Source organism: Pezoporus wallicus, unplaced genomic scaffold (assembly GCF_028554395.1).
Source record: "Pezoporus wallicus isolate ANWC-B61680 ecotype Strahan unplaced genomic scaffold, APGP_CSIRO_Pwel_v1 scaffold_3294, whole genome shotgun sequence".
NCBI classification, from domain to species: Eukaryota; Metazoa; Chordata; class Aves; order Psittaciformes; family Psittacidae; genus Pezoporus; species Pezoporus wallicus.
In genome coordinates, this window is record NW_026635478.1 from 9,929,596 (window position 1) to 10,162,174 (window position 232,579).

General features: G+C 39.6%; 1 protein-coding gene across 4 annotated transcripts; it reads left to right on the plus strand.

The window, feature by feature from the left end:
- The first annotated feature begins 16,084 nt into the window (after positions 1 to 16,084).
- On the plus strand, positions 16,085 to 222,389 carry SCUBE1 (signal peptide, CUB domain and EGF like domain containing 1). 4 transcript variants are annotated; one of them, XM_057427313.1, is made up of 23 exons: positions 16,085 to 16,272; positions 19,064 to 19,186; positions 48,942 to 49,070; positions 70,932 to 71,066; positions 120,634 to 120,759; positions 129,425 to 129,541; positions 132,419 to 132,508; positions 149,503 to 149,619; positions 171,698 to 171,820; positions 196,719 to 196,835; positions 200,367 to 200,489; positions 204,132 to 204,251; positions 205,864 to 205,956; positions 207,501 to 207,617; positions 209,844 to 210,002; positions 211,042 to 211,245; positions 212,637 to 212,798; positions 215,952 to 216,119; positions 217,005 to 217,166; positions 218,627 to 218,824; positions 219,713 to 219,865; positions 220,912 to 220,991; positions 222,106 to 222,389. In XM_057427313.1, exons 1-23 carry the CDS (start codon positions 16,185 to 16,187, stop codon positions 222,256 to 222,258), a joined length of 3,057 nt encoding a protein of 1,018 aa, XP_057283296.1. In that variant the 5' UTR covers positions 16,085 to 16,184; the 3' UTR covers positions 222,259 to 222,389. The 4 variants fall into 4 exon arrangements, with proteins under 4 accessions (XP_057283296.1, XP_057283314.1, XP_057283305.1 ...); XM_057427340.1 differs by lacking the exon at positions 16,085 to 16,272 and adding an exon at positions 43,293 to 43,375 and having other exon boundaries at positions 19,074 to 19,186; XM_057427331.1 differs by lacking the exon at positions 212,637 to 212,798.
- Positions 222,390 to 232,579: the final 10,190 nt, after the last annotated feature.

Consider the following 232,579-nt stretch of genomic DNA (forward strand, 5'->3'; position numbering starts at 1 on the left):
TAAGCCCAGTCACACCAGGGAGAGTCTGCAGAAGCAAAGGTGAGTGGCACCAGCCACACCCTGTGTATTAACAAGCAGCTGGAAATGCTTAGGGAAGCTGTCTGCAAGATGTTGCAAAGTAGCCCTGCTGGGAGAATAAGAAGGTAAAGCCTCCAGTTGTCTTTTGTTTTGGTTTGGTTTGGCGAAGGCAGACTGAAAGTGGAAATCAGATGTGAGGGTAACATGACAGTCTCATGTCTGCTTTCAGGGTTGGTGTGTGTTAATCCAAATTTACAGCAGGCTTTTGTCAGACTTATTTCTACCTTGTGGGAACCAAGAGCTATCTGTATTACGCAGATTCTTAGAGAAACTGTAATCTCTGGGCTGAGTCTTACCTGTGTGAGTAAAAAGGTAAGTATAAAGATCTGTACCTGAGGATGTGCATCACCCGGCATCAGAAGATAGATTTGATCCTTGTTTTCAAGCTCTGGTGATCTTAATGGAGCAGGAAGAAGCCTAATAAGATTTGCCAGGAGGCATTACTGAGCTCTGGTGTCTGTGGCAGCTGAATGCTGCATAAAATGTGAAACTGTTCCTATGCCTTTGGGTTGAGTCATTGGCCTTCTACTATGATTCCCTTGGCAGTAAAACTTCCATCTTTATGGCAAAGTAGTCAGATTCATTTAATACAAATACATTTTCTAATACAGGGGTCCTGTGGCTCAGAATGGGTCTTGATCCTGCAGCTGTGATTGTACCTATTTTCATTATTGTAAGCAATTGTTTTTAGTAGAGCTGCTCACAGGAATGCATCTGCTGTTAATCTTGTCCAGTGCTGGAAAGTTCTACTTTCAAACATTTTCTTACTCAAAGTGTGACTTCCTGTGGCTACTCTACTGCACAGGTTTGGCTATTAATAGCTAATTCTTTTCACCTTGTACACAGTAGCCTTCCTCCTCTTGCTCTGTTAGGAACTTCCATGAAGCCTGATCTTGATGCTTTTTTTAGTTGTTGAAGGCTAGGTAAGGGAATATACTTAATGTACTCTAAATTCATAGAGCAACAATTTAGCACAGAACAAGATCTGATTTGCAGTCTTCCTTTCTTACTGCTACAGAACGCTAACAGAAACACGGTAGAAGCAGGAGTTATTTTATGTATAACCAAAAATCTGTCTCATGTAGGAAAGCTTCAGGTTTCTTAGAACTGAAGTTAGAACTGAGTGCTGCAAGATGAATGCCTGCTTTAAAGAATTTCCTTTCAAGCCATTCTTTCAGAATTTTCATGTGTTCTAATACCATATATTTTGACAGTGCTCTTTTCTTCACCAGTGCTCCTGAGCAGGGCTGGATTTGTCCCATTAGGGGTTTACAAAATCTCTCTTCCCCCCCACCTTTGTTTTCTTTTTGGCATTAACATCAGAGCTACCTCAGAATTTTCAAAATCTAAGTAAACAGTTTTTCAGAAAAAAAATTGCAGAGTGCTAGAAGTCAGTGGAATTTCTTTTCACTAACAAAGTGCAAAGTCTAGTTTTACTTAGAATTTTTTGATGTTTTTCTAGCTTCTTCTAGCTCCTGCTGGATCCTGGGGTTTGTGCTGTTTGAGAATCTTTTTGTTTTTTTTTCTTTGCCATGAATAATAGCACCTGATTTATCCTGAAATCTGCTTTCTCTATAACTTTGTCACCATTCAGTGACTCAGGTGTGGGGGTTTTTTCCCCTTCCTTTTTGAAGGGAACAAATATCCCAGTTACAAGCCGATTGTCTTATAACCACAGTATTTCAAATATACATTGATTCTTGATCCCATCTTGCTTAGTGAAACTTACACTGTCAGTGACGTGACGATGCATGACACCAGGACAAACATTTGCTCAGCAGCAGCCAATATGGGAGTTTGGGGATAATAAACTACCTTTTACAAGCCTTGAAAAAAAAATGGGAATTTTAGTTTAGGTTATATTGACTGTTAAATATGAAGTGTTACATTTAAAACAAAATCACAGCTGGTTAGCGTTATACCAGTTGCAATTCCTTTCTCTAAAAATATTTAAGTTAAGGTACAATCTTAAAAGCAAAGAGCTTGCGTTTTTCCAACCATTAATACAATATCCTTTAGTGAACTGTATTAATTTCAAGCATTTTAATCAGAGCTTCTGCTACCACTTCCTGCAAGGTTTAGATTTGATTGTTTGCCCCACTAACTGACTAGTGTTGCAATCATCTGTAAACACGGAACATTTAGAGTTAATAAAAGGAAAACACTGAAGCTTTGATCAGCAAAAAAGCAGGAGGTGGGGTTTGGTTTTAAATTTCTTCTTCATGATTTTACAGTTTATTAGCACCAGGTTAAACAAGCTAATGGGTTCAAATTATAACAAAATAATTGCAGTGGTTTATAGAGTGACTATGAAATATCCCCCTTCCCCTTTTTAACCTTTCATCTTAGTCTCATTCTTATCTGTGGACTGCCCCTTTGCCCTCCTCTTCCACTTTGCCTGAAAAATAAGCAGAAAATAGAGTTTATGTTATGGCTGTACACATTTCTAGGATCTTTTTAATACATCCCCAGAAGAAAGTGGATAAACAAATACACTTTTTTAACGGTTGTAGAGCATTTGCTTAACATTGGCTAAGTCCCCAATAACTAGCAGAAGATTATACATGCAAATCTAATTTTCTTGCTAACTTAAGTCTCTCTTGGGAAACTTGGTGGCTGCCTGCAAACATCTTCCCTGAATCAGGAGTATTGGCAAAGATGTGTTATGTTGCTAAAAGTATATAATGTAAAAAGTGAACTAAAAAATTGAAGAAGATTTCAAAAGTAGGAGGAGATGGAAAAGGGAAGTACTATAAAGGGAAGGGCATCTATAAAGACAGAGGGGTCTAAGCCTTTTACAATAGAGGCAGTCTGAAATAACCATGGTTTCTTCTTTGAGTCGTGAGAATAGCTATTTTCTTGTTTAAAAGCTTAAAGAGCTATTAAGTTGGGCAAATCACTGGTAAAACAGCTGGAAATGTAAATAGCAATTTAAACAGTCCATTGCCCCTCAATCCAAATGTGGAATGTGCAGATCTACTTCAAAAAAGTTCCTCTGGTTTTATTATATTGTCAACGGTAAGAGGATTGAGTAGGCACCTTTTCTCTGTGGACTGAATGGAGATAGTGTGCTTTATTTAGAAAATCTCCTTTTTTAAATTTTTTTCCTTTTCTCTTTTTTTTTTTTTTTGTTTCCTCCCTTTTTCCTTTTTTCCTTGTTCTCAATTTTTTTTAATTTTTTTTTTTTTTTTTTCCAAGTGAGCAGACGGGTCTCTAATTTTCACACCATTCTCCCTTAGAGACCTCCTTCAATTGCACCATTCTTTCATTATGTGGAACTAATGAAGTGCTCCGCAACCTTTAGGTCTCCAAAGAATCCATTCCATTGCTCTAGGAATATAGTCCTTAAATAAAACATGTTTCATTGGCTGACTTCAAAACACTATTCTTAAGGGGGGGAGAAGGGGGTGGATAAATAATTGGCCTGGAATCACTGTGTGAAAAAAAAGAAATTACATTGGACAATGCTTTTAAATTATAGTTACACTCAAAGGATACATTCAGCAATGGCAGTGTTGGTTCTTATTCTAGTGAGTTGCCAAAATTGGAATATAGTTTTTTGAACTCCCAAATTACAAATCTTTTTATGAGTATTGTCTTTTCAGTGCCTGCCTTCTACTGAAAACTAATGGGGTTTGTGGTGCAAAAAATAATGCAATGCCAGATCAATAAGACTAATAATTCAGCAGCTGAGTTTGAAGGCTGGCTGCCTTGGGTGTCTTCAGAATAACACCTCACATTTTATACATTGCTTTTCATCTTCAAAGTACCCACCAAACGCTAACTCAGTCATGTGGCTTGTTTATTCAGCCTGTGAAAGCATAGATCTATATTATCCATGATGTATCAGATGCCTTATTTTCCCATGAATATTTGTGGGTATGAATGCAACTTATTTTTGTTTCCCGTTATGAACCTTGTACTTTATAATGGCATAGCTATTTGAAATTTGTCAAAGTCTCTTCTCTTTCTAAGCAATGTCTGCCCTCTGGCATTTTTAATAGATTTGCCTTTCTTTAAAGCTTTTCATTGGTTTGAGCCCTGTTTGCCTTCCCCTGTCCTAAAATGAATATCCTTACAAGCAAAATATGCTGTCTCATAATATTCTTGTCTGCAAAGTCTGCCTTTAAATTAAAAAAAAAAAAGGAAAAGAAAAATCTAAAAAATAAAAGGATACAACAAAAGGGGAAATAAAGCTATAGTTCAACATAAGATTGCTTGTATATGTTGAGCTTGTATCTGAACACAAAAAAGAACTATAAACATTTCATTTTTATTAGTATTTTCCTTTAGCATTGCTTATCTTCTGCTTAATTTTATTTGATGCTTGATCTAATTTGTAGCATTTTGGATTTTGTCATTGGTAAACTGAAATAACACTATCAGCATGATTATTGTTATAGTACTGGCATGAGGAATTTGCTGGCTTAATTTCAGTGAAAACTAGAACAAACTGTAATGTCTGTCTTTGTCTGTCAAACAATTTACATTTATAGAAACTGTTGCAATCATCTATTTTTGAGTGAAAGTATTTCTTGGAGCATAACTATTCTACAAACCCCAGGACTTATCCCAAATTTCTAGTCTAAAAATAACCTTTTTAAGTGCCTTTGAACAGATTAGAAAACAAAACAGTGCTTAAGCAACATGGAGCTTTAGTTTTCAGATGGCTAAGGAGAAGTTAGTCTTCAATTAGCTCCCACCGTATCTTGGTAGGACAGTGTTTTGCAGCACTGAAACTGGAGCAGGAGTCAAGAGTATGGACTCAGTTTTGCCAAGGTCATTAGTAGCAACAGTTACCTGATTGTGGACACTCTTGAGTAGCCTGATATCAAACATGTGTGGACCTTACAGTTGCTGTCTTAAGCCATTCTGAGTTGTATAATGGAGACACCTGAAATTCATTTTGAAGTCTCAGCTCTGAAGCTATTTCTGAGTTTCCAAACTTCCCATATGAACCTCAGAGTTGTTTAACTGCTCTGTGAGTTCTTTCCCTTATCTTTACTAGGGAAGCACAATACTCCCCTTTTCTGTGTTATGAAACCTAATTCATTAATATTTATCAATGTCTTTGTGCAGAAGAGTTCTATAGTACTGAACTCTTCATAAATAATTTTTGAAATTGCAAATTGGAAACCTGCTGGAGTTTCTATAGCTTTGTATGAGCCATTCTTGAGCTGGATCTTGCTAGTTCCTTGTGTAGAACTTTTTGTGATTTTGGTGCCTAGAGAGGAACTTCCTATTGTGCTTCTTTCCCAAACAGTGTAGGCAGTCCTAGCCTGACAAGCTGTGGTTGGCAAGCAATGGGAACATGAAGTGATGGACAGATGACTGGCTGGCAGAGCTGGAAGTGCTTGCAGTTGTTGCCTGGCTGCTTGTGGTATCTTTCCTCTACAGGCGCAGTTTTGTGGGCTCTACTACACCTCCATTGTGTGCCATTTGATCTAGGACATGCAATGCAAGCTTCTCACAGGGCTGACACTACTGGTTTGCACTACTGGTATGCACTCTGCAGAGTTGTTCATCTTGCTGCTTAGATCTGGCAGGGTTTGGACACCCTTGATGCAAACCTGAGTGTATAACTGAAGGCTGAATGAAGTCAGTAGGAAGCTGTACAGTTTTCTGAGTTGTTGGGTTGGATGTGCAGAAGTAGGAAGCAGATGAGAATTGAGACCTTGTTTTGAACGTTTAATCACCTGCTAGCTGAAGGCCAAATGTACAGGGAAAGCTGTAGAAGGTAGATATTGCCATGTTCAGTGTCAGGTCAATAAACATGTAGATTAAGTTGTCTATTTCTAGGTGTAAAGAGAGAAACCTGAGATGCTGTGTTTAAAGAATGTTCTGAGCATCAACAACGTCTTATATATGCTATCTGCAGTCTTGGTCTTGACCCATACAGATACCTACATACACCTGATCTGCACTTTTTGGAGTCCAGTGGTTGTTTACATTCACTTTGTAATTGGTGGGATGAGTACTGACTTTTACTTCTGCTTCTACTGTAGGCCTTTTATTGAAATTAATTCAAAATTAGTTTAGATGTGTAATTAAAGCATGATCAGTTGAAATATGATGAGAGTCTGTCTGGGACTTCTCAAACAGTCAGTAGCTTCTGCTTCCTGTATTTTCACTTGATGAGGATATGCATGTTTTCCTGATGAGCTTTCTGAGCACACCTTTGTGAACCACTTACCATCCTGTTCTCTTCTGTAAGCTTCATTCACTGTAATTTAACATACCTGTGTTAATCCAATCCATCTCTAATGACATAAGAATGCTAACAAACTACAACATTATTAATGGGTCCAAACTGTGCATTTTATATTGTTTGAAAAGAGAAGCAGTAAGCATATGAGACCAAATCCTGCCATATTTATTCATACAACTAGGCCCATTCAGTTGAACAGGATAATATGTAGGATTAAGGTGGGTGGAGTTTTAACCTTTCTATATCAAGGCCTCCTGAGGATGCTGCATTTAATTCTATTTCATAATCTTCTCTTTTATTTGCCGTTTCACACCACCTGAAACTGCAGCTGCCTTTCAGGAATTGAGTTAGTCTAAGCTTCAGCTTTCTCGTAGGTAGTTTAGTGCGCTAAAACGTTGGCTTCTCTGGAGAGCCCTTAGGGAGAAGAACTCATTTAGTAGAAAACGATAATTGGGTTTTCCAAATGGTTCTGGAATTGTCACTGTATATTTGGATAAGATGATGTATTTTAAAAGCCCCTGCAACTATGTAACCAAGCAGGCTGTGCCTTAAGGATGAAGCAGGCTGCTGGGTAACCATAAGTCCTGGTTCCTTTAAAGATATTTACTGGGAAAACATGCAAGTGTGACATAACCATTCTATCATAGAGAAGCAGCAAGCTTTCAGTATGAGGGTTTGTGGAGGGATGTTCACTTTCTATGCCGGAGAATGATTACTGTTGTGTCCTTCACAGCAGTATTGGGAAAAGGGGCTGATGAGCATGGCCCATGAGCCCTGGACTGACAGCAACTCTAATTGCACCTGCAGTCAGAGTACGACTCTGAAATACAATCTTGGAACTTGGGGAAAATGTCGTAGAAGGAATGAAAATTTGCTGACCTTTTGTTTTGATAAACTCTCTTCAAACTCAGGCTATAAGATCTGCAAATATCAACACCCATGGGTGTATAGACTTCTCTAATTTCTTTTTCTTTTTTCTTTTTTTTTTTTTTTTTGAGGAGGAGGAGGCGGCATTGGTTAATGTTGTTTAAAAGAGTGAGGCAATAATCTGAGCTTGGGTATTTTCTGTGATATTTTTCTCTGTTGGAAGTTTCTCTTAAACCACGGTGATCATACTAGTTACATGCCATGCAATTTGTCTGGTGTGTTGAGAAGCACAGGCTGATTCTACTCCAAATATGGTTTTTGCCCGTTGCTGCATAGTTTTGTGGGACCTGAATTTTGCTTGTAGTGTACCCATATGCACACAACTGTATAGAATAGAATCATAGAATAGTTGCAGTTGGAAAGGACCTTAAGATCATCTAGTTCCAACTCCCCTGCCATGGGCAGGGACACCTCACACTAAACCATGTCACCCAAGGCTCTATCCAGCCTGGCCTTGAACACCACCAGGGTTGGAGCATTCACAGCTTCCCTGGGCAACCCATTCCAGTGCCTCACCACCCTTACAGTAAAGAACTTCTTCCTTATATCCAGTCTAAACTTCCCTTGTTTAAGTTTTAACCTGTTACCCCTTGTCCTATCCCTACAGTCCCTAATGAAGAGTCTCTCCCCAGAAACCTTACAGGCCCCCTTCAGATACTGGATGGCTGCTATGAGGTCTCCACGCAGCCTTCTCTTCTCCAGGCTGAACAGCCCCAACTTTCTCAGCCTGTCTTCATATGGGAGGTGCTCCAGTCCCCAGATCATCCTCATGGCCCTCCTCTGGACTTGTTCCAACAGTTCCATGTCCTTTTTATGTTGAAGACACGAGAACTGCGCACAATACTCCAAGTGAAGTCTCACAAGAGCAGAGTAGAGGGGCAGGATCACCTCCTTTGACCTGCTGGTCACGCTCCTTTTGATGCAGCCCAGGATATGGTTGGCTTTCTGGGCTGCAAGCACACACTGCTGGCTCATGTTCATTTTCTCATTGACCAACACCCCCAAGTCCTTCTCCACAGGGCTGCTCTGAATCTCTTCTCTGCCCAACCTGTAGCTGTGCCTGGGATTGCTTCAACCCAGGTGTGGGACCTTGTACTTGTCATGGTTAAACTTCATGAGGTTGGCATCAGCCCACCTCACAAGTGTGTCAAGGTCCCTCTGGATGACATTCCTTCCCTCCAGGGTATCAACCAAACCACACAGCTTGGTGTCATCGGCAAACTTGCTGAGGACGCACTCAATCCCACTGTCCATGTCAGCAACAAAGATGTTGAAACAAGACTGGTCCCAACATCGATCCCTGAGGGACACCGCTTGTTACTCGTTATTCTTAGGTCTAACTTTTTTGTTTAGTTTGGTTAGTCTTTCAGACTAAAACATGCTCAACTTCCCTGGGTAATGGTCACAATAGTGCTCAGCATCCTCTGTTTGAATATCTAAAAATGTGGGGAATGCAGCTTGTCCTTCCATGAAAGAATCTGCTCAATTTTCTTAAAAGTTAAATGATATTCTGGTAGTTAAAAAAGCTTCATCCAAGTATTTTAAAATTCCTATTGTGAGATTAAAGAATATCTTTTTTTTTCTTTCCCCTTTTTCTCTTGAAGGACAGGAAGAAATATCTTCTCCCCGGTTTGAGCACTTCTCTCTTCAGAAGCACTATTCTGTTTACTGGGAAGTGGTTGGAACTTCTCATCTGTCTCAATCCTTGGTTTATCTGAGCATAGCTAGAGATGGCAACAGAGTCACTTACTACAGGACTGTAGCAGACCTTGCTGTTCTCATTCTGAACCTTTGATCATCTTGTGGTGCTGCTCTGCTAGTCTTTCCTCATCAGGTGAGCACCACAGTCATCATGCTACAAGACTATTGGCCTAATTTTCCATGGCCATTTATCTGATACACACTTGTCTTTCCAGGTGACAGCTGGGGTATTTTATATTCATTTATCACAGCTGCAGGAGCCTAGGCTGCAGTCAAAGCACAGGAGATGCAGGCTCCTTGATCAATGCCAATCTCAGTCCAGCTGCGTTGGATTAACAGAATAACTGGATTAAAATGTACAGTACAAAGAATTACATATATTTCAATATAGGCACCTACTTTGGAATAAAACTTTACTTGGTCAACAAAGACTTTGTCTCAGATAAAAGTTGTCATTGGTAATAGACCAGGCTTACTAGATAAAGTCAGGGCTTGATCTGTGGCAATGGGCTTTTATGATATGGATCATATAATGTGTACTAAAGATTGCAGCTAAACAAGGTGATAATTACATATATGCGCTTGCGCTAAAATAAGCTGTTGTAATTTAATCCCAGCCAGCAACTATGTACCAAGCAGCCACTCACTGCTGCTCACTGTGGGATGGGGAGGAGAATTGGAAAAAGGTGAGTTTCCACCTGAAACCAGGATATAAGCATATTGGTTTTAGAAAATTTGTATGGAAGTCTCCACCACTATGTAGCTCCCCACTACATAGCTAGCTAGGACTTGAATTGGTAAAGAGATTGATGCCCTGATGCCCTGGTCCTTCCAGATCTTTCTGATAGAAGAGTTTTTCTCCCTGCAGTATATTGTAATATATTGAATGGATGCTGCAATACAAAATTATGCCATTTCAGCAGCATTAGACCCTTGTTGTAGTACAGCAAGTTAAAGTCTTGAGAGTAGCTTTGGCACTGTGGGCCTCTCTGAAGAACACGGAATTACAAACTGGTACAGAAATCTCCCTCTAGCTCTCAGTGGCAAGATAGGTGGGTGAGGAATGCGAGGACAATTGCAGGAGCAGGCTGCATTACAGATACTTTTCCTTTCCTGTCTGCATGAAGGTGTCCTGAGAAACAATCTTATATTGTTTGTGGAGTCAGGAAAGATTTTGATTAAAGAACTTTTGTTGGAATTTTCCTAGAGTCTTCTTGCTACTGTTAATGTTTCAACTGAAATATTTTGGGTTCAGGAAAGGTTTCAAAGAACTGATGCAGGGGTCTTAATAGATCTTACCATGCCTTGTCAAGGTGTCCTGCCAACTCACCTACCTCTACAGCTGGTCTGCCAGGCTGCAGTTGAGATTTGCAGGCTCTGGAAGTCTTGCAGTGGTGGGATTTTATTTGTGGGGTAGGCAGGGCTCTGAATTGGGAAACAAAAATAAATTTCACAATATTAAATCCTGTGTGAAGTCGAATCAGCTTTTTTCTCTGAACTGCTGTCATGGTATGTTCTATAGAGCAGAGTTTTGCCAACGTGGATTACAGCCATGTTATTCCCCACATCTGGTTTTAAGATAAGCTGAAGGATAAAGGGACTTGTGAGTAGAGGCTATGGCCCCTTCTCTTTATCTTGCAACATATAATCTGAGCCTGCTGAGACAGTCTTTGCAGAAGTGGGTATGGTCCTGCTGATGAGTATGTACATGCTTCTGTGTACCTTGCATGTTCAGGGCCTTGATTAGACTGGGAAAGCACACAGATAACTGCAGCTCGTGGGTAACAGTACGAAAGGGAACAGCAGAAAGTACCTCTGTTTGAATGCCCTAATCAGAGCTTTGAAGAAGAAATCAGAGCCAGATGTAGCTATTTTTGAGGGAAAGGTTCACTTTAAAAAAGCTGATTGTCTCCTAAAACAACCCAAAAGCTTTCTCATCTTTTGGGTTGCTACAATTCTTGTTGCTGTTCTGTGCAGTCAGAGCAGTAAATGACTATATAGGATTTAGCATTAGAAGTGACTGGCATAAGCCTAAAATACCCAAGACAGTACTTTCTTTGGAGTTTCTTGATATTTTTAGACTGTGCAAACTTGGGAGTTCAAGAGGATAACATGTTAAGCAGCAGCTACAGACATTTCTTTGCAATCATAATAATTAGTGAAATTCATTAGGAGAGTAATTGAGCTGCCAATGATAAGAATATAATGGCAAGTACTTGGTACCAGATCAGGAGCCAGAACTTGTACTAGCATAAATTCAGTGTTTTGAAGGCTTCTGTGGAGGAGTTACTGAGTTAAGATTCTGATCATACTCTGATCTAAAGTTAGTGGATCAACAAAGAGTAATTAGATCCTGCTCATTTCATCCCCTTTGTAGTCAGGATAGAATTCAATGGCAGCATTTTTAGCACCTCCTACATCTTTCTGTGAAGTTCAGGGAAATACATGGTGGCTTAACTTCCGTCAGCTGATATAGATGGGATGGTGTTCTCACCATCTATTCTCTTTGTCTATAACATCTGCTGGCACAGAAATTGAAGGTTGCTTTTTGCTTAGTCTTCCTATTTTAGTTTTGTTTGTTTGTTGGGAGAGGGGTTGGTTTGGGGGTTTTGTTGTTGCTTTGGTTTGTTTGGGTGTTTGTAGGTTTTTTTGCTTTGATATTTCCCTTCTGGCTTCCTTATGCCTTCACTTCCTAAAACCAATCCATTTCAGAATGCTGCTGCTCATCTCTTTGTGAACATAAACACACATCACCACCTCTAAAAGCATTTTGGCAACAGAGTTAAACAGGACTTTAAGAAAGGTATATTTTTCAGCTGCATGTTTCCTCAGGTCCTTGTCCTCTTTTTCCATCTGCTGGTGTAATCTCATGACAGATGATAGTACATACAACCTTGTTTTGTGCAATTTCTCTTGCAGTTTTTATAGGTGTCCCTTATTCATTTTAAGGGAGACTGCTGTAACCAGTCTTCTGCATAATGCAGGTCATGAAGTTTTACCCAACTCTATGCATCAAGTCCTCCTTCACCTCTTTGAGATGTAGCCCTCATCCTGGTAAAACATGCCTAATTTCACCAAAGCTATTTGATAAACATCCCCTCTTAACTGTTAACAGCCACTGCTATGTAATTCCCCATCCACTCTGAGGAAAAAGAAAACCTCTCCTCCTCCCAGACACCAAGTTTTCTTGTACAAAGCTTCTATTATGGATTATGGTAGATGACTTTGTTGTTGTTCTTTTCTTTTTCCCATGTACAAATCATTGAAATTCTTCAGCTGCATGCAACTACTTAACTTCTCGGAAACTTAAATGCTGGAAAGAAGTAACATAGCATTGAGCATGTGGTGCTGTGCATCTCCACTGCCTCTAGTTTCAAAAGCTTCCCCTAAGTATGTGCAGAAATTCAAAATAGTCTATATTGAAGAGCTGTTTTTACATTGCTTCTTTCATCTTAATAGAAAAGATTTAAATAAAGTTTGGAGATATATAGTTCAAGGCTCAAAGTATATACGCTTCCTGCACAAATTCTGTCATATGGCCTCCTTGTTCCCTATCCAATGGAGCCAGGTTTCACTCTCTTTCACTCACTACTCTTTCATACTACACTTCAGAAAAAGAGAAGAACTTAAGTTAAATAAAAGGATTGTCGTGTTAGGGTTTACATGTCTTAGTGGCCTCATGAACGCCCTAATGGGAGAGAGAGATTAAATAAGTTTAGTATGTTATTTTGTAAGGTGCTGTATTAATACAGTGATAGGCAGGCCCTGTTATGGTGGGCTTGCCCTGTACATGGGCAAGATGGACAGAAGGAAGAAAGAGAAGCAGAAACACAGAGGTATGCAGTTTACTCAAGTTTGCACAGCCTGACCAGTGATTGCTGTGACTCCTAGCCCTGTCTGTAGCTTTTATTGCCTCCTGAGGCATCATTGGTGTTCATAAATGGCAAACTGGGAAACCAAATAATTCTGCAGATACTGTTCTGTCTTCTTAAAGTATTTTTGGAATGGTGCATGTCTGTGAGAGGTGTTCTAAAGGTGAGGCTACTGTTCTACAGCCATGCTTCTACTTATGTCCTTGGTCTTCCCGATATGCAGGTGTTTGTGGACTTTCTACTCTGTAAAGAGATGGGTCCTAATAAACTCATTATTATTTTATTGGAATATTTCCTGAAAGCTTTAAAGACACTGGTATGGAAGAACATTTAAAGCTCATGCAGTCCATTAACATGCAGGATGTTGCTGCAGGATGCCCAGAGGTTTTCAAGCAGAGTTCAGGTACATTGGCAGAGAGCTAAAACAACAGCGGTGGTTCCCAGGCAGCTCCTCCACCTTCAATTCAAGTAGCTCTTGCTTACCCCAGTTATACAGAGCAGGTTTACAGTCATGACTCTGGCTCTTAGTTTCCACATTACCAGATGCTGCTTGGTCATTAGTTCCAATATTAAATTTTCATGGAAGCATCTGTGCAATTGATGTAGGAATGATGTTAGATGATGATAAGCAAGCACAGAAGCATAATTACAAGTAGAAAAGGTGAAAGTCTGCAATGATCCCTTTTCTAAGACATGGCCCTTGGCAAGAACAACTGTTGAAAAGACCCTCTGGAAATATTCAGCCTGCTACTGAAGATCATATTCCTTCCTTTGTGTGATGATCCTGATTCAGGTTCAGGCCCTCTTTTGGAAAGCATTCTACTACTGTATTTTCTCATGTTCTGTCAGTCAGAATCTTGGTTTTAGAAAAGTGAGCTTGCTAGAAGATGAGCACCTGATGTAAAGGGTCTTTAGCTTTCAGTTACATGCCACCCTTGGAGTACTCAAGGGCATATATAGACAGTGTGTTATTTGGATCAAGGTGACTCCCTTTCTTGGGTGTCATACAGGTAGTATTAGTACTGTGCTGATAATAAATAGGTAGAATCAGTGAAGACAAAAAGCACAAGTGTAGTGATTTCTGTAAGAGTAACATAACAGGTGCAATTAACATGACACAGTTTATGCTAGAGAGCAGCTCACCAAGGCAGTTGGAGTGTTTTGGTGCTTCAGCAAACCTTTTCATTACATTGTGACTTTTTAAAAAGGTTGAGATAGTTCGTTTTTAGACATTTCTAGTGAGTTCCTTTATGGAAAATAAACTTTTTGGACAATTTATCCCACGGTAAATTGCAGGATGATTTAATTAAATGGAATGTCAAGGCAAATTATGAAATATATATTTTTAAATATATATAATAGGAAGGCGGCTTAGCCTTATTTTTCACCTAAGAAAAAACCTCACACTTACAAAGCCTTTGAAAATAAGAGCCTTTCCAGAAAGGTCAGCGTGTGGTCTTAACAAGGTAAAGATCACGGTGCCAGGGGATACAACTATGGAGATGACCGTCGCTCTGCTACAGCATGCCACAAAACTCACTAGGTGGAGCTCTAAGGTACCAGGTAGTCTCTCTGGGGACCTACATGGGAGAAACACTCAGTGTATCCATGGAAGGACTCGAGCGTGGAATTCACACTGCACCTCAGCGTAGTCACACAAAAATATAGGACGGGAATTAAAATAATAATACCCCTGCCCCACCACTGACGGATTAAGAACGGGAATGCTCAAAGCAGAGGTGTAAACATTCAGAAAGCAAACAGCTTCTCTGCTGTGCACTAGTTCCTTGGCTCCAGGAAGGAAAAAGAGAGAGTGGCATGTACTTTCACTGACCAAGCAGCTGGGCTGAGCAACTTCCTTTACATTTCCTTCCCTTCCCTTCCAGCTGAAATGTAATGAATAGTGCTACTCTCTGGGCAAGTGTGCTGTACTGAAACAGGCAAACTTTGGGGAAGAACTTGACAAAAGGGGGCATCTAAGGCTATGGTGGGATGTATTACCCAGATGACAAGTGTATGTCACATGCATCAGGCAGCCTCGCTGTGGAGTTAGGAGTTAAAATAACCTAAAGGACAAGAGGCAATGGTCTCAAGCTGTGCCAGGGGAGGTTTAGACTGGGTATTACGAAAAACTTCTTCACCAAAAGGGTGATCAGGTATTGAATCACTGTCCCTGGAAGTGTTCAAAACCCATGTAGATGTCACTAAGGGCCTCATGGTTTAGTGGTGGTCTTGGCAGTCCTGGGGTCATGGTTGGACTTGATGATCTTAAAGGCCTTTTCCAACCAAGCTGATTCTGTAATGTCAGACGGTGGGCATCTACGAAAAGTGTGAAGTGAATAGGGGTGCAAAGTCATAATGAGGAACGCCTGCAAGCTATGTCAGTGCTTTAAAAACCACCAGTCTGCAGGACTTCAGGGTGATGAAACTTGCCTCTGAGGGGACAAATTTCATATTTGGGTTTAAAACAGTAAGATTTCTGCTTCAGAGTGATGGTGACTTTCGTACTTGTAAACTTGCATCTGCAGCAAGAGCAGTTTACAGCTTCCCTGATGACTGTGGGGAGACCGCCTGGGCCACGCCAGGCCAGGCCACAGAGTCACGGACGGAGACTCGGGTGCAGCAGGGTTTGGGGAAGTCCCTGGCTAGGGCAAGCACTTCCAGCAGGCAGGCGCCTAGTCATGATGCGAGGGAAGTGGGGAAGGCCGCGCTCCTAGGAGTTAGTTAAAGCTGAGAGGAAGGCGGGGGACGGGGGTAGTTTTCCTTTAGTCTGAACCTAGTGAGGGTGAGAAATCCCTCTCAGCGGTTGTCAAGGAGATGGGCAGCCGGGTCGGCCGGACTGTCTGCCCTCAGAGCCCGCAGCTCGGAGTTGGGGGGGGAGCCATTTCCTCGGGGCCCCCTGCGAAGGGCACTGAGAAGGAGATGCGACCCCCTCCTGCCGCCCAGAGCTGCTCCCGGCCGCAGGGGGGCGCCCTCCGGGGTAGGGGAAGAGCATAACGGTCCGCAAGCGCGCCCCGGTCCCTGAGGGGATCAAAGCTGGAGCAGCCGAGGGCGCCCGGGGCCGAAGCCCGGTGACGCCGCTCTGCGGGCTTCCTACCTGCTGGGAGACGTAAGGGGGCCGCGGGTGTGACGCCGGTAGGCACCTAATAGATATCTCTTGGGGCGGTAAGAGTTGGACCGCCTCACCCACCGCCCCCACTCCGGCGGCGGCGGGGCTCGGGGGCAGTCTCGGGGGCGGTGGGGACGGCTCGGCCCGCCCCGGCCCGCCTCCGCCGCGGGAGCCCCGGCGAATCAGCGGGGCGCTGTCAGGGCGTCAGCGCCGGCGGCTCCGCGCGGCCGGCCCCGAGTGCGTCCCTTATCGCAGACAGGCACCGGGGGCCGGGGATCGCATCTTTATCATGGGCACTGTTTGCTTTTCGCGGCGCTGCTGTTTGCTCTTTGCTCTCGCCTGGGCCGGCAGGTTGGCAGGAGGCAGCGGGGGCGCAGGTAAGAGGGAACTTCGGGGGGCACCGTGTTTGTCCGCTCTCCTCTCCCTGGTGTAAGGTGCCGAGGGAGAGGTTACTTCTTGCTGCTGGTAGCGCTGGGGGTGTTGGAAGTTGTGGTGGGGCGGCGTTTTCTCGCGTGTTTGACACTACCGGAGCCAAGGGACGTCTGGAGGGAAAGACGGGGAAAGAAAAGTTACTTTCCTTGAGTGCCCAGGAGGTACTGTGTGCTGAATCCCAGACTCCGCAGGGGAAGCGTTGGCTGTTCTATCTTAACAGGTTTTCCCTGTCTGCGCATTAACCCAAAGAACTGGCGTTTCTTCACAGCCGCGCTCCTATCTCTTACATAGCAGTGATGGTATTAAGTCTTTGCTACGGTATTTAAGAAAACCAACATAAACACCCCCCAAGCCCCCATCTGTCTAGGAATTTTGTAAGCCCAAAGTAATTTCTTAAAGATGTGTATGCAGTCTCTGAAGTTGTGCTAGAAGAAATCCTTTAAGGTAATGGGGGGGGGGGGGGGGGGGAGAAGGGGGCGGTGGAAAATCTCTTTCCCTCAGATACATGAGTTTAAATGCAACAAAATGAACAAGGTCAGCGTCGAAGTTCTTAAAGTCTAAGCAATGCAGTGTGAGATGTGGAGCAGAGCAGGGGCTCATATTTGGTTTTGCCCTTTCATTTGACTCATTGGCATTCACGTCTGACTCCCAGGCATCCTCTGGTTGCTGTGAAATGTCCCCCTTGGCTCAATGTAGTTTGAATTTTTGACGGCATTATAAAGAGTCCAGCTGTCACTTTCTCTGATCTTGATGGGAGATAGGTGCTGGTTTAATGAGTCAAAAGTATAAACCAAAACATTAAAAAAAAAAAAAACCCCCCCCCCCCCACACAAAAAAAAACCAAAACAAAACAAACCCAACTCAAACCTTTTCTTTTTGTGCTTGACTGGATCTGTGTCTGATCCGGGCAACACCCACGGACCCCTAAACTAATTCGCGTAAATCATAGCTAGACCTGAACCGGCTCAGAGGTTAAAATAAATGGAAAAGAAATGAGGAAACATTACAGCAGCCCTGCGTTTCTCCAAAAACATATGACGCCCTGCGTTCTGTACTCCTCTTGCTTTAAAAAGAAAAAAAAAAAAAACAAACAAAAATATATATGTAACAACAATACAGAATGCAGGCAGCTCTCTTGGTGGGGTCCTCGAGGTGCCCCCTCGGGGCCGTCCTGGTCCGCACCTCTCCGAGCAGTCCTCTGCTGTGTGCCATAGCACCGTGTCTGATTATTCTTCCTCTCTTTAAATAGCCTCCTCCAGTCCCCGGTGACTTTGAAGGATCCGGGTGTTATCACTGGAGATGGCTGAGTGAGCACTTCTGAAACAATTAGCGTTGGGATTTCAAGCGAACAATAAAACTGTTTTCACTTTGGTGCCCCTTTTTTGAGGATCTGCTAATCTAATTGGCATGAAACCAACTGCACGTCTCTCAAGGGATGCCCCCTTTTCTCTCTGCCCTCCTTCCTTCCCCCCTCCGCAGTACCCCTCTCTCCTCGATACTTCCTAAAAGTAAAAGGGAGGCTGTGCTGTGTGCTGCTCTGCTCGTTGTTACCGGCTGCTAGCCCGCCCCTCCTGGGCAGAGCGCTCCCCTCCCTGCCTTCTCCTGCGACCCCCAGATGTGAGGAAATCATTGCGAGGTGCGTTACTGACACGACGGCCGCGGCTGACAGCGGCGAATTGGCCCAGTCCGACCGGACTCCCCGAGGCAGTCCCGGCCTCTGGCAGCAGCGGCCTCGCCGCAGCCCCTTGCGTAGGGGGCGGCGGGTGACTGAGGTGGCCGGGACCATCTGTGGGGAGCGCGGGGGGCAGGGCCGGTTAGGCAGGGCTTTAAATGTTCCCATGTTAACTGCACACCCCATCCCTGAATAGGTCGGAGCTTTTTTTTTTTTTTTCTTTTCTTTTTCTACTATGTTCACTTCATTAACATTCCCACGACTACCAAATCTCGACTCTCTCTCATCCCCCGCCCTCCCCCATCCTCTTTAAATCCGGGGGAGAAAACGACTGCCCGTCACTGAAATGTTTGTAAAGGCTTCCTAGCCTGAAAGCAAGGAAAGCGGTCTGGGTCCCCCCGTGCCCGTGTCTGTCTCACCAGTGCGGCACCCGCCCGAGCAGGGCCTGGGGGGAGTGCTCGGACTTCTGCCTTCTAAATGAGTTTTGCTTCGTGGAGAGGGTGTTGTTGCAGGTTGCTTTTCTCTATGCTAACTTACTCAGTTTAATATGGTCTTCATTTTATTTTATTTTTTTTTTTTTTGCCTCTTAATAAAAAGGATTATTGTGGGTTTGCTGTTCAAATATTTCTTTTTCTCATTCCCCTGCCAGCATAGTTTATTTAAACTGGGGTTTGTCTTTCTAACTTAAGAAGTCTTTGCTAGAACATGCAAATGGGATCCCCCCTTATAGGTAATTCAAACGCTTTCTTGCTCCTTTAAGATGTGGGTTTCCAGCACCAGACCTATAGAGCAGGAGCTAATTTTTAATATGTCTCATGATTTCCTAATGCAGAACCGTGGGACCAAGTCCCTCTAGCTTGGCGGAGCAATGCTTATAAGTGATTTAAAGGGAATAACGCTGGTTTGTTCAGTTACTTCATGTCAGATGTTCTCATTTCCAGGATGGCACTCAGAAGGCAGACAAGCAAACAGCTTCTTCAAGTGGGCTATCTATTCGTGGCGGTTTTGTGTGTCTCAGATCTCCATTCTTATCTGTCCCCTTGGGGTTCCTTCTGTACTTCCAGATGTTGACGAGTGCGCAGAAGCTACGGATGACTGTCACATCGATGCGATCTGCCAAAACACGCCGAAATCCTACAAATGCATCTGTAAGCCGGGCTATAAAGGCGAAGGGAAACAATGTGAAGGTAAGTACAGCTCTCTCTCCTCCCCTCCCTACTCTTATTTGTTTGGTCTTTAAAAGCTTTTGTAAATAGCTGAATTCCTGAAACGATTAATGCAGATTTACAGCTGCTTGACCTCAAATCTCGGTGTTTATTGGCAAGCATCCCCCTGCTGCTTTTGCTAATTGTCCGGCATCAGACGCCGCGCCCGCGAGCCTGATGTTAAAACCAAAAAATAGAAGTGTGGTAAGACGCGACGTTCCCCACGGAGGAGGCGACCCGTGGATTCACACCAGCTTGTCCCGGGAGGCGCTGATCCCGCTGCCGGTGGGGGCTCGAAGCGTCGCGCCGAGCACGTGGTTCCGTCCCGCCGGTGCGCGCCCGTGGGGCCGGGCCCGGTCTAGGATGGAGCGCCTGACTCGCTCCTCGCGACAGGCCGGGCCGGGCCGCCCTGAGTAGCTGGGACCTGCCTGCGTGTGGCCGTTCCTCGGCTGCAGGCGCCCGGAGTGGCCTCACGCCTTCTACCGCAGCCGGGCCAGCCAGAGGGGCTGCGGGGAACCGGGGCCGCCGCCCTCCGCCGTGGGGACGCGCCTACCGGTGCTGGGTCTGCGGCCTCTCCACCCTGGCCCAGGGCGGTGTTGTGGGCTGCACCAGTCGCTCTCCGTAGATTACGGTGAGGCACACGGAAGCTTGCACCCTCCGCTTGGCTAACGTGTGATTTACCATCACTCTTCTTTCCCAGTGAGTCTCCTCACCCCTGAGCCATTTACAGTCGATGTTTTTCTGTATCAACTCGAATAGGACACTGGGGCTTGCTTTGACACTTTACATATGTCATGGTCATCCACTTTTAGTCTGTGGAACGTTATTTTAAAAAGAACTATTTCAGATTATTGTACTTACACAGACATAAGTTATTTAACTTCTGTGTGTTCTTGCATCAATCCTTGCAACTGAAGAAGACCTAGCATGAGCTGTTAGGTGCTGTGTACACTCATTTCAGATTTTATGAACTCCATCTTGCTATTGAACTTAAGCAGAGAGATTGTTCTCTGGTGAAAAGAACAAATACTCTAATCACAGCAGAAGGCCTTACAAATAAAAGACACAGGATTATTCTTTTTCCTACTTGTAGATGCTTAGCAGCTATAAAAATTGTTTCCAAGTCTCTCTATGACAGTCTGAAACTTTTTCAAAGTCTATATTGTCAGTCCGTTAAAAAGATCAGAGACCTAGAAATTACTTTGCTGAAGTCTCCAAAAGTTTGAAACCACATATTATTCTCCATGGACTTCCAAAGTGTTTGTTCAAGGGCCTTCGTAAAGCATTTTTGTGGTTGTCATATTTTTCCGTTTTGGGCTTAAATTGTCAAATTTCTACTGTCCATCTGTTGGTGCTCTAGTGTCTCTTAGCTGCTGTTCATTTGAAAGCCAGATCTTTTTTCTTGCAAACAGAATAATCATTAAGCACCACTTCTTCCCTTATTCATCTTTTCTAGGGAAAGAGCTCTGTGCGGAGAAAATGTACTCAGGGCCACAGCTGTGGACGCTACAGCATTCTCAGAATTGGTGGCACTTGTATTGGGTTTCCACATCAGATGTTTCCTGAAAGTGCTTAGGTGATTTCTGTTTCATGGTAGACCTGGCAGATACTCATGCTTATTTAATACCCATATTTCTCTTTGCCTGACTTACCTTGGCTCAGTAAGAGAGCTCAGTAAGGAGTAAAAAAGTAGATTTCTCTATGGATTGACATACAGAATCATGGAATTTCTGTGGTTGATGTAAAACTTGTATCTAATGGATTTTAGTATCTGACAAGCTTGATAAGTAAAGTAAGCTGGGACGGACTGCAGCACAATCTGCCTGGATGTTAATTGTTCACTGTTAGGTAAATGGACATGAAGTGTCTAAACCAGGTACTACTATGCATGATATATTCCTTTTTTTTTTTTACACTGTTACAATAAGAGTTTGAAAGATTTTGCATTAGCTCTGTACCTTAAGTTTGTAATTAATATCAAGCTTTGAGATGAGCAGAAAGCTTGAAATTTTTTTGGATGCTTCCTTTCTGAAGCTTATTTTAGATTACTTAAATAGTATCTCTTAATTTGATCCCAGAGTACTTTGAAACTTTGTTACTGAAATTATGTACCTCCAGTGACAGGCAGATATCATTATGTTCTTTCTATAAGTGAGTAAACTCAAAACTAGAGAGGTGAAGGAAGGGTCATACAAGTCAGACCTAAGATCTGCCTGAGGTCTGTTGTTCACATAGAGTGGGTTTATTTTGCACCTTGAGGTCAAGTATTCAAAACCTACAGAAATAAACAGACTAGCAGTATTGATTGGTATTTAATGTTCTGTCCCAAGACAACACTCGTAATCAGCCATTAAAAATTACCTTTTAAGATAAAAGTGACTGTGCTTGTAATCACAAACATGAAATACACCAAATGTTTTTTTTGTTGTGCCAAAAACAAAGCTGGGTCATAAAACAATTCTCAGTCTTTATAACTGAGCTTTTCTAAATAACCTTTTTTGACCACTGAAACCAGTTACCTATGAGAAAAACTTGTCTTTTGTACACATTTTGTGTCTTTTCTCTTTAAGTTTGTAGCACTCTACCTATATTGCTTCATGTCTAAAGAACATTTATTAAAGCATAAGTAACTCCCTTACAATGCAAGCTCTCGTATGGGGCCAGATTTCACTAAATAAGCAGAATTGCAATTTGTTTAGTACAGTGAGCTTAAAGAAATGATCCTATATGAAAATTTATTCTAATAAATTTTAGTGAGCTGCCAGTTTGGGTTGTACTGGGGCATTAGAATTGATTTAGAAGCTTGTGGTTGTTAATTTATTTTAAACATCAGTCTTAAATATTGCTTTCATTCCCTTAAAATCCATTTTAAGAGAATGGGATAGAGTGTGGGAACCAGCATGATTTGGTTGATTCTTAAGTTTTGTAAGAGCAGTGGAGGACATATTTGTACAGATATGTGCAGTATGTGAATAGGTATTTGTGTACTTTTGTATATTTGTTTATAGTTTTTTAATCAAAGAAAATTATTTGTTTGAAAACTTGGATCTTTGGGTTAGTGGAGCCCAGTCACTTGTGTAAGATTTTGTGCATGTTTTGCCTCTCTGACCTAAAGGGTGGGGAGAGATACATAAGACAGAAATGCTTAAGCACATGTGGAGAGCTCTAGGAGCAATTCTACTGAAATAAAACATTTTCTTGACAGCCTGTTAAATTCCTTTAGAAGGGAATTTGTTTCTGAACTTTTATTTTCTCCCAAAATGTCTTTTGGATTAGGTTTCTCCAGAGTTTCTGAGGATTTGGGCTGAATTCTCAGTTTGCAGATCTACTGTATCTTTTTTCTTCTTTTTTTTTTTTTTTTTTTCATGGTAGCCTTCTTGCTTGCACCAACTGATCTGTTTCTTTCCACAGAGCACAGTTATTTATCCAGACAGAAGAGCTGTTCTTCCTGTGTCCTGTCTCCTGCTTCCTTCTGTAGATTTCAGTTCACCTTGTTTTTTTCAACCAACTGTCTGCTATGCTTTGTCAAGCCATATGGTTAGCATTGCTGTGATGGTATTTCCCCATGTAACAACACATATCAATAGGCTTTTACCACAGATTTTCTAGCTAGCATTTTCATATGTCCCTTTCTATTCAATATACAAAAACTATTAATCAAAAACTGATTCAGTTGCCCTGGCAGATCTACTATTACATTGGAAATCTTTCCTATTCTGATTTTAGTCAGTGTACCAAATGCAGTGACCTGCATTCAGCTCTTTCATGTTCCCATGTTTTTTGTCTTTTTGTCTTTACCTTCTCTGGGTTGACTTTCAGTCTCACTACAAGTTGGTAATCTCACAGGCTGATATCTCAATCAATAGAATCATAGAATAGATAGGGTTGGAAAGGACCTTAAGATCATATAGCTCCAACTCCCCTGCCATGGGCAGGGACATCTCCCACATTAGACCATGTCACTATAGGCTCTGTCCAACCTGGCCTTGAACACCGCCAGGGATGGAGCATTCACAGCTTCCCTGGGCAACCCATTCCAGTGCCTCACCACTCTCACAGTAAAGAACTTCCTCCTTATATCCAATCTAAACTTCCCCTGTTTAAGTTTTAACCGGTTACCCCTTGTCCTGTCACTACAGTCCCTAATGAAGAGTCCCTCCGCCGCATCCTTACAGGCCCCCTTCAGATACTGGAACGCTGCTATGAGGTCTCCACAGAGCCTTCTCCAGGCTGAACAGCCCCAGCTTTCTCAGCCTGTCTTCATACAGGAGGTGCTCCAGTCCCCCAGTCATCCTTGTGGCCCTCCTCTGGACTTGCTCCAACAGTTCCGTGTCCTTTTTGTGTTGAGGACCCCAGATTGCACACAATACTCCAAGTGAGGTCTCACGAGAGCAGAGTAGAGGGGCAGGATCACCCCCTTCGACCTGCTGGTCGCGCTTCTTTTGATGCAGCCCAGGATATGGCTGGCTTTCTGGGCTGCAAGTGCACACTGAAGCCAGCTCATGTTCATTTTCTCATTGACCAACACCCCCAAGTCCTTCTCTGCAGGGCTGCTCTGAATCTCTTCTCTGCCCAACCTGTAGCTGTGCCTGGGATTGCTCCGACCCAGGTGGAGGACCTTGCACTTGGCATGGTTAAACTTCATGAGGTTGGCATCAGCCCACCTCCAAGTGTGTCAGGGTCCCTCTGGATGGCATTCCTTCCCTCCAGGGTATCAACTGAACCACACAGCTTGGTGTCATCGGCAAACTTGCTGAGGGCGCACTCAATCCCACTGTCCGTGTCAGCGACAAAGATGTTGAACAGGACCAGTCCCAACACCGATCCCTGAGGGACACCACTCATTACTGGTCTCCAACTGGACACTGCGTCATTGACCACAACTCTTTGTGTGTGGCCATGCAGCCACTCTTTATCCACCGAGTGGTCCACCTATCAAATTGATGTCTCTTCAATTTAGAGACAAGGATGTCGTGCAGGACAGTGTCTGACGCTTTGCACAAGTCCAGTAAAATTGTTAGCTGGAAAAATTTGTCAAAGTAATGGAAATTCCAGAGGTTCAAAAGGATTCCAAGTCCTGAAGTTCCCTAGGCCTTGACAGAGCCTCCTTTGTCCCTGATGCCTGTGTTGGATGTATGCTGTTGTGGGGTACTCTGGCATTGAACAGTTTATGAAGGTGTTTAGCTGTCAAACCTAGTTAATATTTTTTTTGCCTGTGCTACTTCTCAGGCTGTTACAGTCCTCACACCGTTAATTGTTAAAATGCATTGTATAATTTCTGGTTGATCTTTATTCATGCCTATTTTATATCCAGTTAGTGTGTTCACTTTATTTAAACATTCATTTCCCCTCAGGCTACTTTTTATCCCCAGTGTAACTGTATTTTCAGTGAGCTGCTCTAGCTATAGTTTCTTTATCTTTTGGGTGATACCTTACTTGTAGGAGTCTTTCTCTGTAGTTTGTAGAGAATGTGACTGGGCAGATGTTTTTTTAATTAAGACATGTTTGCTGGGATCTGTTGCTTTTGGTTTGCAAAACTCTGCTCTGCACTTTTCCATATAGAGTAAGATTTCCCTCTTGGTGCTGTTTTTTTGTCTTTCATAGTACTTGCATAACAGTTCTTGAGTTCTTTTAATAATTGGTCTCCTGCAGTTATGTTTCTTGAACTCTCTACAGATGCTCACAACTTTCATCTGTACTTTTCCTTTTTTTTTTTTTTTTTATTCCTGCTGCAAAGCTTCATAATGTTGTTGATAGATTTCTCACTGAGGGCAACATACCTGTACCATGGCAAACTATCTTAGCAGAGTCTGCCTTGAGAGGGTGATTTTCAGGTTTATGCTCAAGTTGGAAATTTGTGCTCTATCAGCAGCAGTTCTGCTTGACTGCTAGTTATGCAGGCCTGTGCAGTGCTCGTGGTGTAAATTTGTCATATGTTGATGTACATGCAGACCTTTTCCTATTGTAAAAAACCATTCCAGATAAACAGGGCATGGAAATCTGCAAAGGGGGCTGTTGTTCTTGATAGCACCTCACTGGTTTTAGGCATGATACAACTTCAAAATAAGATAAACCATTCTGGCCTCAATCACGGGTATATTCAGACCCACAGCAGGTTATGTTCTGCTTACATCCATTTGGAAACAGACTAATTGTCCTTTCTGAACCCCAGTGCTCATCTAAGGTCTGCTTAGCTGGAAAATGTACAACCAAACAAGCTACCAAGGCATCTCCTAATCTGGGGCTGATGCTGTTCATCATAACTTCTGCCATAGTTCCTGATGTCTGTGTATAGTGGATAGAAATAGGCAATATGGTATCTGGAAAAATACTGGCATTGATATACCTAGATTTTATTTCCACTCATTCTGTGACATCTGGCTTTGTCTCTCACATTGTCTGTTGCTGCAGACAGAAAAGCACAGAGTACTCTACAGATCATCTCTAAATTGTTAGCTAAAAGCCCTTTTCTGGACTTGGAATTCTAATTTTGTGGAAACAACAGGATAGTGAATTTCGTCCTTTGGCAAATGTTTGAGGTTCAGGTCTATCGTGTGTAATTCCGTCTTCATGCTGCAGATGCAGTAACGTCCCTAAGCCAAATTTTCAACTACTCACTGTGTTTGCAGCAATACACTAAATTTTAAAATGAGAGTTCATTGCATTTACAATGAATCAGAAATGGTATAGATAAACCACTCAGTATCATCTTCAGAAGTTTTACGGATGTGAGGCCAATTTTCTTCTTATACCTACTTGTTAGGTCTTTTTTTGAAAGGATATTTAATCATAGCATTTGGAAAAACATACAGGAAATTCATCTCCTCCTCATTTTCATTTGAATAGCAATTTTTGTTTCTCCAGGCTTGACTTAATATTCTTCTCAAAATTTTAATCTTGTTCACCTTTTTTATTTTTTGTTTTCTTAAGAAGCTGGTGTCACTCCTTTTTAATTTTACTGTGGTTTTTCGAATATCTGCAGTGTTCTTCTCATCCTCTTCAAAAATGAATCCAAATATTGTGACAGGGTTGCTCTGAATCAGTCAACCTGGAGAGAGCACACATCATTTCAGAGCTCACATTTCCCAGCTCCTAGTCCAGTATCTCACACTGAGGCCTTCTCTTATCTTCGGGGCTAAGTAAGTCTGGGGCTTCTGGGTGTCTTTCAAATGGAACAATGATCCCATTTATTTTAAGAGCTCCAAGGTGTCCCATCAATCCAGTCTCAGCAATTCTTTAAGTGGACCGTCTTTATCAGTGGTGTTGTGTGAGAGTAAATGAACACTGTTGGGTGTCCTTTCCTTTCTGAAACTTGGGCATCTTGATGCTTGCACAATTCTAGTGGTGTCAGGCTTGTGCTATCTGTCTGTCTCTCTCTGCTGAATAACTGAACAAGGCAGCTTAAGGGACTTCTTCTTAATTGATGATTCTTCTAATTGCAATAGAAGGTGGATTCATTCATTTAAGGACTCCCTGAAAACACCTCAAATATCTACACCCTTTGTCTGCCTGTTCTGAAAAGCTACAGGAAGATGGAATGTGAATATGTTTCCTAAATATTGTTTCATCCTTTGTTGATATCCTTATTTTAATTTTGTTATTTTGTATAACCATCTTGTGACTTGATCTCAGTTCAGTGCTTGAGGCTTTGACACTGATCTTACTACTTTGAACAGGTTCTCTAGTAATCTTGAGGTCTGTAGTGAATATTAGGTATTGAAACTGCTGTACTTTCTAGTTTTACAGTCATAATATCTTAACAGATGGCATTAATGTCATGTGTTGAACTTCATGTCACCCTCTCATAATGACTGTGGTTTTGGATGGGATCTGTTGCTACAAGTATGTGATCCTGGTTTTGACCTGTTGGCTTGCAGGAGACCACAGAAAGAAATACTCTGCCACCTCCCACTCCCAGTTATGTGGTGGTTTTTATTTCAGGGTCAAATTTCCTTCCAGTTTTATTCACACGGATTATACCTTTACTCTGGGTGAGCCATTGTGCTAATTTCACTGAATGGCTTCCAGTATGAAGCAGCACATGTCAAAAACTGGAAGAGGGAGAATGTAAACTGGCTTCTTTGATTTGAACTAATAACTACTTTTTTTTTTTTTTTCCTTTCTCTGTAAATCCTACTTATTTGATTAGGTAACTTGATGCATCTTTTTGATATAGGCCGATAAAAGTGTTTCTCAAAATCCAGTTCTGAGGTCTTTTATATCTCTGCTTTTTTTTTTCAATTATTATTATTTTTAATTCTCTGGTACCATTTAATACTTGATTCCTAGCTTGCCAGTTTTCTGAGTTACATCAGGGAATGGAGTTTCTTAGGGGATGAAGAAGTAGCAAGCAAGAAAATACTCTTGAGAACACTTTGTAATAAAAAATGGGTTTATTACAGACAAAGTGAATTAACGTAATAACTTCTTTTTTTCCCCTCCTTCATGCTTCTGATCCTTGGATAGGGCTTTTCTTTTGATCAGGGCTCAGCCTTGAATTTATTTTATGTTTTACTTATTGATTGTTTAATTTTTTCTGACTTTGTTCAGCAGTTTATCCAATAAAACCAGACTATCCCTTAGTTGGGATGACATGACCCATTTAACTGCTCACAGTACCATCAGTCCCCTTGTGTCACACACCCTGTTGTTTTCTCCTCTCCCTTTTCTTCCTTACCCTGTCTTATCTCTCAGAGCTGCTTCCTGGCAGCCCAAAATGTTTCTTTACTGACCAATTTCCCTGGTGGTCCAGTTTGGAAATATTCCATTTTTAAGTAGAAAAAGAACAGTTGCTCCAACTTCTTTTTCCTTTTTCCTTTCCCTTTTCCTCTCCTCTCCTCTCCTCTCCTCTCCTCTCCTCTCCTCTTCCCCTTCCCCTTCCCCTTCCCCTTCCCCTTCAGAGAAAACTCCAGGAACAAGCTTGCCAACAAAATTTTGTTCCTGGAGTTTTTTCCAAATCCCTTCCCTTTTCTTCTTTCCTCCAGAAATGCTTCTTGGATACAAATATCACTGTATTTTGCATAAACAAATACCATGCTGCTAGAAATATGGCCTCATTCTTCAGCAGCATTACATGTAATTCTCAATTTGGAAAAAATAGTGTTTTCCCAAGGACACTTCTCTAAACAGTTGATAAGCTCCCTGTCTGCTGGATGGTCTGTGGGTACTCTGGGAACTTATATATAAAATTTCATCAGTCTTAGCAGTTGCTAAGCTGCAGAACCCAGGGTGGCCTTTTGTGGTGATGTAAACTTGGTATCTAGAAGGAACTTCTCCTTTCCACAAAATATGCAGTGTAAATTATCTGACAGGAAAATTCTAATAAAATAAATTATAATTAAAAAAGGCGCACAAATAGAATATACTAAGCTCAATATGTAAGAGTCTGTTCTTTTTTGCCTTCATTCTTTCTACATCTGCCAGACACTGTTTGGTTTTCCTCATTTTCCTGTCACCTTTACTTCTGGTGCAGTCCCCTTTCCTTGCAGTCTTCGTTATGTTGTCTTGTATATTCTGTTACTCAGCTGTCTCTAAACACTGTCATTTCCCTACAGCAAATTCTACTTCTCTTTCTTTTGTCATCTCCTAGTATATCTTCACCTGCTTCTTTTTTATTTTATTCATTTTTTCTTCCCTTGTCCTCTCTCAGTGGCTTATTGCAATTACAGACGTATTACTCTGAAAGCCAGTGTCACGCAGCAAGACCTCTGGGACTGGTGCAAGCTCTGAGGACCCTTTTACCTTCCCTGTCTTCTGTTTTCAAATCCGAACAGCTCCTACCAGATCTCAGAGTTGTCCCTTTTCCTTCCTTTTTCCCTACCTGTTTCCTGGCCCCCACCACCAGTTCATAGTTCAGCACAGTCGTGCTGCTCCCACTGCTGCAGAGCCATGGCTCTTTCCTCAGGTGTCTGGCTGGAAAGACATCTTTGCATGACTGTTTGCCGTTATTTGTTAGCTTCCATTTGATTATGGGGACTGTATTCATGTGTATGCAAATGAACATTCTACGAATTGTGTGTTCTGAGGCTAAATGTAAGGTGATCCATTATGTGGTCAGGGAGCCTCTGGTTGGCTGATGGCAGAGTTGAGGAATGTCATCTGCTACTTCCCTAAGCCTTGCCAAATAAACTCCACTAATGTGGCTTTTGTCTCCTCTGCATTTGAGGCAGGAAGCATTCACTGTGATGCTGTTAGGACACTGTGAAGGTAATGGGAATGATGGATGGTGGGTACAGTCTCCATACCTGTGGAAGAGGATCGTGCATATAGTTTCTGTACCCATAGTACTAGTCAAATGCTATTCTAGACCAGGATACCTGTGCGACTAACTACAGGGCAAGTTTGACTAAGCTTCAGCTAGCCTTCGAATGGAGAACGTATGGCAGGAAGTTGTAGGAGTAATGTGTGTAGTCTGCCCGAAAAAGCATGATACTCTCTCAGAGCACTGATTTAGGAAGTTCCTTTTTGCTTGGTCATGCTGGGGTTTTTGCGCACAGGCACTTGATGTAAGGCTATACTGTGAAGAATATCACTGGAGAAAATCCCCCCAAAAGTGGAATTAAAAAACAGTGGATTACAGCATCGCCCTATAAGCTGTTCTGCAATGCAATGACAATGAACTGGAGTACAGAGGCTAAAACACATGACAGGAGAAGGTGGTAGTGAGCAAGGTGAATAGATTTCCTAATCTAGTTTAGTTTCTGGAGACATTGTGTTGTGAAACCATAGCCTAAGGCTGTAAAAACACCAACCAAGAAGAACATTTTGGAAACTTTAGCTACCTAAATATCAACAGATGCCTGCTGAGCTTGTAATTTATTTGATTGTGGTTTTGTGTTTTGTTGTATTTTTTTTCTCTTAATTTTTTTATTGACTATTTTTTCTTTGGTGAATGCTCAGCTGTTTCTGAGCCAGCTCTTACTGTCCCAAGAAATCTACGAAAGGTAACTCCCTGCACCCTTACAGAATCAGAATCTGAGAGTGTTAAATCTGTCCAAGTATTTGGGGGAGATTTTTTTTAAACATAGCAAAATGGTGAATTTTCCTTATAATCACTTTAGAAAAAAAAACAACTTTCTTGGTTTTTTTTCATTGTTGGCTTTAGTATGTATGTATTTGTTTTAAATTTCAGCTGAAAAAAAAACCCCAAACCAAGCCAAAAACCTGCTTTAAAGCAGATACCTTGCATAAAAATTCTAGCCCATACATAAATGTGTGGCGGAGTTATAAGAAACTGAAGATAGGGTCTGACCCCCTTGAAATTTCGGGACTTTTCTACACATTTAAGATGCTGGGCAAAAGGAATACACTTACGTTATATTTTGCTTTATGAAGCTTCTTCTCTGGAGCTGTACAAGGTAACAGCTCTTCCTTCAGTAACCAAGGTATAGAAAAAAAAAGATATGGAAGTTGTCTTCCTGTTCCAGTGAAAAAGTTATTGAAGTAAGTGGGTAGTTCCTTTGCTGAATGGGGAGTGTAGGTAATGCGTATCTGAATTGTTCAGCATCATGAGTGTAGGAGGAATTTTTTACCTGAATTTATACCTCTGGAGATGTTAGTCTCTTTATTAAGTAGAGTTGTGTCTTTATTCTTCTTGCATTATTCTGTTTGCTAAAATTTCATGGAAAAGGATTCCATTAGAAGTGTGGCTTGGAGAAATGTCTGTATTTTATCTAACTACAAAGCACTGAGGTCTGACTTTATTTAGAAATTTCATTTTTTCTGGTGCATTCCAACCTTTCTAAAGACGAATATGATCAAAGTTGCTCTTTCCACATCCTTCCCTCCACTTGCCACTTTTCTCTTAAACTAGCCCAGTCACTGCTCACACAGCAATACGGTTCGCCTGATCCTTAATAGTGGCCTTACTATACCACACACTGGGAAGGCAGGTGTTCTGAACTGATTGCTCCTTCTAACTGCAAGAGGATTTTCCCAGTGGCTCTTGTAGTGGCTTTGTGTGTACGGGCACAGTGAGGAAAGACAGTCTTGTTTGGCTTATGTTGCAGTCTGATCCACAGCCACGAGGCTGCTTCACCAGGGAGACTAACTGTGAGCTATTTGGCTACTAGAGAGCTGACACGAGTGGAGCCCTGTGGCTTTTGCTTGGCTTGAGCTCCTAGGAAAGCAAATTTACCTCTGTTCAGACTGGAGGGTGTAGATGTATTCAGAGTGCACGGAATAAATGAGGGAAGGAGAGTTGACAGAATTGCTCTGACCTGTAACTGTTCTGACTCCTAAGAGTGAGCCAGGGTGTAAGTAAAAGGCAGGAATAGGCAACCTCATCCTGTTTTCCTGATTTCCCAAAATAAAACCCTGAAGACTAAAATGATTTGGTTGGGTATAGTCTGTTTCATTAGGTATAGACTGTTTCATTATGTGAAAATGGAAGTAGCTTATTCTGTATGTAAACAGTTTTACATTTAAGAAGATTATGGCTTCAGAATGGAAGAACTTTTCTATTACGGTTCTCTGAAAAGCTTTAAGAATGAAAACAACCCCTTCAAATAGTTTATAGTATGATTAACCATTACTAGGAAACAACTTTTTTTTTTTTTTTTTTTTTGTGGTATGGATGAAATCCAAGGTGTTGTCACTGAAGTTTTATGTTAACAGTCACTTCTAAACCTATATAAAAAGGATTTCTATTCTTTATGCTTCTGGCACTTTCTATCCTTTCACTGTTTTATTTTGAAATCTTTTTAATATTCTTTTCCTTGGGGGAAATGTGAGAACTACATTATGAAAAGAAAAAAAAAAATCTTTTGACTGCATCACATGTGGTCTTGTGAAAAAAAAAAAAACAACCAAAAGCTTTAGCATTTATTATGAAGAGAGTACGCACAAATCACTTCAGGATAGGAGCAGCAATTGAATCCATTTGCTAGAACAGCTTATTGGTATAATTTACTATAGTACCAGCATTTCCAATGCACATTTCTGAGGGCTTTCACTGGACTTCGTTGCACAAGGTGAATGCATATGTATATATGAATACCTGTGTGTGTCCATAGTCCTTCAGAAAACCTTTGTTATAGTGTATCATAATATCTTTGAGTATCTTCAGGAGTTCCAACTTGAAATGCGCATGTTAGCCTGTATCTGAGTAGAACAGAGTTACTACAATATGTTCCTGTACTGCTTATCCTGGAATGCTTCATTACCATTAATATTGATGTTACGATTAAGCACTGTTGGCTTTTTTTAGATATTTTTAAGACAAGTATTTTGGCAATCTTATGGAAGGTGAGAGGCAGTTGCTGTAGTCTAGTCTGCAATGGGAAGAAAATATCAATCCTTATCCTGAGTAGGATTACATGATATAATTGCCTGAGTTAGCGAGAGGATGGCTTCAAGGGATGGAGGCATGAAAAGGATGCTTTCCAGAAGGACTAGTGTGTTTTTGATAATGTTGCCATTCATTGAGGAAAAGTCCCAATGTTTGTAATTGTGAAGTCACCTTAATGATCCTGTTTGTACACTGCGTATTCTGTAGGTCTTGTGCCTAATGAAAAAGATAGCCTGGTGTCTTGATCACGTTATCTGATTTATATAGGCAAGGTTTGTGTGCTCGTGAGGGAGTCCTAAGGAATCCAGAAGACATATGAGAGGTTTGCTGTTTGGGTGTGTTAACAGAGGGCCCTGTTGGGTCAGGGCTCTGCTCAGCTGGGAAGGGGTATGTCTAGTTATGTGTCATGCACTCAGAAATACAGTTCTCAAGCTTGCTCAGCTGATTTTGCTTGAACTTGCTAAAATAGCTTGATCTCAAAGGTGAGACCAAGCATGCAGAATTTCAGTCTTTGAGGAAGCTGTGAAAATAGGAAGCAGAAGGGAAGGTGGGAATGCTTTGAAAGGTGGTTTATGTAAGAGATTGTAGTATACTTCTTTCTTTACCTGTCAGAAGTACACACACAGCGTGTCTGCTTAAGACCATTATGCCAAGTATGAATCCAACTATCAAATGGGAGAAATATGCTGTTGGGAAGTTTACTACATATTTTTGTTACTAAACTATATACAATTAAGGGAGAAGAGCCATAACAGGAGCAAACTTTATCCTATATTTATAAAATTACAGAATTTGTACTTTGTTTTGGTTTTTAAATTATGCACAATAAGCTGTACCTTACAAACGTATAACAATGTCATATTCCACTGAAAATCTAGTTTACCAATGGATTCTTCTTTAGTAAACTTTATGATCACCAAGGAAGTATAAAACTTAAAGGAAATACATGTCTTCTGGTCTGAATTAGTCACTCACATAGCCTTTTCTGTAATAGTACTTGAAGCAGGAGGGAGTGCTTAAGTGCTTCAACCCATTTAACCTTAATTGCTCAGTTTTAATAGACATTTGCTAACTAAAGGAACCAAATTATAGCTTGAATTAGGCCTTGCTAATCTTAATTGAAAGCTATACTTTATAATCGGAAACAGTTTATGGTTAAAACAGTAAGCCTTTCTTAAATGGCTTATTTTAAAATGCTAAGGCACTTTTGATAACAATTGTTTAGACTGAATATGGGTAACCATTATTCTCTTTATATTGCACTTAATTAAAAATATCTCCTCCATGTGGTTTTGTGCCTTCTGCTGGCTGTAAACTTGTTTGACTGGTGGGGGGTGGGATTACTTTACTTTTCCTGTGGTAAATTTGAAAACATGTTGCTGCCATTTGTTTTAAAAGCCTTCTGGGGTCACGAGTTACAAAATTAACATGTGAATCAATCCAAACATTAGCTTCCTATCCTCAAGTGAACACTTGCCAGTCACTTACAACCATTAATAATACATCTTATCACTCAGTTTAACATTTAAACTGTGTTCAGACAGTTGGTTATGGGCTTTACATTAACTCCTTCCTGAGGCCTAACTTCCAGTAAAAGTAAGACTTTGGGTGGGAGGCCCTGGCTATTTGGTATACTCAGAGAGTTTCTGTTCATTTCAGAGGTATCTGAAGGGGAGAAGGGGTGGATTTCATCTGTCCAAACATGGATTTCAGTAGTACCATTCAGTAAACCTAAGCTGTTTGCCTTGCTTTCCATATGTCGCTGATGGAGAGAAGCAGAAATTTCTTTGGTGCAGTCTGCCTTGTATTAATGGAGACAAAAATACATCAATCATGTCCTGAAAATAACAGTTCTAACACACATGTGGACATCTACAATGTGGGCATATAAAGTTGGATGAGGTGTATCTGGGCCGAAGAGCCTGCAGCTATACCATTCAAAGTTTATTGAAATTAATGGAAGATATTCTGTGTTTAATTGTGCTTTGAATTTAACCAGAACAGGGGATATCATTTGGTCATTAGGAAATTCATCCTTCCAGTCTCAGCTTTACATTTTTATTCTTTAATTTAAAATAGGCCCCACCTCTCTTTAGCACTGGCATATAATTAAAAAACCAACCAAACAACACAAAAAAACACAAACCAAAAAACCTAAACAAACCAGAAAACCTAAACAAAACAAGTGTTCACAACTTCATTTTAGGAAAAAAGCTGACTTTTAAATTGTGTTATCTTAGAACTCAGCTTTAAGATTTTTCTTGGTGCATCCTACTCAGGAAGCCCTGCTAGGCCATGTGATCATACATTTGTTTAGATTGCATTGCTTTTAATTCCAGTAGCTGAGTTTCCAGCTTGCATAAACTAAACTGAAATTTAAGAGTCATTTACCCTAAGCCTGCTAGACCTTTACATGCACTTAGAAGTAACTTCTTTGAAGTCACTTGTGCCAGTTACGGAGTTGGACAGATCTTCTTGATTGAAGTATCGTTTGCTTAGTTATCAGATCTTTGGAATACCCCTTAAGCATTTTTAAAAATATCTCCTTATTGTCCAGTTTGTTTTATGTTCTGTGCTGATGGAGTAGACAAAGGTTGTTAAATTATACCCATTACAGGAAGGTAAACCCAGGGCTCTTTACAATGGGTTCAAAGAACTCTGATCCCTGCCTATGCTACATAGTGTTGTATTGGTGTGCAAACTGGCTAGGCCCTGGCAGATAAACCTCAGGTGTAAAGGGTGGGGCCAGTTCCGGGCGCGCTGTGCCTCACCTAAAAAAATCCACTGCGCAGGCCCGAAGGGTTTGCTCACACTTGCAAAAGCATGGGTAAAGCCCTTCCCAAATCTTTGTTCATGAAGTCAAGCCATCACTGTGCAAACTGGCCAGGTCAAGTCTGACGGAAGGTCTGTCTAGCTTGGTGTGCAGTCTCTGACAGTGGCCATCAGTGATTGCTTAGGGTGGATTTTTTTTTTTATGGTACAAATCTAAGAGATTTAGAGACTTCTTGAACTGGAAGTTTGATACAAATCACTGTGTTAGTGGTGTCTTCAGAATAAAAATGGAAAATGAGTATGTTTGTACAGGTGTTTGGCAAAACTCACAGCTGGTAGGTTGGTGATTAGCCATGCTCGGTATAGTGACTGTAAAGGAATTGTGCAGACATAGGTGATTGTATTCACCTGCCTCTTTTCAGCCTCCCATCTACTGTTGTTAACCATAAGTGTTACATCAGGTTTCTCTACTTGGCCAAACTACAAACCAGACATTAATTTTTGACTTGGCAGCTAACAACATCTTCAGAATGGCTGCCCTTTCTGCTTCCCTGATGTCCTGGTTTTAGCTGTAACAGTTATTTGTCTTCCTAGTAGCTGGTGCAGTGCTGTGTTTTGGCTTCAGTCTGAGAACAGTGCTGATAACACACCGATGTTTTAGTTGTTGCTCAGTAGCACTTCCCCTGATAAACGGCTTTTCAGTCTTTCATGCTCTGCCAGTGAGGAGGGACACAAGCAGGCAGGAGGAAGCAGAGACAGGACACTTGACCCCAACTAGCCAAAGGGGTATTCCATACCACAGCATGTCATGCCCAGTATATAAACTGGGGGGAGTCACCCGGAAGGGACCAGCTGCTGCTTGGGTCAGGCTGGATATTGGTCAGTGGGTGGTGAGCAATTGTATTGCGCAGCACTTGTGTTTTCCGAGCTTGCATTGCTTCTCTTGTTGTTTCCTATTGTTATCGTTGGTATTCTTTCTATTATTATCACTATATTACTTTAGTTATTAAACTGTTCTTATCTCAACACAAAATGGGTTTTACATACTTCTGTTTCTCCCCATACCACCTCAGAAAGGGGAGAAGCCAGGGGTAAGTGAGCGGCTGGGTTACTGGCTGGGCTTAAACCATGACACCTGAAAATGAGACTTCAGTAAGGAGAGTCTCAAGTCAGTTGCGAAAAATGAATAGGTACTTTGAAAAGCTTGACCTGGATGTTTAATGTAACCTCCAATGTTTATGTTGTTAAATCGGGTGCCCTGGATAAATGCCCATAACTCTGTGATTTTGTTTTGAGCCTTATGCTGAGGGTGAAGTTGTGTATTAATTATGCGTGAGATAAGTAGTCAGGCCTTGGTGTCCTATATTCAGTGGATAACCAAGAACGTTGTATTGTGTTTTCTCCTGGACTTCTGTTTCATGTATCTTAGAAATACTATGAATATATACAAGATTGTATATACAGAGGGATTGTCTAGAAAGACGGGAAGGAGGAAAGGTAAGAATGGAAAAGTCATCATGAACATTATCTCTTATGTCTAGTTTTATATTGGATGTACTACCCAATTAAAAGAGAAGAAAACAAAAAACCCTGAACACCTGTTTATGAAATCTTTAGTCAAGAGATTGCTGCATTTTGCTTAACTGTGCATAATGAAATAGTATTGCTGCAAAAGGCATCTCATGAGAAATTATCTAAATGAGAATATTGGGAATGACTCTGCAGGACTAAACAAATATTTATATAAACCTACCCATTTTTATCCCTTTACTAGTGGGGAGGAGTGTGGTACAATTAGACTGTCTGTCTTTCTGTTGTAAATTCTGTCAGATTAATATTATTATTTGAATACTGCACAGAAGTTGGAGGCATTCTTTGGTTCTTTCTACCTAACATTTTCCCGAACGTAACAGATACAATTACATAAAATTACCAAAGGAAAACTTCCAGGCTATGAATATGAGCTCTCTCCAGATTTCACCAAATGGCCATGTTACATTTTCCATATCTGCAATTTCATTCTTTTTTCACTGAATAGCATTAAGGGTGCTGGAAGCTTTGTGTGCTTTCTAGTATACGATATTTGAACACTAGAGCAGAAATGTCTAATTTCTTGGAAAATCCAAGATTGCATCTGTTTGCTCTATTTTTCTTGTCCAGTCATCAGGTGTGAGCACAGTTTATAATTGAAAGTATTTGATGATTCACAGGACAGCAGTGGTGTTTTTCATATTTGAAATTTCATCCTTACCACTTTTTCTTTATTTTCTTAACTATGAAATAGGTGTTTTGTACAGCCTGCCCTGGTCTCATCAAACCTTTACCCCTGTGTGCCAGGCAGTGGTGTGTGTAACTTCTTTAGTTCTTCAGAGAGCCCCTTCTCTTGTTTACTTCTCTAGTGGCCAAAGACTCCAGGCAATGTTTTGAAGTATAAAACATAATGATGGGTGGCATGCTGGTGTTTGCTATCTGTAGATCTATGTTTCTGCTGGACAGTTGCACATCCACAGGTCAAACCCCACTGGTTTTCACATTTGCTCTATTATTATTTCTCTTTGATAAATAGATAAATCTGTCTGTGATAAATAGAGCTGTGGCTCCCAAGACCAATTTCTGTGTGGCTTTTTGGAAGGCTAAGAAGATCCTACATCATAACTGATGAACATTTTTTGTGAATAAAATTTTAGAATTGTCAGTATGTATGTAGAACAGGGCTTTCTCTTTGATTTTTCAGTACATTCTATGTGTGTTTTTGCTGTTATGCCATCACGCGGAGCTTCCTAGTCCAGGTAAACACTTCTCTAGTTGGAAAAGCTAGTTACAGCAAAAATAAACATAATGATTCTGAAGCAGACAGATCTGTGCTTTGATGATCCAAGTTATCCTTCAGTCAGCTCCTGTTTATTAGGTGAGGCGCTATAGTCTTCATACTTGTGAATGACTTAAAGTATCAGCCCATGTAGGCTGCTCTTTGCTGTTCACTGCAAACCAAAATGCTGGGAGGCCTTCCGTTCATAAACAGTGTTATTGGGGAACTGTATGAATTTGCCTGCATTCGGAGAACAGGTGACAAAATAATAGCAGGGTTGGTTTCTTGGGCTTTGTAACTATTAGGTCTGGCATTGTCAGTAGAGACAAATCCATGGATACCCATGTATCATGTTTAGAAGGAGCCACATGACTTCAGTAAATGTTGAAATGAAAGGCAGCCCTGAACAGGCCTTTTGAGTATATGCAGTGATTCTCTCGTGGCAGTGCGCAATAGCATACATAATACAGAGTTGCTCTGCTCATAGATAGGTTATATAACATTCGCAGGGAATTCCTGTAGGCTGGTTAAATTAAGTCTGATGTGTGTCCCATACAAAGTCGGGACTTTGACCAAGTAATGCAGGATGACAGGAAGCTCTACATTTTACAAATCCTACGTGATATAAATTATATTTCCCAAGTGGTTAACCAGCACAGCACAGCAGTTCTCAGCCAGGAGTCTGCAGTAGCCCAAGGACTACTGGTAAAGCACATGTGGAAAAAATAGTTTGAAAATGTAAGCCTGCTGTTGAAGACATAAATTTGCAATACAAGGATTTGCACCTCTGCTGGAAAACAGCAGTTTCTCATATCCAAGAAGGATGAAAACTGCTGCTATACAGCCTCTCATACTGCTTATGGCCTTAGCTGTCTCAGCCTGAAACTGCAGCAGTATTAGTCTGCCAGGGACTAATGAAGTACGTGCTGTATGATATTAAGAAATCTTCCATTTTACACTATGCGATCCTGTGTTCATGCCACTGATACATTCTGAAATGAGCAAGAAGGAATAGACACCTGTTCTCCCACTTGAAAGGCTACAGAAAATAAGTTAATATTCATCCACTGACAGGTAATAAGGAAATTTATTTCAGATTTGAAGCTTGGGATTGTTTTGTCAATGGACAGAAATTTAAAAACTAAATGCAAAGGAAGGTTGGAGGTACAAATCTGAGAATGAGGGAGATACCTATGCAGGTTGGGAAAAAAAAGTATGTGAATGGTGTCTCTATCAGTGATCTGGTTTCACTGTCTTAAACCTCTCCCTCAAAATTTTTAGATGCATTATTTCATTTTAAATAATTTAAATTCATTTTACGAATAACCTTCTACCATGACTAACTGAAATGATGACCATCAGGATGTATGAGTACCAGTTGTGGCCTTAAGGCAAACAGAAATATTCTCCCATTAGATCTCCAAGAACTCACAAGTTCAGATGTGGAATCAAACATTTTCCATTATATTAAAAGAGAGATTTGTGGTAAAAATAGCTGTGATTTAGAAGTGGTGGGAAAAATGCTGTCAAATGTTGTGCTTCACATTCATAACAGCTTGTGAACAGGAAATCTCTCTGCTTGAGCTTGCCGGGCATGGCAGCTACTAAATAAAGACAGACCCTAAAACTGTTATGGGCTCTGCAGGTATCCATCTTTATTTGGGTATCTCACTTGCAGTTCAAAGAACTTGTAGCCAATCTGTTTAAATATCAATTGAGAAAAATGTCAGACCACAAAAACTCTAATCAAGGCTTCAAGATGTGTAATGCAGGATAACAGTAATTTGGGTTTTATTTGGTTTAAAATACTGTATTAAACATAAATGGAACTGCAATGGTCCCAGAGTTTCCATTGTGCTGGTTGAGATGGAAAATGTCACAGTGATAATATTCACATATATGAACAGAAAATATATTGTTCCACAGGGAAAGAATTCTGCTTAGTTATTTTTTTTCCATAAATGATTGCAGCTCCAAGATTTTAGACCCTCAAAAAGAACTCTAGGTAAAAAATGCTTTATAAACCTGTTGTTAAGGCAATAGAAAGAATTGTCAATTAAGCAGTCTCAAACTCTGTAAGGTCCTAAATGAGGAGTGTTCCATGTCATTTATTTGATCACCTCTCCATTCCTGCTCCTGGAGTGTTTGCAACCATAGAGAGTATTTAGGAGGCTGGAAAATTGCACCAACTTCATGCAGAACCTCAGCTTTTTAGTTTTTGTAGGTTTTTTTATATTTTTAAGCATTCTTTTATTCCCCTGTACTTCAGGGGAAGTACATTGCCAAAGTGCATGTACACTGAAGCAGTAATATCTGCCTCAAACTGCAGGCATCCTAAGAGTGAGTCAAACGTTTAGATTCTTTCCTGTTATCAGTTCGATTGACATATCAATGTCCAGCCATTGAAAATGCTCTTCTGAGTCTTTGAACTAGGAGTTTAAGCAAGGAGGGAAATGAACAGGAAAGAATAGACAGGGAGGTGAGGATGGGAAGGTGAATTTAAGAAAAATGTAAGGAAGGGACTCTTCAGAGACTAGATTTGCCAGGGTGAGAGTTGCTCTTGTTCAGCCTGGAGAAGAGAAGGCTCAGGGGAGCCCTTGTAAGTCTTCTAGTACCATAAAGGGGACCTATAAGAAATCTGGAGAGGGACTTTTTGCAAGGACATGTAGTGACAGGACAGGGGGGAATGGCTTTAAGCTGAAACTGACAGAGATACAGATTAGGCATTAGGAAGAAACTCTTTATTATGAGGGTGAAGAGACACTGGAACAGGTGTGTGTGAAAGTTTGTCTTTTTTTTTTTTTTTTCCCAAGCAGCAAAGATGACTCTTACAAGGACAGCCTTACTCTGTGTGACTTGAAGATTTGATTCATGCTTGTTGTGAGCAGTGTAATAATACGAAATTCAGACACAAGACAAAATAAGCATCTGCAATAGGTCTCTCTGCTTTCTTGAAAATTAGGAGGTAATAATTGTGGTCAAACAAAAGATATTAAACAAATAGAAAGTAAAGAAGTCCCATTCTGCAGCCAGCGATAAGTGGGATGATGTCTCACTTGCCTTCTAAATGCATCATAAATGTTTTTAGGCATGCTAGTTCTAAATATGAAGCTGTTCACACTTCATATTTGCTGTTCAAGCAGCTGGATATACCTCTACATAGTTGGGTTTGTATTCCATTTCCCCCCACACACCGCCTTTCCTTTTTTCAAATAAGTATAAAACATAGTATCAACAAGCTATAAATTATAGTGTGATGAACTTTGTGCTCAGCTATCACAGAAGAAAAGGAAACAAATAAAGCTGCTACAGAGTACTTGATGTTTTCTGGAAACTGAATGAAATGGCTCCCAGAAAAACACCCCAACAATATCATAGATTGCATCCAAATCATCTTCACTAAGTTGGCATGGCATTTTCATTTTCCTGCTGTTTTAATAATGGAAAATAGGGGCTTGTGACATCTTGGACGGAAGCTGTAAAACTTAATTTTGTTTTTTTACTGTGAATGGGTTAATGGAGGGGCAGTACCTGCAGTGGAAAGGTTCTTGGGAAATTTGCACTGAATAAACGCTTATGCTAAACAATCTGTTGTACCTCCTTTTTTTCCTTTCTCCACCAAGGAACATCAGGCTGCTTTTTCTGATTTTTACCCTATTGCCAGCCTGCTCACCCTTGACCTTGGCTTCAGGGGTAGTCCTAATGGCTATCAAATTTTACAGTTTACTTGGACACAAGCATCTTGAAAACATCATGATGACTTGCAAGCTGTAAAAGCTGCCCTGTGTGTTCCTCTGATTGGTTAAATTGTAACATTTCCAAGGTCTTAGCATCTAAAGAATAAAGACGTTAATGTTTATGAGTCAAAACCTAAAGTATCTTAGGAAAAACAGGTATATCAAATGATAGATTTTAATTTGTTTTTTCTCATAGAAAATGTGATTTACGAAGCTTTTCATGGAAAGCGATTTTCAGAAATGGACTTTGCTCTGAGGTGAAGGTCAGGGTTTCATTTGGAGTAGGAAAAAACTTGAATTAATCTTTATGTCAGTATTTTCTTCACAAAATTTGGACTTGGAGGAAATGCTGCATTCAGCATTGCTGAATTCTGCAATCACAAAACTCTCAGAGGGAAGCAGCATTTTAGCAGATCAAGTTGAGTGGAATTGGTGACATTTTCTTAGCTGATTCTTCACACATCTAGCTGGGTCAGCTCTTGAAAATTTTCATACCAAAACTGAGTGGGCTTCAGATAATTTTGAACATGTGGAAATGTGCTGATGCTAAACTCCTCTGGAGAATCTGATAATTTTACTGTTCTTGCTGGGGTTGAATGCATTCCAGAGAGCTGAGATTTTGGCAAATTTGCTCTGCACTTAACCAAAACGGTCTTTAACCTATGCATGATTTTTTTCTGGCCTTTAGATCTGGAGCTGGTTCCCTTCTTAAGGAAAGTGCAACTTGATATTAGAAATACAAGTGCCTTAGGTTCAGGTTATCCAATGTGTGTGTGTATAACTGCTGAAAGTACATTAGATGTAGAATCTACCAAAGAAACAGAGTGTATATAAATATTCCCATATTGGTTTTATTTTTTTAATGGCTTCCACAGTCCCCAGATCCATTAATTAAAAAGAATAAAATGCTGATCTGTTATGATGCAGGACTTGAGTTTGTATTCTTGTCGGTGTGCATGTTACTTCGTTTCTGCCTGTTTCCTTAGAAGTAACGGTGTTGATGCCTCACTGCTGCCTGTTCTCAGTTGGAAGTGGGAACAAGAAATTGAAATGCTGATCTTGTCTTGCATATCTCCTTACTGTGAGACCCAGGAAACTTGTCTTCCTCACTTCATAAAGCCAGTGGCAAAAATGCCTCTTGGAGTTTGTAGGATTCACCTTTGGGTATTACAAGGCCACTTCTTTACTGTAGTTCTATTCTTAATTATGTAGGATTTTGAACCTAGGCTAGGGCTCTTCTCCTGTATTCTTCTTTAGAAATGAGGATATTGCATTAGTCCTAGGAGGAGCAGTGACCAAAACTCAGTAGACAAATCAGTAAAAATTTTTGAAAGCTTTCAAGAGGGAAGCCATAAAAGTGCAAAATATTACACATGGAAATATGTGTTCCAGCATTTTACAATGTCTTTTACTGCGTACCAGTTCTGGATAAGCAGGCAACATGTTGCAATAGCAGAATTGTTGTGTGACTTTTTTTTTTAGCAGAAGACAACTGAGAGAATTCTGCAAGAGGTGTGCTTTGTCCTCTGTAGGGAGCTGGCAGCAACCTCTCATGGAGCAGGAAGGTAAAAACACAGTTTCTTTGCTGGCAAGTTTGTAAGGACAATGGTATTAACTGTCTCTGTAATGCCTCTTTGGAGTATTTTGGTTAAAGCAGATAGATGAATAGATGAATATGAATGCCAAAATATTTTTTTCTTCAGATACTGAATGAATAAGTGGGTTTATTTGTCAAGATACAATTACAAAGGCTTTAATATTTATTTTTCTAGCTACTTTATGGATCCAGCTTTTTTAAGAAATAGTTCACATCTGCATAATACACCGTTATGCTAAGTTCTGTTTGTGGTTCTTTAAATTAGAAGAAATTGATGTGGGCAGACAGCTTCCTTTGGCTATTTATTTTAAAATGTCCAAGCACGTAAATTATTCCTTTCAAAGTCAATTGAAATTTGTGTTCAGTAAATTAATTCCAGATCTTTTCGTTATATTAGTAGTCAAGAAATACTTCAAAATTGTCACAGATTTTACCGAATCCTACTCCTGTTTTGAACATTTGCTGTTGCACTGTAAGTGTTGGGATATGTGGCCTTGGCAGATGCCAAGATAAAGGTTGTGCCAATGCACACTTCCCCTTATTCTCTAGAAATCTTTGGAATTCAACACTAAAAGCTGAATTTGGCTCATTGACTTTCAGGCTTTAGCCATTCTTCCTTTTGCATGTTAAAATCCATAAGGCTTCTGTGACAGTTTAAGAGTGACACTCATCCAAAATTCATCAGCGCTATGCAGACATTTGCTTTGGTTTCAGTAACTTTCCCCATAAAGATCTGTAGCTGTGTTGACAAATAAATTTTGTTTTATGTGTTGTAATGATCTTGGAACATTCAGGAACTTCATGAATGGCAACTGGTATAATGAAGAGTGGGAATGGATTTTGCTAGAGGTAAATTTTGTACGTGACTGGTTTATAGTCTATGCCACCTTCTAGCAAAGATTGTTAGTGCTTGGAAAAGATTGTTAACATGCAGTGGGTTTCTGCTGCTGAAAGCGTTTAGACAAAATGGGAACTAGCATTTTCCTTACCCTGTTTTGCAGTTTGGTTTGTCTTTTGAATGTTAGTTATTTCATGCTGACATGTCTTCTATTCTCTGCTGAAACAGAAAGCTGAAATGCTGTGATACTGGAAGCAGAAGAGACGGACTGTTTTATTTTGAATGTTTCTTAGTCAACTTGTATGTGCTCCTGGAACAGCTGCTTCTCTGCCGGGTGGCCTTGTGAGACTTACAAGAGTGCCATACCTTTGTTGCAAAATATACAAATACAAAACATCTCTGGGATAGTGTCAGTCTTACTTGTGACACTGAAAGAGGAATCAGCCCCAGTTATGTATGAGGTAGATACAGGTCTGCTGAGACTAAAAAGAATTAGGTCACTTTAGACATTTGACATTCTTTTCCTATAAATAAAATAGTGATTGTAAATTACAGCACTTCCACATGGTAAGAAATGCTTGATTTTTCCCAGATACTTGTCTAGGTTTTTTAAAAAGTTACTGGATGCTTAAATAATAATTGCAGTCTCATACAGTATGTAATCTTTAAGTAACACTACTGCTCATTGAGGAAGACAACAGCAGAACATGGCAGTGCTGTGTTCCCTTGGGCTACTGAAAGAGTTATTTCCAGGCTGTAACAAAAGATTCACCTCTGCTTTCCATAAGGAATTATGATTTGATTTCCAAGCTTCTTTCACCATGGCTAATAGCTGAACCGGTACAGTTACTAGTACACCCAAGTAAGCAAGCTTCTTTTTATCTCTTTTTTTAATTCCCCCAATAATTTTTTCCTTTAAGACTTTTGAAACAAGCAGTGGATTTTTGAGATTTCCCAAACCAGTTCCAGAAAGAGATGGTCAAAATTATCTTGCTAGCAGCTGAGGGATGTGGTTGCATACATCCAGGTCTGGCACTAGGAGTTGTGGTCTCATTTGAACCTAGTAAGACCAAATAGGTTCTTGGCAGACTGTCACTATTATAAATGGCCCTACACCTTCTTAATCATTTTGATGCATTTCATTTTTTTCCAGGGCTCCTGTAATTGCTGCCATTGTAATATCATATGAAATGAATTCCTCGTAGAGAGGAAATAGGAATACTTTTTTTTTTAAGGTGTTTTCTTGACTAAACACCCCAAGATTTGACTGTCTGCACAGCCAGATTTTACTGGAGTAAAAACTTGTAAATAGTTTTCCAGGATAGATAAAAATTTAGGTTTCCTGTTGAGAGCTAGCTTGCAGTAAATCTTGCTAATTCAACAGTGTATTCACCAGCATACAGCACAGCAATTTTGTGGTCAGATGGCAGCATTTCTCTGTTTCTCTTATTTCATTCTTGTGTTATGGTAATTATTTCATGGTGAAAGACAATTTTAAGTGATCAAACAGTAAAAATGTTACGGATGGTTGAAGCTACAAAATTAGTGGGAAGAGTTGTCTTTCTGAGTTAGAGGTGTTTGGAGGCAAAAGATTGGTTCTGTTTGATTTTGATAGAGCCCAATTCTACCAAATACAGGAAAAAAAGAATAGTAGGGTACAACCTAACCAAAAGGGAGTGAACACAGCTGGCCTCTGCAAATTTTGAGTTTTACAATAGATAAAATGAAGAGCAAGACTGCAGGTTTCATGTGTTTTCTTTTATCAGTATATTAAGCTTACGAAGGAAGCCATATCCTGCCATGTCAGATGTAATAGTCTACCTGTAAATTGTAGTTGTTCAGCACTTTCACCGAGGCGTTCTTTAAAGAATGTCCTCCTCCAGGTATGTGCAAAGAGAGGATGGGGTAATGTTCGCAGTGTTTGCAGGCTGAAAACAGTTCAACATTTGGATATTGCAGTCTTTGTGTATGCTTTTGGTTTGATTGTTTGGTTTTATTTTTAAAAATAAAGTGTTAAATTTACCACTCCTAGTCACTTGGTGTTTTACTAGCAATACTGGAGATAGAAATTCCAGCCGTCCTGCCAGGCAAAGTCTTCTTAAATAGCAGTGTGGTTTTGGAGGGGAAAGAAGTACCAAAAAATCCTACAACATAGCTATCAAAATTAGGTAGAATGGTTGGCTCCATTCCTAATTTTAAACAGCTCTTGGGATACAAAAGGGAGAAGTAATCTTCTGATCCTTTTGCAAAATTTAATGTAACCAGAACTTCTTGAGAGAGGTGAAAAGAATCTGTTCCTTTCGTCATTTTTCTGGTTTATGTATCTGTTAGTTTACCTTTTCTGGAACTTAAGTATTTGTATTACAGCAGCACCTTGAGCTGCTAATCACAGTACAGCTTTTTAGAATTAAGCGTAAGGGGTAGACATTCAAAAGGCTTCATGTTTGTTTGATTTTCATCCCTTTTGAAGGCTCTCACATTGCTTATTTAAACAGATAGTCCTATTTGGTTCATTGTTTGAAAAAAGGGAATGAATTGATCAGCCAGTGCTGAGTAACGTAACAACTGATAACAGTTTCTTCTGAATTCCCTGTTGTAAAGAAACTTGGTGCTGGATAAAAGTTAAGGACAAAACTTAAAATTATGTTACCATTTTTCCTGAGTGTCCTCAGGGAATGCCCAACGTGTCTGACATCAAAATCATGTTACATGCTTTTTGATTATGTTTAAATGTGGCATTGCTCTGGAACTCTATTTTTGTCCCTGTAACCTGCAGATGACTGGGAGTTTCTGAATGATTAATGAATGGTTGTATGAAAGCTGCAAGTAACTGCTAAGTGGAAACCTTACTGGAACACTTTGGCAGTATGCACCCAGGCGCGCTGGGCTGTAAATAAAGGAGGAGGCTTCTTGGGGGCTTTGCACTGCCATGCGGTGTGTTCAGAATGAGCCCAATACATTGTAATGGATTTGCTGGTTATTGTTTTCAGGAAAAATCACAGCCGTATCTTTTTGTTGTCATACTGGGCTCCATAAGTTAGAGCACATCTGTCCTGACAAAACAGATTGTCCTGGCTGGGCACTTGTACAACTAATGGATTAGTAAAGGATGGGAACTTTCTGAAATAGAGCAGTGATTGAAATACTAGGAAATTTATCTTAAACAGCAGGTAGTATTTTTGTTAGGAAGTTCCTTTCTCCGGCTTATTTCCAGCATTTTTGTGGTGCTGAATACAAAAAACCTAATCAGTGTTGCAGATAAATTTATAGCTCCTGTTTGAAGCTTCTGAGGAGATTATAGAAAGCTGGTTGAGGGAAGTGGATGGAGAACCTGGGCTATTCTGAGTTTAAGGTAGGTTTTTGGGAGGGACCAACCTGAGGGGGAAGGCTTGCAAAAACACTTGGAAGAAGCCTGTGCTTGCTCTGAGAGATTGATCTTCTCAGAAGATTGTGCAAGGAGGGAAAAACCTAGCCCGACTCCATCCAAGGGCCAAAAATACTGAAAGCATTGAGTGACTGAGTCTCAGTGGCTTTTCCAAAGAATATGGTTTTACCAGACTACCTTGCTGTCTTGAGATTGCAGCTGGGTGCGATACCAGGTAGCAAAGTTTTTCCTGGAAAAGTAAAAAAAAAATAAGGCTGTATGAATATGAACCTAGTTCAGAAATACTTCAACTCCCTATGCAATGGAAGGCATGTTTGAAATGCACTGCCAGGATAGCTCTGATGTACTAATAGGTGATCTTTTAAAAGGTTACTTTTCCTTTTATTGTGTGCTGCCTAAGGCACAGTAGCTGGGGTTTTTGATCTAGCACACCACAGATATAGAGCTGATAGTTATCAAGCTGTGAGACTGTCTATAATTATTTATGCATTTTCAGTTGGTTGGTACACACCACTGAATCATTCACAGCAGGGACTGTGATGCTGACATTCCGTGTGTAAGCCAAGATACAGTCTGTAAAAAGAAGAAAGTTTGCACTTTCTAGAATGAGTGAAGAAGTGAATTTTGCTTTGTATGAAGGAGGGAAGATCATAATAGGGTTGTTTGTAGTTGAAGCAGAACGCATCTCATAATTCATGGTACTCTTTCATACAGGCCAGTGTACAAAAATAATTCTAGCATACTTTCTAAGAATGAAGCATTGGACTTGTTATTGCTGTTGTTGTTGCTGTACATGAATTAATACAGAAAATGATAATAGGGTTTATTTTGAGGGGAAGACTTTTTTTTTATTAAACAGGGCATACTTTGCTCTTACGCCATATGAATAGCACACTTCAAGTAGTTGTGACAGCAAAGTCAAAGGTTTATGTTATTGTCTGCTTGATAATTTTAAAGGCTAACCCCCAAACCTACATTTTAAATATTAAAAAAAAAGAATTCCAAAAGAGGTGTTTCTTCTTAATTTTTGACAACATATCGTTGCTTAATGTGATGATACCACAATTATTTGGGGAAGGAGATTTCTATATATTGGCTTGCTGCTTTTTGGTCACATGACCCTGATGTATTCATCACTCTGGTCGTGATGTAATTCCCTGAGACATCTTTTGGATGATATATGCAATATGATTATATAGAAATATTAGGAATGTGTATATATTCAAAGACCATGCTCGGCTGGAAAAACTTTTCTGTATTCTTAATATTCTCTTTTTACAAAAGCTGCTTTTTCCTCCTCTTGTGTTTTAGATATTGACGAGTGTGAAAATGACTTCTACAATGGGGGTTGTGTCCACGAGTGCATCAACATTCCAGGCAACTACAGGTGTACATGCTATGATGGTTTCATGTTAGCCCATGATGGCCACAACTGTCTTGGTAAGTAGTGAATGCTGACATGGAATTTTCATTTCATGGCTGTGGTAAGAAGGCCTCACCTGCTTGCTGCATTTTGTCATCTGGTATGTTTTCAGTAAAAATGTGATACAGATCACACAGAGTAAGTTCAAACCTATCCATTGACTCTGGTAGGGTTTAGACTAGACTCTTAAAGTTGGCATTCTTAATCCTAACTCATATCAGTTTGCCCATTTTTAACATTGCTAAAACTTTGCCCCCCACCCCCAAAGGATGTGCTGCATGTTTGGGATTCTATTTTAAGAAAAGTAATCTGTCACATTCATGTAAATATATTTTGCCTGTTTCTTCCAACTTCTGTAATTCCAGTTATATCCTTAGAGCTGCCCCTTCCCTTTTTTTCTCTTTTAGGTTAATGTAGTTCTAGGATATGCTCTTTCAACATAAATTACAGAATGTTAAAAGTGCAAGTGCAGTGAAGGAATATTTGGAATATCTTTCTCAGTATTCCAAACATAAATGCAATGACCAGTGTTTGGTACAGTCCCAAATCAATTTCAATGTGATGTCTATAAAACTGTGTGGAGAGGGAGGTTTGTTTTTTTTGGTGTTGTTTTTTTTTTCTGTGACATGCAGCACCTTTGCTATGGTAAAAACTGAGGTTCTTTGCAATAAAAGGCAAGAAATCAGGTAGTGAACCAGAAATAACGAAGTCTACTAATACAAGTCTGCAGTCTTTGAAGCTATGCAACTAAAATTTCTGAGCAAGGATTTGGTTAGCCTTTCAGTAGATGTGTTTCCTACTGCGTTCATTTTCAAACTGAGTAATATTTGTTCAGATGGAACCATTGTCAGGCTTTTGACTCAAACTTCAAATTTTGTTTGTTACAGAACAGACTGAATAGATTTATTTGCCTCAACCTGAGGTGGTCAAAAGATTAATTGTGCAAGAGGTATTTCTTATACAAAGAGCAGCCCGACATTCATTTGAAAAAGAAAGAAAAACTATTTGTACTAATGTCCATAAATGTCTCTGAATAAAACAGGACACAAATCAAATAGTTCAACTATTTGGAATTCAAATAACAGTGCATGTACATTGTTACAAATGACTTGCTATTTTCAACTTTCTTTCCAGGGATTCCCATGGTAGTGGGGAAAAGTAGGTTAGCAAGTATGAACAGGAAAAGAAGTGACCTGATAAAGGATGATAAAGGAGATCTGTGCAGGTTTTTTGGCCCCCTGTGGTCTGTGTCTTTCCTCTGTGGTCATGAAACATGCAGGTTGGATCTACAGAGATAGCCAAATCTCTAATTTTCTTTGCATTAATTACTGTTCAGCTACTTGAGTATGTTTTGGAGGGGGAAATGCCTATAATAATATAAGCAGGTGGCTACAGTTGAAATTATTGATACAAAGCTTGCCAAGAGATCTTTCAGGTTTTGTACAATTGGTGTCTGCCCATATTCATGGTCTACTGTGAGCTGACCCTTTGTGTTACCCCAAAAATGTTAGGAACCATTTTGCTTCTAGAAGAGGTCAGTGAACAGATGAGTGGGAGTACTAGCAAGGGCTCCCTTTCTCCCAGTGTACAATTTTAGGACACAAAAAGAAGTTGCAGTTGCCTTTCTAGTTTTGAGACCACTGTCTGGGGAAGTTTCTGTTCCTCAAATCCAGATTGAATATTTGCGACTAGTGCATGGTCTTTGGTATGTCTCAGTAATGTAACTGCTTTTACCTAGAGGCACTGAAAAGAGAATCAAGGCACATTCCTCTTTCTCCCTTCTTTAAAATTTGTGTACATTTATTGAGGTCTAGTGTCTGGTTGTAAGGTCTCAGACGAGTTTTTAATACTGACAGTGGCCAAGCAAATGCTGCTATGACTGCCTATTGTGAGCTACCTCAGATTTGGGACACCATTGCTGGAAAAGGGAGAACTTAATTTTTCTGTCATTTGGTCCCTAGCTGATTGCTAGCATTATTGGTTATACTAACTGCTGGGGTAGCCTGTTTGCTCCCATTAGCACAGTATCAGTTTTGAAAAGGGGGACATTTCTAGTCTTTTCCCTTCTGGACTAGTTACATTCTCTTTCACTTAGGGTACCAGAGATGTGTAAATGCAGCTGGCAGTTTTTAAGAGGATGCAGTGAGATCTCAAATCAGAAACAGATCTCATATTTGCACATGTTTAAATTAGGATTTCCATAATCTTTTGCAAAATTGTCCCAGAATGTAAAACTTGGTTAATTTATTCAAAATATTTGTTTTCCCATGAAGAAATTAGACATTGAAAGAATTAAAGTTTTGATGAGTCCACTGCTTTCCACGTTCTTGCTCTTTCAGAGACCACTTATTTTTCATGGATTATAAGGAGACAAAGAATACTTCACAAGCTTAGTGACAATGTTTTTCACCTTTCAATGCATTCTGCTACTGTGGGTTTTTTTTAAATCCCTTCCCCCTCCTCGCTCTGTCTCCCCAACCTTTATAAGGATTTTACAGAACTGTCGAAGACTGCCGAGTTAGATACCGTATCGTATATTCTATGTGTCAAGTTGATACTCCTCCTAGAAAAGGCCTGTAATTGATTAGCATGCTGAAATTATACTCGTGTTCACGTTAAGTAAGGCTGTAGTAGATCTTGGATAGAATTATGTCATTTCCATGGAATTTGTAGATGAGCCTATAAAACTTGGGGCAGGTCGGTTTGAAAAATCTGCCTGAACCTCCTTCTCAAATAGCACTGTGGATGTGTATGTTCATGGACAGAAGACTTGCTAGGGGTGGCCCAATATCAGACTACGCTATTCCTACTTCTCCCTCATTCTTTGGCCTTCCAGGCACTACTGTTGGGTCCATTTTGTTAGGACATAGGGAGCCACAGAGCAAGAACTCTTAGGGGACAATTTGATTGCCTAAACATAGGAGCCTCGTGACACTGAGAACACCCTGGAGCTGGTAGATGTGATTCTGAGGTTACAGAATCATAGAATATCTCAAGTTGAAAGGTACCCGTAAGGATCATCGAGTCCAGAGAACTACAGGAGTAGAGCTGGAGTGAGATGGATGCTAGATAGACTTAATATTAGGAATCTAAAATGGCATCTGACACCAGTGTTTAGACAGCTTAATTGCTCTCTCAGTGACTTAGACTGCATTTTGTCACATACACATCACTAGAAATCTTTAATGATTTTAGATAGAAGGCCTAGGGATGGGACCCCATTGTAGTTCACTGGTAGTCCTGTAGGACATCTAAGAAACAAGTTGTAATTGACAAGACTGTTCTATCGGGATTGCATCTACATTTGACTGTAGTCTGTGCAAAATCTTGAACCATCTCTAGGAAGAAAATTAACTCTATCCTTTCTGAAACAAGGATATCTTGTCAGGGTTTATATTACTTCTTAAATCTTCACTGGATGTCTTTCTAATAATATCACCATAGCAAGATGATTAAAATCTTCATTATAAGTAGCAAATTTTGAGTATTCATGACTAACTAGATCAGCAGCAGTCGACAGGTTGGTTTTTTTCCTGCGTTCTTGTTTCAACATTTCTTTCTTTCTAATCAGGTGAAATTTGTTATTTATTTATTTGTTGGGAGAAGGTGTTTGGTTAAGAATTGATAGTTAAAATTTGTACTGGAAAATGTCCAAAACTATCCTCAGGGGAACTCAACTTGCTCTATATTTGTCATTTTTATTGAGAAATTTTTCAAATATAATGTGAAATGATACCACAGGGAATTCAAACTATTATGAGATCCTTGTCTGGCTAAAAATAATATATTTTAGCACTGTAATCGCTTGAAATAGCACTATTTCTTTTTCAAAATTGCTCTAAATTCTGCTCAGTGACTGCAAGACTAATATTTGGTCTCATGCAATAGGTTTTCTTTATCCTTCGTTTGAAACCAGTCATGAAATATGTTTTCCTCTCTCACATACAAAATACCAGTCTGGCGTTTCTTTTTAATAAGCACTTAGCTCACTGATCCAGATGTTCTTTTCTGTTTTCATTTTTTTCTCCATGATACTACTAATAAATTGTTTTTTCCTTCTTTGTGTCTTTCACATTTTGAAGCATGCTATACATTTCTGTTCTCTCTTATCTTTAGGAGAGATTATGGCATGGTTCCTGTTAGTGCTGAATGCTTTACCCATCTCATTTATAGTAAATCAGAGTATCTATTCAGGTATCTGGTAAAATCTGTGAATCCATACTACAGAGTGTCAATGGATAAGACTTTAAAACTGGTGATTCAAAACATGCTCCCTGCTCTTACCCAGCATGTCATTTAAAGTAAGAAGACTGAACTTTTGCATATGTATAAGTGCATTATTGATTTAAGGCCTTTTTGGCAGTTGGGTATCCTTGTACTATGTCTTCATGTTCTCTTGGAGGTTTTCAGTAGGACAGAGAACAGAGAAGGTAGATTGAGCCTGGAGTTGTAAGCCTGGGTGTACACAGAGTGAGATGTGATGTGATGGATAGGGATACCAGAGAGAAGGCTGGAGAATTTGTCCTCCTATTCAGTGAGAATTTCAGGGAAGCTTGGCGTGGTTGCCACTATGGTCACTCCAGAATGTACCCAGGAGGGTAAAAGAGAATTTCCTGGGGGTTTTAGTTTAGTTTCAAGGGGGAGATAGGCTTTGGGGTAAGAATTGGCATATGGAAAGAAACTCCCTGCTCTTTCAGCAGCAGTGAGTCTTCAGCTAGTGGAGGACTGCAGTTTAGGGCATTACACTTGGATTAAGTCAAAAGAGAGCAATGAGAACAGTGAGTGATCTAGAAAACATAGAAACACAGAATATCTTGAATTGGAAGTGACCCAAAGGATCATAAAGTCTAACATGGCTAACGCCAGAAGAATGCAAAAGTATAGTTTTCTTCTAGAGAAGATGAAAAAGAAGATACAATACTCATCAAATAATAATTAAAAAAGGCTTCTGTGAAGAATTACACTTTTACTGTTTTGTTTTATATCCCTGCAGAAGTGAATGAGGTAGTGCAGCAGTATTTGCTTTCTCCACTTGGGAAAGTCAGAAAGAGTGTTGAATTATTTTTCACTTCTCCTGAAGGACTCTCATGTGGAGTACTATTATCTTCCATTAATCTCTCTCCTACTGTATAAAAATGTAAGCTTCCTGGGACTGTATTATGGGCTGTGTTGGTCTGATTTGTCACCAGCAAAGAGAGTTCTGAAGCTTATCATGGATTACTAACCTTGGGATTCACCCAGGAAAAGCTTGCTAGAAATCTTGGTGAAAGCAGCTCTTGCTGGTATTCCTGACTATGTCTTACAAATTTATTCAGCATCCGCCAATAGAAGGTGGAAAAGGGTGCCGTAACTATTCAGATGAGAAAGCAGCGTGCCCTACTTCACAAAATTTCCTTTCCAAAAGACTCACATAATAGCTGATACTCCAGCTGTTCCAGGTCTTTTGTAATTCACCTATCTCTGATCAGAATGTGGAAAAAAGAGGAATTAAGAGTGCACAAGAAAAATATGTAGTAAGAAAAGCTGGTTGTCATTGGTTCTTACTTGAGAAAACCATGTAATTCTGCTCTTTTATCCTTTTTTTCCCGGAGGCAGACTTTTATACACATACAGTTAGGGAATTCTTTCTAAAAATGTACACAATTCATTGGTTGGTTTGTCAAACCAAATCTGGTGTGAAAAATATTTTGGGTTAAAGAATGATATTGCATGGACTGATGATTTTCTTTTGCTTATCTATTCAGATATAATTATGAATAGCTATGAAGTGCCACTCATCTCTGTTTTGTGTGGGTTTCTTTTTATTTGCTTTTTAGCTCTGATTTGTGATTGTCCCTTTTGAATAGGGAGTAAGAATTGCTTTGTTTTGCAAAAACACTTCTTGCTTTCAGGTTGCACTCATCTTAACTCTTCTTTCTTCTGAAGATTAACATGGGTTTCATGAAGTCCTCTGCTCTTCATAATTTCTATAAATAATAAGTGTGCTCAAGGAAGTTGTAAACCCTTCTTAGAAATCGTCAAAAAAGATACAAAGAAACCTGGACAAAAGATTTATCATAATGTATTCAGAGATGTAGCTATTTTATTTATAGGCTTTTCTGTCATATCAGTTACTGTGATATAGAAACATACATGAACACCTTGTAAATACTAATAGATTTGCCCTCAAAAATACTGTAAGGAAACAAAGCATAATTTTCATTGGTTTATAGATGGGTAATTGGGGCAAACAGATTAAGTTACTTCTCAGTCGTCACACAGACTATCTGGATGTATGCAACATAGCCAAGAATAGAATCCCTTACCCTTCTGAATCCCTGCTTACATATTCATATTTCAAATATTCAGTGTAACTTTGGTTTCTCTTAGAAAAAAATAACAATTACTAAATTTGGACATAGAATCATAGAATAGTTAGGGGTTAGAAAGGACCTTAAAATCCAACCCCCCTGCCATGGGCAGGGACACCTCACACATTAGACCATGTCACTATAGGCTCTATCCAGCCTGGCCTTGAACACTGCCAGGGATGGAGCACTCACAACCTCCCTGGGCAACCCATTCCAGTGCCTCACCACCCTTACAGTAAAGAACTTCTTCCTTATATCCAATCTAAACTTCCTCTGTTTAAGTTTTAACCCATTACCCCTTGTTCTGTCACTACGGTCCCTAATGAAGAGCCCCTCCCCAGCATTCTTATAGCCCCCCTTCAGATACTGAACGGCTGCTATGAGGTCTCCACTCAGCCTTCCTCTTCTCCAGGCTGAACAGTCCGAGCTTTCTCAGCCTGTCTTCATATGGGAGGTGCTCCAGTCCCCTGATCATCCTTGTGGCCCTCCTCTGGACTTGTTCCAACAGTTCCATGTCCTTTTTATGTTGAGGACACCAAAACTGCACACAATACTCCAGGTGAGGTCTCACAAGAGCAGAGTAGAGGGGCAGGATCACCTCCTATGACCTGCTGGTCACACTCCTTTTGATGCAGCCCAGGATATGGTTGGCTTTCTGGGCTGTGAGCGGACACTGCTGGCTCATGTTCATTTTCTCATCGACCAGCCCCCGCAGGTCCTTCTCTGCAGGGCTGCTCTGAATCTCTTCTCTGCCCAACCTGTACCTGTGCCTGGGATTGCTCTGACCCAGGTGTAGGACGTTGCACTTGGCACGGTTAAACTTCATCAGGCTGGCATCAGCCCACCTCACAAGTGTATCGAGGTCCCCCTGGATAGCATTCCTTCCCTCCCGCATATCAACCGAACCGCACAGCTTGGTGTCATTGTCAAACTTGCTGAGGGTGCATCAATCCCACAGTCTATGTCACCAACAAAGATGTTGAACAGGATCAGTCCCAACACCGATCCCTCAGGGACACCACTTGTTACTGATCTCCAGCCGGACGTTGAGCCATTGACCACAACTCTTTGTGTGCAGCCATCCATCCAGTTCTTTATCCACCGAGTGGTCCATCTATCAAATTGATGTCTCTCCAATTTAGAGACAAGGATGTCGTGTGGGACAGTGTCGAATGCTTTGCACAAGTCCAGGCAGATGGCATCAACTGCTCTACCCCTGTCCATCAGTTCCGTAGCCCCATCATAGAAGGCCACCAAATTGGTCAGGCAGGACTTCCCCTAAGTGAAGCCATGCTGGCTGTCACCAAGCACCTTGTTGTTTTTCATGTGCCTTAGCATGCCTTCCAGGAGAATGTGCTCCAAGATTTTGCCAGGCACAGAGGTGAAACTGACTGGTCTGTAATTCCCCGGGTCATCCATTTCCCTCTTCCTGAAAATGGGGGTTATATTTCCCTTTTTCTGGTCATCGGAAACTTCACCTGACTGCCATAATTTTTCAAATATGATGGCCACTGGCTTCGCAACTTCATTTGCCAGCTCCTTCAGGACCTGTGGATGGATTTCATCAGGTCCCATGGACTTGTGTACGTTCAGGTTCTTAAGATTGTCTCAAACCAGATCCTCTCCTACAGAGGGCCTAAGGTCTTCATTCTCACAGTCCCTGCGTCTGCCTTCCAAGACTTAGGTGGTGTGGTCAGAGCATTTGCCAATGAAGACCGAGGCAAAGAAGTCATTAAGAACCTCAGCCTTCTCCAAATCCAGGGTAGCCAGTTCTCCTGATAGCTCCCAGAGAGGGCCCACGTTGTCCCTAGTCTGTCTTTTATTTGCAATGTAACTATAGAATCCCTTCCTGTTATCTTTCACATCCCTAGCTAAGTTTAATTCTAACCGGGCCTTAGTTTTCCTAACCTGGTCCCTAGCTTCCCGGCCAACATCCCTGTATTCCTCCCAGGCCGCCTGTCCTTGCTTCCACCTTTTATAAGCCTCTTTTTTTCACTCGAATTTTCCTCAGCAGCTCCTTACCCATCCAAGGAGGTCTCCTGGCCCTCCTGCTGCACTTCCTTCTAGTTGCAACGCAATACTCCTGAGCTATATTCAGGTGATATACACACAGGTGATATATACACAGGTGATCCTTGAATATCAACCAACAGTCTTGGGCTGCCCTGCCCTCTAGGGCTATATCCCATAGAACCTTACTAAGCAGGTTCCTGAAGAGGCCAAAGTCTGCTCTTTTGAAGTCCAGGGCAGTGAGCTTGCTGCATGCTCTTCTCACTGTCCTGATGTCACTGACATCTATATTATGATATCTCAGCTAATTCTTTTGTATGTCAGACCTCCTGAAAATAACTGTAGAAGTAGGTTTTGATGATGCAGTATAGTTTATGGTTCTTCAGCAGTTGATCCTGTGTCTGATTGAAGAAAGTCATGGGAAGCAGAATGAACTTCTGATTATAAATCAAGCCAGAAATGCAATTACTAGTGTGCATTATAGATTCCATGGAGCAATCTGCAAGAGCTGAATGTGCAGATAAAAATGCAAGCACAGTGTTAGCTGTTAATTCTGTAGCAAAGAATTGAATAGCAAAGTCCTGGTTATGTCATAATCTTGAAGGTGTGCTTTGGCCTGAAGGCCTGATTTTCCAGCCTGAAAAAGAGGCATTGCTGTTTTGTCTGTTCTCAGATGCTCTTTTGCATTTCTTGACAAAGCGACTTAAGTCACATGGAAGTCCCTGTGGGAAAGGAGGCATGGAACTTTCCATGAAGCAGCTGAACTTGCTCCAGGAGTGGTACTAGTCTTTCAGCTCTGGTAGGTGGAGCAGAGCAACAATTGCAATAGGGCATTTGTGAGTCTGCAACTAAAGGAGAAATTTCTGAGACAAACAAGGATCAGATGGTCACAAGCCTTGAAGTAACATCTGCCTGTTATAAAATTTGCTTTGGGATCCCAAGTCAATATAAAAATGAGGCACAATTTCTTTTCTTCTGAAGTCTGTGGTTAGGATATGAACCCAAGTTACTGTCTTCCAGTGCTCCTTCAAAAATCTGTTGGTTTATTTTCTTTTTTTCCTGCATGACATCCTTGTCTCTAAACTAGAGAGACATAAATTTGATGAATGGACCACTCAGTGGGTAAGGAATTGGCTCGATGGCTGCACACAGTTGTGGTCAATGGCTCAATGTCCAGCTGGAGACCAGTAACGAGTGCTGGCCCGCAGGGGTTGGTGTTGGGACTGATCCTGTTCAACATCTTTGTTGGTGACATGGACAGTGGGATTGAGTGTGCCCTTGGCAAGTTTGCTGATGACAGTAAGCTGCGTGATTTGGTTGATACACTGGAGGGAAGGAATGCTATCCAGAGGGATCTTGACATGCTTGTGAGCTGATGCCAGCCTGATGATGTTTAACCGTGCCAAGTGCAACGTCCTACACCTGGGTTGGAGCAATCCCAGGCTTTAAATCCCAGGGTTTCAACTTAAATCAGGGGAAGTTCAGGTTAGATATAAGGAAGAAGTTCTTTACTGTGAGAGTGGTGAGGCACTGGAGCAGGTTGCCCAAGGAAGTTGTGAATGCTCCATCCCTGGCAGTGTTCAAGGCCAGGCTGGACAGAGCCTTGGGCAGCATGGTCTAGGGTGAGGAATCTCTGCCCATGGCAGGGGGGTTGGAATTAGATGATCTTAAGGTCCTTTAAACCTTAATCCTTCTATGATTTTAAGAGAGGAGAGGTTTTAACCCTGACATGTAGGCTTAATTCCAGACTGGGTAGTAGTAGCCTACAATCTGATGCAGATGATGAAAAGAATAGATTTATACACACGTGTATGTGTATTACATCATATCATTCATCCACTTTCAGTGAATTTTCCAGTGTTCTATGTTTTTCTTTCAAAACAAACACAAAACAGAACCCAAGCAGTTAGAACCCAAAGTAAACCTATTCCTACCCTTCTGTTTGTGACACTGTATACACTAGGATGGGGGATTATGGCCTGTTCTGCCTGTGAAAATGAAGTGGGAGGAGAGTTGCAAGTGTGTGAGAAATCATTTCTACAGGTCCCAGATGTAATATGTCAAGAAGTGGTATATAACTCATTTAGGATTGCATAATCACTGGTATGATTAAAAAGACCAATGTCTTCCTTTTAATTTAGCTTTATTTTAATTCTTCTCCAGACAGCTGTGCACAATGTGCTGCTTGCTTGAACTCCAGAAAAATGCATCTAACTGATGTTTATTTTTCTTCATGTTTCCCAACAGTTCAAATAGATTTTGTTTTAATATGAATATTTTTTAATATAAAACTACACATCTCCTGGAAAGTTGGTTTTAGTTTCATAAAAACAAATATTTGAAAGTAAAGCTGTGAAAAATGGTCCATTTTCTTTGTGGCCTTCCAGTTTGTCTTGCCCTTTTTTTCCTAATCCCAGGAAACTATTAGGTGAGCCAATGGTTAAGTATTGTCCTCTTCTAGCACATTACCTGGGCCTCTAATAATATGATCAGTCATAAATTCTCTTCCAGATTTTCATGGTTGCTAATCTTAAGCTCCTTTGCAGGTGGAGGAGGGTTGAATACACCCAATAGCCTTTTCATAATTCTTCAATTTTATTAAAACACATGTAAAGTTATGGTATTTTTGTAGAGAAAAATTATTAATCTAGATCTTGGAAGTTCTTGCTCATTTCCAATGATTCTAGTGAAAGTTTTGCTTGAGCAGAACTTCAGGACTTGGTAGTTGGTTTAAGAGAAGGCAGCCAGACTCCCAAATCAGGGCTCAGTGGTTGAGTAGCAGGGATCTGCTCTAAATGTGAAGGGACGAGGCACAAGAAGGGAAATTGGGCACTATTTAATATATATTTACAGATAGGATAGAAAGTGTTGAAATGCAGGTTTTAACAATAGATGTATCTGTATGTTTTAAACTTTTTATGTGTTCTGTATTTCTGTGTAGTAAGAGCCTTGTGATTAGAGGAACCCCGCAAATAGGAGCACAGATGTATTAAGCTACCAAACCTCCCTGAGACAAGCTGCAGTGGGTGCATACACAAAAAAAAAAAACAGACTGCAAATTGCATGGACAACTGAATTTTAGTGATGAATGCTTTCTTTCACAATGAAAAACTTGAGTGCGTTTTTTAAAGTTCTTTGTTTTTCAGATACAAGCCTAAATGAAATAGAAAGTTACAGTCTATCATTCTATTCTACCATTCCGATAGGTTTCTTCAGCAGACTGATTTTTACTACATTACTGGTTTCAGATCTTCTATCAGTCTTGCTTGGCCTGTACATTAGATTAATGATAACAGCTGTGATTCATCACAGCAATTTAAAGTATCCAGTCTTTGTGGTGCAGTGGCATGCATCAGATTTTGTAACATGTACTACTATTTCACTGTAGCCTTCCGCTAACTGATGAGTTGGTGCTGAGGAAACATGAATAGCTAGGATGATAAGTCTGTTCTACAGACTTCCGTAGAAGTTTACGTATAACTTCCGGGTGCCTGTGTTTACTTTTGTTACTTGGTTGCCCTCATCTTGTGAGTTTGCAGTGCAAGTGGTAGACAATTGTAGAAATAAGTTAAATCACTCTTTCAAGATGGGATTGTAATGTGTTAATTCAGATCATCTTCCTCTCCTTAACTTCGGATTTAATTTTATGGCACCTGTAGAAATTTCCAGACTCTGAGCTGCCTCCTTTTTTCATGACAGATTCCATGATGGGCAGATGAGAATCATTATCATGGTGTTTGCACACAAATCTGAAAAACATTTAACAAACAAGAAGTCAGACCCTACATTTCTATAAAGCTGATGAAGCCCTCAAGAATCGCTTTAAAGGTTGTAGTCTGTGCTTCAGCTGATGGAGTGTAAATGTCTGCTTATAAACCATATATCTGTATTCACCTTGGTGTCATTAGAGAGAAATAAATAGGTGGTTTGTGTATGTGACTGCCACTATCCTAAAGCATCTCTTTACTGTAGCTAACTGCTCCCTGTTTTTTCACGAGTACAGTCCCATAGACTTCAGTTAACACCTTTGAAAATAAGACTGTTGCTATCAGAAGTTTGGAGCCATAAACTGGAGACTGATTTTGAAAATATGCCCACCTTCACTCTGGAAATCCAACAATAATATGGAATTCTCATTTTGATTGATGGAAAGTCCTCTGATATCCAGCTGTCTCTGAAGCTGGGTTCTGAGCACACTGCTTTTCTTATTCTGCTTTTTCTATTTCTGTATCTGAAAGTTTTCCCCTTCAAAAGTACCCTAATGTTTGGTAACCCCACATTAATCTTCTGAGTTACGTGAGAGATAACTTTCTTTACATGTCAGTTTGCCCTATGTTTGCTTTCTTAAGCCAGTGTGATCTAAAAAGTACCAGAACAAGAGAGGGTTTAAATCAGCATAGTCCTAATGTTTTTTGTTAGGTATGGGGAAATAATCAAGAGTGTAGAGTAAATCTTGGTCGCTGTCAACTGTGAAGTTAGATTCTCAGACTGTCATAATAAATTAAGAAGCTGGGGGCTATGTGACAGCAGCATCAATCTCAGTCTCTTGTTTCTGCAAGTCATCTTGTTGTCTGGGTCTTTTTATTTTTTTAAATACTTACTCCCTGGAGGAGGTAATCAATCACAGTAAATATTTCTCTACATAGAACACTTGGGAAAGTAAAGAATAATCAGCTTAGAGTGTGAAGTTAGTATGTATAAGTTAAATCAGTTAAATCCCATATGGATGCTCTTATTTGGTCTCATCTGGCTGTAGATATTAGCCATATCAGTTCAGCAAAGTCAGTGTTTTATTCTGCATTATTTATTATGCATCCTTAGCTGCTTTATTTAAACTTTTCATAATAGCAAGTTTCTAAGCCAGTGTGATCCATTTTGGTGAATATCTGAAGAGAAAAACTATAACATCATCAAATGTTATAGAGAGCCACACTGAGTTTAGCGCTTACTTAAAACAAGGGAGAATGTGTTTTCACCAGAGGGTGCAGGATTTCAGCATATAATAGTTGTGTTTACCAGTCAGATGTATATGATGACATTCACACCTTTCCTCATGGAATGATGTCTTTGTCTATCCTAGAAATTACATACATCCATTTAAACCACTGAATTTATATGGATTACACAAAGACATCAGACAATGTGGAGAGTGGCGAAATCATCCAGTTTCAAATGTAGTCACTGTCATCATACTGTGCTTAGAACACAATTGATTCTTGGTAATACTGATTTATGATGAACATTATGATTTATACAGTCAAATAGTCATTGAAAAGAATAGCTGCTGCATAGTTGCTTACTGTATTAGAAAATAAAATGAAACTCTTTTCTAGTATGGATGGGTACCAGATAAAAGTTTGCTAGTGAATTTCCTGGTTAAGTAGATTCCAGGGTCTCAGCTTTCTGTAGTGCCTTGCTTTTGGTAATACTTTGCATGAATTTCTGCATCTTGACATTATCCTTTCAATTTACGTGTGCAATGTGCAGACTTAAAAGTTTGAATCAAACTACAAAACTAAAATGGAAGATTATTTTTAGTCCTTCCATTGCCTTCTGCAGACTTCAATACAGATCTTTCTCAAGTATCTCAAAATATTGCCTGTGTACACATTCCTTACTGGAATTGTATCAGAGGACAAGATGTAGTTTTGCGTAAAAGAGGGGCAGGAAGGAACATGGACAGTTGTTAGTAGCGTATTTTAATATGACTTTGTGATGACTGTAGGTTATGTCTAAATAGTAATAACAACTCATTAATTAAAATATTAATTAAAAAGACACTTCACATACTTTATAAGAATGATTATTTAGAGAATTTGGGAGGTTTAGGATTAAGCAAAATTTATAATTAAAAGACTACATGGGATATGGAAAGAAATGTTTGGAAACAATTGAAATATACTTTGTTAAATGAATAAGGCCAGTGTGACACATGGTATTGTGCTGTAGGTCAGAAGCAGAAATGAGAGTCACGGTAAAGCTTTTTCAAACCATCTTAACAAAAGAACATTTTAACTAAAGAGAAATTTGCTTGGGTTAATCCCTCACTTGAATCTAGGGAGTCCCCTAACTGTGTTACTGATAGGTAACAGAGAAAATCATTAATCTAACCATTTCCATGGCTTTTATTACCAGAGCTCAGGAACAAAATGCATCATGTTGCATAGGCCTGGAAAATGTTATCAACTGGAGATGAAAATACTGTTTAGTTTTTCATGTCAGGTTGTATGTCAAGTTTGACAAAACTTCGACAAAACAGCAAAATCTTCATAATTTTTGTGAGGAAAAAAGCCAGCCAAACGAGCAGTTTTGAGTTAACCCAAACTAGATTTTTCTGATCATGGCAGTGTCTTTAAGTACGTGTAAAAGGAAGCAGGTGTAAGCAGTAGTTATCCTGGAAGAAGGAGAGAGAATATTACTTCACTTGAGCCTGCAGCAGTTAATGATGCTCCAGAGAAAGCCCAAGGGCAAGACAGAGTTAAGGGCATTATGATAATAGGCTGATAATTTACTCAGTTTGTCCCAGATTTTTCCTTCAGTTGATCAGGACTGCTGTTTGTTTGCATTTGTAATTAACTTCCCTCCTGTTAGTTTATGGAGGATTGTTAATCCAGCACTGCAGTTTGGTAAGCCCTATACACAGCTAAACATCAGTAGGAACTGCAAGCTTATTGCTAATGGGGCTGTGGCTGTCTGAGCCTCATGCCAAGCTGGAGGCTGCTGGCATTACCTGGACAGTGGCACTGTAGATGAAACAAAGCAGGATAAACTTCATATAAATTTGTTTTAAAGTCCTGTGTTAGAAGAACAGATAATGTATTAAAAAAGAATTGATTGTGAACTTTGTTGTATTAGGCACTGTTGTAAGGAAGCCACCATGTGTATGTGTCTGTCTAAAAAAACAAACACGAGAGGATAGAAGCTACAACTAAGACGTCACATTAAGGGGCTTGGATGTTTATTTTGCAAATGCTAAAAGCTGTGAAAAGGGTTTTGGTGTCTTAAAAGGACAGACAGTGGTGCCCAGTTGTTTAAGAAAGGAATAAACAAGTGACGTCAAGAGACTTGAACTCAGATGCAACATTCATGCAATGTCTGTGGGGCTGTTTACTTCAGCTCAGCAAATGGGCAGGCATCACATGCAGCAGAATTAAGCCCTTGCATTAAGAGAATATTTCCTATGCTACATTCAGCAAAGATGACTGTTGCAGCCACATTTACACTGTGTAGTGTGAAATTTAAGGACTTCCACTGTGTGTCACAAAATAGCAACAGAAAAAAAAGATTTTAAGTATTCTTTTTCAGTGTGCACACATCTATAACTGTGTAGACAAACAAGAAGCCTAGTTGGTGGGTATGGAGATGATAGGTGATTGTAGCCTATTAAGAAACTGGATTCTGAGGAACAGACCATGGGCATCATTTTAGATATTGTATCCTTCTATGTGAGAGACGAGTGGTTTTGGGGGTCAGTGCTTTGATTATTTTACAGTTATTTTAGTGTTCATCACTCAGTAACATCCTTGTGATTAGCACTTTCCATTTCTCTTCTGTAAAATGTTCTTTATTTTTCAGGGAAAGGTAATTCTTTCACTCTTCTTGTTGCTTTGTTTTGTGTTTAACGTGTTCCAGTAAACATTCACTGCTGTAGGATCTTTTTCTGCAAGTGGATCTTTCATTACCAAGAGCTGTAATGAAGATTTCTGCAGCTGTGGTAATGAACTAGCTACTCGATTCAAGGGTGTGGTGTTCTTTTTGCTTTTCTTCACCAGATTTTTCAGTTTCTGAAAGAAGGGGACAAAAAGCAGAATTCTAGCCTTATGTGCAAATAGTAGAAAATTTGGGCCCTGCCTTTAAATTCTTGGCGAGGTCTGATTTCAGAGGTACAGATGCTGTGTACATAGATACTGGTGTCTCTTTCTTCTAATATTTCCCTTTGCATGCTCATATAAAGTTGGCCTAAGAAAGTTCAGCTTTTATTTCAATTAGCAATGATTCCTTTTTCTATGGCCCCCTCAGCTGATGCAGTGTATCACCCTCCCTACTTTGACAGCATGTCACTACTTGTATGACCATTCCAGCAGGAGCACCTGCCTACAACCTCTAATCTGATATCACTTGCTCCACTCCTACATGCCAGATTTACTCTTTGGGCTTCCACAGGTATCTTGAAATCAGATCTTCTAAGACACCCATTCCAATAGTGCATTATGGTACTTGGAGGGAATGGAATAAAGAAGTGAGAAGAATATGTGCTAAATGTTGCTGTCATTAAGAAATGATGACTTTATGTATTAAACATGATACACTGAGGTAATTCAAATTGTCTCTAGTTACCATATTTGTGTATTGCTGTACTTCAGGACTCAGAATAGATGAGGGGAATCTGTAAGATCAAGAAAGATGCAGAAAAGGCAAGTAGGAAATGAATATTTGCTGTTTCTTACAGTAATGGAATTAGGGGGAATTCAGACTATGAAGCAGCATGTTTGAAATAAAACAGAAGTATGACTTTTTTAGGTAACTCCTAATTAAACTGCAGAAATAACTGTTCCGTCATATTGGGGATTAGAGAAATCAATATAGGAAAGATCTAGCAGGACAATGGACTAGCAAGTGGTTTAAGAAGGTTAATAGGTACATGACTGCTGAAAGCTGGAAGAACCTGCCAGCAGTGGTTCTGTCCCATCTCTACCGTCTTCTCCTGAGTATCATCTATAGGGCAGTGTCGAAGAGAGGATGCTGGACTAGGTGTTCTCCTGGTGTAAGAATAACTATGTAGTAAATCCAGGAATGTGATTTTTTAAATTTTTAAATTTTTTTAATGAGGCTTTCATCCTCATTTTCAGAATATAATGATTTTAAAATTACAGAATCAGGCTTTTAGATTCTCTGAGTTTCCGGTTGCTAATAATTTCTCCTATGAATACCAGATATGCTCTGTGGTGTATTGTTGCTACCATTTGAGGACAGTCTGCAGTACTGCTATCAGTAGATCATCTATTTATCACTATGTTCTGCACTGGTCCAAAAGGCATCTTAGAGAAATCTTCCAAAATTCTCAAAGATTACATTAGAGAAAAACTAGCAGGATCAGCTCCTCGGATCATAAGTCAAGGTCCTGTTTTCAGAAGTCTCCAAAGAATCTTAATGCTGTAATAAGTGAATTGTACTGTGGCTCCCTAGTGTTTTGGAGATTTTGAAGATGAGACTCAGATTTCCCAGGGGATTAAGTGCTTATGAAAAAGCTGACGTGAAAGAAAAATGTCAGAAGGAAGGAAGGGAAGCTCATGGAAGGAAGTGGACGGTGGACAAACTGTTCTTGACATTGACTCTGTGTAGTGTTTTCACTTTTATATCTTCCTGCTTGTGGCTTTGGTTTCAGATACCCTTAGCAGACCTTTCTGTCTCAGTGGTATCCAAACAGGACTCAATCAGAATATCTTCTTCAGGCCAAATACTGCAGGAAGCTCTGAGCCAGATCAGAGTGAAATTCCAGTGGAGCTAGTTTGAAAAGTTCATCAGATAAATTAAATGATAAACTAAAAGCATTTGTTTGTTTAATAAATAAAACATCCATCTTTACCAACTGTAATGTTTCATACCCTTTGATACTGTTCCACAATACTGCTCTCTAGAGGATCTCATCTTACCAAGATGCAGAATACAAGTTTAATTATATGAAGGCAGTGGGCCAAAAAGCTAGAGGTCTTACGCAAATTCAGATATGCATTAATTTGCCTAATGTTTCTGATATATAGATATATCTATATATGTATGTATATATGCATCCTTTATCTCTCCTTCTCTTTTGAAAGATACTTCTCCTTTCCCAGCCTCTCCCTGAGCTGGCATTTCCCTTATTCCTTGTTGTCCTTGATGATGACTGGCCAATTTGAAGTCCAGGTCCTCATCTCCCTGAAAACATAGGTTTGTCACTCTGTACTAAACTCCGTATAAGCAATTTAGCTCTTGTTTTGATTGTCACCTTAGCTATTTATTTGTACTGGTAAGGAATAGTTAAGAGCTGTGGAAACTGAGTTATTTCTAAATGCTTCCATCAGGGGTTGTCTTTGGTAAACGTAACCACAGAACAGTACTTTGGTGAATGTTACACAGAATGGCTTAAGGACATATATTAGCTTTCTCCTAGTTTTTCCTCCTCTTTTGAGGATGAGGGTTGGAGCAGCCATGTGGGATAACCATCTGAGCTCAGCTCAGGTGAGAACCTTTTTCCATCCTTTTGCGAGTTTGGATTGTGTAGGTTTGCTGCGCCCTTGCTCCAGCTTCCACCCTGGGATCATCAGTAGAATTTTGAGGCTCAGTTCTCCCATAAGCAGTGAATAATGTACTCTAGGAATCAGCACACTGTTTCAGGTTGTGAGGCTAACCTGGATGAAAGAACTTTTGCCAGATAAGGAGCCTAGGAAATGGATGTGAGTTTCCATATACCAGTTTAAAGGAAGGGAGACTGCACCTGCTGTCTTGTGGCTGCTGTCCTCAGGGAGGCAACCCTTGTCCTGGGTAAGATGACCAGTGGTAGGTGATTTTGTGCAACAGATTGCCAAAGACACCTCTGTTGGCTCTAGAAAAAGAAAAATTTACTTTTTATAAAGAGTAGAGTAATAAAACAAGTTTTGCATTTATGCTCAATAAATTTGAAAGTTTTTAAAAATGGGTTTAGTTGGGGTTTACAGTAGATGTTTGAGTGAAGGGGTTTTACATCCTAAGGGACTATATCTAGTTATGTGCTGAGGCACAGGTCTCCAGCAGGTGCCACATGGAGTGGTAACAGAGCTATTGAGGATCCACCCTCATTTTTTCAAAACAGTTAACAGCTGAGTTTGACATGGCTCCAAAACTGGACCCAGAATGGCTTTACTGAAAACCTGGCTACTTATTTGGGTGTTTATGTGGAACTTAATCTCTAGAAAAACTGGTCCAAAATGCAGTCTCACATATGCGGCATTACTGATGTTTACATGTTCAGCTGTGTAACTTGAGCTTCATTGAACAAGAGTTGCACAAACAATGAAAGAAAAAAAAAGCCCCTTTGGCAGCTATTTAGTTTGTGAGCTTTGAAAAAGAATCAGATAGGAATTATTCTGCCAGATCTTCCAAAGCTCAAGCTCATTGGAATCATTGGAGTTCTCTCTCCTAACTGCAGAGTTTTTCACCCCATCCTCTAAACTGGGTTCATAATAGGGTGATTATAAAATAACTTTATTGGAAAGAAAGTTTGCCAAGTAAATAATTCAGTAAATATTTTCTGGGCACCCGTGCCTGATAGATTGCTTGGTGTGGTGGTTAATAAGCAATACTGCCTTTTAAGACTGCAGTAACACAAAGCGCTCCAAAAAGCCTGACCCAGGATTGAGGCCTGAGAAGAGAAAATGTTAAGCCTTCAGCACCAGGCCAAATGTTATTGGAAGGCATGTAATATGGAGATAGGGCTGTAGTAGTCGTAGATCTCAGCTGCTCCCTTTCTTAACTCCCTCTGTTCATAAATACATGTTAAAATAATTTTGAGTCAAGTAATTGAAAACAATTGGAAGAAATTCCTCGTAGTAAAACTTTTAAAAGAGTTTAAATTGTAGTAACTTTTATTTCAGCATATGAATCTGGGGCTTGGTGGTAAATTGAGCTCTCTCTTGATGGAAGTGGTAAATCACCAGCAGTTGCTATCAAGAGTAGGAAAATAATGTTTATAAATCATTGCATTTGTTTCAGATTATTCATCAGAGCTGGAAGGCAATGGCTGGAGTTACTTTGTGATACTATAAACAGAGAAGGCTGTGTACTTTGTGGTGAAATTTTGGGGTTTGTACATGTACTAACTGAGACTTTTTCCTTCAATTCAAATAATTTTCCAGAGAGGAGTATCTGTATTCCACTGTGCTGTTTTGAAGGAACATGGCACTAATAGGACAGCAAGGCCTGCTGACTCTCAGAGGAAGGGTCTCACAAAGTCGTCTTACATGGCTTTCCTTCTTATACTGCAGTAGGAAAGGAAAGTCTTCACTTCTCTTTTTCCAGTGTGTTTCCAAACTGCTCTGATGGGTTATGAAAAGGTTCAAATCTGGAAAGAGTAAGAACTGAGCACAGGGAGGTTTTTGATACAGAAATTTGGAGGCAATAATGCTTAGTTTCCTGGTAAATAAAAAAGCAGGATTGTCTACACACTTGCCTTGTAGTTCAAGACAGGAGGAGGCTGCCTGCTTTCCTCGGTAATTCTGTAATTACCCTGGAGCTTTATTTCTCTGTGAAAAAAGAGCTACAATTTCTGTCATATGAAGCCAGGTAGCACATCAGCACAAACAGCAATAGCAGTCTTAGCTGAGCAAGCTGCCAGAACTAGCCAGCGCTCCTGCATTGGTTACTGGCTGAGTTTCTGTAGTATTTCAGAGATTCCTGGCCTTGCCTGCAAGAGTATTGGCAAAAGCAGCTTGGTTTTACCTTAGCGTATTGTGGAAAGTCCTGGGAGAATTGTTTCGCAGGAGCTGTGCCAGGTCTTCTGAGGTTTTGAGTGTTGTGGATCATTTAGCTTTGTTGTGCTTTTCCCACCCTCCAAAAAGAAAATGAAAGCAAAACACATACCAACTCATTTACTGACTTGTTGGCACAAACTGTGAAATAACTAACTGGTTGCAATCTCTGTAAAAAAAAGGAAAGCATGGAATTTTCAGGTGGCAGGTCGCTTTTATCCAAAATAAAAACAGAAAATGGGTATGATATACCTTTTATTGCAAAACAGGAGAGTTACAAGGTTGAATGTGGGTCAGATATCTTTCACTGGCAGTGGATTCCCAATACTGGAGTATATGTCTCTGTTAAACACAACAGCATAAAAAGTTTTTTTATACTTTATGCCAAAGAGGGGTGAAGGGGGATAGGCAGGGACCCTCAAAACAGCCAGTAGCTAATGCTGCCTTTGTGGTTTTATATATTTGCCTATTAAAATGACAATACAGACATAGAACATTTAGATTTAAGAAGCCTTCTTTTCATTAAACAACATTAAACAAACTGACAAAGTAGGGGGTTATGACTCCAGTAATTGAAACATGCTGTTCTGTTCAAGACCAGAACTCTATAAAGACTCTTTTCACCCAGTAATGCCCTTTGTGTTTGCCTGCTACCACTGCTAGAAATTACTGTAGGCCTGAAGTATGTCTTTCCAAGTGGAGTGGGAATGACAGAGTGCAACACCACACTTGGCAGATGGGGTCACAGCCTTTTTAGGACGTTAACATTCATTGTGCATTGGAAATCAATTTGCGGCTCAGAATGCATGGAGTCTTAGCTGTACTTCCCTCCCCACTGTTTTTTTATGTTAACTTTAAACCTAGGATGCAAGAAAAAGAATTAGATGGATTAATTTGGATTAACTCTGATGGGGTTTGAGTAGTTTTCATTCGCTTAATTTACAGTGTGCCTTTTCATGGATTCCTTGCTCTTCTAGAAGTATATTCCAAGTCTGTACATTACCTTGCATTTCTTTTTCCTTCTCTCTTCTAGATGTTGATGAGTGTCAGGATAACAATGGAGGATGCCAGCAGATTTGTGTAAATACTATGGGCAGCTATGAATGTCAGTGCAAAGAGGGCTTTTTTCTGAGTGATAACCAGCATACCTGCATTCATCGCTCCATTGGTAAGTTTTCAGTGTGTAAATCGTGATTTTTAGAATAGCTATGTTCAGTCAGAAATGCGGAAACTGTTTGGGTTGTTTTTTAATCCCCAGAGTTCCCAAGATTGTTTCACTGGTTGGCTGGAATTGGTTGATTCTTCTGCTACCCAAACCTGTAGTAGAGCCATAAATAAGACGGGGGGGAAAGACTTCAGTTTGACATAGAAATTGTACTTGGTTCAAACAGCAGGTTCTTTGGGGAGGCAGAGGCAGATTTTCAAATGGTAACTTTCTGCTTCTGAGTTTCCAAGACTTAAAATTTTCTCATCTGTTTATTGTATAATAGTTCAGCTGTCTTCTACCTTAGAGAGCATGGTATCTTCAATCAAAACAAACAGCTTGTTTTTTCTGGAAGTTATATAGGTTATGGTTTTCTGCCAGTCATGTAACTTACTGCTTTGTTGCAGACTGATGATGGCTGATATTATATTGACAAAACATTTTTCTTTGGTTCAGTACCCTGTCTAGGGTGGATTAGAAAACTGCTTCTCTGTTGCCTATACAAGTAGCAGTGGAAATAAGGAATCCCTGCAAATCTGTGATCCTTGTCTGCTGCTGATTTTGACTAGCTCTCCCTTTTCTATACATGTCAGACAGGGAAGACAAGTTTGAGTGGAAAGGGAGAAAAGAAAACAGCATAGCTATAAATCTTTGCAATTAAGTGGACTCTTTTCTGTATTCATTCAGACTTCTGGTGACCCTGGCAGCAATGGGAATATATGCTAGCAAACTCATTTACCAACAGGCAATACAGAATGACAAAGGAGCAAGATGAGTCTGGTGATCAACAATGTAAGCACGCTGTAAATTTCAGCAAGCCACACAAATGGTTCTGAACTATTTTAAGTCCCAAGAATTAACCAGAAAATCCTACTTGAGCACAAGAGCATGAAATTAGTCACTCTGTTGACAAGAAAGCAAAACGTCGTAGTGTAGCATCTCAGAAATGTAAATATATTTCTGGCACTGTGTATCTGCTTACACAGAATCAGAATTCTGTGTAAGCAGAATGTAGTAATTTTAATTTTCAAAAGGGTGAATCTCCAGAATACATTCCATTCTTTAGCATGATTATTAAGTTTTAAGCAATTGAGGTATTTTGATTCAGACAAGAATATACAATTAAGCTCTATCAACCAGTGTGGTTTAAAGGTTATTATATAGTAGGTTTTTAGTCATTCTTTTCAACATAAATTGTTCAAATTTCTGTCCAGCATGAAGTAACCCTGACACAAAGTTATCCAACAGAGCAAGGAATAGTAGCTGGAGGCTTAATGAAAACCACTTGCAGAGTACTACGATACAATCATTATTTCAATTTGCACATTGTAAAAATTCCCAGGTCTAATAAAAGAGAATTTAGTTATCTGAGATGGAAACTAATAAAATAAATGAAAAATGAGACTGTAAAGGCAAAAGCTTCTTCTAAGGAATAGGTTATTTGTGGGAGAGGGTATTTTTTTATTGGAAAGAGGATTCCTAGTTTGCCAGAAAGACTGGAGGAGTAGATCTGAAGGTTGACTTCTATATGCACATAATGAATATGCATGGAAATCATATATTTGTGTTAACTTGTTTACAAAGAAAATGCCATATAGGCACAGTTATTTAATTTGAGCCAACATCAAATTATTTTAGATCTGAAAAACCCCAAGCAACCTGCCAAGTAGAACAATGATGACTGCAAAGTGTTTTATGAACAAACGGTTTGTAGCTTTTCAAAAATAAAGTGCCAATTTACAGTAATAGCAAACTGTAGTGCCATGATCCCCCACAGAAATATATTGGGTGAGTATGCTGGAGGAAGGAAATAAGGTTAAATGATCTCTTTCAGTTGTCAGAGGTGACTGAACTGCAAATAGGAAATATGCATGGTGAGAAAGTAAATGGCTTTTTTAATATCTGTGTTTACTCACTTTCATCTGTCTCGCATCTAAGTGCCTCTACAGAAACTGTTGGAACACAAAAATACACAAAAGTATTTAGGCAGAATTGTGCCTAAGGCTAGAATGTGTCTATACCTCTGTTGGTAAACAAGGCTGAAGTAGGCAAAGGCACACCACACAGCCAGCGCTGCAATCCAAACACAGAGATGCTGACTCACCAAAGACCTTTAGCAAGCTTCTTGACTTTGAGCATAGTAAGATCCATTAATTGCAGTGGGATTACTTTTCTGTCTGAAGAATACATGTGCAGTCACATAATCTCGGTGTCCTTGACATTACCTAAAGTCTCTTCAAGGACTCAGATAGTCTAAAACAATCAACCACAAGGTTATTCATGCACTTTCCTGCCACCTTTTCCCCTCTGTTTTCAAATGCCTTGGGAAAAGTGGAGAAGCATTGCAAGGTGCAAGTAGGATGTACTCAGAGTTGGAACGGGTTTGGGATGAAGGGAGCGGTACCAAGCCTCAGCAATGCCCTGTCTGCAGGCCCAGCTCACCTGCCTCAGCCACCGGTAAGGCTGATGCTGATCACGTGCTTCAAGCTTATCAACACTTTCAAATGGTGTGGTAATTTCAGAGATCGAAAAGAGCATTCCATATTCTCTTGGGGGTTGAGCAGAGGAAGGAATATCTCCCTTTTTGCACTAACCAGCCACGAGAAGGGTGTTTTCTCATATGAGGTAACCTCCTGAAAATTGTTGGCTGCTTTGTGAATTTCCTCAGCTTTGAGAGATGCACTGTGCCTGTGCCAGTGTTTCAGGGGTGTATTGTACCATCGTGCTCCTACCCACAAGCTGTAGTAAAAGCCACACCAGAGTTCATGGTAGGGGCTTTTAATGTCATCTGTGTGTCCCAAATGATATTTGCTTGCCATCTAGAATTGTTCTTGTTGTTTCCTGTGGACAAGAAAATTAATGATCCACAAAGAGATACAAATTTTATACCCATGGAAGGCCAGGCTGACACTAAACTCAGGGCAAACCCTGGTTTCCCAGTATTTGCTTAATTTCACTGTCTTCATTATAGGCCTGTTGATTTCTTATGTTTAGTCTCAGTATCTTTTTGGGAAGATACTATGCCAAGTACAACTTACCTCATTTATTTTTGCATAAAACTTAATTTCCCTTCATTGAGTCAGATTTTGAACTGGTTTACTCATAGTAATGATGGCAGCAACAGGGAGAAAGAACGGAAGGGAGGATGGGTTGTAAAAAATAGGGAGAACGTAACAGTTGTTTATCTTAATACACCTTAATTGCAATAGTAGGTGTGAACATGGTGAATTATACCAGACACATTTGTATTTGTTTCCTCATGGCTTAAAAAGAAACCAGAACAAAGCAGCTGTTACTGTATCATCTCCAGCTCCAGAGGGAGCATGTGTTTAATAAATGTAGAGATTAGTGTGGTACATTACAGCTGTGACTGAGTCAGGTGACTGGGTTACAGCATTTTTTCCCTTAATTTGATGATAAGCCAAAAGCCCCGATTCAGCAAAGCCTCTGGGCACATCCTTAAAGTCCTAGTGACAGCAAAGTTGGTAAAAAATGTGAGTTGGGCATAAAAAGCTCAAAATAGACAGAATTCAGCTGTATACCTGCATCTCTGCTGAAGTTCAGAGTGATCAGAATGAAAGCTATGGTATGCCTCATTTGCATTACAAGTATAAAAGGTACTGTGATCAGGAGTCTTGGCTACAGACCCCTTCACCAAAATTCTCAGCTGAAGCATTACAGAAAGCTCTTGCTGTCCCACCTCCAGAGGGCAAGTCTGTTAAAACACAAAGGTTGTTTGCTTACAAGCAAGATACTTCAGTTCTGTGGCTAGGAAGACTTCGTCATTTTAAATTCCATCCCCTGAATGTCTACCTAAAACATAGTTATATTAATGGTTTTATATCTGCTAATCATTCAGTGTCGATGTTTTTATTGAGTTAATGCCAAGTAAACTAAAAAGGCGGGTGCAGTTACGAGTGGTAGTTGTAAGTGGAACAAGAAGAGGAGAAGTACCAGGCTATAGAAGACTGGCAATGACAATGGTGTTGTCAAATGATGGAAAAGCTTTTTACACAGTTGTCACTATCATTTTCAAGCCTGTTTAAAAAAACATTTGGCAAGGCTTTTTCACTTCCCCCTATCCCATTAGCCTTATGTTCTTAGCAGAATTAAGAAGTTTGACATAAAGTCAAGCTACCACAATTTAGCAGATTACTGTGCTACAGTCTCAGAACCAGCTTGTCTCTTTCTGCACTAGGAGTGTAACAGTTTACTCCCCGGGGAAGGTGAAATGCTTAGCCAAGTTGTCTTGTGTTTGTCATGGGTAAGTGGTATTACAAAATGGCTTACCAGGCTTGTGCTGATGCATAGTAACTTGTTAAACTTGATTATATTTTAAAATCCTTGTTAATTCTGTAGTAGTAGCATTGGACGCCTTTGGTGAACTGACAAACTATCAAATTTCTTCTTGTTCTGAGGATTATAATCCCACCTTTGTTCAATTTTTTCATTCCTACTTTCCATGATTTACTTTTATTCCTTACCTGTTTTCTTAGTTCAGTGCAATTTTATAGTGATAGAATAATGTATTAGGAATCCTTGGGAGGAAGTACAACCCCCAGTCAGTGCAGGTGTTGTGGTTTAAAACCAGGCAGAGGGCTTGTTCACTCACTCCCCCCCCTTCTTGCCCTCCCCCTACTCCCGGAGTGACAGAGAGGAGAATCGAAACTAATGCAACTCCCACGGGTTGAGATAAGAACACTTTAGTTACTAAGGTATAACACAGATCACTACTGCTACCACCAATAATAACAGTGATAAAGGAAATAACAAGGGAAGAGAATACATCACTTCACCACCAGCCGACTGATAACTCGCCCCCCCCAGCCCAACCAAGCTCTGACCAATACCTCCTCCAACCCTGCAGTCCCAGCCCTTCCGGGTAACTCCCAGTTACATCCTGGGCATGACGTGCTGTGGTATGGAATACTTCTTTGGTCAGTTCAGGTCAGGTGTCCTGTCTCTGCTTCCTCCCGGCTTTCCCTCCTCCCTGGCAGATCATGAAGCTCACAAGTCCTTGGTCAGGGTAAACATCACTTAGCAACAACTGAAAACATCAGTATCACCAGCACTGTTCCCAGGCTGGAAGTCAAAACACAACACTGCACCAGCTACCACGAAGGAGAAAAATGACTGCTACTGCTGAACCCAGGACAGCAGGAAAGGTTACAGGTTGGAATTCTGAACTTTATTCCCACTTTTGATACTGATGCCTTGTGGGACTCCGGGCAAGAAGGTTACTGTGACTCAGAATTTCTGCAAAGGACAGAGGTGCTTTTTCTACAGAAAGCACAATAATCTATTCATATTTAGATTAATGTGGAAGGGTTTACTTTAAATAATTAAGTGTTGCCAGCACTGTTCCAGACTTTATGAAGTAAAAGGTTTCTCATCTCAACTATGAAAGCTCTTTCATGGTGATGTAACCGGCTAAATTACTCCATTACTTGACTATACTTTGCCATAGCTATCCCGAGTACAGGCATCCCATTCACTGGAGCAAAACAGTCCTATTTGTCTTTTTGAATTGGAATCGTAATACGATTGTAAAGTAAAGGAATATAAGTAAAGCAAGTTTTAAGGAAATTAGTTAATGTGCTTTTAGATAACATAGTACAAAAACCTTTCAGGTAGCATTAAGTTTTACCTAGACAAAATATACTATGAACTTGGAAGCTTTTTCCTAAAACTGCACACAGTATGACCTAAGTGTAATCGAAAGTTGTCTGTTTATACATTCCCATGATACATTTTGAATAAATAGCTCAATTGATTCTCTTTCACAGAGTATAGGATACCCAGTGTATCCAGGAAAAGGGGCTTAATAAACCATTTTAAATATTGTGCCCTTTTAGAAGTGTGTAACCTTTTAAAGCTGTGTATAACCCATCAGAACTGGTTTCTGGGATTCTTATTTGCTCCAGCAGCCTGTGTGAAGGGCAACTTACATTAGCTTTCTCTATTCCTCTCAAATGGAGGGGGTTTGTAATTTGTCTGAAGGGAAAACACAACAGGTGAAAGCACATGGTATGAGTAAAATAAAAAGAAAAATCTGTTAGGCCTCATCTCCCTTCTCTTATGTATCCTGGGTGTATCGTGATTAGGACTAGTAAAGTTACGCTGGTGTGAAACTAGTTTAATCTGACTCAAGTTCAGCTGTGAGGGAAAGCAGTAACTATATAATATTAAATGGAAGTTTAAGAGTAGATGTGGCAGTCCGTTGTCTGATAGAATCATGGAACAGCCTGGCTTGGAAGAGACCTTGACAGATCATGTGGTCCAACCTTCTGTGGGAAAGGGAGCCTAGATGAGACTATCAAGTGCCCTGTCTAGTTGTATCTTGAAAACCATCCATGATGGGGACTTTACTATGTCCCTGGGGAGGTTGTTCCAGTGACTTTCTTCCTGTGTCAAGAAAACACCTCTCAGTGCAACCTGTATCCATTGCCCTTGTTCTTCTCTGTGTAGCTCCTGTGAAAGCCTCCATCCTTTTTGTAGCTGCTCTTTGCTATCCAAATAAAACTCAGTCTATCCAAATAAAACTGCAAAAGCAGAGTTTTAAGTATCAAAATAGTCAGTATTTTTTGTTACTGTGTTTTTTTCCCCTCAGCTTTTCACATTAAGGCCTTGGGTGAATGTCTTAAATGGTGACCATTAGAATTGGAGGCAAAAGCATGTCACTTTTGGCTTATAAAAATGTTAAACACATCTGAAACCTGAGGCTGCAATCTGCCTTTTATAGATAAGAGGAAAATTAAGGTGTAAATAGTCCAATATTTTCTAAAACTCCTGTGACTGTGTTTGAACTGCAGGACAGATTCACTCCATTAGAGCAGCTTCAGTCCTGGCAGAAACCAGGATGTGAGGAAATTATATAGGATATGAAATCAAGATAAATTTTCAGGATATCCCAAGTTGTAGAGTTGAATACAGCCAGGTAAATTTGATTGCAGGCCCTTGATGAGTTCCCAGGGACCAATACAAACCCGTGTCAAAATTAGACTCAACAAAATATAATGATGTCTCTACATATTCAACCTTAGTTTTATAGCTCTTCTGAAGGAAAAAATCTTGTGCTTCAGAATTTCCTGTGTCTTTGAATGAGGTTTAATCCAGAAAGAATTGTAGAGCAATCAATACCTTCTGCTGCTTTGCTTCAGCTGAGATTGAATGCTGCAGTAAACCAACTGCTTAGCAGGATACTATGGTAGTGAGTTCATTGAAACTCAAAGGAGAAATCTCCCAAACCTCAGAAACAATAGCAGATTGCCAGATTTTGCCAAAATCTGGGATTTTATTCCAAGACTGTTGTGGAGAAACTGTCCTGTAACAGGTCCCAGATTTACGTGTACTGATCAGAACAGATGTATTTTTAAAAGGAAAAAGAAAATTATACTAAAAATTTAAACCTCAGAAAACGTCAACTGGTAAATAATCTGGAAGTCACATGTGTAGTTTGCATATAGAGCTTGAACAGTAGTAAAAGCAGATGCACAGCTGAACATGACTAACTGCATGGTAAACTAGGACATGCAGATTATTCCTCAGTGAGCCAGAAACTGAAATAGTTAATGGCATGGTAGTTGTTTCTGCATGGCTCCATTGCCAATGCCTTTTGGTATGAAAAGGATGAAACAAAAGGGGGAAAAGAAGTGTGTACGAAATAATGAAGCTGGAGATGCAAAGAAGTGTGTCTTGGAAAGAGCAGCTGTTTGAAACACCCTGCAGCAGCATGACAGCCAGCCAGCTTGCCAGGGGGAGCAGGGAATTTGTAAGTCAGATCAAAAATCTCTCCACACCTGTGTGACAGGAAGTGCAATGAACAGTCTGTAGCCCAGCAACTGACTGACGGGCAGTGCTGACAAGATGGGAAAGTTATACGCACGAATGGGAAAACACACTGGAAAGTAGTACATTGAGAAAAAAAAAAAGTTAAAGAGAGAAAATATGCAAAGGGGGCTTTCACACTCAATCATTCAATAACATTGGAAGTGAACCAATGTTCTGTTCATACTGTCTGCCCTGGATATAGCAGGATTATACTAAATAAAAGAACTGACATGTTTTTTAAAGGCCTCTAGCATCCAGTTGACTGAAACATCAGGTGAGAAAGATCTGGGAAGAATATTAAGCCAGACTGTACTGGAAAAAAGCTTGCATTCACACATGCACACAACAAATGGTCTGTGTTTTAGGTATACCATACGTCATATCTGTCATGATGTGTCTCTCTCATGCCATCAGGAATACAATGCTGAATTCAGGGACTGCTCTGAATACTGTGTGAAGATACCCAGCATCTTTCATACCTACTGTAGTCACTGTGGGTCTCTCCGTGTATGTCTCATATTTTTCTTTATGCAAAGAAATTGACCACAGCCCATGTTTCAGGCACTGTTCCTCTTTCCTGCTATTCATGACAAATCAGAGATGTGGTCCAGCAGGAGCTCTCTAGGGGCTGGTACCGCAATGTGTTTTTGGCTAGAAACCAGTAGGAATTCAAGATAAGAATGCCAAATACCTGTTTAGATATACTGTTACCCTCCAGTGTATATGATATGCATATTATGCGTATAGTGAGTTCTGTTAATTATTCAATTCCATGTAATTATGTTTGAGGTTGCTTTGAGCTCTTCTGAAATAATTTAGGAGTTAATGGAAATAAGAAGATGCTTGTATTCAATAGCGGTGTATGTTTTCAAGTGTAAGACTACTTGCACACTCTGTTAAGCTTTATATCTTAGAAATACCTGAGTTGTAAAAATGTTGCGATTTTTACTATTCTTGATGGTATTTTAATAATTTTTCGCTTGAGCACCAGTCAAGAATGGGGCCAGCTTTCAAGAGACCTCGTACAAACTGGGAAAATTTACAGCTTAAGTAAACAAAGCAGACATGGGGCAGAGGACAGCAGAAAACACATCGTCACTGTGAATTCTTTCCTGGCAGAAACACTGTAGTAGCACCATGAGATATTTTTAAGAGGGGGCACAAAGGAAGAAGGGAATGAGACAAGGGTATGTCACATAAACAGAAAGTAAGAGAAGGAGGGAGAGAGACAGCCAGCCGGGTGGGAATGAGATGAAGTGGAGGACAATAGACCAAAGAAGAAAAGAAGCCTGCGAAACAGCACAAGGCAAAATCTGTACTTTTTCTGTCTTTTTAGTTCTGAGACTTGCTGATGCCATTTCTTTTCAGTATCTTCTCCCTTATAGTTTTCTTTCCCTTTAACTAAGTCCTCTCCTGTATAGACCACAGTACAATCATAGTATAATCAAACTGCAGCAGCGTCTTTGAAAACTGATGGTTTTCTGTGTGGAATGGGTCATGTGCTGAGATTTCAAACCTAACCTGCAATCATGCACAGGTCATCAGGATGATACCCCTGCAAGGGTCCAACTCCTTTGCTGCTCCCAGTAGTCAGGAAATGCAGAAACAGAGGCATTAACAGAGAGACAAGCATTGTGTGCAGTTTGGAGATACTATCTGAACTGTGTTCACCATTGATAAAATCATTGAGCTTGTGCAGTGAATCAGTTTACCTGCCTTTAGTGCATGATGCGTAGTATAATTGAGCATTTTCAGAAGGCTTTGCCTTACTTACCAGTGCTGAGAAGCTGCAAATTTTTTTCTTCTATTCCAACATAAAGCATTCATTCACCTTTGAGTAAAAGCAACAGCACTTTTGTCTCTCTTTGATATGGAGCACCTCCCCTAAAAGTTCTTCTCTGTGTTTATAGCTGACTAAATCACTCCAAATGCAATGTAAGTCAATAGTATCCAGTACAGTGTGCTGCAAGCATTGGTGATTTACCAGAGTTGGCAGGTTTTCTTTCTATAGTTAACATGGGCTGAGGATAATATAATAGCTGCTATCTTCAATCCATATCAAACTGCAAAGTAGTAGACAGGCCAAAACTGTACTCAAATATTATTTTTTTGACAAATTCACATGATCGGTGTTGGCATTTAAGTATTTAGTGTAATCAGAATTGGTTATTTAAACTGACGTTTGTTTGGAATACCGCAAATGCCAAGATGGGGAAGCAGCAATATGAATTTTTCTTATGTCATGCATTTCTTGTTCTGCCTGCTTCAGAAATGAACTTCTAGTTATTTGCTTTTCTAATCACTAAGTCACTAGAGGATGTTGCAGGAGTCTACAAAAACTACCTCAGGACTCTGAACCCCCTCTGAGATAGAAGCTATTATGCCATGTGCTGTAAGTTACACGTACGGAAGGCAGAAAAGTAAAATAATTTTCCTAGAGATACACAGAAAGGATGTAGAAATGCCAGGATCCTTCCAGAAAAGCTGTTAAGGAAGCATTTGACAGAGCATGCAGTTTAATTGATACAGTGTGGATTTCACCAAATTTGTTTTGTAAAACTATTTGTTTTTGTGTGTGCTCCTACTAGGAACAGAATGCAGATACCCTGAGCCCCATTCTTTTGGTCTGTTATTTAATTCCCTTCTTTCATCCGTGGTGCATTTTAACATCAGTGATTGATGAATTACATGTACATGTTCAGAGATAAAAGTGTGGCAGAGGGAGCTGGGTGGGTAACAGTGCATTTTGCAAATCCTGTCCTCTCCCGCCTTTCCTCCCTACACTTTTCATTCTGTTTGTTCTCTGTTGGCTTGCTGTTGTAAATAGAACAATTTCAGATGGTGTCAGGCAGCTTGACTACTTACAGAAATTCACGATGCCTGATGACTTTGCACCATGTCCTTGTACTGGGAAATTGATGCTGGGAATTTGTAGGTTCTGAAAAGTGAGGCGGAAACAGCTACCTGAATAGGTCAACCACATGTTGTCAGTGTTATTTTTGAAGAAGTATATTCTTCCACTAAACCAAATTTTGTTCTCTGAAGTACCTGCTTTTCTTGGAAGAAGAAGAATAATACTTACATAAAGAAAAAAGACCTTACAGAAAAAAACAAAACAAAAACAAACCCAAAATCAAACAATAAAACCAAACATTAAAACTTTGAAACATCTAGACCTAGAGGTATTTTCCGTGACAGTCTATGGTAATGGTGGCTAGGCAGCCTTGTCTGCCTCCATAAGCATGAGTATCCATGAAGCCCACTTATTCAGAGGAGAGATTGGATGCCTACTGCAAGAAACAGTTCAAACATGAAGCCTCATTTGGCAGATGAAGGAGCATATTCCTGGTAGCATTCCTGAGTTGCCTCTTTCCTTTTAAAGGTGAAATATTTCAGTGATGTTGGGGAGCTTTCCAGGAACTGGGCAAACCAAACTAAAAAAGGGTCCTGCTAGCTCTGCAAAGGGCAGCATACAAGCTGGGCTTGAGGTGAGACTGGCCTACCCTGCCATTATGAACAACTGCCATGTCTGTGTGCTCTTCCACAGTACTGTGTTTCTGCTCCTCCTCTCTCCAAAATGCTTTCAGACTCCCCTCTAAGCTTTCCAGGAAACGCTATCATTTGGCTTAAGTACCTCCTTAATGGACAGTTAATTACTCTGCTCTAATTGGAGTCTGAAAACCATATCATTAAAAAAAAGCCATTTTAAACCAGGATTTGGTGAGCAACGCTTTCCTAGCCTAATCTAAGCTCTCTTGAATCCTGAATGGTAGTCTTACGTGGAGATTTATTTTGAGAAGGCTTTTTCTGTAGATCTCAACATGACTTTTTAGCATTTGGCATTAGTTGAAAATACCTTGTCCTGTTCAATCTTCCAAGCATTCACAGAAAGAGATAGTGAGCTGTCATTCCCATGCTATCTCTTAGAGAAACTGATCACTTATCATCCAAATGAACTCTGAATTAATCTGGAGGATTACTTGTCAGGAGCTCACTGAAATGCTTCATGAAACAGCCCTGTGCTAGAGCAAAACACCAGAAAAACAATAAACTGAAGCATATGGGTGGTAATTTTCAGTAGTTAGATCCTTTAAAAGTACAGCCTTGGTGGGAGTAGAGAGGTCTCTTTGAATTTTTATCTTGCTATTGGTTTCATGTGAGGGGGACATTAGGTGGCTAAAGGAATTTTCTTGTTGTCGGGACTGTGGATATGTTATTCCGAGCTCTGAGGCTTTCAAGACCTAGTGTAAATAATGCCACTTCTGAGTGTTCATCAAATTCACTTTTTGCTATTAGCTATCAAGTGCCCAGACCCAGAATGTAAATATATCTCCAAGCTCTCAAAGTTTATTTATGTGTCATTTGGTTAAATATTTTATGGGGTTGTTTTCTTTCATTGTTTCTTCTAAACACACCTGTAAAGGTCTCATTTTCTCTTAGTGTTTATTATGACTCACTTCATGGAGATACTTCTGTGCTGAGCTATACTAAGCTGAGCTGTCTCAAAAGCAGTATTGTGGCCAGAAGTGTGGCTGTTTTGAATGACATCTGATTTTTCCTGTTCCCTATTTATTCTCTCAGATTTACAGAGTCTATTTATAGGCAGAAACAGGATTTCCTTGCTTTCCAGTACCCCATAGCAGGGGAAACACTTCCATTTTTTTCTGCTTACCTTGACCACCACCCCAAGTACTGCCCAAAATAAAATCCGTATTCAGTGTTTAGCTGATGCTTTTCATCAAAGTGCAGAAATCAAATAGAGCTGCTTCTCAAGAAGAACTCCTTCTTTCCATGTCCAGCTTTGCACAGTAATATTGACTGCACTCTGTCTGCTACCTCAAAGTCTTGCTGACCTCTTGCAAACAGCTCATGGCTGCCAAAGGATTTTCTTCACCTTTCTGAAATGGTTACAGCTGAGGATGGCTACAAATCAGATACGCTGCTAGCAGATGTCATGCTTATTTCCATGTGCAGCTCTGCCAATGTATTTTCATCTTTAGTCATCCTATCCTTCCACCTCCTTGCTCTTTTATGCCGTGTATACACCAGTTGCATGTATACATGGCAACTAGGTTGAAATAATACAGCTTTGTTAGATCAGGAAGTCTGTAGAGGCTAAAGACTACTCCAGTCTCAGCTGTAGTGTTCTCTCTGAATTGGAGATGAGAGCAAACCAGTTCAGAAGTCCACAAACTCCCAGCAATTTCAGTAGGATTTGAATCGGTATCATAAGACTATGAATATCTGTCAACAACAGAGATTGAATCACAAGGTGATGCAAACTGTGATTATTTCTTTGGGTTACACCATTACCCAGGTAAAGAAAGCTGTGAATAACTGTACTACCATTGTAAACATTTCACTTCCTGTGGAAGACCGTAGCAAACCATTTCACTGATCTATAGGACAGAAGTGTCTAGGACCTACACAGAACTTTGAGAAAGAGAGTAAAAGATGCCAGAAAGAAACCAATAGGTGATAAGTAGATTAAAGGCAGCTCAGTACTGAAGAATATGCTTGCAAGGCAATTACAGAGTCTACTAATCCCAGACACTACTAGTGATTGTTACTGTGGTAAGAAGTCAGTACACACTGTAGCAGAGCAATAAACAGGTGCTGAGAGGTGACTTTGGCACAGAAGATCCTGCTATTTTTAAGCTGAAGAAACTGTTCTGCAATGACAAATAAGCCTAAATCCACAGAAAAAGAGCAATAATATGAGAGTAACAGTGGTTTGTGTACACACTGGGTATTTCTCACCCTGAATGTGCCAGCAGAACATACAGACTTCTGAGAGAAGCAGGTTCTTCTACTTTCACACTGCTGTTGCTCTATAAACATTTTCATTTCTGAAGTGCAACTTGCAGATTAGGCTTCCACTTATTGTGTTGGTGATAGCATTTGGTCTTAAATGGCTAATAACATAGGACTGCTATTTCAGGTGCCTCCACATGAAATCTGATGCTGTGTGCCCAGGAAAAAATTAACTGTGACAGGAATGGAATCAAATTTGCTGCTGTGTGGAAAATGTGTTTGCCTGCTTACCAGCTGTGTGTCTGAGTTTGGTGCTGGTTGTAGCAGTTGAACAGAAAAGCAAGAAGATTATTTTGGTGAATATAGATATTAATGATAGGAGAATGAGAAATTATAACTGCTTCAAATGGTCCTCTTGGTAATACTTGCTCAGATAACAAGGGATTTTTCTGCCTGAGGTCATCAGAAAATGTTTTTTGAATGCCTTCTTGGTGCCATCTGGGCAAATCTTGATAGCAGGTAACTTTTATCAAATAGCAATAAATTCATCGTCTCCATTTCACACCCATCCTTCATGAGCAGCTCTCACTTTTACCCTGACCTAGACCCTGTGGTGTCGCCTTCCAGACTGTGAATCACGCATCTCTCTTCCTTGTGCCCTCACCAAACGTTATCATCATGCTTGCTTGAACCCTGACATTTGATTTGTGTAAGCAAGGACTGCTGCCTGTCTCTGGCTGACGTTTTATTCAGATTCCTTCTCAGAGGAAAACTTAAGGAAAACAGAGCAGAATTTCCACAAAATGGCAAACTGTCTTCCCATAAAAGCAAACCAAGTAGAAAGTTAGGAAGTTTTTTCATAGCTAAATGGCCCTTTTGTATTGCAGCTATGCTCGACTCTTACAACGCTTAGAAAACAATATGTAATACCACCAATGTATGTGTATTTAAAATTTGTATATACAAATGCATATGCATTTTGTAAATAGCATTTCCTAAGCTGTCCTTGAATGTGGCTGCTATGACCCCACTCTTTGCTTCCTATACGCAAGGGAGGGAGCATTGATTTTGTTCTTTGAGTTTTGTAGGTTTTTCTGAAAGCAAGGGAGAGGCTTGTGACTACACTGCATTTTACTTTAATGTGTGGGCAGGCTTTCAGGCCTTTGTTGTTGGGACTATTCATGTGCTTAAGTGTTTTGCTGGATTGGAGCCACAGAGCAGTTAATGAATTAGTGCACATACCAGGGTATAGCATTCTATTTCTTCTTTCCAGACAGTTTACATTTCCAGTATTTGTGTAGGATATAGGGTGACCAGCGGCCTGTTTTCTTTATTTATTAAATTCTATGTAAAAATGTCTTCTCAGTAGTTAGTATTTCTGCATTACCTTCTGATAGATGAATTATCTTCCTCTCTTCTTCCCATCCAAACTCTGTTACCAGAAGAGAAAGTGTATGTAGTGGCCATTGTTGCCATACTTTCTTCTAAGAAAGTGGCAATGTATGAATGTATTTTTCTCATGGTATGTCCCAGACAGTGTTAGAAACAGAATTTAACTTCCAAATAATTAGAGTGAGAGTGGCAACAGGTATTCAGTGCAGGCTGACAGAAGCTTCTCTAAAAGCATTTGTCTAATTCTCTGCTTCCAACTTGGAGATTGAGAGAGTAGTTGTGCATCTCATTGTCAATTTTTTCCTTTGCTTTGTGTGGCATGTGCTGTCAGTCACCAGCCCTTTTGTGTCACAGATATGTTGGGTACTGGATTCCACTTTTGGTCAATATTTGCTGGCTTTCTCAAAGTAAAGTCATACCCTTATAAAGCTAAAAGCACCAGAGTTCCACCTTACAGGAAGCAGTGCTGCTGACTGCATCTAATCCTGCATCTCAACACTATTTCCTAGCCTGCTAGGCCTTTTTCTCTCATGCATTGTGATACCGTCTCCAGTGCTTGGTTGCATTAACTTTCAGTTCCTGTGTGGACTAGCAGCCTAGTAGACCAGCAGTAATTTTAAGGCATTGATATGTATTGTTTTCTCATAGTGCTTGTTCTGAGATAGCTGTTTTATAATAGAGCACCTTTCATCCTGAAATATTCCAGGGTGCTTTACAGATGCGATCCTAGGAAATGCCTTTTACTCTGAGCAAAGATGCTCGAAGACATGGGCATTGTGGGATGGAAGTACAGCGTGCTCTGGGCTTTACTGGAAGCAAACTGTAATACTCTCAGTAGTGATGAACACTAGAATCAAGTGAACTGGAAGAGGAGTAGGGTTTGTTTTCCCTTCACCATCTTCCTGAAGATCAAGTGGGACTTGTCAAGTAAGAGGACATAGAGACAGGTGGATGCAAAAGCCTCCGGGTGGAGGCAAAAAACCTAAGTTTGATGTTCTGTAGAGTGGGCATGCTAACAAGCAACCAGGGTCAAAGACTGAACAGTAGATGGACTCCTTGAAGAGTGATAGTTCCTCCAACATAGAAAGAAATAAGGACCAGGGAGGGTGGGGTGGGGTTGTTACAGAGACAGCAAAGTTGTAAGTGGTAGCTACTGTCTGGCTACTTTCTAGGTAAAGAGAGGAAAATTGGAGTGGTAACTTGTAAGAGATATTATGACGGAAGAAAGCTGACAGTGCCGTAGCTGTTGGCCAGTATTACATCAGTTTGGGAGTTGGATTCAGTGATCCTCATGGATTCCTTTCAACTCGACATCTGTTATAAGTCTATAATTAAGGGAGTTAGGAAAAAAAAAAGACAAACCCATACAACAGAGAGAGGACACCTCGGGAAGATCTAATTAGGCTGGGGTCAGAGAATGACAGAAGAGAACAGCATGAGTGATATTAAAGGAATAAGCAGGAAGAGAAAGAATTCCAGATCCCTCTTTGGAAGTCTCCCTTGCATTATCTTCCCTTTTGCTTCATAAGAGGAGGCAAGTAGTTCAGCTTTCAGTGTACCTTACCCTTTTTTACATACCCAAGGCCTCTGAACATAAGCCCCACTGAGATGGAGCAATGAAGCGAGAGGTGCTTGCCAGGATATGTTGCACTTATTTGGGCAGTTGGACAACAGACCCTCCATAATGCTAGAAGATACTTTAAGAAAAGTACATGCAATTTTTGTATTTCCAGGGACTTGCAAGATGCATCCGATCACTGTGGTGAGCTCTATTACCTTCACTGGGATATAGAAGGGAGTTACTTATACCCTGGAAAGTTAGGAAATAATCTCTTGGTGTCCTTTCTATCCCTCTTATATCCATTAACTTCTGTACAACCTGACTTTCATCTGTTGAGCAGGGAAGGGGATGAGTAGTTCTAAATTAGTCTTTTAAATTGATGTAAACAGCCTCAGAAAAAAAGTAGTGGTAACTGCATAGCATACAGTACAGTGCTGTGAGTTTGTTTATCTACTGGAAAAGTAAGTGGGAAGTGTGAAACAAAACATATCTGTGCACAGTAAAATACATCTGTACTTATAGACAGTCAGTGTATTCTTATATGCTGATTCATAAAAGTGTATATACCTTCACACAGCAGTGTCATTCTAAGAATCCGAGAGTTTTCTGAAGATGTATTGATATTAAGCATGTGAAGAATAACTGTTGATATTTTGAATTAAAGAGGAGATATTCTCTAACACAGTGTAAGCATAGTGGAATATTTATACAATTGTTAAACTCTGCATTGGTTTGGTCATTTGATAAGCTAATTCTCCTTATGATGTTAGCAACAGGCCTCAGTTGGCAGTATTGCTACTACCAAACAGATCTCAGGCTAACACTACTGTTGCCCTTCTGTATTGAGTCTCTGATTACAAGTAAATGGATTCACTCTGAGATGCTATGAGGGAAAAGGACTTATTCCTGCTTTCAGACTCCGTGGAAAGCATAAAGTCATTCTGCCTTCGACTGTTCCTGATAGATTAATACAGTGACTGTGTGTAGCACCCTCCTGTGGTGCCTTGTGGCTTTTACTGCTAATTTCATTTTCTTTCCTCTCTTTCTACCAAAATTTGTGTCTTGTAACTGACTCACAAGTTGTAGCCAAGACTAAGGACAGGGCACTTTACAGATGTGATCCCATGAAATGCCATTACCTCTGAGCAAAGATGCTCTTAGACATGGGCACTGTGGGATGGACGCGCAGTGTGCTCTGGGTTTTACTGGAAGCAAACCGTAATACTGACAGTAGTGATGAATACTAGAATCTAGTGAACAGGAAGAGTAGGGATTGTTTCCCTGTCACCATCTCCCTGAAGATCAACTGGAACTCATCAAGTAATAGGGCATAGAGACAGGTGGATGCAAAAGCCTCCAGGTGGAGGCAAAAAAACCCTAAGTTTGATGTTCTATAGAGTCAGTATGCTAACAAGCAACCAGGGTCAAAGACTGAACAGCAGATGGACTCCTTTAAAGAGAAAGGTGTACTATAGTGAGCAATTCATGTAATACTGTCAGCTCCACATGGGTCTTATTTCTGGATACTGTCATGTCTTTTCCCAAATCTGTCTACTATCAGATGTTGAAAAATATTTTATACTTTAATATGGTTTTGGAATGTGTTTAGTGTAATGTTTAGAAGATATTTGAAAAAAGAAATATTATGCAAAGGTAGGAATAGCGTAAATAATTACTTTTCATCACACCTTTCAAAATTCTTTATTCTTATTTGCTGGTAGCATCCCTTTTTACTCCATTTCTGACCCCTTGCCTGAACAAGAAATTATCAGTCATGCTGAAATTAAAGACTTTGTATGGAACACTCACCTGAATGGTCCCTTTCTACAGTTTACTTCAAGAATTGAACTTACATTTCCAGGATGTAGATCAAGCTGCATTAGTCTGGTGTGATGCTATTCCATTCCATATATTTTGCTGTATCTTAATCATCTTCATAAAAAACACTGCAATGTTATGCTGCATCATCAGTAGCAGTTACTTCTGTTGTATATTGCTTGTTTGTATTCTCATCTTTTCCATGAGATGCTTGTACAGGATCTCATAATTCATTTCCTCTTTTCCCATTCACTTCCAGGAATGATGTGTTTCTGTCATAAACCAACTTTACCTTTCTCAGGGAGAATTATAGCTCAGTGAATAAGTGAGTTTTTAACTGGGCCATTTATCATCTTTGAAGATAACGAGAAACTAGGTGCAGAAATCATTAAAGATAAGAAACGAAAATTTGATAACGCTTTGGTGGCAAGCCAGTACAGAAGGTGGAGGAGACATTTTTTGTGCCTAATCTAGGTAATGCACTGCAGATTTTTGTAGTGTAGCACTAGCATTTCCTAAGCACTAATGGTTTTGAGCCTGGGTGTATTACCTTGTTGAAAGAGAAGAACAACATAAATTACTAAAATCAGGATTAGTGGCCAGTCTGCTTTTTAGCCAGAAGGTATAGAAGGTGCTAATTGTGAACCTTGCTGTGTTAGGGTTTTCTTGGCAAGGAATGCAAGAGGCTTCTTCAGCTAGGGATAGAATCAACCAGTTAACATTCAGCCAAATGAGACTGCAGAGTATCTGCAAGCTAGTCAAAACACTATCTTTGTCCAGCTGCATCGTTTGGAAGTCACAGTTTTTCATAGTGATGCTTTCAGATTGCTAGCTGAAATGCAATTCACAGTAGAACAGACTGCTTCAATTACCAGGAACTACTCAGCAATGCATTTCTACAAGGGATTTATTTTCAGATTTTTCAGGTTATGCTTTGTAGCTGTGTGTTTAGGCCTTTGGTTCTCTCAGGTACAAAATAAGTTGTTTTTTTTTTAATCAATTAACATCTGCTACATCCATAATAAAACCAGACACTATTCCATATGAGTCTGAAAAACAGCTATACCAAAGCTAGGTTAAATTGATATGTTTCAGACTCTTGTTATCTGTTAGAGAATATTGTGCCTTTTGTATGATATTAAATTGCTGTTACTTGTCAGTGTAGAAGCAAGAATGGTTAGGTGAGTGATGGGAGAAAGGCTGACAGAAAAGCACTAATTAAATACTGTTTTGCAAAGCCCTCATTGAAATTCATAGCTTGGTACCTTTGGAGACTTGGAAGTAGTGGAGATGGAAAGATTTCAATTAAAAAGGTATTTGTATGGTTCTTTGTGAAGCCAATCATTGCTTTTTTAATGTAAAGCGTGTAAGTATCTGTCTAATACGCTTTACAAACATCAAACATTGTGCCTTGAAACAATGAGTGTTTTCGTAGGTCTCAGAGCAAGATACTTTGAAATAAAATAAAAATCACATAGAGCTAAAGTTTTATTCAGATCAAGGCTCTGGGTTTGCTGGTTTGGGTTTTTTTTAGCACAAATTCAGTCTTAAGTAATTTTTGCATTTATTGCCTGATTAGAAAATTTAAAAGGAAAAATATACAGTTGCTTAACAGCTAGTTATTCATGTTTAGCTACTGTTGTAGCTACCATTTTCAGTTCTTTATTACACACAACGATCCTTCTATTCTTACAAAGCTTTTAGATTTTTATTTTTTTTTTTTAATTCCAGGGATTTCTGTAACATGACACCTCATTGAACTGGTGGTGTCTGAGCAACTTCAGTCAACAAATAACAGGAATATAGCAATATACGTCTAGGAAAGACTACGAGTGCCATCAGCTGAAGTCAGTTGCAAGAGATACGTAGTTCAAAAGGGTTCAGAGAACAGCTATTCCAGATGCAATTAAATACCACAAGCCACAAAATGCTTGTCAGCAAAATAAATTCAAAACTTACAGTAGAACCCCAAAAGCCACAACTGTAATTTACCACAGTTAGGAAAAGAAAAAAAACCTAAGCTATTGCCAGGTCCTCAGACCCTTGGAGTCATGGGGAGCTTAAATGAAATTCCCAGATAACCCTAGTGTTCTAACAGTGCACAGTTTTAAAAGACAGTAGATCCAGAATGACCATTTTTGAACTGACCTACAGTAAGTTCCTAAATCTCATTGTCAAAAATTAAGAGCGTGCCAATAAACACTGGCAGGTGCTTTGAGTATTGTAACAGCAATAAAGCCTATGCAGTCTAAACAGTATTCTTCATGTTCTTACCAAATCACAAGCTCTGTTTCCTACATATCCAAGCAAAGCCAGGAGTTTTATAACATGCCTCAAAGAATTCCTAGAAGAGTCAGTACAGATAGTGGGATTCAGGACAAAGTGCCTGAGCAGAATGGAGCTAAGGCAATTTTACGGAAAGCTGCAGAGTCATTTGGATGTCATTAGATCTCATGAAACACTTGCAACTATATCTTGAAGCCACAAGGTTTCGACCCTATGAATCTCTAGAGCATTGGCCTGAAATGAGCAGCATTTCTTGGCAGGAGCACAAATGGCAGCATATAAAGTCAGTGCCCTTTCAAGGGAAAATTGCGCATTAATTTCATCAGCTTTACCTTGGTTTCTGTGGGGTGTCCGATGACACTTGAACCCTTAACTGCTGCATCATTGGAAGCAGCAGAGTGAGTAACAGGCTTTACAGGAAAGACAAATACCAAAAGACTGGTGATTCTGCGAAGATAAATTCTACCTCCTTTACAGAAACAGAATGACCAAGGAGGATTTGTTTGAAATTAGTCCTTTTATCTAATACCACACACTCCCAAGTTCTGCTCATCAACTTTTATTTTCAGAAATTGCTTTAACTTTTTGCTTGATCCAGGAGTTCATCTAGTGAAGGACTCTGCTGATTATTTTCCTCAGATTTTCTATGTGGAACTGCTCAGGTTATGTCCAGAAGGGAACTTCATTAAGAAGAATAATCAGTAGTCAGAAAATAACTGTGGTTTAGGACCTTTCGTCTCATGTCAGTGGAACACTTTGTCCCTACCCATGACCACACACTACTTACTGCAAGAACCCCTGTTACTTCTGTCTCCTTTATGACCTTGACCCCAACCATGCCCTTCCTATGTCCCGAGTCTCCTGTGAGGACAGAAGCCATGTGTGCTGTGGCGGGTTCTCAGCTGTGCTTTTGTCAGTAAGTCCTACTTTTTAGCTGCATGCTGACTGAGCGGGTGGTATGCCAGGTGAAAGAGGTAACTCTTGCGCTAACCTTGCTGTCTTTTCCAGCTAGCAATATCCATCTAATTCTCTTCTCAGAACTTGTAAGAATGTAATTATCTGTGATACCTCTACCCTCTAGCTAGATGAGTTGGGATTGCCAGTGCTTTCAAAAGTGACTAAACAGAAGGGTTGACCGGTGGACAGACAGCACAGTTGCACGAGCATCATTTCCTTGTAAACAAAAATAATGAAAAATGTCCATTAATAATAACCAACTGTACCAAAAGTAACAAGTAATAACAATAAATATAAGTTAATTTATTTTGTAATTGTAGCTGCATTTTATTTTAAAGTAATAGCTACTTGAAAAGTTCAGATGTCCAGTCTTGCATGTCTCAGTTCTGAGATTTTCTTTATTTTCTTTTTTTAAAGTTCTATACATAACTTGAATGAAAATATATGCTGTCTTAATATTTATTGTAATTGTTGGCCATCCATGCTTAATAATTATGGTTGCTCTACAGGGGTTTAAACACACTAAAAACATTGTCAGTGGCAAAGTTTGTGCATTTTACACTTTGGAAAAGCATGTAAGTATCATTTTAGTGATGAATATTTCAGCAGAAGAGCTGGCATTGAACAAGATGATGCTGTTTTCTTTTTATACCACTAAGATTCTTAAAAGATTTACTTCTCTGTGGTAACTGCAGTACAAGTGCTGAAAATCTGTAATGCAGTGCATTTGTTTTGTAAATGTTACCGTGGCCAAAAAATATATTTAGGTAGTATTACTGAAGTGCTTGTGGAAAACTAATGTTAATTTGTATTACAGTAGCTTTTAGGTCAGGGTCTATTGTGTCAACTGCTCTACGCTCTATACAGAGAGACTGAGAGGTTGAGACTCCCCCTTGCCATTCAGACAAGACAAAAGATGTGTATCCCTAATTTACAGACAGGGAAGCATGGTCTTCACTTGGGCTCCCTAGGGAGAGAATGCTGTCTTCTGATTTCTAGCCCACTAGATTTCTAGCCTTCACTTCTGGTGTTGGCTAAGCTTTCACAGATAAACTGTTCATGAGTTGAAAAACCATGTTTACATAATTTAGAATGATAAGCAAATTCACAGAGAAATCAGATAAGTTATTCAGGCAGAGAAACAATATCTTGAAATAAAATGCACGTATATTTCATTTAGATTTTAGGGGCGGAAGGAGGCTAAAATACCTGAAATAGTTGCAGATTTAAAAGGATATTTTGGCATTCAGCCAAAGTGAGTAATAAGGATGACTATGAACTCTAACCAATAAGTGATTCAGACCACTTGAGTTTAGGAGATGAGGCTCTCTTTGGAGGGCAGAAAGCATCTCCAGAAGGATACCAGGAACATTGCTATTATATACCTAAAGTTAACAATGCAAATACATCCTTTTGTCTTTGAATTTGAGATGAGTTAAGTCCTGTAATGTAATATCAAAAGCTGTGAAGATGAGCCTACTTCTGTATTAAAAAGAAGCAGCCAGTTACATCCTAGTATCTGTCTACTAAGGCAGCAAGAAGCAGGATTTATCCCACTGGTATTACAGATATAAGAAGAATGCCTAGATGTGTAAAATATATAGCATGCATGTAACATTTGTCTCAGCAGCAATTAAACCCCCAGTGAGTAAACTGAAAAGTTATTTTCCTTCAAATTCTGAAATAAAAGTCCATGGCACCCCAAATTTTTGGGAAATTGGGAAATTGTTGAAAATTATTTAAAACTTTCACAACTTGGCCTTTTAAAAAAATATTTGCCAGTATTTTTCATTATGCACATCTAACTGTGTTCTGCATTATTAGTCCACTCTTAATGATCTAGAGAAATGGTCTCATTTTCAGTTCAGAAGGCTGTTTGATAAAAGTAAAGGGAAGTCAAATATGCAAGTGTGTCTTCTGGTGCTTACTTGCTAGTTTACTTCTGTAAAGTAACAGCAGAACTAGCAGCAGAAAGGCTAAAAAGGAAAGTGCTTAAGAAATGCCTCGTCTGCCTTATGAGTAAAATAATTTCTTGTTATCCAGGAAAACTGTGGAATGCAATAATCTGTTAGTAATAGGAAGAAAAAAGGAACCCAACAAAACCCCTGAGTATGTAGGCCATACGGAACATGCTTAAGGGACAGGTACCACTGTTCTTCTTAGCAAGAGCAGTGGTACCTGTTTCAAGTACAGGTCCAACTTGCCTGCTATTCTCTCATTAATAACAAGGAAGTTGCTTTACCAGGTCCTCCAGGCTCGGGTGAGCTGGTTGGGCTACCCTGTACATTCACACCATGATGTGCACAAGCCCAAAAACCCTTCCAGAGCAATCACAAATTGAGTACAAAGATTTGCGAGTGTCCCCACAGAAGTTAGCTCAGGTACAATCTTATGAACAGCCCAGCATGCAAAACCGAGCAGATTGCTTCTGGTGGAAGATGATCTTGTGAGCATACAATACTGCATGATTTTGCTGTTAGCTCAGTCTGACCTGAATTAATCAGCAGCTTCACTAATCCTCAACCTGGAAATCTAGCCAACAGTGTAATAGAGGAGATTATTTTACTTGCATGTGATGCCATTTGCCCCCCATATCTAACCAGTGATTTACTGGTTATCAGAATGCAGTGAGGTTTTGCTACTAGCTGTGGGTTTGAAGTAGGGGATCCATGTAAGTAAGGGAAGGTGAGGTCCATTGAGGTTTTCTTTCAGTAGTTGAGTTTTCTTTTCCTCAGGAGGTGAAATGTATGGCTTAAACTTTATAGCATGTGTAAGTCAGCCCAGATGTATTATAATGAGTAAAATGGATACTTTCTAATTTTGGTTCCACCTTTGTTAGGATGAATCCAGAACAATGGAGATTCATGTTGGTGTGCATGAAAGAGCCATGAGAAATAATTAAGAGTTTGCTTGCTTAAAGATTACATGGTATTCTGTATTTGAAAAAAATAGTAAAGGAAACCCAGACAAAATATGAAGCATTAGAAAAATTTCTGAGTAGTTGAAACAGGACTTGTTTAGCAAAAACATCAAATACGTTTCAAAGTAAATATTGAGTGTAGCTGAAAAAAAAACCTGTGACTATATTTCCCTCTCAGACTAATTGACATGAAGTTCTGTTTCATGTGGGTGGCTTGCGATTGAGAAGGATTATTTTTGTTGCACTTGGTAGTACAGAAAGGTCACTTTTTCTCACTTTCTCAAGAGATACAGTGCTGGTTTCTGCCTGAGTATGGCTAACCAGGCAGGCATAGTGCTTTGGTACTTTCTGCTGCTTTTCAGCTGGTAATTCTTCCCTCCAACTGCTTCAGACTACCTGATATATCAGATATTACAGTTTTGTTTTCAATCTAAGTGCATCATTTTCTGTAGTGTACTCTACAGTTCTGTTGCTTTCCTGAGGCATTAAGTGGGTACAGGTGTGGGCTGAGGCAAGAGGAAGCAATTAGACTGAGTATCAAAGCTCCAGCTCTGATACCAGGTGGAAAACACAAGTAGCAGAACTTGTTAACTGTGTCAGGATATTTGAATACCAGGGAAAACGGATGGAAATACATTGTTAAAAATGCCTTGTTGGGGTGTTGTTCACTCCTCTGTTCGAATTACAGAAGTAAGTTTCAATTATCCTTTTATTAAGTCATTACTTTAGGTCCAATCTTGCAGACTTTTAGAAGCATACTTACCTGTACTCCATAAAGATGGTTTAATGTGATGTCGATGGGATTCTTTGCTCAAAGTTGGCACAGTTGTCTGTTGTGGAGAAAATTAGTGGAGCCATGTTCTGACTGTAGTAGTAGCTTGCGTTCTGGATAGTATTAAGGCCTCTGTCATGCACTTAATCAGTTCTGAAGAAAGGAGCTATGGAAATTTTATGGAAAACAAAAAAAGAAAATTTGTCTTTTTTTTTTTAAAAAAAAGAATATCTGACCTGTATATTTCTGAACAAGTAAAAACAGTTATTGCATTAATCCAACACTACTGATATCAATACATATTTAAGTTGAATTTAGCAAGATCCAACACATAACCACTGAGGGTTTTTAGTTCCCTAAAGGGAACTAAAGGAGTTTTTCATGCTATTCTACTGGAAGGGGGTGTTGCCTTACTTGCTTTGCAAAACCATGTCGTATGATTTAGTTAGAGTTAATAAGTTATGATGAACATGCTTCTGAAAGCAATAGGTATTGCTATGAATTATATTGATAAACCATTTTTTGCAAATAAATGTGTTGGGGTTTTTTTTACCACCTGATTCTTTCCCCTTCTAGTTATATCATTAAATGAGCCTGTGCTTCACACATGTCAGCAGTGAAATTAGCTTTTAACTACAGGAGGAATCAGTCTCATAAAACAGAACTATATTTTCAGCTGACGTTTTGGAGTAGCAGGTGTGTTCCTAAAGCAGAATGCATGGGAATAATGCAAGTAAACTCTTCACCCTTCCGAACAGTGGAAAGTTTCTGTTTCTATGCATACCTAAGGAAGAATAAATTAAGGGCTATACTGGGGACTGACACAAGTACTGTTTATCTAATGCAGGCCTTTTGGCACTGTCTTTTACTGAGCAGTTTTGCTAACAGCTTCAAAAAAAAAGCAGGGTGGTGCTTCAGATTGGAGCCATTTTGAATTTCTGCTCTTCAGAAGTGACAGGTGTGCCTGTAAGTCTGGTTGGCTACAGCCTGGCATTAAATGGGCCAATTTTCAGGAGAGTGCTTAGTAATTTCTGAAAATCATACTCCTTAAGCAGAAACCAAAAGTTAGATCCTGAATACTGACATACCTATTTCTAAAAGCCAGCCTAAATAAAAAAGGAGTGCATAAGTCACTATCTCAGTCAGTGGGAATACTTTTGCTTATTACTAATGGATGCTGCATCAGACTCAACACGCCTATAACAAATGAATGCTGATATCAAGAAGAATGCACTTCATTTCATAAAAGGAACAGGGAATATTTGCGTTTAAAGAATAAGTGATGCAACTATAAAAAGGTCCAAATTATTTTCTAGTTTTCTCTGACCTTTCCTCCTAATTTTTATTATGCAGTTTTCAAAGCTATTAGGTGTGATTCAGCTTGCTTTCTCTTCCTTTGCAACCACCTTCCAATCACAAAAATAAGCTGAAGTGGATAACAGCTCTGGCCTTTTGCTCCCAGCTGTCTATTTCTACTACAGTATGTTGTTTTAATGGAATGACTTAGGTGGTCTCAGTTCAGATCCCAGTTGACTGTAGACCGTATTATAAAACCACTGTGTACAGATTCAGTGGAATTGGCAGCCTTTGCTTGAAATAAATCCAGGGCCAAACAAGCATAAAGAATGAATTATTTCTTGCTTCTAGAGAGGGTCTCTTTAGGTCAGGGTTGAAAGCATTGGCAGGCCAGTGTAGGGAAGCTTCCACTCCAGCTGCCTGCATTGAAATTAGGCTGTCGATAAATAGAGGACTACATTTTTCAGGACTGCCAACTCCTTAACCTTCATTAGCACAAATATTTGCTCAGGGTTTTATGAATGTTGTATTTTCAATGTCTGCTGTTGTATTTCATTCCTAGAATGATACTGTTCAGCACAAAATATTAGGGAGTTGTCTTTTTTGTTTAACAGACATGCAGAAGCATGAGTAAGGTGTACAAGATTCTTGCAATTTTCAAAGATAAGTTTCTGTGAATTTCTCAGAGTATTTCCTCTTGTGTATGGGTGTTGGGTTATATGGTAAAGAGGTAGCATGAGTTTTTCCTTTATAAAATAAGCAGGGGCCCCACAGGGACTCATAACCTGACTTCAAAAAACTGCTTTCTTAAGCCACTCCTTATGGCAAACTAGGAATCCCTAGAGACCCAGGTTAGTCTGTGGTCTTGGCAGGGTTTTCTCCTGGCCCACCAGGTCTGGTGCAAGCACAGGTAGTCCTAGGTATAAATAACTCTGATTTTAATGAAAAAGATTTATGTGGTCATAAAGGAAAAGTTTCCCAGTAAGCCAGTTCTGTACATGCCTAAATACCTAGCCAGATATGCACAGAGAAATACTGTCTTTTTATAAATCTGTATATACATATATACATATACATTCTTCCACCACATAAACAATAGATGGAAAAAGCTCTTACCACAGCATACATTCACTTGCTGGAAGTGTCTTGTCAGATGCACATAGATTTGACCTACTGTTTGGAGCAGATTAAATGAAAAAATTGGAAGTGACTATCCCACAAATAGATTAAACATAGAAAAGTACCTCTTTGGTTCAAAGAACAGCATTTTGGTTTTGAATGATAGGACTTTTTACTGGCTTTAAACCTAGTGCAGCATCAGGATTAGAGAAGTGTGGATCTATTGCTTAAGTTAGGATGATCAGTTGAAAATATTTTTTCTTTTGCACTAGAAGATCTTATAACTCTCATCACCCTACAAGCAGAGCTTAATCATAGGCAAGGGGCACTTGAACTCTCCCCTAATGACAACTGCTTTGGCAGATTTCAAGGCATCTGAGGCCATGTCCTAGCTTGCAGAAACAGGAGCTGACTTGCGTCAGATGTCGAATCTCTCCATCCTTTTCCTAAGCAAAATACAGGGAGGATTTAAAATAGTGTCAACAGTAAAAACTTAGTTATATTGAAATTTCAACAAATTTTGACATTGTCTTAAAGCTGAGGATTTACCCAAACTGCGAAGGACTTCGCAGCGTGAAGCAGATGTCTTGTTAGAATAGTAAAGCAGTCATAGCTAAGATTATCTAATTGCATAAGTTAGGGATTGTCAGCAGAGAGAGTATTTTTTCAGACTTACTCTATAGACATGGAAGCCCTGGCAAGCTTTGAGCATGTAAAGTCTTCAGGTCTGGAATAGAAACAGGAATGTTCAAAAGTAAATATGAACTGAGCACAAATGTTCCATGTTTCACTAGATGTACCAAAGGAAACATTTGCTGTAGTGATCAGGGGAAGAAAGGGTGATAAGGTCATTACCTCCAGTGAGAGAAAAGAGGAAAAAGAAGGGGAGGACACACTGGTAATTGTTCTCCAGGTGATAGTGTTTCGGTATCTTCTCCATGCAGATAATTTGGTTTATTTTGTTACTTTTTGTTTTCTTATAAAAGCATATTGCTAAGGTGGCAAAAGTACAAGTGACAAATATCACCAGCATGAACCCAGCAGTAACTGCATAATAAATGGCTGACAATTTTATTATAAAAATCCTCAGAATTTCTTTTCAAATGTTTTAAAAAGCAGTTTCACCAGTCGTAACATGGTTCATAGTTGCTGTGCTAAGTATGTACCTTAAACAAAGGAAAATCCAGCAATGCAAGAGCCAATCTAACTTTGAATCTTTGAGCGAATGATCTTTAAAGACACTTTGCAATCTAAATTATTCAATAATTTTATGACAGCAGGGTTTACTATAATTGGTATTCTCATGATATGATGGTAAGTATGTAGATAGAGAGGTGTGTAAAATGGTTGGGCTAGAAGAGTGTTCTTTGTATCTCTGTTGTAATTGTAACCCTAGGAGTAGCTCAAAATTAATGTGTAGACAATAATGTGATGTGCTTTTCTCTCCATATTTGTCACTTTTTGGAGAAGCACTGGGGGAGAAAAAAAGATGACAAAACTTTTTTTAAATTGTTTGGAAGCACCTATGTAAGTGCTTCTAAAATTGCCCCTGAACGAATATGGAAAAAAATCATCTCTGGCTGCATGACACTGAAACTGTTCCCCAGTGGCCTTCAAACTCAATTTCTTGCTCAGGAATTAGGGTAAATTTGTTTAAAAACTCTTACAGTGGAGTCACCACATACAATGATCAGTTATTAGTTCAGGAGAGGATATGAAGAGAGAAGGTAAGATTTCTCAGTATGCATTCGCCTTACTTCTTTACATTCCCAGACTAGGGTGCCATACGCAGCTCTTTTCCACTCTCTTTCAATAATTTTATTTTATTTACAAAACAAATTCTAAAGTAGCATACATATTATTTTGAAACTCTCCACAAGTGGCTTTTCTCTTGGAAGACTGCACAGCCTATACCTTAGATACTGCATCCCAGGACTAATTCCTCTCTCCTTTAAATCCAGAGGCACTGGGTCAGCCATAACCCTTTTCCAGCCCTTCTAGTCTTAGCTGAAAGATTGAAATGTTTCAAGTGTCATACTGTGACAAGGGCTTATTAGGAAAGAAGAAAATACACTGTGCATTTTTCCTACATAAGAATGCGTAGAAATATATAGAGATAGTCTGTAGTGCAGCCTTATGCACAGTGGGTTATTTTGCTCTATCTATATTACATTAAATGTGTTCATTTCAGGTCCTTCTTCAGAAATCTGTAATCCAAACATATTATTTTTTTAAATATCTGTTTCAGTAGACTTGCACGTGCATGTCAGTAAAGCATAGCACATGAGTTCTGCTTGGCAATAGAATCTCTTAATTTTCACAGAATCACTGAACAGTTAAGGTTGGAAGGCAGCTCTGGAGATCATCTAGTCCAACCTCTCTTTGCTTAAAGCAGGATTAGCTAGAGTAGGTTGTTCAGGGCTGTGTCCAGTCAGGTCCTGAATATCTCAAAGGATGAAGACTCCACATCCTGTCTGTGTAACCTGTGCCAGTTTTTGATCATCCCCACAGTAAAAATGGCATTTCTTACGTTTCAGTGAAATTTCCTGTATTTCAGTTTGTGCCTCTTGTCCTGTCACAGGACGCCACTGAGAAGAATCTGGCTCTGTCTCCTTTACTTCCCTGTCAGGTGTTTATAAACATTGATAAGTTTCCCCTGAGCCTTCTGTTCTTGAGGCTAAATGAACCCAGCTGTCTTTGCTTCTCCTATGTGAAATGCTCCAACACCTTAATCATATTCATAGCAGCTCTCTGGACTCACTTTGGTGTGTCCATGTTGAGCACTAGATGCCCAAACAAAGAAGAAGCTGCCTTCAAATGTGCAAGGTTTTTGCTTCAAAACACTGTCTCCAGGCTAAACGAATCACTGCCATGTCCTGAAAGCAAATTCACATGGGCTTGGAGGAGATAGCATTTGGAAGGATTTGTCTCACACCCCCCAGAAATCGTAGACGGATATTTCTGATCATCTTTACTAAACTCACTGGCAGGTATTCTTTCTCTGGTTGTAGATTATGGGTACTGAAATGAAGGTGATCTTTACTGGATTCAGTGGCCCAGCTGTAATCCAGTAGTTGTAATGATTAGTAGAAGTACTTTATGGGACCTCAAGGGCTGCAGTAGCACCAAAGAGGAGGCTTAGTCTCTCCAGTAGCTACAGCTCAGAACCTTCATTCATAGACTATTAGATTAAAGCAGATTTTTCTGTCCATGTGCACATGCTCCGTTAGAATTCCTATCCTCATAATTGTTAGGATGACTAGTAGTGGTGGGTCTGTTCCTACATCTGTGTTGCTAGCCCCATTCATTCAGGCAGTGAGCAAGTACAGATCTGAAGCAAAGATCAAAAGGTCTAAGTAGGCAGAAGGGACTGAAGAGGGAAACAGAGGCATGGGAGTTTAAGTGAATTTCCTTCGAGCATTACAAGAGAGGCTTCCCGAGTAGTAGTCCTGTACTCAGTCCAGTAGAGCAGCCTTCAAAGGCACAATGTTATCTGAATACTACTGCATCTGCAGCATTATTTTGTTGGCAGCTGTTCACAATTTCTTTATATTTAAAATGGATTTCTGATTAAAAGCACATATCATAAAGAAAAAACTTTTCCATGAGTGGGCAGGTGGATTTCTGAAAATCAGAGCTTAGGTGTGAATTCTTACTCAGATACACTCAAAATACTTCTTTTTGTAAGTAATGTGTAATTCCAGCTTAAAATTCGCTGTTTCAGCAGATGCTTTTGCCAGCAAGTTATTTGTGTGAAATTCATTGAAAGCATGCCTAGAAAGAGAATGTAACATTCAAGGGTATTTCTTTTAAAACTCTAGTGTGCATTGGGCATTTAAAAAGAGAAAAAGAAATATCTGTTACATTCTAACTCAGAATTGTATTGCTCAGAACCACCGGCTGTGTAGACCATATGGGTGATGACTTGTGGTAAGTACAGCACCACGTAATAGTAGGGTTTAGCTCTGAAAAATACCATGAATTTCTATGACTATCTCATCTGCTAAGCCACAGTGCAGATACATGGTAAATACTTGGGGATCCATTTGAAAGTAATTATCAGGTGACCTGCAAGGACATGTAATTATTGTGAAGGCCTGCCTATGATATTTACTGATGTAGTTACCACGTAAGTCAAATATACATCAGGACTCTGCTCTTTCTCTCCATGTAAAGTATTACCATTACTTTTTGTTATGGTTTTTCTCCTGGAATTCTTCTATTTGTTGAGGTTTTAGCTCATGTTTCCTATTGCATCCTTATTGGAGCTGCCCAAGGAAGGGCTCAGCCCACTTCTCACACAGGAGAGTCTTGAGGGAAGGGTCAAAAACTTTCCATGCCCTCCATCTTCCTGCCTTTCACTTCCTGCAACATGCAGGTAGTTTTAATCACTTTGTTTTCTCTAGTATTATATGCTTCTGGACAGCAGTCCCTGTGGAAAACAGCCAGTTAAAGCAGCAAAACTGACATCCTCAGGACTACATTTCCAATTTTTGTTTAGTTTGCTTGTTGTAATAAAGTGCAGTGGCTAAAGTGGAAGGAAGGTTCTATGCACCTCTGAAAAGAAAGACAACAGCTTTAAGAAGTGATTGGTACCTATATTTCTTGGTACTTGCATAGACTGATGGGAACATGTAAAGCTGAGGCACAGCCATGGCATAAATGGTCATCAGTGATGCTGATGGCAGGGAAGGCAGAGAATAATAGGATGAAAGTAAAGTTTGTGAGAAAACATTGATAGATTCTCTGGAGATAGTTTTTGCACTTTCTGAGTGAAATAGATTTGTCAGCTTTTCTGCTGTGTTTTGTAGTTTGTAGGTCTAGGTGCTAAGTCTTTTGCTAATCAGCTTTTTGTTCCACTGTGCCAGTATATTACACTTAGAAAATTTTTATTTTCATTAGAAGTAGTCTTGACATCTTTGTTCCCTTTACTGCATTTCAGATTTTCTCAGAAACCAGGTTTCTTCAATCTTAACGTTGCACAGGAGAAGAATATCGTAGTTTAACTGAAGCTGAACACAATAATCTAGAGGCTGAATCTAAGTAGTCTCAAATGTGGGTTTATTGTTTGTTCATGTAAGAAGCAGCTGGTTTACAGATTTCTGGGAAGCAGTATTTTTGCTGTGAGAAGTAGCATTTAAAATTGTTGGCTTAACTGGCCTTACCATGAGAACAATGCTATGAGAACAATGCTGTTTAATTTTCTTCAGATTTCTTTATGATCTTTGGAAAGCTTTTGAAGGTGTTGAAACCAGGAATAATTATGACGAAGCAATCTCAGTAATGCTAGAAAACTCTGGCTAAATTATGTTTCCTACTTTGGATTTTCTCTTTGACACTGTTCATATAACACTGACTCTTCATGTCACTGAGTGGCATAGGAATGCACATTAATTTAACCTTACTCCTAGAAAATTAAGTTTAGCACTTGAGGCCTTTGACCTTGTCTGAGAGGGTGAGAAATTATTAAACTACTTCAGTTGTCAACTCAGAATAGTTGTTACAGAATTTTCATAAGTTGTCAATGTTAAACTAAATATAATACTTTCCGTTCGTAACAGATCTGTCCACAACTTGTTTCTCTTGAAATGGTACCTATGCAGAGGTCATAATTATAAAACTAACTTTTACAGTTTGCAAAAAAAAAAACTACCTTTCACAATTTGTGCTAACTAAGCCATGCCAGGTTATCCCAATGCCTGTTGCATAATTTTCAGTAACAGCAACAATGGTAATTTATACAGCATGACAATAAATTAATCCATCATATCATTCACATAGCAGCAATAGCTGCAGTGGTCATTCAGCCAGCAGATAGCATGTTTAGTTTGCATCATCTTAGAAGAAGGAACCTGTATAATTTTCTATCCAGACAGGCAGTGCCATTTCAAAGTCCTTTCACACAGTTTCCTCAGGGACTTCCAGGATGGGTTCTGAACAATGACCACAAAACCATTTTCCAAACAGTTTCATTTTTGTTCTAACATCAGTGGCTTGGGACCCCTAGGGCAACCAAGTCAATGACAGGTTTTTCTGGTCAAATGGAGAGCCCTTCCTAGCTATTCCTTCAATAAGGAAATAGGGTGGTGGTTGCGTGTTGAGTAAAATAATTGCCTGTGATTATTGTGCTGTACTATAGCTTTTGGATCTGACAGCTCTTGCAACATCATAAATTCCATGCAAAGAGCAATGACTCTTCCAAATTATCAATCTTAGATTACTCAATGTTTCGTTAAAAATAAGAAGCAACAATTTTGTAGGACTGTAACTGCAAATGTCATCTTAGAAAAACACATCAGTGCAAAGGCTCTTACAAAGTACTATTTATTTATAAGATTATGTAGTTTTACTTAACATTAGTCTGATTCCTTATTATTTCTTAAGCCGTTGATGTCAATAACTCTTGCATGCAAGAGAGAAGACCTGGAAGACAAAAGTCTGGGTCAAAAGTAACATAGCAACCTTCTCAGTATGAAACCTTCTCTCTTATGAAATATGGCAATTACCATCAGGGAGAAAAAAAATAGAGTGGCTGCCCATAGGGTTTCACAAGAGTAGATGGAAGGAAAATCTCTGTCCTTTTACTAATGCTGTGAAGTTGAATTTGGAAACTCAGCAGCATCGGCATGGAGCAGCAACATTATAAATAATGTAAAATGGCTTCCTAGTGCTGGGAAGCTCACTGTTGTTAGATTGGGGTAGTACAAATCCTATTTAGCAGATATGCCAGACTTATAAATTTGTGTGTCTGAGCAGTGAAGGTGAGTCATAAAAGCAGCTTCACAGAGGAATTGCAGGCATTAGGGAAAGGAGAAATGCTCCCTGTAGTGTCTCTGAGGGGCTTAGAGGGTGTTGTCCCAGTTTGGCTTTCTGGCACCCAGTATTTGGCCTATTTTCATTAATTTTGGCAGAACAAGTTCTACACAAAAAGGGAGGGTAGTGCTTCCAATCCTGTGAACATGCATTGTGTTCCCTTCCTTGGCTGGCCAAGTGAGGTAGCTGGAGTTTGGGCAGATGTTGGGTTTAATTCAGATTATAGTACCCTGTAATTTTTAAGGATGTGGATTACCATCAGACTAGATTTTTATATTTGAAGTCAGGCCTAAGTACATGTTCCTTGTTTTCTTTATTGTTTCAACGACTATAGAAAAAATGCATCAGTGATACCCAAAACCAACATACAACATCTATTAAAGCAGAATACTACTCATACCCTGTGGCAACTTTCCAGGTCCACAAATTATTCTGAATGATGGCAATAACACAGCTAATTACAGATTTTTGATTTTTGATTTTTTTTTTTGTTGTTGTTGGTTGGGCTTTCTTGTTGTGGCTTTTTTTTTATTTTGTTGGGTTTTGTTTGTTTGTTTGTTTGTTTCTAAATAAGATACCTATTATAAACACCCAAAAAACTTAACTTCATAAGTACTTAAGAATGCTAAGCTCATCCAGTATGGCACCTGGAGACTGAAACTCTTGTTTGTATCATAGACTGTTTGCCCAGTACTTTGCTTCTGAACATACAGAGTTTCTGCTGTTACGCTTTGCTGGATATTGATAATGATGGTGCTTATGCCAATGGCAGAGAGGAATGCTCATAATATTTCTTTGGTCTGATGTCACCCCACAAGCATCCTGGTTATACAGAGCTGTGGTGAAAAAGACTGTAGTAGAGGAAATCAAGCCTTCCCCCAAAACTCTATTAAAGATGCTGAAAAACATACATATCCTCAAGCCAAGAACGTTAGTGTCATGCAAGCAATTATGATATAATGTCATTGAGGAACATGGAAGAAAACAGAGTGGTACACCTTTTACTGGTAAGCCTGAAGACTATAATCATCAATTCCTTCTGTCGGCCATCCTTTCCATTCATTTCTCCATTATTACACTTTTTCCATGTTATTTTTTTCCTGTTATTCTAGGTCCAAGGAATTTAACTTGCCAGTGTTTTCAGCATGCTGCTTTCTCTATTCTGTATCCACACTAGATCACTTCCAGGACTTCATCGAAGCCAGCTTTGCTTTCCTCCCCTTTATGGGACTACCCTTTCCTTCTCCATTATGGGACTGTGACCGAAGACCTTCTCTCCTGGTTGCTTATATTCTGTTTGCCAGCATTATTACTCATGTCCTCTACAGGCCTCTGTCCAAATCCTCTGACTCAGTGGCAATGACTAACTGACTCTTCATTCCTCTCTAGCCTCCTTCATCTCCTTATTTTGCCTCTTCCACAAGACCTATCTCTCATTTGCTTTCTCCATCTGAGCAATGTCTACACACTCACAGCTTTCATTTTTCTCTTAGCCAAGGATCTGCAAGTTTCTTAGCAAAGATGTGTCACAAAAAGTCTACCCTGTGTCACAATAAGTCACCTATGTGTTGATAAAAGCACAGCTGTAAGACATACTTGCTAGCTTTTTTGTGCATGTTGTGGCCAGAAATATGTCACTAAAGCGTTCCAGTGCTATCTTTGAGAACATTCCAAAAATACTCTTGTGATTTAAGTGTAGGGGAAATGCACCCATTAAGTAGAAATGGTGATGATGTAGAGCTGGATGCATTCTTGCAGAGGCCATGCAAACAACTGAAGTTTTAATTGGGATATGGCATGATGCAGTTTGTTATTTGTATGTATGCCTTTTTGCTACAGTGGAAATTTTGTGAACTCGAAATAGCCACAAAGACACACTTCTGGGTTCATCTTCAGATTTCCATTCTGCAAGCATCCCTAAAATAGAAAGATCGTTCACTTTTGAGAAGCACCATTAGTATTCAGAATGTGTTGGCATAGAGGAGTTTAAATTTTGTCATCATTCCTTCTGTGTTTCCATAGAAAAATGGTATAATTTTACATGACCAAGGGGAGGAAATTCCTTCTGAGGATTCAGGAGACAGAAAAAGAGAATGATTTAGCTAATGCTTGTTAATTGTAAGGAATTTAATTTTTTTTTAATTATTATTCCTGATGAAAGAGAATAATATTGTAAGCAGTGGCATAGCTTTTAAAATGTTTCATCTCAGAAGCCTTTTTCTCTCTTCATAAAAAAAATATTATTCTCTCAAAAGATCTGTGCAAGAATGTGTTCACATTGAAGTGACCCTTACATATTGCTCTCATTCTGAGGTAACCCGTAAGCAATTAAAATTACTGAGCATCCTTCCAGTCACAGAGTCCAACAGAGTTAAGAAACTGTTGCTTAACAAAACACAGTTCACTTTTAATACTTACTCCATAAATTAAGCGTATAAACTTCTGATGGCCTTTAAAGCATCTCAGGAGACTCTCACCAATTCATCAAAACCATTGGTTTGTTTTGTTGACAGCCATGCTGAAGTGTTGATCTGAGGGACCGGTAAACTGGGAATTGCCGTTCAGCTTTCAGCCTCTTGAGTCCAGCTAAGAAGTTACAAAAGTAGGCATTTTCTTTCGAAGTCTCTGGCAAACCAGAAGGGAAAGGAATCATAACATTGCCTTCCAAGAATTTGTCTTTTATTCCTTCAGCTTGAGAGATAAAGGGTGATGTTTGGATACTGAGGAACAGATTTCACCGATTTTTGTTTTGTGGGGAATTTGGTGAATAGCCCCTCAGATAAGCTGAGTTAGCCTATTAGCTGCCTTATTAAAGCCTTTCAACAGAGCTTTCTAAACAATTCTTAAATGTGTTGAAATCTAGGCAGAACATGGAAGCTTTCTTTCCATGAAAGAGAACCCAGTCTGTGTAGCTTTTAAACTGAGTTGAATAGTGAGTACTTTGAAACGTTGCAGAGGCTCTGAAACAGAAAGGAAAAGAATTGGTTCCCGCCATCTCCATATGTTGTTCATCTTTACTGGCTCACAATTCCTTTAGGATTTCCACAGTAACAAGTGGAGAACTGAAGGAGCTATCCAAAATGAGCAAGCATTATCTTCTCACTTTAGAGATGGAGAGACAGAAGTGGTGAGAAATCAAAGGACAATGCAAGACAATAGCGTGTTCAGGAAAAGTATTCGAACATCTTGAATTCCCCTTCCTACCCTAGCTCAGGCTTTCCATTGTAAATGCAGCCGTATGGTTGTTATACTCATAGACCACTCTCAGCTAAAGATTGGAATTGCATCATCTTAATAAATTCGTTTTACTGCTTTAAACCTGATTAAAGTTTTCTGCTACGTGTCTTTGCTGTCATTAACCCTAACAGCCCTTTTGTCTCACTACAGGACATACGTGTCTGAGGTTACAACTCCTAGACTCATCTCCAACTCACATGCTCCAACCACCTTTAAAATTGATCACTCCTTTCTTCCTTCCCTCTGCACTTTTCTCTTAAAATTCATTTTACTACCAAGAGGCAATGATGAGGAAGCAGTTTTTTCCGCTCATCGTCCTTAGTCTCTGACTATAGGTATGTAGGGAAAGGCCCAAAAGATATAAACAAATCATTGCACAACAGGTTGACCTTCACTTTGTGTAGAAAACCCCAAGCAGTCCATTCAGAGCTGCCATTTGCACATCACCCATCAGTAAGGACAAAGGCCTAATGTTTCAGAAGGGCTCCCTAATTGCATGTTACATGACTCTTGGAAGTCCCTGCAGTCAAATCTTGCTTTGTTAAAGGTTCCATTATTTATGAACTGACTTTGTGTAGTAAGTGTATCTACCATTTTGCCTTGGTCTTCTGAGCTTTTAAACTTAACAATGTTTTACAACTCTTTGGTAATCATCTAGTATTGAAATCCTGTTTCCCCTGTTCATATAGACTCAGAACAGCTTCCTGTTACTATACTACTTAAAAAGCCAAACTTTCCCACCACAGACAAGTTTAACCTGCTGGCTTGAAATTTATATGGATTATGTCACTAATCGAGTTGCTTTTGGTATGAGTCTCTTAGGTGAATGTGCAGGGTTCTTTAATTGCAGCAGATGTTTCTCTGGGTTTTCTCTCTCCCATTTCATTCTGGATTTTAGTTGCTTTTCCTTGGAAAGGTACATGAAAGGGAAATCCTTGTATAGTCAAATGTTTGTTTTACCATCTAAAGCTTGCAAAGGGTCCTTAGCCTGGGCTGATTTCTTCTTGAAGAGCTGTAATTATTCATGGAAAAAAAAAAAAAAAAGCCTTTGTCACTAATAGGCTTCTTGGTGCTTCTTGTAACAGTCTTTATTATTCCTTTCTACATAATTTTCTATTGATGAGGTGGAAAAAAGGCTTCCTCTGCTACTGAGAGAGAAAAAGTAATTGTTCTTTTTTCACATTTACCAATGCTTGTTGCGTTCATTATGTGTTTAAAGGACAAGGATGCAGAAAATGATGTTATTGATGGCATCACCATGGCAACAGTTCTTTGGAATAACGCATTCTGGCATTGTTATTCTGCACACACAAAAAAAGGGGGACTGTCTTTTAAGCACAAACAGATTGTGCCCCTTTTAAATGCACCCATGAACTTTGCTTTTCTGAAGATTTACAGACTGGTTTGGGGCAGAAAGGATTCTGACATCATTTACCTCTCTGTGTACATCACATTATGGTGTTAAAAAAAAAATAAATAAGCACTTTGAAAAAGCCAGTGGTTTAAAGAGACACAGTATGGGAAGGATACGCAAACATTTCTTTGATCAGAAGTGCAAAAAAAACCTTGAAAGAATTTTGAAATTTATTAACCCCACCACCCAACCCACTAAATAATCAAGCAGGATGCAGAAGACAATGGAGGAGCCAAATACTCAGAGCTTATTAAAGTAGTTATTTAGTTATGGCGATACTCCAGATGACATAGCTTTTACCCCAGCCACTACACACGCCATAAAACATTTTGATAGGAAATCGAATTGCCCATTCACGAGGCAGTTCACAAACATACATTTTGCCTTTCATATTCAGTTTTCTGTTGTCTTCAGGTACTGACAGTTGCTAGAGTAACATTTTAGAAGCGATAGCATTTTCTAGCATAGTATCATTTTATTCTTTTTTCACTCCACTGCAGTTCTGAGTTGTATTACTCCATTTCGCTGATACTCACCAGTGAAATATACGTGTTTTTCTTAGAAAAAAAAAAAGAAAAAAAAAGGGGGGGGAATGGTATCTATTGAAATTGGGAAGAGTTTGAAATCCATTCTGCACTCTGCACTCTGTCATGCTGTTTCTGGCATGCAAGTTTACATGTCACAGCTTGACTTCTCCAAGGGACAAAGTATTTCCTGCACACCAATGGTGCATGAAGGTGGGCTGTACAAACCTTGAGGTTTGGACACAAGGCGGCTTTGCACCTAAAAAGAACTTGTGTTGTGTGCAAACGTACTACTTAAGTGTATTCCAGAATCTTATTTTTTGAGAGCAACTATAGTTGATTCAGTAGCTCCAAATGCACTGATAGATTTTGGTTCCAGGTTGTATATGATTTTTCTGAAAGTCACCAGAGCTGTTTAGTTGGTGGACAATAACTTAGTGGACTTTTCTACTGTCAAAATGTTAATGGAAACGTGAAGCTCTGGGGCCTGTAGCACAGCTACATATGAATGTTGCTTCACATTCAGCTTTTCAGAGCTGAAACAACCACAAACACAAAAAAACCAAAAAACAAAAAACAAACCTAGAACAGAAGGCTAGAATCTCTACTGCTTTGTCCTATATCCCTGAGAAACATGACCACCTTTATGCTACATGGTCCTGTCTGCACAGGGGCAACTCTACGAATTCCTTAGCATCTTGGTCAGTGTTTTATTTTGTAAGGAACAAAACAAGAGACTGAGCTTTGAATCTTGGTCATGTTTAGCCTTACAAAAATGCTAAGCCTGATGTAACATAGTAATTTGATCTGTGCTTCTTATTTACCTGTAGAACAGCAGCCAGCCTTCATTTCTTGCAAAACGTATTTTTACATTTAAATAGCTTATATGCATCAGTACATTTAGCATTGTATATAATTATAAATATTCATTAGATATAAAAATGAGAGCATATCTAATGATACAAATATCTATAACAGTACAAAATATATACAATTATATGTAAATCATATCATGTATCATTTTGCTAATTAGTCCTACAGTATATTTTCTGTTTATGTAAAAAAAGAAAATAGGAAAAAGTCTGTTGCATGTATGAAACTTTTTCCAGACTTAAACACTTAAAAATGTCTTTACATGTTGTGTTCATGGTAATAAAGTAATCCTACTCGAATAGCAAAATTGGTATCAGATTTCTTCAGACAACTGAATTGGGCTGAGTTATGCTTTAGAAAGGTAGTGCCATAACTCAAGGCCACAGGAGACTGTTACTTCCCTGAAAAAGAATTTGAGAGTTGCAAGAATATTCCCAATGCAGAATAGGCATTGCCGTGGTCGTTCTTCCACTTGGAGCTTGAAAGTAAACCCTTGCACACATCCAGGGCCCTTCATCATTGGTTGGTTCCATGAGGAGCAAAGCATCTCAGTTAAAGCTTTATGGGAATGTAAAAGAAGAATCTGTTTCATCCTGCTGTTTTGCAAAGTTTACTTACCACACAGCTCAGAAAGTAAACCTAAATATCCTAAAACCTAAATGTCTCTTCTTGCTTCCAAAAGTGCTGATCAAGCACATACTCATTTTATGTTTAATTACATGATGTTGCAAGAAGTCATGAAATTTTCCTGGGAAGAGTTTAGGATGTGAAGGAGTTCCTGCAAAGCAAAGTGTTGTTGAAATATTTACTGTTACTCTATTTGTTTTTGAATATATGTGTTTGAAAAAGTGCCCTAGAAATATTTATTTTTAAAATATTTTATTAGAAGTATTTCTTTCTGGAAACCAAGGCTGTCTCATGTCAGCTGTGAATATTACAGAAGAACGAAAAAAAGACAAGATTTTAGTATTTTTTTTTCAATCCCATCATGCCGTCTCCTGCCTTATCTTTACACAAATGATACTGTAATAATTTAAACTCTGGTTAGACTCAGTTCAAAACCTTCTCATGAAACACTAATGAAAAGCCACCATATGTTCAATTAAATTATTTATATTTGTGGAAAGTGTCTGCCTTCTGAGATTATTTTAAGTCTTTTATTGGAGGACTAAAACCTTTGCAACATCTTTATGAGAAGTTTCACCTGGTAGGAGTGAAGAACGTTTAAATACTGAGTTTTCCTCTGAGCAGGGAGGGAAAACATTTTCTTGCTATTGTGTGGTCTAATGCTTTGTCATTTTCCCATGTTATAAATAGGTACTTTTTATCCCTAGAGAGAAGCTGTCAGAAAAGAGCGAGCCAGGTTTTCATATCTCTTGAGTATGCTATGAGGCTCAGAGGCCTAGTGTTTTCAAAAACAACCTGGGAGTTTCTCATTTTTTTGAGATCTTGGGACTTCTTTATAGTTACTGAAGTTCTGCCCATCTTAGGGTATTTGAGCATGCCTTGATGATGCTGTCATTTGCTAGGTCTGCTGTAGCACCACATCTCTGGGGGCCGGGATGTCAGAACTCAAGATTTATTAGCTCCTACCAAGCCACCAAGAAATAGGACAGCAGCGATGAAGACTCAAATAGAGAAAGCTCATTGCTCATCTATGCCTCATGCATGCCCTTGTCTGCCCTCAGAGTCACCTCCATCTCTCAGGGAACTTTGTGTGACAGTGACTCCCCAAAACCCAACCTTTTCTTTTGCTTTGCTTTAGTGTTTGAGGAATTGCAATTCAAAGATAAAACAAAAATAAAAGCAATTTGTAGTAGAGTTGGGTATGGTTTGGTTTGCTTTTCTTTCTTGTCCTTATTTTTCTCTTCCCCTGCCATTTATTTCCTTTTGTGTGAAATCAGTGGTAATGTCAGGTGCCAGGTGGATACTGGTGGAGACTGACAGCCTTAAATTTTGCCAGAGCCGCAGCAGCACAGGTTCCCTGGGCTATCTTGCTGAATTTTGAGAGAAACCGTATCTGTGTGTGAGAAGGTAGCACAGACTTTTGGAGGGAGTTTCAGTGAGCACCAGCTTCTGTCGTTATCTCTGCAGCATTAGAAACAGACTGAGATTGCCAAACTTTTTTCATGTGGTCCACCAAAAAGCCATCACACAATCACTAGTCAGTGACAACCAACCTAGACTGGATTGCAGCCAGTCTTTCTTATTCTCTATTCTTGGTCCCCCAGGAGTTGCTGCCATTTTCTAGAAATTTCTGAATCTATTTCCTTTCCCTGCCTGCATGGTTTTTCTGCTAAATTAAATTTAATCCATTCACTGCTATCATTCACTTTGTCTTTCTGTCCTCATTTCTGAAATTGCAGTACCTTTGCAGAGTTGGAATTCTTTGCTTTTACTGATGACTGAATGAAGTTATATTTCTGACACATGCCTGTTTCTGAATCTTAAAGACAAAACCCCCTTTATAGGGCTGGATGACACATGGTTTTCTGGCTGCCACTCAGAGGGGGAACATCTTGTCAGAGATCAGACTGTAAGCTTGTCTGCTAAAGATGCTGTCCCTAAGCACATTTTATATCCAAACTGAAAACACATGTAATTGCTAAACAAACTTGAATTTGCTTATTTTGTAATATACCAGCAGCTGTTTCCTTGTATGATGTCCAGGATTTCTCCAGCCAACCCTACTAATAGTGTAGAATTCTGCTTCCTTGGGTCAGTTTGCCTGCTTTATTTGTTTTCTTTTCTTGTCAGTCTCTTTTGGGGTGAGTTGTAGTCACTGAAAAAACTGCATTTTCCTAAAGGTTTATGCAGAACCGAGCAACTTATTTCAGGAATTAGGATGGAAAGAAAACCTGGCGTTCATTCAGTTAACAATACCAAAAGCAGTGGACCATGACATAGATTATTCCATTTCCAGCATACCCAATGGTAATATGGGTATGCGGAAATATGATGTAGTGGTCTCTTCCTAGGTGGATGCTTTGTACCCATGACATTGTGATCAGCTGAGGAAGGGTAGCTGCCTCAATCAGTTAGTTTCATCCTTCATTTTCTTACTGAAGAGAGCACACTTTGGTGTTTTGTTAGTTTTTTTTATCCTCATATAAGGGCATACTCAGTTTTGAGATGAGAGCTTCTTAGGCTCTCACTGGGGAGCAGAGCTCACCCACACATTCTTCATGTCCTGGAATTGGGCCCTTAGTACTAAGCCAGAAACATCCAGAAGATCTGATGCAACTGTGCAGCATAAAGATGCTGGAAAACAACCCTTTGGCTTCAGTGAAGCCAAGATCTGTCCATATGTATTTGTTGACTATAACTGGGTTCTTTAGCCAAATGTTGAATTTTATTACTCTTGTGAAACATGCAAGATGCTGGAAGTAGGCCAAAGCAGGGACACATACAGGTATAGATGGGGAGCTGCTTTCCACAAGCCAGCCAAAAAATTAATTAGTATGGGGTTTTTTGATAGTCCACTATCTTACTGCATTTATATGACCAAAAAGTTACATGCAGAATGTAACATTTGGCTTGAAACAGCCATTTTGTGCTTTCTCTAACATCATGTTTCTGTCTCCGTCAGAAACTTAGTATGTTTTGTTTGGCTTCCATTCCTAGCAGAGTAAAACAAAAACTCTCGGAGAGGAGTTGTCTCCGTCAGTCTTCTAAATTGCTTGGTCATTGAGCAGTGTGTTTTATTGTAGCACTGTAGTTTTTCACATGAATCTTTAAAAAGAAAACAAACTGAAAAAAATCCCACCATGTTAATAGTATAGTAAACAACTAAAATGAGAACGCTTGTCTCCTCTGCTATTCTTTCCTCTCTCAGCTGCTGAAGATATATTTCCCTCTTTCTAGCACTGGGCATTGAGAGAATGACTGTAAGTGACAATCAGGTGATCTAAAGATGTGCCATATTCTGTTTCTAACTTTATAGCTATTCTAATTAAAATATATTTGGTATGATTGTATTTTGCTATAGCATATAATACATATTGACACAGTTAATCCTGATACAGTTGAACTCTACCATTTCTTAAATTAGTAGTTCTCCAAAAGAGAAAATTCCTGAATATCACCAGTAGCAGTTTCATAGCACCACATGGATCCCCTGCTCAAGCAGAAGTGTTTATCCCCTATAACCAAGATTGATGGAGAGAAACTTACCACAACAATTGCTTGTTGTTTGTTTTATAAAGATTTATGCATTACTTTACATACAAAGTATGTTCATAAAAAGTGCGTAAAGCAGTTCAGAAATAATTAAACACTGTGGCTTATCTAAGTCCAGCAATTCAATGACATGCATATAACTTATATTTAATGTCTTTTAACTCTTCTGGATGTTTCTGGTACAGAATCATGCAAATATTGTGCAATGTATGAATTTCATAAATCACATTTACAACTTTTTACATTATTTTTTATACAGCTCTCTTTTTTGTTAAATAAGAATGCAACTGTAATAAGAGATTTAACTGTGTACCTGATGCTAAAATTAACATCAACAAAAAAGAAAATCCAATTATGTAGTTTTGAGGATTGAGCGTAAGTGTACATATATGTGTCAAGTTCAAGAATTCTTGTATTTTCTTACCACATTCAACCACATATATGTCTGACAATATTCTAAAAGTTATTACTGTATTTTATCTTTAGTGCAATGTAAAGAGTCTTTTTCAGATAGTGTTTGTAATCATCATCTTTATTTGAAAGTTATAAAAAATAGCAATATAAACACAGAGTGAAATTATAACATAGAGGATAGTGTAAGCATAAGTGAAGAAGCACGGAGTAAAATAATTGCTAGAAGTCTTAATTAAGATGAGAACAGGCAGTCTTAATGAAAAATAAAGGCTCATCAGTACGTCAGTTGTCACAGTCAGCCTGATTTAAGCACTTTCAGAGCCACTGAGCTGAAAACATTTTTTAGAGCATAATACAATGGAGAGGTCATTGTATCGGGCTGAACATTTTGCAGAACAGCACTATTAAGAGATTTCTGATAACTAGATGGCAGACTGGGCTAATGTGGTAGACTTACACCCAAATCTCTCCTAGCCCAGGAACGAAAATGAATGTGAATTGTGGGTCATGTAACAATGTCTGCCATTCTCCCATGAACAATCTTTTGTAAGTGAAAGTAAGAGAAAATCCAGGAATGCAATAGGAGAGAGTTTCTCAAGTCATATCTAAAACACTGAGGGAGGATTTAAGTTAATTAGATTAGTGTTTTCCTTAAGTGGCATTTCTCTTTCTGTTTATATTTTCCATTGGATTCTGGTTTGCTCTCTTTTTATTAGGTGAATTTGCTGAGAATGCGTCTGTGTTTGAAAAGTTTCTTTTGCTGCCTGCCAGCACTGCCAAAGAGAATATGCAACCATTTTTGTGCTGGCCTTAGAGACTACCTTGAGTAGCAGCATATAGATTTAAGATACTACTTTTCTTAACAGCTAACATAAAAAACCTAGAACCTTTAAACGCTGGACACTTTAGTGTCATGACAATAAAGTAAGGATTTTTTGGTGCACAGAGTTCACTTTTAACAACATTTAGTATTTCCCTTGATTTAGGAACTATGGTTTTCATTTGACTCATAGCCACATCAGTTCTAGAAGCTGGGACACACATACCACTGCAAAAATCAAGAGAAGCAGCTAGGGGCAATTTCTTGTGTTCAGACCCAGGGTGATGTCATTGCACTCACGATGGGAGAGAGAGTGGGGGCCACAAGTCAGTGCAGTAAAAAATGTAGTTCTGCAAATACTTCCTGGCTGAGTCTCAGATGGAAGATCCATTGCCTGATATTTTGTGCAGGCTGTGCTTCCCCTCTCTTCCCTGGTTCTGCATTACATTGGTCAGCTCTAGGAAGGAGCAACATGTGAAACACAGGGCAGTCCTCTTGGTGCTGGGGCCCCTCTGCTTAACTGGGTCTTATGGTGATTAAGAGAAAAACTTCAAACATATTTAAATGAGCAGAGGAATCCCAAACAATTTTTCCGTGATCGTGGGTTTTTTTACTTGAATTACTCGTTTTTTAGTTATTTCTACAAATCAGTCTGTTTGGCTTTGATTGTGCCATTTTGGACCATATCCTACTAAAGGGACTACTGAAAAAAATAATTTTAAGAGTATTTGTCTCTCCTATTTATATATATCATAAAAGGTTCAGTATTATCTGAACAGACAGCTTGCAAAAAAAGTATATTATTCATAAATCCTTTATATATGTAGATTGATACATGGATGTCTGGCCAACTGTTGCATTTGCTGAAAAATTAAAATTTCAAATTATTAAAACTATTTGCAAATTAGCACAAGTTTGTTTTTAAACATTTTTAAACAAGCTAAAATACTTATTTGCTGCATTTTTATCTAAATTTTTTTTCAGGCTTAAAATTTTGTTCAGGATTTTTTTTTTTTTTTTAATTCTTAGGATTTGGAAAAAATACTAAAATAAGAATGTGAAGTTTTGTTGCGGATGAGCTCCTGCTCTTGTCTGATAAATAATGGTCTTTAATTTCATCAGAAAACTGGTGTTTACTGAAATAATGGTTTTCAAGTGTAGGAGATTTTTGTGGTGTTCTTCTCCAGGTAAACATGGAACTCAGATATTTTTTCTACAGCTCCAACTGCTTAATGAATACAATAACTGAGATGATTAATACTGTAACTGAAATACTGTGCTCTTACACACAAATACCAGCTTAATATTCTGCTTTATCTTCGACTTTTGCTTCAAAATGCGGTAATTGTGATCTTTGATTTCTCCTGATATTTTTAGCAGTGTGCAGATTCTGCCTTCCAAGTGATTTTAACAATGGCAGATATTCAGTATCTTTAAGTAAATACTGAAAATCACTTGCTTTATTACACTTCTGGGCCTTTAAATATCTTCTTTCATCTAATTCCTCTCTTCTCATTACCTCAGCAGTGTGACTCTATCAGCCATGTGTTATCTTTCCCAGATCCTTTTCTGAACATGGTGTAGTGTGCAGGAATGCAGTTTGTCAAACACATTGTGTCTGAAATCCTTTGTTGGGAGAAGTGGAGAGAAAGAGATTATAAAATGCCTCAAAACATTCAATAAGGCCGTTCCCAGGTTTCTTATATCTGTTCAGCCAAACAAAACATTCGTACCTCACTTCGATCTATGGTATAGTGTATAGTTTATAGTGTGTAGTATGTATTGTATCTTCCAATAGCATCTGTTGTTCATGCTGCAGTTTACAGAGAATAATGTTATTTTGTGCTTTGGCAAATTTTTAAACTCATCAAGGCCAATAAAGAGGAGAATTTAGAAGACAGACATGTATGTGTTTAGACAACCAATATAATATTGGTTTTCAAAGGCAGTGAGATTTGAGATCCTGATATTTTTGGTAGGAGAAATGAGCAAAAATACCTTGGTAATGTGTGTTTTTCATTGCTTTGCTAATATAAACCTTTCTGAGGTAAGTTGAGCAGTGCAAATAACTCCTGAAGCTCTTAGCTTCTGTCAACCTGAGGGAATCTCTGGCTGACTTTCTGTGGCATTTCATCCTCAGAAGTTTCTACCCAAAGTTTCTTAGTAGCTGATTTATGCACTAACTTGTGTTCAATTAAAAATGATTTTGTATCCAGAGAAACTTTTGCTCAGTGTGAGACCAGCCTCAGCCTAAAGGCAGTTTGTGTAGATGCCAGGGTGGCAGGTATGTTTCTGTTTCTGTAAGAATAAAAAGAGATGGCAGTGATTGTTTTTACCTTTGGAAGCAAAACCTTTGCAACAGCCCTGAAGAAAACATTTCTTTACAGTTCATTGTCACTGTAGGTTTAAATTGAACATTCTACACCGGAGCTGTTTTGAGAAATTATCCCAGAATAGGTAACAGTAGCCATGTTCCAAAGTGACAAACGAGTTGGTGAGTCCATACTGATGTTGCATGCACCAACATTTTGGAGAATACACACTGTTTTCACAGTAGTAAGCCAAGTTACGCTGTGAATTCTCTGTCAGTGTACTCTCAGAAAATTTGTCTCTCCTTTCCAGGTCAGATATCCAAAGGGAAGTCTGAGAAGGGCTTTGTAATGCAAATCTGGCTTGCCTTCGTTCACACAAGGAGTGCTAGATGCTGACCCATAAGGACTGAGTTCAAGATTTCTGTGAATACGTGGGGTTTGAATTAACTCAGTAATGAAAGTGTCCAAGAGCATAAGACGCATTCAGTATCTAAATCACTTACATGGTTTGGAAAGCTAAAATTAGCCTTATAATGATTAAGAGAGACCTGGTTGATACTATGCCTTGGCATAAACAGTAACAGGAATCCACCTATTGCACTTGGACGTTTGTTGAACAGCTCTTACACTTTGTTTAATATACTGAAAGAGAAAAGTGGTAGTAGGTTTGTTGAAGATGGGCTACGCCAACAGTGGATGACACAGATAATTGAGATGAATAACAAATAGCAAAGAAACAGATCCAAGCAAAAGTGCTAGGATGTGATCTTTGGTAGATTCTGTGTATTAGAAAATATAAAACACATTAACAGGCAGATGAAAATGTGCCAGACAGTAATGATTAAATTTATACAAGGTAAAAATAACAGTGAGGCCAATTATTTAACTCTGGTAATTACCTGTGGGACAGATAACTTCCTGGAGTATCCTTTAAATACATGAACTTTTGGTGAAAGATTAGAATATGGATATGGGATAGGTGGTTCCTATAAGCAACAGAGGCACTCTATATTCCACAGTAGTACTCACTGCATTTGCCCCGGAGGAGGTTTGTCCTTTATTACACTGTTTTGTTGATTGTATACCTTTTTTCAGCTTCATTCTTTTGGCTTGTGAAACACAGTCCAGAGGCAAAATAAAAATTACAATTAAAATTACTGGAGAACTGGATGTGTATAATTATTTTATAATTTTATTTCAGTACTGATGTTTTCCATTTCTCTTTCCTTTTTTCTTACAGAGGGTATGAACTGTATGAATAAAGATCATGGGTGTGCACACATCTGCCGGGAGACACCCAAAGGTGGGGTTGCCTGTGAATGTAGGCCTGGCTTTGAACTTGCCAAAAACCAGAAGGACTGCAAATGTAGGTAGATGAAGATTAAATTTCAAATGCCTCAAAATGTCTTATTTTCTTCATTGTTGTTATTTTCCAGAAACAAGAAATCAACTTTGTTTTGGCCAAAGGTGATTTGTAATTTTAGTAGTGTGGGTTTGCTGTAGAAAGTGCACTTGGGATGGATAAGAGGGACTGAATAATAGAATGTTGGCTGTGACTATGTTGGCAATGGTAGCAACTTTTCTACCTTCCTATCAATGCAGAAAAGTGAGGGGAGCCAGGCTTTCCTTGTAAAAATAAAATAAATAAAGCATAGAGGATTCTGGCTTGCAGTATTTTGAAGGTCCACCATAAGAGATCCATTGATAAATCTAGTAATGGATCTAATGATAAACCCACTAAAGCTATCAAATTAAGAATGTGAATTCCTCTTTTTTAAAGAATAGAAATGTTTGCTCTAGTCCTGATTCTGCTGCCCACAGACTACTTTTTTTTTTTTTTTTTATTACTTGGAAAACAGGCAGCTGTGTCTTCAAAGGAAAACCCTGAGTGATGCATACTCAAAGCTGGGATGATGAAGTTGTAGGTACTCATTAGCCCACAAAATTGGAAATTGTTTTATGCAGGTTAAAATAATTGACTCTCCGTGACTTAGCACTGATTACAAAGGAAGAAGCATGTCTTTCTCATGGCTTCAGTGAGTGTTAGATCTGACTCCTGATATCTTGCTTTCCTGCTTGGTAGCTTTGAGAGAGACAAAAAAAAAAAAGAAAAAAAGGAAGTGCATTAAATGACATGAAACATGTTTTGTGCTTTCCATAGGGCCAGTGTTTTTGTGATAGTTTTTCTTCCACTTCAGTTTTTTAATTCATTAGATCTGTCTAAACACGCTTAGGTGATATTAGTTCCCAAGTACAAGGTCAAAAGAATCATCTCTGAGTATTATCAAGAAATGCCACAGGATATTGTACAGACTGATTGCTCCTTGGTTTTAAGATGCTACACAAGGCCAAAGACAAAAGCACAGAGAAAAATTGCCTTCATGGTAATTTTCATTCTCAGTGTTTATTAGAAGTGAACATTGTGTGCTGTTAATTGCAGTGCAACATCAGCTGTATTGGTAAAGTGGGAGAGGATGTTTATTTATGTTGTTTATTATTTGTTTCCACAAACTCCTACATTCCTTAGGAATTATATCACCCTTTTTCATAATGAGATGGTGACAGGAGGATTAGAGTTTTTCCTAGAACAATGTTTCTAAATGCCTCAAGGTTTAATAGAATGAAAAACTTGAATTTATCCTGTGCCCTGTGGTGTTTAAATTATAGTGGAAGTATAATGAACTTTTGCTGGCAGACCTGTAAGTAGGGATGGTGAGTTTTTCAAGGCTGCAGAGCTTGCTGCAAAGTACACCTAAACCCACAGCACATTCACAAATATGTTCCATAGTCTTATTTAAAATAAATGTGCTTCTAGCCCTCCCAAATGCAAAGAAGTAGAACGCTATAGCCAAATAGCCTGGGACGATAATTGTGAGATTACAGCAGGCTATTTAGAAAGGTCTAGTTCTGAAACAAAATCTTCACTTTTAAAAAAAAGCTTTTTCACAGCTAACTGTTTCAGTGGAATTGGCTTAAATCTTGAGCTGCAGCTTTGTAAAGACTGAGTAGAACTGTGTCAGAGAGCTGAAGAGTCACTTGCCCTTTGTCAGCCTGGACTAGGTCTGTAGCCCTGTATACCAGGGACTGGTAGGATTTGATATATCAGTATCCCTGTATCCCTCTCAATTTTTCTGATCTGTCATGGTCCTTCCAGGAGACTGTGCCTTTAAAGGTTTGTCACAGCTTGCTTCTCTGTTTTCTCATGTGAACAAGTGGCAAAAAACCAATACCTCACTAGTGAATTTTTATCAGCCAGTTTGCCACTGAATCAGAATACTGGGTGAGGTTTTCAGATGTATTGGCCCAAGTTCACTAGTAATAAGACGTGTTCCTGAAAGGAAAAAAAGATGTTAATTTTAGTTAGAAAGCATGAAAAATTGGAGGGAGACTCCCTACTTTTTATGCATGCATTACAAGATTGTCGATGATCTTAAGGTCTTTTCCAACCCTAACTATTCTATGATTCTATGATTACATCCTAATTACATGATCCCACATCACCCAATCATATCATTGCATGCTAATAAGGTAGTAACTATTGGTGTCTTGCTTCCTTCACTATATACCATGGTCAGTGCTCATTAAACAGGCTTTTGTTCATTAGCTTCCTCTCCATAATTCAGTGTCATGCCTTTCCTGCTGCACAGTATTTAAACCCTATTGTGAACATAAAAGTTTAAATTTCCTCCTGGATTTTCCCATGATACTCATTAATATCAAAGTGCTTTGTAGGCGTTGATAATGTTTTTTCAGAACATTCTTGTCAAGTTAAAAAGTATTAGTTTTCCTATCTTATAAATGGAAAATGAATATAAAGATGTTAATGTCAAAGTCATTTAGTAGTGATAAATCATTAATGAGAAACACTCAGAACCCAGCTCAGCATTTATAGCACTTTAGTATGATCAAAGCCAAGCTCCCAGTAGCTCCAGCTGTAGTTGCAAATGCCATGAAGAAAGGAGTATAATATTAGTAACCTGTAATAGATGGGATTCAAGTGACTTGCCAAGCCCTAAATAGTAATTCTATAGCAGGGCAAAACTGTGTAAGAGTTTTTATGGCTGTGTTCAGTGTCTGAACAAGAGCATCCATTCTTGGCAGTCCCTTTCTGATTTGCTACTCATTCTGTAGCAAGTGAGACAAGATGCTCCACCTGTTTCCACAGACCTGACATTCCCCAGCTCCTGCACTATGACAGGAGTATTTTCTGCGTTTGTCATTAAGGTTGGTTATCCTGGTACAATAAGTCTGTGTACTAAAAGTCTGGTATTTTGTAGCTTTTGAGTGCTTAATTTTTCAGCCTTAAAGGTTTCTTAGTGTAATTTTTAAATATGCACCCTCACATGGCCCAACATGCCAGGAAAACACAAGCATTGAGGCTGGAAAGGACCTCAAGAGGTCATCTAGAAATACACCTAGCAGAATCATATAGATCCATACACAGTTCCTGAGAAGAGCTGCATCTTTTAGATCAAAAGTAGTGGCAAACCACCATCTTCTGTGTACACAAGCCATTAGAAGAATATGCTTTGCCAGTGATTTTCATAGATATTTGCTGGCAGCAGAAAGAACAGACTTAGGCATAGTGAATTTGATTCCAGATTATAGTGGAAAAACACGGGAAATGACCTTTTTTTTCTATATCTGTATAAGATTTTCAGATCCCACCCCTGAGCATGATTGCGTTAGAAATTTTTTGATACACTGATTTTTTTTTCCCCAAACATAAACAAGCCAAGACAAAACCAAGACATTTTTTGTTAATCTCAGTGTTAGCTGGACCAGTTTAGCTGAAAAATGAAAAAGAGGAAAGCTAAAGTAGATACACATACCTGCAAATTGCAGCCTAAAAGAGTTATAAACAAGTAAAAGCTGAATCTTTTAATCAAAATGCTAGATAAGCTTAACTACAACTATTTCTATCTTACCCCTCCAATAATGATGGTTCAAATGAGCAGGAGGGCTAGTGCTAAGCAATTCTAAAAGTCCTGACAAGGATGTTTATAATAAAATTCTGTCCCACCTATGCCAAGTCGCAGCTTTTCAGCTCCTGCTGACAGTGTTCTCATGCAACTATTTGCTCTCAGAATGGTCACCAGAATGTTAAGAATGTAAGGCCATAGTAGAATGAATAATGCAAGCAATATTGTGTGCACAGCTTTATAACATAGAAATAAATGCCTATATATTTATATAAATTATATATTTAATCCTATTTAATAAAAAAGTAGTGCAGTTTTAAATTTCTCTGGAATTACAGTGTGCTGGTTTAAGCCATAGCAGAAAGCCATGCTACAAAACCAAAAGATCTGTCTTGTTGCAAATTCTGTGGCATCTGAGCCATAGTACATTTTTCAGTTCACATGCAGACAAGATCAGGACATCATTTTTAGAGGATTTTTGAGTTGGTGGCTACTACATACTGGATTTAATAATTGGCCATATGTTTTCAAATACTCCTTTTCATGGGCATGTGGGATGGAAGAAACCAGAAAAAGGATTATATGAAAGTTGAGAGAAACACTGACAGCAGGATTTAGGCTGCAGACTGAGACTGAATTCTGGTATTTTCTATCTTCTGGAATATCACTATAATTATTTAGTGGAATACTTACATTAAAATTGATTTTGTTCTTTGAGATGTCATTCGTTTTCCAGACAGTTGTTTCTTGTCTTTCATCAGCAAAATGTCATTTCAAGATTAGTCATCATATTTCTATGGATGTAAGCACTGGCCCACATGCAAAGCTGTCTCTTAGGAGTGTTTAGCTCAGCCCAGTGAAATTGTATAGATGCTGCTGCTTACATGATGAGCAGGTGGACAGTTAGGGAGATCATGCCATGCTGCCAGCCTGCAGGCCCTGAAAGGGAGCTCTCCAGTTCAAGAGCCTCAGCATTGTAGTCAATGAAAAGAATTAATCCAGTCTGAAGATGCTTTGAAGCACCAGTGTTAGGGATTCAGCTCAGGGTGATCCCCCCATAGCTCTTCATTCATAGCAGAAGCAGTGCTGGGAAAACACACTGGTAACTTGGCCACCAGCATTACACAGCTGGTATGCATCTTTGTAGGGCTTATGTGCTGTTCCTACTCACGTTTGTAGGCAACACAAGCAAAGCCTTCTCTATGAGACATTGGTTTTAGCCAGTTGTACAGTGGTATTTCTCCCAGTATGGGGAAGAGCCCAGAATTTTGATTGCACTTAAGACATGCACTAATGCTGAAGCAGTGTCAAAAGCAATAGTCTTATTCTAAGTCTGCTATGTTGGGGATAAGTATATCTGAGTTCTAACAGATACGTATATATTCTCCTTTGTTGGGAAAAAAAAATAGTATTTTCCATCTCCTTCATTATAAAATGATTTATAATAGTTGAAGGTGAAGTGTGTCAGAATCTACCATTTTGCCTCTTTTTATTTGCCCCTTTAATGTCACAGACTCTGAATGAGCACACAGCCTTCTGCAAAGCTGTAGAGTCCAAATTTATCAGAAATAATTTTTAAAAGAACACTCTGAGTTTTTTCATTACTTTAATGCTTTCTGACAAAAATGGAGTAGATCTGGATGTCCCTTTGCTTCTGAATAATTTTGGTTTTCTTCCTCTAAGAGAAACTACTCACTATGTAACAACTGCCACAGAATTGAGGCTGGAAGAAAATTGAAATGACATATTTCACAACTGGATTTTGTACCAATTTAACCTGCAGAGCTGTCAAGCTCCAGAATTTTGGCTCAAGTTGCTTAAAATAAATAAATTGTAGTCTAGACAGTAATTCAAATCCTTCAAAAACGTGATTTACTAATATTCGTATGAGACAGGAAAAGGAACTGACCTACGTCTGTGTTCATCGACTAGGTATATAACAGGAACCAGCAACTTTAGTGTACAGGGAAACTGTAAAAGGAGTGTGTGATTCTGCAGGATTTACTATAAACCGCATCAATCTAGTGTGATTTTTATAGACAAATATAGTAAGGAAAAGTCCCTCATATTATGTGGATAGGAGTGACCGTCTTAAGGTATTTTCATCTCTGCCAGCTGAGGCTTTCGGCAAGGAATGCCAAAAATAACCACTGCAGTCTAGTTATTTAAAGACTCACTTTGTTGCTGATTGCACTTTAAAATCCACAATAAAAATACTGTTGGCTAGAAATGTATTTAAACATCTTGCATAAACAACATCTTTAAGTTAATTTGTGATGGCACTGCAGTCCAACAGGGGTAGAAACATTGAATGAACCTCCACATAGTCCAAGAGCCACACGGGGTCAAGAAGTAGGGGAGGATAGGTAAGCAGAAATTACTGTATCCTGGATTAGTTCTTCCCAGTACTGTGGATATTGTAAGCAGCTGCTTTCTGTACCACTTACTGCCCCTGCTTGATCACATCCCAGGCATAGCTGGCAGAAGAGAGCTCATGTTTGCCATCAGGCTACACCCAGCCAATTCAAACAACCTCTGTCTATTCCTTCAATTCTCAGCTAAGCTGCAAACCAGTATTTCATCTGCCTCCAGATTAACCAAAAAGTAACTGCTGGACATATAACATGGCATAGAAAAAGAGCCACAAGGAAAAGATTAACCCCCAAAATTGCAAGACAAAGAATGGGGAAAAAAGAAGCTAATAAGATCAGGCTTAGTGTTGAGCAAAAGAATTATTTTTCAGCCTGAGTGAACACCTCCCTGGAGTAAGAGGTTTAAGAATGGAGAATTGACATAAAATTTTAATTTGTTTGTTTTGTATCAAAAAGTAAAAGCTAAAATATTATTGTGTGCTGAAGGAAATGAAATGTTGCTTCCATTTGATGCAAAGCAGAATGGTTTGCTTCATATGGATGGTTGCTTCATATATTTTTTCACAAATATGGTTTGCTTCATCTATTTTTTCACAAAAACAAATTAATATTTAAGTTATATAACTAGAGAAGGAAAAAGAATGCCTGAGGGTGGTTGTTTAAGGGGCTTTTTTAATGTAGTATCTTGGAAGTTTAGGATTCTTATGATTTGGGGGATGAATTCAATTCCCTCCTCTGTCTGGTGAGACTAAACCCTCAATTCCCATTTTCCAGCCTAGGGCCCTAGCTGTCTTGCTCCAAGAGGGGAATGTGGATCAGGCTGCTCTCCATCTTACTCACCGGCATTCTTTCCAATTGGATAGAACAGTTGGAGGACAGGTTGGAATCCAGGCAGGCGCTCTTCCTGGGGAATGTTCTTACCACTAGGCCACAGGACTGTTCCTTCTCAATCTCTGAATAACGCAAAGATTTTATTCGAAGCGTGCAATGTGAAGGACCAATGGTGCTTGCACCTGTAGTGGGCTCTGGTCTGTACTCACTTTGGAGATGAGCGAGTCCTGTTGTGATCTCTGCCACACTTCAGGGACTGCTGGTGTAAAATGCAGTTCCCACACTGGCAGGAGGTTTTAGTGGGAAATCTGTTGGGTATGCTGTGATGGGTCTCCCTCAGTTGCTTTTCTTAGAACTGATCCATTTTAAGCTAAACACTTCAGTGATTACTGTGAGTGGTATGGCTATTCAGCACTGGGACACTCACACCAGAGGTGGGATATTTAAGAGCTAGTTAGTGTGACTGCAAATTCCAGTCCACTCCCATTTTAAGAAGCTAGTGGTAAAGCCGAGACACTGAGGTCGGTGGGCAATTATATGAGCTTGGCCCTATTGGACTAGATAGAACCTAGATATATGGTTTTAAAATCCTGTTAACTGTTGTCTTAGTTTTATTCTATTTTGCAATATACTACCCTGACTCTTTTAATAGTCTCTTATCTAGAAGGGAATTTCTGCTAAGACCAATGTGAGCAGGTTCCTTCTGATTAGTAGGAGTCAGTATTTAAATTACTGTAACATCTAAAAACATTTAAGTTTTGAAATTATGTCCTCTGAAATTATGATTCAACTGAATAATTGGATTTCTCCTGTATCTGCCAGTATGCCTATACCAATAAAGAACTTGGTCCGAATTACCTGTGTGTAAAGACAGTCAGCTGAGTTCAGAATTCAACCAAATCAGAATTGTGCTGTTCAGCATTAAGCTATATAACTACAAACGATCAAATGGAACAGGGGCAAATGAGAGGCACTGTTTATGTCACTAGCCAGCTTAATATTTAAAAACTGGTTTGTCTCATTAGTCAGAAATTAAATCCATTATGTAACAAAGGAAATTCTATCTGATCTGATAGTTCATGTAAACTTTAAAACTCTACCTGTCATGAAAAATGTTTACTTTAATGTATTTTAGTATTTTTTCACCAGAGGATGTTTTAATTGCTCTAAGCCATTTTTTGCACTGTACACTTGGAAGTTAAAGTGACGTCTCCAGTGTTTCTTTCCTAGTTGAGGCCGGCGCACTACAGGGCCATAACAACCATGTATTTTTTGTTTCACAGAAGAAAACAAAACAAACCACAACAACAACAGAAAAACCAAACCACATTTCCTTGTTTTATATTTAAACAATCTCGTGCTTTAAGAAGACCAGTACGTGCAAAAATGGTTTTCAAGACTTACGGGGTTCTGGTTTTGCTGTTTGGTCTCTGCTTACTCCACTTAGAAAATGAAGGGGAAGGAAAAGAGAAATGCTGTCTATGGACTTGAAAATACACATCCATATTAGTAAACCACTCATTTCTTCATGCCATTTACATCATGGATATAAAGCATATAGCTTTTATGAAAGGATGGAGTTGGCTAATCACTCATACTAAAATTATGAATACAAATATGAAGCATTATGAATACATGCTGCTTCTTTTTTTTCCTTTCTCTTTTATTCTTCACTGCATGGCCTGAAAGCAGGGTATGAGAGGAGCATGACTAAGATAAGGAGGGGAAGATGAGGCAGAAAGAATAAGAAATGCAAATAACTGCAAATACAAATGTTATCTTGCCTTATGTCTTGGTATGTTACTGCTTTTTCTGTATTCTGAAAGGCCCTCAAGACTAATTGGTTTCATTGTCATTTTATTTATATATATATATATATATACACATTCATTTGGGGCTTAACTAGTAACCTGTAACTATGGGAATGGAGGCTGCCAACACACCTGTGATGACACAGATACTGGTCCTGTGTGTGGTTGTCATCAGAAGTATGCCCTACATTCAGATGGCCGAACCTGCATTGGTAAGTACTTCTCTGTCATGAGTTTTCTTTTGTATTCCTCATAGAATATATATGTGCACATATGTATGTGTGTATGTGTGCGCGTGTGTGTTTGTATCTCACAGGCGTCTAGCACCATTGCTGAGAAAAATGTCCAGCAGCAGTTTCTGGCTGTAGTAGCTAAGGTCAAGCTATACAGAGAGAGGGGCATTTGTGCATGTTTTGTCAAAACGTTTGTTAATGAAGTATTCGTTTGTTACTCCCGTGTAATTTTTATTTCTTTTCATAACTCTAACAATTTTTGAAGTAAAAAGGTGTAGAACATTCATAATGATGAATCAAAGTTCAGCTCTTCCTTTCACTTTCATGAGTCAAGACTTCCTTGCACAAGCAAGGTGAGGAAAATGATCCTCTTTTCTAAGCTGTTACTGGGGAAAATTAATCATTATGAGCTTTCTTCCTTGTTATATACCTTATGTTTCTAAAAATTACAGCACATGTAGTGAATAAGCTTTCACTCAGAATATCATTAGGACAAAAGCGTTAGAGGTGGAGCATCTTGGAAGATGCTGTGCAAACATTTATGATTATAAAATGCATTATTTGCTTAACACCAGTTCTTTCTAATCTGCTTTCTCTTTTTTTTTTTTTTTTTGTTTGTTTTCCTAAAGGGTATTTTTGTATACTGCAAATTAAAATTTGGGAAATCTTACTCATACGTCAGAACATAAAATCCATAGTGGTTTTCGTTAGCATTGTGGTCATGTTGCCTTTGGTTTTTGGGGGTCTTGTTTGTTGGGGTTTTTTTTGTTTTATTTCAAATTGGCATAAATTCCTAGTAATTTCCTAAGGTGAAAAAAGCATGGACATGTATTTATCATCTTTTCTCTCTTTTATCAATACTGCAAGACAAAGCCCTTGAAACCCATGGAAGTTTTTACTGATCCCTTGGTGAGATCCATGGCATAAAACTCGTGGCTACCCAGTGTGTCACTCACTTCTGATGGGTCTGAGTGCACAAATTGTGTGGTAGGGTGAGGGTTCTCCTTGCAGAGGCAGAGCTGAACAAAGTTCAGCACTGGACTCTGCCTCACTGTATACACAAGGTTTCAAGGTTTCTCTCAGCTGACAGGATCTCTTAGCTAGTCATACAGCTGTCATACAGCCCCTCTGCTTAAATAACTGTCCTTGAAGCCTGTGGCAGTTCCAGATGCAGAGAATTCACAGGAGCGAAAGCCTTGAGAGCAGGTTTTATTGAATGAATAATTGATCTTCTGTTTATTAGCATTCACTGATATCCTTGGATTGATGTTTTCTTTTGTTCAGCATGTAAACTGATTTTAAAAGCTGTGTACACTGCACTTGTTTTTTTTTTTTTCCCATTTTTGTAATGTAATACATACAACTCCATTTACATTCCTTGGTCTTGTGGTGTAAGTCACATATTACTGCCTGTGCTGATTTTCTTCCTCCTAAGTAGTTCTTCCTCTTAGAATACTTTTAAACTTTTATTTATTTATTTTTTACATTTTTATTCCTGCTTTCTGGTGATGGTTCCTGATTGCCTGTCTTGTCTGATAACTGACGTTCATTAATTATTTACAGAGCAAAATAAAAAAACTCAAACAAAAGCCTCTATTGCAGCCTGATCCCATCTAGAACTTGTTAAAAACAAAACAAAACAACTTCTTGCTACCACTCAACCATGTAGTGTTGCCACAAACAAAACCTGCCAGCCTCCTCCTCCTCCTCACTTCAGTGATTCCAGTGTTTGCTGTCTTCAGTGGTGTACATATTCCAGGCATCACTGCAAGAATGCAAACTTCTGCAATGCCAGAGAAATACTTGTTGACCCTTTGTCTAACATATTTTGTCTTTGTTTGCTTGACTTATCCCTTTATTTTTTATGTTTGCTGCATGTGGAAGTCCCCACCTGCTCTTTAGTTTTTGTTTTCCTAATAAGCATTTCCCTCTCTGTATAAATCATTTTATTTACCCAGCTGCTGCTTCTCCATTGCTTTCCTGTGTCAGAAATCTTTATTTTTATTTCACTTACTGATGATCTCTTCCCACACCTGTGACTGTTTTTGTGTATTTCTAACAAAGCATAACCAAACTAAAGTCCTCATATGCTGTATGAAGCTCTTACATGTAGGATATCAGAGACTACCTTGCAAAACCACCTTTGCTGACATCATCTCGCTTACTGCATGCTTTATAAAATTACTAAACCCTGTTCTTGCAGCATCTTTCCTAGCATTGAATGTTTAGCTAGTAGTGTTCCATAGACAAGCAGGCAACCAGCACTGCCCAAATTGATCTTTTTTTGTGTTTGTTTGGTTTGTTGTTTGTTTATTTTTGTTGTTGTTTTTGTTTAATTTGCATGCTGTTGTTTGGTTTCTCCTCACGATGTGTCAATGTGTACGAGACCATGGTGCATCCGTGCCCATCCATCACCGGACTCCTCTAGTTCTCTCTGTCTTCTGTCTACCACCTTCAGATCCTGGTGCCACCATTAGCCTGAATCACTTTGCAGTTTGTCTTTGGTAGTTGGTTTAACTAGCATCCCTGAATTTTAATTTTCATCATTAACACCTCTCTGGGGCACTCATGTTAGCTGTCTTGTTCTCCGGTAGGAATCCAGCTTCCTGTATGTGGTTAATTACTTCATAGTTGACCATTCTTCCTTCTCCCCCTCTTTTCTTCCTCCCTTCCCTAAATACCCTTTAATTTTTTCCTGGGATCTCAAAGGGAATTAACTCTCTAACGGGGATTTAGTGCTTTCATGCCTTGCTTCTTGGCTTTGGCTGTGCCATGCCAAGAAACTATCTTAGGCAGCGGAAAATTGGGCTTGTGATTAACCAACTGCTCCATGTTTGTCCCTTACTTGTGTTTTAGAGAAGGATGAGGCTGCAATTGAGAGTTCTGAGTACAATGCCACGTCAGTAGCTGATGTGGACAAGCGGGTGAAACGGCGGCTACTTATGGGTAACACTTTTCTTCCACTTCCTTTGTTGTGCTCTCACTTTTGTCTGTATGTGTGTTGGGGGGAGGTTCTCTTTTGGTCTCATTTGGTCCCTTTGGTTTTGGTTTGGTTTGGTTTGTTTTTTTTTAACCTGACTTCATCTGTGTGGAAAGGTCACCAATTTCATTAAGTTCTCATCTTTTGTACAACTTCATTTCTTATTTTTAAACTTTTTTTTTCCTAACGCTGCAGCTTTAATGTTCAATTTCTTCTGCATAGAAAGAAGCTTTTGCCATTAACCTTACTCACCTTATGCAAGCTACTTGTTACATGTGATTTGTGTGTGTTTGTGTGTATGTGTTGCTGTAGGATTCCTGAAAAACCTCATGTTGCAGACCTGCCTAATGGCTTCAAAGTGAATGATGATGATGTTGATGATGATGATGATGTTGTAAAACCATGTTCCATTATAAATGTGGTATTAAATGAACAACTGGGTTTGCCTACTTAAAAATGCCTGTATTTTTGATTGAAATGTAAATATTGTGACTAGAAATTCATTTCTTTCCTTTGTGCAGCTCTGTTTGTAACCACTGAAAGATCTTTCTCTAGTGACTAGTGAGCTTCCATATGTTCTTCTTTCAAGACTGAAGCATAGTTTGTTTCTCTGTGCTGCTGGAGCCTGAGTGGAAGAGATGAGCAAGTGCATTGAACAATAAAGATGATTATCTACCTGTTGCTCTGAGTTAACCCACTGTGCACCCTTGTGCTTGTCTTCTTCATATTACATTTGTGGCCATTAGGCATAAATGCCTTTTTGGAATAGAAAGGATAGAGTGGCTGGACCTCTGCCAGTCGCTTTTTGTGTGACAAAGAGCACAGGGTAGCACAGATTGGTGGATTATGCCATTGGTTTGGAAGTTTTCAGGTGGTTTGTTATGCTGTATTTTCCATTCTGATGCCCTGCTCACCACATGTAATTATTTCCACTAGGCTTTAACCATAGTGAGCATTGGTGAAATGTACCCAATGAAATGTTTACAAGACAGGGATTCTCCATCCACAGAAGAGGTTTTGGCAGGACAAGGTTCTGCTCTCTTCCCTCCTGGTCACTATTTCATGTCTAAAACCCATTGAGTCCATTGCAAACTCTGTCCTGCTAGCCCTTGGAAAGCTCTGCTCTGGCTGTAAGCATCCACACATATCTGGAAGGGCCACCTTTAGGAGATCAGAAGAATATTTAGTTGATTGCTAGTAGTTGCAGTAAATGACAATATTTATAAAGTTTCCATATCACTTGTATCTTGACACCAGTTACAAGCTATTCACTTAACCATAGGTAAGCACGCAGCTAGCGTGTAGGAAATGGCACAGGATTGTAACTCTGCAATGGTATTACATGGTAACATTGAAGTAAAATATTTTCCCTCTTGTGAAAACCTGGTCATATGTTCCTGTATTGTTAGATTATCTACAATTATTAATTTGCAGTTTGTTTGCAGACCTAGCAAGTGACACATATCAATTTAATGTTTAATGTTGCACTGTTTAAATTAATATAACAAAAGCTGTGAGGCAGTTCATCTTGCTTCTAAAGGTGCTGTTAATACTTTTAGCTGTAATTTCAATAAGATACATAGTCTCACAGGAAATTAGGAAAACAAATGTGCAAAGGACCTTTAGACCACTGGAAAATCCAGTCCTCTAGGTCCAGACGGTGAGTTTGTCCAGCCACTAACAGTATGTATGACATAGGTTAGAGGGACTGAGCAACGTAGTGCACTGTGTTACTGCATCACCCTCTGATAAAAGTAATTATCCAACCTGAAAATTAGCTCACACTGCTTACAAGAGTCCAAGCAAACAGAATTTTAAAGTTACAGTTAGCAACAAGCTTCTCAGTTATACCAGGTTTGTAAGTTCTGAGCTGAACATAGACTCTAGAAGTAGGTTTAGGGAGATAATTAAAAATCCAGTTTCCAAAATACATTTTTTAATTCTTCAATACCTCCTGTATTAGCAGGTATCAGCCAAGAGCTGAGAGTTTATGGACATGCTGTGTTTGTACAACTGATTCCTTGGAAAAACATTAACTTGAGCTGAAAAGAAATTTAATTAGTGAGATCTGGGTGGGTGGCATATTACATAGGGGCTTTTCTACTTGTTTATTTCTAATGATTTCTGATGCTCAGAATATCCAAAATTTATTTTCTTAATGGAGTCTTATTACCTTCCAAAATTATAGTGGCATTTCCATGGAATTCCATGTATCTTAAGATGCTTTCTAAACAGCTATTTTAGAAAGTACTGGAAAACTCCTCGGGAAACTTTGTTACCAGCTTCTGTTAATGGACTGATTTTTGACCCTCCTGCAAGCAGACTTGGGAGAATGGGAAAGGTAGATGACTGTGTAATTTTAGTAGCCTGATAAAAGATGCTGTCAATTGCAAGCCCTGAGACAATAATTTCTAGTCCCCTGTTATTTTCTGCATGCTATTAAAATGTCTGTTATCTGTATAACCCTTAATATCAGGCTAAGACTAAGGTTGCATGAGAACAGGACTGCTGTCAGCCATGTCTGCCTATGCCAGTCATTTTGCTACAGCAAGATTGGTCACCTCTGTAGCTTAGACTGACTCTTACAGGGGCCTGTGTCCTAGTCATGGTGTGGGCCTGTGACTTGTGGCTAAATCTTGAATATAGAAAAGAAGATACACTTCCTTCCGTACTATTAGATGCATTTTTTATCTAGATCTTGTGGGGCAGATGGGAAATTGGTCTTATCTGTTGATCTACAAGAAACCTTCCTTTAGAGCCATCCAATAATTCCTGTGAATCCAACCTTTTTCATAATGTTCAGAAAGACTTCAAGGGCTTTCAGCTGTCCTTTATCTCCCCTGTTCAGAGAAAAACATTTGGATTCAGAGTGTAGATCACTCTTAGTAAAGAAATGGCACTGAACGACTTTTCTCTGAGGAGTCAATGTTGCACCGTATTGCTGTTCATACAGCTCATTTACATTTCTTTTACTTCTGCTTGGCCAATTGCCATTGTAGAGTGGAAAGGAGTACAGCCTTAATTATACTCCAGGTGGGCTTCTGGTCAGGTTCTGCCATATGCCAGAGGTCTGTGGTGGGTATTATAAACTGGACATTGAGCCATGTGCATTCTGTAGATTAGGAAGCAAAGTGCACATTCATCCTGCAGACGTACACACATCCAAGCATTTAAAACCAGAGCCTTACCATTATCTGTAAGGTAAGTTTACATCCTCTTGTTGCAGAACACCTTGCACTTACTATAAATCAGTAGGGCACAACCAATATCTTCTTAAACATCTGGTAGTTTATCTTGCACTTAGCTGAGCACTGCCTTCAGCTCTTTAGATTATGTTCAAGTCTCTGGTTTTTGTGGTACATCACATTTTTTTCTGAAAATATTTTCAGTGTATTTCTTAGCAGTCACAAAGACCTTCTCACTTTTCCTTTACCTTCTTTGCCTTGAGAACCTGTTTGCCAGGACTGTTTTTCCTGTCATAGCATCATAGCATGAGACTGCCCTACTTCATGAGAGGAGTGTGCTAATCCAGCATCAGTTTGAAACACAGTATATCATGACCTGCATACCTGAATAAAACCCATTCTAGTGTCAGCACACAACTTTAGAAGTACCAAATTTCCACCCATTCAATACACATATCCTCAAAATTTTTTGTCCAGTATCACATCTTCAGCAATGGGAGTTGCTCTTATTCATAGAATCATAGAATCATAGAATAGTTAGGGATGGAAAGGACCTTAAAATCATCCAGTTCCGACTCCCCTGCCATGGGCAGGGACACCTCCCACATTAGACCATGTCACCCAAGGCTCTGTCCAACCCAGCCTTGAACACCACCAGGGATGGAGCATTCACAACCTCCCTGGGCAACCCATTCCAGTGCCTCACCACCCTTACAGTAAAGAACTTCTTCCTTTTATCCAATCTAAACTTCCCCTGCTTAAGTTTTAACCTGTTACTCCTTGTCCTGTCACTACAGTCCCTAATGAAGAGTCTCTCCCCAGCATCCTTACAGGCCCCCTTCAGATACTGAAAGGCTGCTATGAGGTCTCCATGCAGCCTTCTCTTCTCCAGGCTGAACAGCCCCAACTTTCTCAGCCTATCTTCTTTTGCGTAGAACTTGATACTGTGGACACAAAAATAGATATTATAGTATCGGTATAGTGGGCTGCCTCACTACAAGTAAGTCAACCACTTACAAAGACGTAACATGCCGCTGAAAACCTCCTCTTTCAGGAACCAGAACTGCAGAACTTTCTGGTCTTAAGACTAAAGAAACTATCTCCTAATCAAAGGTAATGCTTTGCTCTAGCTATTCTTTGCATCAACTCTTAAAGCCAAGCAATTTTATATTTTTATATTGTCTTTAAAATTGCAGTCACTTTTTATATTGTCAAAATCACAGGCCTTAAGGTGCTTTAGAAACACAACCATTATGTTATATCCAGGGCACTTCTTAGCTCTTCTCCTCTGATCATCACTTTTTGAAGAGGTGGGCTGACCCACTTCTCACCATGTTTCATTTCTGTCCCTGGATTCTTTAGTAGTCAAATGGATGAGGTTCATTTGTGCTTGGGCTCAGGTGACTTCAGAACAACTGAAAAGGCTATATTTTCCTCACCTTCAATCCACCTTTTCCATTCTTTCCAGAAGAAACTTTTAAGAGCTCACTTGGGCAATAAAATATTCTTCCTCTGGCCCTAGAAGATAAAAGGTTGGTTTCTTACTGTCTCAAGAAAAGAGTTTTACAAAGTTCTTTTCAGTGTAGTAAAGAACAATAGGACATTGAGCCCATTTGAAGTCAAGGAAGTGCAGTAATTCCTCTTGCATGTTTAAGGCCAGGATAATGGTGCAAATGGCAGTAATAACATACTGCACGTGTCTTCAGAAACCCAGACTCTACCCTGAAATTCATTCCTTCACAAGACATGGTCAACTCATTGTGTGTCATGGCAGCTTAAGGTTTTGCCATTGGACACCGACTTCTCAGGTCATCATTAAGGCTGTTTGCAGCCTCCCTCAAGATACAGGGATGTATACAGGGATGTAAGTCTCTTCTCTTTTCCTTGAAGCTGGCTCCCAGGACCCCTACAAATTACTTTTCTGTCAGTTGAAGTGCTTGTGTAAACTGTTAAGTGCATTGAAACTCTCCTGGACTTTGTTACTGCTATAGTTTACCTCTGCCTGGCTTGTTTGTGTAGCATAGGAAGTGCTTCAAGTAATTTAGAAAATCACACCAACAAGGATCAGCTTTGCCAGGCTGAACTATATTATATGTGTACATATATTACATTCCATCCCTGGTTTCCTGAGTGGCTTACATGCAGGGCTCTGGTTTGTCTATACTCATGCACATAATCAGCAATTAAGATAGTATTTTCACTACTTCTGTATTTTCCCTTGTTGTGGCTAGAATAATTTGACTTCTGCAGATGGCTCCTCTTCCATTTTTAGTAGCCTTCCATCCATTTATAATGACCACCCAGCCACCCACCTGGAAGGACAAGCGTGCAGTCCACTAAGACCGTTTGCTCTCCACAGCTGTCACTAGAGATGTGAGCTGTAGAAATTGCTATTTGGGCATTTCTGCCATGGATTAGCTTAGGACAGAGAACATCACTGCATGTCATATGGGACAGAATTATATATTTTTTTGCTTTAATGTGGGCATGCTTTAGAAAATGTACTTCCACCATCAGTTCAACTCCAAGGATCTCAAATGTTGCACCAGATAGCTGGAGCCAGTTCAGACTAGTAGATCACAAGTGCAGTTTCTGCTTTGTCCACTTCCATGACAAGCCAGTACTCCTTCCTCTGGGTACTCGTCAGCTTTTCATCCCAGGCTTGTGCCTCCTGAAGGTACTTAGAAACATCAGCCAAAGTAACTGTGTTTATCCTGTCCTGGCCAAAGCTGTTTTCATTTCAGGAGACTTTTAGCCCAGTACCTATAATGAATTTTAATGAGCTGCTTCCATCATATTAAGAAAAATGAAACAAAACAAACCCAATATTTAAGTTTATGGTCATGACTTACTGCATTTGCAGCAAAGGCAAATGTTTTACCGTCTGTGACGTCAAATAGAGAGACTTACTTTAGAGCTGATCCTTACACGAAGTTTACCCATTTGAAACCAAAGTGGTACCCAACTTTATATATCTTGAGTCATCTGAGCTTAATAATCAGCCAAATTTTTTTTTTCCTAAACCACAATTATCTAAGGATTAGGCTACCCTATTCACCCTGGACATCTAGCATGCTTTGACTTCTATTTGTCTGGGAGCAGATCCTTTAGAAGCACCGATTGCCTGAGTGGTAGGAACGTACTTAATTATAGCTATTTCCACCAGAGATTATCATTGCAGGTGACAGATTGTTAATGAACAGGTAGAACATCAGATGTGAGCTGAATATACTCACCACGAGTTCAAGGCAGAAGGGCCATCTAAAGCACCATCCTTGCTTCTGCAATTGCCCCTTACAGAGCCTTCTGGGCATTTTGTAGCTCTTAGCAGAGCAGTCCTCTACATTCCCTGTTTCTGATGAACCAGGATTCTCCTTCATGTAGCTTGTGTAAAATAAGGACTACAGAGGGCACACACCCAGTGTGTGAACTTTATATTGTTAATCATGGGAGGAGAAAGCAAGGTGGCTTACTTAAGATGCATTGTCTGTATAAACATTCATATGGTCAGCCACCCTTCTCCCCTTCTTTCTCCTAGTCCACCTGGAAATTATTGGGATTCCAGAGTTGAGAAGAGCTGATGGTACGGGGCTCTGTCATCTTAAAGCTAAAAAAAATGTCAGGTCTTAACTTGCAAGAATCTATGCCCTCTATGAACATGTATGTAAATAACAGATAAAAACCTCCTAATTTCTCTAGTATACAGTCTTTGTTTTACTTCTGCCTCTCTCTGTGAAACACTGTAATTTTGTGTGTTGGGCTGTAAAGTCAGACTAAGTCATTATTGCCTCATGAAGGTGCTCTGCCCTTGGGGACACCATTGATAAATGATAGCCTGATAAGAGCTTGGGATTCTTCATTTTCAATAAACATGAAAGAATAGAAAATGGGACCTGGTTTTCTAACATGGCATGTAATGGCCTAACTACCAAGCCATTGGAATAAAGGGTATTATGAGCTCTGGCTTTCTATTAGAAAATTTTCAGAAGTCTTAGGCTGTTTTATTCCAATGTGAATTAAAAATGGATTCTGGAGACTTCGTTTTTGGTCTCTTTCATATTGGAATGAGAGTTTCCAAATGATCCTACACCCAGTTTTCTATTTCGAAGACCTGGGAAATGGACAAGCTAGTGTTTGTTTTCAAGTATTCTTCCAAAGCAAATAACTTCTATCATAGTTCCAGCCTATTAAAGGTCATTTTAAGCCAAGAGCACCTTTTCAGTGTGTACTTCAGTTCCTAGCTTTGTTATACTGCCTCCTACGACTCTTTCAGATTACTTAAAATATGTCCTTATTTCTCTGAATAGCATTTATCTGACTTAGAAATGCTTACTGTCAGAAAGCCAAGTGTGTTGCTCTGTATGCATCACAGTCTTTTTGTGCTTTAATCAATAAAGCATTTAAAATATATTATTAACAGGTGTATTGCCAGGGGGATCTCTAACTTGGTTACTAACTGTGAAACCAAGACCTCACTTTAACTCCTTTTGTCAGTTCTATTTTGCTGTATGAAATTACAGAAAATGGGGAAGGAATCCCTGAGGTCATTCATGCATTCTGTCTCTCCCAAGGGCAGATCCTTTCATCTTGAGTTATTGTCACTTTTATTCATTGAGTTTGGAAATGGTGTGTTATTTCCTGTAAAAAATCCCTTTTCTTGATTTCTTTGCTGATGATAAAGAGTCTGACCTTATCCAGAATTCCTACAAATACTTTCCATTGTATTGCTTTTCCATTTTAATTGAAAGGATTTGTCCAAGGTCAGGAGATAATGCTCCTTCACAGTGTTTAGAGTATTTCAGTTTTTCCTTAATACAGCTTCTCTACTTAGAAAAAGCACCACAATACAACCAATACTGCTATTTTTAAGGGACCAGTGTGGACTCATTCAGTGCTTATAAAACACCAAATCAAGTAACATTCCCTAAATATGTGGTGTTCCCTGAAGAAAAATCGAGAAATGAGAGCTGCAGGATTCATGATTCAGTGCAAGATTCGCCTAGTTGTTTCTTCACACATTCCATATGTAGCAGTGCAGAATTCTCATCCTATTTTCATGCAAATAAAATTCTACCAATCATGAAATTGCAAGGAAATGAGGAGACAAGCATAACGGAGGGAAGAATTCCACATCCTGCAAGTTACCCTTTCTGTCTCACCTTTTTCGTTCCCTGAATATGAAGCTCTTTCAGCTTCTCCTTCATCTGTTCACAGCTATTTGTTTCTTTCATTATACTCTTCTGAATGCTCTTTCTCTATCCTTTCAGCATCACAGAGCATAATTTGCATGAGAATAACATAGTTCTCACTTAACTGAAAATTCAAATATTTTATTTGTGGTTTTAGCTTCTCCTTGAGTTCGTTGTCCCTTGGGTCCCTCCTTGTACCCTGATCTCATGCCATATAGTGCATGTACTGCCGCCTGCAGTGAAATTCTTTTTATGGATGGCAGCAGCAGTCTTACCATGTGTTCTCTGTCTCAATACTTTCTTACACATACTGTGTATTCCCTCAGCAGTGATGCTGCTAGCGATTAGAATTATTTCTGTAAGATTCTCCTCTATAGCAGAAATGTTAAGAGGAGTGTACTGTGTACAACCCCAGTATGCCTGCAGTAAGGAAGGAGCTGTATTTGGTGGAGATTGTGCTGTGGTAGCAGCATGAAAGAAGCAGATAAGATGTCAGCACAGGCTGCCTTTGAGCCAGACTGAGCAAAGAGCATTTTTGGGTGTGAGGGGAGATGAGTTACAAGTTATGGGCTAATTTGATTCCAGATACTTTCTGTATTAAACTGAATGATATCAACATTCTTTAAGCTGAGGCAGCCAGTGCCACTCAGCCAAGCAGGATCTGACCCTCACATAGGACTGCTTTAATACCTTAGGATCATCACTGTTTCATAACTATAACGTAATTTTAGCTGGCACGGTGGAGTCCTGGTGCTGGTCCTTAAGAGGGCTCCAAAATACTACAGTGATGCAAAGCGTCATTACAGATGATGGCAATTAATGGTTTAGGATTAGGTCTTCTCAAAATAAACCAAATCATGGGTATGTACTTTTTTCCATTTTAAAGTGGCTGTTCCCTTTGAAATCTTACTTAGAAAATACATCCAGTTTAAGGTAGGACTCACTGATACGCTGTGTGCACCACCTGGGGCTGGTTCTGCAAGTTGATTTCTACTGAGTTGTACTGTAAAATTTCTTGGGAAGTGGTGCAGGACAGGAAGCAAATGAGAGAATGGCAACTCCTTTTTATGTGTTCAGGATACATAAACAGAGTATCTCCTGGTTCAGACACCATAGCAGTTTACAATAGCTTTTAGTTACAGCACATCTGCTGAGGAACAGAGATTAATAATAGTTTAACCCTTTTTGCCACTCCAGTTGCCTGGCAATATTACTTCATAGGCATCTCATTAGGAAAAAAATGGTCTAAGGTAATCCATGTACCTGGCTAAAACAGTGAATGCTCCAAACCTGCCATTCTTCTTGCAATCTTTAGCTTTTGGTTACATCAAGATTGACTCATTCATGTGGCTGAGCCCTAAATTTAAGACAGTTACTCTGAGCATAAGATACTGTGGTCAGATCTTGTGCAAAATGTAGACCAAGTGTAAAAGTAGACAGGATTACACTAATTATAGGTATGATAACTTTGCTTGTGCTATGACCTACTGATAGGATCTGAGCTACTTTAAATTCACAGCTGCAGACTGCTCCATCATGAATTGCTCTTTGGCCAGCATAAAAATTGGCTCAAAATAAGTTTCTCTAATGTGGCATAGGTTTTGGAAGTAAAGCCCAACCAGCCTATTTCTGCTGACCTCAGTGAGCTTTAGGGTACTGCAAATGAATTCCAAATGAAAGGCAGTTGAATTGATGGTTTGCTTTAACTTGCCCTATGGTCAGTGTTATCATTTGGCAAATCATAGGAAGTAAGCAGGGCAAAAAAAGCGTTTTTCCCCTTTCATGTCTTCCTTTCAGCTGTACTTACTGCTTACCATGTCAACCTAAATGGTTTACAGATATGTGGCAAACTTAGAAAACATTCTTTGTTTTGGGGACTGCAATCATTTCTTCTCCTTTATGTCCTAGAGACAGACATTGCCCAGATTTGTGTCTTTAGAGAACATTAAACACCTCAACGGCCTTTTAAATTTGAGAATCAGCTCAAACCTGCTTTTCCGTGTTTCCAAGAGCAATTGCCTTTAAACCAGTTACCAATTACTAATCATTGTTAATTAGTGAGAAAAGAGGGCACATGCACATTTGCAGCATACTGATTTCACTCTTTGGAATCTAATGTCATAAACTTGAAGATATGACCAAACCTAATCTTTGTTGCCTTTATTGTCCTTTTCCTCTGAACAAGGCCTTAAGACAGGAGGTCAGTCCAACCTTCCTCTCTGATTCAGAGGATATGGCATTAGCCATACAGAATTTTTTCATTCCATTTATTACTGGAACATTTTTTTCTGTTGGAAAAGGTGCCATTAAGTGTTCCTCTCATGCTTTTTCTACAAGATAGAGATCAAGACAGCAGCTGCTGCAAGACTCAATTGAATGTAGGTGATGAGTTAAATGGCTTCCTTTTTCATTTTCACTTGAGGCTGTATATGAATTCTTTTGTTTTCACGACCACTGGCTGCTTTTGGTCTTCTGTTAAGGCTTCTTTGCATGTTTATACACACATTATTAAAAATAGCTCTTTCATTTACAGTTGTTCTTTGCTCTTTGCAGTCATTGTGTTGTGATCAAGAGCTGGAAACCAAATAGGGCTTTCTGGATCCTACTGACTGCAGACTGCCATGCTGGGTAACAGAAAACATCAGAGAATCAGTTGTCTGTATCTCCAAAGAAAGTACCTTGATGCTAGATAGTCTGCTCTTGCTTTCATGCCTTTTGGCTTAAAGGCTTTTCATGACAGGGATATGTGTTGATCAGACAAAGGAAAGTGACATTGATCACTAGTGCAATATTTCTATACTTTTTATACATTCTGGGCATAACATGAAGATCACCCTCCATCATGCAGAGGTCCACATAGCACTCATCTGTCTTCTATCTTGCTCACGATGCAGCAGCACAGAGCAACACAGCAGCAGTATACAGCACAATGGCACAGTGACCGCAAAATGGCATTTTTGCTTTTAGACAATAATAGTACAAGCCTATGTTATATTCAACATCTTTTCCTGAGGACTCTTTGTGACTGCCACCTGCTCAGCCTTCTTGTGTGATGAGCAGGATTACACCCTTACAGTGTAAAGAGGGTGCTTGCATCTTTCTGAAATCAATTTCTTGCCTACCACCCAAAGCAGCTTATTTTTGTTTAAGTCTTCTTAAAAAATATAATCGATCACTTTCTTACTTGTCCATTTCTTTCCTTATACCCCTGTAGAACATCTTTAGGGTTTTTAAATCTTTTTTTTTATCTTTTAAGATAATAATTTGAAAATTTATGTTATTTTTATCACATGGAACAGTACACCCAGTATTTTAGCGGGTTGACTGAGACCGGGAAAGGAGAGTTCTGCATATAAGTGCAGGTATATGCAAACGTTCCAGAGCTTATGTGATTAAGTTTTCAAGTAGATCATAATTACAGCCAATCTAAAGTGGCTGACTGAGGTTAAGGCAAAACGGAGACATAACCTGTCTGTTATATAATGCTTTTTTTCTATAAATCTTGTTGTGTTTTGTGTTAATCTAAAGGAATTTAAGATAGAAAAGACGAAATTCTCTTATCCCTGTAAAAAGTATGTCCATGTCTTTCTTGCACTGGAGTGCCCAGAAATGGACACGGCACTCCAGATATTGTTACTCCAAGGATCAAATAGAGGGATAGGGTCACTTTTCTTGATATTCTGGTTGTACTTTGACTAATGTAAGCCGGGATGCTGCTGGTCTTCTTTGCTTTAGGGAAATACTTACGATTTCCATTCAGCTTGTCCACCAGTGACTCCAGGCTTTTCTCTACACTGCTTTCTAGCCAGTCAGTTCAAAGCCTGTTCTTTTGTATGGGAATATTCCATCCCATACACAGGACTTGGGATTGCCTTCATTGAAGGTCATTAATGTTCCCCTCAGGCCTTTTCTTCCAACCTGTTAAGGCCTCTCTGAGTAGCAGCCTGGCTCTCTGGTGTATTGATCACACTTCCAGTTTGGTATCATCCACAGATTTGCAGAGGGTGCCATTGTTTGTTAGAGAAATTGAGCAGTACTGACCTTAATACCACCAGCTGAGGCTGAGGGATAGCTCTGGTGACAGACTGCCAGTTGGACTTTGTACCACTTATTCAATACTTTGAGTTCAGCTGTCCAGCTAATCTTCCACTCCCTGTATTACCCACTTATCCAGCCTATCTCTCACCACTGTGGCCATAAGGGTATTATGGAAGACGATGTCAAAGCATGTGCTAAACTTAAGGTGAAAAGCATCCACAGCTCTCCCCTTACCCATAGTATAAGTAATGTCATTGTAGAAGGCAGTCAGGTTAATCAGGCATGATTTGCCCTCAGTAACTTGATGCTAGCCATTCCCAATCATCTTCTTGTCTTTTGTGTGCTTTCAAATGGCTTCCAGGATGGTTTCCTCCATAAACATGTGGGGGTCTGATGTGAGACTGGCTGGCAGGTAAGTTGCCCAGATCTCTCCTCTTGCGTTTTTGATGTTTACCTTGTCCAGTCATCAGGAACCCTACCATGTCCTCATGACTTACCAAAGATTATAGAGAATGACCTCACTGACGCATATATTACTGTATGATCTTCAGATGTATCTCTTCTAGTCCCATAGACCTGTATAAGTTTGTTCTGCTTTGCACCATATCTCAGTTCCTAAAACATTGCTTTAGATATCACTCAAGTTGACCCAGGCTGCCAAAGTGAATAATAAAGATTCCAAGATTTGCCTTACTTTGATTAATACCCTTAAAATAACACCATGTTCTTTTGATCATAGAGATCAAATGAAATCACAAAAAAAATGGAGGCAGATTTTAGAGGCGCCTGTCTTCAAGGCAGTTTTTCAATGGCTTTATGATATAATTTGCCACCTTAAAAAAAAAAACAAACAAAAACAACAGATCTGAATAGAAGCTTACCTTTTGAACAGTTGTGTTTACCTGTTTTATAAAATAAGCTGAAATTTAGTTTTTCAGAAATATTCCTAACCCATGGCACATGTTCAGAGTTTCAGGCATTTAATAGCATCCAAAGCCAAATAAATCCTGTCTGCTGTCAGAAGTCTTTTTAAGAAAGTGACCGGACTCCATTGCCACCTGGTATAGATTCTGCTTTCGTAATAAATATCCTAATTGAGAAATCATAGGTATAGCATGTTGGTAATGATTTTCATTACTTCTTGTCTATAGACCCAGGGCACAGATTCATGAGACGTTGTTCCAGAATTGTTCACAGTGTAGAAACACAATGTAAGCTGTCCCAGACTGGAGGGATGTCCTTTTTGTTAGATCCCTCTTTCTGTCTGAGGTTTCTGGTGAGAATTTAATAAGGCTGTAAATGTGGCTGCAAACATCACTTTAAATTCACAATAAAGTCTAATGAATTGAAGTGATGAGCTTTATCATAATTTGAAAGGAATGTAAATGTCAGTTATATGACACTGCTTTGTGTCTTCCAGTTTTTGTTCTGCTCCCTCATCAGGACAAAAATTGTGGCAAAAAGTGTGAAATGGAAGAAAAAAAAAATAATAAATAAGCTGAGGTTGCCTTTCACAGGAAAAAAACCAAAACCAAACAAAACCAAACAAAACAATGGAAAATGGTCTGTAGGATCAATACCATCATGAAGATCTGATCCACACTTTGAGCATCCATTCTTTCCCTTCCATATAAGTATAGATTCTCCAGCATGAAATAAGTAATTTACTTCTGCTCTTTGAGACCTAAAATTTGTATTTGTCTTTCAAATATATACTAAAGTTTGATAGTAGGGAGGTGAAGAATGAGTTGAAGTAATTCCTAATAGAAACACAGGTGGTGACATGCTTCGGTTTATGTTATATATAGGACTCAGCTATTCTATTTGATGTAGCTCACAATACCTCTTTCCCACATTCTGCTGTACAAATTCGCTTTCCTTTACCAGTGTTTTCTCATGACCTTGAATTTAAGGAATTTCGTTAATACATCTCTCCAATTATCCAAAACATTAGAGGTACTGTCAGATGTCCTCTTGCTTGCTTGGATCTTCATTCTTTTAGGGTTTGGCGTGTATTAGAGTCACCAGGAAAGTTGAAGGGTATTTATCCTTTTTGGTTTGTGTTACTAAATCTCTGTGAAAATAAGAAAAGCTGGCTTGATTCGCTCTATTTATACACAGAAATAACTCTTGTTCACTGAATGACCCTTACCCTATAGATCCAGTCATCCATGCCATGGGAAAAAAAAATTGTTGTGTCTATTCATTTTCACTGGATGTCATCCAGAAAGCAGAAATATTACTGCTTATGTTCATCTTGTGGTGACGAACTGCAATAAAGGACTCTTCATATGCCAAAGTTAATCTGCTGACGTAAGATTTACTGCACTTTGCAGTGCCATGCCCAACTTCATCACTTTTTCCTGTTTTTTAACCTTAACTCTTTTTACTCATGGCAAATCAACCTACCATTAAACTGTATCCTGATAAAAAAGTTTTAAATGACCTGAAACTTTTTTCCTTCTTTGAAACATAAAATCGTTTGATACATTGGCCTGTGAGGACACACATATTCACACACAAATGAAATGCTAACAGTGTCATTTACAGAAGAATTCTTCAAGCAGCAGTTTCAGCCTCTGAGTCTATAAAATAGGCCTTCATGGAGAAGTAAATGAAAATCAGAAGTCTATTACTTAAACAGTTAGGTTCAGGTCCTGCAAGTCGTACCTAAGGTGAGCAAGAATTCCCCCTGAAAATAAGGAGTTGCAGACTCAGCTCCATTTGCAGAAAGCTGTTCCAGAAAGCATGTCAATCCGTTTGTTAGCTGTAGCTGCTGGCAGTTATATGCAAATATAACTGATTGCTTTTTCTGCGTGATGTTATTACATAGCACACATGGCATAAAAAAGCGCTAAAAATCTATCAGAACATGTGTGAATATATATGAATGGCAGAGTTTTGTCGCATGCCGTTAATATATGTGTGCCCCAACCCCTTGCTTTTGGTTTGTTCGTAAGTGCCAACAGTTTATTCCACAACTGATGTAGAGGTCTGTGCTAGTGCGAAAGAAAACAAGAATAACAGTTACACTTTTATTCTCTTATTTCAAAGCAGTGATGCCCCTCCAAAGAGCCAGTCTGAGTTCACCTTGAGGGCATTAGCAGAGGCTACTTTAAAATAAAATCTTTCAATACTAGTCAATTGAAAGAGAAAGCCTTTTCTATTCTGTGTAAATAATTTTTGATCAATGTACTGTTCTAAGGCAATTCCCGATTAGCATATCCTATAGCTTATTGTCAGACCCTGTCCACAGGGTACAATTGTGACACAGGCTGTGAATATTCAGCAATAGGAGTCTGTAAATCTGAGTAAGTAATGACAAAGCTTCTTTAGGGAAAGCCAGAATGAGGTGAGCTGAGTAGAATAATGGCAGTCTTGGGGGGCAGGGAAGTATTTTAATTTAATCAAAGACAGAGCAAGTGAAAAAGATACTATTAAAAGGACTTGCTCTCTGAAGTAAATACTTTTCAGATAAATGCACAGTTCAGACTGACATGCTAAATTGGCATCCTTACATCCACTCTATTCTCCGGATCAAAGCAAAGTTAATCATTTCACTTGCCTTTTATCTACTTTATGGATGTGTGTGTGGGTATGTGTGTGTATGGATGTGTACAGTGTGCGCATGTGCACACACAAGTAACAGAAAATAATGGCAATGAGGGAGGGTTTTTTGCTTTTTCTGTAATGAAGTTGAAGATTTTTTTTAATGTGGTGGTACCTAATAGCCATTGCCCACTGTTGTAAAAGCTTAGAAGTATTGCAGCTTTCTCTTGCCTGTGTTTGCCCAGCCACCCTTCTACATACTACAAGCACTGGGAAATTTCAATGACACAGCTTGGAATGGGTTCAGTGACCTCAATTATGCCCTCCCACCCACTCCAAACTCCTTTCAATTTGCAAAAAGCTTTAAGTGGACAAAACCCAGATGCCTTTTGCTTGTAGTTCAGTAAGAACAGATTGGGCATGTAGATTCTTGTCAAAGTGATATATGTAGTTCATTTTCCATTAACTCTTTCTTAACTAAGGATTTTAAATTCTCAGTTCCAAGTCTAGCACTCTGCTTTGCTTTCTACTGCTTTTTAAAGTTCATTATGCCTACGACATCATTTTAAGTAAATGAACCTTAAAAAGCCTCAGCAAGACATTGATACAAAACAGACTGAATGTTTGGTTCTGCTTTTAAAGGCAGAATCGCTTTTTTTTTCTTTTTAAACTTGTTTCATATGTAATAACCCATCCTATTGTCTAAGAGAGTTCAAAAGCACTAACTAAAATATAATAAATAAAAACACCAGCTGGGGGGGTGGGGGGGCTGGGTGGGGAGAAAGAAATCATGACTTGTGGAAATGATTTACCAGTCAAAACCAGTACATGGGGCCTGATGACCTTGAGAGCTTGCTTCAGTTGGCTTGCTTAAACTTAGATTGCTTTCGTAATGTTGTAATATTGCCCCAAAGTGTCGGTGCCTCTCCCCTCCCCCAGAACATTTCATTACACTCCCTTTCTCCCTCTCTCTCTCTCTCTTTCTCTTTCATTCTGCAGAAACATGTGCTGTCAATAATGGAGGCTGTGATCGGACTTGCAAGGATACCGCGACAGGGGTACGATGCAGTTGCCCAGTTGGATTTACCCTGCAGCCTGATGGGAAAACGTGCAAAGGTCAGCCTCTGTTTGCTTTGCAATGCATCATTTGCCTTCAGTGATTCCAGTACAAGATGTAAATATTCAGTTATTTAATCAATACTTTTAAGTTAAGGCAATACTGGCATAGGAATTGCAATTGAGTTCGTTAGCTTTCTCCTTACCTACGTTTTCTGTGTTTACCCATTTCAATCATTTTTTCTCTCAATTTATTAGAGGGTTTTATAACTGCGAAGAAATGAGATATAGAGGTCAAGCTGTTTCAAGATGACCAGAGATTTAGAGGAACAACTCTGGATGCAAAAAGCCTCCAGTTTCAAAGGACAGTCTGCTACCCTTGTAAAACTTCAGTCATCTAATGGTGTCTGAATTTGCCTGTTCAAAAAGCAAGTTACTATTCTCAACCAGTACTTTGTTGCCTGCAGATAATCAACTGGTTACTATTAAGTTAAGTCAAGCAAAGGATGCAGAGGTATTGCTCAGAAAAACCCAGACAATTTTCCATTTCTGTCCCTTCAAAACAAAGTAGCCAGCTGCAAAGGAAAACCAGAACAGTATTTACTAGTGCACAGGTCTAAACTGATGCTCAGATTTTACTGTTCCAAAGACAGCACAAAAAACTTGGCATTTTGTCCTTTGTGTGTTAAAACTGAGGTCAGGGAAGAGAGAAAAGAGCATCTGATATCACTGTCAACCTCTGTTCTCAGTTAAGGAGACAGGAACGGTTCTCAAATAACCCTGCAGAATCACACTTAGTGGCACATGAGTAGATTTGGATACATGCTAGTAGGACCAGGCCCTCCATCAACCATTTTCCCAGCTTCCTATACATTTCTTTGGGGCTCCGTTGCAAGAGACATGGTGATGGACATCCAGGAGGACATTGCATACATTGGTGTCACAGAGAATAATTTTTTATCACTCAGTGACTTAGTCTAAGTTGACCTAACTTGCTAAGAAACTACTGGGACTTTTTTCCTTCAAATTAACCAGAAATGTCAGAATATTTTCAGTCCAGAGTTTGAAGTTGCTTAAAATAGTAAAACCCACAAAAATAAACAGAAAATGTGTGGTTTCCTCTTGCTCCAGGCTGAAAAATCCCAGCGCTTGGGCATGATCCTGTTAGTATTTATAGAAATAACAGTCCATTTGCCTGTTTATTTGAAAATAAAACATTTAAACTGCGATTGCACACAATGTTAATAGCTAAGGGTGAGCACACATCAAAAATCAGTCAGTTCAGTTCAAGCCACACAAAAATAAATCTTCGTTTTTACAGACAGACAGGCTAAGCCATAGCAGACCAGTTACAGTGATTCCGACGAGTGCTTAAAAAGAAGGCATTTTAATACTGTAACATACACCTAGACTCGATCATAGTGTTTATTATAGAAACTGCATCATTAAAAAAAAGATTGATTCTAAATTTAGACCTTTGACCATAGAACTAATATGAAACAATATTTATGTAATAATCAAGTTCATAATTAGTGCTACAGACAAAAAGAATATTCAACTGATTCTCAAACCAACTACCCTAGCTCTAAGCTCTTTCACATTTTTTTCTTTTCCTCTTTTTTATGAGAAGAAAAGACAAGAAGCAGAATCTGTACTTTTATGGTACTGCAGATTCTTTCTCACTTTCTTAAAGTAAGCAGCAACTGGAAATTAACTTGCATGGTTTAACAAATCAACCAGGCCATTTCTTGTTAACCTTTATTGACATTTTAGGAAATACTTATCATCATAAAATGGTAAAATAGATGTTTTGCATTTAATTCAACTATAATTAATAATTTTTCTTTAATGTATTGCACTGTGAGATTTCTGGGCTAGATTCTGCTTCCCGGAAGCTAAAGTAACTTCCCATTTAAATCTGTGTACAAACGACCCTGCACTTTAGCTGACCAGTGAAGCTTCTTCCATAGCTTTCACAGACAGGCAGCTCTTAGTCCAGACTGCTCTCTAAGATTTACATCTTCTGGGTGCAAAAGTGAGCATTTTGGTGAAATGAAATTGATGCCTTCTCTGCTCCTGTTGCTTGTAGGTAAACCCTGGAAAAGGCTGGGGTGGGAAAATCCAGTGTGTGCATATTCCTTGCTCTGAGTTCTATAGGAAACAAAAGAATTATCAGCTCAAGTTTTCTCCACTGCTTTTTTTTCTTTACTGTCATTGATTTGACCGGTCTAGAATTTCTTGTATATATAGTCCATTGTTGCCTCTAGCTGTAACATTACATCTGTGTGGTAAGAGCACTAGATTTATCTATTGGATGCCCTTTAAAGCATCTTCAGGGATCATGCAGCTGTCACACTTTCTTGGGCAAAGTTTTCAAGTCCATCAAGTGTCACAGGATCTCCAAGTGATGTTTTTCATAGAAGCATCATTTTAAGGTTATATTTCTAAATACAGAAGAAAGATATGCCATTATTTATTAAAGGAAAGTAGAGAGACAAGGCATGTAAGAAAAGCTGAGAGATAATTGATATATTAACCAAAAAATGAAATTGTGGGTTGACCAAAACGATTAATATGTTTAGTTTGAATATAGCAAATAATGTTGACCAAAAAGAATGTTTTTACTGGAAAGTCTATGATTTTTCAGTTTGTTTTGGCATCTTCCTCTCTAAGACATTTTGCATAGTGCAGCTACTATTTGAAATTATGTAGTTGCTTAGATTCAAGAGGCTTAAATATGACTCAAAGAAGCATCTGAACTTTTGAGTACTCCAAGGTACACATTGTGTAATGTATTAATATGTAATTCTAGTTTACTTGTAGGTGACTTCCTCAGTAGCACAATTCTATCATACTGGTATTTTATGGAAATCTATTGCTACTTTTCTTCCTTATTTTTTAGAAGGGAATCGGGTAAACTAAAGACTATTTTGTTTTAAATCAAAGAAATATAAATATTTTTTTAATAACAAAAATTCTGTTAAAAAATCAGGACTAGTCTGGTTTGGGCATTGTATAGACATCTAGTGGGAAAAGGAGTTTACTGTCCAAAATGTTCACAGTTTTTTGTTTAGTAGTTTGAATTTCATTAACTGTTTAATATAGAAAAAGGCAGGTATATGTACAGAAGGAAAGGCATTTCTTTAAGAAAGAGTATATGTAAACATGCTTTATTTGTCAAATGACAGCAAATAAAGCCTATTAAATGTAACTAATTGTCCTACACTTTGTTTGCAATATTCATATTCTATAGTTCTGTCATAAAAGCCTGGATGGATTCAAATCACAGAGTACAGAACTGAGTCATGACTGAAGCTCTGATATTTCTCCTGGCCCTTTCCCAATGTTTCCAAGAACAGAAGCTGCAGGAAAGCAATTTCCAAGTCATACAAGGGACCTACCTTCAGCAGTTTGGGATGTCAACCTCATTCACAGGCTCAGTGGGAAATAAGAGTTTATTGTACCTTGAAGAATCAAGGTCCTTTTGTTCATGTGGAGTGCAGTCTGGTTTATATCAAATGTCAATAAGATAGGAAAAAAAATACTGTGGAGAAAGTTTTAGCATGGACTACATAGAGGTAGCTGCAGAGCCAGTAGGAATTCTACTGTAGCAAAAGATTGTTTTGGTTTCTGGAAGCTGAAAAAATCTTTTCTCTCTCTGATTCTTTCTCCCTTACATGTATTATTTACCTGATCTCAGTGACCCAAGAGTGAAAGTGCTGCCTGTGGTCTAGTTAGAGGGACCTTCAGATGTATTAGTGGTGTCTGGGATAAAAATTCATCAAGCTTTTCCTGTTCTTTAGAAGACAGTCTCAAACTCAAATCTTCCTTCAGCTGGGTTGGCGGACAATGGACAATGCTCCTTTTTTCCCTTCAGCTTTCCTATCAACTTGGCTCTGAATAAGCCAAACCACAGAAGCTTTTGTCAGCTAAGAGATGAGACATATCCCAGGCAGAAAGAGTTCCATCTAATTAATGCTGTTTAATTTCTCCCACCATTGTAACTCGGTGATCCCAGCTTGGTGCCGAGTTCATTTGATGCTCTCAATTGTTGTTCTACACATGACAAAACAGTGTCATTCATTTTCTTAAATACCTAACCAGTCATCCCACAGAAGTCAGCTAGTGCAGACAGAAGGGAAGCCAAAGGATTAAAAGACATAGTGGGCTGGGATGTTTATTGCTCATTGCCTCCTACCCACTTTTTAATATCCCCTATATTGTGCATATCAGGGGTTCTGTGGTTCCTAGCTCCCTTGCTTGTTGATTTCTATGCACCCTTCCTGCTGAGTATCCTTTTCATGAGTCCAGCTGTAATCTGCCCTCAGTGAGAAGCTTGATCAGTTCAGCATTTTAATTGAATTAAATACATGTTAACATAGCTGATGAACCAGAAGACTCATATGCAAAAAACTTGTGGGGCTCAAGAGGAGTGAAGTCAGAGTAGATTAGACTCAGCACAGATTCTGACAATTGTTTAAACCCAGCTGCCAAACTGGATCAAACAATAAAGGGCTGGTCTGCCCAAGGGCAGCTACAGAAGGATGGAAGACAAGCTGAGCAAGGCAGCATTCTTCTTCTTAGAGCAGAGAAGAACTGGGAATAACTGCAAAAGACATTGGAGAGAGACAGGGGCTTTCTTTGTGGGTTCTCTTAAGAAGTGGATTAGAGCAAGAGGAAGGGCCACAGGCTTCTGGTATGGTGCAGAATGTGCGACCATGTGTCTGATGTGCTCCACCTCTGCCTCAGCGATTTAACAGAGAAACTGTCCCAGAATAATACAGCTTCCCAGCACTGTACACATAGAGCCAGAGGAACTGTGCAGGGTGCAGCACTTGCTGAACACCTGGGGTCAAATGGCAGAGCAAATACCAGTTTTAAGCAGGAGAAGAGATGCATAACTGGATTTCTAATGGTTATGGAGCAAAAGCCACATCTCAAATATGGCTTTTCTATAAACATCTGTAAAGTGCTGCCTAACTTTGCAGTGCCCCATAAATGTTTTGTAATAGCAAGGCGTGTATTATTTTGTATAGCTAACTTCCTATTTTGCATCATTTTCACAGGTAAGCTTGACAGTGGGATCTTGGGGAGGTAGGCACTCAGCTGCACTAGAATGACAGTGGTTTTATTAGCAATATGATGTTACATTGATAATCTGCCACAGCCGTATTAATTCATGTGTACAAATAGATATTTGCCAAGCCCAGCTGATCTCATGGACATATACTTAGGAAACAGAATGGTTCCTGCACATCTCCCTCTAGAGATGGGGCATTTTATCTACTGTGCAACGCTAAGAAAGACCTTCTTAGCCCTCCAGCATATTGTTTAACTACAGCAGTGTTACACTGGGGTTATGTGACTGGATGCTGTTTAGGCAAACATTTCTTCTTCCTGCTGTCTCATTGTCATGGTTACTCAGTAATGTGGTGTGCTCTCTACTTCCTTGAAACAGGCCCCCATCCTTTTGCATTCAGATGTAGCAAAGAAATGTGGCACTTACATGCTTAAATACTTGACTGTGCTGTAGTGGGAGCATCAGAAATGCCTTAGCTGTGAATGGTTTGTCCAGTATCTGAACTCTGTAACCTTCCTTATCATTAAGCAATCCATAAAAGAACAGGAGCATAGAGAATAATGAACAATTTCAGTCAAAGGACTGAATCAGAGTTTATTTAAATGAAAGGGTATTTTTGCATTGCCTTTATTAGGTTGACATAGTAATTGCTCTTTTTATCCTTCTTAACTGCAGCCTATTCCAGCAGGAAAATGCATTTTAAATTGGTTTGGGATACAAAAAAGTGAAACCCTGAAAGTGAATGAAATTTTAAAAATGGAATTGTTTCTGTAAGGACTTTGTTTGTTACGGAATGAGTTTCAGTGAAGCAAGATATGTCGTGTTTTGTTAAACGTTAAATGAAAGTTTTCATTAAATTAAATGTTTAAATAAATGCTTAACATCAGTTTTGTATGAGAATATAACTCAGATGTCAAAGGCTTTTCTCCCTTTTCATTCAGAACACACTAATCCTAAGTGAAAAGCTCACAATGAACAGTTTAGCTGGCCAATTTGGCTTCATTTCCTGGCTACGGAATATCTGTGAACAGTTATGATTTCCTCCATCATTCCATTAGCCCAAATTACTTAAAATTTGTTTTAGTTTTTTTTTCTCTAAATTGGATTAAATTGACTAAAGCTTTTAGAATTGCATCTTGTCAGTCCTGATCAATTCATATGAAACTGAAAATGTTTCCTGTTTTTTTAGAAAGGAACACCAGAAGGAGTTGCAGGTTATTCTTATTGTTTATTATTACTAAGATGCGGTTGTTAATCTGGTGTATCAACTATGAGCCTGCTTGAGTTGTGATGCTACCTTTGTTTGACTGTGTTTGATTAGGTAAATTTCAGAGTGGTGTATTTTTTTCACTGATTGCCTAAATGGAGAAGTTTTTGCAGTAGGAGTAATTACCTATAAAGAACTCAGATTTTGTCTGATTAATATGATCAACTTGACTTTGTTTTACATGCCCAGTAGTTTCCAGTAAAATATCTTCTTCTGAAAATATATTTACAATATATTGTAAAATATATGTATAAGCCAAGCTTACACTGGGGCTGATAGAACTGTAGTGGCACATATAACCATACCTTTTCACATCATGTAGGTATCTCAGTGCCTTTAGGTTCAAGTCTGTAGGTTTGGAGGAGGTCTTCTGAACTAAGATTTGTCTCACCTAAGAGGCAAATTCAAGACAGGCAGAAATGAATTCATGTGAATGAACTTCTTTATTTTTTGGCTTGGGCACTGCTCTAGTTTTCTTCTTTAGCTATAAAGAGACCTCCTTGAAGGTAGTCACCCAAGTACAAATTTTCCCTCAGTTAGGTTGCCACAGAAAATTCTTAGGTTTCCATCTGAGACCGCCATTTTACCAAAGGTGTACATGACTTTTTCATAAATGTATAAGGACCATTAGAGATCACGAAAATAACATGCTGAAAGGTCATCTAAGTTCCCTGTTGAAGTGTGTAACTTCCATTTGAAGGTGCGCAGCCACAGCATTTAGATATTTAGCTTCTGCATAACTGTGAGGAACATATTGCGTTTAGAATCACTAAGATACTGTGCTGTAAAGCTGGAATAATGTTCCCTCTTGAATTCATTCACATACCTCAGCATTTTTAATTAGAATGAATTTAAATCTTCTCCTCAAGAGTTTAAACTTCTAGAGGTCACTTACAGAGGCAAATCTGTTCATAACTGCCTGACTACTCCTACTTGAGATCTGCAGTCTACTTTCTATGCATCTCCTATTACCATTATCCTTTAGTGTGACATCTGTGATACTTTCTACAGTGAAAGGAATATTGGTGCCTACTCCACATTACACAGCATTAGTGTCAATAGGTATTGTATTGCTACTAGAACAGGTCCTGAGTCATACAAAAAGAGCTTTTTCCAGCTCACCTTTCTCTAGCAACATGAGGGTTTTTTAACACATGTGAAGAGGTCAGTTCAGCTTCCTCACATTAGACACATGCAGGTTTTGAGGAACATAAAAAGGACATGGAACTGTTGGAACAAGTCCAGAGGAGGGCCACGAGGATGATCAGGGGACTGGAGCACCTCCCGTATGAAGACAGGCTGAGAAAGCTGGGGCTGTTCACCCTGGAGAAGAGAAGGCTGTGTGGAGACCTCATAGCAGCCATCCAGTATCTGAAAGGGGCCTATGGGGATGCTAGAGAGGGACTCTTCATTAGGGACTGTAGTGACAGGACAAGGGTTAACGGGTTAAAACTTAAACAGGGGAAGTTTAGATTGGATATAAGAAGGAAATTCTTTCCTGTTAGGGTGGTGAGGCACTGGAATAGGCTGCCCAGGGAGTTTGTGAATGCTCCACCCCTGACAGTGTTCAAGGCCAGGTTGGACGAGGCCTTGGGTGATATGGTTTAGCGTGAGGTGTCCCTGCCCACGTCAGGGGGGTTGGAACTTGATGATCTTAAGGTCCTTTCCAACCCTAACGATTCTATGATTCTATGATTCTAACATAAGCATATCTTCCTCAACATGAGGAAGAACTTCTTTATATTGAGGGTGGCAGAGCACTGAACAGGCTGCCCAGGGAGCTTGTGGAATCTCCCTCTCTGGAGACATTCAAAACCCACCTGGATGTGTTCTTGTGTAACCTGCTCTGGGTGGCCCTGCCTTGGCAGGGGGTTGGACTGGATGATCTCCAAAGGTCCCTTCCAGCCCTAACGATTCTGTTAATATGAGCCATTATCCATAGCAAGCCATTAACATTTTCCAGTGCTCTCCCTCAACAAAAAACAAAAAACAAACAAGAAAAAGCCCCCCCCCCCCAGAAAAAAAAAGCAAATGGTGCAAAAAAATAAACTCAAATGAAGTAACTTGCTGGCAGTCATCACCTCCACTGCAGTCAGGCTGCTGTGGTACCAGCAAATGCCAGCATAAATGTCAGTCACAAGATTACAAGCAGCAGTGTTTTTTTTTGAAGAGGATGTCTGGCAAAGCCAGAAGGGGCAGAGACCTGCTGCTTCCTGCTTTCCCTTCTGATTACATTTCCTTTGATAGCTGCAGCACCTGAAATAGCTAAGTACTTATGTGTCATAATATATGTAGTGTACAGTATGATAATATATGTAGTTAATAGAGAAGTTGTACTCCCTCTTTTAATACTGGTTCATACCATTGCTGCTTGATGTCAGAGTAATTTGATGTCCAGCGCATAAAATTCTGTTAACATTCTGCTGATACGGTGCCTTATATTCATAGTTTGGTTTGGAAAGTAGCACGTGGAAAATGGTCCCTTAGCCTTACTCTCAGCCAAAGGTACAGTGGTGACTAGTGAGAGCAGCTTTTCATTTGAGCTAATAAGTAGCTTCTCTTTGCTTGCTGTGGATAAATAAAGCTATCTGGGTTGGATTGCTCTGGGATATCCCAGAGCACTAGTATGCATGTTCCTTAGAGTCTATCAGAAGTAACTGAGGGAAAGACAGGATTACTGTCAGTAGGCTTTAATTTTCTATTTGGTATCTCCACTGGAAAAAAATGCAAAACATTGCATATGGAAACAGACTGAGATACACTGAGTCCTTAAACCCTCTGTGAAGCAACTAAGCCAAGCAGACAAAACATTTTAACCATGATTCCTGGGAGTGGTATGTGATGCAAGTTTTTTAGGTGATCAGCCAGATACACTTCAGACTTCTTAGGGGAAAATTTCTTAGACATTTCAGGAAATTGAGTTGTTATGCGATTTCAATTCAAGAACCTCAGAAAAAAAAAAAAAAGGCATTGACAATTACTATTTCATTTTTAAAATAGAGGTTGTCATCCTCAGGCCTTTGTATAGCTTGAACCTTCTGTTACTCTTCTTTGATCTGCAAGGCCTGTATTGCCCTGCTATGGATACTGAATTAGAATGTTTGTCCTCTCTTGTGTGCATCACCTCTCAGTGGGCATCAACTTTGATTTTGGACCTTGTGTCTTTTTCTTCTCTCAGGAATCCCACAGTGTCCCATTTTTAGAATATGGTCAGAAGAATAGGTGGCCCCAAGGAAAAATGAGCACATCAGCCTTGGTAATTCCTGATCATTTGGCTTAGCTACCTCCTATTTGCACAAGCTTACAGATATGTGCATTGGGAATAATGTGGAACAGCTGGCACCCTCTGAATTCATATCCTGTCACAGTAATATGCTCATAAGCACATCCAAATAGTCTAATCCCAGCCTATAAGGTATCCACTTTACTTTCCTTGAAAATACCTCTGAACTGGGTTACGAATTCCAGTTCTCTTCAGAGTCTGATGAGTGAGGAAAAAAGTGACTCTTCATATCTCAACAATAAAAACAAAATATAAGAAAAATGGTGCAAAGAGGCCTGTGTTCTCCAATCACATGTGAAAGCCAATGCAAGATGAAATTCTAGTCCCTCTCTGGTTTCCTTCCACCTTCTGTGTCACTCCCTCAGAAAAACCTCCTACTCCAGAGGAATCAGACTTCCTTGATTTTTATCAACAGCAGGCTATAGCCTGTTGTCAGAGCCAGCCCACAAGCTGTCTAGAGTCGGGATAGCATTTTAGACATTAGTTATGCATTGTCTTTTAACAACCCTTGAGTGTTTACTGAAGCGGTTTGTTTTGAGCTGTTCTTTCTCCCTTATGGATTTCTCCATGTTTCTCATCAACTTAAACCAAGAGTAAACTTCCCAATACTCAAATCAAGATCTAGTTTTCATAATCCATTATATAGCAACTGTACTTCCATCAGACCCCTTACATGACTCTGCTTTTAGGCTACAGCTTACTCTTCCAGTGTTTGTAACTAGAAATAAGTGCATGTTTAAATATAAACATTGTTTGAGTTTGCTTCTCTGTACATATAAACAAAGAGCTATCAGAAAATAGAAGAGATCAGATATAGAATCATAGAATGGTTTGGGTTGGAAAGGACCTTAAGCTCATCTAGTTCCAACGCCCCTGCCATGGGCAGAGACTCCCCACATTAGACCATGTTACCCAAGGCTCCCTCTAACCCAGCCTTGGACTTTGGCAGGGATGGAGCATTTACCACTTCTTTGGGCAACCTGTAGCAGTGCCTCACCACCCTTACAGTAAAGAACTTCCTTTTATCCAATCTAAACTTCCCCTGTTTAAGTTTTAACCCATTACCCCTTGTCCTATCACTACAGTCCCTAATGAAGAGTCCCTCCCCAGCATCCTTACAGGCCCCCTTCAGATACTGGAAGGCTGCTATGAGGTCTCCACGCAGCCTTCTCTTCTCCAGGCTGAACAGCCCCAACTTTCTCAGCCTGTCTTCATACAGGAGGTGCTCCAGTCCCCTGGTCATCCTTGTGACCCTTCTCTGGACTTATTACAACAGTTCCATGTCCTTTTTATGTTGAGGACACCAGAACTGCACACAATACTCCAAGTAAGGTCTCACGCGAGCAGAGTAGAGGGGCAGGATCACCTCCTTCGACCTGCTGTTTACACTCCTTTGGATGCAGCCCAGGATACGGTTGGCTTTCTGGGCTGTGAGTGCACACTGAAGCCAGCTCATGTTCATTTTCTCATCGACCAGCACCCCCAAGTCCTTCTCTGCAGGGCTGCTCTGAATCTCTTCTCTGCCCAACCTGTAGCTGTGCCTGGGATTGCTCTGACCCAGGTTTAGGGTCTCGCAATTGGCTTGGTGAGGCCTCATGAGGTTGGTATTGGCCAAGCTGTCAAGCATGTCAAGGCATAATCACAAGCCGCTACAGTAATGAATCAAAACAAAAAATACCTTTGCCTCTCCATGCTGAATACAAGGCAAATACAAATCTTATGGCTGAGGGCTGTCTTTTATCCTAAAAAACAAGAAAACAAAACAAAACAAACCATCAAACCTCATATCTTTGCATGCGTAAAAATTCTATGGCACAGAATGGAGAATGGACAGAGGAACATCTTTGCCTTTCATGAGAAGTCAGCACCTAAATAAATCAATTAACATGAGACTGGTATGAAGAACGATGGTAATGAAAATTTGGACTCTACAGCAACTAGACTAATGCTTTTAGGAGGAATAAAAATAGTCATTTTCCATATATGTATGATGCACAGATTAAATGTGCAATTAAATGGTCAATTAAAATAGCTGAATTTTCTTTAAATTGCTTTCTGGCAACAAGTTCTGACCATTTTCCAAGCTGCTGCATACTTAAGCATCATGAGATCCCATGCTGTTTTCAGGAAACAGGCAGATAGCTTCTTCGTAAATGCGGATTTGTGTGACTCTCAAAACTGCTTATGTGATTTATGGAAGCCAACAGTTTTTCTGGGTAGATGTTGCAGCAACAGCAGCAAAGGATCTCTATGTTGCTTTTGTTTCCTAATATTCCTCTTCTTCTCACAAAACCCATATGATTGAGAAAATAGAGGCATTTGTGCCAATGAAGTAACCAAAGGCAGCTAGTGGGTGATTTAGGACTATGAAACAGTAGATCCAGCTGCCTAACCAAAGAAAAAAGTAACAAAACCAGCACTAAATGAGAAAGAAGTCAGGACTTTTGTCGTGAAAACAGTGATCCTGTTCAGTGCTTCAGTACTAGCAAGAGTTTCTGAGAACACACACTTTGAAATCTCTTTGGAAAGCATCATGAAGATTGTGTTCTAGTGCAACCCAGTAAATGATTCTATGGGGAATTCTTTGGCACATGAATCAACCACATTACGTGTACTATGCTGCAGAGATAACAGGTAGACTTGTAGTTGAATTAAGAAGATGCAAAGGAAATTTTCTAAGTTTATTTGATAAGAGTGACAAATGGAACACTAAAGCCAACTGGGAATATTAAATAACACAGGCAGTTCTGAGCTTATTTTTGTTTTGTTGGGACTTAAGCAAGATGCAAGACCATCTGTGTCCCTAAAAAAACTCATAAAGATTAGGATTTAGAGAGGAAAAGCTGAGTATCTGATGGAAGACCAGTGGTCAAGTCCAGTTTATCAAAAGAGCTGCGTGTTTTAGAAGAGATGGGTAAAACCAGGAAGTCAGACGTGAGCACAAGCTCCCAGGTACCTACAAAAAACATTTTCAAAATAACTACCTAAATGTGAATTAAAGAAGCAAACATTAAGATCTGGCTCCTATAGCCTCTCTGCTGAGGCCACAGTCATTTTATGTGCTTACATCTATGTCATCCAGTCTCAAGACAAAGAACAAATAAGATCAACCCAATGTGAGGAAAACAGTAACAGCATCTGGCAGGCAGCTGCAGCAGCTCAGTGGAAAGCTGTGTCCAGTGAGGGGGCCATAAGCATCTGTCCCGCTGCTGCTGTCCTGGAAACAACTGTTTCAAGTAAAACTGGGAAGCAAAGCAGAATAACAAATCTTTTCTTTCCCCACTTTCTTAAAGAAGAGAGGGAGTTGACTGTCATCAGTGCAGAGGCAAATCTAGCCTGTGGTAAGATGATAGAGCATCTGACTGAGGAGCAGAAGAGGGCGCAGAGAGAGGAAAAGGGTCAGCAGGGTTGGTGGTAAAACCATAGGTGGTGAATGAGATATTGGAGAGATAGAAAGATTCAGACTTTTTAAGAAAGAATTGAAGTTCCAGCCCACAGTGAGGCAAAATGAAATTACAAACACATGGGATTGCGCAAATTTTAGATACCAGCACAGGTGAAATTTGTCAGAAAGAGGAAAATGGAATGGAAAACAAAACAATACAAAAGGTGAAGAGCGGAATCCAGCAAATAAAACCATGAGTAACATCTGCCTTCTAACCATTGCTGCAGATTTATCTCATCCAGAATCTGTGTGGAACTTTCACTACCCCTTCCCTATTATGGGCGGAATTGCCTTTTATTTAGTTTTTAGGTTAAAGACGTACAATTCATTTGTCTGCTGTAGACTTGTTCATGACAGACAAATATAACAGATTATCTTCCATTAAAAAATTGCAGACGTGGGTCAGCTGCCATATAACTCACTGAGTTTCATTCCCTCCCAAGGGTTCCATCTATCCCCACAAAATAAATGCATGTGTACTGAGTTAGTTTTTTTTCATGACTAGGCAATATCCCTGTTCCCTGGAAACTTGCAGTTGTTATTTGTCTTTGTGAACCTCCCCTTTGAAAATGCCAAATCCTTTAAATTAATGCTTGGGAGGGTCATATTTTGCATTTCAGTTGTTGAAAAGACATTGCATTTATTCAACAATATAAAGCTCCCTGAGGATCAGCAACCACAGTTTATTATATAAAAGTGTGCCGTGCTTTCTCTAATTTGGGAGTTGACTACTCACATAATCATAGCTACCAATATTCAGAGCTTACAGTATTTTTTTATTCTCTTATTATTGCTTTTTTTCATCATAAAATACAGCTTGTGTTTTATATGGCTAGATCCTGCTCTCAATGAAGTATTTGGCTTCTCTGGTACAGAACAGATCCCTAGTTGGTTGAAACAATGTCTTAAAAAAGTTTTGGAGGGTTAACTTTTAATCTTCAGCCAGATTTCTTTGATTCATTATCAGCTATGAGGCATTTGAATGATAGTGGGCTAATTGTATTCAGATGCCCTTATCAGCAGAAGTAGCTTTATGATAGGAAAAGGTAGCATAGTTTCAGCTGGATTTTGGAGGGAGCATCAGTATCTTCAACTGTCCTTAATACCAATTTTATTTTTAATTTTTCCTTAATTAAACAAAACATTCAAAAGCAAACTGAGATTCTTGGAGTAAGCACAGAGCTTTCCTGAGCAGATAATAGTTCCAAGAGGGAGAAATGAAAACAACTATGAGTAAAGGTAAATTGAGTTAATATGCCAAGTCTGGGAATTCTTGTATCTTAGTCCAGTAGTGCACATCCAGTAGTGTACATCTTGTGTACATGCCCCTGTGCTCTTCCTTGAGATTACGCAGAAAATTTGAATATTGTAAGAGCAAGGCCTTGTTTTTTAGTGAGATCTAGTACAGAGAAGATGCCCTGGGATGTCAGCTCCCGAGATTTATGCCTTAAGAAGCCCTGAACTCCTTTACTGTAACTCCTTTACTGTTGCTAATGTATGTAACCTTCATCAAAGCCAGTAGTTATTCTGTCTCAGCTCCTCCTGCATAAAATGCAGAAATGTTAAATGTAGAATTATTGTGGTCATAGTGGCTGTGTGAACAATTAAAGTAGATAAGTAGTCAGCCCAATGTATCTGCACAGTTCTGTACCACCATTTGAACCACAGCCACCATCCAGGTCTGTGCATACTTACATGGTCACTGTTGCCGTCTGAGGTTCCTAGCATCTGATGTACTGTACTTACCACATGCTTTGGAAAACAGAGACACATTTTTTGTTGTCCCTGAGTACAGATGGGAGTCTCAACTGCACATTTATTTCTCCCTCACCAGTGTTTAGAAAAAGCATTTTGATTGATCAAAAGTTACAGTAGGAGAAAAACTGACTTTATTTTCTGGGATTCCTATCACTTGGGCAGGGAGTGCACTAGTTTTGCATTTAGCTCAGACTAGATAGCAAAAGATTCCATCAGTCAATTTCTTTATGTGTCCGGTCCACTTCACATTCTAGTGTCACAGCCAAAGACAGCTTGCACTTTTTAGGTTCACAGCATTGCACTAACATGTTGTTAAGTTTTAAAAAGAATTCAGTGTTCAGCAAAAAATTTAAATGAAAATCCTTTCTTTTCACATTAGATTTAGTAAATCCCTTCCCTTTCACAAATGAGAAATCAGGGCCTAAACTATTCTGACAGCATTTAGAAGTTTTTCACTTTCGAAGCTTTTTGTGTTTTATATATCTAATTAACTGTAATAAGAAAATAATAGGACATAATGTTTGTTTTACAAGGTGATTGATCTCTTGGCAGCCTGGCAGACTCTTTTATTGATTGGTTGGTGGATAATGTCAGAGTGGATATGTCCTGGAGGAGAATAGCTGACACCTAAATCCATATGTGACAGATTACCATCTGTGTTGGAAGACAGGTTTCTTCGTGAAATTGCAAAGATAACAGGTGAAAATGGAGAAAGTGACATGAGGGAAATGTGTTGAAACCTGCCTCAACCTTTCCATGCTTAAGAGCATTTACACAAAGCGCTCTATTTTGTGGGCAGCTTGTTTTCAGGATGAGGGAGATTAACTTTTAATTACATTCATTCCTGTCTGCCCAGTCTAGTTTTAATTCTGTTAATTAGGGAAATGCCTTGCCCCACAACCTAGCCATAAAGCTAATTAAACGGAGAACCTTCATTTGCTACTTAGTGGGGCTTCAGTTCAGTAATGCTTATCATACATTACAGTTAATTAGCACTGTGGGAGGGAAAATGAGGATGTCGCTGAAGTGCAAAACTCAAATTAGAGGTGCTAGAATATATGCTTTATTTCATTTTGCAGCTATCTGATGCAGGGAAGTCACACGCTACCTACCTGCCTTAGTTTCACATTTGTTAAAGGAGAATTAATTAAATGTATCTCTCTTGCAAAAGTTTTGTGTAGGTTTAATGTAATGAAGTTGATAAGCTGTTGCCCTTTGAAATCCTTAAGTAGAAGACACTGCATAAATAGAATTATTTCTCCCTGAAGCATGCAAAGCATGCTGGGGGGAATGGGCTATGCAGTTAGAGGTAGAGGGGTGGAACAGCAGATGTACTTCCTGAGGTAAAGACGGATGTACAGTTATGCACATATTCACAAAATCTTCTAGGGCAAAACACAACCAGCATGGGCCGTGCTGCTGTCTCAAACCATTCAGAAGCCCAGACCACAAGTTAAAAGAAAATGTAATTTAACTGAAAAATTCTGATGGTAAATGGCTTTAATTTGTAATGCTTTGTTTAATTATAATAATCCGTTTTAAAGCATTGTTCCTGAAAATATCAAGTGATAATTACCGATACCCCCACTGTGAGGATGAAGTAAAGCAGAGAAATGTTGCAATTTGCCCAGACTGGAACTAGTACTTACAACTCCCTGTAAAGTACCAGACAGCGGCTGGCTTGATGTTTTCTGGAGGAAACAGCAGAACCTAAGTTCTACTTTGATTTATATTTTCTCACAGTAGCACTGAATCCTGAGTCTGAGGATATGAAATTATACGTTAATAGTTTACCCCTAGCATGCATTAAGATTCTATGGAAAGTGTTACCTAGAGCATTGCAAGTGTAGCCCAGTAGGTTATGCTTATGTGAATCCTGAGTTACTCAATATATTTCAAGATTTAGTGCAAGGCAGCAGGCAAATATTAAAAAATAAGTCTTAGCATTGGTGGCTCTGGTAATATTTGTAACGTAGAGCAACATGTAGAATAATGTGTTTTGTGCAAGGCTGTGATGACTGACACACTATATCTAAGCGAGGTAGCTGGCTGGGTTGCACACTGGGCTTTCATTCAAGTGTGGGTGAATCCACATTGTTTTTCTGTGCCTTTTTTTCCCCATTGCTGACATGGGGCTAAAAAGTTTTGTGGGGCTGCTTTGTAAAGCACTCTGTAGTCTGCATGGATTGGGACACTAATACCTGGGTCAACAAGGCAACACTAGTTACAAGGTTTAGGGGACAGTGGTGATTTGTAGAAGTATGAGAAAAGAGAAGGAAAGAAAAGGAAAACTGTGAAAGAAGGGAACAAGAGCTAGCAGAATAGCTAGAAAATATGATGACCAGCCTGTGCTGGTAATAGCATTATTAATGCTAACATGCTGTCATTAATACAAACAAGAAGGGCACGAAGTTTCTGTAATTATTTCAGGTTGATCTGGGAGTGTATTATTTTACTGGAGCTAGGTAGCATTTCAAAACTGAAAAGGATTAGACAGACACAATCAGTTCAAATATTTGTCCAGCCATTGAAAGGAGAAGCCTCACTTCCGCCTGTGATGAGGCTTTGGAAATCTCCATACCCATCACTGTTCAACAGCTAAGTGAAGATTGCAGGTTGATTACCCTTGCACCTGCCTTTAAGCAGCTTACGTGAAGTGTTAAGGTCTAAGTTGCCTAAAATCCCTACTTTTTAATTTGTTTTCTGACTTGTATGCAGCAAGGCAAATCTTCGTGAGTTTATATGCATACATGCACACACATGTGGTCACACACCCCTGATCAGAGCTAGGTCCTTCCAAATGTGAATTACTCTGAGCAGAGCTTAAATATGTACAAGTAGAACAGGAACAGTCATTCCCATTAATATTCACAAGGACGTGAAAAGAAAAATAATGGACTGCCTTTTTCTTCTAGTCAGATTGGGGCTATACAGCATATCATAAAGCAACTGAGTTTCTGTTCCTTTATTTAAAGCTGAGAAGTTGTATTTTACACTGATTCCACTGCCTCCCTCATATTTTGAGATGCTCAGAAAACTTAGCATAACTTATTTCAGAAACATTTATTCCTCCTTCATTCTTATAAAATTATTGCCCATTCCATTCTTCAAAAATTAGCTTTTGAGTGTCAAAAAGAATATAGAGCTTTGCAAAATAACTACAAAGAAAGGATATTTAAAAAGAGTACTTGGATCTGTGTGCCAAAACTGTGACTTACTAGCAAATTCCACAATGCTCTAGGATCACATAAGCAAATCCAGAGAGTAGTCGTGCTTAACTTCACCACAGTGACTGTCTTTATGCCAGGCCTTTGCTTATAGGATTTGCTGCAAGCCTAGACTTACCTTTCACAATGCACATAGAGATGACAGTGAGTCACAGAAGCTGGAGTGAAACCTCTCCACTCTTTGTGAACAGCAAGTCAGGGTTTGTTTCTGGGTTCAGATGGGCCCACAGCTTTTGTGATGGTGTTGCTGAGTTCCATCTCCAGACTACTATTTACAATTGCTTTTTTCCACAAAATATAAAAAATGTAAGAAGGTTTAGGTACTTTTGTGCAAATCCTATGTTTGCTTTTGCTTTTTTTTTTTCAGTTGTATGTCGAGGAGTGAACCATTTTCAGGGCTAACAGGGGGCTTGAATGCTTAGTTGCCTTCACTTGCTATTTTGACTAGTACATTTTAATGCTTCTATGGTTTTTCATTGGCCTGTATTTTCCATTTCTGCATGTGTCCCATTTGTGCTGGGCACATCAGTTGGTATTTGTGCCAGATAGGCAGCTTGTATGAGCAAGTTATCATTTAACAATATTGATTATTGCATTAATAGAAATCCTTTGGGATTTCATTGCTAATGCACTGAAAGCCCATCAGACCTCTTAGTCTGAAATGACCTGCACATTGTCTGAACACTTATGACCAGGGCATTTTATGTGCAATCCCCCATGGAGACATACAGTTCTTTATATACTTTTGCATTCCTGGGGATACAGGGGAGCAGATCAGCATGGAAAGTTTGAGCCATTCTTCTGCAGCTTGCATCATCAGTTGAAAAGGAGCCACTTGAGAACTATGTTTTAAGACACCAAGTTTACGTCTCCTCCACAGACAGTCCCAATAATAGTACAGGGATATTTGACTAAATCATTCAAAGCTGGAAGAGATACCATGATGGTTTCCACTGTGTTTTTCTTCCCTATATGATAGGCCGACATACATACTCTCTGTGAAGTTCAAACAGGCATTTGACAAAGTTGGGTACCAGTCAGTTTAAAGATAAATGGGGCCTCACTTTCTCACACAGTGGAATCATTTATTTTCACATGGCTCATAACAAGAATTATTTATAGCTGTGGAAAGAAAAATAGTGGGGATATAGACTTGGTGCAATTTCTGTGAACCAGTTAGAAATGATACAGTTGGATACTGCTCTCTTCCAAGTGAAATGCAGCGATGCACTGCTCTCCATAGAGTGAAATAATTTTTACATGCCTTGTCAGTCTCGCTATGGCCGTGGAAAGAAATACAGTGAAAGGAGAGACGTTGGCACTGTTCGTCTTATTTAGAATGTTTTTGCAGCTAACAGTTTTGACCTCTATTCTGTTTTGATGGTCCTGGTTTCAAAAGGCCACATCATGTTTTCCAGCTACACGAAATGAATGAACACCTTCTTTTCCTGTGGACTCTCCCATCTTTTACCCAGTTCAGAATATTCCTGGTTCAAAATATCCCAAAGAATTGCTGGTGTAGAACTGATGCGCTGTCTTGTCAGTGGAATAACAACGATTAACAGGTTCAAATCTACCCTCTGAAGCCAGGAGGGTTTCATTTTTGTCCCTTACGGTCTTCAGACACCCTGAAAAGAAAGTTAGACTGGAATTTTGAATTTAATGTGTGAAATCAAGGAGCCATCATTTAAAATGTCAATCCTCACTTCAGAATGGTGTTTGACAGGCTGCAAGTAATTTCTGCTTCAAGCAGTCTCAGGCAGCAGAGTAGCCCAAAGGTCATGTTGTTTTTATCATGGGTGACTGCTCTGCATGTTTATGATGCATAATATATTAGTAATTTTAATTCACAGTTCTATTTGTCCAGCAGTTTTGTCAGGTAGTTAGGTACACCTGCACTGTGCAAAAGCATGAAACTATTGTAATCCATCGTAAGACCTGCAGCACAGTGCTGGTTGCAAGTACTGGGGCTGGGAGGAATCACTTCTACCAATGGAAATGCCAGCCTGCAGGACTGGACAAAGTCTTGTGACTGAAGCCACTGACGGGTCAAGATCTGTGCTGGTGGTCACAGCTGAAACCAAATAGGTTGCTCCCTCAAGTCTCATGGTATGATGTATAGCAACCCTCAGTGTGCTCTTCATCAGATTTATGAGATTGAGAGCCTAAGGTTATCTGTTCTTGACTAGCTTGTTCACCAAAACTGAGGACCAGACAACAAACACAAGTGCTGGTTTCAGATCACTTTGAGAACTTGTTACCCGATGCATAAAGATTTCAGCTGTCTTTGTGGAAAGCACTCAAGGCATAATACCACCACAGCTGCTGCCTACCGTTTTACCTTCATGCTTTTAATAGGACTGAGTGCAAAAGCCACTCCTCTGCAGAGCTAGACACAAAAGTAATAAGGAGTAGTATTAGTTCAGAGAGTCTCAGAGCAAATTTGCCTTCTCTTTGCACATATGCAACTCATAAGCAAACCTTTGTAACAATATGCATTGTTCTTGTTTATTTGAGAAGTATGGTCTCCTGAGGATATTTCTGTCAATGTCAGTGAAGCAAAGTGCCTTTTTGAAAGGATGGCTGAATTTGCCTTTTAGCTATTGAATGTCTAGATTTACCTCCTTGCTCCTTCTGCTTCTGTTTATATTTTACATGCAGAAACATGGTAAGAGCCATACTACTCTCCCATGTCAGTAATAATATGTTTTCAAAAATGAATGAATGACATCCACTATAAGTAATCCTAAATTCAAATTGTTTTTAAATGCACCCTTCATTCACCAGCATCATGCTGTGTTTGATAAATTTCCATCTTTTCATATTAGCTCTTTTGGCACCTAGATTTGCATTTTGTAATCTTTGCTTTTTATATGGCCAGCTGTTACTTCAGAGTTTCAAAGCCCTTACAGCAAGAGGCTTTTCAATAGGAAATATCACTCTCCACTTGGTTTTCTGAAAGATCTTGTTTTCACTTCAGAAGTGGTCAGCCAAGGCTTTATATCATGTTACTTCTTCACTGTATGCACCCCTAAAAAGAGCTATTTTTGCACTGTCCTACTCCTAATATAAAAACCAAAACAAAACAAAACCAAAAACAGAAAAAAAACCCCACACATACAAAAAAAAAAAATCAAAAAAAAGAAGCCAACCACATATATTTCTCTTTCAAATGAACGTGGATGCATGGTTTTATAAGTGAGGGAGGATGGAAAGATGCCCTATATTTTAAATGAGGTTCTGTGACCTGTCATGTACTTATTGCACAAACTTTTCTTGATCGGAAAAAGGACTGATCATTCCAGTTCTTCAACACCTTTGGGAGAAGTTATAAGGTGGAGGAAGCAGAATCAGCAGTCTGAAATTCAGAACAGAGGTCTTATCAAGTTCATCAATGCTCTTCATAATCAGTATGTAAAGTAAGAGCCGTTGATCTCATCCTTCATGCATATATACATATATAAATATGGCTTCAGAACAACTGAAAAAGCAACATTTCACATGCACTTGCAGTTGCTCTTCTATTATATATATATTAAATCAAGAAAGCAAGACACATGAAAATGGGTATTTAGTGACTTTGTATTCGTAATGGAAAAACCAGCATATAATGCTAATTAAAAAAAAATCCTACATTTGTTTATGTAGGGATAATGGAAGAATTTTCAGCATTCATGTATGTTTTACTTGGTTGTTATTTCAGTTTTTCATGTGTTCTTGCATTTTGATAGTTCCTGTGCAAGGCAACAGATTCACATCTTACACAGGCTGAAGTCTTCTGTTAAGCAGACCGCTACATCTACAAAGAAGCTTCTTTAAATGTTCTTTAACATCAAAGTGCCAATTTGGGTCATCTGGCAGTTCCAGTTGTGAGAGAAATCTCTCTGCCTCCAGAGCAATTCAGCCCATAGCTGTTTTGTAAACCTTGCAAGAAAGTTTTGGGAAGAGGTACCTCTGACCAACCTGAATCCTAAGAGAGCCAACAGCCTTCTTGGGGTCTGAGTAAATTTCTGTACTCCTGCCCTGAACTACTGAATTGCTGTCATGAACTCAATTTTTGCTCATTCGTTCTTTGCAGATATTGATGAGTGCCTGGTAAACAATGGTGGCTGTGACCATTTCTGCCGAAACACAGTTGGCAGCTTTGAGTGCAGCTGCCAAAAAGGCTATAAACTGCTCACAGATGAACGAACCTGCCAAGGTAATACTTCATTTCTTTTACCTCTTCTATGATGAAGATGCTCTTTTCAGTGGATTTGGGTTTTCTTTAATAAAGTCATTTGTACTACAGGTTTTAATTGTACGTAATGTATGTAATTTAATAGGACGGAAAGTTAGAAAAGACCTACTAGATTTCCATTTTCTGAGGTGGGTTTAGAAGATTTTTGGAAATATCTTGTTTCAATGTTTATAGTAGTAGGAATGCCAGTGTCCTGATGAAGCGCCAAAATCTGTGTGGTGTAGTGGAGTAGCCTCAGGAAGAGTCTTATGTGCAGGTCCTCTAATTTGCTATGATCTGAATGGGACAGAGACTTATTTTACACCAGAGTCATTTAGAGTAATTTACTGGAATGGAGCATTTGCAACATTTAAACTGAAAAAAACCTCAAGAGTCTAATTTGTGAGCCCACCTTTGCCTGACAGAATCTGTTTATGGAGGGATAGTGAAGTGTTCTGTGAGAATTCGAATGATGTGTGGTTTACAGCGTTTGCTCTGTGTGTCATGATTTGTTGTCTAAGTCATGTGATGTTATATATTCTATGACTAAGTGCATAACCATTTCAAACTTAAGTTCTGACCATGTGCCTTTGGAGAAATGATACTTTACGCATTTGAGCTCTGTAACTTTACGCTTTAAAAGCCTCCTAGAAAAGGCTAGAGAGATGAGCATGCATCAGCAGAGAGAGAAGGGGAAGGACGATGTATTCAATTAAAATTATGTTCAGGAATTGCCTCTTTATCAATACATAATTATTTGCATGGGGTTTAAACATGTAAAGGTTTTGTAGTCCAAAACAGCATTAGTATTTTAGAGCTTCTTTGTCCATCAACAAAAGAGAAAGCAAGGTAAAAAAATTTTTCCATTGCATCTCATTGGTACTTAGAATCATAGAACAGTTAGGGTTGGAAAGGACCTTAAGATCATCTAGCTCCAGCTCCCCTGCCATGGGCAGGGACACCTCCCACATTAGACCATGTCACCCAAGGCTCTGTCCAACCCAGCCTTGAACACCACAAGGGATGGAGCATTCACAACCTCCCTGGGCAACCCATTCCAGTGCCTTACCACCTTTACAGTAAAGAACTTCTTCCTTTTATCCAATCTAAACTTCCCCTGTTTAAGTTTTAACCCATTACCCCTTGTCCTGTCACTACAGTCCCTAATGAAGAGTCCCTCCCCAGCATCCTTACAGGCCCCCTTCAGATACTGGAAGGCTGCTATGAGGTCTCCACTCAGCCTTCTCTTCTCCAGGCTGAACAGCCCCAGCTTTCTCAGCCTATCTTCATACAGGAGGTGCTCCAGTCCCCTGATCATCCTCATGGCCCTCCTCTCGACTTGTTCCAACAGTTCCATGTCCTTTTTATGCTGAGGACACCAGAACTGCACACAATACTCCAAGTAAGGTCTCACGAGAGCAGAGTAGAGGGGCAGGATCACCTCCTTCGACCTGCTGGTCACACTCCTTTTGATACAGCCCAGGATTCAGTTGGCTTTTGGGGCTGCAAGCGCACACTGAAGCCGGCTCATGTTCATTTTCTCATTGACCAACACACCCAAGTCCTTCTCTGCAGGGCTGCTCTGAATCTCTTCTCTGCCCAACCTGTAGCTGTGCCTGGGATTGCTCTGACCCAGGTGTAGGACCTTGCACTTGGCATAGTTAAACTCCATAAGGCTGGCATCAGCCCACCTCACAAGGGTGTCAAGGTCCCTCTGGATGGCATTCCTTCCCTCCAGGGTATCAACAGAACCACACAGCTTGGTGTCATCGGCAAACTTGCTGAGGGCACACTTAATCCCACTGTCCCTGTCAGCGACGAAGATGTTAAACAAGACCGGTCCCAACACCGATCCCTGAGAGACACCACTCGTTACTGATCTCCAGCTGCACATAGAGTCACTGACCACAACGCTTTGCATCGGGCCATCCAGCCAGTTCTTTATCCACCGAGTGATCCACCTATCAAATTGATGTCTCTCCAGTTTAGAGACAAGGATGTCATGTGGGACAGTGTCGAACGCTTTGCACAAGTCCAGGTAGATCACACCTGGACCAGGTAGATCACACCTGCTCTACCCCTTTCCATCAGTTCCATAGCCCTATCATAGAAGGCCACCAAATTGGTCAGGCCAGATTTCCCCTTAGTGAAGCCATGCTGCCTGTCACCAAGCACCTTGTTGTTTTTCATGTGCCTTAGCATGCCATCCAGGAGAATCTGCTCCAAGATTTTGCCAGGCACAGAGGTGAGACTGACTGGTCTGTAATTCCCCGGGTCATCCATTTTCCTCTTCCTGAAAATGGGGGTTATATTTCCCTTTTTCCTGTAGTCAGGAGCTTCACCTGACTGCCATGATTTTTCAAATATGATGGCCAGTGGCTTAGCAACTTCATTTGCCAGCTCCTTCAGGATCCGTGAAAGGATTTCATCAGGTCCTGTGCACATTCAAGTTCTTAAGATGGTCTTGAACCAGATCCTCTCCTACAGTGGGCCCAAGGTCTTCATTCTCACAGTCCCTGCGTCTGCCTTCCAAGACTTGGGTGGTGTGGTCAGAGCATTTGCCAGTGAAGACTGAGGCAAAGAAGTTATTAAGAACCTCAGCCTTCTCCAAATCCAGGGTAGCCAGTTCTCCTGATAGCTCCCAGAGAGGGCCCACGTTGTCCCTAGTCTGTCTTTTATTTGCAATGTACCTGTAGAATCCCTTCCTGTTATCTTTCACATCCCTAGCCAAGTTTAATTCTAACTGGGCCTTAGTTTTCCTAACCTGGTCCCTAGCTTCCCAGACAACATCCCTGTATTCTTCCCAGGCCACCTGTCCTTGCTTCCACCTTTCATAAGCCTCTTTTTTCATTTGAATTTTCCTCAGCAGCTCCTTATCCATCCAAGGAGGTCTCCTGGCCCTCCTGCTGCACTTCCTTTTAGTTGGGTTGCAACACTTCTGAGCTTGTAGCAGGTGATCCCTGAATATCAACCAAGAGTCTTGGGGCCCCCTGCCCTCTAGGGCTATATCCCATGGAACCTTCCTAAGCAGGTTCCTGAAGAGGCCAAAGTCTGCTCTCCTGAAGTCCAGGGCAGTGAGCTTGCTGCACGCTCTTCTCACTGTCCTGAGGATCTCAAACTCAAGCATCTCATGATCGCTGTATCCAAGGCTGCCCTGGAGCCTCACATTTCCAACGAGCCCTTCCCTGTTGGTGATCATGAGGTCAAGCATGGCACCTCTCCTTGTCGGCTCCTCTATTATTTGCAGAAGGAAGTTGTCTTCCACACAATCGAGGAACCTCCTGGATTGCTTGTGCTGGGCTGTACTGTCTCTCCAACAGATATCAGGGTGATTGAAGTGCCCCATGGGGGGAAGTCCCCCAAGGGCCTGCAAGCGTGAGGCTGTTACTATCTGTCTATATAGTGCTTCATCCAGAGTCCTACTGATCAAGCGGGCTGTAACAGATCCCCACAGTAATGTCTCCCATTGCTGTTCTCCCTTTAACCCTGACCCACAAACTCTCTATTGACTTCCATCATCTGAGAAGCCTTCTCCACCCTGAGTGTGGATTAGACACAAAAGAGTCAGTGCAAGGTTAGTTTCAAGCTGGAACAGGATGGGAAGAGCAGAGAATGGCACAGTTAGTGCACATGACTAGGCAGAAATAACATTGTAGAATCATGTCAGAAGAGTAAGTTGTTAGGTTTTGACGTACCTGCTGAAAATAGGGATGAAATGTTAAAAAGAAGCATTCCCTTCATTATGTATTTAGAGATAGTTAGGAATACTTTCTGGTTCATGAATGTCATGTTGTGACATGCTGTCGCTTTGGTATCAGAGGTTTCACCACTGAAGTAAGTGTAATTACACCAGTGCAAAACTGGCGAGAGAAAAGTCAAGCCCTGCGTTCTTGTTAGGCTAGAGCTGGTGCAAAATTTATGTGTTCATTATGCAAAGTCTTAGTCTTTGAAAGCTACCTATAAATAATCAGATGAATACCCTGATAATGGGAAATAGAAGCAGCTCTGTAAATGCTGTTCAATGGAGTTTTGTTTCTTCATGGGCCTGGGCTACACAGAACGAATGAGTTGCCAGTAACAGGGCATACCGTGAAAGGAATGAAGCAGTAGCTGAGCTTCTCTTCTCCCTCATGTGATCAGACATGGAAATGTAAACGTGATCTGGCTGTTCTACTTTTCCCATTGTCAGTGAGCAAGGGCAGGCACTCTTGTCTGCTTCTGCAAGGTACTTTGACTGATTCATCAATTGTAGCTTATCTGTTGCAGTAACAGATAAGTGCAAATCCAGAGAATTTTTGACCTGGAGAAGTTCCTGCGGTCCCAGGAACACTGGTTCTTCAGAGTGTGAAATGGGAAGGACAAAGTTATTTCCTGTTTGAAATCTGAGGTGTTTGGGCCCAGAGACTGATTACAGCTAACATTGTATGATGCCTGCTTTGTGGAGAGAGCACTGTGATAATTTAGTTCCTCTCTGGTGCTTAGGGTGATAATGCAGTCAGTAGGCCTGCTAATAAAGAAAGAAGGAAAGTGAATATAGATCAAGAAATCACTAATGATTCACTGTGAAGAACCAAAGTACAGGTGATTTCACTTTGCTTCTTCTGCTGCAAAAATAATATAGTTAGTTATTAATGTCAGGTCTGACAAAAAAATGTGGTTTGGGGTTAGTGACTGCTGGAATATAAATCATCCATGGGTTTTTTTGGTAGCAGTGTGTCAACACTGACCATAGAACACTACTGAGGGATTCAGGGGAATTTACTTGGGGCATATGAGTTTCTCCAATGCATGAAATAGAAAAGTCGTATTTGTATTTATAAAAGATGCTGTTGTTTGTGTTACATCTGTTGTTTTGATTCATAATAGAGTTTCTGTGACTTATGATCTTGCTGTCAACATTTTTTTTTTTCTGGTTTTCATTTTTAAAAGGAAGATTTCTTTTGGTTACAAATCAACGTGTTTACCAGATACTCATTTTTAGGACCTTAGAAGGCCACATTGTTTTGGGGCCGAGTCCTATTTAGTTTAGGTGGCCTTCTTAGTGCATAGGAAGCTTACCTCCAAATGAGCTCATCGTTAACATCAAGGAACTGATTCTGCTAACCTTAGGCAAATTGGCCATGGAAAAGGCTGGTAATCTTGCCCTTTTACCACCTGCAGAACCCCTGGATAAGTCTGTGAGTATGTCTGATTCACCAGAAAGAATCAGTGAGGAAGAACAAAGCCACAGAGATACAGTTCATGTTAAGCAACATTTTTCAAACTGTTGAAAATATACATAAACTGTTGCTGCTTAACTTTCTTCAGCACAAGTCAATTTTACATGTTTAAATAAAAAGGTTCCTTCATATTCCCTGTGAAATTCTGAGGTTGTCCCACCTGACCTCATTTCCTTGATGTCCTTTCATTGTAGACCTCAGAGCTGACTTTAAGATTGAAAGGAACTTGTATCAAAGTCTCAGACTTTGTTCCTGGTTGTTTGCAGAGCTCCCAGTGTCTTCATACTGAGTGCCTTACACACATTCATCCTCTCTGTGAAGAATCAAGTATTTCTCTCAGTTTTTCAGGCAGGAAGGGTGAAGCCAAATATAGCAGCTTGCCTAAGATCACACGTATGAATGCCTGGACTGTCTGGAGAATAAACTTCCAGTTTTTGTGAATCTGCCCTCTGCAAATCTGCTCATTACAAGATACTTGTTTTCTTCTCCTGTGTTTGTGCTCATACCCTGATATGAAAATCCATTGGTTTTCGGGAACTCTGAAGGGTGCTGCCTGCTTGGTGCCACTGGATAGCCGCCAGCATGTAGAGTACTTGTGTAAGCAACGTTTGCATACGTAAAGGGCATCAAAATGTTCTGTATTTGTCTGTTTACAACTAAACCATTTTTAGCCCTGGCTGCAAAGAAAACCATTGTCAATCACAGATTACTTTTGCTGGGGAGTGGTTCTCACGCTGTGGCTCCTTGTTAGACAAGGAGAGTGTGGGGGTTTTCCTTCCTTTCCCCTCCCCTGCATTCCAGCCTTTTAAAAGGAAACTTATTTGTAACCCAGAAAGTGAATAATCCACATTGCCCTGCCAGTGATACTGTGGAGACTGATACCTCTTTCCCAGTCTCTCTTTTCCCGCAAACTTAAAAGTAGATTTTCTTCTGCTTTGACAGTGAAATCACTGTATGACAATACCAAAGCCATCTATTGTGTATTATTTTAACAGATCCCTTAAGTCTAAGGTATTGTAAATTCTTTGATACAGGAAGAAACGGTTGGATCTGTTTGTATAAACCTAGCAAAAGAGGTCTGCATCTCTTTTGAGGATGTAATACAAATAACAGAGCTATATTTATAGCAAGGAGAGCTTGTGTTTGTAACCTTTGAGGTAATTAACCGCAGGACAACAACTCAGATTAGTTTTAGAACCACATCAGCAACAAAACAGCAAGCAAGACTGTTTAAAGCTGCAATGAATGTGTGTAAGCGCAGACGTAATTACCTTAATCCTCAGCCAATATGAGTTTTAAAGCCAGTTAACTTAATTGCTTATTCTGTTTCTGTTTGTTGTGCAGTGATCTCAAAAAAAATTCAACAATGAGCACTCTCTCTGCTCCACTCAAGTTCAGGCTTCATTAAACACCCAGAAAAATGCGTGAAACTCTTATCATAAATAATTTTCTCTTCCTGGGATAGGAATTGTCTTTTGCGAAGCAATTCAAGGGGAGACAGCACACAAATTTGTGGTAAATCTCTTCAGGGAATGGTAGAATTGGAAAGATGAGTTACATTATGGAAAAAAAAGTGCTTTTAAGTGGGAGCATCCAGTGATCAATGCATAATACTTTGGCCTGATAAGTCTACACTCTCACGCTCTGCCCCTCACCACCTCTGTCTTAAATAGAGCCAAATCATCCTACACTGAGGAGTTAAAACCTTTTCAAGGGGCGGTTCAAGGCATTTGCATCATTCAGCCTCCAGTGCAGGCTTAAGTGGGGCTCGATGACTGCTAGATCTCACAGACATGATGTTCAGTCATAATGAAGTATGCCCAAAGTAGCTTTCTCACCAGCCATATGAATTGATACAGCCACTGTGAAAGGAGGTGGTTGTCCACCAGATGAAAGTAACTCTGGGCCATGTGGAATACCTGCATGGGCTGTCTGGCATTTTGGGGGCTTCTTTAAGGCCATGTGTTCATACACAGTACGTGACAGCATTTTTTACTTGCTTTGGTTAATTACCTGTTGCACTGTTGATTATTCTTTACTAGCTTCTTACTAGATTTTAAACAAATGTGATTGACTCTTTTATAACTAAGCACTGGAACACAGGGGCTTATACTTTGCTGTTGGTAATACCAATGTCTGTCCAAAGGAAATTCAGTGATGCATGTTTATACAACAGGAGATCCCAAACAGAATTTGCCCCCATAGGTTCATGATATATTGAATTTTCCCTCTAGTGATTTTCTGTGAGCACATTTTGCTAGAGGTTTGGGGTTTTTTAACTCTACAAAGCTATCCAATGGAAATCGACATATAGCAGATTTGAGGTGTTTTTTTCCTCTCATTCAAGAGAAAGGCATGAGCATATCCACTGTCATATTTGTGTATGAGGACTTTTCTTTCTGTCTTTTAAAACAAATGTGTTTCTTATTTTCCCCACTGTAGCCTTGCTTCCTCTCTCCTCAGCTTCACTTCCAGACAAAGTGTTCATCAAAACCTCAATTCTCATGGTGTAGAGCAATTGGAAATGATAGCTAGAGCCAAGGATACTATGAGCAGATATTGAGGCAGTTTTCTTACTAACTCTGCCGGCATATTGCAATGCTGACCTGCAAAACACCTCAAATCTTGTTCAGCTGGTTTTTTGTTTCTCAGATTGTCTCTGAGCAAACTTGATGAGTGTAGCAGGTTTTGTGATAACTTTCTAATGTCTTACAGGATATACCTCACAACTCTTTCCATCCACAGCTTGTTTTCACTTGTGACCTGAAATATAATTTGAAACCAGCCTCAGGCCTTCTGTGTTAACACGCTGCACCACAGAACTATAATGCATGCAATCCTAAAGTGATACTGTTAAGTGAGAGACTGACCTTTCTTTACTGCCAAATAGGTCTTCATTCCAGAGAATTTGATGTGATTAGACCTAGCTGACCCTATGATGGATCTGTTGCTAAAGGGATGCTTTACATAGGCCTCCCAATGCATAATTGTCAAGAGAAGCCTTCATTCATTCCAGAATGAGAGAAAGAAAAATAGCACCTTGAAAAATACAGTAACTGTCTATGATCTAAGGATCCTACAGACTTGGTCTTGAAACATTGCCATAGTGACTGGATATGTAATCCCCTCTCATAACATCCACCTTTTCACTTATTTGTACAAAATACGCACTATTAGCCTTCCAAGGGCAGGATTTGAATCTCCCAGCATGGTATCTCCATTTTGAAAATGGGTATGAAATGAGGGATTAATCATACAGGGAAGGACAGATAGAAAGTGTTTGTGGGAATTATTTTTGGCCTAAAGAAGCCCACAAAGATTAGCTACAAAGATCTCACTATACTCTTCTGTATGGAACCATTGATGATAAATATGGCTGTACAGCACCAGTTTAATCCCAAATAAATTAGTGCATCTACACCAGCAGCAATGAATCCCCAGATATCTTTGACACAGAGTGATCAAATTAAAAAATAAAAAGGGGGACAAAGAGGATTTGCACCCTTGGGTTACGTGACAGTGACCGGCCACCCACATTTGATCATGTAACTGTCTAAAGCAGCTGGCTGTGTCCCAGTCATATTACCTGCTGAAGGTCTCATGATGAAGATACACCCCTTGCACTGATTCAGGTAGGACACAGTCACCCATCTTGGATTACTTAACTAAATGCATGGATAGAGGTCAGGTCTGGAGCATCTGTCCCTCTGTCTCTCATTACAGACTCTGAAAACAGAGGACAGGGAGAATCCCATGTCCTGTGTCACAGTTTTAAAATGCTGAGGAAATTTCTTGGGCTAGCAGGACAGAGGAATTTTATGTCATGATTCTCCAAGCCAAGCCAAGCTATCTTTTTACCTTACTGTTACTCCTCTAACTCTTCTTGCTCTGAGTTATAGCTGAGTAGAGCCTAGTGCAGTCCTAGAGGCAGTGAGCTGTGAAAAATGTTAAATGGGTACAGCTGCACCATACAGCAGTAAAGAGATTGATTAAACCCTTCAGCTAATCCGTATCAGTGCTAGAACGAATGCTTCATGTAAGTCAGTTTAAAAGACAATGGGTGAGGCCCAGGCCCCTCAGATTCAATGCATCGACATTACAGTTTGGCCAACTTTCCACTGGAAAACATTAGAAAGTTTTGTTACTGGTCTGCCCCTCTCTTTCTTTTCTCCTCCGACTAAATACATAGAAGAACCAAATGTTCAATAAAAGTAACATGATTTAGCCTTCCCCTTCCTTCTAGAGCAGCAATAACATGCAGCTTCACAGCCAGGTAAGATGTTATAATGAGGACAGCAGCAGAAATTTTACTGCTTTGTGTGTTTTTTTTTCTTAATGTATAATACATTTTTACCTGAACCCCCACAGACCTCTCACTGACGTTGCTACCCTCATGGTCAGGACTGAACTGTCAGGAGGGAGAGCATTAGCAAACCATTAAGGTGCTGCTACCTGTGTCCTTGCAAGGGAGGTAGCATCAAGGATCCCAGAGACCATGTTTGCTGTCTGGAGTGAGGTGCAAGCAGGCCTATGAGTCCTCTCACTGACTTCTGCCTGAGTTTGCATGTGCATTCAAGGTCTTCAGCAGTCAGAGAAAATCCCCAGGGCTTCATTTATATCAGAGAGAAGGCTACTATATGCAGCAGTTACAGTGCTGTCACACTAAGGCAACCTGCTGGTATTTGTTCTCATATACCACTTGAATGGAGTGAGTTAGTGTCAGTGCAGAGTGATTAATGAGAACATGTTGAAGGGACTCAAGCCATTCCTCTATCGACACTCATTTGTGTGATACACATGAAGGAGAGTGATTTTGCCTTGTTGAACTCAAACACTCATCCATATCAGATAGGTGTGCTGATGTAAGGGTATAAAATGCATTGACTTGATATAAGCTGATTTTCAGCCAGTCCAGCTGAGTCTGGTCCAGTATGTTTAATTGTGTAGGCACTTGCTGGTTCAGCTCCCAGTGCAGCTCAAGAACCAGTGAGACTTGGTGGTGCACTGGAGAAGGAGATACTGGGAGCTGAATGTGGAAATCAGACTAGATCATAAGAAGAAAATTCAGGATGATTTCCCTGTCACTGATGATGTTCGTTCCCTATGTAGATTTTCTCTTAGGCATTCTTTGTCACTGAGCCTTACAAAAATATCTTGCTTATGACAAGCACCATATTGCTTCTAGCATCAGATTAAAAAATACTCTGCTGGGAAGCAACATGTTACACTGTCAATAAAATGAATACTTCTCAAATCTTTTCTGTTCCACATGGTGCTTACTCTTGGTGTCACTGAGATTGTGAATAGTGGTACAGGCTGCCCTTGTGAGAAAAAAAGGGTTGCAAGATCGTACCCAGAAAGAATAAATGCCCCAGGCATGAAGTAAAAACAGCTCTAGCCAGTACAAGTTTGTTTGCCAAGTGATAGTATCTCCCATGTTGGTTATAGCAATTAAGTCTGCTGAAACATGAAAACAAATGCATACCCCCACCTCCAGTTCTCCTTTCTGCAGCACAGTGTTATCATAAGTTAAAGGCGAATTTTCTTTGGTTGCTGCTCCCTGAAAAGAATATTAAACCTCACAATCTAGGCTTTAAATCAATTTCTAATGGGATGAGACCTAATGTGAGGAGGGCAGATGGGAGAGATTATTCCACTTCTGTTTTCCCATGCAGCTTTTGAGATGGGCTACTGTTGTAAGACGGTAGATTGGTTTGACCTCAGGTCTCATTCAGTATGGTAGCTCTTATATTCGTTTGTTAAACTCTATAAAGTATACTGCTATCAGATTGCTTTTTACAGCTTTGTCTGGCCCCCTCCCCTTGATGATGTGTGTGGGAAGCCAAGCAAAATGTTCCATTAGTGTTTAGAAAGAGAATTTGAGATATATTTTTCAGTTGATGCTGCAGGATTTACGATGTGTATAGTGCAAAAATGATTTTACTGGACCAGAATCATGTTATGTATTAATGAATTACCAGGATATGAGTCAGCTTTGGAATAGTTTGAGCAGGAAGGTAGCATTCTTCCACAAACAATAATCTGTTGATAAATAGTGCTGAAAGCTGTAATTCAATAGGAATTGTTTTTAAAGAGAATCAGAGAAATGCTATATGTGTATGTATTTTCCACTATTGCAGTGGTGCACATAGAGGTGCCATATTACTGTGCCCAGTTATTTAATCAGGTTGATTAAGGTCAGGCATCCTTTACGCTGGGCTATACAGAATTGCAATAAAATGACAACGCTATTCCAAATGTTCAGAAGAGTTTCATTTTCCTGCGCTTGCATCTATCCTTCTGGGCCTTTTAAAGTGCACTGTTTTGTTTATTTTGTTCTAATAAGAACAAATTCAAAGCAAGCTTTCAAGTCTCCTGTTGAAGCAAAGTGGTGTGATTTTTCTTTCAGTAGCTATGTTATGAACTGCTACTGCTTGTTTTGATAACTTGGAGATGAGGCCTTGGGACATGAAAACAAAAATCTAAGCTCAAATATGAAAAGGTAGTGGAGTGGAAGAACATCTTCTTGAGGTTTTTTGATGCATATTTGCAAAACATTTCTGTTGGTGTTTTTGGAGGGACACCTTCTGCTCGTCAGCTCCACGAAGGACAGCCTTTCTAGGCAGAATGTTTAAAGCAGGCCTTTGAAGTAGAGCCAGAGAACAGTCATTCTATCTGTTCAGCAGCCACTGACTTCAGCAAGAGATTGAAGGAAGCTGGGAATACATGGTCAGGTCCATGGGAGGTGAAGTGTTGCGTTTTGAGTTTTCAGTTGAAAACTGAAACTGTGTTGTACGTACTCTTTCAGCACCATCAAGTAACATTAGGCACGTTTTAATCATAGAATCATAGAATCGTTAGGGTTGGAAAGGACCTTAAGATCATCAAGTTCCAACCCCCCTGCCGTGGACAGGGACACCTTATGCTAAATCGTATCACCCAAGGCCTTGTCCAACCTGGTCTTGAACACTGCCAGGGATGGAGCATTCACAACCTCCCTGGGCAACCCATTCCAGTGCCTCACCACCCTAACAGGAAAGAATTTCCTTCTTACATCCAACCTAAACTTCCCCTGTTTTCATCCAGGTTAGTCCCTTGTTCCTTCAAGAAGTCTCACTAGCAGCTGCCACTAATGGCTGGTGGAGACAAATACCTTAGCAAAGAGAATATTTTCTGCTTTTCAGAAATATGTCTAAAAATCAAGTGTGTTGAAGGATAGAGAGACTATTCTCTGCTTGACACAGAGAGGGTAAAAACCTTTATTATGTTGTCTCATCAGGCTGTTAAGCTGCTCTTACAGCCTTGCTGTGTAAATAGTGGCTCGAGCAGAGTGCAGACTACCAAACATGTTTATGTTTGTAGGAGAACAAACAAAACTACCTGAAGTTTCTTTTAAGGCACTTCTCTTGATACATGCTTCTCCTAAGCAAAGCACTTCAAGAAGTAGCAGAGTTTATTGCTATAATAGCAGTAGGTAACTCAACTTACCTTTGCCTTGAAAAATGATTGACTTTGGAAAAGGATGCATGTTTGCTCATACAATCTTGGCAATGTTTTGATGAAAGTACTTTGTTTTCTTCAAAAGTGTTGGGAAAGTATTGACTTTAATTGCATTTTAGATTGTCCTAGCAAAACAATGGTAAGAGGATAAACGTAATAGGAGCCAAAGCCAATTGCCTCCTACTGTGTTCCTCAGGCTAATAAAGGAACCTAAGCACAACAAAGCCCTCATGTAATAGAGAGGGGTGGGAAAGATCTAGGGCAGGTAAGTATAGATCTAAGAGAAAGGTAGTATCTGGGAAGTCTACAGGCAGTCTAAGCAGTGACAGAACTTCAGTCTCCAGTTTCAAAATCTTCATCACTCAGAAACTTAGCCTTTTGCCTTTCTTGTCTATCTCTTTCTCTTTCACCTTGTACCACAGCAGATTCAGTCTTTGAAGCTTGGAGGCCCTTTTGTTGCCACTGAGCGATTGTGTCCAACTGTTCCATGTAGAAGTTCCCATACAAGCAAGTTGGCTCAAGATGATTTTTATTTTCCTACCATAAATAATTTTGTTTCAAAATCTTGTGACAATCTGTACATAATATGGGGAGGCTATGAAGCAAATAAAGTGAATGTCAGAGGTCTGTTGGGGATGGTGGTCCCCCACATCTGTCCTGCAATTCCTTTGTTAGCACTTGTGTGTACACCTGAAGTGCTCATACAGGTCCCTGAGAAGAGCGATGCATCCAGATGCCCACATGCAGTGCCACAACTTTGTTGGTACTAGCATTCGTAACAGATTTGACTTACCATGAATACCACTAACTGTAGTTGCACTTTCATTATCCATGATAAGCATTCAGAGGTGCATTTTTAAGTTGGTCTCATTTATCACAGCTATGCTGACCTTTCTTTGATTTGCTAGCACTGGAAAGTTGCAAATGTACTTAGACTTTCTTTGGCACATGGCCTTTCACCAGGCAGTTCCTGCCCTTCCTGATGCAATAGTGAGTAGACTTTGTAGCTCTTAGGAAAAAGCTGTGATTTAACAAAGTGCTTAGCTCAACTAATTTTCTATTGATTCTAAGAGTAATAAGTTCTAAAAACAAGCAATATTGTTAAATATATGTAGGCTTTTTTGGTACTATTATTTTTGGTTGTATTTAGAAGATAGTGGTGCTTTACTCAGGTTCAGATCCCTACAGTGCATTTTAAATCTTTTAAAAATCCTTTAAAAATCCTTCAGAAATTCTGTAAAAATTGTTACTCACAAGGATAACAATACAGAGAAAAAGTAAGATGAGAGCAATTGCCAGGAACTTATAGTGAGGCTAAGAGTGATGTGCTTGATACCAAATACAAGTAACAGTTTTAACGTTCTTTTCCAAGTGTCTTTATAGAACACCTCCCTTGGCTCCCTTTGTGTCTGTGACCTTGGGCAGACTTACTAATTTTATACTGTTGTGTCTAGTTATTAGTGGGGGGGATGTGTTCCATAAAAGATCCAGCTAACTTTATTACCTGCAAAATAATTTCTTTTGCAGAGCTGTCATTGGTGATTGGCATGTCTCTCTGCAAACCCTCTGCAGAGACTCCCCTAGCTGAGAGTTCTGCCTTTCTGCCCCCTTCCCCTATCTGAGAGCAAATAGTTTCTTCTCTTGGAGTACATGGATACTCGGTCTGCAGGTGTCTGTAGAGAAAGGACGTACAGAGGGTGCTGCATAGCCAAATACAGAGGTGCCTTGGAGTGAAGCCTCACAGGAGGTGATCTGCCCTCAGCTGCAGCACAAATCTGTGCCCTCTCCCTGGCTCCAGAAGCTCGTACATCCGATGCTGCTGGTCATTAAATTGAACATCAGGTTGGCTAAGGTTTTCTGTCAAGTGATTTCACAAACTAGGGGAGAAGCCGTAGCAGGGTTGATTGAAATATGCTCAAAGGGATCAGGGAGCATTAGGCTAGGGAGAGTCCTGGATGTGTTTCCTGGTGTGAGTGACAAAGTGAAGTGTCTGCACAGAAGAAACAAACTTACCTCATTAGATATGAAATGTACTGCTGCCTGCCCCTCAGAAAGCCTCTGGACCCAACACTGATTTTCTCATTTCCTCTCTCTGCTAGGGCAGCTGACCAAATTCAGAAATCCTGAGCAGTTCAGCTCAGCTGAAGAAATGGAGGAAGAGGGAAGCTTGGCTTGGCACTTCTGAGGCCAGGCACCTTTTCCTCCTCAGCAGTCCCATGGACAAAAGCTACCACTGCTGTTCTCCAGCTCTCCTTGCAGTACTGAGATTTAGCAAGTAGTTTTGCACAACCATGTTTAAAAAATTAGAAGAAATTATTACCTGCCAAAAGGGAATTTATCAGGTAATTCTCTCCATTATTCTGTTTTTTAGTTTGGTGCTGCTAACAAAAAAAAAAAGAAGTTGGTGGGGTCCTTCATAATACTGCAGGGAAGAATGTTGGAAACCTTTTTCTTTGCACAACAGCAGAGAAATAATAAGGTAATAATAATGGTGATGATGATGTATTTCATTATAGAAATGTAAAAAACCTTGGGCCAAAACCCACCAACTATAGTCAAAGATACCCCCAAAGACCCCAAAGTTAACCGCTAACTTTTGCACAGCTGACATTGCCAAATTCTCCAGTTTCCATCCAAAACCATAAATCTCCCCAGCCCCTCAGGCAAAGCTTTTGGTGATCTGAAAGCAAGCAAATACTTCTGTGGCTGATGCATGAGGCAGAACAAAACCATACTCACTGACTGGGAGCAGAATTGGCTCTGCAGTGCTGACAGGAAGAGGAATGTATGGTGGTCAGTTGTCCTGGCACATGTGTTAACACACAGGGAACACATAGGGAATAGGTATTTACTGCATTAAGATGTCATTCTGCAGCCCCATTTCTGCAGACTCTGAGGAAGCCCTGAGGGAAGCTTGTGGAAGAGAATGAGCTTGTGAACTTTGTATGGAAGAAAATTAAATAGGGAATTTTTGAAAGAAACTGAAAAGAGAAGGGAAAATTAATCTGTTGGTACTTGAGATCACATAAAACTCCCTTGGAAGAGTTCCTAAAGAAGGAATTGTGTTTACTCTGGAGAGGGAGCAAACAGTTTCAGCCTACAATTTTATTGCCAAGTCTTGTTTTTTAACCTGCTTTCCTTCTGTTTTCAAATCCCAGGGGTAGCACAGTGGTTCCCAGAAAGTGCCACTGGTCTGTTTTGATAATGTCTGATAGCAGAGATAAAGAAAATGAGCTGTTATTTACTTTTAAAACCTCTACCAAATATACTGTCTTGTTCTTCCCAAGGGCAGTTCCATTTGCTGTAACTTCTAGGTAAACAGTGGGGAATCAGTTGCTCTGATGTTAATGAGGGTGATGAGTTTGCCGTGTTAAGAGTTGTCCCATTGGTGCATAGCATCGAAGAAGGGTCTGACTACTGCAGTTCTAACCACTGAAGGGGCCAATGGAATATTACTGCTTTCTGAACTGAGCTGCTCCAGCAATAGCAATTAATAAAGCCAGTCAGCCAGCCCAAGGGAGCTACTTACTTGGAATCCTGCTTTCTTGTGTGTAACCTCAGACCCAACCAAATAAATGAGAAATCTATCAAGAGGTATTTGCTGATTCCTGGAAGGATCAGATATGCATTACACTCTTTTAAGAGAATTATTCAGCCTTTACCAAATTTGGCAATTAAAAAGGATCACACCAATTTGAACTCTACAAAATAAACTGATAGAGAAGACTTGGAGGTCAGTCCAAGGAGAGACCTAGACAATCCTTTCTGGAAGGGATGCTTTTGGAGGTTACCAAGCAAAATATTAAAGGCTGCTTAATTGCAGGAGGTCAGACTAAATGAGTACAGTCATCTTGTTGGTGTTAAATATACTCATTCTATCAAAATAAACATCCAATTTCTATCCACACTTCTAAGACTGAAGATATAATTCAACTTTAGACATGTGGCAGAAGTGTGAGAGCACACAGAGAGAGGAGAAATCAGTGGCCTAGATGCATCTTTCAGGGCATTTGGCTGTTTGGCAGAGCACTTCTTGCTTAGCCAGATGGGAAGAGAGCTGGCAGGCGCAAGGTCCATGGAGACTCCTATTGCTGTGGCAGAAGCTCAGGCTGCTAAGTAGCTTGCAAGAATGCAGGCTTTTCAGTGTGTTGAACCCTGGGGAAGGAATGGGTCATAATTACTGAAGTCCATGTTAAGGCACTGCTATGCTAGAAAGTATTGCTCTCCAGGGCAGCAAGTACCTTCTGTGGGTTGCAGAGCAGAAGCAAAATTGAGCCTAAATGCCTTCAGTGGGAATGTGACTGGAGGCACATCTGCGTGACACTGGTGCCACTGCAGGTCCTCATTGATTTCCATGATTCCACGTGGAATGAGACATGGACCTGCTTGTAGCATTATGGCCTAAATCTGTTGCTAGAGATCAGAGACAGACTGTCTGGAATGAGTGAATCAAGGGTACAAATAAATGCTTTGCCTGGTCTGGGGAAACTAGGTTAGCTCTAATGCGTTACAAGCAAATTTCTGTTCCTGAACTGAACTGTGGCAGCATGTTTAAATAATGCATGGAACAGTGGTGTTACCTATATTAGAATGAGTAGAAAGCAAAGATTCTGCAGAATTTGTCAGTAACTGCTACTGTGTGCCTGTCCCTGAAACTGAGTAATAGTAATTTCATTTTGTACTGCTAAATCCTTAAAATACCTCCTCTGTTGGATGCTTACATAATAAGTCACAGATTTCCAATTATTTATTGCCTCTGTCTCAAGTATATTTTGCAGGTTTCTATTGCAGTTTATACACATTTATTTCTTTTATTACCACTTTGCATTCTAAGAACAAATCATCTCTAATAAAAAACACATTTCCTTGCAAGCAGAATCAATTTCCTTCAGAAGTCTTTCATTCCCTGATTAGTGTGCTACATTTGGTCTTCACTAATCACATAGTTAACCGTGAGCAATAAAGTTCTTAAATAAATAAATGCTCTGGTCCGAGTCAACGTTAGTTATAATGGACAGTTTCCCCCTTAAATTTCTGAAATGCAAGATGTGACTGTTCTATTTAGGCACTTACATTCACATTAAAAGTATAGCAGTTAATACCAGATCTGTTTTTCTGCAGGTCATTAGTATGTTATTAATCATTAAGTCTCAGTAACAAGTTGACTTGATTGCAAGTCAGTAATGCAGTGGTAAGTCTAAATGGGAGTGGTTTTTCAATTACTTTTAAAGGTTTGCGGTTATGGCTTCTTTTTTTGTTAGCCTGCTCCAGAAGCACTCAGTGGGAAGGTAATGAAGTAAAAGGTTTGTACATTACTACATCTTTCCGTACTTCCTCTTTGTTGGTTTTATTATTGTAGACTTTGAAACATAAGGAGAAGTTAGCTGTAAGCCATTCCTTCTGGTCAGTGTTGAATGTGTATTTGAGTTATGTTCTCGGATGGAGGATGCATTTTTACTTACTGTGAACAGGGGTAAGTCACTGCGGATCAGAAAACATGAGATGTGGTGGAAACCCCGTCATACAGCTGCTGTAGCAAAATAATACCTTTCCCAATAGTGAATTTAAAGCAGCATTTGTTGGAGAACATAGCTTGAATCATGATTCCCTATGGTCCAGCAGCCACTCAGATTAAGATCTGTGGTTTCCCTAATGTCTGTCAAATATTTTTTGGGAACCACACTGGCTAGGCTGTAAGGTGAACAACATTACATGGGTGGTATCGGGGGGGGGGGGGGGGGTAGACAGAAAATAACATTCAGCCAAAATACATATAAAAAAGCATTAGTGTTTATTTTGAAAACATCATGTAACACTCCTTAGAGTTTCTATGTGTGTGTGCTTAATGAATGAGAAAAAGGAAAGGCTCTGTTTCTCTCAGAGGAGCCGATAACTTAGAAACTGAGAAATATGAACACAAAACATTCTGACTAGTCTTGGGTTTGGCTTGTGTGCGTGATCAGTTGAGTGGGGTACTCCACACTGAGTCTGCGTTTGGCCTGGGGGTTAAAAATAAGCCAAGGTTATGCGAGACAGACAGAACAGAACTATCTATTGTGGAATTGTACATTAGGAGGGTGTGGCCGCATGAGGAGATAACCCCACTGTATCGAGCAGTGGCATTGCTGTGCACAGTGCAGTGGGATACCTGGGCCATTACTTCCAGCCTGGGGTCAAACACTACTAACACGTGAATCCAATAACCACAGATTCCATGCTGATGTTCTTCACAGTATTCTGGCCAGTAACTGGGAGATATATATATATAAATCTTTGCTGCCATAATGAAGGTATACTTAAGCTAACTGGGAGGATTGCGCATGTATGGACTCATGACTGTGATAGCACCTCCAAGTATTACTGTAATACTGTGACCATTTTTGAAGGGATTCAGTGTCATGGGTCACTTCTGTTGATGAAGGAATTGATAGTAGAGATAGGTATTTCGTTTTATTTTACTTTGTATTTCTAAGCATAAAGTATTTTCTATTTTATTTCTATTTGAAATAGTATACTTAAATTTAATGTATATGTTTTATGTATATGCAATGGTCTAGTGTATACTTCATGTCTTGCCTCATTGAACACAGACAAATCAAATATAAGATAGGTGCTTTGCTTGTAGTGTCCAGAACCATTACAGCCTGCACTCTGTCCCACATCCCTGTTACAGCTTTTATTGATTGTCTTTGAGCTTCTCCTCAACTGTCACGTTCTCTGTAGCATAAATAGCACCATCAAATAACAGTGATCTCCCCTTGGTCATGTTTATTTTCAGACCACACAAAAAATACTCCAAGCAGCAAGACTAAGCTTTTATTCAGTTAACATGTGGCCTGTGTTTTCGAAGGAGGCTCCCAGTTTCATGAATTAACCTAGTAATGTATGTCTCAGAGAAAAACTGTTGTGGTAACCATTAGTTTTCTCTAATCAATTTTTTCACTTGTCATTAGCAAACAAAATGATACTAAAGAAGAAAGAGAGGAGGAAATCCTTTCTTTTGCAATAATATTTTAATGTGAGGTTGGGCAAACGAGGCATTGAATTGTTCAGTTCTATAACCAAAACTCCTGAAACACAGGTGTACCTCTTTGCAAGTGAATTTTGCATGTGTACATTCTGTCAGGGAGTCATAGCAGTGTCTACATCAGTTTGCAGTCATCAAATATCTCGAAATCCAGTGCTATTATTTACCAGCCTCATCTGCATATATTTAGTGTTCAGCTGCTTGCTTGCAAGGCCAATGCTTTTTGGAAATGCCGTGCATTACACTTTAATTTCCTGGTCATTGGTTTATTTTAATTACTCTGAAATTTATTTTAGAGAAGAAAGCAATGACAATCAAGAATGCAGGGGTCTGCGTTTGAGGACTGGGAACAGAGTACAGAAAGGAGTCTTTCGCTTTGGAGCTGCTGGTAGCAATCCAGCCCGGTTTCAGACTTAGCAAAAATCATTACTGTGTGATGGTTTCTTGGTGCCCTGCACTCTACATCCACAAATGAGTCAGTGTCCACATCACATAAACCACGAGAACAATTGGTGCTACTGTAATTGGGAGTCTACTGGCAGCGTCAGTGGAAAGGGCAGGGATTTAAATGATTAGGGAAATGAGCTGCTTTCTCCCTGCTCCCTCAGGTCATCTTTGACAGACATGTGTTTGAGGAAACTTAGAAGAAATTTGATCAGTGGTAGCTCCCTTCTGGAGATAGATGGAAGATTTTACTTCCCAGTACTGACAATCTGACACCCACTAACAAGCATTATATTCAAGAAAAATAAAGGTCTTTATGGGATCATTTAATATATGAAAGCATGAAATCAAAAAGAAAATGCTAAGTATGGTTGAAAAATCAACAATAAAATCCAAATGCTGACTTGACCTAACAGGAACAGAGCCAAACAAATATTATCAAGCATGACCACTGCTGGCAATAATTGCTTCTCTGAAAAACACAGGGAAATTCTGCTCTTTTATTAAACTGTTGAACAATCTCTTTGAGTAGAATCCCTTCTAGGCAAAAATAAAGGAGTGCTTCCACTGTTGAAACATTCTGTTTAGAAATGAAAACATAGATTGGTAGAAGAAATGTTGGGCTTTATTGATGTCATGGAAACAGCAACTGGAAGGAGAGCTCTTAGCAGCACAGGACCCCATAAAGAGAGTGCCTTTAGAGAGGGCTGGGACTGCCAATGTGCATAGGAATCAGTGGTGGAGGTTGGAAGGGACCTCTGGAGGTCATCCGCTCCAGTGCCTGAACTAGGCACTTCACTGGGTCATCTGCTGTGAGATAGAGAGGTCCTTATCTTAGAATTTATATGGCACCGTTAGCAATGATGAAAAAAACCTGCCTCTGGTAAGAAGCTAATCATGTACTACCAGAGATGCATTTAGCCTGAGACTTCTTGTAAGCTGCAAATAGTTAAACTGTGAAGACATCTCTTAATATGCTGAAATGACACAGTCACGTACAATGATTACAGTGGTGAATGTGATACGAATTTTTGACTAAGTGAAAGTAAAAAGAATGTGTTTGATGTCAAATAAGTGCATTCAAATCTGAAATGTTCTGAGACAGATTGGACTATTCATGAATTCATGCCAAATTCAACTAAGAATAAAACTTGAACCTCAAGTTGCAGCTTTCCCCTGAAGTTCCTCAACAACAGAACATTTTGACTTTTCATGTTCAGTTTAAAAACTTAAATAATTTTAAATTGGTTTAAGAGTGCCTCAGACCCAGAAAGTTAATTTCTCTGTATTTATTTTGGTGTTTGGGAGGGGGCAAATTCAGAGCAACCCAATAAAAAATGTGTGTGTGTGTGCATGTGTTGGGTGGAGGACTGATCAGGAAACTGAAAGAGAAATTATTTGTTCTCAGTTCTCTATTTGTAACCTGCCACATCTCTGCTCTTGGGTTTATTTGGGGTTTTTTTGCTTTTTTTTTCAGTAGATAATGTGTGTGTAGTAGGTAGCGTGTAGTGTTGTTTGTGCAGAGGAGACAAGATTTAAATACCTATGTTCCTTCTCAGTTATGTGGTAAGCCCATAACTTGGATTTGAATATGGGTTTGAAGCCCAGTGCTGTGTAGGTGAAACTAGATTTAAATTCTTGCTCCTTCATCTCTTATGCAATATAGCTGTATCTTGAGGGTGGTGGGAAAAAGAATCATACAACAGTTGAGTTGGAAGGAACCTTAAAGCTCATCCAGTTCCAACCCCCCTACCATGGGCAGGGACACCTTCCACTAGACCAGGTTGTTCCAAGCTCCGTCCAAGCTGGCCTTGAACACTGCCAGGGATGGGGCAGCCACAGTTTCTCGGGCCAACCTGTGCCAGTGTTTCACTACCCTCCTAGTGAAGAATTTCTTCCTTATATCTAGTCTAAATCTACCCTCTGTCAGTTTAAAACCATTACTCCTTGTCCTATTGATAAAAAGGACGTCCTTTCAGGGAAAATATGCAGAAATACTGTGGAGCGCCACAAAGGTGCGAGGGCCAACTTCAAAGTTTCTGGGAGCCAGGGTATAACAGCACCCAGAGCACAGATTTCAGTTTAGAGAAGAAAACAAAGTGAGAGTATTTCAGCATCCTGTATCACACCACTGTTTCTTCTAGTGAAGAGTACGTGGTGCATATTTTTCCCTTTTCTATGACCAGTGCTGAATTCCTCAGGGGACTGGTGATTCTGCGGATAGGGCGCCATGGAAAGCTCTGTTCCTTGGGCAGAGCCTCGCCCTACCATCCACAGGCAACGAGGAGAGGAGGCAGGGGTCTTGGTGTTAAGCAAGGAAGAATCTTCACAGAGGCTTTCTGCATTCTATCAGCCAAAGCAAGATTCTGAATTCAGCAGAGGCTGAATTTATGAGAACAGCAGCAGGAGGTGGGATGAGGGGCTTAAATGGTGAAAAAGCTTTTAATAGCAGTCTTTGTATTATAATAAAGGTGTTTGTTTTGGTGTCTCTGTCAGCCAGTGTAAGCAAGATAAGTTTATGAGTAGCTGATATTTTGTGCAATAGAAATGCATTTGTCCATTCCGAGTGTCTGTTACGTAGCAAGAGGATGACTGGTGATGTTATTAGGCAGACTGTTGTTTCCATGGGCAAAGAGGCATCCTTCTTAATGCAAAAAAAAAACCACCTGTAACAACCTATAAGACATAATATGTAACAACACGAAGTGGTATGTGTGAAAGCAATGCATAAACCCCACTGCCTAAACTAGTGCGGGATAAGATCACTATTGAGAAATCTTATATTGTTTTTGAAAAAGAGCCTTCCAAGGTAAGTCAGAGGCCAGAAAATCAACTGCTTTTGTAAATTTCCTGCAATGCCATACAGGGCACAAGGTTACACATGAATGAAACGATGTTGTATTATTTGGCTTCTTAGGCATTAAAAATCTTTTAAAACCATAACTGCAGTGTTCATTCCAGAATGATTTTACTTCATGTATTTAGTTAGAGAAAACTGAAACAGTTTGCCATTTATATGTATTCAAAAGCTGCATATTTCCAAGGCTGTAAAGGAAACCCTAAAAAGAAATTACTTTCAGAAGTCAAATAATATTTTTAAATGCATAGAAAAATGCATTAAAAATTAAATAGATGTAAAAAAGAGAAAAATCTCTTTCCTCTTTTTGCTACTTGATCATAACAAGTGATTGTGAAGCACACATAAAACTGGATAGCATAGATTTTTGTTCATAATATATATTTCATTTTATGTTATGCATTTGCCTGAACAGTTGTTTTCCACATTGTGAATTCTCTTTTTCATGAATGTTTTGAAACACTTAAAATTGGAGATCATATAATTATAGCTGTTTACAACATTCTGAATTTGTGCAGAAACTCTCACAGAGATTTTGGGTTTGTATACACGTACACAAAATCTTTAGTTTTCTCTAGTTCTTGAAGTTATGTGTTTGCATTTATAACAGCAGGATGAGCCCTAGAATGTTTCATTAAACATCAAAACTATATAAATAATAACTTGGATCTAGGAGTTGGGTAGCACACCCTTAAGTATTGGTGAGTTTTGTAGTTTTTTCAAGCACCCACAGCTTTCTAAGTATGTACAATATGAAAGTCTGAATTATACTTAGTAATGTTGTTGCTCATATTATGTTCTTAATAAGCTACTTTAGAAAGTGTGCAAGCTATTAGAGAAATACTGTTTTCATTCATTTATACCTCAGGAATATTGGAGGAATGAGATTTTTTGAAGTTATCACTCTCAAATAATGCCATTGTATTAATATCTCTGGCCTTTTAATGGAAAAACTAATCACTGAAGAGGATTTTTTTAAAAAACAATTGTTTTAGGACGAAATTCACTCAAAAGTGTTATTTTGCATGCATTGCTGTCTAAGGTACCTTTAATGTAACGGTTTACAGCAAGTCCATTACATCATGACAGCTGTCAAGTAAACCTTTTATGTCGTCCTCAGCAAAACCTTTATACTACCTTTGAAGCAGTGTGCTGTTAATTGCTTTCTTCATAGGCTGCTGGATAGAGAGACTATGTAAATAAGGGTTTTGCATTAGTGAGCAGTGATAATTAGAGATGCCTGACTTTTTTAAGGGGAAGAGGTCAAATTTTCTTGAATTAGGTAGAATGTGACTTTGGGATGAGATTTCCTGTGTTTTAGGTGCAGCCCGACCATTCCTGATACCGGCATGTTCTCAGATGGTATTGTGCTTACCCCCTTGTAGATGTGCAACCGTGTGCACAGTCTGCACAGGCAGAGCAGGCTTCCTGTCCTGGTGAGCAGGATGGCAGAGGAATGGTCAGTGAAAGAGGGAATGACGTGAACCAACCCGAAATTTTTTTCCGTTGTGCCACTAACCCCCCAAAACCTTCATATCCCCATTGCCCGGCTGGGTAACGACGATCAGAAGTTAAAGGTTGCCATCTAATGGTGAACATGTATAATACGGTGTCCATGGTCGTGTTTATGTTCTCTTTTCTTACCCGTCTCCAGGTACCTGCAAGTCCTTTCCTTATAAGGCACTAAAGGAATGAAAATGATATTTTATTCAGATTTTACATGGGATGATATGTGATGTTTTATCAGTAACAAGATGTTGCAACTGAATGTGAAATTCCAGCCATTCAGTTTAACTGAATTCTAATTTCCTAATGCTTTTTCTGTGAATGCAGATATTGACGAGTGTTCCTTTGAAAGGACGTGTGATCACACCTGCATCAACTATCCTGGTAGCTTTGAATGTCTCTGCTATAAAGGCTACACCTTGTATGGACTGACGCACTGCGGAGGTTTGGAAACCAAGTTTTGCTTATGTGTTTGTTTGGTTTGTGAACTGTTTACTCAGCCACACGTTCTTTCAGCTGAAGCATTTAGAACTGGAGATGATAAACTAATAAAGCTAAAATAGCGTGAGCTTGCTATTTTAGCTTTATTTTGTGTGACTAAAATTTCAGCATCTCAATCTTGCTGAAGAATTCTCAGGAGAAGAACATAAATAAAAACCAATGTCCTGGCCTTTTTTGATGGTGGTACATAGCAGCCCCAGTATAGGTGAGAAGCCTGCAGCTGTGATGCTTGCATCCACTGCTGCATGGATGCATGGATGCAGCCATTCTTCCACAACCATTGCAAAGCAGCTTCATGGCTGGGGTTCATCGCACTGTACAGGGTAAGCTTCATTATAGAGCACAGTTACAAGCACAGAGTACTAATTGGTACTTTCACAGGAGTGAGGTTAGTCACAATTGTATTTACAGAAGGAAGGCTGCAAATGATGAGCTACAAAGAGAATAGGAGAAGGATGTCGGTTTTACAAAGTTGACAAATTTTGGCACGCAAAATGATGTAGCAGAAACAGATGCCAGTCAATCCCTACCATCCGAGTGTTGAGTTCACCTGATTTGGTAGGGTCAACATAACACACCATATATGCTAACCATATCTCTGCCAGCCCCCTCTTTGGAAGAAAGGGGTAGGTAGTGTATTCTGGTATCTCTTGTACAGAGCAGGAAAAGTAACAAATGAATTCACTGTGTAGTAGAGGCAGGCAGGAAGAGAAATTGGAGTTCATCTGAGAAATGAGTTTGGGAAAAGACTTCACTTAAAGGCAGTGCTGAAAGCAAATGCAGAGTCTGGAAGTTTTGGGGACCTATGCTATGCAGGGTATGAGAGACTGATTTTCAGTTTCACTGTTAATTCCTTAATGACTTAATATATGTCTTAATTTAGGAAAAGCCTCAAAGTCTGGGGTTCATCGTCAGGCTTTAAATAATCTTCAGCCTTACTTCAGCTTCGGTCTTTTAAATAAGACTGAAATAGGACTATAACTGGAAGTGCTCAGTGCTGAACCTCCGACAAAAACATGACTAGATCCAAACTGTCTGCTTTTTTCCTTAATGGGCAGATCCAAATCACTGCTCTGAATCCACCCTGAGCTTTGGTGCTCAGGCCTATCATTAGTTTTAGTCAGCCCCTGCAGGGTGATGTTTATAGTGGAACAAATAGCTTACCCTGGCTGCCATCCATGTGGCACTAAGCAGAAGTCAAAACTAGGGAGAAATAATGAGAACCTTCAAAAAGGTTTGGTGCAAGCTTACCTCTTAGTAAGCTTTCTCTCCATCTCGCTTCCCCTTTCTTAGTAATTAATGAACTGTGTGGCAATGTCCTTGTTCTGGGCCTTCATGCTGAAGGACAGTCCCTGTTGCAGTCTGGTGTCTTCTTCATGGCATCTCTTGTAATAAAAGTCCTGCGTCATAAGGGAAACTTTTAGAAGGACAGTGCTAGCACTTACACCACCTGCTGATGTAAAGCTCTACTTTCAGTATAAATTGCCTTGTTAAGTGACCTTAGGAAAGTCAGTAGAATCTGCAGGTCTATTCAATGCTTTGGGGAATTTGGGTGCTGCTTCAGGAGCTTGGTTCTGGGCTGAGGTACCTGACAGCAAGAGCTTGGGTTTGAACAGTTCAGCCAGAGTTCAGTGGCAGGAGCACTGTGGGCTAGTATGTGTGTTTCAAGTATGGGTTCACAAGCAGAGAACACTCAGCATAAGCCCCACCTCTATGTATGAAATTTCCTAGAAAAAAGTTTTTTTCTGGGGCTATCTCCTTTGTCCGTTTTTGGAATTGCTAACCCAGGACCTGCAGAAGTTCTGACTCTGACCCAAAAATCATAACATTGTCCAGAAGCATGCCCGTCATATACGGGTGTCTTTCTCAATTTATTTTTTGCATATACTCCATATTTTCCATATTTTTACTTAACCACGTGGGCTAAAATCTTGTATCAGAAGAAGAAAGACATTTGTAGATTCCAGCAGCTACCCCAGTAAATACTCCCATGTTCCCATTAAGTGCCCCAAGATGCCAGAGGAAAACTTGCCTGATGTGTATGGGTCCACATTTGTTAACCATGCAGGGCTTGAGCCAGCCACTCATCAGTCCCACCTCCTACCTGTACCGCTCTGGCTTCAGATGGGGTGACTGGGCTGCAACACTGGGGCCTGGGGAGAACTGGCTTGAACTCAGGCAGTGTTCGTGCAAACCACGTGGATTCACACAGCACCAAGCACGTGGCAGTCAGAGGTCAAGCCTGGACTCTAGGCATGGTTTGTAAAAGTAGTTAGACACTCATCCTGGGAGCATTTATGGCCAGACACATTGACGGTTTTCTTCTGTAGTTACATTTTGAGGCCTATCATTAAGCCAGAGTATTAGAAATTCAGTATATCTCCCGTTGATTTGATGTCATTCTAGCTCATTTCAGCGTATTGTCAAATGGCACTACCTATGTGCCTTGTAGAAGTATTACAGTAATGCTACTGTTTTAGCAAGCAAATGAACATAGCTGCGTTCAAAGTGCAAAAACCATTTGTCATTGAGGTTAGTGCAGTGCCTAAAATAATGGGACTGTAGTTCATAACAAGGGCTTTTAGGTTATGGCTACATTAGTGAATTAAAGACTCTGGAGCAGCAATGTGCAGCTGATAGTCCACTGGTGCCATATGACAGTTTTGGCCTGTGCCATCTGAGCGTGATCCAGAAGCAAGTACATGGCAGCACAACTCCTGTTGAGCATGATGGATAAACATCCGTTCTGCTGGTGGGAAGAGAGGAGATGAGAGATTGGCCACGTCAGCACAAGTATATAAATGCTGATTGCATAGACTAAAAGAGTACACCTCACATTGACTAAATACTTTTCTAATGTAGCAAAAGTTGAAAGATTTTATGTGGAATATCAGTGATAACATATCCAGTAATTGCTTTACCTTCCTGCAAGCTTTTACCTTTCATTTTCATTGGAAGAGTAGAAGACTAAATAAACTACACTTCAGCTGCTAGGTTCCTATCAAATATGCAGTTTCTTTCTCCATCTGAATCATTTCTAAAAGCAAACTCTGTGAATCACTATGGAGAATTTAACTCCCTGTTATGCAAAAGAGATCTAATCTAACAGAAGTTTATGCTTTTGACATTTTTCCATATAGTGCAATATACATTATTGTCCAGATGCTGCAGAGACTTTTGAGCATGTTTTGTATCTTGTGAGTACTTCCAAGAATTTCAGTGTAATAGCCCTAGCAAGTAAATTGTATCATATGCATAAATCCTTGAAAGGGTAGGAGTTATACATCTATCTAAGGACAGATGCATGCAATACACACTAAAATTGTTTGACATGAGTATTGTCTGCATTTATACGTGTTTATATAGACTTAAATGTAAAAGATATAGTAGAAACAGATACCCTTATGCACATACTATCTTAATGCACAGTATACATGTGTACATGTGGTTAATACTCTTTAATTACACTTTCAGATATTGATGAGTGCAGCATCAGCAATGGTAGCTGTGACTATGGGTGCCTTAATACAATGGGGAGCTATGAATGTGTCTGTCCACCTGGAAAGAGACTGCACTGGAATAAAAAGGACTGCGTTGGTAAGTGTGGGAAGCTGACTTGGAGGTGACTGTGGTGATGCTCCTGTCCTCCAGGAGGGTGGAAAAGCCCGTGGTTTTGCCTGAGGGATGCTGCATTTTCACAGTATAGATATTGTGAAAATATAGGTAGATCTCCGAATTAATTTTATAAGGTCAAATAACACCTGATCCTATGGGGTCCATAAACTAGAATGTAACTCCAGGTGGATTAAAGAATGGGCAGTCTGCTGGAATTTTTTTGTGTGGATAGGGGTTTTTTTAGGAGTCGATTCACACATATCTAAGTCATCTTATTATTATGTATTTTATATTTTCATCCTTAATTTGTCCTTTGTCCATCTCTGTGGCCCCATCTATAACTCTTTCCCTTTAAGACTAATTTAGAATATTCAAAACATGTAACCGCTTACAAGTAGGACATAGTATTCATGTTAATGAATAAATCTACATTCACAGCACCATACCCCAGTTTTTCAAGTTATCTCCAAAGGTATCCTGCTTAATATGAAGTACTAACACTAGCTGTGTATTATTTGCAATGAGCACAATCCTGTGACCATTAAAATTATGGCACTTGCTTCTAGTGCCACTTTGTGACAGATCTGAATTTCTGTATCCTTCTAGTAGACAACTTTTTTTCTGGGGTCTTATTTGAAGCATAACACATCTTGGCCATGGCTACAGCCATTCAAAGTATTTTCTGGGAGATTTAAATTCCATTTTCACATTTTTAACGGGAATGGCATACCTGAGGTCTTTCATAGTCAAATTTAGGTTGTGGGGGTTTGTTTGGGTAGGGGGTTTTAGAATCACAGAATCATAGAATAGTTAGGGTTGGAAAGGACCTTAAGATCATCAAGTTCCAACCCCCATGCCATGGACAGGGACACCTCCCACATTAGACCATGTCACCCAAGACTCTGTCCAACCCAGCCTTGAACACCACCAGGGATGGAGCATTCACAGCTTCCCTGGGCAGCCCATTCCAGTGCCTCACCACCCTCACAGTAAAGAACTTCTTCCTTATATCCAGTCTAAACTTCCCCTGCTTAAGTTTTAACCCGTTACCCCTTGTCCTGTCACTACAGTCCCTAATGAATAGTCCCTCCCCAGCATCCTTATAGCCCCCCTTCAGATACTGGAAGGCAACCTTTTCTTCTCCAGGCTGAACCACTAGTAATTTCTCATAGATAAACTTGGGGCCTAATACCTAACTGGGAGCAAGATAGAACAAGAAAGGGACTTAACAGAATCTCTGCACATATGGAAGAAAAGCATAACAGTCTTTTACATACTTTTATATATAGCCAGGGAGGGGTGGTGGGTATGTATCTCAGGTTGGGTTTCAGCCTTTGCCATTGACTTCTCTCCTAACCACAACTGTGTACTTCATTTTTCCTGCTTAGCTTAATCTATATTAACCTTCGCTATTATATAGAGAATGAAGTTCTGTAGGCATAAGAAATGATTAACACTGGTGGGTTTTAGTTATCCAACAGGTCTCTCTTGCAATGTACCAGTTACTCCTCTGGAAATGAGTTTGTAAATTAACAGCAGGGACTGCAGTTTTTTGAGGTCTGCTATATAGTTAGACCTCACAGTTAGACAAAAGTTTTGTGCTATATTCCCTTTCAGCCTGCTAAGAATGCTGTTCCCATGGTAAGAGGCTGGTTGAAAATATTTTCCTAGTTGTAAATTTCTCTTCATTATTTGTAATACTCAGAAGATAGAAAATAGAACACTTCTCTATTGGTATACACTGTTTTATTTGATGAATTCAATGAGGCTTAAAATGAGTGTCATCTCCCTGCTGATCACTTGCCTTTATTACCATCATTGTTTAGAGGCAACTGCATTCTATATTGTTATAAAAGCACAAAAAAGAAGTAGAATGATATTTAGTGATCCTGAATGCCACATGATTTGGAGATATTTGCAGTTAAAAAAAATCCTCTTTTGCTCAGCAATGACACTTTGTGCTTGTATTGTTTCCTCAGTGCAAAGAAACAAATACTTTAAAACCGTCACCAAAGCCACATAAAAGACCTTAGGAGGGAAGTAAGTGGAGGATGATTATTCCTGTATTAAAGATGTGAAGATCAGGTGTGTTTAAGGGACTTGTATGTATTTATACTTAACCAGTGAGGCCAGGGATGTGAGCCAGCTGGTGGCTGCTGGGACCCGTCCTCTGCACTCAAGCCAAACCAGGCAAGGCTCATTACAGCTACCACACTTGAATTGCCCTGTTTTATCCCAGCTTTACTGGGCTTTTCCCAAATGCTGGCAGATCCAAGCCAGTCTGGCTGCTGCAGCTTTGGTCTCCCTTGGTGCGGTTCAGTGGTAAGCTGACAGGAAAAATGACATTTTCAGTAGCACAGTCAGCCATGAGCAAAACAAGAGTCAGCCACGTCCATCTTGTAAGGTGACCATGTTTGGAAGAAGCAGCAAGGAACAGTCAGGGAAAAAGCATATATACCTGAACAGGCTGAGGGGGCTGAAGCAAGAACTGTTTTACAGACAACTAGCTGAGGTTTAACCAGCTGATGCAGTGTGAAATACCTGCTTGAAGCTGTGCCCAGCTACACTTGGCCTACAGTCAGTGCAGAGATTAAATCTCTGGCGGAAAGGAGGGAAGTGCCTCAGTGCCAGTAGCGATGGCACCTGCCGGCTGAAGGAACCTCATCATTTGTGTGGAGCAGAATGTACTTAAGTAACAATTCAGTCCCAAAAGATGTCAAAATAAGTAAAGGATTATAATTCTTAGTGGCATACCATCATCTCAGGGTGAAGTATAGAGACTGGTCCAACAATTTATTACAACTTTCTGTAGTTTCAGCTAAAACAGTCCCTTACCCAAATAAGAGCAGTTTGAGACCTGCAGGATACTCTGTCTTCATCCTGCCATGAAGCCAAGAGAAGAAGCTGGGTATTTCCATTGCAGAAACTCCAACGTGCCTCATGTGGTGAATGTTGATGAGAAGTGGCTGATGTCTCTGTGTGTCACTGTCTCTTCTATCACTGCTTGCAGCATTTCAGCAGTGGCTGAAAGGACTGGTGGGACTACCAATCTCCATCCCAGAATCTCCTGCCTCATGCCTGCCTGGCTGGGAAGTTTTATACTTCCAGAGGCTACAGCATGGAGCTAAAAGTAGAAAGTCTTTGAGAGTCAGAGAAGTGGAAAATACCACTTTTGCAGTCATCTAAATAAACAGATCCTTGTGAGGGTGACTCCTTTGTGTGGTTGGTAGTTGGCCTGTTAAATCAGAGAGCTGTTGCCTCCAAAAGGGAGGAAAGGACATCTCAGGTCATTAATATTACCTGTTGCTTCTGAGATCAAGATATGCACACAGAATTGTCCTTGTACTTAGAGATACCTGCCTTCCAGAGTGCAGATCTTGGACCTGAACAGTCCTTAAGTGAAGGATAGGAGGGAAAGATTGATCAAGAGTTTAGGTCAAAAACTGTGAAGGATTCTAATTCTCAAGTCTAAGCTGAAGATCCAGATACTTTCTCCGTAACTGAGCTTGTGATTTTGCTTTGTTTCCACTTTCCTTTCCTCAGCACTGTACGCAAGTGGATGCACACGGATCTGGGTTGGGTAGTGTCTGATTTTTTTTTCATTTCTCTTTTTTCTCTCCTCAGAGATGGTGAAATGTCTCCCGAATGCCAAACCAGCTCCCAAGGCTCAGCTAGTGTGTAGTAAGACAGGAGGCATAGAAAGCTGCTTCCTGTCCTGCCCATCCAATACTCTTTTTGTTCCAGGTTTGTACAAAACGTTTGTGCTCCTAAGTATAGAATGTGACTTGATGATTTTCCTCTGCCAATGTGTTTGCAGTTCTTACATTCAGTTTTTGTTCTGGACAATTGTAAATGAGCAAAAACATCATTATAGCTTCAACTGGGCCAGATAAGTACATCACTAAATAGAAGAGCTGATTACCACTTACATTAGAGTTTTGGCCCTTCATTGTTTAATTTGAGGTGTCATTTGGAGGGGTGGGGAATTTCTAACAAAAACCTGAGATGTGTCTACTTTAGCCAGCAAGGTGCGAAAGAAAAATTTTAATGTATTGAACTGCTGTGTCAAAAGCGAGGGAGAAAAAAAATTGACAGTTGATTCCAGTGGATTCCTGCTGATTTTCAGTACCAGGTTTCTCAGCTTTGAGTGAAGTCCCCTGTGCCCATCCAGGCATCTTTTTAAAATGAGCTTTGCATCATGGCCTGAAATACCGTGTAACTGTGTGATTGAGCAGGAGCAGAAACACGTCCCAAAGCAGAGAGTGCCCTGGGAGGAACTCGTCTTGGTGAGCACATTCTGAGGCAGGAGCAGGAAAGGACCAGTAGGACACACTGGGAAATTTAATGCTGTGGCTGCCACAGCACATGATCAGGCTCCCAGACCAGCTGGGGTGGCATAAAACTTCTATCAGCTCAGCCAGGGGCACAGTGGAGCAAAGGATGACCTATCGACACCTTTAAAACAGTCTTACTGTCTCATACAAAATGGATGCAACTAAATGTGTCTCAGGAGGCTATATAGCAAAAAGAATCTCTCAGTATTATCTGCTGTGGTTGCTGAGTTTTAATACATTTTCCTGGTAGTAGTTTAGCAGAGTGTTGTTTATAGAAATTCATGCATTTCATCTTCTCCCTGCTTTGTATCATTGGCTCCAGGTAATTTTCATGTACAGTTTTGCAGGGCAGGTGGGGAAGGGGATTGCTACTGCTTTTTCATGCATGTTCTGGTTCAGACAAAGGATTATTTTCCACAAGAATATTTCTACTTTTTGTACTAATAGTCTAAGGACTATTAGTCCTGGCATTATGTGAAGTAGAGCTGTTCACACTTTATTTTCAGTTTAGCGGGGATTAGTGGAACCATGTATTTATCTAATTTGTATGCACCAATACACAGTTTTATCTGTGCAATATGTTAACCCTGTTATGGTTCTAAGTACATTAGGTTTTGTTTCTGCCAATAAGTTCTGTCAGAGTCGGGAGCTAGAATTATTATGAAAGTACATGGTTTATTTTTTAAATTAAAGAGATGATCAAAGCACAAGGACTCTGCCATGGACAAACAGAAACTATTTTCTACTTGGGCAGCATGGAATCATTTGCAGCTAACCGCATGCCAAATTGTTTATAAAATGTAACATTTCAGTGCTGGAAGAAACAGAACTTGCAGTCAACAGTGACGCATAGCCTCTGGCAAGCTATTTCAGCTATTTGAAATCAAGTTCAGCACTTAAAACGCCTCCTTATTTAGCAGTATTAATCAGTTTGTCGAAGATTAATGCTGGGGGGGTGACGAGAGAGCAGATGCTTTGAGAGACTGTTGCCACACGTGCTGACACTGCATTCTGCCCTGCAGATTCGGAGAACAGCTACACGCTGAGCTGTGGCGTTCCTGTCCAGCAAGGCAAAGCTCAGCAGAAACGCAATGCAACGCTGCCCAGCTGCGCAGGTAGGTGCTCTCCTGCTCGCCTGTCCAGGAGGTAGGACATGGAGGTCCTCCAGACCATTTAGGGGTTGCAAGACCTACAGCACTCAAGTTACACAAGACCAGAATTAAGGTATCCTGTGTTCCATCATGTGCACACTTGCTTTTCTGCATCCTCTCCTTGAGGGCCGGAGGGTACACAGTTGCCTTCCGGTGTGGCATGTGTTGGTACATCAGTACAGGAGGAGTGGAGGTTTGAGATGTATTCAGTAGTGACAGATACATAGAATCCATAGTTCAGCAAGGCAATAGCAAGCATATCAAAATGGCATTTCTTCCCAGGCTTGGAAGTGAGCCAGAGGGGCCCATCAGTAGCGCAAGAGCAGAAGGCTATTGCGGGTTCCAAGCCTTGCCTGCAAAGCCCTTCCTTAGGAACATAGATCCTCCTACTGGGGATTCCCAATAAAAAGGTTATGAGACTTTTATGAGCACATACTGTTTCATTTATCTTGTTCTCAGAAATGGCTGGATTATGTTTGCAGAGACATTTCAAAATGTGTCTTAAAGCTGATACTCAGCATAAAATAAAGTTCAGCTCAAAATGGTTGAGGTCTGGCAAAATTAGAAGCACCTTGAACGGCACCCAGCAGTGGGAAGTGTCATCTCACTTTATGTATGATTATCTGCTGTACTTCTCTCCAGTTTGCCAGATCTCTAACCATGTCTTTCTTACATATTTGTAATGTGTGAGGAGGTGCGATGCTGAGGAGTGCAGTAACAGGGCAGCAGATATGTCTGCCTGTGGCACAGGCGCATGCTACCTCTATAGTCCTAGTTTGGCAAAGCCCTCCCAAGGAAAGAGGGACCCACGCTGCAGCACTTACCTGCAGCCACCTCTCCACCTGCTCCAGGTCCCATAGGCAGCCTACAGCGGCTGGCAGGTGATGGGCCAGGTCCAGCCTTTTCCACCATGGACTCTGCGAGGAAGTCAGCCAGCAGCCACATTTCCTAAGTGGTGCGCGGCTATATAACAGCCTTTAAAGTCACAAGACGTAACTGGCTTGGATTTAAAGCCGAAGAATAAAGCTTGCAAGCCATAGACCACAGTCAAATAAAAATGTTTCCTTTGGATGGTTTTCAACTGCCAACAGTGTAGCTTCCTTAAATTAATCTTATTCCTGGTTGGTATTACCAAGAGCAGAACACAGCCAAGTAACATGGGAAGTCACAGACAGAGTCAGGAAAAAAAAAGGCAGGAATTACTCTTTTTCATAGCAACAGACAAATTGGCGCAAATTCCACAAAGATGTGCAGGCCTGCTGGAGGGGAAGCCTGTGTGCAGTGCATGTGTGACACCAGCAAGTTCATTGATCTTCATGGCCTCAAGAATAAGTGCTTATGCAAAAAAAATTAACTTCTAGAGATGGATCTTCTTGTACAAAGTGTGTAACTCTTGGGCTGTGTCTTTTCATTGTCACTAGAAGACTTCTGAGTCTGTTTTTAAAAATGAGTTTCAGATTTCATTTCATCGCATCCCAAATGATAGCTTTTATATTTTACGTCAACAGATTCATTAGCCCCTCCAATCAAGCAGAAGGCTCGTTTTAAAATTAAGGATGCAAAATGCCATTTACGACCTCGCAGCAAAGAAAAAACAAAAGATTCTGGGAAGCAAGCTGGTTTAGGTATGTGGTTTCTTCTAACATGTAAACAGCACTCTAATTTTTCGTTTGCTTGCTTGCTTGTTTGCCTATTTTGTTTTCATACTGCAGACAGGAAAAAAAAACGTTTGTCATATTTGGACCCGAATTTAAGTTCAGGCCAAGGTTCACACACTAGCTGAACATTGCCTTGGGTTTGGATTTGACAGTATTGAAATGTCACCAGGTGCTTTGAAAAATCTTTGTTCACAAGTACATGAGTTTGGAATTCAGCTGAGCCTTTTTCTAGCACTGGTAATAGAAGAAATATCCTGAGGCAAAAAGCTGTGACCTGTGTGAAGTTGTGTGAAACAATGCCTGTTTGCTTTGGTTTAGTTTTCCCAAGTGTGGTTTATGAAAGAAAACAAAAGATGTTATTTATTTGCTTTATTCTGGATTAGTATCTGTAGTATTTGCAGCAGCAAAGATAAGCCCTAAAAGGTGAAGTTATAATTCAGCTCTGGTGCTACGCAGCCTTAGATCTTTTCTTATGTTGGAGTGAGTAGTTATAATGTTAGAAAAAAAATTTAAAAGATTTAGACATAATTACCAAAACTCTGAAATTAAAAAAAGCTTGTGTGAGGATGAATCAAAGTAATCAAATGTTCTTAAAATTCAGTATGACTGGGCATGTGGTTTTATTGTTTTCCAACATCATTTTTGAAGTTGGATAAGAAAGATACTTGCAAAGTTATGTGTATTGAACAGATCTTCATGACATTTATTTCTTGTCCTCTATCCCCTTGATACTATGACAGGGACAGTTAAAGAGTGTTTGGGTGTTACTGCTGTGCATTTCCACAGCTTAAAAGTATTTGGAATTAACTTAAATTTAATATTAATTCAAAATTTTCCAGACTTTAATACACAGCATTAGTGTAATTGCAACGTAACAGCATACAGCAAACTTCTACTGTTGTGACTCTGCCTCACCACCACTTTTGCTAGAGAGTGAGGAGTCATATATGAGCCCTGAACAGAGGAGAGTAAAAAATAGGTATCCTAAAAAAAAAAAACTAATGGTTTAAAGATTTGATTTTTTAAATATAGACTCGTATTTTATCTTTACCCTGAAATCTAGACATCTATGACTAATTTTCCAAGTACCCACTTAAAACGAGTCTCAGTTGTCAAGATGCTTACCTTGTCGTTAGGGATTTTCTTCTTTTAATAAGATTTGATTTTCAGACTCATTTTTAAAGTCATGCAGTCACCATGGGAATGTATTTTGTGGATTCATATCCTTGTCCTTTGCTTTGCTTTGGTTTTATTATGTCATCTAAACTTTTGAGTCTAACAGAAAGATTACACAATACAACCACACGCTTGAAATGAAATCCTCCTGGTGGCCTGACTGCTAGAAATTTCTCCCTGACCTGGAAGGTCCATTGCCGATCAGAAAAAGGATGTTTTTCACTAAGATTTCTTTATATAGGGAAAGAATGCTCATGTGATTATGCCCCAGTGGATTATGGCCTTTTCCACATAATTGGCAACAGCATTCAGTTCCTCTGCTTGTGATAAGATGAAACAGCCGCAAGTTGTGCCAGGGGAAGTTTAGATTGGATATTAGGTGGTGGAGTCCCCATCCCTGAGGGTGTTTAAAAGATGTATAGATGTGGCACTTAGGGACATGGTTTAGTGATGGACTTGGCAGTGTTAGGTTAATGGTTGGACTAAATGATCTTAAGGGTCTTTTCCAACCAAAATGATTCTGTGACTTCCCCTCAGATAAAGCCTTCCAATATAGTTTCATAACCTCCCAATCAAATGTTTTAAAACCTCTGATATCTGGTGATTGCTGAAAGAGATAGAATACCAGCTGGTATTTTCTAGAGGCCTAGGCCTGCCACTCTCATGAATTTATGAAAATTGACTGTCTTGCTTTGTTCAACCATCAAATACATAGTACTGTTGGTCTTAGAAAATTTCTGTAAAGAACTTTCTAAGTCTCATGCAGAAAAGGGACAGGCAATTGTATGCATTAGAGGTACCACTGTGCAGCTGAGCACCACCACACTGTGTTTTTACACCCTGCAGTCACTAACAAACCCAAAATTGCAGAGAGAAGGAGGTGTCTCACAATGTGCATGAAATGCTGTGAAGCTTGTCACTGCACTCATGATAACCCAGCTGAGATACCGCTTATTAGCCTGTCACTTGCTACTTTGCTACTTGATTTCTTTTCTGTGTTGCTTCTCTTATGCAAAGGAGGTCAATTCCCTTGTACAGACAACTGCCAGGTGACCTTTGTGAATCTCAAGTGTGATTCCTCTAAGAAAAAACGTCGAGGCCGTAAGTCCCCATCAAAAGAGGTATCCCATATCACCGCAGAGTTTGAAGTGGAGATGAAGTCGGAAGAAGTTTCAGGTTTGTGAAAGATCTGTCTGTGGAGAGAAATCAGAATTCAGTTCCTTTGTGTGTGGTTAGAATCTCTTTGATGCTATTTCATCAACCTACCATGCAAACTTTTTAGCACAAGCTTCATTCAGCAGCCTTTCCAAACTCATATTTTCACAGATTTAATTGAAAGGAATCGGGTATGAAATTAAGATGAAGGAACAAAGATTGAACCTGCAGCAAAATTCCTTCAAAGCCTTAAGTCATGTACTTTAATTTAGTTTGATTTCTTTAAACAGAAGTGCTAATTGATGCACAGAGAATGTAAGGACTAGATAGAAGTTCTGCAACAACAATGATAAAAATAGGCTCCAAAATATATGTTGCTGAAACTTCAGTCTGAGAATCAAGCATTTTTATTACACATTTGGAAAACTCATGTTTTCATAACAAACTGTAGAAAGAAAAAAAATTGCTTCAAGTTATTCATGAGCTGTAATATTATGCTATAAAATCCGGCCAAAGAAAATGTGGGCTGAATTCTATAAACATCAGTCCTCGAAGGTAGGTTTGTTAACCCTGAAGGGTACCTCACTAGGCAACTGATTCAAAGAGTAGTCGTGCCAGAAAGTACCTTTCTTTGTTAGAGAAATGTGAAGGATTCCTGATCAAATGAGTAGAGCATGGGCAGATCAAATTCAGAAACAGTAGTGGTGGCAGACTGAAAGCATTATCTGGAAGTACAACACAGAGAGATTGATGCTTGCTGCAGCCCTTTTCCTGTGCATGCACTCAGTGTACCCCGATTTTTTAATGCTAACAATAAGATGCCAGCACTCAGTGTGCCCTTATAAGGCCATGAAACTCAGTTTGATGGACCTCAGCTACTGTCTTATCCCTTTAAAAGGCCTGATTTTGAATACAGTCAGCTGCTTTTACAATTGATACAGAGAAGACAGTGAAACAAATAGAGGTGTCATGGTGTGTTGCAGGCTCAGCTTTTTGTTAAGCACCTTGTTTTAAACATGAATCTCAATTGCTTCTAGTTTTGTTATCATTTCCCATCTAGACACCTGTAACATTGACTGTGTTCGGAAAAGGATGGAGCAGAAGCTGCAAACTGCAATCAAAACATTGAGGAAATCTATTAATAAACAGCAATTTTACATTCAGTTTTCTGGGACAGAATATGAAGTGGCTCAGAAGCCAGCTAAAGCTACTGAAGGGCATGAAGCTTGCAGTACAGGGCAAGTGCTGCAGGATGGAAAATGTGGTAAGTTCCAATAACCTATTCAGCATATCCCCCAAAATAAGCAATCCAAAATGAGCTTGTCCCTAGTGAGCCAGGCAGGAAATCTGTGAGATAACATGATTTCAATCAGTATCACTCAACATATATGCATGAACCACTGGCAGTTAATAAGACTTTGAAGGGAGTTCATGAAATGGTTGCAGGAAAAGAAAAGAAACATGTCTGTGGCTACATTCCCATGCTGTCAGCTGGTATGTATCAAGGCCTACCACAAGACAATGTTGGCAATTAGTTCTCAGTTGCTCCCAGCATCTTATGAAAACATAATTACAATTCTGTAGAACAATAATATGGTATTTACCCAGATGCCATGGTCACCTCTCTCACACTCCTTAACACCAAGTAATCTGTGACCCATGGATATATTTGTATTTATCACTCAAGAGGTCTAATTAAAAAAAAAGAAAAAAAAAATCTGTTTTAACTTTATGCAAAATACCTAATTTCTTTAAGCTTTTCCCAGATTATCAGGCTCTAGTGCTTTACTAGAGGTAAAGGTGCTAGTGCAAAGGTAACTAGGGGCAAGGTGCTAGTGCAAACCTATTAATGGCAGCTCTCAGTATGGCAAGTTTCCTATCATCTTTTCAAAATCAGCATATCTATTTTCCCAGCTGCTTTTAAACACCAAGTTATTTACAAGCACACAGAAATAGTTGAGTGCAGATCTGATAGGTGCCTTTAATGAGTTGGTTCAGAGGCTGTTTTCATTACAGAGGAACAGTGATTTAGAAGCTATTGAAAGAGTTGCTATTAGTGTCTAGATACCTGTACATTTTAACTACCTATATCCAGCAGAGAAAAATGTTTAATCGAGTTATGTGCCCTGTTGCAGCAAGAAAAGCATGTGTATTCATATCTGTATTTAAAACACTTTCCAGTTGGGGTATTTGAGTGTCAAGAGACATAAAAAATTACATGGGATACATTGCCGTCAGAGAAGTCTCTAGACTGGACCTCAGGAGACAGACTTCTTGTAGTCATCTGCCATAAAAACAACATGTAAATTCACATCACTTCCCATGTGTTGTGCACCGCTATTTTAATTAAACTGCAAGGTTTTTAGACCGCATCAGCTTTATTAACAACATATTTCTGATGAACACTTCAATGCAGTACAATGCCATTTAACAGTTTAAACAATAGAAGGACCAAGCCCTGATGTAAACTGACCTAGACCACAGTGGAGATGGGCCTGTTTACATTAGGTGAGGATCCTGGACTAACATATGGAAAATATACGCCACTGTAATACTGAGGCCAAAGAGATCCATCTTCTCTAAATGTTTGATATGAAGGCAAATAATGTGATCAAAATGGAAGTCCTTATGTAGATTCCCCTTTTCTTTTCTCAGTTACCTGCAGCACGGGCACCTTTTATAGCGGAGAACATAATCAGTGCGTTCCTTGCTCACCAGGAACATACCAAGACACAGAAGGTCAACTTACCTGTGAGCCCTGCCCAAGTAATGATGGACAGGGCGTAGCGGGCGCCCGGAATGTGTCAGAATGTGGAGGCAAGTTTCATTTGATTATAAAAGGGTTAGTGTTGCCACACACCATGTGAGGCATGGAGGCTAAAAGAGGGGAGAGCCTTCCACACTTCTGTCTTGTAAAGGTAACAGAAGAAATCTCTGTGCACTTACAAGCAACATGCCAAATGTTTTGGCTTGTTCAATCCACTGACATTGCTGACAAGAAGATGGGACCTGCTACAGCAATGTGAACTATGGTATGGAAATGAGCAAGCCAAGCAAAGCACTTTGCTTCAAGTCAGGTATGGAATCTGGCCATACCTTAACTTGTAAGGACTCGTCAGGTATACTGTGAGGCAAAGGGATGGATTACTTTGGACTGGTATTGGTGAGTCTAATGAACCTGTTGATTAATGTTTTGCATGAGATGCAGTTTACCTGGTCTAATTAGCAGCAATCCTAATATTGAGATAGTTACGCTGCAAGGATTTATAAGCTGGACTCAGAGCTAATGACTGCAAGTTTCAGTGCTGCTTGAATTCACTGTAGCTTTTGGAAAGTGATGTAGTATCTCTGACTCTATTTCATGATGCATAAATGAGATTATGATAATACCTGGTCTCAGAAGTGAGCTGTGCTTCTGTTATAACTTGATCAAGATAAGGTTTTAAGACACAACTGTTAATTATTTTCTTTACCTTATTTCATTACAAATGAGCAAAATCTAATTTTTAGCAGATAGTTTGACTTTGAAAGAAATCTGTCCTATCTGCCATGCAAGTTCTAACTTTAAAATTCATTCATGCAATTTACATTAATGCTTTCTTCAAGGATATCTACAGTGAACATACAACGAATGTCACTTGAGAAACTGCCACTTTTTCCCCATCCAGTGAATAAAAAATAACTCTAGAGTCTCCAGTCCAAACATATGGTAGATTTTGCTGATTTGCTGTAAGAAGGAGCTACTACAGGAAAATTGTTGAAATGCCAGTGCATCTTTGTTATGTTGATTTGTATTTATCCAAAATCCAACAAGAACAGATTACCAAAATCAAATCTGAGTTTCCAAAAGTTGACTATAGTATACTGACCAAAGTGGCATGTGAACTGCAGGCAAAAGACTGGTTTGTTTCAAGGCTTGTGTTTGAATTACTGTTCTGCACAACAACAAAAAGAAACCCATCTGATTATTTTTGCAGAGTGGATCTGTCTCAAAATGTTTGCTGTCAGATCACAACAGTCTGGTTTTCTGCTCAACTCTCTGCTTTTCCCTTTCTCTGAAAGTGGCAAGGGAAGAAGTCCAATATGCTTTGCACTTCATAAACCTGCCTGTCAAAGATTTTATCAAAATCAGTATGTCTCCATAAAATGTGGCAGCATATGTGATGAAACAGTGTATTTTGATGAACACAGATATTGTTAGAAATGCACTCACCACATGTAAGCAACAGCATTTTTGCATCATATCTTCTGGAGCAGTAATGCCTGTGTGGTAACAAATAAGGTATGACTGAAATCCTCACCCCTACAGGTGAGGCACATACAACAGGTATGGAAAAAGGTTTTAAGTGCCTGCTGTGTAGAACTCCGAGTTGGAGCTGCAAGTGAATAACATGGTGTGGTAGTTAATTTACATGGCATCCATGTAGGTCCAAGGCCAAACAGAATAGAAAACCTAGCCATTTGGGGCATTTCTCAGAGAAATCCCCTGAGATCTATTTTTTTTTTTTTTTTTTTTGAGTTTTCAATACAGAAAGCAAGGGAGCAAGTTATCTCACTCTGATATACAAGTAAAGACTGAGACATATTCATGTTGAAAGCACCAAGTATTTAGCAGTTCTAAAACCTAACTGTACCTCTTCTTTAAAAGGATGTCTGTAAGCCACACCTCACAGGTGCTTAATGTTCACATTAAAATCAAGATCCAAATCCACACTTCATTAACTGCCTTCATGTTAAAAGCCCAGTGAGAAACTGGACCAAAGCAGATGGGTCAGTCTTGCTACAAAAACAATAGCAGAACTGTCTTCAATATCATAGTATTTCTCAGAGGTCTGTGTCACAATAGCCAGCTTGTACAGTCATATTCCAGCCAGCTGGGATGGAAGCGCAACTAAATCCCACAGGTGTCCATAGCAGTTTGACCTTTTTGTATGAACAGAACTTGAACTTTGCTTTTGTTCAATAGTTCTAGTTCATCTGAAGTGGCAAGTTACCCCAGTTACTAGATGCCCCAGCATTTATCTCCCAGCAAGTATTGGGGTTCTTAAGAAAACCCAACCCCAACTATAGCTCTCAGAACTTTCAGATTTTCAAGCCAGTTGTTTCCACCTGCTGTTCAGTTCTCAGGGAAGCTAAATTACAAATTTGGGATTAGGCAACCTTGGGGAACACCATACATCTCAAAGTGCTGGTCTCCCAGGCTGGAGTGGTATGAAGATGAGCATTAATGCCATAATCTTAAAAAACTTGACATCCTGATTCTCAGGAAAGTTGTCAAAGAGTAAAGTACTTAAGCTAGCAAGAACCAAACCAAATAAATGCCTATCAGAAACTGCTTGGAGAGCAAATCTGGAAACCAGGTTGTATCTTTCAGTAGACTTATTCACAAAGTGCTTCACTTTACACAGACCAGAGCTTCTGACAAGCACTAGTTTTCACAGCTACCTGGAAAGCTGCTGATGTCAGCTGTTCTCATAGACAGGGTGCTGGACTGGTCCCATCCAGTCTGGTAAATCCCATGATCTACTGCTTCTATATCTATAAAATGGAGATACAAAAAAAACAAAAAAAACAAACAAAAAAAAAACACAAAAAACCCACACAATTACTTGCTCCACAGATATAGTGCAAAATTTAATTTTTTCCTACAAAGTGCTTTGAAATTCTCAGATGAGAGACTTGGTGAAAGCACAAAGTTCTAACGTCTTTATAAAGCCCTTGCTAAAAAGCAAAAAAAAAGGCAAACAGAAACATAGGTAGCAAAGAGCTACCAGTGGTATTTACTGGTGCTGGTTTTAGGAAGCAGCTACAGGAAGAATACAAAACCAGCAGGTAAGAGTAGAATTTGATCCGCAGGTGTCTTGCTGTCATGTGTTTAAGTTAAAGGAAGCTTTGCTAACTACTGGTGGGTTTTATACTTTGTCCAGAAAAGTTGGCTCACTGATACAGATGATCATTTTCAATTTCTAGGGCAGTGTTCTCCTGGGCACTATTCTTCAGATGGTTTTAAACCTTGTAGAGTCTGTCCTCTTGGTACATACCAGCCTGAACCAGGAAGGACCCTCTGCTTTCCATGTGGCGGTGGGCTTGTGACCAAGTATGAAGGTGCTGTTTCCTTTCAAGACTGTGAAACCAAAGGTAAATTTGTAATCTTTCCATAATTCATATTCCTGCTGCTTGCCCTTCTATTTGTAATCTTTAATACCAAGGGGCTTTGAAAGGTCTCAAACCAAACACAGTCACTGCATGTAAAAACACAGTGTATAAGTAAAATAAATGGTTGGGAAATCTGTCAACTAGGGATGATTTCCCGAGTTTGCAGAGACTGAACTGGCTTTATAGCTTTCTTTGGAATTACCATGGGCAGGTATGGGGTCAGCATGGCAACTGTTGAGTGAATCAGCCCCACTGCATGGCAAGAAATAAGACAAACTTGCATTAGATAACGCTTAAGCTTTCACATCCTGTATATTTTTATTTATCAAATGAGAAAAACTAAACACTACAGAAGTTACATGAAGGACTGATTATTAATGGGCTAGAAACTGTAAGCACGCAACACGTTGTGTGTTCTATAATGTCAACTTCCAGTGCAAAGGCTGAAGAAGGAATCTGTTCAAATGAATGTTGGTGTAGTTACTGGAATGACATGGTGGCCCTGGCAAACAGACACTGATAGAAACATCTCTCCCGCTAGTGTGAAAGGCATTTTTATTGCTTAGGCAGATAAGTATCAGCTTCCATTTATTACAAACTTATTGGAAAACACTGTATTAAATGCAGAGACAAATATAGCATGTTTACTAGTTTGTAAGGGTTTAGCTCTAGTCTTTGGAACATAATTCTAGTTAGAAGGTCGTTTGTAATGCAAAACACAGGGAGCTGTTGTCTTCTTTTGCTTTTTCTGGCCTAGTAAGTATATTGCAGAACTGGGACTGTGAGGTATATATCCAGGGTAGAAGAAAGTTTTCTGTGCACTGAAGATCGTTACTTCCTGAAAATAACGCATCTCATACCTTACAGTTCATTGTTCTCCTGGGCACTACTACAACTCCACAACACACAGATGTATCCGATGCCCTGTGGGAACATACCAGCCTGAGTTTGGTCAAAACTACTGCATCACCTGCCCTGGGAACACAAGTACAGATTTTGATGGTTCCACTAATGTTACGCATTGCAAAAGTAAGTTACTTTTATACAAGTTGTGAGATGACGCATATCTTCAGATGTGAACTGCAGCTTGAAGGTTCCAGCTGTCAGGCTGGACTTCAATTCTCTAATTGCTAGTTAGCGTTCACCTATTGTCAGAAGGAATAGTAAAAATTGGGAAAACAATGAGAAAAAAGCCTGGAAAACTACCACCTGATGCATATGACTGGTTGAGCTTTAATGTAATTTGGCACAGTGCCAGCAGCAAGTTACAGAACTTTTGGGGTCCCAGATCTTGTAAGGGATCTTGCAGTGATGCATATTCCTCCATGTCTCTGCAGAGCACAGTATTGTCTATCAAAGCAACTGCCATTTTATAATAATTATAAAATACTGGGAGAGATGGTCATGCATACTGCAACTACCAGCTAATCGCTTATGACAGTGAAATCTTCTCGCAGGCATTTCTGCAGTACTCAGCCTCCTATCTTCAATTACCATTTTAAACATCCCCAAAGATTCCAGTGCAATTTTGTTTGATCTTTGTGAATGACTGATTCTTTTAGGCAAGCAATTTTTTTCATCTCTACCATGCTAATTTAAGAGAAGGTGTCTATAATAATTAGGTAGCATCATCTAAACAAACTATTCATGTGCAAGTCTGTCATAAGTTTTTATTCTGATTATGTCCCACGTGTCTTTGAAGCCCTTCATCGTTTCTAATGTAATTTAACTGTATTAGATATTTGTAAGGGATTTGAAAAGTTTGATGATTTTCCTATAAAATAAAACCACCCTTGTCACTTTGCTGTCTTAGATATTCCCTGTTTGCAAGTCAGTTTCTGATCTTGCATGATCTCTGAGGCTTGGATTAAGCAAAATATTTGAACATGTATCCAGTTTTATGACTAGGCCTGGAAAGATCAAGCTTAAGTAACTTACCGAATCAGGCTTCTGTGGCAAATTCAATAGGAGATTTGAAAACTCAGAAAGTGAAACTGACCCATCAGTGGAGATTCTTTATTGACTGGTTTAATCTAAAATAAAGCCAGGCAAATCTTTAATTAAGATAAGGTTGGCTATTAAGATCATCACACTCATTCAGCTAAATCAGCTTAAAAACCAAATGAAGTTAAACCAGAATACCTTCTGCATTTCAGGACGGTCTCAGTGGCAACCACTCTGTGATAACCTCCACAGTGGTATCATGTTCACTTACCTGTGTTCATTTCTTAATCAAGTGTTAAAGCAGCCTGGATGATGTGTTCAATCAGCCTATACACTGGAAATTAAGGTTTTGCAAATCAGTTGGAACAGCCCTGCAGATCAAGTATTCCTTTAAAGGCTCTCCATGATAAACAAAGAGGCAGTTGGAGAATGTATGCATTTCTAAAGCCACAAGGAGGAGTTTAGACTTGCTCTTGACAGATCTAGAAGAACACCCCAAATTAGCTAATGGGCTAAAACAAATGCTAATTCATGTTTGTCCACAGACCAGCACTGTGGAGGAGAACTTGGTGATTATACTGGCTACATTGAATCGCCCAACTATCCTGGAGACTACCCAGCTAATGTTGAATGCATTTGGAATATAAACCCACCCCCAAAGAGGAGAATACTCATCGTAGTACCTGAGATATTTCTCCCAATTGAAGATGAATGTGGTGACGTTTTAGTAATGAGAAAAAGTGGTAAGTTGCCAGACATGGGCTATAGAAATATTTACTGCAAACTGGCTGAGTGGAAAATTCATACTGAAGGGAGAACTCTCTTCATTTATCCAGCGTTTTTAAAAGGATTGTTGAATGAACTTGGCACAGCAAATTAAAACAGAACAGTGTATCAATAAAAATTAACAGACATATATTAATTATTGAAGTGTCTTGGCTGAATCACGGAGCAGTTAATGGGCTTCTGTCTCGCCCAATTATGACATGGGATAAATCACTGCCATTACTGAACTCAACAAAGCTATGCTAAGTTATATTGGGAGAGCTATCTCGTGTTATCTGTACAAGCTGTACTCTAACGTAGCCTTTGCAAGTATGTGTGCACTGCAGTTACTGCTAAATCTGGGCAGTGACACAGGTTGATACACCTGACACCCACAGGAAATCCAAAGTCTTCCCAATTTTATGAGGAGTGGGGAAGTTGTGAATGCTCCATCCCTGGCAGTGTTCAAGGCCAGGTTGGACAGAGCCTTGGGTGACATGGTTTAGTGTGAGGTGTCCCTGCCCATGGCAGGGGGGTTGGAACTAGATGATCTTAAGGTCCTTCCCAACCCTAACTAGTCTATGAGTCTATGATTCTATGTGTTGTGTCTTTAGGAAGTTAATTCAACAACTTCTGAATATAAGGCGCCAATGAGATGCACTCCTCCTTCAGTCCTGTTCAGGCATCCAGCTGCTGCTGATCTGTTGCTGAATCTCCAAGATTCTTCTATCCCTTCTATCACAAGAAGCTTCTGCTCTGAATGTCAGCTGAGAAGCATAGTGTCAATTTGACATTTGTCACTTCCCAAGAAGGGTGCAAAAAAGTTATTTTATAAAGAACATTTATTTATTTAACCTTCTTTCTAGCTTCTCCTACTTCGATCACTACATATGAAACATGTCAGACTTATGAGAGACCTATTGCATTTACCTCAAGATCAAGGAAACTCTGGATTCAGTTCAAGTCAAATGAAGGAAACAGTGGCAAAGGATTTCAGGTCCCCTACGTGACTTACGATGGTGAGAATTGCATTGTTTTCCACCTTTGTGTTATATCTGAATTGCAGAAAATCGTCTTGTAGAACATCTCATACACTGATTACAGGGAGAGAGGAAGAGGAAGAGCTTGATGTAACTCATTCTTAGTCCAGAGAATTACATTAAAACTATTTGCAAAGACTTTGAAATAATACCTACTTCTATTTTTGTTACTTTTTCCAATACTTTAAGGATGGACAGCACATTACACAGAATGCTTTAAGCTTAATCCATATGCCACTGAATTAAATAAGACTCTTTTTAATTGACATTTATCGTATGCATAATGAGAATAACATTTTCTGTGCATTTTGGGAAGCCCCTTCATCAATCCTATTGGTAACACAGCCAGTTTTGAAAATTATAAATTAATAAAATCACAAGTCCAACTGAGAAAGAAAAAAAAAGTGATACAAAAAGAAATATCCTTTCAGTAACCACTTTCATAAATCCACATTTTAAAACACCCTGGTTTGTCACATAAATTATGTATTAAGCTGTGTATTTTGGACTTTGGGATGATTTCTCTTTTAATGAAACAAAGACTTTTCTGTGGTACCTTTGGCAGCTGTTAGTTCTTCTCTTTTCCAAACACCAGTGAAATTTTGTGAATGATGAGAAAACCTGGATTAAGTTGGTCATTCTGGAATCAAAATGATAGCTGTTCTCAGGGCAGAAATCTGGATCTGCTTCTGGCTGTACTGCTGAGTTCACATATAACCTCTGACAGTTATTTTATATCCCTGGTCCTGTTTCTTCATCTCTAGAACGTAGATAATAAAACATTATCTGAAGGGAGTAGTGTTCTGGGGCTGTTAGTATTTATATGGGTAATTCAAAATTAGTGTTCTAAAGCAGTGAAAAATTTCAATGTGTTTAGATTAGACTACAGCAGCTTGAGAGACACGGAATAATTAGCTGGATACTAAATTTTTCCACTGTCTTGAAGAGAAGTGCTAACTAATGTCTGGCTATTACCCTTCCAAAGGATGTCACAAACAGGCACTCATCTGATCTTTATTTTTCAGAGGATTACCAACAACTAATAGAAGACATTGTTCGAGATGGACGATTATATGCATCAGAAAATCATCAAGAAATTCTAAAGGTGAGAAAGTTCTGTTTTATCCAAGGCTAAGCAAAAATTCCCTTTACAAAATATTTTCCCAAGATACTTCTCATTACCCTGACAGGGTCACAATATTTAAAGCTTTAGTGTGACCTCAAATTAAATTCACTGCCTTCTGAAGTTTATGCCTGTATTTGGAGGAGCATAGACTCAGTAGCTCAGCTGGGCTGAGCGTATGCTTAAGTCCTTTGCTGAATCAGGAGCTAAAGTAAAGGTACGCTAATATGATTGTATGTTAGAAAAATTAGTCAACCAAGAATAAAGAAACTATTGTTTGAAGACCTGCCTTCTGGCATGTGTTTAAATGAGTCATTAAGTTGGCATTTCCTGTGCTTTAAGAAATGTATTTGCCTCAATCACCAACCTGCCTCAACAAGACATAACCATAATGTCCCATTGTAAGCTGTCCATGAAATGGTTTTCCAAAGGTGCAAGCCATGCATTGGAGAGAATTGTGGAGGAAGGTTGCTAGGCTGCCACCTCTAACAATTAACTAATTCAAATTGAAAAAAGGCTGTTCAGGTAGGAAAATTCAGCCATGTAAATATCCAACTTGGAAGGACAGGAACTGAGTGTCAGCCAGCTCCCCTGGCCAGCCCTGCCAGTCTTCTTTCACTAAAGCTTTGAGGTTGCTGAGGTCCCAGCTGCAGTGGATACATATGGTCAGGCACAGGCTCAGCTGAGGCTCTGAACCAAGGCTTTACCAAGGTACGGGAGAGGAGCTGAGCATCACTGGAAGGCCAGCCTTCTCTCTTGCTTGGGGAGGGAAGGGACAACAGCATGGAGCAGGCTGGAAGGGCAGCCAGAGGCAGTCTGCAGTCCTAATGCCTAACTTTTGCAAGCAGTTTGTGGTTAACCCAGCTGCTGCCCTCTCAGGGATTTCCAGGAATGCTAATTGCAAAAAAACTATCCAGCACAGCAGAAAGATGTATCAGTATAAAACTCCACAGCAACATGGAGTAGTTGCCCTCCAATGCTGTACCCAGAATCAAGCTTTGAAAAAAACCCTGATTGTTGTTCATTAATGTTGAAAGCTGTGCAGGCACTAAATCCAGACCCTAATTTTATCAAATATATATGTTGTCACCCACAGGACAAGAAACTGATTAAAGCTCTCTTTGATGTACTGGCACACCCACAAAACTATTTCAAGTACACAGCACAAGAGTCAAAAGAGATGTTTCCAAGATCATTTATAAAGCTACTGCGATCAAAAGTTTCCAGATTTCTACGACCATACAAGTAGTCCAGTGGTATTCAATTGTTGGTTATTTTGCATTCCTGTCAAATATTGTCTTTCCTCTGTAGTAGAAACATTTGCTAATTTGAAGGCTCTTTTTTGCAGTCTTTGTTTTCAGTTGTATATTGAAGAATACCTATAATGTAAGCATTCAAAGTGCATCTAGTTGAAAAATCCAAATTTCTGTCTGCACTAGTGTATCTTCACTTCCCATTTGAAATTACATGAGATAGAAAGTATTCTTTCTAGCTTTTTCTTTTTCATCAACAATAACTTTAATCAAGCAAAGAAGGAATTTCTTCAAATTGGATTAAACTACCTGCAGATAAATTCTGTTGTAGAAAGAAGTATGTAGTATAAAATTCGCATTTTGAATTGCACTTGAAGTTTATATTTGAATCTCTAGAAGAAAAAACTATCTAAATTTTGCTGTCTGTCTTTTGAGGCTGAGTGGAACCTCTGTCCAGGTAGACATCAAAAGGGAAAAAAGAAAAAAAAAAAGAAAATAAAAAACCACAGATGTATAATTTTGTTTTGTGACTTACATGAGATTTGAGTTCCTTGTTCTGGCCTCCTAATGTTTTTATCTGTCCTCTTCTAAACTTCTTCAGAGGTTTGCCACTCTCAGTTACTTCACTGAAACAGATTTAGCTTTGGATTTCCATACACCAATTGGTCCCTTTGAAGGCATTTACAATAGGATAGGTGAGAAATGAACAACAGCAGTAGTAGTCTTGTTTTTCTTTCTGTTAATAGAGCATCTAATTAATTACAATATATAAATATATAAATATATACTTCTATTTGTGGGTACATTGGCAATGTTATCTTTAGTTACTGTAAATATTATTCATGCTTAAGTCTTAAATCCCACTCACCCTATTTACCCGTATCTATTTGTAACTTTGCTTAGATGATTAAATGACTTCTCCAAGTACTTGTCACTTCTGTTTACAACAAAGTGAAGCCTTTTGGAGTTTTGTAATACTGGATAATGGTTTAGTCTGGGACAGTCTCTTTTGACATATATTATTCCAGGAGAAATAACATCAGTTAAGATGCAACTGCTGTCCAGTAAGGGGTCAGCTGTTGTCTCTTCTTTGGGCACCCCTCATATGCAGACCAACAGGGTTAACCGTGAGGATGACATGCACAGAGGTGAAACTCCTCACTGAGGAGGAATTTCTGTAGGACCTGCCACCTCTGAAATGCTGAGAACAGACCTGTGTCACAGGCCCAGGCTCTGCGGAGGTGAGGGGTGAACAGGACACAGTTTTGCAGATGAAAGCAGGCCCTGCAGTCTTCAGAGACCTGCAACTCCCGTTTGTCACAGAATTGCAACCACAGGAGCCACAGGGGCTGCAAGAAAGCATTAGCCTCGTGGTCAAGCCTTCCTTACGGAGTGACATGTACTGGTGGTTTGAGAGGATGATAAATCCTGTGTTTTCTAGCACAGGAGATAATTTCAATGAGAGAGTAGCCTTTTTTTAATACTATTTCAGCCTCTTTACTCTAAAGTCCCTTCCTTTTGTGTATCACTTTCCCTTTTGATCCTACAAGTTTATTACATGGAGTAAATATCACACTAGCATACTCTCAGAAAGAGACTAGCACACCATTTTGCTTCACTGTTGGGCTCAGGGTTTTTTCTGCATATCTATCTACCCTTTAGTTTAACATACGATTGAATGCTCTCAAAGACATACATTATGGGTGGTTACGATTAACTTGTTACACATTTGTCTTTGATCAAGTACTGTTTAAATTTACAAATCTGGTTTCTGTTGGCTACAAGTGGTTGAATATTCCATTTCTTAAGTATTCTGTTGAGGTTTCCTACTTAGCCATCTTGTAATTTTGCTTCCCTTCTTTCCTTTTCTGTTGAAGAGTATAGTTTTTTTCTTTCTGTGCCTGAACAGGTTCAACTTGGGGTCTGACAACTCATCTTTTCCACTCATGGATCTTAGGTCTTTGACAAATTTCTCTTTAGTATATATATATATTCATATATTAACCCTCATTTTAAAATGTAGCATCTCCACAAAAGTCCTTTGTTAAAGGCTGTTAAACCTAACCTTTTATGAAGATGTTGAAACTACTTTTTTAAGTATTCATCATGGGTTATTATAGGTGGACATTTGAAGGAGTACATCTCAGCAGTCCTAGACTCAGTGCATGTCTGGAATGAAAAGAAAGTTGTATGTATTTTTTAATTTAACAGGAGTTATTTGTAGAAAATAATTAAAAAGGCAAAAAAATCTTTTTAGGTACTCAATTATGTAAAAGTGCATAGCTAAAAAACTACTTCAGCTGAACAATATTCCGAAGTCTGACAGGTAGTTCAGAATGATCGGAATGGGTCAGGAGTGCAGCCACTCTACTGAAACATATGAAGGAAAAGATAGGAAAGATACAGAGAAAAATAACTTACTCATTTGCTGAATGGTTTGCAGTGATTGTTAGTATTTCAAACTTTAGTGAGTGAACTTTGGAACCTGATGCTGTGCAGTGAGTTTAGTAAAATCCTTGTTAAATTTTTGCTTAACAGCCCACATATTTGGACATAATACCATGGTATGACACTGGTGCCAAGCTGAACAAACCTCCTCTCTGAAGTGGGTCTGAAAGTCCTTGCCTTACAAATCCTGAAACCACTAGCATTTTCCACGTTCTTTAGCTATATTGGAATCCAGTGTTAGCAACTACAAGAGGGACATGTCCCGGTCATGGCCCCTGTTAGTGGGGCTTTCATAGAGCTGTGAGAGGTGAACACAGGAGGGATCAGCTACATTTAGCTCTGGTACCACTTGCCCTTACTTACAACACATTCGTTCATCCTGACAGACATCCTCAGAGTGTGAGTTAGTTCATACTCCCCGGAGCCATCTCAGGGCATGGAGTACATAGTCAGGACAGGGCACTAGAGGATTTCTGTAGCAAATGCAGACTTTGTGTTGCTGAAAGAAGAAGGAGAATAATCTGGCCATCAAAGTGAAATGTTTCGGAATATACAAGGGTTTCACGTGTATTTAGAAAATGAGTCAGGTCTGAATGTTGCGGCTTTGCATAGAAATGGATGTGCAAATTTCTAATGAAATACTTAACAACAGGTGGTCTGTAATACTGCCTGAACTGACTTCAGCTGATCTGTACAACAGCACAGTGTTTTTACATGAACTCTAAAAGTGCTTTTACTTTCACACTAGATTTACAGTTACAAAAACTGGTGGTCACCAAGTAGAATGTGAGCTCAGCTCTTCACTTGTTAATGTAGGTATAGAGTGCCTTCATTGTCAGAAGGGAACATACTGCTACTATAAAACAACAGTACAACAAGGAATGTCTTCTTCAATGGAGAAGGCCTAGACACATTTGGGAATCAAAAAACCATAGAAGGAGAAATATAGGTATATAGAAATATAGCCTTTAAGAAAACCAGCTTTGTGAAATGAATCAACACATCACAGAGTAGAAAATTTTGGCTTTTAACCTAAACATGAAATATTGCATTTAAAAATATTCAATAAATACAGCCCTGTACTTGCTCTTATAGAATTACATATTGTGTGCAGGATAGGTGCAACAGCACATTTATGTGTTATTACAGCAAGGCCGAAGAAGTGTCCGTTTGTGATTGCCCAATTCCACATCACAAAATGAGCTTTTCATTTTCAGTTTGCAAATGCCTGTATGCTTAAAAGCTGCACCTGTAGCACTTAGAATTTTAAGCCTCTCCTCCTGCTTTAAATACTGCACTTACTTTTAGTGAGGTGGTGGTGAATCATCCCTAAACATTCTCCTGTGGCATCACATCACTGCCTGCACACCTGCTGTGGTCCAGGAGACTGCAGCAATCAGAAGTTGCTAATCAAGCCCTAAGTCCTGTGTGATTGCTGTGGCAAAGTGCCTGTGCGTGTCCTTTGAGTACAGGAAGCATCAGCATTCAGTGCTCAATGGGTTGCCACCTGCACCTTGCTTGCAGTAGCAAGATTTATTCTGCCTGATGATTTTGCTCACTGAAACCAGATTTAAAGCTGCTGAAGTCTTCTTTCAGCTCATTTTCTTGCCCTGCCTTCCTTCCCCCAGCAAACACTGGATTTTTACCTAAAGACCAACTTTTCAAAAGAAACATATTTCCTCATTGTGCCTCCCCATAGGATAAAGTTAAATTACGGTACAATATAACTACTAAAGATTTAGACTTATCTTTCCTATATGTTAGCTTCATACTAGGGTATACTTAAAAGTAAGTAAGCTTACTTAAAACTAGCTTACCTAGTAAGCTAGGTTTAGTTTAGTTAATATCATTTTAGACTATCTTAAAAACATACAGGCTTGGTCACAGAGTTTTCAGAGTCTGCATTTTGAGTTGTCAGCTGCCCACCTGCAGCCCTGTGTCTGTAAGCAGAACGCAAAGATGCAGCCACATGAATAAGGAACGTGCTTACATGCATTAAACATTCAACAAGGAAAGCCAAACCCCATTCCCTGCCCTGCTGATAAGCACACACAACTGATCCAGATTTCTCAGGTTAATCTTATCCATATGAACAGTCCAGTTTTAATCTTGCAGATAACAAGTTACAAACTTCAGGAGCAAAAGCAGTGGTTTAATTCTTACATAAGAACTGCTGACTGGTATTTGCCAGCAAAACCCAGCTGCTCTGTGACAGTTCCCATGTCTGGACTCTAAATACCTTTGAGCGCTCTTAAAAAAGAAGCTGGAATGAAATCTTCAACAAGTGAATCCAGTGGTGAATTCTCAGCCACCTCAGGGGTCTGGATTTTCCCTTTTCTAGTGATGGGAATGAGCAACACACACAGTTACTTGTACCTGTGTCATGAGTTCAAGTAGCTGCATTTTTGTCATAGTTTAAAACCACTGATTGACAGGGAGGCTACTAACTGGAGAAGTTCTGTAGACTCTCAGTACTTTGAGAGTTTAATGAAACTGTTTTCTAGGATGCAAGACTGTTGTAAGCACTTGGCAGGGAGGGGGAGACTTTTGTCTTCAGTAAGACTTTACAGAAGAAAGCAAATTTCTGTAAGGTAGTAGGAACTTATTCCTCAATGTGAGACTTGGATTCAGAGAGAAGTCTCATGTTTTACCATAACATTTTTCATCTGAATAGAAACAGAATGGGCGATGAACTCCAAATGTCAAAAATCTGTTATCTAAGTACCTGAATATATACAATTACAGTTTGTTCTTTCATTTATTTATTATTTTTCCTCACTAAGCTTTTAATCTATAAAATTAATATGTAATATACAAGAGTAAAATGTACAGAAGTACCTTTAGATGTAATAATTTAAACCATCTGTATTCAGAAAGCGGACATAAAAACCTTAAAGACATACAAATGACTGCAGTTCAATTTTAGCTGAATTACTCAATATCTAGAAAAAGAAGTGGCTTTGCTTAATTAAAGTTTATTTTAGTGATTGTGAAAATATCTTTTTTTAGAGTTTGTTTTTGTTACTTTTTAATTAAAATTATTTTGTAAATATTGTTTTCTATGTTTTATACCTTAGAAAGGCCATTAATTGGCATTGACAGCAGCAGATACTGAGCACAATGATGAAAAAGGTACTGTAGGAGACTGGGGTGGATGTGGTCAGCAGCCAGATTCATCCTTCCAGGTTACTGCTCTTATTATTCTGCAGTCACACTGGCATCATAGGAAGAGTTTTATGGAGCAGTTTAACTTGCTGATTTTCAGAGAACTGACTATCAAGTGTCATTCTGAAGTGCTTATCATTTTCATAACATATAAAGAATATTTTAAAGTTAGTACTAGTTCTTCTTCCATTGTTATAATAAGAAACAACACAAAACTCAGAAATAAAAGGGAATCCAAAGGATGATGCCCAAGTATAGTGTAAAGACAAAGAAAAGTAGGGCATCTCTCTGCTTCCAGCTAGCAGTGGAAGTGATAAAACCTCATACTGGATCAGATCATAGAGCCTTTTTTAGGCAAAACTGCCACCGAGGTCAGTGGTAGCTTCACCTATACAAAATTCACTATGATTACGTCCATCATCAGTTAAGCAGGGATTTCTGGTAGATTAGGTTTTGGGGGAGAATACCTGGAGTGTAATATTGGTTCCTATACTGATTTGCTCTGTGTGATTCACTGGGCAAGAGTGACATTTTGAACTAAATGCTTATAGATGCTGCTGGGACTCAGAAGCTTTATTACCAATGTAAATTATGTACAAACAGCTATTTCCATACGAAATGTACCATGGTAGTTTAGGGCAAAGATAGTGAATAACTGTACAAAATTTGATACTTAGAAAATAAAACACAGTGGTCTAAGCCTTACCAATATTCTAATAATACTGTCAGATTTGTAGTAGAAAAGGTTGTTGTAAATGTACCTTATGAGAAAATACATTTCCTTTTGCCTCTGTATATTAATAGCTTTGATTTCCATGTCAAAGCTAAGAATGAAGCATGTAATAAATTTTTTGTTAAAATTGCTTTCATAATAAACGTAAAATGGAATGGATCTCCCTGCCTGATGTTTATTTGTGTACATGAAAAAGGCTCCATACACCAGTATAATGCAGATAGAAATCAGAAGAGAACTTCGCCTTTTGATAGCATTCACATATTCCGGTCTGATTTTCATCTTGAGGCAACAGAGAGCTTGCTCTTCCTCATCAAACAACTGGAGTTTGTGAGTCCTGGGGCACACAGAGTTAAGTGCCTTCCAAACAGACTTCAAGAAGAGTTTTTCAGAGCAAGAAGAAATCCTGACCACGGCAAAGCCCTACATCACCAACATCCCTTCAGGACCCTTAACATCTCTTAAAATAACTCTGATTTTACTAACTGCATCTCCTGCAAGTGCCCTTTCCCACACCCCTCTCTTGAGAAGCAGCCTCAAAGAAAAAAGAAAGAGGAAGGAAGCTTTCTTCTGCTGGTGGCCTGATGGGCTATTCCCACCACAAGCTGCCACTGAAAAGACCCCTGACTTCCAAACTCACCTGCTGCTTGTTCCACTGAGGACTAATTGAAAGGAAACTACACTTGCACTTTGAACCACTGATTTAAAGAGAGATCAAAAGTGTCCTTTCTCCCTCTAGCCCTGCCATAGTGAAAATGTATTTGCCCAGGCCTTCCTTGCTGCTGAATTTTACAATGATAGATTTTCACAGTCCAAGATTACAAAGCAAGCAGAAATCGTACAACGAGTGGCCCAAGTGATTCTGGCAGTGATGAAAATGGATGATGACAAACTGACAGAAAACAGACTATCATAGGTCAATTAGATCTAAGTCATCTTTTATACTACAAGAAGTACAAGTTGTCACTAAGGATACACAGCATGCTAGACCAGACAAAAATCATGGATGTTGTTAATAGAATTGCTAGCACCTGGTAACAGGTTTGCCACTCAGCAGTGCTTGTTCAGAAGGTGAGCACAGCCTGTCAAGCATTGTTAACACTACAGCAGCCACCTACTGCAGAACAGGCAGGAGAGCTCATCTACCAGCATGGTGTTCTGCTGATGTTCTCATATAAGTAGTTTACCATAGAGAAAGCATTTATCATATGACAGTATGCTCTGCTGAATTTATATATGTTGTAAATGATACAAATACTGTCTGTATGACTGATGACCTGTCACTGGCAGGTTTGAAAGGTAGAGAGACAGATAAATTCTGACTGTCTGCAGAAAATCAATTACTACCTTTCTCAGCTAGTAGCACTTCACTCAAGTAATACAGCCAGTTATCCTCATTGCACTCCAAGAAGATACAGCATCACTTTAATCAGAATACAGATGTGCCATGTGACATGGTACTCAGCTGCCTTTATCACTTCAAAGCTTTAAAGGAGTAACAGGAAAAGTCAGCTCCTGTCAAAGGCAGGGAAAAGCTGACCTCAAAAGTTCCTAAAGGTCATTGGAAGTCAAGTTAATTACTGCTAACAAAGTATTGTGTACAAGGGCAAAAGGCATTAAAAGTTCAGCAAATGGTTTATTTGAGAGCATATTACAGCATTTACTGTAAAATACACCAGAAATATGTTCCCTCGCCTCCTTTTTATTGTTAGATTAAGGGTCTCTCCTGCTCCTTACATCCAAACCTCTCTTTGGGAGAAGGTTTTCATGACATGCTGCCAAAGAGGAAGGTTCTAACATCAAACAACAGGAAAATGAGGTAGGGAATTCTCATCAGATCTATCAGGATCAGATAACCATAAGCATTTGGAATAAAGCCAGAAACTGCCATGCTCACAAAACTTTGTAAAACTCGAGTTGTGTTTGGTGGGGGCAAGATGCTAACTCGTGATAAACTTCTAATATAAGGCAGGAACTAAAAGAGATCGTGGTGGATAAGTCATCAGGACTGCCAAGACAAAGAAGTGCAACAACTGCATGGGTTGGCCCCCTACAGATAGTGCCAGATGGGTAAATCCTCTTATTATACCCCAGGGTAGCATTAAGTAAGCTCAGCCTTGCTGAGAATCTTTTGCATTCTCCACAAATACCTATGTAAAGTAACCCATTAAATTTAACAAGCACTTTGCCTAAGTAAGGACTGCATTGTTCAGGCACTAGTAAATTAGTCACTCTTCCTCAGAAAACAATCAGAATAGTATACTGGGGTGATTTTTTCTTTACAAAGATTATCCACAAATACCTGCTTTCATAATGAGAGGTTGACAGTGGTATCTCTGGGCTATGGTTCTGGCATCACAGGTCTTCTACACCACATAGTAGGAATGACCACTCTTGAAAGCCTCACTGTGTAGCTGGTGGTTGAAGCCCTGACAGGAGTGGTGAGTGCTGGGATCCACTCTCTGCTCCCAGAATTACTCCTGCTGTGGAAAACCAGCAAAAAGTAGGGTAAGCTGCCAAGGACAGCAGCTGAGTAAGAATGTATTAGGTAACTTGTTTGACAAAGTCGGGGAACAGCCCACTTACTGTGGCTTCTGAGTGTCAGTCTTACCTACTCTTAACCCTGGTGATTCTGACTGTTTTATTACTACTTGGAGTTTATCAGCAGCAGTGCAGCTTGCCCCCAGTCCTGCAAGCTCACCCAAACAGCCTGTAACCACAGACAGCTGGCCAGTGGCCAGAACTCCTACCAAGGTGAGGTGGAAGTGCAAACAAGCAGTGGGAAAGCACCTGCCTGCACTTGGTGAGAACAAGACTTACGTAAATCTAATGTTGGAGCAGGATCACGTTCCCCTTGCCTCTGGACAGGGCATGATCAGTACGGCTCTGCAGAACAAAGACATGAAAATACATCCCACTACTCGGTCTCTTGAGGGAAAAGTGATTGACTTCTTTAGGTAATTAAAAGTTTGACTTAACTATAGAATCATTATATATTTTCTGGGAACTCTCTCATTTTTATAAAGTCACCTGGTAAAACAAAGGAAGCAAACAACCAACCAGTTCAAATTAGCAGTAATCAACACTCCCAGGTCGAGACAATGTTTTCCATGGTGAACAAAATCTATGCAAAAAAAGCAAGTCGTGTAACTTGCTATACTCGATACAGGCTATGTAGAACCATATCATGTTGTGTGCATACACAACATGCTGACATGTACCAGTCTATGGCAAAGACAGAAATGAGGGAAGGGTGTCTCTGGGAACCTTTTCAGTAAGGCCAGTCCCCATGAGGACTGATAAGTGATCTAGTATCTGCATTTTGTAATACCTGTGCAAGATCACCACCAAAGGCATCCCCTTCTTCCAAACCATGATATTAGCAAAACCGTCCTCAAGCTCAGAGCAGGGAGCCCAATCAATAAGCACTGGAAATACACCTGGTTTTTGATCTGCTGCTGTTTGATCATGGAGGACTCCTCGGTGACAACCCGGTAAAGCCTTTATGCTGGGGGAGTGAGGGAACACAGCACATGGTGAGGCAGATGCAGTCTCAGGCAAAGAGGAAGATTTGCCTGCACCTACTATTCAGATCTCCAGCCTGAGGATCATGCTAGATCTTCAGCTGCAGAACGCCGATGTATCGTTACAGCACATAGGCATTGTTTTTAATCTCTACTTTCCCTGCACCTGGCCAAGCTACTGCAGCTTTTGACCCTCCTCCTGGTAACTGTGACTTTGTGGAGAGAGGGACTGCTGTTCTGGATAGTTATTTGGACACCAGTTCAGCAAGACGAGACAGGGCGGTGAGAAAGAAAGTATTTCTTCAACATGGTATTCATGTACATACTCCACTGCCAGCACTCCATGAATTTGAGGCTTTCTGACCAGCTACTGACCCTAAATTCCTATGTCTAGAACCTGCCTGTAGTACACCCCTCCTAGCACTGTGTCAGCAGCACTTAAGTCAG

What these genes read in the sequence shown, in the direction of transcription:
- SCUBE1 (XM_057427313.1), top strand. Translation starts at nt 16,185, where the DNA reads ATGGGCACTGTTTGCTTTTCGCGGCGCTGCTGTTTGCTCTTTGCTCTC. An exon ending in TGATGGGAAAACGTGCAAAG is followed by an intron (nt 149,620 to 171,697) that starts GTCAGCCTCTGT and finishes CGTTCTTTGCAG; the next exon opens with ATATTGATGAGTGCCTGGTA. An exon ending in AACGCTGCCCAGCTGCGCAG is followed by an intron (nt 205,957 to 207,500) that starts GTAGGTGCTCTC and finishes TTACGTCAACAG; the next exon opens with ATTCATTAGCCCCTCCAATC.